The sequence below is a fragment of the Osmerus mordax genome, chromosome 1 (assembly GCF_038355195.1).
Source record: "Osmerus mordax isolate fOsmMor3 chromosome 1, fOsmMor3.pri, whole genome shotgun sequence".
NCBI classification, from domain to species: Eukaryota; Metazoa; Chordata; class Actinopteri; order Osmeriformes; family Osmeridae; genus Osmerus; species Osmerus mordax.
In genome coordinates, this window is record NC_090050.1 from 8084156 (window position 1) to 8371454 (window position 287299).

At 43.1% G+C, this 287299-nt stretch overlaps 15 protein-coding genes and 2 non-coding genes across 33 annotated transcripts; 8 read left to right on the plus strand and 9 right to left on the minus strand.

The window, feature by feature from the left end:
• Positions 1–5984: 5984 nt before the first annotated feature.
• glrx (glutaredoxin (thioltransferase)) lies at positions 5985–11025 on the plus strand. The gene is made up of 3 exons (XM_067246357.1): positions 5985–6308; positions 7060–7189; positions 10448–11025. Exons 1-2 carry the CDS (start codon positions 6102–6104, stop codon positions 7171–7173), a joined length of 321 nt encoding a protein of 106 aa, XP_067102458.1. The 5' UTR covers positions 5985–6101; the 3' UTR covers positions 7174–7189; positions 10448–11025.
• On the minus strand, positions 10472–28480 carry rhobtb3 (Rho related BTB domain containing 3). Its single transcript, XM_067245901.1, is given in 12 exon segments — positions 10472–10590; positions 11609–11705; positions 11937–12103; positions 13836–14009; positions 14805–14913; positions 17612–17721; positions 21487–21645; positions 22149–22352; positions 23262–23370; positions 23715–23872; positions 26469–26661; positions 28313–28480. Coding segments are annotated over 12 exon segments (1767 nt in total).
• A 4601-nt stretch (positions 28481–33081) lies between these two features.
• Positions 33082–35570, minus strand: rfesd (Rieske (Fe-S) domain containing). The gene is made up of 4 exons (XM_067242346.1): positions 35479–35570; positions 34592–34751; positions 34207–34241; positions 33082–33732 (listed from the first exon to the last, which is right to left on the minus strand). The coding sequence occupies exons 2-4, from the start codon at positions 34737–34739 to the stop codon at positions 33400–33402; spliced, it is 516 nt and encodes a 171-aa protein (XP_067098447.1). The 5' UTR covers positions 34740–34751; positions 35479–35570; the 3' UTR covers positions 33082–33399.
• A 367-nt stretch (positions 35571–35937) lies between these two features.
• nudt2 (nudix (nucleoside diphosphate linked moiety X)-type motif 2) lies at positions 35938–38095 on the plus strand. Its single transcript, XM_067246234.1, has 3 exons — positions 35938–35978; positions 36481–36610; positions 36884–38095. Exons 2-3 carry the CDS (start codon positions 36484–36486, stop codon positions 37201–37203), a joined length of 447 nt encoding a protein of 148 aa, XP_067102335.1. The 5' UTR covers positions 35938–35978; positions 36481–36483; the 3' UTR covers positions 37204–38095.
• On the minus strand, positions 38065–45435 carry ube2r2 (ubiquitin-conjugating enzyme E2R 2). Of its 2 annotated transcripts, XM_067246112.1 has the most exons (7): positions 45144–45435; positions 44854–45056; positions 44246–44442; positions 43037–43123; positions 42813–42910; positions 42054–42188; positions 38065–41589 (listed from the first exon to the last, which is right to left on the minus strand). In XM_067246112.1, the coding sequence occupies exons 3-7, from the start codon at positions 44420–44422 to the stop codon at positions 41313–41315; spliced, it is 774 nt and encodes a 257-aa protein (XP_067102213.1). In that variant the 5' UTR covers positions 44423–44442; positions 44854–45056; positions 45144–45435; the 3' UTR covers positions 38065–41312. The 2 variants fall into 2 exon arrangements, with proteins under 2 accessions (XP_067102213.1, XP_067102126.1); XM_067246025.1 differs by having other exon boundaries at positions 44854–45435.
• A 1853-nt stretch (positions 45436–47288) lies between these two features.
• Positions 47289–53742, plus strand: ubap1 (ubiquitin associated protein 1). Its single transcript, XM_067241232.1, has 7 exons — positions 47289–47422; positions 48635–48683; positions 48931–49055; positions 49337–50143; positions 50937–51101; positions 52566–52667; positions 52982–53742. Exons 2-7 carry the CDS (start codon positions 48644–48646, stop codon positions 53120–53122), a joined length of 1380 nt encoding a protein of 459 aa, XP_067097333.1. The 5' UTR covers positions 47289–47422; positions 48635–48643; the 3' UTR covers positions 53123–53742.
• Positions 53743–56910: 3168 nt separating this feature from the next.
• dcaf12 (DDB1 and CUL4 associated factor 12) lies at positions 56911–65341 on the plus strand. 2 transcript variants are annotated; one of them, XM_067244830.1, is made up of 10 exons: positions 56911–57281; positions 58880–59170; positions 59773–60036; positions 60292–60352; positions 60797–60990; positions 61466–61531; positions 61713–61875; positions 62436–62447; positions 62642–62820; positions 63170–65341. In XM_067244830.1, exons 1-10 carry the CDS (start codon positions 57222–57224, stop codon positions 63326–63328), a joined length of 1449 nt encoding a protein of 482 aa, XP_067100931.1. In that variant the 5' UTR covers positions 56911–57221; the 3' UTR covers positions 63329–65341. The 2 variants fall into 2 exon arrangements, with proteins under 2 accessions (XP_067100931.1, XP_067100940.1); XM_067244839.1 differs by lacking the exon at positions 62436–62447.
• A 269-nt stretch (positions 65342–65610) lies between these two features.
• ubap2a (ubiquitin associated protein 2a) lies at positions 65611–83177 on the plus strand. Of its 5 annotated transcripts, none has more exons than XM_067234419.1 (27): positions 65611–65638; positions 69139–69276; positions 69746–69823; positions 70552–70662; positions 72334–72496; positions 72688–72834; positions 72974–73037; positions 73205–73323; positions 73463–73515; positions 73695–73765; positions 74411–74591; positions 74908–75160; positions 75679–75989; positions 76275–76480; positions 76776–77028; positions 77276–77315; positions 77583–77790; positions 77906–77960; positions 78055–78289; positions 78891–78982; positions 79159–79209; positions 79423–79513; positions 79971–80375; positions 81271–81375; positions 81718–81785; positions 82167–82361; positions 82469–83177. In XM_067234419.1, the coding sequence occupies exons 2-27, from the start codon at positions 69181–69183 to the stop codon at positions 82562–82564; spliced, it is 3747 nt and encodes a 1248-aa protein (XP_067090520.1). In that variant the 5' UTR covers positions 65611–65638; positions 69139–69180; the 3' UTR covers positions 82565–83177. The 5 variants fall into 5 exon arrangements, with proteins under 5 accessions (XP_067090520.1, XP_067090530.1, XP_067090539.1 ...); XM_067234429.1 differs by having other exon boundaries at positions 73205–73305; positions 73463–73521; XM_067234438.1 differs by having other exon boundaries at positions 73205–73305.
• A 25-nt stretch (positions 83178–83202) lies between these two features.
• On the minus strand, positions 83203–88836 carry nop56 (NOP56 ribonucleoprotein homolog). Of its 2 annotated transcripts, none has more exons than XM_067234474.1 (12): positions 88777–88836; positions 87916–88005; positions 87695–87809; positions 87270–87434; positions 86727–86925; positions 86367–86554; positions 85925–86076; positions 85511–85611; positions 85005–85153; positions 84628–84749; positions 84284–84412; positions 83203–84035 (listed from the first exon to the last, which is right to left on the minus strand). In XM_067234474.1, exons 1-12 carry the CDS (start codon positions 88777–88779, stop codon positions 83808–83810), a joined length of 1641 nt encoding a protein of 546 aa, XP_067090575.1. In that variant the 5' UTR covers positions 88780–88836; the 3' UTR covers positions 83203–83807. The 2 variants fall into 2 exon arrangements, with proteins under 2 accessions (XP_067090575.1, XP_067090567.1); XM_067234466.1 differs by having other exon boundaries at positions 83203–84038.
• On the minus strand, positions 84511–84578 carry LOC136953996 (small nucleolar RNA SNORD57). The gene has a single exon (XR_010878049.1). It is a non-coding gene; the product is annotated as a small nucleolar RNA SNORD57 (small nucleolar RNA).
• On the minus strand, positions 86176–86296 carry LOC136954011 (small nucleolar RNA SNORA26). The gene has a single exon (XR_010878053.1). It is a non-coding gene; the product is annotated as a small nucleolar RNA SNORA26 (small nucleolar RNA).
• A 1561-nt stretch (positions 88837–90397) lies between the features above and the next one.
• mlnl (motilin-like) lies at positions 90398–91828 on the plus strand. Its single transcript, XM_067234486.1, has 5 exons — positions 90398–90455; positions 90735–90867; positions 91087–91182; positions 91351–91453; positions 91725–91828. Exons 2-5 carry the CDS (start codon positions 90748–90750, stop codon positions 91730–91732), a joined length of 327 nt encoding a protein of 108 aa, XP_067090587.1. The 5' UTR covers positions 90398–90455; positions 90735–90747; the 3' UTR covers positions 91733–91828.
• A 350-nt stretch (positions 91829–92178) lies between these two features.
• On the minus strand, positions 92179–107581 carry zgc:64106 (uncharacterized protein LOC393348 homolog). The gene is made up of 6 exons (XM_067234498.1): positions 107097–107581; positions 105883–106122; positions 104752–104841; positions 100286–100474; positions 94113–94222; positions 92179–92870 (listed from the first exon to the last, which is right to left on the minus strand). The coding sequence occupies exons 1-6, from the start codon at positions 107257–107259 to the stop codon at positions 92691–92693; spliced, it is 972 nt and encodes a 323-aa protein (XP_067090599.1). The 5' UTR covers positions 107260–107581; the 3' UTR covers positions 92179–92690.
• Positions 107582–116720: 9139 nt separating this feature from the next.
• On the plus strand, positions 116721–120301 carry aqp7 (aquaporin 7). Its single transcript, XM_067234510.1, has 6 exons — positions 116721–116941; positions 118421–118547; positions 118766–118903; positions 119093–119211; positions 119597–119814; positions 120043–120301. The coding sequence occupies exons 1-6, from the start codon at positions 116804–116806 to the stop codon at positions 120227–120229; spliced, it is 927 nt and encodes a 308-aa protein (XP_067090611.1). The 5' UTR covers positions 116721–116803; the 3' UTR covers positions 120230–120301.
• Positions 120302–120308: 7 nt separating this feature from the next.
• Positions 120309–124563, minus strand: tpgs2 (tubulin polyglutamylase complex subunit 2). Of its 2 annotated transcripts, none has more exons than XM_067234521.1 (7): positions 124363–124563; positions 124107–124186; positions 123645–123732; positions 122798–122935; positions 122587–122700; positions 122143–122306; positions 120309–121325 (listed from the first exon to the last, which is right to left on the minus strand). In XM_067234521.1, the coding sequence occupies exons 1-7, from the start codon at positions 124436–124438 to the stop codon at positions 121095–121097; spliced, it is 891 nt and encodes a 296-aa protein (XP_067090622.1). In that variant the 5' UTR covers positions 124439–124563; the 3' UTR covers positions 120309–121094. The 2 variants fall into 2 exon arrangements, with proteins under 2 accessions (XP_067090622.1, XP_067090631.1); XM_067234530.1 differs by having other exon boundaries at positions 120309–121273; positions 124363–124517.
• Positions 124564–124754: 191 nt separating this feature from the next.
• On the plus strand, positions 124755–141794 carry kiaa1328 (KIAA1328 ortholog). Its single transcript, XM_067242907.1, has 10 exons — positions 124755–124809; positions 125410–125445; positions 125555–125825; positions 126096–126194; positions 128019–128134; positions 132440–132564; positions 133888–134495; positions 134748–134843; positions 135004–135147; positions 141325–141794. The coding sequence occupies exons 1-10, from the start codon at positions 124755–124757 to the stop codon at positions 141554–141556; spliced, it is 1782 nt and encodes a 593-aa protein (XP_067099008.1). The 3' UTR covers positions 141557–141794.
• Positions 141795–147597: 5803 nt separating this feature from the next.
• celf4 (CUGBP, Elav-like family member 4) lies at positions 147598–210152 on the minus strand. 9 transcript variants are annotated; one of them, XM_067242806.1, is made up of 13 exons: positions 209882–210152; positions 189708–189790; positions 159408–159456; positions 156120–156248; positions 155263–155342; positions 154571–154711; positions 153575–153713; positions 153102–153254; positions 152540–152650; positions 151596–151658; positions 151197–151274; positions 149704–149847; positions 147598–147725 (listed from the first exon to the last, which is right to left on the minus strand). In XM_067242806.1, exons 1-13 carry the CDS (start codon positions 210150–210152, stop codon positions 147598–147600), a joined length of 1569 nt encoding a protein of 522 aa, XP_067098907.1. The 9 variants fall into 9 exon arrangements, with proteins under 9 accessions (XP_067098907.1, XP_067098943.1, XP_067098899.1 ...); XM_067242842.1 differs by lacking the exon at positions 152540–152650 and having other exon boundaries at positions 153575–153717; positions 154569–154711; positions 209882–210026; XM_067242798.1 differs by lacking the exons at positions 151197–151274; positions 152540–152650 and having other exon boundaries at positions 153575–153716; positions 209882–210026.
• Positions 210153–287299: the final 77147 nt, after the last annotated feature.

Consider the following 287299-nt stretch of genomic DNA (forward strand, 5'->3'; position numbering starts at 1 on the left):
GCACCAATCATTTGTGTGCACATGGCTTGTTAATGGGTTGGAATGGCCTTGGGTGGGATAGTGGGTGGGGGGTGGGGTTACGAGGAGTATTGTCCCCAGTTTGTGGGTGTTACCCTGAGCACCATCAGTGTTTGATGCCCACGGTGCATAAGGGTGCCTTAAGGTGTTAGTTTACTCTCTGTTATGTCAAGTCAGTGAGAACTTTAGGGTGCCTGGGCCAACATGGAGGAACTATAACCGCCTGGTAAAGGCCATGCACAATTCGCGCAGTGTGCGTTTGGAAGTGCATGCATGTGTGATTGAGAGTGAGCATGCATGAATGAGAGAAGAAGAAGAGAAGCCGTGTGTCTGGTTCAATGTGGGGGTGGGTAGGGAAGTTGAAAGTTGTGTTTGAAAAAAAAAGAAGAAAAAAAAGGAGTGCACAGAGGAAAAACACACGTGTGTGGGGAGGGGGGGAGGGAGTGAGAAAATTTCAAAAAACAAAAAAAGCTGCTATCGTCTTTGTTTGAATAGCCAGAGCACTCGGGATCAACCTGGCGAGTTACATGTTCTTAATTGGGTCGAGATCTGTAAACCTCTTGAAGGACAGACTCCTCTCCAGCTTATTTAATGAAAAACAGGCTGTGTTCAGGCTGTGTTCTTGTGTGAAATACAAATTACACTTCCACCAAAGGACAAATTGGTATTACAATGACAAATGTGTAATTTTCTTCTTGATTCCAACTTAGAAGTCAAAAGTAACGGAACTGTAGCAGAATTTACAATGGCATTTCTTTTCTTTTTTTCTTTTTCTTCCCCCAACTGAATGCTGTTTCAGTTTGATGGATGGATGGGTTCTATGAAAATGAAAATCAACATTAGACTTTATTTCATGATATCACATTAAGAGCTCCTAAAAGCTTAAGGGAAATATTGTTTACAAGCCTGTGTTAGAATGTTTGCCAAAAAAAAATAATTACTGTTCTGCTATTCCAGTGGTGAGAAGGCCCTACTTGTTTCATCTTTATTTTGAGACATAAAAGATACTGGAAAGACTGGATACAAAAAAATAAAATAATTTAATAACAGTATTTCCAACCGAGGGTGGGAGGTGGGGGCACTTGTGTACTATTCCCCTAAATATATGAAATTGATGAGAACTGTTGTCTCTGTTGCTGTGACACAATGTAAATGTCTGCATCAGACTTCTTAGCTCCCTGGTTTCGCACCAGTTTGGTAGAGTTTTGACGCTCACAAGCAAACGTCAAATATTGATATTGTCAGATTGGGACGTTTTCATAACGTACGTGATCATTGTATCGTTTCTAAGGGCCAGTCTCTGCAGCGGACTGGCTCATTGGATTGGTCATTGTCACACCTACTGTGCAATTTATTAGTTTCTTTTATTTTTAGGTGCAATTTTGCAATGTCACTACTTTTGTTAAATGTCCCACCATGACAGGGGTATACAAAGTAGTTATGTGGGATTTTTTTTTCTCTCCTTCAAAGCAACCTAAATGATTTCAAAACATGCAATCTGCAGTTGTATCTGGAAGAACTTGATATTAATAAAAACCTAAATTTCTTCCACGGTATCGTTGACGCCAATGAGCCATAAAGAACTACATCAGTTTCCATCCTCTGGCTAGAGTGATTTGCTCACATTTATTTAACCTTTTCCAGTTCACCACAAGCAATTTCCCAGAATTTGAGAAACAAGCCACAAGCAGCCCGGAATATGCTGGGCTGCGCTCACAACGTCTTGTCCATCCCTTGCTGTTCTGTCCCCACATTTCTTAGATTTTCTTCCCGAAGAGGGCTCTCGTGCTTCTGACAATGCTATACTTAGAGACCTTCTCTCCCCTGACAACCCTTGGGAAAGCATGAAGCATTTTCTAATTGTTCACATATGGCAGCACAGGGAATGACTGTCCCCCTTTGCAGCGTCAGCCAACGGATGGGGTAAGATTTGTTTGAAGTGGGGGCTTGATGGCATGGAAGGGCATTGAGCACGTCATCAGAACAGTAATTTAAATAATAGAATTGTTGAGGGAACAACAGAGTTTTATGTATGTGTTATTTGAAGGGGAAGGAATAAGGTATTGAAGTCTTAATGACATGCAACTAGATATCACTGCAATGTGTTAGTGAGAGGGATGACTTGGTGTATGGATTGTGAAAACCTGCCCACCTGAAAATGCATTAATCAGTACATTAAAAGTCAACTTGGTTCAACATGAGTCCTTTTCATTATTGCATTCTTCTTTTACTAACCTTTTTTTTAAGTACCCAATACTTAATTATTTACATTTATTCATTTAGCAGACGCTTTTATGCAAAGCGACTTCCAAGAGAGAGCTTTACAAAATGCATAGGTCACTGATCATAACAACAAGATAGCCACAAAAACATTGCGAGTAGCCAAAACATGAAGCACACATTGTGAACAACCAAAGTAAGTGCCCAAGGGAAGAACCATAAGAACATGTAGTTAAACAAGTTACAATTAAACAACATGAACCGCTATAAGTGCAAGTGTACCTGTGGAAAAAACAAGCAACAATAATAAAAACAATACATCACAGCGAGTATAAAAAATTTAAATCAGTTACCACTAACCACAAGAGCAACAAGTCTCTAAGCAAGAGTCATTGTGATCCTTGAGGAAACTAACATCGGGTCAAGCGAACCATTCCTAAGTACCGTTGTACTCCCGGAACAAGTGCGTCTTGAGCCTTTTCTTGAAGGTGGAGAGACAGTCAGTGTCTGATGGAGGTGGGGAGTTGATTCCACCACTGGGGGGCCAGACAGGAGGAGAGCTTGTGTTGGGACCGGGCGGTCTTGAGCGGTGGGACCACCAGGCGGTTGTCTGAAGAAGACCGTAGGTGACGGGTGGGGGTGTAAGGCTGCAGGAGAGACTTGATGTAGACGGGTGCAGTCCCGTTCACTGCTCGGAAGGTCAGTACCAGGGTCTTGAATCTGATACGGGCCATGATAGGTAGCCAGTGGAGAGAGATGAGGAGCGGGGTAACATGGGAGCGTCTGGGTAGATTGTAGACCAGGCGGGCCGCTGCGTTCTGAATCCTCTGAAGAGGGCGGGTTGCACATGCTGGGAGACCAGCGAGCAGCGAGTTGCAATAGTCCAACTTGGAGAGGACAAGTGCTTGGACTAGCAGCTGGGTGGAGTGCTCAGACAGGTATCTCGTGATCTTCCGGATGTTGTAGAGGGTGAATCTACACGACCGGGAGACTGCAGCAATGTGGGCCGTGAGGGAGAGCTCGTCGTCCATGGTATCCCTAAGGTTCCTGGCAGAAGATGAATGGGTCACCGTCGCAGATCCCAGGGTGATTGAGAGATCGTGGGAGATGGAGGGTTTAGCCGGGATGATGAGAAGTTCTGTTTTGGCGAGGTTCAGCTGGAGGTGGTGCTCGGTCATCCAGGCGTAGATGTCTGTGAGGCAGGCCTCAATCCTAGCTGAGATCCCCGGATCGGTCGGGGGGAACGACAGGTACAGCTGCGTGTCGTCAGCGTAGCAGTGGTAGGAGAAGCCATGGGAGGTGATGATTGGTCCAAGTGAGGTGGTGTACAGAGAGAAGAGGAGGGGTCCAAGGACGGAGCCCTGTGGGACACCAGTGGAGAGCTGGCGAGGGCCTGACAGTTTGCCTCCCCAGGAGACCTGGTAGGATCTTCCCGACAGGTAGGATGAGATCCACTGGAGTGCAGTGCCAGTGATGCCCATCTCAGAAAGTCTGGAGAGCAGGATCTGGTGGTTAACCGTATCAAACGCTGCAGAAAGTTGTTACCTCCTTACATGTGAAAATGCTCCTTACATGTGAAAATGCTAATTTCAGTGGCAGGCGATGTCAGATATGGATGGGTGTCTTTTATAACATTAAAATGGCGCATTATGGAGACAGGATACTCGGCTTTTGCACACAGTACACTGCTTACACCCCCTTGAATACACTTTACTATTGTTTAGTCTCACGGAATTGCTTCCATGTACTCCGGTCAAGTTAAAGGAGTACTGTTGAACTATGGACCTGGCCAGACTGTACCTTGTGAACCGTTATCTCTTAAATGTTACCTCAAAGGCAGTAAAACTTCAATACTGAGTTAAAATGTGATGCACAAGTCTTGTACAGGCGCACATATAGATTATATTTCACTTTTTTGTGGGAAGAACTGAAGCAAAATTAATATTTCATAGTTCTCTGCATATTTCACTTCTAGGAACATGTACTACCCATTAACTACATTTGAGTTTGTATTTACTTTGTCTTTATTACCTCATGTTTATAGAGTTAGGAATGTCAAAAGGTGTACTTCATCTCCTTTTGTGTCAACTATGCACAGATACAAATATAATCCAAAGAGACACACTTTATGTTGTCCTGGTAGATAGTTAAAGCCCAGTTTATTATTAAAACTCAACAAATCGACCAAACCATTAAATACTCTTACTGTCAGTCACTGAAATGGTGACATTGTCTTGTTCACAATATCAACAAAGAGAAAAAGGGATTTTGAAACAATACCATCCTACAACATGTAAGTGCATACAGTATGTAATGTATAAATATATTGATATATTGTGATCACACAAGACTGGGAGCGACTAAAATAAAAGTAGTTTTGTCTTCAATCATTTTAATTTGTTTTACTTTCTGCTTCCCCAGTAATGTGGCTTCAGAAAGTATTAGGACCCTTTAACTTTAAGCACATTTTATTGTGTTAAAAGTTTTAATTGTAAATTAAATAAATTGCCATTTTTGCCCATTAGTCTATGCTCAATCACGCATAATGACAAAGTGAAAAATGTATGTGGCCACTTGAGCACATTTATTTAAAACGGAAATCTGTACTTCAGTACTTTGTAGAAGCTGTCCTTGGTTTGAACTGCCATCTTCAGGTCTCTCCACAGGTGCTCTATGGGGTTTCAGTCTGGGTTTTGGCTGGGCCATTCAAGAAGAATTGGCCCTATGCTTTGGGTCGTCATGCTGAAAGATGAACCAACGTCCCAGTCTGAGGTTGTGTGCACTGTGGAGCAGGTTTTCTTCCAGGACCTCTGTATTTGGATGCATTTGTCCTTCCCTCAATCTGACCAGTCTTCCTGTCCCTGCTGCTGAGAAGCACCCCCATAGCATAATGCTACCACCACTGGGCTTCACCGGATGGCAACCGCCCCCTTGGTGCCCCCAAGTTAGAAGAAAACACAGCTAAAGTGCCCTCTTGGATGCCCCCTATGTTTATAAAATATGATAAAGTGCCATCTATGGTGGCCCAGTATGCAAGAAAACATAATAAAGTGCCCACTAGGCTGCCCTTCCAATGAAACATTGTGATGCAGTGCCCCTATGTGTGAGTATATTAGGTAAATAATCCTCCAAGGTGCAGCTATAAGTGCAATAAAATGTGATGAGGTGCCCTGGTGCCCCACCACATGCAGCTGGTGCCCTTTAAAAATGCCCCTACCCCTCAGAAAGCCTTAGTCCACTTGTGCCTTTGTAAACCATGTCCAATATATTTAGTTTGCCATAGGTAGACTCCAATCAATTTCTAGACACATCTCAATGATAAGTAAAACTAACAGGATGCACCTTACCACAATTTGCACACAACAAATGCATTGAATACTTATGTAAATGAGATTTTGTTTTATATAAATTAGCAAGAAATTCTAAAAACATGTTTTTGCTTAGTCATTATGGGTAATTGAGTGTAGATTCATGGGCAAACATTGCTATTTTTAATGGCAGCACAATGAAATGTGCTGAAAGAAAAGGGTATGAATACTTTCGGAAGTCACTTATGTGTGTGTGTAAAATCAATTATTGTAATGACACATTCATATTTGGGAGAGCCACCTTTCACTGCAACAAAATATTACATTTGTCTATGTACTTGTGTTGGAGTGATTTTTGCGTGACCTTGTCTTTCATAGTAGCCGAATGTAAAAAAAAAAAAAAAAAATACTACTTTGAAGTTTAACCACGCCTCTTCCCGGAACGATGACATGACAATACGGAAGTGCTCTTCTAATTCATTTCATAACTACAACATCGTTTATTTATCGTTCTAGACAACCTCCAAGCACTGTATATCCAACGGACATAGCAAAATGGCACAAGAATTTGTGGAAACCAAAATTAAGGGAGATAAAGTTGTTTTGTTTATAAAGCCAACGTGCTCGTATTGTGTGATGGCCAAAGATGTTCTTTCAAAGTACAAATTCAAACCTGGACATCTGGAGTACATTGATATCAGTGGACGGAGCGACATGAGTAGTTTACAGGACTACTTTCTGGAAATAACAGGGGCCAGGACCGTGAGTGCAGCTTTCTATCCACGATCACTTTAGTAAGGCGTTATGTGAGAACAAAAGTTTTCTACTCATGACGTAAAACCTCAGAGTACTCTTTGAGATTTTATGTCCCGAGTTAGTAATTTCCACTCATTGCGGACATGCACAACATAAATATATCACACACCACAATTGGCCTAGCCTACTCAATGCAACGCACAGTCTCAATATCATCAAACTGACAGTAGATCGCCATGCATGACCATAATATATAACCTACTGTCGTTGCAGGGGCCTACACCGTGTGCACCCCTGATTTAAATTATGGTTCCATTTGAAGAATGTTGGATTTTAAATGTTTTTCAACAAAGAATTACTCTCGAGTCTGATCATGCTAGTCTTAAGAGGCCATACCTAATACATTAGGCGAAATTACAAACAAGGATCAAGGAAGTAAGAACTGAGCAAAAACATTGACACTGAACTCTTACCATGGCAGTGCTTGCCTCATATGTTGTCCCTCCTTTCAGTGGCAACGTTCTTCTTTACATGTGTACATTCATTGTGTAACATTTGACTAAACATTGAGAAAATCTTTGGGATACAAAAGCTGTTGTATGTCTCGTCCCTAAATCCCAATTTCACATTACTATACTACAGTATACAGGCCCACTGATTCACATTACTATACTACAGTATACAGGGCCACTGATTCACATTACTATACTACAGTATACAGGGCCGCTGATGGCCTGTGTTTCTGGTACGTTCCAAGGTCCCACGGGTTTTCATCGGCAAGGAGTGTGTGGGAGGAGGTTCTGACGTGGCAGAGATGGACAAGAGTGGTAAACTGAAGGAAATGATGCAGTCCATCGGAGCGCTGCAGTGACGCACACTGGGTTCAGGTATGGCACACACACGTAGCAGGAGGTAGATGAGTCAATTGAGGCTGACTACTGTATGTGAGAGCTATGTATGATTAACTGACTATAGAACTGTTGAGAAGTTGGGGGAAAAAGGGAGGAAAAGGTGAGTTGCAGGACTGTAAAGGAGCCCCAGTTGACAAAGAAAGGGGATAACATGTAACAATTCAATATTATGTACAATAGAATATGGTGGTCAGTGCCATAATGCATAATTGAGACTCAACAGTACATCCTTTATGTATGGATGCACTCCTCTTGAGAAGATGCAAGGGCTGAGATCAAATACATTTAAGCGTCTGTCTAAAATCTTTTATTCAGAGTGAGTCAGAGGTTACAACTATCACTGTATTATCCTCTCCTCATGCTGGGTACATATGCAGTAATGGGTACACACTTTATTTTAAAGTCCTATTACCAATGGTGCTCCAGTACCTGGCTTTTAAAAGGTAGACTTGGTAAGATGACATCCTCAGCATTGTAGTCAGTACGATGTCAACACTGAAACAATAAGGTTGCTTCCTGTATGTAGACATCATAGTACACACAGGAAGTACAATTCCAATCAAGCACGTTTTTCATTGTCAGGTCTTTCCCGTGAGCTTTATAAGGGACTGAATTTGGCTGGTCCTGGCTGACTTTACTTATGTTCTCGCTAATACTTGCTTGCATAGTCACTCATCTGACATGGTTGTTTTTGCATAAATACATTTAAAACACATAAACACCTGTACCACATTAAGGATGGTTTGCAGCTTTACGATGGCCAAAAATTCAACCGAGTATACAATTAGTTATTCATTTATTATCTTTTCAGTCTTTAATTTCTATGAAGATACCAGACGAATAGTTGGACTGTAAAATAGAGAGGTAACCACATTGTCTCTACTCCAAACGATACAAAATAAGATAAAAACAAGAAACCTTAATGTACTGTACACAATACAAAAATAGTTGCAGCACCGTCAAATAATAATTTCATGGCAACCCCAAAAAATTACGATTTTCAAGTTGTTTCCAACCAGAGGCATTGTTTGGCAAGGGTTTCAATAAACAGGTTAAACAAAATATTTACTATGGATGAGTCTAATGTTGTGTTTTAATAAATATGCGCACCCCGGTCAGCAAAATCACTAAATTTTCAGTATGAAGCAGTCCCTAATAAACCTCCTGTCCCTTATTGACAGAAAACATATCAATACATGTATATGAGGCTGAAGGTTAAATCAGGAACTGTACAATTCTGTGTCCAGCATGGGTAATACACAGACTGCCCCAGTAGATTTGTGAGGTTATGTTTGTTGAGACCAAATGCTCTCTCAAATGGTTTTTCAGCCTTTACAACTTAACGCACCACAGCACTTGCGTTTGTCAGAATACTGTTCTAGTTAAACACAAAAGTCTGCTCCTATGGCGGACAACCTTCATATTGATGCACTGTCATTAGATTCTGAGACTGAAAATCTCTACCCTTAATTGGGGTAGTTATTTAACATTGACATCCGCCATTTTGTGTCTGCCTTATGAATTATGATCGTGCTACTAGATCTCTTCAGGGCTCTCTGGCCTCCAGTAAAATAAAATATGCTGCTTCTTTAACAGTCCTTTGAGCAAGGACTTGGAGTCACTTTGTTCCATCCTCAGGGAGTAAGAGTCCATCACACATCCCATTTGTCGCTCCATGTCAACATTGCGGTCCTTTCAGCTTGGGGCTCTGTGACCTTTGCATCCAACTCCCTCGTCTCTTACCACGACGCTCACACAGTGTGGCCAAAAGTATGTGGACACCCTTTCAAAATAAGAAACTGAAGGCTTTTAAGTGTTTTAACCAAGCTGTCTCTGGGAGTAAAATCAACACAATAACTGTTCATTAGGATTGTCATAAAATGGATTTTCATTGCTTAAAACCCTTGTGCTGCCTTTGGGTCATTGTGACCCACCGTCCTGGTACAAAATGACCCGAAGGCAGCACAAGGGTTATTAAGATCACCAAAGAGCAATACCAAGCATTGGCTAGATTAATGTAGAACTTGCCATTGGACCGTAAGTTATCCAACTCTGCCATCTGGTAGTCTGACGCACTGTACTGGGTTCGACGGATTCCAGCAACACTGCATGCTGTTTTTTCATTGTTCGATTTTGGCTCCTTAGCTTCACTGAAGTGCTAGTGCTGCAATGACATTCTAGACAATTCTGTGCTTTAAACTGTGTGGCAACAGTTTGGTGAAGGCCCTCTCCTGTTTTCTGTTTTCCACCATGCACAAATCAAGGATTATACAGAAGTGTTTGGTAGAGTTTGGGGTGTGGAATCTTGACTTACCTGCACAGAGCCTCGGCCTTAGGTTGAATATATTTCAAATATTATATAGAGAAGGTCTGGTCGATTGATTACCCATGAGTCTTTGTGTTTTGTGGAATTTAATGACTCATGGACAGTAGCATGGGGACAGCTTTGACTAACTGGATTGCAACATTAGCCAAATCTTGACTTCTAGGTGGATGTACGTCTACACTGTTGGTTGTTGCTATGTAAAATGTTATTTAATTAAATACATTTTATAATGAATTGTGTGATAAATTGTTTTTATGATAGTATTTATTAAAGTTTTTTGGAGGCTAGGTTAGCTTTTCTGTTTCTATAAGTGACAAGTTCCATGCATTCTATGCCGTTTACCGCTGGTCCCATTAAATCCGAACTTCCGTATTGTGATGACATTGTAATCTCAGTCTTCATATATTCAACCTAGCCATGACCTCAACTCCATCAAACATCTTTTGGATGACTTCTGATGCCATCCTAGCCCTAATCTACTAACATCGGTGTCCGACCTCACTCGTGCTTTTGCGGCTGACCAAAAACGAATCCCTCATCGATGTTCCACCATCTATTGGAAAGCCTTGTCAGAAGAGTGGAGGCAAATAGCAGCAAAATGTGGATTACCTTCCCAATGATACCCATGATTTTGGAATGAGATGTTTGACAAGCAGGTGCCTATATACTGATTGAACACGTGTCCACACACTGTTGGCCATGGAGTGCATCTTTACTATCCTCAACACGTCCTCGCCTAAAGTTTTTGGGCCAAAATCCAATGTTTAAGTCTCGATAACAATGTCTTTCTCCCCCCCCTTTCCTCCCTGTTACTCCGCCTTCCACCTTTCTCCCCCTTCCACCATTCCCAATTTGTCTCATCCCAATGTCTCTGTCACCCCACTCCCTCCCTACTGCTGTGTTTTCAGGAAGTGACAGCAGGGTGAGCGGGGTCACATGACTAGACAGCGGGACTTGCGAAGTTTGCGTCGCCGTTGCTGGTACTCGCTCAGCTCCTGTAGGTAACCCCTGGACGGCCACCGAAGTCTCTCCACCTGCTCTCGCTCCTCCTCTTTTGGGACGCAAAAGAAAGAAAGAGGGATTTTCTTTGTTTTGCTTGCTTGCTGTCAGAATGATATTGTAATTCTCGATAGTTATCAATATCATTATCCATTTAAACAATACGATGCCGTAGCCATGCATCTCTATATGCAAAACATGCGTACACAAACAAACATACATAGACAAAGCATGCTATATCCCCTTGTTTGTTTCTGCCAAATCAAAAGCCATCACCTTGCCTACACGCTTAACTGATACAATTGTGTTTACACTTTGAACCTGTGGACCAATGCCAATAAGCCTCTGCCATGCCCAGTTTTGAGAGAACTCAAACTATTCACTTCACTTGTGCCCTTACAGACCCGTCCATTTGACCCTAAATATGCACTTGTGTATGAGAACTACATCATGAAAATAAACATGCTTAACATGCTTACTAAAACCAGACCGTTGTGTCAAACATGTTTTTATATGCCTATGTCATGACTGCTTCTTCGTTATTTCTGCATTAACTAACAAATGTGCTTCTAAAATATGTTGTTGATGAGCTAGCCTTTTAACGCAAAGCATCTAAAACACTGGTATGAACATGATATAATAGATGATATCTACTCTAATACATCAACCTAATATTCAAAACAATTTTACGCACAAACAACTTGCATTTGGCAACAACTGGATGCCTTTTGCAATGCTGAAGTGGCATATCAGAGTGTGCCTCCTGAAATTTGTAATATACATTTACATGTAGTCATTTAGCAGACGCTAAACGCACGGCCGGGAATCGAACCAGCAACCTTTGGATTACTGGCGCAATTCCCTAACCTCTCAGCCACCTGACTCCCCTAATATCAACCTCTTAGCCACAGATACTGTGATTGATGACAATATAGCTCATCAAGAAGGTTCCTGTAAGTACTGAACGTCGCCTCGGACAAAAGTGTCTACTAAACGAATGCATTTATTATTATTGTTATAATTGGCCAATGTGACAGCTGTTCAGACCATAAAAGCAACTGACGTCTCACCCAAGAGTTCCAGGAAATCTGGCTTGTGGCTGAAGATTAGGTAGTTATTGGCGATGAAGTGGAGAAGCCAAACGTATAGCTGCTCTGCATTGTGACACTAGAGGACGGTGGAAACAAAGAGAGAGGGTAAGAAACAGCCAAAATTAAATCCTAACTCCGCTGTTGCACACAAACGCTGCTTCAATTAAGTCTCGTACTCAGCATGAAGTTGTCTTCATCATCCACATTTTACCATTCTTTTCACTTTGTGACTTGAAATACAGGCGGGTACCTTCTGCTTGCAAAAAGTACAAGCATCGACATCTTTCGCACACACACACACACTGACCTTTGCCCTGCGGAGCAGGCGGATCACGCTGATGCCAGTGGATGCTAACTCTCGGCTGGGCATACTCTGTAGGTAAGCGCAGACGCACACCTCGCAGAGGTGTTGCAGCCGCTTCACCTGGTACATCTCCGCACAGACCAGCACGGCCATGGCCTGGAGCACACTGGCTGGACACACAATACAGTCACGTTATGGAAAAGTAACTTTGCCTCGATAACGCAAGACACACATTCTACCCTCTTGGTGGCAAAAAATTGCATCAGAAAGAAGCATCACTCTGTGTTTCTTGCCACCTGCTATATAGTATGACATTTATGCTCGCTGCTGTCAAACATATGGCTAGTGGATATTAATCATATTCATGTCAGGCACACAAAGCTGTCGAATCCCACCGCCCGACAGTTTTCAAACAAATCCCCCTCACCATCAGTCACAATTTGTGAGTGCTACAGCGTCCACTCCAATTACCTGTGATCCTCCCCCTATCGCTGCCAATTGCCTGCTAGCTGTCAGTCAAAATCACTGCCTGTGAACAGCACAGCAGCCCCCCTCTCCCCCCCCCCCCCCCCCCCCCCCCGGGCAGGGATGCAAAATGTTTCTCCTATCTACCATCCTCTGTTGATCCGTGATCATTTACTCTCGACTGAGTGCTATGGATCTAAATGTAAATTAGCATCTAAATATCTCCAGGTTAAAATGAAATAGATTAAAAGGGTGTCTTGTGCTTGTATGAATATAAATGCACGTCTTGGGAAATTAGGAATACGGAATGGATGATAAAGTAAATTTTCAGCTTTTAACTGACAAATGAAAGTTCATTGATAAGGTCCCTCAAAGCACGGGTAACTAATGTTATTGTTCCAAGTGCTTTCTCAGGGATCACTGTTCTCAACTCACCTGCACCACACTTTTATAATGAGTTTTTTGGTTGTCTAACCTTCTTAAAATGGTGGAGGGCACGGTTGTTTTGAAACCACCTCTATAAAATAAATTGTTGCTCTGTGAGCATTCATCCCTCCCAACACCTATTTGGTAATGACTACTATACAAAATGGGAACTGCTTCAGTACTTGGAAACTGCCATATCTGCTTAGTAAATCCAAAACAAAAGAGACATTAAATCTCAACATTCATTCACATGTTCTTTGGGGAAAAAATATACATATTTTCCACTGACAGTGTGAAAGTCGTAGAAGCAGTTACTATAGTCCTCTGAGATTTGAGTGTGGCATCTGCAGATTAAGTTCTGCGTCACAGATTTTTCTCATCAATCTAATTTGATTCAATTTAATTTCTCCTGAAATCTCTGCTTAAGTTGACATTGGTGGGTGGGTGTTTCGCTCTCATGCAAATGGCTTGAGAGCTTGAGTCTCTTCATGTCCTCAAGTACTAATTTAGAATCGCTGGAGTAACTACTTATATTCAAACTCTAGGATGTTACAACACAAAGACTTGTACAAAATGCATTTTAAAACATTGAGGGTGACAAATACTTCAAAGGTATACTGGAAACACTACATTCGAACAGCCAAATTAGACTGGCCAGATATGACTCAGGCCTTCCGTCAGTCACGCTAACCCAACAACAGACAACACAGGATGTTTTTCTTCAGAGCTAGTTGATCTTCCATTTTTCCTTCTAGCCCTGCTGCTGGTTATTAACATGTATTTATTAAATACAGTGTTGTTATTGGCTTTAGCTGTCTCATTGCTACATGTATGGTCCTGTTGAGGTGCAACAACAAACAAATGCAAATCTTACCACACTTCCTCCCTATGTTGTCATATCTTTTGCTCGAACTCATGTATTTGACAGTTAACAGCATTCTACCACGTCAACTCATTTCTGCCTGTCACAGTACATCAACTAAGTGTGTCTGATATTGTCAGTTCACCCACCCGGACAGCAGGTGTCAGTGTAGAGGTACTCCAGGAAGGACAGGAAGGTGTCGGAGGAGACCCCATGGATGGGGACCACTCGGCTCCGCGCCTCGGCGTATTTCCCGCTGAACATGGCCGCCATGACATCACAGCGAGCCACTAGCACCGCCCTGTGGGCCGGTAAGACGCTCCCTATGACAACACACACATGGACATTGGGATTTAGATACTCTTCGACTAGAGTGGGATGATGGGTGACACTCTGTTGTGACACAACAAGATGGGTTAAGAATCTGTAGAGGCCCATTCAAATCGTGTGAGTCTTACAATGAACATATATCATAAAAGACGTCCACCAATAGTGATACGGGAAAAGCCCTGTTGGTATTTTAAGGCTACAAACATAGCTCTCTCTCGTGAGTTATGTCCTTGTCATTAAAGGCCTTTTCAATTAACCCTGCAACTCTGGGCTGCTATAGACCTGTCTTGAGGAATGACTTGATGACTGTCGTTAACATCTGGCATCGTAACGTAATGAGGTTTTGCCACTTATGAGACTGTGTTCAATTAAACAAATGTCAGGCCAGGGTCGGCAAACTGTAACGAAAAAGAATGTCAAAATGTTTTGCTGAATTAAGGATGTATCTTTGCTAGAACCATAGATGTAGTAAGAGGCTGGGAATTTTATCTGACAAAGTTTTTAAAAGACTCAATAATGTATGTACATTTTGCACAATGTATATACAGATTGAACACATCCTTTGTGCATTTGAGTTTTTTGTTCTGGTCAGTCCACATGGCTTAAATAACGGTCCCTTTTATCTTTAACAAATCTCCCTTAAATAGAAAAAACCCCACCATACACTGTCCTGGTGTAGTAATAATGAAATGGCTTGCATCCTTAGGGCCCTGGAAGGAGCAAGGCTTCATTTAATCAGGCTTAATAAACGGTGACCTTCTTGTGCGGTATGAAAGACACAAGCTTGCCTTGCACCATGAAGATGACGTCAGAGTACAGAGGCGAGTTGAAGAGGTTGACCAGCGACTGGGGGCCGAGCTGAGCTGCACGTGCATTGGGGGTGTCCCGGGGGCCGTGCTAAAAAACATACATATACACACACATAACACAAGCCAGCATACGTACACACAGATGAGAGAGAGAAAGAGAGAGGGAGAGAGTGTGAGAGGGAGAGGGGGGGGGGGGGGGAAGACGTCCGAGGATTCCAGCACAGTTGGGGTATTTACTAGCATGATTGCCGAACTGTTCTTTTATCTCACCTCCCCGGTGGCATACAAATAGCCTGTCTGCCGGTCGTGATTAGTGAGCTTGCCAGCTTCACACACTGTGGTGCCAAGACGGCCATGGTGGAGCTGGCTGGTGCTAAAACAGACTGGTATCCAGGCTACAATCCAAAGTCTGCCTCTATCTCAATTTCGCTTCATATTATTGCATTATTTATTGCATCCAATACATAGAAAGATCATGGGATTCTAGTGCGAGACAGAGAGAGATCCAGAGAGATAGTGTGTTTGTGTGTGTCACCATAGCACATAGCATAGTATGACCTTTCTGTGTCAATTGGAGCACAAAGAACTCCCTTATTGGTTTAGTGTCATCAAAATGCCAGCAATTATCAGAAGTCCCATTTTGTCCTTGTAGAGTATAAATATAAACATCTCCTGGACCATGGGCAGTATGTGTCGAACTGCTGGGATTTACATTTAATAATCAAATTGAAGGCCTACTTTGGGAAGGAAAATCAATCCACCCCAAAAGCCATCTGAAAATATGTAGCTGTGAAGCTGCCCAAACCTAACAACAGCCGAGTGTAAAAGTAATTCTCAAGAGTAGCTGTGACTGAAGCAACTGCAAACAAAAGATTTGGATGATGTCATCAATCATGACTGGAATGGCCAATCAGTCGTTAGGAATCAAGCCAGGCTCAAAAGGTTATTCATTAGGTAATTCATTAGTTGTGGCTTAGTTCTTATACATGTTCTGTGTAGTTCTGCATAAGTTATTCCCATAAAAATGGATGATTGCTCACGATTTTCAAGAAGGGACGTTGATAAAAACATTTGAAAATCGTATATATATTATTATTTTTAGATAAACAACAGTTATTCACAATGTTCTCCTGTGTCCTAAAATGTAAGTATAATTCCATGATAATATCAATAGTGTTGCTTTTTCCAAGATTATCAATGCATTATGGTACTGTGTTTAACACTATTCCCTGGACATTCCTTGGAGAAGGCAATATTATACTAGCCTGGCTCTGCCCTCCTACGTACGTACCTCCGCTCAATTTTAATTTTGCTTCTGTACCACGTCTGGGAATTCGGAATATAAGTCGATTTTCTCAAATCAACTTTTTGTAGGTCCAATCAGCGAACAGAGGGAGTGGCTGAGAACGATGACATTGATGTTGTGCTCTAGTTTGAGTTGTAGTTCAGTAATGGCGGCGGAGAAAGATGCGAGCGAAGCTGCCGAATATCCAGAAGTTAAAGCCGGAGCAAGAACAATCCTTGCTGAGTTTTGTTGGTGGCCATGATGTTGTTGCCCTCCTCCCCATGGGGTTTGGGAAAAGTTTGATTATCCAGCTACGGCAGCTAGCTCTGTTACAGTAGTGGTGAAGGAGTTGGCTAAGGCAAACGCTAGCGATTGGTTATGGCAGATCAGAGTGGCTCTGGGCAGATCCAATAGTTTTAAACTTCAACAGAGTACCCGCCTTCAAGGAAATTAACGCTTGTTAATGGAGCGATCCCAGACCCTCTATACAAATGAAATGTACGAGGGTCTGGTTAGGACCAGGCTAATATTATACAGCCGTGACCAAACGTTTTGGGATCGACATACATATTGTGTTTGCAAAGCTTGCTGGGCCTTGACATAAAATGACTGCTAACATAATTTCAGTACATTTACATTTAGTCATTTAGCAGACGCAAAAATCCTTAAATACTGAACCAGCAAACTTGGCAAAACACAACATTTGTCATTGCCAAAACTTATGGCCATGACTGTACACTGGATCAGGATCCTGCCTGGAACTAGACGACAGCCAGTGCAGTGGACTCAAATGACCTGCACAGTTCCCAGAACTTAACCCAATAGAGCATCTTTGGAATGAGATGGAAGGGGCCGTTTATAGCATGTCCAAACTGCAGCGACTTAATCCTTAATCCCTCGCATTGACCAGCATCTCTTTGAAATGTTTTTAAACACCTTGTAGAATCCATGCCCAGAGAACTCAGGCTGTTCTGGAGACAAAGGGGGTTCAGACCAAGTACCAGATTGGTGGACCTAACAGTTTGACTGCTGAGGTATGTGTGCATCTCATGTTTGAGAGCTGTTACTCTGTGTCAGTTTCTCTTTATACAGCCTTTTATTTTGGAGGACCTGGTTGAGTCAAATCGAGTTTAGCATGATGCATTAGGTATACCACTAATTGAGTCTGACCAAAGGATTTGTGTAACCAAGCTGGTGTGGTGACGTGAACCAACTTGGACCTGCACCGGTGAATGGCTGAATTCGAGAAACCCTGAGCTTTACCCTTCCAACATCTTTTGGAAGGGTAAAACCCTTCCTTCCGTACTTCCTTCTTTTGTTTGTTCTTCCGTGACGGATCACGGTTCTAACTCGATCCCAGTGATGGTATCCAAGACGCTTTTCTACGCTTGCTGATACCAGTCCTGTCTTGTCAGATCAGCGCTCCCTCTCACACCCATCCTGTCTTGTCAGATCAGCGCTCCCTCTCACAGGGAAGGAGGGAGGAGAGAGTGCTGCTCACCTTGTCTCTGCCCAGGAACGATCGTATCCGGTCCATGAGCTGAGCCACAGCCAGGGAGTTCTTCAGCTTCTCGGCCACGGCCTCCTGGAGGTGCTCCCACTCCCATGCACCTGGGTCACAGCAGAAACAGACACACACGCACACTGGTATAACTTAGTATGTGTTAGTTTAGTGGAAGGTCACATAGTCAGTTGAATAAACAGCAGTGCAGCCTCATAATATCTGTCTAGAGGCCCGGTTTAACAAAAATCGGCCACAGTGGATATCAAAAGTCTGCACGAATGTTACCTTTTTTACCTTACTTTCTGAATTAAAAATTAAATTTAGACAATTTTCTGACCCCTCTACATTTAGTCATTTAGCAGACGCTCTTATCCAGAGCGACTTATAGTAAGTACAGGGACATTCCCCCAAGGCAAGTAGGGTGAAGTGCCTTGCCCAAGGACACAACGTCAGTTGGCATGACCGGGAATCGAACTGGCAACCTTCGGATTACTAGCCCGATTCCCTCACCGCTCAGCCACCTGACTCTACATACAATATCAAACATTTAATACTCAGTTGACTAAATGACTGTCAGTCCTAACCTATACACTTTTGACATTCATGTGAATGGGGTTTCTCATTACAGATATGTACAATTCAGTTGCAAATACTACATAAATACTGTTAATATATATAGAAAATATAGAAATGTACAGTACAGACACTAGATTTATATTACAATCTGCTTATAGCACACTGACACTAAACGCAACACAGGTTTAAACATAAGGGTCAAACACTGGTCTAATAACTCAGAATTTCTCAGCTGTAAGTGGAATAGGTGAGAAGTGTTAAGAAGTGAAAATTCACAATAGCTGCGACAATTTTCGCGGACCGACCTACAGAGTGAACTGTGGAGCTGCTAGTTGCAGCTAAAAACGATTTGTCTACTGGGCCTATAATACCTCTCACAAGGCTATATGACAAATGGTTTAAAAGTTATGAAAGGGGGTGTGGTTATAGTATGGGGGCGTGGCTAACACATCAATGGAAAATAAACTGCTCCAATGATACCTCCCACAAATCCCAAAGTGTAGGGGGCGGGGCTAGCCTACACCAATGAAAAACTACTTCAATGAAAAAACTACTGGATATAATGACGATTCCTGTAAGGCTCTAGGAAAAATGGTTCATAAGTTATGAAACGTTACGTGGCAAACTGGTGTGTGTTTTGTGTATCTGTCCATCTGTGTGTGTGTGAATGTCTCTACAAAGTATTGGTATTGTTACGTGAATCCATTTATAAGTGATTTTAGCCTTTTTATTATTGGCCGCTCCCACTGCCACACACCCTTTTTGCCAACTGCCATGAACTTATGCAAGTCTGGGAAACCATTTGGAAGTAATGCGCCTTTTTGCGATATGCCACATCCATTGTCACGCCTCCTTTTAGCCAATTGTCTTAAACCCAAACACATAATCTCCTAGGTGAAAACTATGGCTGCAAAATGGTGGAAACATTTCGGTAGACGAACAGAGTACGTTATAGAAGGGCTGCTCGCAGCTAAAAATAACGTTTCAACCAATAATACAGTCTGGCAGCTTCAGTAGATGGAGGTATTGCTTCTGAGACGGCAGTAGCAGGTTGGAGTTTTCACCAGAATTGAAAGAACATAAAACCATCACCCAGTTAATAACTGAGCTATTTTAGCTGATTGATGGATGAATTCATACTCAAAGCAGAGGTAATATCCGACCAACACCTCATGCTGGCTGGAATGGAAGATTTACTCTGGGGTGTGACATCAAAACACCAGGCCCTGTCTTGCTGGTATTACAAAAACAGAATTACATGCATTTCTGAGGAAGGTGCTACAATTCTGCCAGGGCTATAGTAACACCATATCGTTTGATATAAACAGATTGGGTCACGTCCTACCATTTAAAACTAGAACACTGAATGAAAGTGCATGGTTAATTGGTCTAGTAGATAGTGCTACATGTGTGAAATGCAATTAACCTAAATAGTTAACTGTAAGTGTAGATGGATTTTGTGGTGATTTTCCGACCCTACAAAATGACATTATCTTTTGGTCACCTGAAATGTGTCTTCCGATGCTTCAGAACGCGCACGTGAACACGTCAAGCATCATACATGTTTTGCTCACACACACAGGCCTGTGGCTAACTCAATCATGCACCAGTATGGTATACAAAGAGACACGGTCGCTAAGCATCAGCATCAGGGGATTATTCATCGCTACTATACACGCACACACACAGACCCATACTAAGATTTGTTATTACATGTGTGGCAGTGTGATAAACACACATACAGTAATTACAAACATTTGCAAAATACACTAACATTGTATGTATTGCATGTATGTCATGTATTCCAGAATATAATCTCTCCAGGTAGGCTGGGTCAACCATTTAAGGAGGCACATTCATATTCTGCATGGCACATATGCGTGCGTATCATGTATTCTACGCCACGCCGAGCCAGCAGACATATGCATTGCTCTTTCTCTCTCTTTGCCTCCTCTACCCCTCTCCCTTCTCTCACCCTCCCGCCCCAACCCTTTTCTTACACTTTATCTCACACACAAGAAAAATATACCTTTTTGCTCGTCTCTCTCTTCAAGCCCATCCCCCCTCTCAACCTCTCTGTCTCCCTCTCTCTCAGTTACTCTCACAAACACACGTACACAAGCGCTTGCTCAGATCCTCCTTCTTCCTAAAACCTAAGATCAGAGACCATGCTCTCCCTCCTCACTGTTTCCCCCTCCTTTCCACTCAGCCACTTAAGACACACAAACGCACAGACACACACAAACACACAAAAGTGTCTAAGTACTCCAGCATCTGCACAGTCGATGCTTTCTTCCCTGCCCCTCTAATCCCATGGTGACTGTACGTGCGCGCGCGCACACACACAAACCATGCTCAGGCACTTACTCCTCCCCTCCCCGTTCTCTATCACTCTTTCTCGTTCCCTCTCTATCAGCACACACACATGCACGCACACATGCACGCACACACGGCCCGTGGGGTAATCAGGTCTCTGGCTCCAGGGTCTCGTAAAAAGAGGGAGGGTGCAGTCAGTCTTGCTCACATGCATGTCGAAGAGACAGCTATGAATCAGAGCCGGCCACAGCCTGCCATGGGGGAGCCGTGCATTAAACCTCCCCGTAATGAAGAGGCTACGTACAATTCCAGCGCAACAAAACGACTGCAGGACCATATATTTACATTGGATTCAGAACTAGACAATGGTCGAATCACTAAATCGCAAACAGATTCAAAACAGTACAGTTTGGAAGAAATTAAGAAGTACTGTACTTTGTGTATTTTAGATTCAAAGCAGCACATTCCATTTAAGGTCAAAAGACTAAACTTAAAGCACCACCTACTTTGCAGAAAATCTGTGATGTAATAGGGTTTAATAGGTTACTGCTTAACCTGTGTGATAAAATTACATAATGCTCCAAAAAGAATGTTCATGCAGCATTAACTCTTAACGACATTTGCCAAATAGACGAACGTTTAAAAAGTGTGTCTGTCTTAGCCTACTTGTACTATGACAGCGTAAGTATTGACTTCCAACCTCAGATGTCTATAGTGTTGTCCCTGAATCCAATTTAAAAAAAATATTATAATATATCAATATACAATACTTTTTTCTTTCTGTAGAAATGAGATTGTTGTTGATAACTATGAAATACAGCTTAGTTAAAGGACGGGCCTTTGAAGGTGTTGTTACTAATGGCAACCTGTGTTTCTTTGTCGACAAGTATTTTTCAGCTAGCCAGTTCTGTGAAGAGAACAAAAGCTTGATATAATTTCAAACGTTTGAAAGCCGGCCAAGCACTTTAGAGCCAGTTTACCTCTATATAGAAACATGAGGGTCTCCCAGAGGCACATGCAGAGTAGCGGGTCCTTCACCACCAGCCGAGATAGGCGTCCGGCCAGGTGCCCGTCTGGCCGTGGCATGTCGTCGATGCCGTCCCAGGTGGAGAGCAGTGAGTGGGGTGCGCCGTCTCGTTCTCGACAGACACACCGGGACGTCGGACGCTCTCTGTGGTACAAATTCAGTTCAAATTCACTTTAGCCATATCAAAACATCTCCTTTGGTAGCTATTTAATTACATTCAATAAACCTTAGTAGTGTTATTTACTGAATGGAGTCATTTAGCAGTCTCATAGTCGTGCTGTAGCTTCATAAAATGTAAAACAAAAGGGTACCTTTGGCAACAACAGAAGAATCGTATAAGTCCTTAATGTTCCATATAAAACCCTTCGCAAGTACCATTTAGGGTTCCAAACCGTACCTTAAGGAGCAGGAAATTATGCTCTCTGGACGCAATAGCTCTAGGTAGAACTATGTCAAGAGCGTTTGTCCATTGTTCCAGGGGTTTCTATATAGAACGCATCAGTTGTTTGCATTGTAATGTACTGAATGAAAACATTAACAGTATGAGACAGGCATCATTGTAATGTGGCCTGCTATTTGTAGCCTACCCTACAGTTGCGGCGTCCACTAGCTTACTGCCTCACCTGGCTTTGGGACCCAGCAGCAGCTGTCTGAAGTAGGGGCTGACGGCACAGAGCACAGCAGCATGCGCCCACCCCAGCTCCTTCCCAGAATCCCCGGCATAGAAGGCCACGTCTGCAAACTGGACCCCCCGCTCCAGGAGCCACTGCATGTCCTGAGAGAAGCTGGACTCCTCCACTCTGATGGGTGGAAGACGTGCTGAGAGAAGGATGCGTTGGAGGGGAGGGAGGGACAGTTGTGTCAAAAATCCGGTAGGGCATGCGGGAGAAAGGGATGAGGTTGAGAAAGGCAAAAAAAACGAAGGATAAGCAGACGGTACAAATAAACTGTGGGTTAACAGAGTGTGAGACAAAAGGTTTGTGAGTGTGTGTACTGTAGGTAATCATTGTACTATTATAATCCTATTTATGCTTTATCCACAGTGCACCTCTGGGCACCTCATGACTTTTTAATGGCCTCTCTGATTTGGCAGGACAGACAATTCTGTCCAGGAATCAATGCACTTCATATTTAAGGTGAAGTGCCCTGTGAGGAGAGTTAAGTAGAGTTGGACAGGAACCAACAAAAAGGCAGCCCATGCATGCAGCCACTTTGGCAGTGCTTTTAGCCATCAATCACTGTCCATATCGGGCACAGTGACTAAGAAGCAAGATGGCTAAATTTAGAACAGAATTTGCTATTTCTGAATATTAGAGACATTAAATAAAGTCTGTTAACTGTTTCTCATCATTTTTTACACTTTACTTGTCAAGCAACATTTAATCCTGCAAGGTTTGTTTAAAAGGGCCTGACACTATTTATTTTTAATAGCAAGCTTTAAGAATAACCCACCAAAGACTGTTGGTAAAATACAAATGTTAACAAGACTGTTTAGAAATGTTTCAAAACGTTTTAAGATGACATTTTGCAAAGGGCAAATATTTATTTTCCTTTTGATAGCTAATAAATTTCAATTCCAACGCCACCTTTTCATAGTTCCTAAGAAGCTCACAAGCTAAAAATATAAACATATGCATGCTAAAATAACTATACCTTGGGGAACACCAAGATCACCAAATACTGAAAAATACCTGAAAATGTTGGTTTTGACTAGCTACAGCACCTCACCTGGTTGTTCCAAATGAGGAGGACGGGGCTCGTTCAGCTTGTTTCCCCGCCTCTTCTCCGGCCTCTCTTTGGCCTTCTGCTTCAAACACTGGATCATGAAATACTCCAGCTGAGAACAACCAGAGTAGGACGTTATTCCCTTCATTTTGTGTCCCTTTCTTTCTCCTCCAGTGCCCTGAAAAGTCTGGATCTTACAAAACTTGCCACCAAGCACCTATGGAGTTCCACTTACAATCACTAGTCCCTTCTTGTACAACATCATTTATTTATACAGACGACATCTAGTAAAAAGGTACAGAATATACAAAGGTCCTTAGTCACATGAGCCAGCACTAAATGAAAATATAGGGAGCCGGCCCAAAGTGTGATCCATGAGCAGGCTCCTCAGCAGCTATTAGGAAGTCTGATATATGGATATAGTCCGTGATCCGCACCTGAATGTCAGACACTCACCACGCTGCCAAAGTAACGGCCCACAAAGACATGGTTGAGGGAAGGGAGCTCGAGGTAGGTAGCCCCCAGGTCCCTGGAGAGCTGCAGGCCCTCGCTGTGGGGGACACAGCTGCTCCAGTCTGACGCACACAGGGGGCACGTGCAGGGGGGACCCTCATCTAGACACCAGAAGGGAACATTGCTGTCAGAGACCTTATTAAACCCCTCACCCACATACACACCCTGGCATGGCAGCCTTACGCAACCATAGGTTGGGGATCCCCATTTATTGGGAGCTCAACTCCTATAGGACTATGCTAACCTGCCGAGCTAAAGCTTTTAGTGCCTAACAAAACCAAATCTTCAGATATCTCATCTACCTGTGAGCAGTCAAACCAATCCTCTACGTTACACTTACAGCACATAAGGAGTGTATACTCTTAATGGCACCTGTGTGGGTTTTACTGTTGGTTTTGGTCACTATAAATTGTTGTCAAACTCACTTGTTCTATTTTATTCTCTTAACCAAAACTTATCTGTAGTCTTTGAAACCAGTGGCCTGTACTATGAAGCAAGTTCAACATGCCCAGGATTTTTTCGTTAGCTGGCTTCACTAAGCCTAACAACTGCAATCCCACATAAGCAATGTCAACTGCTTAACTCAACCCAGGTTTTCCCAATCAGGCTTCAAGTGCATTCATATAAAATGGGTGGTGTTTGCAACATGGACAAGTCTACAAGAGCCGCAGATTTTACACAGGATGAGCAAACAAAAGGCCGAAGAATTAAAATATACAATCACAGTTGCTGTTGCCAAAGCAGGAAGGAAAGCTGTTTTATAATATTGTTAATGTGTGAGTGTATTTAAGTTAATACACTTATCAATATCACTGTCCCATCATTAAGGCATGAGTAGATATAATTACAATTGTGTATTCCATTAAATCAATGTGGTCCTTAGGGGTATACTTATGGTAAGACTGTTTAGCCTTATTATGTTAGCTGCACAACGATGTTAACTGTTGACTTACTTGCAAATCTTATAAGGTAAAGTACAAGGCTTTGGTGTTTTTATCGGTCTCTGTTTTAGGATGAGATTGGTTGGCTATGTAAGCTAGAGTTAGGGTTAGGGTATCCACAAAGATACTAGTCAGGGAAAGTGTTTTGTCAGACTCTAAAAACTCTTGCCCTTTCACTATTCGCGCACCAAGGTTCACAAGGTTCCCGCACACAGGATCTTCTAGGAATGATTAAGCAATTTTCAAAGAGAATTGATTGGCTCAGGAGGCGGTGCTTTCATACGTGTTGAACTGTTACTTGAAGTAACCTGCTCTGCAGCAGGTTCGGTGTGCAGCATAAGTTACCACGGCAACCTACCCTGGTAAAAAGTGAACCACTGTCGTTACACTGAAAACCCAGGGTTAAACCTGAAGTTACCTTGCTAACCCCAAATCCTGCTTTGTAGTATAGGCCCTTGGGCTCATAAATATGTTATCCTGTAAGTAAACAAGGTTACAGAGACAGACATTTAAGGGATAAGATTGGCACCTATGGGTGAGCCGAAGAGACAGAAAGAGATAATTAATTGGACGGCTTGCTTATCGCCCAGACTACTGCTAAATCTCTCTATTAATAACAGTTATGGGTATGAAGGAATGCCAGACAGTAAAACAAACCCCCGTTTGGTTTTTCTTTGTGTGCTGTGTGAATTCTCTACAACAATTCTGCCATGGGTCATTTGACAAAGGCAACAGGAAACAAAAGAACATGCAGCTGTCATTCTGCACATTCACAAGAGGATTGCATCACAACAGACAATACAGCAGCAACAAAACAAAACATCTCAAACAAAGTAGCAGGTCCACCACTGGGGCAACAAGTCTAGTCTCTTCTCACTGTCACCACCAGCAACTTTTCAAAACATATGTTCATCTTGCACTGTGGCTCTGTCAAGGTCTTGAAGCACCTGCCAAAACAACCTTTAAAAATGTGAGGCATGTTGTTTACATGATTTTTTTAAAGGTCACTTACAGTGACTGGCTTCCCGGTCAATTTCTGACTTGAGAATATCTGAAAATTCTCAACCTGGATGGTACCAAAAGTCTAACTCCCTCTGGATTATTCTAGATCATTCCGGATGTGTGTTTGTGTGCTTTTTTATGTTTGTGTGGTTAAGAGAAAGAGTTGGAGTTCTGATTCGTGTGCCTCAAAGCATGTGTGTTTGTGTGGCACTTGCGCATGTGTTTGCCGCAGCACTTAACACGGGTATGCATTTCATGCCCCTTCAATCAGTCGCAATAGGGGGCTAATGGTCCTTCTTTTCTTTTTTTTGCTGTATTACTTTTTTGTTTTTTGTTGTGTAGTGAAGATCCTGTACAGCTATGAAGACTAGACTCACGAAACATTGGTTTTAATCATGAGATCTGCAGCTTCCTATTTGACCCACTTTTACTGTACTGACATAAGGTTGACACCTTCCCATCAATCTAAATCCTGTCATCTGAAGAAGCAAATACAGTTCAGATTAAAATGGGGATTTCATATTAAATCAGTGGATATTAACATTGTCAGAAGGACAATCGTTCACTGACAAACTCAATCCCCTACATCAGTCTCTGTGTTAGAACAGTGTGTTAAGTTTTGTAATAACCCTGAGCTAGCTCAACAAGTATGACAGCCTCCTACTTCTAGCAATTTGAACTGCCTACACTTCCATTTCTACAGCAAAGTTCTTTAATCATAAAATATGCAAAACAATGTCCAACTGGCACTTACCATTTAAACGTGCTCCCACGGCAACCAAAATGACTGGTACTCCCCAGTGACGCAGGAGTGGGCGAAGTCGGGGGGCGTAGCCATTGCGTACCTGCTGGAAGGCTAGCTTGTCATTGACCGAGTACTTGATGACCAGGATGTCTGCCTGTTCTAGAACACTCCGTACGCTTGCCCAGTCACTGTCCAAAAGATCCTGCGAAGACAAAAACAAAAATACTTCATGCCAAATATGACATGAATACAATATCATCTGTTTCTCAACAAACAAGCCACAGTTGAAAAATATATTTTGTCGCTAGTGGGGTGTGAGTTATCACACCTCTAGTTTTCAAAGAACCTAAACCTAAAAAAACTGGAAGAAAAATGTAAAAAAATATTTGCAGGCTTTTGCTTTGTAGAATTAGTTGTAAACGTCTGTTCCTAACTGCCATACAAAAATGGTTATTCCAAATTCCTTTGTAAATCAATTAGGTAATTGTTCTAAGAATGCTACTACATAGCTGAGAACAGCCTCAGAATTAAAAATGGTGAGGCACGAGTCTCTAGTGAGTCTGGCGGTCAAAACTAAGGAGTAAACAGTGGCTCTATGAGTCACTGTTTTATGATGACTGTCTCGGATAAAAATATCCACTTTTCTTGTTTCACTGCCTTGGCCCTTGCTGATCTTTGGCTGTCTCGACAAAACAAATCTGGGCAACAACAAAAAAAAGAAACTGAGATTTGCCACCATTGAAGATCAGAGAAAAGACTCATCATTGAGGAGATATGCACCATGGCAACACCTTTTCACAAAAGAGAGGAGTCTGGGTGAAAGCAAAAGTTGTCTTTACTTGGCTGTTCCAACTCTAAGCCTTCTTATCAGACAGATGTGTACATAGATTATATATGCAGGCAGGTGTGTGTATATATTCTGCACATACAAAAAGCCCCATATTCCAAACAATTCACCTTTTTCAACCTTACAGCCCAAATTCAAAATGTATTATCAATCTACATACGATATCCCATAGTGAGACAGTCAATATTGTCTTGTTTTTCCAAACATTTTGAAAATGAAAGACAAAACTATCTGCATAAGTATAATCACCCCTGGGTGTGTACTTAATCATGTTTAGTATTTGGCTGATCATCTCTTACATGCCTCTGACCTACCAATATCTCCTAACTAATTTTATCTTATTAGCTTTCACTCTTCCAAGTTGAGATTACACACCCGTGTCTCAATGAGGATTCAGCTGTTGACCTGCTCCTAATTTCTCTGGGACAGCATGGAATACTTTGTTGACTAAATGACAGCAGGTTATCAACAGTCTGAGGTGGCAATCTATCACATCTCTGCTGCTGATGTATGGAACACTATTGAGCATAGTATACTTTTCCTGACTCATTGGGCTCTATAGAAAAACCAAGCCATACCTACCACTCAGTAGGGGTATGTACTGGTATATATAGTTTTATAGGCACTAGAGTGCCCCTGGGTGTGTACTTAATCTAAGTATATTTTTAATTTGCATGCAAAATGCTTTTAAGCTTTGCTTTATCGGTGTAATAACCCCCTTCCCTCTACCCATAGAATGAATCTCTCCTTTCCTACTGTCTATTCACCAAACCCTCCAGAGACAGACTTGACAACCCATGTGCTTTTCTTCCTCCCTCTCCACCCTCTCTCTCTCTCTCTCTCTCTCTCTCTCATAGACAAGCACACACGAAGTTTCTGTTTTTTTTGCTCTTTCTCGCTCACTCAACCTCACTCTCTCTCATAGAAGCTCACTATCACACAGGTAGGTATACAACAGTCTATTTTTATCTCTTTCTCACAAACACAGACACACAACTTTTCTTACCCAGCTTGGGCAATCCCGCACCACCACGGTAACATCTCCGAACACGCGTGATGTGTATTCCATAAAGGCCGGGTTGGACAGGCTTCTTTCCAGGTCCCGTGGTCCGGCCACCGCGCCATGGCCCAAGTAGCTCCAAAGCAGACCCCCCTGGAGTTGTCCCTGGCCCATGGCCTCTTCCCCCGGCCCCACTCCCCCAGGGCACTCGCTGCCCAGAGCTACGATATGAATGGACCTGCAGCGCGCACCCGAGACAACAAAATCAATGGGAGGAGAGGAAAGCAGAGAAATGACTAAATGCAGAGATAAAGCGCTTGGGGAAGTGGGGTTAATGTTTCTCTCAGCTGCAGTGTAGGTTGCAGTAAAAGAGGGAATTAAGTCCTTCTTTCCCTTATTGTTCATGTCTGTCACGCAGACAATGCATCACGATTGTGTCATTGAGCGAATGACACTGACAGTTAATAGCCGATAAAATAACAATACTACATGTTTTCAGATAACAAGGCTATTCTTATTGTCTCAGTTAACAATTGCTAATAGAAATTGTTGATGAAATGTTGATGATTATGTTAGTATTTTTGCCTATTCTTTTGTTGCAAAGCATGCATGCCAACAAAAACACAAAAGCAAACGGGAACCCCCATATTTCCCATAATTTTATGGGGTGAAGATAGCAACTTACATGGTCAACTTGGTCTTCCAATGGCCAATGCTTTTTGAGCACGTTCTTCCACGGTGCGTTTTCACATGAGTCTGCGGTGAGAGGCTTTTCCGCAATGAGTCGCGGATACTGGTCCGTTAATCCCACATAGCCTATCTGTGGCTCTCTTCCCGCGAACACGGTTGGAGAGTTTTGCGATCTCGTGTGTTTACTTCATCGTTGTTCATTCATAAAGCGAACCCCATACCGCTTTGGTTAATGTCCAACCTCCAGCACTCATAGGTGGTCAGACAAGCTGGAAAGAACGCCAACACCGTCAGGATCCAGACGACATGGGCAGCCAATGCGCTAAAAAGAAACAAGTTGACACCCGATAGAAAACACAAGTCGACGCTATAAAAAAACCCTCGATATTCCAATTCCACCTCTTTATCCAACTAACACTGTCGCCAGGGTATAAAGCAAAGTACTGGAAGCAGAGGTAGAAAGTAAAGCAAATGAACACAGAGTGTGGAGAACGAGCAACAGACCGTTCTAGGGAGAGAAAGGGAGAGGTTGAGAGACAGAGAGGGAGAGAGGGAGAGAGAGAGGACGCGCCTGACTCAGCAGCAAGACAGGCACACATAGGCAACATTCATTACAGCGGTGCACATCCGCACACGACATGCGGACTGCACAATTAGGCTACATTGTTACGGCCATGTGTCCCGGGTCTCACTCATAAGGAAGTAGCTTTCCCCTCATAGGCCTTCACTTTTTTCTCAAGCGTAAAACAAACCCTATTAATCCTCATTATTTATTCTCCATCAGTAAAAGAGGTGCCGCTTTTCAACATGCTTAGACGCATTATACGGTGGCAGGCTGTATACACAAATAGCCTAACCGCAACATAAGCTAAATTTGGAAAGATTATCTTCAAGCAATGGTCCAACCACAGTTTGTCCAACCAAATATAATTCAGTTTTTATTGTTCTACTTCTGCAGTTCCATTAAATAATTAAAGGCGGGGAATTGACTAGTTAGCACTGTGGAAACACCTTCCTTGACTGTCAATAGGCATACGATCATTAATTACTTACTAGCCTATGCTCTGTAATGATAATGGGCAAGTGTCCCAGGCTTATGCTGAACAGGCGGTAGAGCGTGCGTTATAATTGGTGTTAGGATTGATGTACTATAATGTGATTCAATAATCAATACAAATGAGTTATGTGCTGTTGCATAGGTCCATGCCATAGGATTATGCTGCTGTGCTGTGAGGCTATTCTTTTTGAATAAATTCAATTTAACTGTGTGCAGTAAAGGTTGCAGAATAAATCGCCTGCGACCCCCCCCCCCCCTCATTGGTTACTGACAAGAGATGAAGAACCTTATTGCAGGGCTCTCAAGTGTCACGCATTCGCCGTGAGACTCACGCATTTCAACAATTTCTCACGCTCTTACTTACTGAGGGAAGATTTCTGCCGAGTTGATATAACTAGTAGTCTCGAGTTATACAGTAAAAAAACAGCCAATCAGAAACATCACCAGCCCCCCGCCCCCTCCGTCGCCCGGAATGTTTGTACCAGAACGTTGATAGGTATGGTAATCTCACGCCAAACTTTTGATCCAATTTATTGTCAAATGCAGGCAGAACATACACCAAAGGTGGACTGTTCTTCTTGTGCTTTACTCATCACATAGGCTAATATATGAGAAATTAGGTTGTCCCTTTCCCAAATTAAGGCACATAAAGGTAGGCCTACTAAATAGATCATACTTGTGTGTCTCTAGGTAAGCCTATCAAACGAGTTGTCCATTGTTAATTAGTTTTCCATTGTCATATTTTATATTTCAATCAACTTAATTTACAAATGTGTCCTGTTAACAGGTCTTATTCACATTAGCTATGGGTCTTGAGTGTGTGTCGATGCAATCTACTTGTTGTGGCAGATGCACTACTACATCTGCAAAGCAGTAAAAAAGAATCGAATCATTCACGCACGGGAACACGTTGAAATGCCCCCACAGAAATTCTCGGCTCACTGACTACCTTTATTCCACAGGCGAAAGAACGTTTCTTTTAACTTCCACATCGAGCGCATAATTTAAGGTCTGGGGATAAATTATTTGGGGGATAGGCAGCACTTTGTCGCTGTACCTCTAGTCAAAAATTAACGGCCGCGTAACCCTTAACATTTTCAATAAAAATGGCTGCAGAACATTTCTGTTGTGTATAAGCCTAAAACGATATGCTATGAGAGAGAGAGAGAGAGAGAGAGAGAGAGAGAGAGAGAGAGAGAGAGAGAGAGAGAGAGAGAGAGAGAGAGAGAGAGAGAGAGAGAGAGAGAGAGAGGATAGAGAGAGAACGTCATAATTGGCCAAACACATGCACACATGTCTTAGCACAAGGGCTACCTTGTCTGTAAAGGACCTTTTTAGAGGTGATCGACGAAGTCAGAGAGGAATGGTCCGATTTAAATGGAGTGATCATCCTCAGCCATTCTCAGGTATTCCGTCTATTTGACGAACTTGGTGGAGCTACATGTGCTACTATGTACATTTGAAATTAAAGTTTGGTCTATATTTAGTCTTTCTACAAGTGATGATTTGTACATCAGTAGCAAACTGAGTGAGAGTTCGTGGGTAAAATTGACATACAGTCAACCTCATTGACACCTCTTTCCTATAAAAATCTTAAAATTAAAAAATGTATCTGTAAAACGGTCGGTTTCTACAATTCAAGATGCATGTTTGTCCAGATCTTTGTCAGGTTATTTTTTATTTAGAAGATATCTAGCTAACTGAAGCTGAGTTGAATCACGACAGTTTGGTTGCTAAACTGTAACGTTACCCACATAAGTCGATGTCGAAAGTTCTCAGAAGTGTAAACAACCAAAATTATCCTTTCAAATGATATCTAGTCAATCTTATGAAAACAGTGTTGTGTAGACACAATAGATTTTTTTGCACGTTTTTATTTCAAGTCTCCAACTTGAACTCGTGTTGCGTCTTTGCTCCGCAGCTTCACTCGTTGTAAACCAACCAACCAATCAGCGCGCAGCTCATCTAAATATTCATGAGCATACCATAAAAGGGAGAAACACGCTCGTTTTATTCTAGAGCTATTTCACAGGGTTGCGTTAGGGCGCATAGAACAGCACCTGGGCCTTTTTCAGCCCAACCAATATTCGGAGACCTTAACCCTCGTGCTGCCTTCGGGTCACATGACCCAAAGGTTCATAACGAACCATCGTTGTGTTTACCCAATTTTACCCAATACAAAAACAAATAAAAATAATTTTCTTTTAACCATTCCAATGTGGGGGGTCTGAGACAGCCCGACAGTTAAAAGAAACTGCTTCACTTTGTTTTTGTATGAGGTAAATTTGTCGCAATACGACAGTGGGTCACAATGACTGATGGGTCAGAATGACCCGAAGATAACACAAGGGTTAAGGAACAGTGTGAAATACCCTATAAAATCAATCAATGACCCCTTTAAACCAAACCCGGGTGGTGCAGGTATGCTGCAGGAGTTGCAACGGTGGACTCCCAACCCCAGCGTCGCTGTGAGAGATGCTATGGCTGAGGAAAGGGAAAGCTTGCGACAACCTTCATCACCCACCAGCTCAGCTGACACCCTATTGAGTGTGCTTACGAAGACCATGGTAAAAAATGTAGTACCTCCTCATGACATCAATGTTGTCACGAAAGACCATTAAACCGTTGACCAATATTATTTACATACGGAGCAGTTTAATTTCTTGTTTTCATGGGAAATATAACATGTCACACAGAAGTTTTCTGAGTTGTGTTGTTGTTTAAAAAGCTTTATTACCACACCATCAGAATAACAAATACATTAATCCTGTCTTGAAATGTGACACTACTGTTGCTGCATATTCCAAAAGAATTAACTAATTACCCTTTAGGCCTCATTTGCCTGACTATGTAAGTCTGGTCTGAATGACAATGGCCGGGTTTCCCAGATTCGTTAAGAAGCTCTTAACGCTAAGAGCTTCTTAGGAGCGTTCTAAGAGCGTTCTAGAGCGTTCTTAGAACGCTCTTAAGAAGCTCTTAGCGTTAAGAGCTTCTTAACGAATCTGGGAAACCCGGCCCATGTCAGTAAGTATAGTTTGAAAAAGCATCCTTATGACATCACACATGAATAGCTAGGAAACCTTGGATTGGTGGTTTGGAGATCTCCTCTTGTGGAAATCCAAATTGGCTATACAATGCAGACGTTTTTGGGATCGTCATTTAGTAACACAAAAGATGCAGCTCAATAGTTCAATACTTGTTTCCTTTCCCTCACATGCACTTATGCCGCCTGAGGCATGAACAGGGCAGAATAGATTCACCCGTCCTGATGACTGAGCACAGAGAAGAGGAGAAACAGCTGCTGAACGATTGATACACACCCTTACCCACACGTCCACAATGGTTATCAGTCAGATTCACTGTCTGCGATGACCAATGAAGCTGTCTTTTTTGCTTTGTTTGCTGCTTCCGCCGCTAAGGCCTTCTCCCTCTCCAGTTTCCCCTTTTCCCCTTGGTAAAAGTCAGAGTCCACATATCCCGGATGTGCAGACAGCTTGACATAGATGTCCCCGTTTGTTTCCATCACCGTGTGCACTCTTTGTTTCACACCTTTGGAGAACCACCTACGGGTTGGCACCTCCGCAGTGTGATCGGTGGCCTCATACAGCCCTTCTCCACGGAGTAGACTGATCTTGTACTTGTGCTTTGGGCATATGATGCACAGATTGCCTCCAATCTCCTGCAAGGAACATGAGATTGAGTTGATATGCTGTCTGCGTTTAAGTCCCCACATGTATCGTACAGTATAGATTTCAGCAACCTGGTAAGGTTATTGTGTAATGTTGTAGTGTGTCTAGTAGGTGTACAACTGTGTTATCCAAAACCCAGTAACGGGTACCAACACAACAGTATTGAACCGTGGCAGTTGGCCTACATGTTTGGTTTGGGATTAAGAGACCTGGAATAGACCTGGGTTATTTAGACAACCTCTGATTTTGGGCCTTTTGAACATTTCCATTGACTGCAAATAATAACTTGGTGAAATTATTTGTAAATAGTATTTAATCCAGGCCTAGTTGCTAACACAACAGAAAGTGTATTGGTGTCCATGCATGCTTTGTTGTCTAATTGCATCAGACAATTAGATAAATATGTTGTATTATTTAATGAAAACATGTATGATTTTACATCAGGCTTATTTAGCATTACTCACCTCTATATCTCCATTTTCCAGAGGTCCCCCATTATCTGTCAGAAGAAATAGGGGATCAGGGTATTGCAGAATAAGCTGTTTAAGACATGGTACAGTAATAATTTGCTGACTTGACGCAGCCATGAAGACGCCACAGTACATGAAGGCAACATCCTGACATAAATTAATCAGTATAGGTGCTCCAAAAGCAATATTTTACAAGACTAGGAGACTAGACTGCACCCCACACTGAATTCTGCAGTAGAAGCTCAGTGGATAATTGAACTTTGGTGAACAAGTGCCTTTTTCAGCTTGCATCCAGCCGCTGAAGATCATATAAATCACACTCAGTGGACTGAAAAAGACTGATTAGAGGAAACTATATTATTGGTAATCTGGTACTCACGGTAGCAGTGGTAGTCCAGGGCATACAATATTCCCTGGTGATAAACCAACAGTATATCTCTACCCTCCAGTGTTCTGAATGATCGTTTTCTCTTTATCAGATCATCCTTCTTCCCCACAAAATGTAGACCTTCCATTGGTTCCTTCATCTCCGTGGACAACTGTTGTGAAAATGTTAGTATTTGTCAACTTTTAACATTTTACTGGGTAAATAATCCAAAAATCTTCAAACAGGGAGATAATATTAACCTCCATTGATGAATTTTGGACTCCAATGTAGGATATAAAAGTTTCACAGATTTTGTGTTTACTATAAGACTTAATACTGTTGCAAAGTCAACATACGCACATGTCCATGACATGACCAATAAAATTTAGCCATGAACTGATTATTTAATTATACCAGACACATGAAAAATAGTCACAGAGTAACAATGTCCTTGGCATTGGTAGTGGCAGCACCAAAAATATCTTGTTGCAACGTGACGGAATTATGACCCTTAAGACCGTTTCATGTATTGCAGAGCGGAATAATGAGCCCATCAGTTGATGCTGCGTAAGCACACTGACTGTGGTGACAGCAGAAGCTATGCCACATGTCTAAAAGCCCCTGGCTAAACAAGGGCAAAGCCATGAAGCCATGAAGTAGCAAGCAACATATTTGGTGTTGTAGAAAAAATCATAGCTGAAGCAGCATAGAAAGCTATTGACTTTTAGGACAAACATTTATGATCTGAAAAAATATCTCATATTTTAATAAATTAGCTTCCTTTTTAATCCTTCTCTCTCTCTTCAATCTATTTTTAGTCATGCCTTAAAACAAATTTCTGTGTTCGTTTTCACAAATGAATAAAATTATGTTGAATATACAGTATGTTGAGTCTTTACCGTGGCAAAAGTTGATCTATCCCGTAGCTGTAGCGATGAGTAAGCCTTGGGCCCTTGGGTAAGGAGGTCTCATTTACATTATCTTTTCCCTCAGACCCAGTTCAGTTTGTCCTATCAACACATCAGTTCCTCTGGAGTGGCTACAGTGCTTATCTCTATTTCACAGTCAGACCAGAATGTTCTATGTAGGAAAGGAGGCTTATTGTGATCAGCATTTTTGTATATCAATTAATTAACCTATTTAGCAGTAGTTTTTGTCTGACAGGGTTATACAAAATGTATTTTGATGATTTTAATGGTTTTTGTATACATGTGCAATCACAGTAAGATTTATATTAACTTATATACTGTATATATTTACAAAATACAGTTTCCAAAAATAAATGTTATGTACAGTGAATAAATAAAGTACACTCACGAGCGGAACCTTTCTTTCACTCCATAAGGCCGTATCGGACTCATATCGAGTCGCATTCGAGTCTGAAACCTATAATTTTGACGTAAGCAACATCTGCATTTGTTCTATCTTGTATTTAAATACAGTGATTTGATTACGTGTATCACGTATATAATGCAAATTTGCATATCAGATATTGTGACCATAAATGGTTGGCATATAATAGGCATTGTACACGGTTTATGGCCAGCCGTGTATCAATGTTGTGCTATGTTAGTCAGCAGCTAGCTAGCAAGCTAACCACCGTGACTGAACAAGAAGATGAATTAACCATTTTAGTGATGCCCGTTTATGACAGTGTTGTATACAATGTATTTCCTTTAGTTTCAATTGAATGTACGCGTAACAATCAGGAACAGACTGTTAGCAAACTCTCAAACACTGCAGATTATTTTTTTATCTAGCTGGTTACTTTTTCCCAGCTACTAGGGCAAGTCAATGAATTGCCGACTCATCAACCCCCATAATGTGGCTTCAAGACTTTTAACGGCGATGGCTAGAGAGGGCATGACACAATTGTGTTATCCCCCATCTGGCTCAAACAGGGTATGGCACTCCGTGCGTGTGGTTTCATCGTGTTCCGTCGCCTGGCCCTGCGTGAGCCTCCCCCTGCCAACATCGAGTTCCTCCTTCTGCAGACTTCCTACGGAGGGCACCACTGGACCCCACCCAAAGGTGCGGAGGCTGTAATAGCTTTAGCCGTGGGTCTATGTTGCTTCGTGTCAGCACCAGATACTAAGACTTAAGACTATATGAAAACCCACTTTCACTTGGTAATGACTGAGCTGAATTATCATTGGGGCAGTTTCACATGGCCAAAGCGTAATAATTCAGTTGCGAGAATTCCTGTTGTACTGAATGATTCCTATGTGTGTATGTGTGCATTTGGCCCCCCTCTCTACACTTGGTTAACTCCACACCCTATCCTCATTCATCTCTGTTCAATAGGCCACGTTGACCCTGGGGAAGATGACTTTACCACTGCTCTGAGGGAAACCAAGGAGGAGGCAGGCTTAGGGGAGGAGCACCTGCGAGTGATCGATGGCTTCCTGCACAACCTGAAGTATGAGGTGCAAGGGAAGCCCAAAGAGGTGCTGTACTGGCTGGCAGAACTGAAAGACCCCAAGACGGTGGTGACATTGTCAGAGGAACACCAGGACTATCGTTGGTCCGGGCTGGACGAGGCTTGTGCTCTGGCTCAGTACAAAGACCTACAGGAGACTCTGCGGGCAGCACAGCGCCACCTAGAGGCCACAGAGTGGAAATAGTAGGATTGTATTCAGTCACGTTAAAAGGGGAAAAATGTAACTGACAGCACTCAGCAACAGTGCTGTGTTTACTTAGTGTCAGGGGATTTCAGAAACAGAAATTGGAGGGTCTCTTCTGTGTTAACATCTTATTCTGCACAGTCTGGTACTTGACATATAAGTCATATGAATGTTCAAATATATTGGAAGATGTGGTCTGCTGTAGGCAAGTGCACTGCACAATATGACACATGGATTGAAATTAAATGCTGACAGCTTGTGACATTATTTACATACATTATGTGTTTTTTTCTGTAATCATTGACAGTCTCCAAAGATGAAAAGTTCCACATGACAATCTTAGCCATGAATAACACTTTAAATGAAATTGTTTATGCAAAAATATAATCAAGGTATGGTGGTCCTTTTTTTGTCCTGCCAAACACCTACAACCCATATGCTGTGTAGCATGGAGTATTGTGCAATAACACTTATGCCAACCCCTATGCTGTGTAGCATGGAGTATTGTGCAATAACACTTATCACCAGAAGGGGTAGACAGAGAAGTGGTTATTGAAATGCTAAAAAGGTACATGACTAGTTCCAACCAGGGTGCTGTACAACCAGTAACCAATTTAATGTTTGGGAAACCAAATGAGAGATATTTAGACAATGGAGCTTGAATAATACTTCCAAATTAAAACAGTCTTTTATCATGCAATTAGATGAGTGGCTAACCCTGGTGTTAAACAGTGGCCCAATTCAAGAGATCCACTTCATGTAGGATGTGTTTATAGGCATACTAACTTAATGTACTTCTGAGTTGAGTTTCTTTTTGTTGTTTGTTTTCATCCAGGCTTGCACCAAAGAAAATGTCTCTTAATGACCAAATCAATAAAAGTTTGCATTAAAATCGAGTGCAGTTTCTAAGTAAAACAAAAAGAAATGGGCGCAAGACTCAACTCAACTTAGAAGCTCAACTTTTGAGTCCCCTGTCAACAAGTTACTGAGCACAACATCAGAGGTCAGTGTTGACAAGACAAATTCACCACTTCTCAACCAGGTTATTTTTACCATATAAATTTTATACGTGATTTTTGCATCCTCACAACACAAAACGGAATATGAAATGAAACAAAACTACAAACTCAACAACGACTGCAGCATTAACATCAATGGTCGTGGACACGGGTACGCAAGTCCTCTTTTAAAGTCCATATGTGTGACCGTTTTCAGCCATAGAGGGGAAAAGCATCAGGTTCACACTTCAAAACCACACATAACACACACACACACACACACACGCTCACACAAAAGGTTAAAGGAATAGGGGTTCTTCGCTGGCCATCTTAACAACACAACAACGTTGTGTTGAAATGTCTGTCAGCTATGAAGAATCTTTCCTTGTTGAACGTCATTTCTGATGAAGATCTACTCGGGAGCGGATCCGACTCCTCGTCCATCATCTGCACGCAGAAACGGGATCTGTCAGGAGGGGCCTCCACACTCCTCAGTGGCTTCCTCTCCTTTATCTCCTCTCATGCTAGTGCACTGAACTGAAAACAAGTGTCAAATCAAGGCCTTAACTCAAACTCACAAATCTTTTGCATCAGTGGTGATAGGTAGCTTGGAGGTTAGCCAGGAGTCGACTGTGTTGCTGGTTAAATCTGCATCAAGAAACATAGATTTCTTACGGAAAGACTATTGGTATTAGACCCTATTCGCTCGCAGTGTTTACTATAGGAATCTAACGATAGTATACAAGGAAGGAAGCCACTTCAGAGGGATGGAACCTAACAATGTCTTCTTCCTGTTGCGGCCCAAAATCTATGACATCATATCCTGAATTGTCCAGTAAATGAGGGAATTCCTTGTCCCATCTTTTCTTGTCAACAACCTAGTCTCAACGAGCGCTCCATTCAGCTGAGCCACAAGATAAGTATCCTACTTTGGATTCTCTTGTTTTCATAAAAAAAAACAACAACAAAAACAAAGTTGACATCCTAGTTACTCCAGCAATCCATTTGCTCCAAGGTTTTTTCCATGGTATGAAAAAACAAATGTAATTTCCTTTGCGTCATATCCATTCCAGGCGATGATCTCCACTAAGTATTTGACAACCTTGGGTTCCACTGTAAAAAAGCACGCAGACACACACATGCACACAAGTGAAAACTGACTAAATTGTAAGGATTGTGGTTGGCTGAGCTTAAAGCGTTGTAATTTACTCCTATCTGTTCAGTAGCCTGTGTATTCTGTACCAGTGTACTGTCTTACAGTGTACTGTAAGACACTTTACACTTGTCCTTGTTACAATGCAATTACATAAGCACTGTGTAATAGGTAATGTAACCTGCACTTATATGCAACTGTGTTGTGGAACAACCTGAAATTTGACACTGCATCTATATTTGTGCCACCAAGCACAACTCGGAGCATCACTCTGCTCTTGCACATGGTCATAGTAAGGCTCTCGTCAACTGGTGTATTTGCACATGTAAAATGACTGTGCAATTACTGCTAATGACTGTTTTGCATTGGGCCCAATGCAAAAGTATTGTACTATATATGTCACTACATAAGTCACTTTGTCACATTTCCTGATACACAGTATTTATTTGTGTAACTCATGTTATTGCAGTATAACAAGAGCACTAACTGTAAAGTGTGACCTCAAAGACAAGCATCCTGTCAGCATACTGACACAAACCCTCACGGCACTACAATAAAAGGTCACAGCTTGCATACTGTAGACAGTCTAACTGGCGATTGGGGTTTGGAGCTGCTGCTAAAAGCTGTTCAAAGTGGACGCTGCAGCTTCTTCTCATGAGTGTTGGGCTGAGGGGAGCACAAACAAGTGTCAATGAATGAATAAATGAATGTCACATTCATCGAAGCGTAGACGTATACCATATACGCTACTTTTGATCAAATTAAAAACATACGGCGAAAGGTCATACATCCTCTAAAGCACAACAATGTAAAGTGAGATAAAATCATGGAGGTGGGGGGGTAACTTGATTAAAATGAATTTCTCATTATTAGCAAAAGGCCTCAGAGAGACTCCGACATAGGGAGACAAAGTATGTTTATAATAACAGTGTATCATATAGCAATATGTATAGCACTAATAAAAGCAAATTATGACCAACCAATAGTAAAGTTTCCCTCTATTGATTGACTGCATACACTGAATCCTTGACCTTTGACATTCACAGTGAGAATTCAACAAAAAGCCCTAAGGAGGCAGAGGGGCTTGCGAAAAGTTTGGAAAGTAGAGGATGGAGGGAACGAGATAGAAGAGAGTGAGAAAGAGAAACAAAAGGACTCAGTGGAGGAATAAAATGGTGTACCATGGGTTTGGTGGTTGGAGACTTATCAGTTCATGCTCTCTGTGTACACTCTACACCCCCCCCCCCCCCCCCCCCAAAGAAAAAAAAAAACTACCTAGAGAAACGAGAATGAAACATCAACATTGAGGAGCAGTTTGTGTTGAGTTCGGTTCAACTTCTCTCTCGCTAAAGAGTCTATGGAGGCCCTGAGGTTTAGAGGCAGAGAGAGGTGGAGCAGGAGCAGGGGAGGGAGGTAGGGTGAGGGAGTCGAAAATACTGGTGCACTCCTCTATGGTTCAATTTTTGGTAGGGATTAGGACCCCCCTCCCCCCCTTCCTGGCTCTGTTGGAGGATCGGGGTTTAAGGGTCAAAAGTGTGTGTAAGGGGGGTAGATGGGTCTCAGGGCAGAGTTTGTGTTGGTAGGTAAGTTGATTGCATCGAAAGCGGACAGACAGGCTGACTGACCGACAGAGAACCAGGCAGACACACAAGGATGCTCACAGTTGGAGTGGGTAGACAGAAAGACAGGCAGACCAACGGATGAGGCGAGATAGCCAATCAAAGAGCCACCAAGGGGTTGACAGAGAGTGGCAGAGAGACAAAGTCGGCCAGTCAGAGGGACAGACACTCACCAACACAGTGAGTCAGCCTTCCACATATATTTAGGCAGACAGACACACACACACCAGCCATGTTAACAAGTCAGAAAGACAGATCTGGAGAGGACAGAGAGGAGGGATGGGGGGGGGGGGGTTAAAGGTGTGGCTCAAGGGGCAATCCAACCAATCGTCATCATCATCAAGACTCCTCGTTGCCGGAGTCATCCTGGTTGTCGTAGCGGCTGGTCCCTCCCTCTCCTCCGCTGGTACCCCCCGCCTCGCCCCCGGACTCCAAGTCGCTTTCCTCCTCCTCCTCCTCCTCTTCCTCCATGTCGTCATCGTACAGGTCATCGTAGAGCAGGTCAGAGCTGCTATCCTGGGAGGGAACTCTTGTCTGGACGCAGTACTCAGCAAGCGTGGTGGGAACCTTGACACCGTCACGCTCGGCCTCCGCCGCCGTGGACAACACCTGCTTCCTGTGTGTGGAGCGAGGAGCGGGGGGATTACATGTACTGTGTCACATGTGAAGGTACTGTAACTGAAGTTCAATTTGCTTGAAATTGTACTGTTTTTACTAATACTGTTTGCATAAGTATTATAATACATGTAGTGCATAACAATAGGCATGGGCATTAGGTCATGTTGTGTGTATCTGTGACTACATTGACATGCTGCCTCATATTGTATTAACAACCTAAATAAAGCTTAGTTGGAATAAAATGCACTCAGATAAACACCTAATGCAGGATGGAGTAAACCGATTGGAGCCATTCTGAATGAAATTTTCATTTTGAATGAAGGACCTGGTGACAATTTTGACAATTTGTTCAACAGAATAATTAATTCAGGTTCTATGTTATTTGAGGGAGTTACATGGGAAATTTACATGAACTGTTTGTCATTCATTCAGCAGGTCAGTGTGTGCATCTGGAGAGGGTACCTGATGATCTCTGCGTACTCCTTGTCCTTGCCCTTGCTGTCTCTCCACTTGCGGAACATGACGGAGGCGTCTACGTTGGCCGGCGAGAAAGTGTTGGGCTCGTTCAGCAGAGAGATTACACTCAGCAGGATGGTCCTGTGCACACACACACCGACACACCAAAGTCAAGGTATACAGTTGTAGCACTCCAATGCAAACTACAGACTGCTAGGCCACTAACATTTTATGTTTACTCATTTGGCAGATGCTTTTACCCAGCTACTTTATTTAGCGACTTGCCAGCGACCTGACCATTGTGAACGCAATCATCAATCCTTTCACAGGTTCAGTTTATCCAGTTTGACAATTCATTTGATCACCTTATCAACCAAGCATACAATAATAATCTCCACAGGAAAGTCACCAGTGTTGACTATACTTCATTTAAAGCCTGGTAAAAGGCCTTCAAAAGGTTTGGTATTTGATTAATTTAGAGATTTAATAGTAATAAGTAAATAGCACAATAGTTACAAGATAATTCAAATGTTAACCCCGTCTATAGAGTAACTACTTGGTAATAACATAATCCTATGTCACTAGTATGACTGACCGAAGTCACAATAATTGTTACATTTACTCTACGACTACATTCGTTCTTTTAACAGCTAATGCTTTGCTTCGTATGGTTCTCACTTAATAAAATATACAGTTAAAAAAGTACAATTAGAAGCTTAGATAGACAAAAACATAATTGGAGCCGGATTTGCTACTGTAAGTTACCTGACATTCTGGGTGGGGTTCCACCTTTCAGAGGGCAACTCTCCGCTTTGGGGGTCGTCAACAGGAGGGTGGAGGATGGAGATGCACACATCACCGTTCTGTACAGCAAAACCATCAGGAAGTTACTAAAATGTTTGACTGCTCAAAATTACCGAATTCAATACAGAGTCAACACTGTTCCACGACTACGCAGCTGACCGGTAGTGAACACTGCAGATTCCTACCTCGTAGATGTTGGGGTGCCACATCTTTGTGAGAAAACGGAAGGTGGGAGGGGAGTAGGGGTAGTCGATGGGAAACTTGATGTGAGCCTAAGAGTAGGACACAGGTTTACACCTATCAAACATGAGGTTCTTCCATTACACAATAGAAAGAAAGAAATATTGGTGGACCACATTACCAACAACCAAACCCTATTTATTATGTGTTTCAGTAGCAGGGATTTCGTTTACCGGAGCTAGAGGATGGTGGCAGAATGAGTACAATTAGTTGGACAGTTTGATAAGTACTATCCATCTTGGGAGCTTCTCTGTCCAAGAACAGTAGGACTAGGACCTATGATGAGGTGCCTTTAAGGTCAACATATTTATTCAGTATCAAAATGAATGCCAATTCAAAATGAATTGGCATTCACAGTGCATGGGAAACTCTTTGAATTGGCACTCAGTGCATGGGAAACTATTTTCTTAAGGGAGGTCACTGGTCTGACTCCACTCTGATAAGACTATGATTGCATCAAAACATGAACTAGCCAGAAAAAAATGGGTTTTGTCTTTGGTATATTCTAGTACCTTAAAGTTTGGCACAGTCTATTTTGACCTGAGACATTGAACAACCTTTCAAAAATTGTAGAAGAACATACAGATCCTTGTACTTATCTGGAAATAGTACAACAATATTTGCTTACTAGACTTTGCTTACTTCACTGACCTATATGATCTATACTTAGAGAACACTCCTTTAATTGATCCTGTAGCCATAAGCCAAAGTCAATGGCCAGGATGTGAGCTCTTTTATAGTGCTAATGATGCTAATGTCAACTAGCCTAGCCTAGCTTCATTGAATAAGTCCCTCATGGGAAACGGAGACGAGTCTCATCATGTTCTCTCTCCCTCTCTCTGCTGAGGTTCCATTTATATCTGTCCGTGAATAAAAATAGCACACAGCGATCATACAGAGAGGCAAAAAGGCTGGTCAAGGAGAGGGGGCAAGAGAATCAGAGAGAAAGGAAAGTGCAAAGTTAAAGAGGATAAGGAAAACGTATAAGTGCAATGGTAAACCAAGACTAGCTTAATATGATATATTTATAGAGAACAGACTTCTACACTGTTGCTTGTTAGGATCACACAGGTATGGTTTGCAAACCAGGCAGCTACACATCAGCAGGTGCACCCCCCCTCACACACACGTTTCCATTGTTAAATTGAACTTACCTTAAAGTAGCCTCCCTCATACAGTGTGTTGGGGGGACCAAAGATTGCCACCTCCCAGTTGTACAGGTCTGACTCCTCCACCAGAGTGATGCGGAAGCCCTCCACTGGCTGTTCCTGCAGAGACTTCATCTCCATCATCAAGGCCTTCTGGGAACTAGGAGTCGCTTGGTGAGCCATGGCTAGTTTACCACTTCTCACTAGTGTCAGGAGAGTAGGGAAGTGAAAAAGAGTATCAAAGAGGGAGGAAGGTGGATAAAGATAGAAGGCCTATACAGCGGTTTAACTGGGAAAGCTAAGATAGGGGTGGTACAAAAATACAAACTAAAAAAATAATATACAAAAATATTACACCCCAAAATATGCTTTTATCTTCAAATATAAATCGTTTGGATCCAGGACGGGTTGTGCTCTTTCAAAGAGCAGTAGGTTACCCCCTGAAACAGTGCCTGCATTTTAGATGTGTGTTAACCTACTTAACAGTACACTGGTGGTAAGAACACAGCAACACCATTAAGAATTCGGAGTAGGACAACCAAAGCCTATCATGTAGCAAAAACTACAGGCCTTGACAGCTGATCCTAGACAGCAAAGTTGATGAAAATCATTACCTTAAGCTGCGCAACAACACGGTCTTAGCACTTATATCAAATTGATTGAGGACGTTTTTTCCTGTTGCAACTGTAGTGGCATGTACACATTTAACTAATTGATATGTCCAGTCAAGCAAAAGTGACTGCCACAAATGATCTTGTTCACTGAAAGATTTTTTTCTGGTCGTCGCGCTGTATTTCTCTTCAGTGGGCTGTTGATACTTGGCATGAAGAAAAATAACAACGTTAGGAGATTCCGTGAATCATTCTATGGGTCAAAACTCTACAGGCGAATTGCTTTCACTGACATTTCTCCGTCTCTCTGAATCGGACTAGAGCCCAGCTGATCCTTGGTTGTTTATGTTTGTTTATCTGCTCTCTTCTGGCAGCCCCAACTTCTCCACACGTCAGCTAAACCCAACCGAGGAACTTCGTTACAAAAGAGAAGCTTTTATTCTCCACACCCTTTGCTAACAGCACCTTGTCAAAAGCGGGATCTGTTCTTTGTCAAGCTAACTTTCGAGAAAAAGATATCCACATAAGCTTAACGCTTACGAACTAGAATGCATTTGATCGATTTTTATTTTCATCCTATCGATGCTTCCGGCTATCGTTGTGCGTGTCTGTTGAACGAAGTTACGTATCTAGACTAACGTTCAACGTGCGCGCTCTCAACATTATCAAAGTGTTCATGCAGTGTATGAACTGCCACTACACTAAATCCACATTTTGTACTGTTATGAAGTTATTATGATTTAGTCTTAGTTAAAATAATTTTTACATCAATCTACATTACATATCCCATAATGACTAATCAAAACATGTTTTTAGTTTTTTGTCAATGTTTCTATAATATAAAACAGACCGTTATACATCACTGTCTAAAATTCTCAAAAAATCTCAGCCATTAGGTTTATTTTGATCTTCCTTAATATGTTCTTGGACTCTTGTGACAAAATAAATGACATGCTACGATAAGTTGCTACGGCACACAACTGACTCTACAGTTTACTGTCGCACAGTTCACAGTGAAGATCATAAAAAAGGGATTAAACATTGAAAATTCCTTCGAGCAATGAAATGAAAGAGGTTAAGAACCAAATCAAAAGTTGGCACTGTCTCTTCGCCCAGTGAAGAAACAGTGCAAGAAGAGCCTTGGTCAGGAAGTTGACCAAGAACAAAATGTCCATGGAGCTTCAGAGATACTATGCAGAGAGGGGAAGACCTGCCAAAGTGACAACTGTCTCTTTATCAGTCACGGCTTTCTGTTAGAGTCGCTAGTCAGAAGCTCCCTACACTGCCAAAGCTTTAATCGCTGCCCGAAACCTCTCTGAAGACTCATAGGCTTATATACAGTATAGAAGCAGGAGCCCTCCAATCCTATATCATGTCATGAGCTTGATACAATTTATTTTACAATTGTGTCTAGTTCCGATGAAACCTTAAGCTACGGACAAGCAATTTCTACATCAGACCATATGTGTAATGGGTTTCATTAACAATAGTTCAGTGATGGAGGATATCACATACAGTGTAACAGACTCTAAAGGCAATGCATCATAATGTGGTTAGCCTGTGGATGATGTTATAACAGTGTTGGGGGGGGGGGGGGGGGGGTCAGTGAAATCTAATGGCAGTAAATGGCTTGATTACATTACTCTACCACACTGAATGAAGCCTAACAGACATTTGTGTGTTTTAGATACTACTGCATCTGTTTAAAAGGGGTCCAAGTTACATTTTGTAATTGTTTGATTCGGTTAAATTTCTTAAGATTTATGAAACTCTACAGCTACATTCTTTGTCTCTTTCATTCTTTTGTATGTTTTATCGATCTAGATTTGAATTGATATAGTATGGTCATATACCGTAAGTCTTGAAAATGTAACATACAACTACAATACAAATTGCTACAGTTGATACAGGTATTTTGATCATATTGACACATGTTGCTACATAAGTATATGGACCATAGTCTGGGTCTTTTGATCTTTTCTTGAAAATAGATATATTGAACATGGTCACACTTTCTCATTCTGCAGCATCCTAGCACTCCATCACCAGTAGATCGACCGTCTCATAAATTATGCTCATACTAACCCATTTTATATACTATACAGTAAAATTAACCAAAGTTTACTGTTTTTTTTATTTCCATTGTTAATGATATGATGTAATGGCTCCCTATTTGAACGTTTTCTATGTATTTTGTCAGAGGTTTAATAAATGATATAAATAATTAAATGTTCTTCCTCTGTCGTCATTAAAGTGAAAAGGTTACGTCAAACAGGAACTTAAGGATTTATCTTATTGTTATTACTGTTTTTGTATTTTTTCGTTATTGTATTTGTAAACTGTATCTGTAACTATGTTTCTGTATTTGTGACCTGATTGTTCATTAACAAAAAAACAAAAACAAAACAGGAACCAAAGGAAGGGAAGCTGACATTTCAAGATGGCGTCGCACGATGAGGCAGGAAAGAGATTTCGGTTTCAATAAAACTTATTTTAGGTACGACTTCAAAGACTGTATCTCGGCGGGCAGGCGTAAATACGTTTTCGGGGAAGCAAGACGGAGCACATACAGGTAAGAGGGTCCGTGATGTACATTTGGGTAGATACCTTAAGGGGCGGTGGCACTACCAGAGTGACACAGAGAGGTAGAGGGGAGTGAACGGTCCACATAACAAAACAGACAGTGCGAGGCCACAGCTGGCTAAACTAGCTAGCGAACCACGGACTAAGAATTTTCTGGAATTGGCAAGACTAGCTAGCTAACAAGCTAGCTTCTTGACAGTCTAGCCAAGTATATTAGTCATAATTCCTGCCGAAAGTGGAACCTATCTTGAGTTAATCGTCCAGGAAAGTCTTTATGCTAGAAATCAAGCTACGCAACCAACGTCGTACGTAGCTTCTGTACATTCTGTTCAACATTCATTTTGGCCGGATAAACGAAACTTTCCAAATAACTAGCTAGCTAAAGGCTACTTTAGTATATATTATATTGTGCAATCGCAGTGAGCAATAATGTTTTTGGGTTGATAAAGTACGTTGTACAGATAATTTTGAATAAAGCTTTAGTACTAGCTAGTAGTTTCGGTTAACAGGCAGGGGCTAGTAGCTAGCGCAGCTAAGAAAGATGTAGTTAGCTTAACTTGACTAATTGAATAAATTGGTATGCCTACGTGACGTTTTGTAGGCTAGCAAGTTAGCTAATATACCTGTTGTTGATGGCAACATAAACCGAAGTAGCTATATAATTATACGTTTCAATGAGTTGGCTAGCTATCTCAAATGTACAAACTGTACCTTACGTAATTCACAGTCCTCACATGATGTTTACGCAAAATGATGCACATTGTTACCGGTATGCTAGCTACGTTTGATGTAATGCGTTGCCTTTGAGGGTATACATCATTTTAAACGTTATTCGTCCTAAATATTTTATTACGGTTCCACACTTGAAATGACTTCAACGGCACAGACTAATACTAAGAGTAGTTTATCTCACATGGTCAGATTTGACACTTGATCTGCTGTATTTGATGGGCCTCCGTTTGAAGGCCTTCATTTAACACACTCACACCCACTAGCCCTTTTAATCTGCGAAGTCAACATTTCATTTAACATCCATCGTATTTGTATCGCCATAGAGTGGTGTCTATAATCTTTCATTTCACTGTAATATAGTTACACAACAGTGGTGGGTTGATGCAGTGGTGTGTAGTGCTTACATTTTTCTCATTTTAAAAGCCGACCAATCTCTGCTAGTTTCTGAACCCTGTGTTTCTGACTTCAGAGTATCTAAATGGCTGCAAGGAAGTCTGGAGCAGACACCTACAACAATGGTGAGTGTGTCTGCCAGTGTCTTTCCTCTTTTTCCTTCATAACAATCACTGTCAGGGGCTTCGTTGTGGAATGTGTCCGTTGTCACCCTGTGGGCAGTACATATCAAATACTGTCAGATAGCAGATTTCACTATTGTTTTGGTCTAGTTTACCCTGCTCAGTGGGGGAGAAATGAAGACAAAACATCTTGAATCTGATGCTTGTGTTTATCGCAGCCCAGTTATTTACCATTACTGTGCGTTCCCAGGACCCATCAGCTACCTTGATGATGTTCCCTTCAAAATCAACGACAAGTTCCGCTGCCCTGCCAAAGTTGGGCTGCCTGTTGGCTTCTGCCTGCCCGACTGTGGCTCTGTACTCGCAGACCTGCAGGTAAGTTTATCTGTCAGACTGCCGCATTGTTGCATTGTTTAAAGTAGGTTTGGTCATTCCCTACAAACTTCTCCCCCAGGGCCATCTGTATCTATTAGCAGTCTACTAGTTTTTGCCGATATTTAACATCATGTGCATGTCAGACCGGTGGGGAATTATTATTTTTAGGGCCACTGTAAGAGTAGCTTAACTAGTACTGTAATTCAACAAAGTTGGGCCAGCAGTTAACTGTCCCAATAAGTGATTTTTTAAAGTGTTTTTTTTATTGTCCCTGTCCACAGTACGATTTTTCCCTGGAGAGGCGAAGTGTCTGTTGGGGGCTGGAGCTCGCAGAGGCCAGAGCGGCGGAAGCTCGGGCGGTAGAAGCGGCGATCGCCAGGGCCGAGTCCGAGAGCAGGGAGGACCCGTCCCCCATGCAGGACGGTGGCGGGAAGAGGCCCCGGCCAGCTGAGGAGCACGACCCTCCGCCCCCGGCCCTGAACCCAGTGCTGGCGGGCTTGCGACACAACGCCATCCTCACGCCCCTGCCTGCTCCCAGCCTGGCCAGGCAGGCCCAGCCCAGCCTCCCCCAGCTGCAGAGACTCAACCTGGCCGACTTTGAGCGTGAGGAGGACCCCTTCGACAAGCTGGAGCTCAAGACGCTCGATGACAAGGAGGAGCTGCGGAGCATCCTGCAGAGCCAGCCCCAGCCGCTGCCCCCCGCGTCCCCACCCGAGGCCATCCAATCTGGGCCGACCTCGCGTGGCAACAGCCCCTCTCCTCCCGCTGCAACCACCAACACCTGCCTTCCAGCCAAAACGGGGTATGTTCACAAACCCAACGGCCTTGTAGCGCTGATGGACATGGACAGAAGCAGAGGGACGCCTGACGCAGACGATCGTCCCTGCAACATCCGATCACTGACCTTCCCCAAGTTGTCGGACCCTGGGGACTTGTGTGATCCGGTCCTGATGAGTTGTAACCTGAACCCCATCTCTATCCCCTCACCGCGCATCCTATCTAACGGCAGCCCCCCGGCCCTCCAAAAGAACGACATCATTGGACGGCAGGAGTTGCACAGTCATACCCAAAACGGGGCACTAAAGCAGGTAAGTTATGAAGTCTCTTATTCTACCCTATTGCAGTTCAATTTCAAGACAAAATTGAAGTATTTATTACATATATGTAAGGTGCAGGTGCCTGATCCACTCAAGCTGAGCATCTCAGAGTACAAGACAAAGAATACAGGGATGAAGGGCAGTTAAAGTGTCACAATATGGGAGGGTGACAATCAACAGCTTCGCAAGCACAGAAAGAAGACGCTGCATTCATGGCGCTAGATAGCTCTTTGTTGTCGTCTTTAGATAGGGCTCCGAGAAATGGCCTTTACTTTCCTCCTGTTTTCCTTGTTCAAAGTTGCATGGCATTATACACTTGGTAACATTGTGACTTCTGATCTACTGTCACAGACATGTCCTAGTCTTACAAAGAACTAATTTATGGCTATGCAGGCATAAACAAGCTTCAGCAAACAGCATAACGACAGTTTATCAATGCTACAAGCGACATCATTCGTAGATAGACATATTTCTCTCCTGGACATTACCAAGGGTCATGCTCTCATGAGCAAATATAGCAGGGTATAGATCAAACAATGTTTCATATATTCAGAACACTCAAAACAGTATAAGTAATAAAGTAATCATTAGTTGTAATCTTTCATTATTGTTAATTGATCAGTGGTTTATGACAGACCTCTTTTTAGTTAGAACAAATACAAAAACACTTTTTTTACATCGGTCTTGGTCCATCAACAGTTCTCCATTTCATCATTAAGCCTGATATGGGTTCACCACTTCATCCAAGTAATCTCTGCCCTCGTGCTTGTTTCCCTCCTACCAGACCCACGCAGTCCCAGGCTCTGGCCCTGCCCCTCTCCCATGCGGAGGGGGCCTGCTCAGCCTGTCCCCCAGTGAGCGACAGTGTGTGGAGACCATCGTGGGCATGGGCTACTCCTACGAAGGTGTCCTCAGAGCCATGCAGAAGCAAGGGCAGAACGTGGAGCAGGTAGGCTCCCCTACAGCGAAGAACGTCTGAAATCGTCTGTGACTTGTGTGCGCGCGCGCGTGTGTTTGACCAGAACTGTGAAGGACTGGGATTTCAACCTTCGACCCCTAGAACAGTTCTAATGACTGAATTGGATTTTGATGCATTCATTTTTGCTCTGTTCTTTTTAGTGTTGCACTGCCACATTATCAGACTTCTATAATAAGTAGGGATAATGTACAGCAAGCCGGTCATTTAGGTAAAATAAACCCTGACATGACCTTGCTGCTTGCCACTTACTACACAGTGTCAGGCTGGGTGTCACCCTGACCCCACCTCTGATATCTGGAGTTGCTGGACGGAGTCTCTGCTTGATGCGTTTCACGCCTCATTGTGGCTCGTCACATGTTGAAGAGTAAAGGGTCAAAATGTGGTCCGATTCGTTCTACAGATAAAAGTTGGGTATGAAAGGGAATTGTGAAGCATTGTTCTTTCGATTCTTGATCTCCTGAGGGCTTCTCCTCACCTCTGGCTTGTCCTCCTCCTTCCTTCCTCACCTCTTACTCTTTCTCTGATTTACAATAATCATGGAAGAGTAGGTAAGAGTTGAGACTTTCATTTTGTGTCAAATGTTTGCCTTGTTATTGATTTCATTCATTTGCAATGTTATTAAATATCTATTTCATTTTCATGTACTTTGACCATTCTTGCTCTGATTTAACCCATAGAGTAAAATACCTGCAATTCCAGCATGTTTGGTTAATATTAATACACTGTTCAGTGTACCCCTCTTCCTTTAAACGTAGGGGAACAGTTTTGGTTGTTTGGTCAACATTAAACCCATTTCAATGGCGACTTAATAAATAAATCAATAATGTACATTGTTGTTATATAACTGCGTCCATTGCAACCTAAACTCAGTGAGAAAAAGGTGAATTGGGTGCTCTTTGGGAATATTGATGTTGACGTTTCTGTCTTTATTAAAGCAACACAACTTCCCTGACTCTATTCTGCGGATGGATATGATTGGACGTGGTCGCCAGAGTCAGATCAGAACTGCTTCCATACTGTAGCTATTCAGAAATAACATACCATAGAATGCCATAATTGACCAATCAAAATGGAGTATTCAACAAAGCTGTGTAATAATGTAGTTTTAATGATGATATTGTCGCACTGTCTGGTAAAATACAGACAGTTCTTTGGCTCTAAACACTGAAACACTTTTCTGTGCACTTCTGATTCGTGATTATTTGCTGTACCCACTATATGCATGTCTATGGGTAACAGTGTCAGGTAAATTAATACATTTTACAAAATAAAACAAAAAAACACCGTAGTAAAAATACACAATGGAATTCAACTGGAAGTAGTTAGCGCTTCATTCCTTTTTTTTTTTTTTTTGCCCAACATTCTAATCAGCAGACTCAAATTACAGTTCATTGCAAAAACTGTCCTCATGGTGTGTGTGTTTTTTTGTCTCAGGTGCTGGACTACCTGTTTGTCCACACTCGCCTCTGCGAGCGAGGTTTCGATGCCACGGCCGTGGAGGAGTGCTTGGAGATGTACCAGTGTTCAGAGGAAAAGGTTGGTTGTGGCAATTCATGCCTCAAATCAGTACAAATACAACACAGCAGAGCCATGTTATTCATTCTTTTCACATGATGCACTAAGCAGTTTATCGCTGGTGTGGGAGACTGACAAAATCCAATTGTTAGGAGATCCTGCTCTTTCCCAAATTCTCGTAACTTATTTACAAGCAGCTACTGTTCTCTATATCCTTGAAGTAAAGCCAGCCCTGGCCTGGTAAAGTCTTTACACCTCATACCACTTTTGTTTTCTTAAAGAAAATGGGTTTTCATCTAATTTTACATCCTCGTTACACTCTCTGTTCCCCGCAGGCCTTAGAGTTCCTGCAGCTGATGTCGCGCTTTGGCGAGATGGGGTTCGAGCGCGATGCCATCAAGGAGGTGCTGCTGGTTCACAACAACGACCAGGACAAGGCCCTGGAGGACCTCATGGGTCGTGCCACCGCCAGCTGAGCCACGCCCTCCTGTCAGGCTCACACAGGCTTCCTCCCAGTTCCGTCCACTACAGACGCCTCGCAACGCCCTGTACAAAAAGTGTGGCTTCTATGTATCTTGCTTGATCTGGCTAAGACGCGCACACACACAAACGATGAACGAATCAGCACTTTTGATAGGACTGTGTGCCTCGAGTGAAGCGTGAGAAATGGGCTCCTGTATTTCGTGGGGGTTTGGTCTGTAGTTCGAAGTTCTGGGAATCCATGCCTGCTTTTTCTTTTTTTTTCTTTTTTTTTTGCTGAAGAATGCGGAGGTGTATGAAAAAGATGCAACGAGAATATGAAGGCCATTTGGTCCAAAACGAAAAGTGGCTAGTGCTGGAAAGGGTGTGGCTAACTCTGTGGGGTGTAAGGGGAGGGGCCTAGTAGACCCAGACTGGGAGGGGCACAAGCCTGTTTCTTTTGACAGAATAGTCGGAACACTGACACTCCCAGCTAAAAAAAGCTGCCATCTTCCGCTGCTAAACGCAGGCCCACAAATTAGCGGCGTTACAAGGGGGGGCCAGGAGACTCTTGAAACTGACTGGTCAGTCAGCCAACGTAACCTGAACCTGCTCACCGTGAAACAGAGAACTGACTTAAGAAGTGCCCACTCTGTTATTGTGGCAGATGTTTTTTTCACGGCCCTCTCCCTCACCTTTTCTCACGTCGTTAATTTTTTGTCTTGTCCATTGAGAGGGATGAACACGCTTTCTTATTTTTTTAATTTCTGGGTCATCTGATATTTTCTTTCTTTGCTTTCTGTTTTAGGAACTGCATTTTCAGAACCATAAAGATTAATAATATTACTGATAACTTCTATTTCTGCCCCGGTCGATTCCCCGCACTGGAAAGGACGCAAATGCCGCTGGAGAGAGAGAGATGGAGAACAAATTTGACTGGAAATATGAAACAAAAACTATCTAAAAGTTTGCATATGATCCATTGACGGTGTCAAATCTGCACAGGCATAAAACACACATCACATACATAGATTATTGATGAAAGTACACTGACACTTGATTTCTGATAGGACCTTTTGGCGGTTTTGAAGTGAATAAGATAAACATTTAAGTTTGGGTTGTTCTGCAACCAAACTTCTGTGCAATAGAGATGTTTGATGATGTATGACTGACTGGTACCTTTAAGACCCTGTAAACATTGGAAGATTGTGAACAATGAGTCTTAAAATGGATACATGGCTGGAGAAATGTAATATGAAAAAGTTTGCTATATATTTTTCTTTTCAGTTTATCACAGTTTAACGCTACACTAACTTAAAAATGTAGTTTTTCCCATAAATAGTTTGTCCATCCTGTTACTCTCTGCTTATTTCATATGGATGTGTGTTTGTGTGTTCCCTAATTGAAATGACAAAAGCATTCTCTAAAAATAGGTCTTATATTTTTAATCAGTAAGAACCTAATGTCACCTGTGTTTAATGGGTGTCATTTTAATTTCCAGTTATGCACTGTATTGCTATTTTGCCCTCCATAGATTCCTTTGGACTACCAACCTGTCCAAATGAATTGATAGGTTTTAAGTGCCATGAGACATCATGTGTGAATAAGTTCTGGTGAAGTATGTTGCCCAGTGTGCCCTACCCAAAGTAAATGACCAGGCTAGCCAAATTACCATTATACGTGAAGGTAAGAAACTAAAAGGATTTTAAAATGTAACTGTCTTGAACTCACTTTCATAAAGTAACAAATTGAGGACTGGATGATAATGCGGTGCCGGGTCAAATGCAAAATTAGGCACCATGATGGAGTATTCTCTAATATCCAACAAAGGATGTTTGTTTCCACTAATCAGAATACCTCGGAATAGAAAATATAACCGAAAATAGTTTGATAATTAGGTTGCTGATATTTTGCCAATACGGATGTCAGAGATATGTTTATGTATGTCACCTATGATCTTGGCATTGAGTGCCACTTATATTCAACAGGACCACACTGAGTGCCCGGTGCTATGAACAGAAATGTCTTAACACGGACATTGTAGCAATAACTACAATGCTCTCTCAGCTTGGACTTCTCAAAACCTTGTTAGAACTGTGTTGATGTCCTCTGGGAAATTGCACCATCACAGCACCATAAAAGAATAAAAGCGCAAGTTTTTAGTTTTAAAATAAGGACAATCAAACGGTCCCTAACCAAATTGTGAACAGGAATTCCCAAATCTTGCTGGGTCAACAGTGGGTATGGTAATGCCCTGCACATTTTTTGCATTCCAATTGTTTTTTTTTACCTAACATTACTGAGTTGTGAGGAAATCCTAAGGCTCAAATGCTTACAACATCCATAGGAGCACCTGGTCAGGTTTCATATTGTCACACTATAGGTTGTTAAGGCGTTTGGATGTTCCATGTCATCTTAGCTATGCGGTTACATTGTAAAGCCTGAGTGGTAAGAAGCAAATGTGTACCTAGTGATTTCACTTAATTATGATTCTGTCAGTAATGAGCATTTCAGTCTGGTACTTTAAAACTTCCTTCCATAGATGGAGCCTTTGGTTAACACGGTATCAAATTACACTGTCAATCCATTACATTACTGTACACACAGTACGCACTTCAAGTTAGGATTCAGCCCACAATCTATGAAGTTGAAATGTCCACTTCATTGTTAGTCAAACCTTAGACTGCCTACTTTCACATACCTTACGTAGATCTTGACAATAATGCCCAGAAGCAAGTTGGCAGAACTCAAACCTCCATGTCTTACAGATCTATTCGGGAGTGGAACAGGAGGTTATGGCTGGTATTCATTAGCCAGTTGTTAGACTTCCTCAGTGTGTTGACTTTTTTTTATCAGGAGAAACTTTGAACTTGTGGTTCGAGTTCTAAATAACATCTGGATTTTGACGGCTCTTAGTAATGTAAGCAAGAGTTGCTGGTGGTCCTGCATAGCTCCTGACATTATGATTTTTCTCGAAAACATTTCAGTTTCCTGCTGAATCGTTTCAGCAATATTAATGTGATTAAATGTACACATCTTTTAATGGTGTGTCTGTTACTATTTATCAGTGTCAGTGATTTATTTATGGTTTTGGGTGGTAACTCATCCATTTGCTGTCAAAGTTGTGTAGCTGAAAGTTTTTTTCTGTCAGCACAAGATGGCTGAAACCAACACAGACACCACAAGAATGGTTGACCCTCTAACCTCTATTGTTAAAACAACTAGAAACCTCCAATAGAATTGTCAGCAGAAAAAATGACCGAATTGGTTTATTATTTTTTACTCTTACCTCACAGAGTGTTGGATGAGTATGCCAGAAAGGCAACCCCTATTAGTGTTTAACCCTTTGTCTCTCTTTCTTTCTCTCACACACAAAGCATTAGTTTTGTCCAAATAGAATGTGGATCAGCTGAAAGTCACTGAAAGTTGGAACACAATTGCTATGATTGCTTATTCATATACTATTACTCCTGTAGCATTATTAGTGTTGAAAAGTTGGTCAGTCTATTGAATGATTTGACTTTCTTATGGATGTTACATGGATTGCCGGTGACCCCCCCTCAAACTCAATAAACAGATATTGCCACATAAGAACCGCTGACCAGTGGTTTTGATACAGTATGGTTAGTTTTGGCCTGCAATATATTTTAACTATGTTGTCTGCGTGAATGACATCAAGAGACTCGAGAAATTACGTCAGGCAATGTGAACGGGCACGCACACACGCGAATGCTCACGTTCGATCTTGTTTTTGTTGATGTTTAATTTGAGTGCGGCTGCGCGCGGCCCAATGTTGTTGCCGTTGCTGACGCGATATGTGAAGAAAAGGATATTGGAGAAAATAAAGATTTGGACAGGGAGGGGAGCCTCCTGTCGTGGCTCCTCAACCGCAGCTACAGATCAAATTGGCAAGCTAACCAAGTGAAATTAAGTGCGTTTTTGTAGTTACGGAGGCTGAAGGGGACTTTATTTAACGTCACCCTATGTGATCGCCCTTCCCTGTCGCCGGACGCTACACAGGGCCAAGCAACAAAAAAGCTAATCGCCATTATATGATCCATTATCTAGCGTCACTATTGCCCTCCATGTGGGTGAGGGAATTGTGTGTGTCAGATTATGGCGAGAAAAACAGTTAGCAGGAAAAGGAAGGCAGGAGAGCCCAAGGATCAACAACAGGTAGGCGGGTGTACATTTCGGCAAACATGTTAGCCTAGCCAAGCAGTAGTTAGCAATGTCAGCTAGCTGGTTAGCTAGTATTTGCTAACACAGGTAGCTACCAGCTAAAGCTAATACGGGCTATTTAAGATTAAGACTTGTCTTTAGATGACGGCACAGCCTGCAATCTAGCTAACGTATTCGGTGCCAGCTGCCGTCAACAAAGGCCTGATTCAGACCATCGAGCTAGCTAGATCACATTATGAATTATGAACGGTACTTAGACCGGTAGAACATTCTGTCTCCTACTCGTTGAGCTAGCCCATGTGTATTGTGAACCTTCTGCCTCAATTAATCTAAGGTGAACATACTACTGTACAGCAGGCTAGCATTCCAGATGTTAGCTATAGGTAACGTTTGACTGGCTGTAGCTAGCTACAGAACAGTACTGGTCAAAATGATAGCCAGAATAACTCACACCTGGCAACGACAGTTACAGTATTCTAGACTTTCAATTTCAAAATAGCTTATAACGAATGTAGCTAGCTTGCACAAACTAACGGCAGTACTATAGTCAGTGGTCAAATGAAAAAATATGTATTTTTCCTATATAACTACTGTATGTATTACAATGTAACCGAAGTTTTTAAACGAGATCATTTGTGTATTTATAACTGTGTTTAAATTGTTAGTCATGTGTTTTCCTCCAGCAGGGTTTCTAGCATGCATTCTCGTCGAAGTCAAGCAAATTATCCCACCATAAATTATTGTTAATTCGTTTGTCGTGGTCATATTTCCAATGAGACAAAAGGTCAAATGGAACCATTAGGCTAAACCTAACCCCGTGAACGGTACTGGAATTTAATACATGTGTATCAATAAAAGACTATAGTCGTGCTTCAAGCATACTTGCGCTAAATCATATTTTCTTATATTTAAAATGATAATACTAAAGCCCAAACATTGATGCAAACAATGGCTATCACGCGAAATCATGTTTGTTCTAGTGCTCTCACTTATACAAATACACCTATACCACCTCAGTGTCTATGGGAAGGTTTGTGTACATGATCCTCCTGATCCCAGTTGTGCTCCTTTAATCTGGGTCACTGAGCTTGGAGAAATGGCTAGAGTCCTCAGGGTGGGGAGGGTGGCACTGCACATTTTACAGTATGCAAGCTGCCAAGGCCGAAGGAAATTAAGGAATATGATTGTACAGATGCATCAATCTGTGTATAAGGAACCTCAGCAGTTAACTATGTGGGGTCAGATGGCTGAGCGGTTAGGGAGTCAGGCTATTAATCAGAAGGTTGTTGGTTCGTGCAAAATGAAGTTGTGTACTTGGGCAAGGCACTTCACCCTACTTGCCTCGGGGAGAATGTCCCTGTACTTACTGTAAGTCGCTCTGGATAAGAGCGTCTGCTAAATGACTAAATGTAAACTAGACAGATTGCCTGTGATGACATGGCTTGTTCCATAATACTACAAGGATTTCTCTCCAATCTGTTTTTACGACGGGCACAGAACTGCTTTTATTTGGTTCTAAAACCCCTCCACATTTGACCTGAACACTTTTTTTTTTTAAGTATGTTGCTAACCAAACCTCTCCTTCCCTTCAGGTGGGCTGGTGCCAGTCAACGTACAAGCGGAGTCGCGTATCATCCTCGTCCCGACACGCGCAGCAGTGGTGGCGCAGCCGGCGTTCAGTCGTGTGCGCCCTGCGGGGGCGGGAGTTCCGGCCTCAGCAACAGCATGAGTGGCGGCTCCAGCGGAGCCTACGCGGCTTCGCTGCCGGGAGGCTTCCCGGCATTCTCAAAGAGAGGGAGTTCTCCCTGGGCCGCCTCAACAAGGTGTTCGCCTCCCAGTGGCTCAACCACCGCCAGGTGGTGTGTGGGACCAAGTGCAATACGGTAAGGGGTCGGTCAAATACTGAAGGTCGACCTGACAGAGTAGTGGAGTTCAAGGGGTTTGTCAGGTTCACAAATAGATGTAGGCTTTGTGTTGTGTTTTGATAACTATTTGCCAGCGATGTAGAGGTGTTGTATTTGTGTTAAATCACCTACCAATTCCCGAGCAGTGGTCTTACATGTTTGCCACAGACTGATAAGCCTTTATTACTTGGCAAATTAGACAGCATTGTAGCAACAATCATGATTCATTGATCAGCCAATAATTGACAGACCGTAAGAAATCAAACAAAAGAAAATGCTTTGGCCTGTTACAGTTCTTTTGGAATGACATTTGAAATTTTTCCCCAGACCCTGATTGCAGCTTGTGCAATGCTTGTATTCTTGTTCCCTCTGCACACAGAAACTGCTCCCCTACTACCTCTGTCTGTTATGACACATGGTTGCTTATCCTCTGAAAGTCTTTCTCAGATCTCTGTAAAAGAGAGGGAAATCAGTCTGGGGCTCAGTTTTTGACAGCATTGTTCACTTGACACAAATAAATACATTCCTTACGTTCAGGCCACAAAGTTTTTAACCTTCCTCTTTCTTGTTTCTCCCTCTAGTTATTTGTGGCAGATGTTTTGACTGGGCAGATCACACGGATCCCCATGCTAAAGGACAGAGAGGGCAGAGCCGGAGGAACTCTGCCCACAGGGACCCCTTTCCTCCCAGGTGTGGGTTCAGGGTCTGGGCTGGACCAGCAGGGCTGTGGGATCCACGCCATTGAGCTCAACCCTTCCAGTACACTTCTAGCTACTGGAGGAGACAACCCTAACAGTCTGGCTGTTTACCGGCTACCAACCCTGGATCCTGTCTGCGTTGGAGATGTACGTTATTTATTCATTTTTGGTTCCTCCCAGGGATCCTAAACGGACACCATTGACTAGTGACGAAGATGCCGTGTTCTCTAATGTTGTCCCTGGAAACATGCCACTGTTCAAGCGTCATATCTTATTTAGAAATGCTTGACATTTGCACAAAGACATCTGCACATTCCATTGCACTGTGATATTTGGTTTAGGTGCAGTTCTAGAAGGTGTCATGCACAACAATCACTGTGTGTGCTCTCTCCCCTTTTTTAGGATGGCCATAATGACTGGATTTTTTCCATTGCATGGATCAGTGACAGCATGGCTGTGTCTGGTGAGTTACGTAAATGAACAGCTCTGGAAGATCTTTCCCCCTGATAAATAAATAAATAATTGGATCGAGATGTTGTGTAACACTTCTCTGGGTAGGCATCAAGCTTTAGACTTATGGAGACCGACTCTTAACAGGACACACACTCCAACCAAAGCTAATCTCTTACCCACAGCCCTAAAGTTCACATTTCAAGTTTTCATGTTGGACGGATGTTTAGATATGTTGTATGCTTATAATGATTCAATGACATTGCATCTCTTGGATTTTTTGGGTGGCTCATTTGTGTATTCTATTAATTTTCGAGTGTTTTGGGAACTTACGGAACATTTTGGATTCCATTTATCATGGGTAGATTTTTTGTTGTTGCCAGAGTGAGATGTCTTATAGCCATGCTAATAGCCATGCTAATAGTTATGCTAATAGCCATGCTAATCCCCTCTCCAGGGTCTCGGGATGGTTCCATGGGCCTGTGGGAGGTGTCTGAGGAGGTGCTGAGCCAGGCAGAGAGAAAGCAGAGCGAGGAGGGGGTCCCCTGCTACTCCCACATCTCTCACCGTGCCCTGGAGGACATCCCCAAGGAGTACACCAACCCTTACAATTGCAAAGTGCGAGCCCTGGCGTTCAACAACAACCACAAGGTGCGACAAGATTCTACTTTTATTTGTTGTATTAGACTAACTTGAAGATAGTCATTTATTAAATAATACAGTCTGTAAAGGTATCTTAATCTAACTGTGACGGCAGGAATATGTGTGTGTGTCTTGTCTATCTGGCTCAATTATCTCAAGAACCGGGCACTGAATGAAGTTGAAATTCATCAAGTGTATTGCTCAAGTCCCAAGGATACACGAATCATTGGGAAAATATAAATATATAAACGCGTTTGCTGCCATGTTGTACTGTGATGGGTCTCATGAGAAAGAAATATACACACTTTTGTTGCCAACAGGCATGGGGTAGAGAGAAATACACAGCTATCAGAGGAAAGGATGGCAAGAATGGGCGCTGCCGACAGGCACTATACTATTTCTGATAAAATCGGTGTTACCATTGTGATTTAAAGAATGAGCAAATTATTTACGATGCATCTCTTGTGATTTGTTTCCTCATCAGGAACTTGGCGCTGTCTCTTTGGATGGCTATTTTCACCTCTGGAAGGCTGAGCAAAACTTGTGCAAGGTTTGTAGTAGTCCGTCTTTCTAAACAGAATTTCGGTGCGTGTTTGGTTTCGTGTAGAAGCCGAATAAAGTTTGAAGACATTTCAGGTGATTTAGACTGGTTGGCTGTTTCACTGTCCTCTTTGTTTGTGTGTATTTTCTGGGACAATAATTGAAAAAAAATCCCTGTCTTTTTACCTCAGCTATTGTCCACTAAGCTGCCTCACTGCAAGGAGAACGTGTGCCTGGCATACGGGCAGGACTGGTCCGTGTACGCTGTGGGCTCTCAGGCTCATGTGTCCTTCCTGGACCCTCGGCAGCCCACCCACAGCATCAAGTCTGTCAGCTCCCGGGAGCGAGGAAGCGGTTAGTATGAGACCATTACCCTGTTCTTACAAGGAGCCAAGTTTATAGATTTAAATATCCACAAAAAGACAACTTGAAGAAGTACTGGAGAACGGCCATGTGTGGTCAGGCCAGTGGATTTAGTGAAAACATTATGCCACAACTGTAGGGCCTTAAAGGAATTTATGCTTGACACAATCTGTTGTCATTTATGCTGAATACTCGTCGCCAAAGTAATTAATATATTTCCGAGGCATTGTTTGACATCATATTAGCATATTGGCTATAGTAAGCAAATGTATACCACCCTAGTGTGTTAAAATGTCTAAAAGCTAAACTACAAAATATTGAGATACTTTATTTACTAAAAACATTATATAACATTTTACATTGCATGTACACACTCAATTAGGACTTGATTTGATCTATACAGCAACAAAATTGCTTTCAAAGGAACTGTTGAACTTTGATAACTTTGGGTACTTGGGTTATTTTCATAGAATTGTATCAGTATCTCACTATTTGACACACAGACTTGAAAAGGTGCATTTGGTAACTTTCACAACTTTTTTCTTCCTCAGGGAATCTGCTAGGTAAATGGAGCTCACACAACAAACACAATTGGCTAATGGTTGCACTCACCAAGACACCCTGCTGCTTTTAAAACAAACAAGAGCAAGGGACAGGAAGCGAACGTTACAAAATGCACCTTTTCAAACTCCATTCAGTGTATACAAATTCTAAAGACAAAAGAAAATCGCTAACCGTTGTGATTTTGCGCCCTCAGGGATCCGCTCTGTGAGTTTCTATGAGCACATAGTGACGGTGGGCACAGGTCAAGGTTCCCTTCTCTTCTATGACATCCGAGCCCAGCGGTTTCTGGATGACCCCCTGAGTCCAGCCGGCGGGTACCGGCAGCGCCCAGGAGAGGGCATCCTAAAACTCACCACAGGGAAGGGCTGGCTGGTGAGTGCCATTTTCTCTATATAATATTGCCTCATGTCAATTTGAGGTTTCTGAATTATCTTTATAATATGAATTGTATTTTTCACTGGCTGTGGTGACTACCAAATGTCACATGTACATTTGGATTGTTTGAGTTATGAAGGGAAAGGATTTTGGGAGGGGGCAAAAACCTGTTAAAGATAACAAATAAATACTGGCAAGGTTCTGGCATTGGATAACAATAAATATGAGGTCTTATCAAAAGACCTCATGAAAAATGTCACTGTCTTCTTTTGTCCCGATTTCTCTCCATCACTTGCTTGTCTTTTTTTCTGCTATCCTCTAATTCTCTCTTTTTCCCTCCCATCAGAATCATGACGAGACGTGGAGGAGCTACTTCTCTGACATCAACTCCTTCCCCAACGCCGTGTACACGCACTGCTACGACGACTCCGGCACCAAGCTTTTCGTGGCTGGTGGCCCTCTGTGCTCAGGCCTCCACGGCAACTACGCAGGACTCTGGAGTTAGCCTTCTGACCCCTCCCCCCCCCTGTCTTCACTTTGGTGTCTCTGATTTCTCCTTCACTCATTCCTCCACCCCCTTGTCCCTCAAGCTTAAGTGGGATGGCCTTCCTTCCTCTTAAGTAGCCCTTCATCCATTTTTGGTCCTCCTCCTTTGTTGTTTAGTGTGTCCTTCACTTGGGTCATCACTTTATCTCCCTTCCTTACTCTTGGACTCAGGAGCATGATCTTGTCGTCGTCGTCGTCCCCCCCCCCCCCATTCTTATTGAATCTTCTGTTCAATATTACTTTCCCACTCACCACTTTTTTAATTTCCACAGTAACTAGCGATGTTTAACAAGTTGCAAGGTCTGCCACTGAAACAGGAAACGGAAGTGTCCAATTTCTAATTGTGAACCAGTGCAAACACTGCAATGGGCCAGACTGGATGTCATGTTTTTGCGTTCGTTTTTTGGTGGTGTACTTTGTCATTGTTGCAAAGTGTTTTTCTTTGGTCGTGACTTGCGTCTACTTTTTGGAATGTTTTCCGTATGGTGACTGCCCTCATTATTTTTCTCTCTTTCCGAAATGGACGGCAATGAAAAAGAGAGGAAGGTTGGGGGGGATTTAAAGCAGATGAGATTTGAAGGAATAAGTTTGACTAGTGGAGTTTGATTTTTATAAGAAACTGAAAGAGGACATGTTTATTGGCTGGACTGGGCCACCCATTCCCGCATTGGCCCGTAAGGAAATATTGATAAAGAACAACCCAATCATACACAACGCAAGAAGGTGGAGAAGGAATCAAATGTTGGCTGCGTAACGTTTTTTCTCTGATGATGTAAAGGTGTGATGACTGTAGATGCTAAATGCATATGTTTTCTGCTTTGAATAATCCTGGAGAATGCCGATTTTATTTTGATTCCAACTGTGTGATTTGACAAATGTAAACTTGTTGGTATTATTACAATTAGCTTTATTGTTATTATTTATTTACCCCGCTCTCGCTGTCACCCTGTATGGCATACATCGAGGGCCATCCAAGTTCTTTGATGGTTGCAATGACTGCTTGCTCTTTATGTGCCCCAAATACTTAGTCAGGTGTCCATGACACGTAACATAATTTGTATTATTATATTTTTTTGCTTAATCCTGTAAGGAAATTAGGGACCCCTTATGGAAAGTCTTAGGTCATATCTAGGCTTAGAACTACTCACAAGGTTGCCCAAAAGTGAGCAGTGATCGCCAGTATGGGCCACAGTGTTTTCTAATTTAGTTTCAAAAATGTAGAGAAGAGAAGGACTTCATTGATTCCTGCTGGTAAATTGCACTGTTACTCTACTCTCACTTTGAAAAGGTAAACTCTAACTTCATAAAGTTATCAATCAGTAGCCTGAAAAACCAAGGATGGGGAGGGGGAGGAAACTACTGGTTATTGACTACTGGAATTGAAATAGCAGAGTCACTGCTTTTGTTTTATCACTTGGTTGGACTCATTTATTTAGTTTTTTTTTGTATCAAGGGAGAAGTGAATCTGCTCTCCCCTTCTACAAAACGTAGCCTAATGTGCAGAGGCAGGGTAGACTTGAGTTACTTTGTTGCCTTCCTCAAGTCTTTCTGTGAAAGACTGATACAGGCTGACCATGATTTTGCTTTTTTCTACATGGAACTTTTCTTAAGAGTCTTCATGATAATGTTCATTCAATATAAAAGTAATAGAAAAAGAGAGAAACCCCAATTACAACCATAAGTTGAAGAAATTACCATCACTTTGAAAGTGTATTTCACATAATGTGTGTATGTATAAAATGCATAATGGAAAAATGCATACATTTTATGTATATCTTTGGGGAAGTGTGTGGACTGATCTTTGGTAGTGCCCTCTTTTTTTTATACACACTTCATGAATGTTTTTACAAATGATCAAACCTGAGATATTGTACAATATTGACAACATCTTAAAAAACAACCTATTCAATCTTTAAAAAGAAAAGATAATGACAAAAATAATAAAAAGTATATGGATGTAATATTTCTCTTACATACGTTGTTGTGGTGTTTATTCCTCCTGCATACACTGTTCATGTCTTAAGTACAACCTGATAGACATAGCACACTGCCACCAGTGTATTTTCCTAGTTTCAGAAATAAATTATTATACGATCCTCTGAACCCTGGTAGTGGAACAATATTTATAACATTTGAACCCACCCGAGAGGACGACGGAACGCGCGACTGCGCCGTAGTCTCCCGGAGAATGTGGAGGAGAGAACCCACGGCTGCGGCGTACCCCTCACGTGACTTCGTCTGCTGCTGGCTGAGTGAAGCGTGTTAGCAGGTAATAAAAAAAACACAAACAAATCTATTTCCAGTGCTCAAACTAACGTTCTGTTTTGAAATGCATTCAATTCATCTCCTTAACGCCGTTCTGCTATAAAAAGTTGGACCAAGGACAGATTTGCTAGTTTACACGAGCTTCTGCTGTGTTTCGCAATTTTCTGGTGAATTGTTCCCTGGCATGCAATGTCGGGATTGGGTTGAGCGTTGAGGCCATTTTCGTTAGAATTGATCAAGCTTTGTGGTAGCTGAGCTTAATGCTACCAGCGTTTTGATGTTTTTTCGACGACAAACTCGTGTCGCTGTCATTTGGAAATCGACATTGTTCTCAGACTTGCTCGGTTATGGTTTTAAAGTAATGCTATTCAGTGTTACTAAGCATATATTTGAGCTGGTGGCAAGCATTGTGTGAGTTTGCTCACTGCTAAGCTAGCTAGCTAAGTTCTAGCTTACCCAGCTAGGACAAAGGGTCTAGCTGTGGTCCCAATGCTAGGTGGCCACTGGGACCCCACACCATTTGTAACATTAATGCTTGCCCCAAGAATTCACACTAAAATGAACTGACAACTCGAAAGAATGAACGCACTTTTATATTAGGTGTTAACCTACACGTTGCTGTGATTCAGTAGCATAACGGTTAGCTATGAGATGACTATCCATTAACATGGGAAAAGCATTGTGTACAACAACCTATTGTATGTACCTCTGTCAGTGTCGATGGCCACTTAATGCATTCGAGTCGGGTAAAGACCTACAATGTTACGGGTTGTGAAAGATATTGTATACGATTTTATCATCCCGAATGGATAACTGGCATTGGTGAAACCACTGTTCTTGACAAGTCAGTGTGACCGTGCAATGTGATTTGGTGCTTGAGCTGCGCCAACTTGATTTGTTATTGTTATGGACCCTCTGAGCAGTACATCCACGGAAGCATAATACCCTTCCAGTTGTACCCATATGAAATTACGTTGAAAGTGATTTCATATGACAAAATATTTAGCAATCCTAATGTCCTAGTCATCATTTTATACCCATTTTGGAATCAGTGGGAAACGTTTTGTATCGTTATTAGAGCATATTATGGCCAACGCCGAGAATCATGTCTAGCGTAGGCCTACACATCTTTATTGTCCGACCTCCGACTGGTGGTAATAATGGGCTCAGTACAATGCAATTGTATATTGTAATTGTATTATTTTGCTGACATAAAACATTTATAAATGCATTAGGCAACCAGAATGCAGAAACACCCCTTTACAGTGTACGGTTCACACAATAACTTCACGCAAAATGGACCCATTGTAAGAATAAAGATGCTTGTGTGTGAATGAGAGGGGGAAAAAAAACCAGATGCTGACCCTGTCAACCTCACAGCGTGTGAAGAGATCTTGATTGGTTTCACACCTGTCTCTATGTTCAGAGATAATTCGATTCAAGTTGGCTCAAACAGCCATAACCCCTATTTACAAACATAACCAACTGACTTTTGTCTCCAAGAGAAGCAGTCGGTTTCCTAGACTCATCAAGGGGCAAGGGATCACTTTAAATGCTCATGACGGCAGTAAACAAAGTAGTGCTTCCCCAAAACGGTCTCGAAGAGTGACTTTGCCCAACTGTGGTGCTCCCTTGTTTGAGACATTCTCATGAATATTTAGGTCAGGCTAAATTCGCAGTGTATCTCAGGGGTATGGTGTTAATATGAAGGTGTGTGCATGGGCAGTAGGTTAGGTATTCATGTTGCAATAGGAGGTTTAAATCCAGCCTATTGATTTTTTTTATTCTTTAATTTATGAGATGTTAAATACCACATACAGCTACACATATTAACACTTCCCTTGTGTTTTTTTTTTATGCAATGGAAGTGGCAGAGTCGTTTTTGAGTAGCTTGCTTTGCGGAGCCTGCCAACTGCTTTGGAGCGTGGAAGAAACCACAATTTCTGTAATGTCATAGCAGATTAGCTAGGTTAACCACCAGATCATTTTAGTCAACCACATTTCTGTTTTGACAGATGGTGCTCCTCCTATCATGCATCCTCCCTGCAATTAGTCACCTTTTTCTTATAGAAAAGTTGTACTTGGGTGGGGTAGGTAAGGCAATTTGTCTTTGAGGAATGAAACAATCGCACCTGATTTGGTTTTGGGTCTGTCTGTAACATCTGGGATGTGGTAAGCGGATGTGTGTTGGTGGAAAGCGAGCTTTAAGCCCGGGTACTATTTCACGCGCTGCATGCTTGGATGGGGTGTAAGAGGAGTCCAAGCTGATCCACCCTCCTTGACCTAAATGTACGGCAATGCGGTTACATCACCGTGCGAGCGTTAGGGATGTGGGTGTGTATGAGGAGTGTGGGTGTGCAGGGGCCCCCGTAAGGGTGGTATGCAGTGTTGTGCAATCCAGTCTGGCTCTGTATAGTGGGGAGATCTAAAATGGGCTACTCATGGAAAACTCTTCAGCTCTCTGAAAACTGTTGAGAAAATATCTCTAATGAAATATGACACAATCTTAGTTTTTATTTTATTCAGAATGTAAATAAAAAAAATTAATTGAGAAATGAAAATAAAGAGCGTTGTCAAATTAAATTACATCCTAAATGTTATATTTGCTAGCTTGAATTAACTACAGTTTCCCACCATGCAAGTTTGACCCGGTCTTGTGAAAACTAATTATTTCCCAGTCATCATCTGAAGTCAGATCTGGACAGTCCTGGCCATGTCAGGACAGCGTTTGGGTTTTATCCATTCCTGAGTGCTTCTTCGGTTCGGTTCGGAAGACCTGTGGTATTCAACTTCAACAAAGATTTACCTTTCTGACACTGTTCAACGTTGTGCTCCAAAATGTCTGATTTCATGATGCTGTGCACATGGTCAACGCACCAAAAGGCATAGCCACCTTGCCTCCATGTCTGACTGTTGGAAAGTGAAGGCTTTCTTTGAAGGTTTCATTTCGTTTTCTGTTAAGATCGAGAGAACAGGTTGAACTAGGTCTCAATTTCCCAGAACGATTTAGGCTTGTTAGGTGTATTATGTCTCTTTGAGCTTTCTCTCATCTCTTATCAGGGTATCCTCTTCCAGACTACTCTTGGAAAGAGCTGATGACAAATAGTTGCAATTCTATCATACCCGGTCTTAAATTCAGATTGAATCTGTTTGACTGTTGATCCTGGTACTTTCTCCACAACTTCAACAATATTAGCAAACTTCCATGAAGTCCTGTTGTCCATTCAAACTGGTTTAATAAAGGATTGATTCTCTGAACCGTACCAAAGTAAAGTAGAATCTTCTGCTTTAAACATTAACAAGTTTGAGGTGCCAATAATATGATCAGGTCCTTAATTAGGGAATATGGAAAAGCTCATTTTGTTCTAAATTAATACTTCTGGGGATATGGAAAAAGTACAAGGATAAGTGTTTTCTGATCACAACTGTGTATGTATCTGTATCTGACCATATCCTCTTATGTTTTTTTCTTCTTCTCTGCCCCCCCCCCCCCCCCCCCTCCAGATTTTTCTATTTTGTACATACATAGTTTTGTATATACTGTATATGATGACCTCGCTGGGCGGCGACAAGGCCCGAGGCCCTCGGGACAAAGCGCTGCCTGCTTCCACACACATCACCCAACCACAGAAACAGCTCCAGGTGAGTGCCGCCTGTACACATACACACACAGGCTGAAGCAAGGATGCAAACACACCGGCACATGCAGTCAGTTGCATGAAGCTGCGTGTGTACATAACACAATAAACTTCTTCCTCCTTCCTTCTGTCACTTGTCCTCTTGTTCTTTTGTACAATGCCATTGTCTCCTCCAACCACCCCTTCCTGTCTTTCACCCCCCTTTTTTGGTCTCTACTTTCTACTCCTCCATCCCATGTTCTCTTGTGTTTATTCCCCCCCCCCCCCCCCCCATTTTAACCCTGTATATTTCTCTCACACCTCTTCTCTCATTCCCATTGCATATTGTACACCTCTACCTGACCCCCCCTGCTTTCACATGTCCCGTCCCCCCCCTCCACCATACTTGTCACATTTTCTCATCCCTCCTTATTGACCTCTTTGCTGCGCTCTCCTTCCTCCCCTCTCCTCCTGTGCCCCTACCTCCCTGCCAGGCAACCGCTGAGCAGATCCGGCTCGCCCAGATGATCTACGACAAGAATGATGCTGACTTTGAGGGCAAAGTTAACCAGGTGAGTCCCCAGGGCTCGTTCCCGACTGGGGCCCCTTTGTGTCAGCGGCCGGCAGGCTACCATGGGTGTGCTCTCCAGTATTCTTCCACTACACGCTCACACAACCATGAAAGAGGGATCGTCAACTGATTTGTGCAGTCTCCAGTTACGCTACATGCTCCTGTTTTGTGTGTAGCTACCTGTGTGTGCTACACTCGCAGATATCTCTGATACATCTGCGTAGGTCCTTTCTTTCTTTGGATTTCACAGTATGTCCTTGCATAAACACAAAGGGCTGAAAAGAAGAAAAACCATTCTACTGCTCGTTGCCTTTGCAGTCTAATAGATAACTCTCTGGGCATCTTTTTCATGCCACTTCAGGTATGTTTTGCGTATATTTCGCAGAGTTTGTCGCCTAGTATTCGGTGCAGGTTATGGTTGTCAGGAGGAGCAGCATACCAGAGCAGTGTCTCCTCTTCCCACACGGCCTCTTCATCAGTGCTTTCTCTCACAACCTCGTTTTCATTCCAAAACCACAATTCAAACACAGCTCATCAGTCAGTAAATCAAGCAGTTCATTTATACCCGCAATAACTGAGTATAATTCATATATACGATCTCACTGACGTCCTGGTAACTTGCGCAATGGAACATACCAAAACTTTTTTAGGGTTAGACTGTAACCTGAAACAGTTACAGTGGTTATCTGCGGTTCCAAAATCTGTGTTGTGTGTGTGTGTGTCCGGCAGTTGATGGAGGTGACGGGGAAGAACCAGGACGAGTGCATGGTGGCACTCCACGACTGCAACGAGGATGTCAACAGAGCCATTAACTTCCTCCTGGAGAGCACTTCTGACACGGTAGGCACTGCAAGCCAACTCCTCCTCCTCCTCTTCATTTAGTCCCCTTTGACCTCGTAGGACACAGTCTCGCTTCCTGGCCAATAAGGCTTCTGTATGGACCAATTCTGTCACTTCTGTTTTTTTCTTTCTTCAACAGATAAGGGTGTAACTTTGGCTCATATGGTGGGGGAGAGGGTAGAGCTCCACAAGTTTTAAAAACGGATAAAAAAATAGGCGGTAGAAACATTCAAAAATGTGAGGCCTGCCCCTAGTGCAATCTGCATCAATGTTAAGATTGTTTATTCTGTCTCTTCAATAACTTCAATTTAGCTAAAAATCAGGTATCTAACACCTTAATAAATGACCTTCAGTTCTGATTTCGTATTCGTCAATAATGATGATTCTTTGTGTTGTGGGGTCTGGAAATGGCCAGCGTCCGTTTCATGCAACTTTTGTCTTTCCTGGGTTGTGTTGCAAGATGCAGTCAGCTGATTTGGCTCCAGGCACCTAAGCTAGGATACATAAAAACTCAGATTGGAAATCATAAGCATTGCGCAACGCATCTCAGTGACCCTTGCCCCAGTACCCCATGGAAAAACCGCCTTTCCCAACTTACTCCGCAAACATTCAGCCCTGTAACTGCCGGGCAGTTGCATAAATACACACTATTGTGTTCTATTTTTTCCTTCTCTATTGATCAAGAAAGAGTAATGTGGAACAGTCGACCAAATGGAGGCTGAACACTTGCCTCTTATCTTTCCAGTGCTGGGAGGATTCAGGGTTAAAGTGAATCCAAGCATTTCTGAGCAAGGCTGGGCAGCACAGATGGTGAGAGAGTCACTGTGCCAGTCAGCCGACCAACCAGCCAGTCGACTAGTCTTCCTTGCTCATGTTGTTATGATCAATGGTGGTGGTTTCCAGGAAATCCTGAAATGTGAAACCTACTTCTGAACTGTGGAGAGGCTGTGTAGTTGTGTTTCGGTGTCAAGCGCTGTTCTGTCACACACACTCACAGCCACACACACAGCCCGCATGGTTGGGATACTTGGGCTGTCAGCGTGCGGAGTAAAGTTAGACTCCGAATGTATACATGCTGCAAGCTGATCCAGCAGCCATGTGCTGACCTCAGGGGCGATAGTAGTAATGGAGAAGAGAGTTGGAGAGTTGGATGTGTAGGGACAAATGCAACATGCAAAATATTGTGAAGATTTCCATTGTGTGTCATACTTGGTTATGGTTTAATGGTTGTTTGAATAATGACCTGAAATAACACACTTCAATACAGGCCGGTTGATTAGCTGTGGATTAGTAGCCTGCCTGCTGTAATTTATGCATGCACTGTTTATAGGTTGCATTGGATAAAAGCATCATTCTTTTTGAATGATATGTAAATTAGTTGGTCCTTTCACAAGTGCTTGATTGAGGGATATGTGTGGGTAATAATAAATGTTTAAACTGTAGCTTACTGATTCATTTCCCTGTTTGTTTCTTTGATCACTATTGACCCTTAGTCCTTCCCATCTGTTTTGCCTCTCTTTCTCTTTCACCTCCTTTTGCCCTGGCCGCCCTCCCATCCTACTCTCACTCTTTCTACCTCTCTCTCTCTGGGCCTCCTATCGCTCTTTCTCTCATTACCTGTCCCTCCATCTCTCCCTCTGTTGCTCTCTTTACTGCCCCCTGGTTCCTCAGACCTCCTGGGAGACAGTGGGGAAGAAGAAGCCCCTGGTGAAGGACGGCCCGTCGGAGGGCAAGGAGAACAAGGAGAACCGGGAGAAGAGGGCAGAGAGAGAGGGCAGCCGGGGGCGAGGGGGCGCCAACCGGAGGGGCAAAGGGGCCAGTCGCAACCGACAAGGTGAAAGAAAGGAACAATGAGGGGGAAAAGACAGTTATGTCCTTCTGTTGAATCACAAATCCTGGAGTGGCCATTTTGTTTTGGGCCGTCAACATTAGTCATTGTGAAAGGTGTTAGCCGTCGTGTCTCCACTGTTCGCAGCGCTGACGGAGAACTTGAAGTCTTCTCTTCCTCTCTTCCCGTTTGTGCAGGGCGGCCGGAGGAGAACGGCGTGGAGGTGGCCCCAGTAGAGAGGGTGGAGAGCTCGGCTGAGCGAGGCCGCAGGGGAAGAGGGCGAGGTGAGTGCATAGGCTGCCCCTTCGGCAGCTCAGGCCCCGTACACGCTCTCTTTGGCCAAGGTCAGTACCATCAATCCTCAGCCGACATCCCTTAACGTGCTCCCCAACAAAGGTTTTGTCAACTTGCGCTTTGCTTGCGTCTTGCTGACTGTGTGTGTGTGTGTGTGTGTGTGTGTGTGTGTGTGTGTGTGTGTTATAGGATCGGGAGGCCGAGGTAGAGGCAGGGGGCCACCAGTGAGCAGGTTCTCTGCCCAGGGAATGGGGTAGGCTTCACACACACACACAACTTCTCACACACCAACACATAATTATCCTCTCCTGGCTCTTCCTTGTTTTTGTCGTTGGTCGTCGTTCCTTAACGTCAAACCAGCCCTCCCCCACACCTAATAATACTCTGCTCCCCCCCTGTGCTCCCCCCCCGCACACACAGGACCTTCAACCCAGCGGACTACACCTCAGACAGAAGCGCGGGGACCACACAGGGAGAAGCGTGGGAGACAGGGGCCAACAACAACAGCACAGATGGGACAGGTGTGGGCGCCACACGGGGTACACGCTCTAGTCCAAACACTGGTTCTGGTCCCTCTCTCATAGAAGTGGACGACCTTTTAACCCATCAGCATTTTTCCAGGAAACGTACGTCGAGTTCACATCTCCGCCTGACTTTGTCGTCTGCTCACCCCCACAGTTGCCTGGAGAAGCACTATGGACGACTGGGCAGCCGAGGACTGGAGCGAGGACGTAAGTGTGAGTATCGAATTGTTGAGTTGCAAAGTGGCGAGACGCGCTGGTACCCGAGATGGCGTTAAACGCGCACCGCACTGTCCTACTTAAAACAAAGTGAGAACATGGCATTAAAACCTACACCACCTGCCGGTGTGTGTTCATGACCAACCGCCCCACCTCCCTCTCTCCCTCAGCTCTCTGAGACCAAAGTGTTCACCTCCTCCTGTGCGCCTGCTGCTGAGAACCACATCACAACTGGGCAAAGGTAACCTCCACCTCCCCCCATAAGCAGTGTAAACGGCCTGTTTTCGTGTTTCCACAGTAGGAAGGGCTTTTAATCGTGATTTCAAATGCGTGGAAAGGTCACCAGGTGAATCAAGTCCCTTTTTCGGTTCTTACTGTTACGATTAGCACTCGCTCAGTGTGTTAAATTCAAGTAGGTCTGCATAAGGATGAATGTGTTTTTCTTACTGTAAATGTCATTAAACTAACCTGTAAGAACTGTGTTGATATAATTACTTGAATAAAGCCCAATTTATTAATGTTAGGCCCCATTAATACATTTGCTGATGTGTATTTGAAGATTCCCAAGTGATGCATCTCTAAATCAGGTCCCCATACACATGACGTTTATCTTTAAAGATGCTGCATATAACAGTTGGGAAAGTAGACACAGCAGGTTGCTGCAAATTGATCCCCTCAGCCAAGCAAATTCATCAATCACTCGGCTATTGTTGTACTTGCGATGCATGTCAAGCTATCCTTTTCACAATTTTTGTAAAAGAATTTCCCCATTTTACATCAGTCTAAATAAAATCCCCATTTTCTTTATCGAGTTGGTTTATCGTATGAAAGCCAGTCGTCCTTCATGAACGTTGTGAATGGACTGTGTCTCTCTCTCTCTTGCCAGTGTGGACCTGGCTACCCTGCTGCAGAAGCCTGTGGGGGTACGAGGAGAGGAGGGGGGTATCAAAGCCCCCTCGGCCCAGAACTTGGTCTTCACCAACTCCCACCACCACCACCCCCCGGCCCAAACCCGCAACGGGACGGGCATGAGTACAGGCACCACCAGCTACGCACACGCTGCCCTGGTGAGCCCACCCTCAAACCACGCTGGGGCCTGCTAGTTAGGAGGTTGGGGTGCAATCCCCCCCCCATCCCCCCCAGTGTTCAGACCCCGTCAGTGGGGGCCCCCTATTGCTTGGCCCCCCAGCTGGCATCAAGGAGTGGGGACCAGTATACCAACCTCAGAGTGTATTTGTGCTTCAAGCCAGCCTCACTTCAGGCCCTTCTGACTCAGCAAGACTTATTTACAGGGATAACAGTTCATGTTTTCTTTCTAGAGCCTATATCATTTCTACGTATTTCTAACATCTTAATGCTACGTCTCCCCCCCTCCCCTCTCAGTCCTCGGTGCTGGGCGCAGGGTTCGGGGACCTGGGCCAGTCCAAGAGGAGTCAGTCCAGTCCTGGGGCCCAAATCCTGGAGCAGCTCAAGGGGCCGGGCCTGGGGCCCCTGCCCTCCTCTCAGGCCCCTCCACCCAGCACACAGCTGGGCAGCCCCCTGGGGAGGCTGCCTGGGCTGGGGGCTCACGGGGCCCCACCCTCCACGTCCAGCTGGGATATTAAAAGCTCGGAGCCCAGCGCCTCCCAGTTTAGCCGTGAGTTGTGTGTGTGTGTGTGTGTGGGGGGGGGGGTCATTCTTGGGTTTCATTTTTGGGGGTTTTAGGAGCGTTAGCTAACGTTAGCAGTGGCTAACTTTGTGAGTTGTGTTGCTATAAGTGATAATGACACTGACCACATGATATCTGCATTGAGTCTGTCCAAACCTTCCGGTACTCAATCTAGCACACATCTAGAAAGGGCATGAGCATGGCGTCATCAATTCAACAGACATACACAGAGATACTCACACTTTGTTCAATATAAGTATTATGACCGATTATCATGAGATTATCATAGTCTCTTCATGTCTGAGACTTTGATAGAAAGGTGAAAGCAGACTACCAATTATCATTTCAAGGACATGGCACTGGTTCACGTTTGCACATTTTACCTACAAAAACCCAGTTTTAAAAGCGTGCGTTTGCTTGTGAGTGAGGGTGAACAGTCCGAGTGAATTTGTGGCTGTGTGCAAGTTTTTGTCCACCCTGGCTAATCTCTCCCCCCGTCCCTCCAGGGGAGTTTGCCCTGCAGCCCGAACCCTCCCTGGTGCTGAGCCAGCTGGGCCAGAGACACTCCGGCCCCCCCCTGCCCCTGGCCTGCCAGCCGCAGCCCCCCACCTCCTCCGCCCCCTCCCAGCAGACTGCGGCCAGTGCCGAGGTCTCCGCCGCCGCCACCTCGCCCGCCCAGGAAGGACCCTTGCTCACGGCCAGCGGCGGCTCCAAGACTGCCCCCAGCGTAGGGCCGGACCCTCAGGGCAGCAACACGCCGCAGCAGCAGCGGGCACAGCTAAAGGTTCAGAAACGAAGGATACCTCCCTCTTCTAAGGTAACGTTCTGAAGGGGGGAGAGGGGGGGGGGGGGTGGTACCAAACCTTTTTAAGAAGCTTGAGTAGGAGCCTGGGGGGAAATCGGTGCACAGTGCGGCAGAAGCCATTAAATTTGGAATTGGAACAGGAGATCTAGCGGAAGTCAATGAGACATGAGGATTTCCAAATACCGTGCTGAAAAATGATCACAGTGACTATGATTATATGGTCAGTCTTGCGTACTAAAGGACAGACATGGAAATAGTATGACGACAATAACAAGAGCTCTCCCACGGTTCTCCCAGATCCCCTCCTCCGCGGTGGAGATGCCCGGCTCGGCTGACGTCCCCGGCCTCAACCTGCAGTTCGGGGCCCTGGACTTTGGCTCGGAGTCGGCGCTGCCGGACTTTGGCTCGGCGGACAACTGCGGTGGCGTGGGGTCCAGGGAGTCCCCCCCTGCCCCGGCACAAGCCCCCCAGAACCAGAGCAGCCTCTATTCCAAACCCCACAGGTGGGTCACCAGCTGGGCAGAACGCTAGCTAACATAAGAGTTGTTTTATCCATGGTTAGATACAGGGTAATGAGCTTGTCATTGGTAATACGTACTTGAACAGTTAAAGAAAACAGAAATATTGGGCATACAGGCAATGTATAATGCTTGCATTCTGTTGAGTCCACCTACAACCGGGAACAACTTTATATTTTAGCAGTTATGAGCAGAATGGATGTTTAAATGTTGCCAGTTATGGATCCTTGCATGTGAACGAGAATACGGGGGCCTTAGTTTTTGTGCTTCTTCTTCACAGTGAGTCTTTAGTCGGCCCACTCTCTTCCTCGGAACCCATCTACCCCTCCCCGTCGGTTGCAATGCCCAGCCTCGCCCCCTCCTTGCTGGGCACGGCCAGCTCCGTGGCCCCCCACTCCTCCTCCTCCTCGGTCCCCTCCTCGGTCCCCTCCTCCTCGCCCTTTGTCTCAGCGGGGAGCGACTATGACTGCGGCGTGGCTCCTCACTCACGTCTGGCCTTCTCTCAGAGCAAAGAGAACCCAGGACCGGTCATGGTGAGTCCAGAACTTCTCAGAAGGGTTTCCGGAATGTTCTGATGATGTTCCGATGCTGCTAACTGGCTGGCCGAGCTCTGTGGTGTTGCACTGTGTTCAGTCATTCTAACTACGTGTGACATGGTTTTAAGATGGCCGATTGTACATGCTTTGATTCAATAAAACGCTGTAATGATGAAGTTAGTATTTTGGGGATATTAAGAAGGGGTAGCATTTCATGCTCTTTTTTTATTTTTTGTTTCAACAGAATGGTCTGAATGGTGTAAGGAGCGCAGCTGCTCTCGACAGTAAGTGTGCTATAAAATGTTTTATTATTCTGCATTTGTCAGTGTATAAGCCAACATTATTAGCTTGCACCTCAGTCAGCTTTGAACAGATGTGTTCTGAAATGCACATGCGATTACAACGTTTCCCTCGCCAAGTTGCTTATCTACCTTGTACACAAGTTCATCAAAGGTGGACTTGATACATTTGACAGGAGCCTTTAGGTTAGACAGGCTGTTACCTCAGGCTTGACTGCTCCTAATCTACCGTTCCTAAAATAACCCTTTTAGAACACGGCTCCGCGACTTTCACCGTGCGTTCTGTCGCTCTCTCCCTGCCAGCCCCGTCAGTGGCGTCCACACCAAAGTCCGAGTCTCCGGCGTCTCTGAGCCTCAGCACCAGCAGTGCCCCCCCCGCCCACATGCCCCCCTCCCACAGCGCTGCGCTCTCCAGCCTGGCGACCGACATGACCTCGGCCAGCCTAGCACAACTCAACAGGTAGAACGACCCCCTGATGGGTGGATCTCTGACGCATGTTAAGGAGGTGAATGTGATTGTTTTCGAAAGTCTTTTTTTTTTTTCTTACTCCTGCCTCTGTCTCCCTCCACTGTAGCCATGTCAGTAGTAGTCATTCCTCAGTCTCAGCTCTCGGATCCAGCTCCCTCACGGTGAGTACTTCCGAACTCACACACACACACACGCACACACATCCGTAACTGACAATTTACCCCAGACTAACCGTCTCCACTCCTCCCCATGCAGTACACCAGTGTGGACAGCAACGTGAGCTCTCTGGCGCCCCTATCAGGCTCCTCCTTCTCGTCAGCTCCGCCTCCCTCGGCCCACCTGGTCAACAGTAGCATCAGCCAGCTGGGTCACATGAGCAGCATGATGAGCGGGGCCGGGGGGGTTCATGCCGCCCTGGGCCTGGGCCCGAACGGAACCAGCTCCAACCTCAACACCCCCAGGACCGCCCCGCTGCTCTCCTCCTCCACTGGTACACACACACACACAGAATATGCACACATACACTCCCACCCACGCACCTATACACACAGAATCCTTTAATAGTCTTATTACAGAACTTAATAGTCCTTTTACATGACATTGCAAAAATGGACAGCATTGACAAGTATTAATGGAAGTCCAAGGAGGAAATATGGGTAAAAAAAGATTGGTCGAGCACATCAACCTAAGACGAGTTAAATGGCCTGAGAGAAAAACTGTTCTTTTTTTTCCTCTCTGAACATCTGTAATAATCAACACTATAAAAGGTATTTGGTAGCAAATCCTTGGATCAAAATAACCATTAAGAAATTCCTGTGGATATGTTTACTCCATCATGGATACAGAAGATGAGTCGCTCTGGATAAGAGTGCTAAATGACTAAATGTAAATGTAAGATTACCCATTTCCTTTGAATCTGTGCTGTGGTAACCCACTCTACACCTGTGTTAGTAAGACATCTTGTTTGTACATCTTTCCAAGGTCCTTTTTAGCCAGTCCATGGTGTGTGACACTAAACATACAAATGTAGATTGTGGCTGCGTACAATCAATTAAGATTCTGTCTTCGTTTCCCCCTCCCCTCCTCCCCAGGGAAAGCTCCCCCTAACTTGTCCCAGGGGGTTCCCCCGCTGCTGCCCAACCAGTACATCATGGGTCCAGGAGGGCTGCTGCCAGCCTACCCAGTAAGTCTCCCTCCCTCCCTTGTATCACACATTAGTTATTAAGAGTCTTTGTGTGAGCGCACACGTGATGTCCATAAGGTTGGACTAGAGGGATGAAAAGTCTGACTGCCCCTGATCGGACTCGTCTGTCTGCGACTACGTGTGTGTGTGACACTCATTGTCCTGTCCCCTCACAGCAGATCTACGGATATGAGGACCTCCACATGTTACAGTCCAGACTGCCAATGGTGAGTAGGACTGTCTGTCTGCAGCGCAGAGAGGTTTACCGCACGCAGACTGTCACAAGTCCGCACCCCGGCCTCTCGACCCCTCCGAGTCTATTCAGGGTACAGTTTAAGTAGCCAGAGGAAGTCTTCACGTCAGTCATTCGAGTGGAGAGACATTCAGGAGCCAGAGAGCTAGCCCTCGTCTCTGACCGCCCCTTCCCCTCTTCTCCTCAGCCCTCTTTGCAGGATTACTATGGAATCACATTCCCTGGCCCCACAGCTCTCTCTGGTAGAGATGGAAGCCTTGCCAATAACCCTTACTCGGGTAAGTTACTTAACCCCCCTTCCCTGAAACCCCTCCTAGGACATGTCTCTGGCCCATCTTTGCTTTAAATTGCCTTTCTCATAGGGTGAAAGGTGATATTGGGTTTTTGAATTCCTTGTAATCTTGTTAGGCTCAATGACTGTTGCGTTGTTTGTGAAGGAAGATGACAAAGTTACGTTTAGGTGATTACATGAAGTTATTACAGTAGAAGGAAGTATCAATTTAAACAGATTTAGCTTAAATGGTAGTTGGTAGGTGTGGTAGACAGTGTCATTAATTGTCACTTCTTTGTTTATTATAAATTATAACTTTCTATCCCTGTTTTATGAGGAATTAATATTTCGTGTTTCTACTATTTTATATTTAAACAATTAAACAAATACACACCCTTGTGGATAACCTTTGTATTTGTCTTTTACTATAGTATTTTTTCCCCTCTTATCCCAACGCGATTCAGGTGAAGTCACCAAGTTTGGCCGCGGTGACTCCACCTCCCCAGCCCCCCCCACCAGCCTGTCCGCCCCCCAGCCCCCCCAGGGCCAGAACCAGGGCCAGAGCCAGCCCCAGCCCCCCCAGCCCCAGGGCCAGCCCCAGGGCCAGCACCACAGCAGCCAGCAGGCCTTCCTGCCTCCGGGCTACAGCTACACGGGCCTGCCCTACTACGCCGGCATGCCCAGCGCCGTGCCCAGCGCAGCCTTCCAGTACGCCCCCACCATGTTCGTGCCCCCGGGCAGCCAGGGCCCGTCGTCTGCCAAGCAGCATGGCATGGGCCTTGGCCTGGGGAACCCGTCGGCCAGCCCCTTCCAGCAGCAACAGCAGCAACAGCAGGCCAGCAGCTACGGCCAGCACACCTTCAGCTCAGGTGACAAACACACACTGACACGTTGAATTGGTAAAACTCACTCCTCGGTATAAAAACCACCCACCTGCGCCATTAAAGAGCTAGCTTTCCGGTGGTGTTGCTGGTTAAAGAGGGGGTTTATTAAAGGTGGTGGTCACGTAAGTCAGAGGACCCCAGTTTGAACCCCAGTATGGGCAAGATTGGAAGGAAGTAACTGATGAGTGATGGTACACCTGTTACACACACACACACGGAACTGAGTTCTATGGGTTAAACTCACTCCTTAGTATAAATACCCCCACTCCAACCTGGCCAACTGTTTTGTAAGAGGTGGTCAGTTGCTTGCCAGAATCAGAAGAGTCCAGATTGAATCCTGGTCGGGGCAAGAGACTGAACAAAGGAACAGATACTGACACAAAGACTGACGAGCCACAAAGACACGCACACACAACACAGTGGAGTCCTACTCTGCGTCTGGCTTCCCTTTACAACGAGCTTGGGCTCACACTGCAGCCCTAGAGATGGGAGGCAGTTCACTCTGAGCTACTGCTATCACCTCTGTCATTGTTGTTGAAGTATGTTTCGGGCCACAATTGAATGCACATAGAAATGAATACATAACAATAAAGCATTCAATTGAATGGAAAACAATAAGAAATAAACTATATTTTGACCAAAAAGGTGTAGACTGAAGCTTGAGCTTGTTATACCTACCTTTTTACGTAACATATTCTATCAGGCAACCCTTATAACAACTACACTTAATTTTCAACAGGCTAAAACCCTATAACAACTAAATTATAAAGACCTTACTTTGTCTTCGGTTAATGTGTGGCATTCCAACATTCTATGCGAGTCGAGGGATGAGATGGGAAATCCGACTTGTGGAGTTGAACGCTCTCTGCTGTCGTCTCAGGGTACGAGGACCTGACCCAGGGGCCAGCAGGAGGGGACTACAGCAAAGGCTACAGCAACTCCTCCCAGACACAGGCCAAATCTACTGCTACAGGCCCTGGAAAAGGTCAACACATACTTCCTGTTACATTATTACATCAGATTCTCATTGGTCGTTTGGAGGACAGATAAATGCTGACGCACCACGGAAAAAAATAATATATGAAATGAAAAAGACTGCTGTTACATTGTTGGCTGTCATGAGATATTTGAAATATGGATACAATGATAGATGTTGTGTTGTTGTAATTTGCCAGTATTAGTGAATTTCTTTGTAGAGCTATGTACCAGTGGTGAAATCTATCTGATACATTGTATGATGCTTCCTGTCAAATGAGCAAACATTTGGGGGTAGGGAAGGGCGAGGGGTTTGGTAAATTGACTTTGTGCTAATCTCCCCTTCCTGTAGGTGTCTCTGTGACATCAAGCAACTCTGGAGTGCCAGACATCAGTGGAACTGTTTACAACAAGACCCAGGTGAGGTCTCTTGCTTGCTATGGTCAGGATTCTGTGATTTCATGTACCAACAATGGTCTTTTGATGGGTTTTAGTATGCAAAAACCTAATGTGCCGTGCAGAGAAACCTGTGGCTGTGTCAAGCCTACATGGATCTTTTTAAGCATTTTCTTTTACACAACATTCCCCTCAGAGGCAAATGTTATCCGACCTCTTCTCCCTGTGTCCAGGGCCTCTTAGTTATAAGTTTCCACAGTCACACCTATACTGACCCCACACATCTCATTTGCTCAATTATTTCATAAAGCATCATTGTTTTATTGATTTAGATACATATGATAAAAAATATATATGTACATATACCAACCTGTTACTTAATTCTCCATATGTGTTGCTCCCCAGTCCTTTGATAAGCAGGGTTTCCATGCGGGGACCCCCCCACCCTTCAACCTGCCGTCAGCACTGGGGGGCCCGGGGCCCCTGAACCCTGGAGGAGCCCCTGGAGGCTACGCTCCGGCCCCCTTCCTCCACATCCTCCCCGCCCACCAGCAACAACACTCCCAGCTGCTGCACCACCACCTGGCCCAGGACGGACAGGTACACACACTCTCACAAAGTCCAACATACTGCATGGCCTGCAATCCTCAATCAATTATTTGGCATCCCTTTAGAAGAGTTTTACTGGTGAAATTACTTCTTTTTAGGGCGGACCAAGTCAACGTGGCCAGTCCAGCAGCATGCAGCAGAAGAGCCAGGTCAACAAGTCCAGCTATGGCAGCTCCCCATACTGGGCCAACTGAGACTCTGCTGACACATCCGACTGATCAGACCGTAGAGGGACAAACCATTTTACAGCACCAAGCTATAAACACACTACTACCAACCCCCCCCCCCCCTCCCACTTACTCAATATCTCCCCTTTCAAATTTATGGCTGTTGTATGTAAAATATATTTATGTATGTATTTATACAGTATATATATGTATTGGTAGGACATGAAATGTGGTTTTCTGCATTTGTACATTTTTTATTTTGAAGGATGTTTTGTTTTATTTCCAAAAAAGCGATAATTGTGGAATGAAAATGAATAATCATGGAAGTAATTATGAAGTTGATGGTAAATATACTTGAACATGAACAAGCATCATGTGACGTGGTCGATTTACTTTTATGTATGCATAGATTAAGCCTTTTTAAAAACACATTTTTTGTAACTTGGTCTCCCCCATCTGTGAACTTTTTCTATTGAGGGTGACTTGAGTTGATAGCTTGACATTTTCTTTCTGCCCCATTTTCTTCCATTTGTGACTCCCTTTCTAGTTGGCTGACGTGACCAGCCATGCCTTGGATTTGATGTCAGTTTTAAATTGGGTTAATCCTCGTTGTCCAATGAAATAAAACTTCTGAACAGTTCATGCATTCAAAATTATTGCCCATGTGAAATTGAACCAGTCCCCCTATTTATTAAGCATATGGAGTTGACATTGAAAGCAGTACTTACAGGTGATACATATCTAAAACACAGAATGATTGTGCTCTTTAGTAAACGGTCAACCCGTCACACTAATATTTGAAGGCTCAGTACTCAACTTTTCCCAATTGTGTGACCATGACCTCCATAGTTGGGTTATAAATTGAATACCCAACCCCCATTCCAATTTGCGTTGAGCAGTTGCTGTCAATTAGAACACAAAGGTTATTTATTTGGTTTATTGATGTTGAGAATCTGCTGTAACAGTAATGAGAACAAACGGTACCGACCCATAATGAAAACAGTCTTCAACAGTTGGTCTATCAGGGGAATCAATTCATTGACATTGCATTAGAAAGAACTGGATAATATTTACATAGAGCTCAGGGGTTTCAATGAAGGACAAGGCACATACTATATATAGTATAAAACCAGTCAACAAAAGCACTACCAAAACATTCGCATCCCAACTCCTTCAGTTGAGTTTCAGATCCAAAGCATCACATGAAAAAAAAAAAAAAAGAGTATAAACTGTACACAACTAAAAAAAAAATCTGGCTTTTTCCAACGGTCTATTCAGTCGATTTCTTCTTTTTCTTTTTCTTCTCGGTCACTGGGGTGGTCGCCTCAGGTTCCATCGCCTCAGGCTCCGGTTCCATCGCCTCAGACTTGCGCTTCTTCTTCTTCTTAGCCGGGGTGTTAGAGTCTTCCACCACAGCGGTCTCCTCCGCTTTAACCTCAGCAGCTTCCTGCTTGATTTTCTTTTTCTTCACAGAAACTTCCTCTCCATTGGCACCATTCTTCTTAAGAGCAGAAAGGATTATCAGACTACAACATTCCACAAGCTTTTCCCTCCCTATGGAAAACTATAGCAAGTGCAGTCTTGATGTACGACTCACTTCAGTGAACAAGCTCACTGTGTGGAACTGGCCAATGGTTCGGAGTCGGCTTATTATGGCATGTCGTACACTGAGATGGGACCATGTGGAAAGGTCGAATCCCAAATCAAAACATGCGTGGGTTGAAGTTATGAAGCTTAGTGACATACCTCTGCTTCGCCATTGGACTTGATTACTGGGGCGTCTCCATTGTCCTCCAGAAGTTTCTTCTCACGCTTAATGCGTTTCTTCTCTTTCTTTTCCGCTTTCTTCTTTATCTCAGCCACAACTTCTCCTGCCTAGAGAAGGGACACAATTTAGGATTATGGCCATGAGGTAGGCAAGAAAAACACTGAAGTCCTAAGGCTAGCAAGAGTTGTTAAGGCAAAACCATGCTGAGTCAGGCTCATTAAATCAGTTTAGCCCCCATGTGTTGAGTCGGGGATAAAGTGGTCATCATTCACAGCAGGTTAGAAGCACAAGGCAACACGGGCCGTTTGTGAACTTGGCTCACCTCTTTCACAGCCTCCTTCATCACATCCAGGTTCTTGCGAGGCGCTTCGCCCGTCTCGTAGAAAGACAGACGCTCTTCAACCTGGTCACGCAGCTTCTCGCCGTACACAGTGGTTTGGACCTCTACAGGAGACGACAACACCAAGTTACTACCTCATCCAGTACGGGAGCAATACCAGCTCTCCACTGGGGACCTGTGGCTTTGCTCAGAGTTAAGTCTTATCAACACCAACCCCAAAAGGGCTGAATACTGTTGACGAAAAATATACAAGCATCATAGCAAGTCTAGGTCAAATGAGCAGGGGGCCTGAGAATGGATCCCTGAGGAGCAAAAGTGGCTAAAGAGAGTTTGTGACCCCCCCCCCCCCACGCACTCACCGGAGAAACAGTCGACACGTGACGCAATGGTGCACTTGTTAGCCAGGTAGCGGGAGATGCGCCCCTTGTTCTTGGCGGCTGCACGGCCGATGAATGTCGAGTGGAAGATGAGGCCGTACTTGGGGGTGTTCCCACGCGTCTTCAGAGCCCTGCGTGAGCGCGATTAGGATAGAGAGCGTGTTAAGATGCAACGGGACTACTTTTACAAATTGCTCGTGGACTAGTTGAAAGAAGCTTGACAAGCTTTGACTCATCTTAAACACCATATAACCCAACCCTTGAATACAATCTACCCTGGTTATGGGAATCTACCTCAGTGCCTTGGGTGGCTGCTCAGACTATAGGGGGGGGGCAGGCTTGAGTTTTAGAGGGATCACTCTGGAACAAGGGGGGGTGTCAACATGTGAATGCCCTCACCCCTCCACCAGTCACCCTAATTGGCTCCACCCCAGCCCTGCCATCACTGCAGCCACCAATTCCCCAGCAGGGAGGGGGCGCCCCAGTACCTGAAGAGGGCCTTCTCTGCCCCCAGGATCTGTACGGTGGAGGCCGGGTACTTGGCCAGATTGGTCAGACTGCCGGCATGGGAGATCAGACGGGCTCCCACCTGGAGGGATGGGGGTAGGCAAACCACAGGATATTGGTTTGATATAGATTTCAAGTGCATCACATTGCATTTGTAGCTTTGACTTAACATCCATTTTTCAACCCAGATTCCAACCATGCCTGATTGTTACCCAGCCTCAGGTCATGGAAACCTGTTTACTACTGGAGTTAAGAGGACCATCAGTACACATGGAGTCTCAACACAAATGTTCAGGGGATTGACAGATTTGGTAGAACATCATTGGTCCTGTTCTTTAGGCCTAAGATTATTCAAGCTCCCCCGTAGGGGTCTGATACTGCGAACAGTTACGTACCACGTCCCCTATGAGGGTGGCTAGGTTGGGGGCCACCTGGCTCATCTTGGAGCGCAGGTATTCCTGGAGCTCCAGGCGGTACGCGGCCAGGGAGACCACGCGGTTTGAGAAGCTCTCGATGTTGATCAAGTCGATGGGGGAGATATCCATACCTGAGAACATACGGGCAGTGTGTTGACTCATTTCAGGAAAGGTAGCAAACAGCACATCGGTTCAAATGCTAAGCAAACAGTGCACCGGTGATAAATGGCTGATGTTTCTCCCGACAGGATCCGCAGCGAGGAATAATAACCTTCGCTACAGGTTTATGAGAGAGTTGCTTTGCCCCCCTGTGTTGGTCATCAGAGACACTGGCAAGTCTATGATGGGCAAAAAAGGGGCTAAGAGAAGTGCAGAGCTACCATCCAAGTGGTCTTCTGGATTTTTAGGTGCAGCATCTTACCCATGGAGCTGCGTGAGGCCTCCAGGACGGACTGGGCCTTGGCGCTATCCATCACCACCTCCTCCATGGCAGGTAGACTCTCCTCGCTCAGCTCCTTCCTGTTGCCGATCAGCCGGGCCATGCGGCAGTACGTGGAGTTGTCGGTAACAATCTTGATCAGCTCTGGGAAGTGGTAGCCGTACCACTCACTGCAAAGTAGGGGGGCAAAGGCTTATCAGAAAAGACAGCAAAAATCTGTGTTAAGCAACTGTATAGCCAATTAGCCACAAGTGAGCAGACACCCTTGCTAGACATGTCAGTGGTATAACAGCACCACAACTTTCATATGAGTAGATTACTTTAAATAGACCCTGTTCGTACCGCACACGCATGGAGAAGGTGTTGATGTCCTTGTCCAGCTGGTCCAGCAGGGCGATGGACTGGATAATCATGTTGTCTGCCCGGTTCACGTTGAACTTCACCTTGGCCCTGGAGTAGCTGTGGCCCAGACCCAGCTGGGCCTTTGAGGCAGCCAGAGCTGTGAGGCCCTTCACCAGGGAGTGAAAGTGGAGACGCACACCTGGGGAGGGGGTTGTTTTAGAAGTAGAAGGGAGGCACCATGGAGGCCATTTTATCAGGCGGTTCGGCCTGGCTGTTCAGCTTTTCAGTATAAACCATCAGGGTCCATTGACATGAACATCAGGATGATAAGTGTCATCAAAACAAACCAGGCCTTAAGGTTGGGATCCTCCAAACCCAATCCAGGTTGCAATTTATATCTGCCATTTAGTCCACTAGTTCAACAAAACATGAGTTGTGCCCTCTGGAAACTTAGTGTCCAAGTGTTTGTATCCCCTCCCCCCCCAACCTAATATAAAATGTTTGATTTGTTTCCCCTCCAGCAGTTACTTGGTGTGTTCTCACCTCTGAGGAGCTCAGCTACCACTCCTCCAGTCTGGATAGACAGCCCCAGCTCCTCCTGGAGCGCTGCACCTATCTTGCTGTCAGACACCCCCAGCATGGCCTTTTTCTTCCCCGCCATGGAGAGGTTGGTCTCCAGAAACAGCTTGAGATCTGCATGGACCACACCTTAAAAAAGGACACGACAACGGCTGTGTAAAAAGTATGGCCGCTTACATGCATTATCCACAATTAAAATGAAAGGCATAAATAAGCATTGAAGTTAGTCATAACTTGTCCTGCAAAAAACGCCTTCTGCTTGATATATTAACCCAGGTCAGATGTTCAGGTTTGATGGTATGTCATCAACATGGTCATTCAGGGGATTGACAGATTATAATACATCATTACATCATTGATGGGTTTATACAAATCTAGAGCCAACTCACCTTCTGAGATTGCGTTTATATTTTCGAGGGCTGCCTGGGCGGATTTGAAAGGAAAGAATGCCGCCAGGCTCACCATACCATTGAATTTCCCGATGCAAAGCACGCTGTCTTCAACCTGGAGGTACACATGGGGAATCCATTAGCGCAAGTGGGATGTGAAATGACCAAAAACAAGTATTTAGCATCAAAATGCGGAAATTAAAGCATTATTGATGACTCACCTGTGGCAAAAGCATTCCGATCTCTTCCACCTCTTTGACCGCAAAGAGCGCATACCCCGCCGCATGCTCGAACAGCACGTGCAACTGCACCTGCGGAAGAAAACATTTTAAATTGTCTGCGACGTACGCAATCATTTTACTGAAATGGTTGTAAACCCCCTTGCGATAGATGGAAACCAGCCAGACCCAGCAATTAGTCCGGGTCATCCTAAATTACGTGACTTGAGTATCGAATTTACTGATTGTTTTCAAGACTTGAAAATGAACCTAAATTATTAACCAATGTATTTCCTTTGGAAATGCGAACCATCTGCAACAAAACGACGTAAGTACGATATCCCTCTTGCAAACATTCCGGCCACATGGTATAACCACGTGTTGACGATAGGCCTTCCGAGTGCTAAGCTAGCTAACTAGCCTGTATTTCCGATGCACATGAGTTGAGTCAAGTTATCAATATAACCTTCAAGACGTTATATTAATGATAAGCTTACATAGTTTGATATGATAACCAATATAACGTTTACATTTTCGAGCTTAAGTTTGACTGGGACAAGGCCTAATCCTGTTGCAAACCAAACAACCAACAGCATTGTGTTATTTCACGCAAGCTCTTACATTTTCTTAAATTACTGTTCTCAAAGTTTTAACAAGATTTATCTGTAAATGTTGTGCCAACTACCTAATGTGAGCTGACTGATGCCAACTTTAATGATGGCTAACCTGCCAACCTGAACCTCACCAAAACGTAGTAAAAATAATTAGGCTGACTTAAAACACACATTCAAAAGAACAATAATAACTACGGTATAAAACCTGTAACTCCTTAGAAAATGCACCTAAACTTCATAAATATCTTACCATGATTGCGAAATCTTTGCTGCGACACGCTTTGCGTGTCCTTTCTTTCCCTCACTACTGTGAAAAGACTGCTTTAGCTTTTTTCAACGTGCTTCCACATGACCAAATATCGTGATACCTGCCTGGGCATCGCGAGAGTCACTTTTCTTCTTTCCCTTTACGACTGGTTAGACGCTGAACCTCATATCGCTGCCCTCTGCAGGTGGAGGTCTGTTTCAGGAGAGAAGCGCTTTTAAAGCTTTGTTTGGAAGTTAGAGAACTTTTGTCAGTAGGCCTACAGTGGCCTGTGGCTCTGGTCACGACCAGAGTGCATGTCGTGCACTTCCAGGACAGGAAGAGCAAAACAGTAGCCTATGGAGTTACTAAAAAGGAGCGGAATACCAATAAATACAAACCAAACTAGAAAACTTACAACTTGAGCAAAGCAAAGACAAACACTAGTATTACGGTAAGATATTATTGGACAATCTAATGAGTTTTTGAAAAGACGAAAAAAAAGAAGAAATTAGGTTATAATGACCTCCACATCCCAACTCCACTGACGCACAAAAGCACACTAGCTATGTTTGTCCACTTTATTTTTTAAACCATGAAACTCCTCATTATAATTGCATTGGATATGGATATTCCATTGTTTTAAAGTGGCTTCAACCTACACCACAATTACTACACAAATGCCAGTATATGTGCTCAAAAACAGAAAACATACACACATTTTCTCCAAATAAAATGTGAGTTTCACAATTGCTATGAGTCCATTTGAATACTCTTCTTAAGGTCTCTAAATTGAGCCAATGCTGGGGTAAGTTCTAGGAAATGAAATAAGTATTATAACAGGAAATAGTAGAAGTAAAATTATCTTGAGCAGCCTGTTACTAAGCGATAGGTTTATGTTGTTCCATGTGACGGAGGAGTGTTACTAAGCCAGGTCATAAATGTCACAGTGAGCAGGACATGACTTAAGAGGAGAATTTATTACCACCTTATTTTGAGAGGGAACCCAAAAGGGAGGATCTCAGGGACACACAGGCACTCACGCAGACACATACACACACACACACACCGTACTTAGTGAGTCCAGGATAGAGACTTTTGGACTCATGAAGACTGTACCTGTTTAATAATACAAAATCTGCCGAACGTTGAATTTGTGCAGATCCTATCACCTTAGAGAATGTTATGTTTGTAATATGATGTTGTTGCTCTGTACATAGTAACACACTGTTTGTTGGTCTTAACCACATTACTGTGTTAGAAGTGTACACTTCTAGTACCATAATATCTGTTGCACTTATATCCATGTCACTTTGTATAACATCATCTGCTAAATTAATACATAATATAAAGCAAACGTACCAACAATCACAGACACACACAAAAAACAAATAAAAGGTGTCATCTATACAAAAAAACACTCCACAACAGGAAATCTGTTACATCTATTCAATATTCCTAAACACCTCAACCCCCCAATAAAAAGATAGATTTAGCCAAAATGCCTTTGTTTCCATGGAGGTGAAGGAGACAGCGGGATGGAGGCTGTCGAGAAGCAGATGTCAGTGGTCAGTAAATTGACGGAGGGTCCATATAAACAGTAGGGTTGCACACAGGCTGACAGACACAGTATCACTGGTAGACTGACTCAAAGAAAACTGACCAAGAGCTTTCCACAACAGCACGTGAGTTGGACTTTCTCTCTTTCCCTCTCTGTCTTTTCCTCTTCTTTCCTTCTGTATCAAGTTTCCCTTTGCAGTCTCATGTATCAGGTTCATCAGGACCTATGTATAGCTAAAAGTATCTGAAACTTGAAAACACATGTGACCTTTTGCTTTAAGGTGGCTGCAGTAATCTCACTCACCCTGTGTGTGTGTGTGCTTGTGTACGTCTGTAATTGTGTTGTGTTCTTTCCTCCACATCTATGCTTGTGTATTTGTTTGTGTGTGTTTCTCTTGGCACAGGACAAAGCAGAAAATGGGCATGAGCAGAATGGTGATAGGCTGTCTGGTGCTGGCGTTCTTCTTGGTCATGATGGCCCAACGGGCTGAAGGACACATCACCTTCTTCAGCCCCCAGGAGATGAGGGCATTAAAGGTACATTGACAAAGTCAATTGAAGAAGCCATTATATTTACAATACATTTTGAATAGCCCTTTCTAAAAGCAATGTCACAGAGGGCTTCACATACGCCCATGGAACTGCAATCTGAATACTGATAAGAACATAATACTTCTTAATAATCTAATCATCCCTTATATGTATTAGAAAATAAGGTTCATTTGAGCATTTGTGTGTGTGTGTTTGTTGTCACAGGAAAGAGAAGGGAGGAAGCTCATGGAGCCTCGGTCAGAGGATGGACAGATTGAGACCAACCAACACCTTCCCAAAGAGGATGGAGCTGGAAACCCTGTGAGTGCATGCACGCACACATGCACTCACGCACACATGCATGCACATGCTATGCGAAAGGAACATTGGAAATGTGAGAATTTGAAACAATCCTGTACAAGCAGTCATGCTATACTCCCCTCATCAAAGGCTCTACCTGTGTGTTTGACTGTATGTCTGCATGAGCAGGAGAAGACTGTGGAGATTTCTATGCAGCTCTCAGCCAAGCAGTTAGACCAGGTAGCTCCTGTGCTGGAGGTCCTACAAGAACTAATGGAGGAACCAGATAACGGTAGTTTCCAAACCAGTGCTCCAATACTCCCTTGTGTAATACTTGCTTTGATAAGTGCCTCAAGGTCAGTTGTGCAATTTAGGAGTAGTTCCTTTCCTTTCTACCCAATTGTTGAGAAAATCATCATCTTAGGCCAGAATCAACAGAAATGACAACGTTGTGCATTTAGGAGCAGGCGGAAATGTTTTTATTTTGAATTTGTATTTCAAAGCAAAGCATTATAAGGCATCTTCCTTGCATCTAAGCTTATAATGTATTTTTCTTCCTGCAGCCAAATAGGAAGGGAGAGAGAGAGAATTCTACGGCTAAAACAACTGAAAGATATTTTGGTATGGTCTCAATGATAAATAAAGCAATGTCATCTGTTATAATTTGAAACAATGGTTCCTTGTAATACTTTGGAAGCAAGTAGGGTAATTATCTTGAAGCTGGGAGTCCTATTAGCATCCTGTTGAAGTAATGGCACAGACTCCCAGGCAGACACACACTTCCTCCCATTAAACAATCATGCACACAAACATAGGAAATCCAGATAAGAGTGAATTGAATCCAACCATTCACAGAACTTCGAGTAAGTGAGTGTTCTTCAGTGTTGTAGTTTCAAGAGATACTGCACTGACTCCATGACCAACACATTAAAAGAAGGCAGAGAATTTTCAGTGAATATAATACACGCATCAGTATTATACAAATTGGACCAATAGATGATTGGATGGATTGGATGATGCAGATATCTTTAATTAAAATAATATTTGGTATATTTCACCATCAATTGTCACTAAGCAATAGGAACATGTATCATGAGGATATGTTTAACGATATACAACACATTACACATTTGCCACAGGTATATAACATTTATGTAAATATGCATAAAACTTAATGCATAAAAAAATAAAAATATGGCTCAACCAGAATCTCAGGGAGACATGTTCCAACTGATATTGACTGCAATTTCAAAACAGAATCTTAATTATAGTTAAGCTACCGTCTGTAGTTATTAAGAAGTTCTATCCCTATGCCCAGATGATCAAATTCAAATAGCAAGTATTCTAAATGAAACGAAACAAAGAAAAACAAAAGTTTTGGTATATTGACACAATAAAGTAATTTGCTCTTCAAATACTTAAAAAAATTGTATTATACACATACATGGGCTTCCCAAGTAAAATGTCAATCTTAAACTATTAGAAAATTGAATGCTAACTTTGGTAGCTAGATTTAATGGTCGTTTCGATCAGAGTTTGGATGTCAATCTCTCGCAGTACTCGAAGGCCTTTGCAGCAAGGGCTGAGTCTCTGGCTAAGGGAGCAGGGAGTACCAGAGAGCAATCACTGTCAAAGTATTTTCCGGTGATGCCCTCCGTTTCCTCAGCGACGGCACAGTAGATGGTACTGACTGCACCCTCCTCAGAGGACTGTGTAGGGGAAAAAATAAGACATGGTGATGATGGTTATAGGTGGATATGGGTTGATAGGCAGAGTACACACATTCATGCAAGAAGATCTAACCTCCGCCTGACATTTGTGTACATGGAAGTAAAACACACTAACAACAGGAGACTTGTGGCACAGGGCTATGTATGCCTTGGTGTTATGGCCACATGTTAATATATTTCTGTCTCTGTCTGTATGGTTGTGTGCCGTGTGTTGTCTTCCTTCTGTTTCTCCCATCACCCTCATGGCTACATTCAGGTGTCAGTCTGTGATTAGCTATCAACTCCATTGCTTGTGCGCTGGTACAAGCAATGGAGTTGATAGCAACTGCTACAAGCAATGGAGCAGCGCAACTGCTTCCAGCCACTGTTCATCCGTCTTCATTTAAACCTCACCTGTTCTCTGTTCTGCAGTCTCTCGTGTTTGTGCTAGTTTCTAGACTATTCTGTTTTGAGATTTTGTCTGTGTTAATTGTATCATCCTCTTGTCTATTGTTTATGCCAATACATGGTATTGTACTTTTCGTTTGTTTTTGTTCATTCGAACAGGAGCTTTGGAATAGGTAAGCTGCCCATATGTATATATATCCATCACGTAGCAAACTTATTTATAATAACTATGTAAGGAACAAGTGCCACCTCATGTGTTTAGTATAGGGACATATTTTGGTTAGGTAATTTGGACACTCTTTTATTGATTACTTTTCTTTGGCACCATTCGTTGTTCCATTGTTTCACAATATCACTTTTTAGTTATATTCAAACAAATGTGCATGCCCACATGCACAACAGATTCTGTGTTCCATTCCTTTTTTTGCTAAGATAACATCTTGGAAATGGTTTCCAGAGGTAACAGGCAGTTGCAAATCTACTCCAGATTCCTTTGTCAAGGTTCAAGTTCATCCTTATACAGCATGGAAATATAGACTTTCTTATGTGGTATGGGACTAACATGTGGTATCGTTTAGATTTGTGCAGCTGGTATACTGAGGGGATTGGGTTAACTCATTGTGTTCTGCGGCTTTTGTGTGCCACTGATGATATATATGGATTACTGTGTCAGTTACACTGTATAGTAATGGACAGTCAATCACATACACCTAGTGTTTCATTACATTTCATAATTAATGTAATTATTGGTTATTAAAACAACAGTTTTAACAGATGATAAACATTTATAACATGTTTATAACCAAGATCACTTGTAGAATTTCTGGTGCTTACCTTGAAAAAAAAGATTCCAATGAGGTTGAAGAGTATTCGGACCAGGACGTTATAATGTCTCATCACCTCTGTCATAATCACACCAGGGTGAAGGGAGTTGGCTGCCACCCCTAGCAGACAGAGAAAAAGAGAGGCTGAGCGGTAAGGGAATCGGGCTAGTAATCTGAAGGTCGCCGATTCGATTCCCGGCCGTGCAAAAATGACGTTGTGTCCTTGGGCAAGGCACTTCACCCTACTTGCCTCGGGGGGAATGTCCCTGTACTTACTGTAAGTCGCTCTGGATAAGAGCGTCTGCTAAATGAAAATGTAAATAAAGTGAAATGATTGGCCAAAGGCAGAGACACGTGTCTTATAAAAGGTTAAAGGTACAGTAGTATGTTATAGGATGTGTATGCTAATGAGGCCCTCTGACAGTTGTCTAGTAACACAGCTCCGTGCCAGTGGCATGTCAAATTTTGAAGTGGCCCGCTACTTTACAGCCAATGATGTACCACCACGGTGAGATGGGCCTTCCTCCGTGGCTTATTTTGTGAATCATTCAAAATCGAGCTGGAGGAAAACATAAAAGTTCTGGGACTGCTGTATCCTTAATATAAAATGTATTTTATAATGTTATCTATTGTAGCTTTAAAGAGTCTTAGATATTCGATATCTTGAGGGTGTGACAACCCTGCCTCGTTTGGCTATGTAGGGTTGGCTGCTTGTCTGTCTTTGTGTTGCAGATGCAGATGCACAGTAGGTGTGGTCAGGTCGTCGTTTATTGGGAACACCTGGGCCTGGTGTTCCCAGTACTATAAGAGCACACCCTACATGCTCATGGCGGAGAGGGTGGAAACTCTTCTAACAATGCGCCACGCTCCTCAACTTCATCTTTGTCAACAGTTTTGGTAGTTTCAAAGAAATGCTATCTAATGCTAATGCTAACTATGCTTCATCTTCTTGTGTCACCTTCTGTTCATTGTCATGGTTTTTGAGCCGACCATGACAAATTGGGGCTCATCTGGGATTGTTTTCTTTGGGTGTTTTGTATGTATTTAATTGGTTATCTAGTTTGTGTTGGAACCAGTCTGGGTGCTGTTGATTGTGGGAGTTTCCCAGTCAATTTAAGTGGATGGACCAACCAGTGACGAGGTTGGAAGGTCTGCCTCGTTCGCTGGGTATAAGCGTAACTGAAGACCTGTTTGACCGAAGGACGGTGAGTGTTGACATGCTGGTGTGTAATTGTTTTGGAGCTAAAACAGTTTTCCCCTTGTAGGCGTAGCAGCGTTGCTCCTTTGAGATTTGCGGGTTTGCTGTTTTAGTAGTGTTGAGGTGAATGCAGTTAGAGCTTTGTCTAGGGAGCATGGCTGTGGGGTGGTTGCCAGTGGCTGGTGGATTCTCCATACTACCGGTCTATAGTACATAAGTACCCACCGCAAGTAACAACATGAAGACCAGGGATGAGTTGGTCTAATTCTGGTTGGCCAGATAGAGGGCTCTCCTGTTTTGTCATTTCTACATCCAGCCTCCATCCAGTTGTTGACTGCGTTCTATTGGTCCGGGGTTTGTAAAATGACTCAGATTGAGATTGTGAATTGTCTTTGGAAGCATGTGCAAAGGAGCAGATTGTGGACAACTACAAGGTTGTCATCGGTGACAAAACGGCTAAAGAACACAATTATGTATATTTGAAAGGTTAACTTGTTTAAGATGGATGTGTTGCCTTGCACAGCGGGGGGTATTGTTGAGGATAATGCTGGTTTGTCTTCGCCATTAAGTTAAAGCAGTGATTTATCCTTTGAACAGCCGAGGGTTACTGTTGCTGCATATGGAGCATGAAAAGTTAGAGCATCAGGTTTTCTAATTGAGAGGAATGATAGTGTGTACTGACTGGGCATGCACAGGAGGCATATTCAGCTTAGTCTTTAAAGGGTTTGGATAATTTGAGTAACGCATCAGTGAAAGCAGCTGTTCTTAAGGTTTCTGAGATGGATTCCAAGGCTTATCGCCAGCAGTTAAAAGAAATGGTAGGACCGTCTATCCTCCACTTCCTGAGTTCACTTGATTTGCTGAATACCTTTAATTGGTGCAGTTTCTGATGTTGAAACTTTTGATGATTTGTGTGATCTTGTTTGTTTTGGAACAGTTCAAAAATACAATTCCTAACTGGACTCTGAACTGATCAATTTACCAATGTAAAATCTGTAGCCTTAGCTGCTTCAGTGGTGAGTGTAGTTTCGGTCCTAGCTTGTTTTTAAGTGCATGAGAGGGTGCCTTGTGGTGATGCTTATTTGCCATATTGATATTGATCATAATGAGTTTATAATGTTATAATATTTATAATGTTTCCCTGACAGGACGCAGTCAGAAGGTGACAGTTACAATCCTGAGAGACACAGGCGCATCGGGTTCCTTTATCCTGGCATCAGTTCTGATTTGTCAGGTGAGACTGATACTGGTGATTCAGCTCTTGTTCTGGGTATGGGTTTGTCTGTCTTGTCTGCTCCGATGCACAGGCTGAATCTCTTTTCAGATATGCTTCAGGCGGAGGTGTGCATTGCAGTGTGCCTGTCTTTACCGGTGGAAAGAGTCCATGTGTTTAACAGTGAACGTGACTTCCAGGATGTGTGTCCAGCATGCGTTGTGCCATGTGCTGGGGCTCGTGCTGGTGGTGAACCAGATAAGTGAGTGTGATGGAAGAACCATGTGTGTACTTGTTTGACTTTCCATTGTCTGTTTCATGTGCATAGCTGGTAGCGAAACAGCAGTCAGATCCCTCCATTAAGTGGCTGTTGGAGAACAGGGTCCTTGTTGCAGAGCTGAATAACAAGGCGCATGGCTATTTCCTTGACAGTGGTGTGCTGGTGAGGAAATGGTTGCCTTGTAGTGAGGTTGGTGTGAGAAATGAAAATGTTCAAATTGCGGTACCAAACTACTTTCGCAACTTTGGTTTTGCGGCTGTCTCATGAGCAGCCATGTCATCTGGAGGTCAGGAAGACAATGACCCTATTTCACGGTACTTCTGTTGGCCTCGGCTAAAAAGGACCTGTCAGGATACACCAGAACTTGCCACACATGTTGAACAACTGGCAAGCCAAACCAGGTTAAGCCTGCCCCATTGCACCCAACTGTGTTGGACCTCTACCTCCATCTAGGTCAGGAACAAAGTATCATTTAACTGTTGTGTGTCAGGCCACCAAACACCAAGCTGCATATCCCCTGCGGTCAATAACAACCTGGTGGTTAAAGCACTCTCACTATTTATTTCCATCTTTAGGCATTCCCAGGGTTGTTCAAAGTGATCAAGGTTCTAACTTTCACTGCCGTGCACATCTGCACAACATGTGGCAGGGAATGGGAGGAAGGATTGCTGTGGTTAATGTGGGCAGCCGGGGAGCTAACCCAGGAGAGCACCAGATTTAGCCCCAATTACTTGGTATTTACACATTCTGTAAGTGGTCCTCTGGCAGGGTTGAGGGACAATTTATTATCCCATCTGGCCTTTCGGCTTGTGAAACACACTAGCATTGTTCCAACATTTGATGAACATGGTGGTTGGTGATTTGGAAGGTTGTGCTGTCTATTTGGATGATGTGGTGGTCTACAGTGACAGTTGTTACAAACATGTTGGCCGTTTATTGCTTGAACATTTGGCTGCTGCATGACTGATGACAAAGTGCGGCCAAGGTGCTGGCTGTGCAGTCGTTTCCTTTGCCCATAACAAAAAAGTAGCTGATGCTGTTCTTGGGGATGGTAGGATACTTCAGTTTATGAAGACATTTTTCCTTTGTTGTTGCTCCCCTTCTAGGAAAATTAACAAGTATCAGCTTAACTACTCAGTGATCGAAAAGGAGACTTTGGCTAAAGTATGGTTTCAGGTGTGCCGGTTATCTTTCCTGACCACAACTCTCTAACATGCCCAGATCAAAGATTAATTAGGTTGTCTCTGATGTCAGTGTTGTTGTTTGGACGTGCCACATTAAGGGATCAGGGGGGTATTCGTCGTAGCTCGCTAAGCGGTTTAGCGAGCTAATTTTCAGGCTAAGATAAAAAAACGCCCCTCTTTTTGGTTCGTGGAAGCAACTTTCGATAAATCACCATAGTAATATATCAATTAGCACTAACCTGCTCCAGAGCAGGCTAATGTAAGTGTAGCTGGATAAGCTTGCCACACCCCCAGAAAATAACATGGCAGCTCCCTTTTTGAGAGACCCAGTTGACCAAGGAGCTATAATTTAGTTCGATTAGCTTTCCATACCAATAGAGTTCTTCGAGATTGACAAGATCCTTTATTTCACACGGATGAGTTCTTGTTTGAGCGATATCGATTCAGCCGACATGGACTCATTTATTTGCAAGACCTTCTCGGGCCGTACATTGCAAATATCACACGCCGCAACAAGTTTTATGCTTTATTATGAGCTTATGCTGCTGTATGTGAATATGTAACGCTATGTTTTACGAAATGTCTTTTCTTATCTGTTGTGCCTGTGCTTTTTATATGTTTCACTGTGGGAGAGTGGGAAACGTCATATCGAATCCTTTTTATGTCTTGACATGTGAAGAATTGACAATAAAGCTACTTGAAACTTTAACTGTGCTTCAGACTGCATAGCCTTGAGGTTTTTTGCGTCAGGTAGGCTATAGGCTACATTTTTATACAGTATAGGCGATGCAGAAAACATTGGCAAAGCCGCAGCATGCGTTGCTGTAAGAAAAGTGTACTTGGCGCTTAACCAGCTGATGAATCAATTCATCATATTCCCTGGCCATGTCCCAGTCAATGACATCAAAGAGGAATTTACACATATGCCTATCTGCATATACACATATATAGTACATGATATAAGCGCAGTAGCCTACATGTATCCTCATAATTGTCTATGAATTCGTATCAATTAGATACTCTTTCGCCTTGTTTTTATTTAGCCTACTTATTCTGAAAGTTGAGATCATTATTTTCGCTAGCAAGATCTCATTCGATTATTAATTTCCATTAAGCCTATACCAGCAGGCACAATTAAAGAAATGTGATCTGATTGGGGTAATGAGGCACTTAAGATGAGCCTATACATTTCCCAAACACCGGTGGCAGTGTTTGACTTAGCCATGATTATATGCTTATTGTCTAGAGACTCATTATAATAGTTTGCTCGGATGGCGAGAATAGCCGATCACCGCTCTCTCTTTCGTCTTTTCCGCCATCATACCGTTAGAAAATCACGGTTTTGGTGATCGACCTTTCCTGCCTTTTGAAGTAGGACGTGCACGTGCAATTTCCATGATAAGTTTAGCCTGATTGAAATTAACCACATGATTTGGATGCGGATCAGCCGTTGACGAACCGATATTTGCTGTTCTCACTCATCTCGCTAATGTTAACGGACTAAAGGGACAATTGATTAACTTAGCTTCAACCCTTATGACGAACGGGCCCCAGATAATTTGGTTGCGGTTGTGCTGTTATGCATGTCCGTTAATGTGACCTGTGGTGTTTCTCTCCTCTTCCTTATGCAGGATCCTGGTGCTGGGGGAGAGTGTTGCCTAAATTATTTTGTTTTGTTTCCTACTTGCACCTGGTTTTTAGGGGGGGGGGGGAGAGAGAGAGCGACACACTTTTTCCATGGTGGAGAGAGGGGAGCTCTTCTCCCTATGCTTGACGCTCCCCAACTTCATCTTTGTTTGACATTTTTGGTTATTTTAATAAATGTATGCAAATTCTTGCCTTTACCTCCTATTATTTAACATGGTTTTTGAGCCAACCATGACAATGGGACTGCCAAAAACAACATTTTACCCTTATATTTTACACTAGCATGACAGCTAATGCTAGCCAGAGCTGACACGGAAGTGCATGGGGTGTCACACAGAAACATCTAGTGCTAATATCTCATTCTACACAGTAAGTTCATAAATGAGTACAATTGTGTAATTATGTGGTTTCCAGTTACTGACACAGCATCTAACAAAGAGGAAACATGAGTCACATGGGAGAACTACATTTCCAGATAGTTATGGCATGGTTCCAAGACCCGGATACACAGTTGGGTACTCAGATACTCAAATCAACTACCTGGATTTGTTGTGGAGTTTAAAAGGTGAGTTCTAACCTTTAATTAGACTGTTTGGCAAGATAAACAATTGCCTTTTTCACTGTGGGAAGTATGTATTGTTAAAAATTGAACCAGGCCTACCACTGCCTTGCAGCCTACGTGCAAGCTCATTGGTCCACAGAACATTGTGCAGTTTGGTGTGGTTGTACACGCTGTCCATAAAGTAGGTGAGGTTGTCGCCGTGAAAGTGGGAGAAGTCCACCTTGCCTCTCCAGTGGTTCACTGATGCCACGTTGACAATGCGCGCTGGGGCCGAGCGCTTCATAATGTCTGTGTGAGAGAGGGAGAATATGATGTACTGTAGATGTCTTGTAGCAGTAAAACCTCATAACATTTTTATCATGTAAGTGGACACTTTATTTAACCCTTGTGCTGCCTTCGGGTCACATGACCCAAAGGTTCATAACGAACCATCGTTGTGTTTACCCAATACAAAAACAAATAAAAATAATTTTCTTTTAACCTTCGCAATGTGGGGGGTCTGAGACAGCCCACCGGTTTAAAGAAAATGCTTCACTTTGATTTTGTATGCGGTAAAGTTGTCGCAATACAACGGTGGGTCACAATGACTGATGGGTCAGAATGACCCGAAGATAACACAAGGGTTAAGACATAAATAAACGAAAGTACCTATTTTATAGCCTAGTTAAACGTCTGAAACAAAATAGAAAATGCGCACACACAGAGAAAATACGTGATTTTTCAACCATAAAACTACTCACACAAATCCCCCTTTCCAACCTCACAGTTTGAAATGAGAATGAATGAAATACATCAACTTTCTCACACATCTTACATAGGTTCCCAAATGCTCAAATAAAAACATGTATCAAATGTGTCACTTGAATCAACGATTAACTGGATCAATTCCCCTGACTTGTTTTCCTTTCACATTCAACATGGAAATTAACCTGGTGAAACCAGTTAGTGGCAGGTCGATCAATTTGTACTTAGAAACCGGTTAAGAAACACTGTAAAAGATAGTGGTAAGGCATTGTTTCCCATCACTGGCGTGCCTGTACTGATAGTATTTTTCTGAGCTTGGTTGTGAGCTTCAGGAATCAAATGACATCATGTTACCATCCTGAAAAACGTTGGCTAGAGACACCCTACATACAACGGTTACGAAAGTATTAATTCTCCTTCACTTTTAGGACATTTTATCGTGTTGCAGATTTAATTGTTTGGAAAGCACACTTTATTGTAAATCTGACATATGCAACCAGTTAACAGATCAAATATTCACACACCCCAGTGATCACCCAGATGAAGGTTAGTTTTAGAGTTACCAACAGTTTAATGTTTACAGTTTTTCTCAATTGCTAAAACACTAAAACCCATTGGCTGAACAAAGTTCTCAGTTGCCTGAACTCATGTAGCTAATTGTGCCTGTGTGTTGTCAATACCTTAAACCATTTCACATTGTAAAACACAATTTGCAGATCTCACTTAGAATTTTCTGCAAAACTCTAAACACATTCTCATTTTTAAAACACATTCTGCACTCTAATGCACATGTCATCCATACTGGTAAACACAAATGGCAACAATCAAATACAAATAGAGAAAACATGTAATTGACAAAACACAACCACTCAAAATTGATATCACTTGTTTCAAATGATGTGACACAACCAATATAAGCCAGTTCAGAGAGCAAACAGGTTGTTGAAGGTGGGAAAATATTGCTTGTGATGTCGACAAAGTGCTCTGGCCTAACCCAGCCCAAAGACAAGAAGAAGCACATTGATCACATGTTTGTCCCTTTTACGTAGTATTGTATACTGTAGTACAGTGCATTGTAGGCTGTATACTGTACAATGAACAAATTGTATGGCCCTGAACACTGTGCTTTCCATTTGTTACAGTAACAGTACTGACTGCTCAATAGATCTTGACTGGTTGCAGGTTCATATCAACAAAGAACAAGAGTGAGTTGTGAGTAGTGAGATGCAGGGTACAGTACTGTATAGGGGTACAAGAACAAACAAATTGCAAAGAGCAAAGCAGAGTAGTAATTTCTGATCAATTTTGAGCTACTATGATAAAACATGTTTTTGTTCATCAAAAGACAATAACTATATGTTTTGAACAATCTGTTTTAAATTTTTTGGTGTATTGTTTACTGACTGCTTGATAGTGTATATCATTTTGATCACTTTCAAGAAATGTGTTTTAGCAATTGTGAAAAACTGTAACTAACGGTTTGCTAATGATAATTGTTTCCTAATTTAGTTCCTTGGTGTTTGATAATGAAAGGCCTACTTTGCATCAGTGACAAACAAGTAATTCATAAGAAGATAATTGATGGTACCGTTATTCATAGCAACTCGTTTCTATGTAATTAGTAATTTGACTGTTAATTATTATTATTATATTTATGATTGTGTCAGTCATTCATGCAATGGTATGCAAAATCATGATCCTATTAAACAGCTATTTCAATTAGGGTACAATCATTTAGCAATTAATTATTTACAGTTTTTCAGAATTGCTAAAAGACATTTCTTGAAACAGTCACCCAGTTTCTCAAAACTGTAAACACAAAACCTTATCTTCAAGCACAATTTACAAAACCTCTGAATCCTCTTGCAAAATGAAACTTTCGCCTCAACAGATTTACCTGTGCTCAAAATCAAACACTGCATAAACAAAGTGATCAAAATGATATACACTATCAAGCATTTTTACGTAATCAAATTTCATATTTATCCGTCATTGTCTTTTGATGAACAAAAACATGTTTTATCATAGTAGCTCAAAATTGATCAGAAATTACTACTCTGCTTTGCTCTTTGAAATTTGTTTGTTCTTTCTCCTCCTTGTACCCCTATACAGTACTGTACCCTGCATCTCACTACTCACAACTCACTCTTGTTCTTTGTTGATATGAACCTGCAACCAGTCAAGATCTATTGAGCAGTCAGTACTGTTACTGTAACAAATGGAAAGTACAATGTTCAGGGCCATACAATTTGTTCATTGTACAGTATACCGCCTACAATGCACTGTACTACAGTATACAATACTACGTAAAAGGGACAAAAATCAAAGTAAACATGTGATCAATGTGCTTCTTCTTGTCTTTGGGCTGGGTTAGGCCAGAGCACTTTGTCGACATCACAAGCAATATTTTCCCACCTTCAACAACCTGTTTGCTCTCTGAACTGGCTTATATTGGTTGTGTCACATCATTTGAAACAAGTGATATCAATTTTGAGTGGTTGTGTTTAGTCAATTACATGTTTTCTCTATTTGTATTTGATTGTTGCCATTTGTGTTTACCAGTATGGATGACCATGTGCATTAGAGTGCAGAATGTGTTTAAAAAATGAGAATGTGTTTAGAGTTTTGCTGAAAATTCTAAGTGAGATCTGCAAATTGTGTTTTACCATGTGAAATGGTTTAAGGTATTGACAACAGACAGGCACAATTAGCTACATGAGTTCAGGCAACTGAGAACTTTGTTCAGCCAATGGGTTTTAATGTTTTAGCAATTGAGAACAACTGTATAAATGTTAGCACTTAAAAACATCAACATCAATATGTTTAGATTTTGACTGTCTGGGAAGGTGTTATAGTGATTTGTTTGGGGGGGGGGGGGGGGGGGGGGGGAACGATTAGCTTGGGAACCGGGCACTGTGAAAAGTTATCATTTTACAGGTGTCCATCTCAGGACCCAAGAGATGACAGCTTCACGTTCGGAAATATGTGCTTCATTTTGGTACACTGTACTACACCGTAACAAATGTTTGTGGGGTTAAGACTATTTAACGGAGAAGCAATACAATACATTTTGAACAACATAATATAAATCGTTGATAATGTAAGAAACAGCAGACCATTTTAGGCTACATAATCATGTGCATAAATGTACCAGAGCATCAGCAATTTGGTCAAAATAATAACAAAATATGATTTTATGATGTGCCTTGATAGTGTGGAGACTGAACAAGTACTTTTGAGAATTCAATTGTGATATGAGAAATGTAGGTGTGACAAGTATGTAACAGACGTGGCCACGCTCTGTCACCAAGGTCTACGGACCGATGTTCGCCACTGGCTGGGCTCGAACACGCCACCTCTGACTTGCCAAGCGCGACCACTACCAGCTACGCCAACAAAAATCTAGCTCTTCGTTGGCGCAGGTGGCCTGCTACATACTTAAGGAGTGAGTTTCACCGATTCACATCCGTTACATAGGCACTAAAGCCACTCAGGAAAAAACTGTTTTCCAGGGCTGCATCACAGGCGATGTGCCCTGTCTATGATTACAGACATCTGTGTGTGTGTGTGTACATCACCGACTGCATGACTGGCACTGTGCACTAGTTTTTATGTCACCATGTAGACCTGTCACACAGTATTTTTTAAATACTAAATACAAAACATTAAAGAATTCTGATACAAAATATTCAGATATTTCCATCACTGTATACTAATTTGTACTTGAAAAATATATATTTTAAATACATGTATCATAAATAAACAAAATAACTGGAGTATAATGGCAAAGCTATGTACAGAGGAGGACCTTGGGGTCTCACCTAGAAGAAGATTGGTGAGGAGGAAGGGGCCCACATGGTTGGTGGCAAAAGACGCTTCAAGGCCATCTTTCGTGATTGCTTTGGGCAAGCCTGCATGTTTAGACACAATGACAAGAGCAAGACATGATAATAAAACAGTTTTGTTCACTGTGAACCGCAAAATAAGTTACTAAACCCTAAACGGCTCTCCAATCCGTGTAGAAATTTGCGAAAATAATAAAGAAACATGTTGAGTGCCCTCCTCCTGTTTACTTATCGGTAAATGCTGTTCTCCCACCCTGACTGGGGACCTGTGATGGTGCAAATAAGAGAAATTGTGGGAGACTTAAGGTACTAAAGGGTCTGATCCCCCCCCCCCCCCACACACACATAAACATGTTTCTGTAATCATGAAAACGTCAAGCTCATTTTAGGTGATGCTTTCTGGTTGATAAAAGGCTTACTTAAGTCAAAAATGAACAGTGTTATCTTTAGATCTCATGAGTATATACCAGGCAATGAGATAGTAATACATAAAATAAATAAGATCAGCAGCAGATGATCTAGACATTCATGGTGGGAAACTTGAGATCTTGTATCAGTATAGGCTTAGTATTAGCTCATTGTTATTATTTCCACTTAACAGCCTTGTCAGAACCTGAGATAAGTAGCTGTAATCTCTGATAGAATCTGGTCGACTCTGAGTCAGAAAGACCTTGCAGAGAACAAGTTGTTTATGTACTTTATGGGAAACCAACAGACAAACAGTCACACACTATTAGCACAGTTCCAGATTGTTTGAAGGGTGAACATGTGTTCTAGCCTAGTGTGCATGTGTGTGTGCTGAGATGGCCCCGGGACATACTCTGGCTTCTTCTGTGCATCCCAGCACACTCCCTACAAAGGGCACACTTTAAAACCACGGGATCAGAACCAGCCTGGGCTAGAGTGTTTCCTCCATCTTCCTTTTAATGCTCCTTTTTTTTTTATTACATCAAGGTAAAGTACACAGCTGTCCACTTCAAGCTGAGAGGAGAATTGAGAGGAACCCCTTATCTTCCTTAAATGTGTTTTTCGTATTTCCTAATTATGAAAAGAAAGTCAAAAAGAGTCATCTGTCAGTGTTCTCTAGTTGGCCTCCCTGACGCTCACCTGAGACCCCTGCATTGTTGACCAGAATGTGGAGGTCTTTCTCCTCCTGGAGGACTCCCTCCGCAAACATCCTCACTGAGTCCAGACATGACGTGTCCACCAGGCGCAAGTGAACATTGCCGTTTCCGCTGAGCTTCCGGATGTCATCCCGTGCGACTGTTCCACGTGCCTCGTTCCGGCATGCCAAGATGACCCTTGCCCCACGCCGTGCAAAGTCCAAGGCGATGAACTTCCCTATACCTGATAAGGGTAGGAGGGAGCCAAAGAGGGGGTGTATGTGCATGCATGTTTGTAAGTGTGTGAGCAAATTATATAGAGAGAGGGATAGCAAGAGAAAGAGTGAGAGTGTATTTAGAATGTATAACAGTGTAACAAGGTAATAGTGAGAGAGGCGTAATGAGGTAGATAAGGCAGAGTGGGAGAAACAGAGAGGTGGGATTTTGTAATAAAGGAGATCAATAGAACAAGAACTTTAAGTAGTGGCTCTCACATGTGAGTCTGTGTGAGCATTTAGACATCTTGAGTAAAGGTTGCAAAGAGTCAAAGTCCATTTTCATGCCAGAGAGGTTTTGCCACTAAAGCCACACAGAAGCTTTGAATAAACATATAAAACAAGAATGGAATACAAATATACGAGAAGTGTTGAAAATTCAGCGACAGTAACTTTATGTGAAAAAAAAGTCCGAGCACTAAGCACTTCCCGTTAGCCTGGTTCTTAGAACATGCACCCACAGCTGGAGCAGATCAAATGTAATGACATCACATGAAACAAACCCCCTTTTCCATTAGCAATAAGGAGAGAATAACTGAAGGATTGTTTATGTTCGCTGAAAAGGGAACCAAAATATGCGGCAAACATTAATTTCTCCATCTCCCTATTTGTTGCCCTGTACTTCAATCATTATGCTTAAACTTTGTACTTTACTTGACTATGAGGATGGGAAATTCTTTCAATACTGTTCTGTGGTTAGAGGGCATATCATTTAGTGGCATATTTGTTTGTGTATATGTAGACCTGTAATACTTGTCTCACATTTATTGCAGTTTTTTCAACCAGTATGCGAAAGACTAATATTCTTCATATTGCTGTTGATTGATTACATTTCATTTTGTAATCATTAGCCAAAATTTACTAAGGATACGACAACAAGTGTGAATACATTTTGACCACTATAGTCATTATGAACATAATATGTGGGATCGTAGTCCTATACCTGTGTTAGCGCCAGTGACAATAGCCGTCTTCCCTTTCAGTTGCACTGGACAGGCACGCGGGTCCCACGATCCTCTCCTCTGTGACCGCACTATAAGCCCCAAAATCACCGTCGATACAGCCCATAGTGGGTTCGAAAAAATATCGTTCCAAATCGGAGACATAGAAAAATCCACAAAACCCTAATATTTTGGCCCTAGGATGCTTAACTAGATCAATCCTTTTAGAACTGTCTAAATTGACCGAAATGTATGACGCTCTATTCCGAGTCTCTCACCAAATACTGCTGCGTAAATCGCAAGCGTAATTTATTTCCGACATGGGAAGTGGAAAAAATTCGTAAAATTCAAAGTCTATTTTCTACGTTTGTTACATTTACATAACAACACTACAATAAAGTTTGAGGTTATCACCGTTACACTTAATGTGGAAATTATTTCTCTGTGCCATGAATCATTTGGGAGTGCATTGCGGTCAATTGTTCATGATGTGAAACATGACTCCCTAATAGCTGAGGCACAGACACATTTCTATTTCGTCAAACAATACACATTTAAAAAAGTTAAAGCACTTGTTCCGGGAGTACAACGGTACTTAGGAAAGATTTGTTGGATCAGATGTTAGTTTATTTCCTCCAGGAACACAATGACACTTATTGAGGGACTTGTTGGTTAGTTGTAACTGATTGAACTACTTGTGCTCACTTTGAAATATATTATTGTTGCTTGCTTTCCTCCACTCTCTTTCGAGAGCACTTTCGATGTTCATGTCGTTAAATTGTAATGTATTTAACTAGCCTACCTGCTCTTCTGGTTATTCCCATTGGCACTTATTTGCTTTTCACAATGCACGCTTCATGTTTGGCTACCCGCAATGTTTTTGGGGTTATTTACATTTACATTTAGTCATTTAGCAGACGCTCTTATCCAGAGCGACTTACAGTAAGTACAGGGACATTTCCCGGAGGCAAGTAGGGTGAAGTGTCTTGCCCAAGGACACAACATCAGTTGGCATGACGATTCCCTCACCGCTCAGCCACCTGACTCCCTAAACATATACAGTTAGGTCCATAAGTATTTGGACATTGACACCATTTTCATCATTTTGGCTCTGTATACCACCACAAGGGATTTGAAATGAAACAATCAAGATGTGCTTTAAGTGCAGACTTTCAGCTTTAATTTCAGGGTATTTACATCCAAATCAGGTGAACGATGTAGGAATTACAACACATTTTATATGTGGCCCCCCCCCCTTTTTAAGGGACCAAAAATAATTGGACAAACTAACATAATCATAAATCTAATTGTCACTTTTAATACTTGGTTGCAAATCCTTTGCAGTCAATGACAGCCTGAAGTCTGGAACCCATAGACATCACCAGACGCTGGGTTTCGTCCCTGGTGATGCTCTGCCAGGCCTCTACTGCAACTGTCTTCAGTTCCTGCTTGTTCTTGGGGCATTTTCCCTTCAGTTTTGTCTTTAGCAAGTGAAATGCATGCTCAATTGGATTTAGGTCAGGTGATTGACTTGGCCATTGCAGAACATTCCACTTCTTTGCCTTAAAAAACTCTTTGGTTGCTTTCGCAGTATGCTTCGGGTCATTGTCCATCTGCACTGTGAAGCGCCGTCCTATGAGTTCTGAAGCATTTGGCTGAATCTGAGCAGATAATATTGCCCGAAACACTTCAGAATTCATCCTACTGCTTTTGTCAGCAGTCACATCATCGATAAATACAAGGGAACCAGTTCCATTGGCAGCCATACATGCCCACGCCATAACACTACCTCCACCATGCTTCACTGATGAGGTGGTATGCTTTGGATCATGAGCAGTTCCTTCCCTTCTCCATACTCTTCTCTTCCCATCATTCTGGTACAAGTTGATCTTGGTCTCATCTGTCCATAGGATGTTGTTCCAGAACTGTACAGGCTCTTTTAGATGTTTTTGGCAAAGATGTAATCTGGTCTTCCTGTTTTTGAGACTCACCAATGGTTTACATCTTGTGGTGAACCCTCTGTATTTACTCTGGTGAAGTCTTCTCTTAATTGTTGACTTTGACACAGATACGCCTACTTCCTGGAGAGTGTTCTTGATCTGGCCAACTGTTGTGAAGGGGTTTTTCTTCACCAGGGAAAGAATTCTTCTGTCATCCACCACAGTTGTTTTCTGTGGTCTTCCGGGTCTTTTGGTGTTGCTGAGCTCACCAGTGCATTCTTTCTTTTTAAGAATGTAAAACCTTCACCATTTCAAGAAAGGGGTGGGTTTAATCTGACCTCCCCTCCCCCACTTCCCGTCCACAGAATCAATGGACGCCAGCAGAAAAACAGATTTTAGGAGTAGGGTTACACCAAAAGTTTACAATGCAAAACTGTGTCAAGCAACTTCAGATCCATATTTTGAACTTCTAGTAAACACCTTTTATTTACAATGAGAGATATGCCACCTAGTTCAAAAGTATGTTTTTACATTTAGTCATTTAGCAGATGCTCTTATCCAGAGCGACTTACAGTAAGTACAGGGACATTCCCCCGAGGCAAGTTGGGTGAAGTGCCTTGCCCAAGGACACAACGTCAGTTGGCATGACCGGGAATCGAACTGGCAACCTTCGGATTACTAGCCCGATTCCCTCACCGCTCAGCCATCTGACTCCCGTCTCATGTCTTAAAGAAACTATATCAGAGAGAGAGAGAGAGGCAGCAATCTTCAGCACGGTTTATGTAAGGCTTTTAAAAACTCTGCAGGGGTGAAAACCAGACCTCCACCCCTCGGCTTGAGGCGGTGGATGTTGGTGGTGTTGCATTTCCGATTAGGTAGGCCTACTCGATAGTCCGGTCAATTTTATTCTGTTAACTCCAGTCAACATACCCAAAACTATCTCCCCCAATAATTGGGTGTGCTCAATCATTGTTCTCTGTCATATATATTTAGGATTCCTCCGTCAGGAGGAATAATTATTATCCAATAATTATTATTATTGTCATTTATCTCATGAACACATTGGTAAAACGTTTTGAAATTTGGCATATTGATACAACATGCCACAAATACCGCCCAAACACAGACTGGCCCACATCAGACCATAGGGGGTGCAACAGGCCACGCCCAAATGTCCACTTTTCAAAGTGATGGCATTTCCACCCCATTGCTCCAATTCTTCTGAAACTTGGTGTGCATGCCTCATTTTTCATGAGGAACAAAAAAGCCTCAAGGACCCATAAGGTCCACCATGATGGATTTTCCTGTACAGTGATCATTTTGGAAAACCTTCAAAATTACTCTTCTCTTAACCAAAGATCTAATTGACTTGGAATTTTGTACAGATATGTATCATTGATGTATTTAAAAACCTTAGTTAAGACAGTTGAATCAAATACAAAATGGCTGAAAGGGGTGTATTTATGTAAATGTCCACATTGCCTCAATATGTTTGTGTCACTAAATCAAATGTCATTTTGAATGATGGTTTTTCAAACCTAATAGCCTTTAAGGTGACACCCCCCTGAAGTACCCTGCAAAGTTTCACCTTGATATGTGAAAATATGACTGAATTACAGCTGTTTGAGCTTGGACCAAATCTGACAATGCTTTCCTTATTTTATTATCCAGTTTTACCTGCCCCACTGGACAAGTTTAAAATCAAACAAAATAAAATGCCATGTTACTGTACTTGCTTGCAAATACTGAGGATAGCCTACCGAAGTTGAGTTAGCCAATGTTGTTAGCGATGCTAGCTAACGTTAGTTTGCTAGCTGTATATAACATTTCACTGGGTCTTGTAGCTGTTTGATTGACTGAAATTATTATAAAAATGTTATGTTCTACTAGCCATTTGCCTACTTTTGCAAAACACAGTATTTCCAAGCCCTGATAGTGTAACTGAGAAGACGCAGTAATTCCTCTTTCAAGTAATAAGCCCCCATTCAATTGTTGAACATTAAATTAGCTGCACGGTCTGTAGAGATATTTGGACAAAGCTGCAATACAGTACATAACAGAAAGTGTTTCATTCTGCAGAAATTGTGTAAATGTTTAATGTAACAAATAATTTTTGTTACATTAAACATCAATTGTAGCCAACTCACCACCAGGTGGTGATCAGTTGACAGCTTCGCCCCTCTCCTCACCCGAGTGTCCAAGACATTCGGCCTCAGATCCGACAACACGACTACAAAGTCTATCATCGAACTGAGACCTTGGGTGTCCGGGTGCCAAGTGCACATATGGACACCCTTATGCTTGAACATGGTGTTCGTTATGGACAAGCCGTGTCTAGCACAGGAAGTCCAACAACAAAACACCACTCGGGTTCAGATCGGGGGGGGGGCGTTCCTCCCAATCACGCCCCTCCAGGTCTCACTGTCATTGCCCACATGAGCATTGAAGTCCCCCAGGAGGACGACGGCATCTCCGGGAGGAGCGCTTTCCAGCACCACCCCCAGAGACTCCAAAAAGGGTGGGTACTCTGCGCTGCCAGTGAGGACCCGTCCCCCCACCCGAAGGTGGAAGGAGGCTACCCTCTCGTCCACCGGGGTGAACCCCAATGTACAGGCGCCGAACAGAGGGGAAACAAGTATTCTCACCCCAGCTCGACGCCTCTCACCGAGGGCAACTCCAGAGTGGAAGAGAGTCCAGCCCCTCTCAAGAGGAGACTGGTTCCGGAGCCGATACTGTGCAATGAGGCGAGGCCGACTATATCTAGCCAGAACCTCTCTACCTCGCGCACCAGCTCAGGCTCCTTTCCAGCCAGCGAGGTGACGTTCCATGTCCCTAGAGCTAGCCACTGCACCCGACCCCCATGACCCCTCCTGCAGATGGTGAGCCCACTGGAAGGGGGTCCCACGTTGTCTCTTCGGGCTGTGCCCGGCCGGGCCCCATGGGAAAAGGCCCGGCCACCAGGCGCTCGCCATCGAGCCCCACCCCCGGGCCTGGCTCTAGGGGGGGGGGGCCCCGGTGATCCGCTTCCGAGGCAGGGGCAACTGGGAACCATTGTTCTTTTTCTTCATGGTAGGATTTTGAGCCACGCTTTGTCTGGTCCTTCACCTGGAACCTGTTTGCTTTGGGTGACCCTACCAGGGGCATAAAGCCCCCGACAACCTAGCTTCCAGGATCATTAGGACACGCAAACCCCTCCACCGCGGTAAGGTGGTGACTCCGGGAGGGGTGAGTTGGCTACGATGGTGGGAGAAGATGCCGGTCAGGCCTGGCAGGCCCAAACGTAATGTGAGGGTCTGCTAGGAACGGCTGGCAGAATCCCATGTCAGAAGGAGTTTCAACTCCCACCTCCGGGAGAGCTTCGATCATGTCTCAGGGGGGGCCGGGGACATGGAGTCTGAATGGGCCATGTTCCGGGCCTCCATTGTTGAGGCGGCTGACCGGAGCAGCGGCCGCAAGGCGGTCGGTGCATGTCGCGGTGGCAACCCTCGGACCCGGTGGTGGACGCCGGAGGTGAGGGATGCCGTCAAGCTGAAGAAGGAGGCCTATCGGACTTTATCGGCTGGTAGGACTCCAGAGGCAGCTGATGTGTACCGGCAGGCCAAGCAGAAGGCGGCTTTGGCGATCGCGGAGGCAAAAACCCGGGCGTGGGAGGAGTTCGGCGAGGCCATGGAGAATGACTTCCGAACGGCTTCGAAAAGGTTCTGGACCAACATCCGGTGACGCCAGAGGGCGAAGCAGTGCACTGTCAATGCTGTATATGGTGTGGATGGTGCGCTGCTGACCTCGATGAGGGACGTCCTGGATCGGTGGAAGGAATACTTTGAAGACCTCCTTAATTCCACCAACACGCTTTCCGACGTGGAGGCAGAGTCTGGGGACATCGGGGGGGGGCCCTTCTATCTCTGGGGCTGAGGTCGCCGAGGTGGTTAAAAAGCTCTGCGGTGGCAGGGCCCCTGGGGTGGATGAGGTCTGCCCGGAGTTCCTTAAGGCTCTGGATGTTGTAGGGCTGTCTTGGTTGACACAACTTTGCAACATCGCGTGGACATCGGGGACAGTGTCTCTGGACTGGCAGACCGGTGGGTGGTTCCCCTCTTTAAAAAGGGGGACCGGAGGGTGTGCTCCAACTTTAGGGGGATCACACTCCTCAGCCTCCCTGGGAAAGTCTATTCAGGGGTCCTGGAGAGGAGGGTCCGTCGGATTGTCGAACCTCGGATTCAGGAGGAGCAATGTGTTTTTCGTCCTGGCCGTGGAACTGTGGACCAGTTCTACACCCTCGGCAGGGTCCACGAGGGTGCATGGGAGTTCGCCCAACCAGTCTACACATGTTTTGTGGATTTGGAAAAGGCATTCGACCGTGTCCCTCGGGGGCTCATGTGGGGGGTGCTCCGGGAGTACGGGGTACCGGATTCCCTGATCGGGGCTGTTCGGTCCCTGTACGACAGGTGCCAGACTTTGGTCCGCATTGCCAGTAGTAAGTCGAACTTGTTCCCGGTGAGGGTTGGACTCCGCCAGGGCTGCCCTTTGTCACCGATTCTGTTCATAACTTATATGGACAGAATTTCTAGGCGCAGCCAGGGCGTTGAGGGGGTCCGGTTTGGTGACCTCAGGATCGGGTCGCTGCTTTGCAGATGATGTGGTCCTGTTGGCTTCATCGGGCCGTGACCTTCAGCTCTCACTGGAGCGGTTCGCAACCGAATGCGAAGCGGCTGGGATGGGAATCAGCACCTCCAAATCTGAGGCCATGGTTATTGACCGGAAAAGGGTGGAGTGCAATCTCCGGGTCTGGGAGGAGATCTTGTCCCAAGCGAGCGGAGGAGTTCAAGTATCTCGGGGTCTTGTTCACGAGTGAGGGAAGGATGTAGCGCGAGATCAACAGACGGATCGGTGCGGTGTCCGCAGTGATGCGGGCTCTGCATCGGTCCGTCGTGGTGAAGAAGGAGCTGAGTCGAAAGGCGAAGCTCTCTATTTCCCAGTCGATGTACGTTCCTACCCTCACCTATGGTCACGAACTGTGGGTAGTGACCGAAAGAACAAGATCGCGAATACAAGCGGCCGAAATGAGTTTTCTCCACAGGGTGTCCGGGCTCTCCCTTAGAGATAGGGTGAGAAGCTCGGTCATCCGGGAGGGGCTCAGAGTACAACTGCTGCTCCTCCGCGTCGAGAGGGGCCAGTTGAGGTGGCTCGGGCATCTGATAAGGATGCCTCCTGGACGCCTCCCTGGTGAGGTGTTCTGGGCACGTCCCACTGGGAAGAGGCCCCGGGGAAGACCCAGGACACGCTGGAGGGACTATGTCTCTCGGCTGGCCTGGGAGCCCCTCGGGGTCCCCCAGGAAGAGCTGGTGGAAGTGGCCGGGGAGAGGGAAGTCTGGGCCTCCCTGCTTAGGTTGCTGCCCCCATGACCCGACCCCTGGAAAAGCGGCAGATGATGGATGGATGGATGATTTCATTCAATAATTTAATTTGAATAGTTTTCACACCTATCATAGTCAAAGTCATAGTTAAAACATTTATTTTTTAAAGAGCCGTTTGGGAGCCAAAAGAGCCAGCTCTTTTCAGTGAGCTGTGTCAAACGAGCCGACTCACGAAAAAGAGCCGGAATGCCCATCACTAGTTCTAATGACGACACAGCTATTTCATGATTGGCCAGACTCACACACGACAACTTTGAGGTAAATAAACACTCGACGACGACTTACAAAAAAACGTTGCGCCACCTACTCTTCTGGCGGTGAATTGTTTTCAGCACCCACAGCCTACGGAGAAACCATAAACGCAGTCTATCCGTCCGTATCCGTCCGTATCCGTAAGCCCGCCCATCCGTAAACGGAGTCGGAGAAGCATATTGCGGCCTTAAGTTTAATTATAAATAAAGTAAAGTAAGCAAACAGCGCTTGATTGGCCATGATTGACGTCAATGCAGCAAACCACGAAAAGCTGGAATGTCCGACTTCACAGAGCCGTTTTTAACAACTCCCCGACTGCAAGCGGCTACTCTCGCCAGTCGTTTCATGCAGCCGCAGTCCAGAACGCACCTGTAGTTTTCACGTGACGTCACGAGATTGTGGATTTGTTCCATTAACCCTTATGTTTACCATCTCTGGGGAGGGCAAACAATGCCAGCCGTCCAAATATACACGTATTTGCAGCTAACACTTCCTCAAGCTCAAGTAAAGTTAAACACAAGAATATACAGGTATATTAATTATGGTACTTTTTCTATAAAACACATCTTTATGTAATCGGACGGTTTGACATAGTTTGTTGTGTATCAAGGTGACCAACTGCAGTGGTCATAGTGAGTTAAAGTTAGCTAGTTAGCTAAATATTTGGGTTGTTGTGTTAGACACAACTAAACTCAAAATGCATTTGGAATTAAATGATTTGGAAATCCCATATCCGATATTCAACTGAATGTAAAACAAAGACAATGTGTGAGGCTTGTGTTAAGACTGGTTCTTCATACTAATATAGTATATGTATATACTATATATACATATACATATACTATATGGATCGCAAATGGCAAACACTTGCAGTTTGTGCCCATATATTTTCTTTAGCTAAGAGGTGATCCAAAGAAACATGGGAAGGTAAATTTGCCGGCTTTTGCTGCGTCTCAACGGTGTGAGCCGCTATCGCCAGCAGCTTTCTGTCCTCCAGGTCACCGCGGATGTCATGTGACTGAAAACTATGAATATACTTAAATGACTTCAGGATATACTGAAATGACTTCCGGAAATAGTGAAAATGTTCTCGCACACTTACATTCTCAAAGCTTCCTACTCATCCTTATAAAACTTTTGAGTGTTTCATATATGAGTGTGTGAATGGCTTTTCACATATGTTGATGTGAGTTTTCAGTAGTATGAATGCGTGCGAGAACCTTTCACATGTGAAAGTGAATGCGTTTCATGTGTCGCTGTCAGCATTTCACCGATGTGGATATGTATGTATAACTTTTAACATTTGAATAATGAATGCGTTTCTTATGTGTCGATGCGAGCATTTCACATATGTGGATGTGAGTTTTCAGTAGTATGAATGTGTGTGAACGTTTCATATGTGGATGTGTATGTTTGTGTAAGGACAGTCTGAATTATTTCCTAAATGGCCCCTCATACTATGGAGCTATACCCCACTTTTCTCAGGATATCATTTTTTTGTCTAGTAATTTGAATGTTGCATTCGAAAGAGGAGGCAAAGAAAATACACACTGCTGGGTGTTCGTTTTTTTTTAAGTCGCTTTTTTGCTCTAAAAAGCCTTTTAAAATGTCAATGACGTCATACAATCAGCATTCATTAGCAGAGTGCTAGCGTGTTATGGGCAACAACGACTCACCCTGTAAGAAATCGAAAGGACATAAGTACTCGTTCATTCAACTTTAGACCTATAATCCATGTTGAACTTGCAAAAGCTATAATCAAATCTGAGATTTCTCAACGACAATCAGGCAAAAGAAACAAATTTAGCCGTCTAGCTCCATAGACTCCCATTCATTTTGCACTCGCCCGCGATCACCCCCAGTGGAACTTTTGTGGAACTGCAACCAAATTCGGTACAATGGGGAGTGAACAGGCTCTCTGTAGACGGGCTCTGGTTTCGCGCTCTAGCTTGCCTCACTGCGCCACTGAGCACTTTCCATATAAATGAAAGGGGATGCCATCTTTAAAGAGCAGGCTCGCTGTGTCTACTTTATAAGTCTATGGTGAAAACCTACAAACGCTTCTAGACGTGAAGGAGATTTGGAAAAGGAGGATAGAAATAAGGAATGAAAGACTTGCAGAGGGCACCAGAAGACGAAGGATCTGAAAAGCATGGGAGTCACAGAGCACCATGCAGGTTATGGGTGAATAATATATTTGTTCGAGTGGGACTTGCAGAGACTCTCAGCACTTATGTCATGATGGTAAGACAATTCACCCCCCAGAAAGCATCTTAACACCAATTATTCTACAATAATTCAGAAGCAAGCATTTATTCACATTTAATCTGCATTAATGTGCATACTATTTAAAAGTACACTGTTACATATTAAGTAACATATCAATTTGTAATGTGGTATTTAGTAGCCTACATGTCAATGTGTGTGTCTCACAGGCAGACGCCCATCAGAATCAGAAGAATCATATAAGACATTCTATCAACACATATTATTACTATATTGAGATATTAATCTCAATATAGTAATTTGGGGAATAATGGAACTTCAAATTATTTGTATTTTTTTCTTGCAACCGGACGATGCCTCTGTTCATACATTGACTATGACAACACAAATCGGTCTCTATGCTGTCCCTGTCCCTATTGCAGGCTCGTTCTATGAAACAATGTGGCAATGGTTATTAATGTCACAGTATTAACATTTTCATAAGCATACAGTACGTAGTCACATGGAAGGGTCACAAAGAATATTAGTGGACTCCTAACGACAAAGTGGGCACTAGCAACCTTAGTTGATCTGTCAGATTATCTGTGAGTGTCAGATCCATGTCGCATGTTGACAGGGCTGCCAACATTTAAAAAAACCTTGGAGTGAGATTTGGTGGGTCCAACCAAAATGTTGCTGCGCACCCCCCCCCCCCCCCCCCCCCCAAGACGAGCTTTCACGGGTATTCGCGCGTCTATGTTGCTTCACTCGGTGTGCCTCGTCCATTACTGTTTACAACATTTGCAGGACTACTTGGTTGGCGTTGCCTTCTCAGCGTGAGAAATACAAGGTGTGGCGTGAGAGCGTGTGAAATGGTTGAAATGCGTGAGATGCGTTGGCAGCCCTGTGTTGACCACCTGTTGATAGTGCTATTTAAAGTTTGAAAGAAATCCAAGACACTCACAAATCTACAAGACAATGCCCTGTTACTGCTAATTATAATTTTGCTTTGAAAACAGCTAAGATTAATATTGTTCTGAGTTTTCACTTTCTTTTGTGGCTTATTTAGCACCAGTGTAAAATTGTGGCACATAGTTTGAGAATGGGAATTAGGTCATTTAATGCCCTATTAACCTACATAATCAAAAATAAAATCTCCTCTTTCTCATTCTACATTACATATGACTGTCAGAGTTTAATTTACATTTCATCTCAACTAAACTGTCATGAATTAAAACTGAAGCTTCAGTTGTTTTAAGTAGGTTTAAAACAGCCTCTGTTGAAAGTCACAGTGGATAACACCTGATGACACTGACACATGAAAAAACTGTAAAGCAACTGAAGCTTCAGTTTTAATTCATGACAGTTTAGTTGAGATGAAATGTAAATTAAACTCTGACTGACAGTCACAGTCTGGCTTTAACTGAAGGACAGTACATTGCTCAAGCTAGAATGTTTGTATTTTAATTGTAGGCTGCTCATGAAGTCAGTTTAATAACTTTGTGAACCTCATTCTAGGTATTTGGCTTGGGCTCTGTGGCGCAGGTAGTGACAGGACAAGGAGCGTTCGGGGAATACCTCAGTATCAACTTGGGGTTTGGCCTGGGCGTGGCTATGGGAGTGCACATTGGCGGTAGGATCTCTGGTAGGAACTTCCACATACTTCGACATGGGCCAAGGTTACACAGAAACAATGTGGGAGAATTACTTTAGCTGATAAAAGTGAAACTACTATAATTTCAATTAGAGGGTATTATTTGTTAACACTTTTGTGATAGTAAGTTATAACAATTGAGGTCTTATAACATGTGACTTGAAACTAGTCCTTTATGTGTGTTTGACATGTTCTTCTATGTCTTTTAGGGGCCCATATGAATGCAGCTGTATCATTTACCATGTGTATATTTGGCCGACTCAGTTGGAAGATGCTGCCCCTGTACATCCTCACTCAGTTCATTGGTTCATTCTTAGCAGCTGGAACTGTTTATACTCTTTACTATGGTAAGAATAGCAAGAAGTAATTGCTTACAATGACCCTGAAAGTGAGTCAAGTGGTAGATTTTGCCTATGTCTCGCTACTACTTACACTTGATGTAACATTGTCTTAGAAACATTTCACACGTTCAACATGTTCTATTACTGTTGCTTTCTTTGTGCTTACTCCATCTAATTGTTAACTTTTCTCCCCAGATGCCATTTATCACTATTGTGGAGGGAATTTTACTGTCACTGGACCCAAAGCCACAGCTGGGATCTTTTCCACCTACCCAGCACATTATCTCTCATTACACACTGGATTCCTTGACCAAGTGAGTGAAAGGACATTCTGCTGGAATTCTTTTTTAACAAGACTCTGAACCAATGACTTTGAAGTCAAAGCTTTCTCTGGGCAAAACACTAGTAAAATACTTCTGATTTCAAAATAACTAGTTTAAAAATAACTAGTGTAAGAACTGAGAATATAAATTCTGCACATTAATCCCCCACACATTTCCAGAATATACAGAATAGTAACTTTTTTTAAATTCATATTTTGAAAAAGCAAGCATCTGAAAATAAACAAAAAAACACAAATACATATCTCATTGTAACAACAATTCAACAGACAAGAGTACAGAACCAAGAATGCTACCCTAGGGCACCTCATATGAATTGAACGGAAGTATTTTCTGTTTGTGGATGTGTGTTTACCAGGTGTTGGGCACTGCCATGTTGTTGCTGTGTCTGATGGCTCTATCAGACCAGAAGAACCAGCCGGCTTCTTCTGGTGGAGAACCTATAGCAGTGGGGCTACTGGTGCTCCTTGTAGGGATCTCCCTGGGCAGTAATAGTGGCTATGCCATCAACCCCACTAGGGACCTCGGGCCCAGAATCTTCACTGCGATTGCAGGTTGGGGGCAAGAAGTATTCAGGTTTGTACCTGAGTTGGATGCAAATGTTGGGAGCATTATACAATGCGCAGGTGTTCCGTAGTTGAAACAATTATGGTGTTCAAAATATACAGTATACTTTTTTTTTGTGTCTAATTCCAGAAGTTTTTCCAATATCCTTTTATATGCCTTCATTATTTGAATATTACTCTTTATCATGCTCCTTTGATGCAGAATAAAAAGAAAACTCTTTATTTTTCCTTTGTACAGGGCGGGTAAGGGTTGGTGGTGGGTACCTGTTGTAGCCCCACTAGTGGGTGGAGTAATAGGTGCGGCCATCTACAAAGTGTTTGTGGAACTGCATCACCCTCCCAGCCATAACCAGAGGGAGCTAGTGGAACAGGAAGAGGCTGCCCCTCTGAAGCAGAAGAGCATTTGCACCGAAGTGTGCGTGTGAGATTTAGTTTAGTGTGTGAAGAAACAGAAGAATACAGAAGAAACACTCCAAATATAATGAAGGAACACAGACAACAGGAGAGAAGAAGGAGATTTAATGTCATTGACATAAGTCCAGGCAATTCTCCTGTTTAAGCATTTTTTTTGTATTTGATCTAATGTTGCAGAAAGGCCTAAAACAATATGTAGTGAACCAACGTTTCCCTTAAAGTACAGAAAAGACTGTTACTCCAACTACAATATATGTATTACAGACAAAATGAATAAATCAAGAAGAGCAGAGAATTTGGATTGTGTTGATGGGACTCGACCAATGATAATGCGATTCCCCAAGGCTACCTTAGAAATCTGTGGGAGCTCCTAGAAAAAACCATGTGCCAACGCTTGGCAAAGATCACAAGGCAAAAATCATTATAGAACAGGACAATGCATTAGTGTCTTACTGCTTAAAGTTAATTGGATTAACATAGTCATATAGACACATTCAATATGAAAGAGTCAGAAAGAGAGGCGATCCTCTGATCCTCAAAGTTTCCGATACAGCACAGTAGCAGCATTACCAAAGAAAACAAATAATCTGAACCCAATCACCAGCATTGCCACAGATAAACACATATGCACACACAAACACGTACAATGGGTTAATAAATGATAAATATGCAGGAAAAGAGAATGCAAGCCCATCCTTTAGAGGACAACAATGAAATATTTAACTGGAGTCTCTATTTTTCTTCTTTAAGGACTGGAAGCAGCAATGTCTTCTCTTATCACTGCTTTTGAAAAAAGCCACTCAGTGGCCACTTGCAAACATAAAAAGTCAGCATTAGCAATTTGTTCAGCCAAAGAAGGTACCATATTTTAATTGTTCATCGCTTAGTTCCACTGTGCCTCCCGGAACTCCCCTGCCCCTTGGTTGTAGTCCCAGTACCTCCTCCTACCCCTGCCTGAGTAGACTGCTTCTTTTTGGGGGCCGGGAGCTTGGTTTTGCCCTTGAAGGCCCTGATGGGGTCCAGCTTGTTGATGTGCGGTTCCCCAGCCGGGTCGGCTATATTGGGGTCACAGTGGAACGTGAGGGGCTGATAGAGAGCTGCCCACTGCTGTGAGTGAGAGAGACAGTGGTAGCATTGAACATTTGATTAGGATTTGGAAAGTGGATAGTTTACATTAAGCCCATCACTATGAGATCATTGTATTTGATGAGATAACTGGATATGATTATTTAGGATCTTGATATGACACAACTTTCTATGCACATAATGTCATTTTGTGTCCAATTATTTGCTATCATTTGACTCAATAACAATATTAAGAACCTACAGTGAGACGATATATAATGTTGCCTCATAGCAGACCTTTTTGGGTTATTGAAGTAAATGCAATTTTATTTTGAAATTAGGTAAGCTAGTTGTTTAACAAACCTTAAAGATTCCTACACAGATGTCCCTACAACATGTTTGCTTCAATGTATTATTTACAATCCCCAATACTTACTTTCTTCTTAATAAAGGGTGTGTCATGTTTTTATCTTAACGTATTTACTGTTCTGTGGTTAAAGGGAATACTACTTTTACATTGCGAATTATTTTGGGGGATTGCTTTTAGAACAAGTGGATATGGTCTGTAGTATTTGGTATTTCAATATATTTTTACATTGTCACTTAATGTGCTTTGGCAACAAGTGGTGGCATCAAGTGGTGAATCAAATGCAGTGAGATACATGGCATACAAGAAAGATTTTGTTAATTTGTACTCAACATAAGTAGGGTGCAGGTATAGAGGTATATATATATATATATATATATATATATATATATATATCAAGGTAAGTTAAAAGGTAGCTTCACTGAATGCAGACAGAGGGCCAAGGCAATTCCTAGGAAAGTAGCCAGATGGCTAAGGACCTCACTCTCATACCTTGGCCTGGGGGCTGAGTCCATAGGGGGTGAATGAGTACTGCCACTCGGGCAAGCCCAGGTGGGTGATCATAAGGCGGTAGTAGGCAGTAAAGGTGGGTGTCATGTAGTGCCAATACAAAGAGCGGTCCAGGAACCACACATCACATTGTTGGGCGACCACACCTGGAATCAATGTTAGGGTGGAGTCAAAAAACAGATATGAGTTTCTGTGATGCAGCCTACTGTTTCAAATTACTATGAAGTACTGTCAATTCAGGATTCCAAAAAACTATCATTCTAAATTACAATGATACAGTATATACATGTTGGAAAGGCTGCATTTATATTATACTATTTATGATTATTCAATTAACTGAACTGCATTGTTAACGATATTGGGCTGTTGCATCTTTGAATATAATTTTCAGATGTGAAGATTTCAGACCAGAAGATGACTATGTACCTTTTGCACAGTCTTTGTACACCAGACAGACTTTTCCATTTCCATTGCAGGGGTCAAGCTCAAAAATACGGCTTCTTGAATCAAAGCAAGGCTTCGCTAGACCGACATCTGGCTCTATGAATGAAAAAGCAAGGCCAAAGAGAGAAAGAGAGGGACTTTAAATCCTAGCTGTAAGAATCATCATAAATACAAACACAAACCCTTTTCTCACCTTCGGTTTCATCCTCCCCATAGTGCAAGTCGGCCAATGTGGGTGCACTAGGGAGGGAGAACAAAGACGATGACTGAGACAGTGGTTTTAGTTTGGTTATGCTGTTGACCACCATACATCCCACAGGCACCGGCTCATCTGAAAGAAGGACAAAAACATCAGAAAGGATAATGTCTATGTGCAGTGGCGATTTTAGACTATTTTTAGGGGTGCTCAAGCACAACTTAATTTCATCTCAGCACCCCTAAAAATAATTATACATTTGAAAAAAAAAAAAATATTATGAATTATTATTATTATCCTAAATACGTTTTAGTGCTCTAACGTAAGAGTCTGCAAACATGTCTGTTAGTGACAGATGACAAACAATTACAGGTTCAAAGGGCTTTAAACAGGTTTAATATCCAGTGTCGCCATGCACCTTTAACGTTGGTAGTCTGCCAGTAAAACCAAAGGAGAAGAAGTAGGTAGTTAATTTCATGGCGCAGATTTCAGTTTTTTCATTCATTCAATATTTTGCATAATAATAAATAAATCTATTAATTGTTATTCAGTGAAATTAGTGATGTATTAGCAAGGGGGTTTAACACTTTTGCAAGGCACTGTATCCATGTCACATTCTCATTGGGGGCTGAGCCCCCCTAAAGGTCTGATCCTAGAATCGCCCCTGTCTATGTGGCAGGTAACTTTGTGCTGTGGTAGCTTTGCCTCTTACGTCCTTCAGAGATGTTAAAATGCATGGCTATCATGTATTCACTTTGAAGAATGTAAAATTCTACCCGCATGAAAAGGACCATGATTCCATAAATGTTCTGAATTGGATAGAGTCCCTGCTGCAGAAACCTACTGTCCAGTTTGACACTCCATGTAAGAGTTAGGCCGTCTGTTGTCAGATAGAAGTCTCTGAAGTCCTCAGGAAGAGCACAATTGTTGTTCTGAAGGAAACATGTCTTCGTAAATTATTCAGTACTTTGCATAATTTTGTCTTAGTATGCTCTACTACAAAACACACACAGTACACTTTGTAAGAGTTGTACGCACATACTGAATTGTCACAATTCAATCTCCCATTAGGCTTAGAAGTATAACATTAACTATTAGCTATAATCGTCAAAAACACGAATCTATTTACTGTAAAAGGCCTAGCTATAGATGATTTGTGAGAATCCAACACTACACATGGTTGGAATAAAGCCAAGCTACATGTTTCTGGAACATATGTCAACTCCACACCTCACATATGCTGAATTACGTTTATCGGGAATATACATAATTCTGAAATATGACATTTCTCATTGAATTAGTGTACCTGTTCCCATGACAACAGACTCCGCTTCTCCGCAGGCTCTCTCTCCACAAAACGGATGTCCATCACTCCAGGCATACTCTCTATCACAGTTAATTAATTTTTTGTTAACAATATAAAAATGTGTTGTATGGACTATTGATAGCTGAGTAGCCTTATAGGTAGCTAGCAGAACAAGCTTGTAAATGATCAAAACAAGAATGCCAAAGCAATAATAGACAACTACTGTAGGCTCTACCACTAAGAAGAGGATGCTTACCAAGCATTCGAGTAATACCCAGTGTCAGTCTTTCAGCAACAACTTTCAATGTTAATCCTTCTCTCGCTTCTTCCATTTCACTGAGGGAAAATTGGGTCAGAGATAAATATTATTGATGATATCAGTGACCAGTGTTAACTGTTGTAAGGTTTCTGATGACACTGGACAGCTAGCCCGAGTAGCACTTCGCTCGCCACCAAAACATAGCTAACATACACCAACCAAGGGAAATGTAGTTTTTTGGTGGGACCTCGTGCTGGACTTATGATGGACACTTTGTTCCGCCAATAAGGTAGCGAAACATCCTCGTGAAAGCCAATTGGGAAATACAATATGGGTGGGAGTATAATTCCTTTCAGCGTTTGGCTCTTGGGAGTGGCGGTTGATTCAATATGGCGGCAGTGACTACGGAAAGAAACAATTCAGGAATTTTCTGGATTAACGACAGTATCCCTTATTATCCACTCTTGCCTGAGATCAAATTTAGCATACGTACAATACGTTTTTTCTGCAATTCAATGCAGTGGTTGTCAAATAATAAATAACATTATTTCGCTGCAGAACCCAGGTTAGCAGGACTAGCTAATGCTAGCTTTGTTGTGCTTGCTATAGCTAACTACTGTATTGTACTTCCAAGTGATGTGTTGCTATGTGTTAGCTAGTGCTAGCTAACAAATTGATTTGCTGGCTAGAGCCACTTCGCAAAACCACGACACAAATATAGTCAGAAGACGCAAGTGAACATACTAAACAGCCAGTTTAGTATCTTAGTATACTATCAGTAACTTAGTATCCATCTTAGTATATTATAACTTGTTAGCTAAACTTAGTTTACTGTAGTATGCTGCTCCAGTATGCTGGAGTATATTTGCTTGGAGGCCAGCATTGTCTATTTTAGCTAAACTAGTGAACGTTGTTCTGCAGTAAGCTAGCTAATTAGATGTAAGCAGATGAATGTGGAACAGGCTGACGAAACAGCCTCACCAGTAACCCAAGCGTAAATATTTAAAACAACCCACTGCTTTTCTTTAACATTTGCTTGCACAGCATCAGATGAAGATCAACCCGTGATATTTGTTCCTGGTGAGAACATAAAATGACTTGAGTGTATGTCCTCACAATTTTTTATATTCTCTCAATATTGTTATGCTATTATTTCTAATCTTCAATCTCCTCTTCCTAACCCTTTCAGGAGTGAGCAGAGAGACAAGCCTTCGAACAGCATTCAAGTCAGGTTCTCAGTCGGGCAGCAATATCTGTAAAAGAAACCCAACAATGAGAGCCAAGTGTGGCATTGAAAGCAGAAATGAGTCTTCTATGGGCAAGGCTAGTAAAAAACAAGCCCAGTCTCCTAGCCTGTCCTCGCGAGAGACTACCAAAGGGAAAGATGTGTTTCAGTCCACATCTTCCTCGGTCTTACGATCCCCGACCCCAGTCACCCATAACCTCCTCACTTCCCCTCAGGTGAGTAGATAATGGCCTCTGTCCAAAAGAGAACTAACTAGTTTAGCATTATCTAAACTTCTTCAAGTTCATACGCACCATATCTAGTGCAGTATCCAGTGCCTGCACAACAAAGTAAAGGAGAAGCGAAGAGTCTGGCCCATACCTACATGATATTTCTGCCGAAATGCCAACATACAAAAAAACATAACTATTGCCATTGTTATTAACTGCTGCTGGGTCTCACTCGAAATTTGAGGATAAACAACAATTTGTCTTTCCACCCATTTGGTCTCTGAGGTAAGCCAAGCTAAGAGCAAGACCTCACTGAAGGACCTGTGTCCCGAGGATAAACAACGCATAGCCAACCTCATCCAGGAGCTGGCCAGGTAAGAAAGAGTATTGTACTCATTAGTGAAAATGACATGAGTTAATACATGTAACATATACAGGATATGAAATTAGATGCTGCTGATATTATTGGTTTATTTCTGAGTTTGTGTTTCTGTGTCTGCAACAGTTGTAGTTATTCAAGCCTCTAATATTGTTTTCTTCTTAATGCTTGAGTGTAGGGCTTTAGTGTATTTCAAGTCAACACACACTTTCATTTTTTTTTTTTTTACCTCACTTCCTGAATTGCTTTTCCCATATAAGTCTACATGTAGTATGTACAATGTTCAATGACAGTGTCATGGTTTACCCACCAGTTACTTCTGTAAATACTACTGTTGTTTATTGAAACTGTATTTTTTGCGAAGTATTTGAACTCTGTTCTTCAAATTGAGCGCAGCCTGTTTCCTATGATCAGTTTCGACATGTCCCTAGATCTGGGAGAAGCAAAATAAACCGAGTGGATATGATTTAGAAAGGCTCCCGCCTGTCGAGAGAAGGTCCCACAGAGCAAACACTCTAAGGAATGCACTGTAGACCACTGAGACTTGTTGAGGTATAAATATGGAGAAGGTTATAAAATAAATGGCTAAATCATTGCAGTTCCCAAGAGCACACTGAGCTCTGTCATTGTGAACAAAAAGGCGTTTGGAACCACCAAGACTCTTATGCTAAATGCTAACTATTGTGTTTATTACTGACTGTGTTCAATGCAATTCCGATGTACGATTTGTGTTTGACTCCGTAAATGTGCACACAGCCAATCACAGAGAGAGGAGAGAGGTCTGTGATAATACGCTGTAGTAAGCACACAACATTAGAAGTGGTCAGGCCAAACTAAGTAACTAAAAAGAAAGGCCATAGGAGAACATTCAGACTGAGAACATACTTGAATGCAGAAACTACATTCCAGCAATCAGGCTTTTATAGTTGAGACACATGACATGAAAGACACATAGGGATAGATATACCTCAGTGGTGGTAGTATTAGTAGTAGTGGTAGTAGTATTTGACTGCAGTCAAAAAGTCAGTGGTTCAAATCCCCCTCCCCCATAATGAATGTTGCTTTGGATAAAAGAGTCTGCTAAATAAATACATATGAGCGTGAGTGGAAACAGATTTTCTGGTCTGATGAGAGGAAAATGTAACTCGTGAGTCTGTTTTCACTGTGCTCATCATCTGGCTTGTGGCAGCATTAGACTATGGTGAAGTCTCTCTGTGCCAGGCCTGGCAGGCTGGTCAAGATTGAGGGAATGCTGAACAGAGGCAAACACAGACGCACTACCTCAGACTGGGGCTGAAATGTCAACTTTTAGCATGACAACCCAGTGTACCTAGTTAAGAAAACGATGGCTTTCAGATTAGTTTCCGAAAGCAACTTGATGAGCCCAGCCAAAGCCAAAGAGTGTCCCCATAGGACGTCTGTGGAGAGATGAATTATGATAAAGCTCGAGAAAATATTAATTGGACAAACTGCAAAGGAGATGCAATAAACACATTTGCTGCATTACTGAATCCACATAGCTATCTAAATTAGATCCGTACGTTTTCATAATAACGAATAAGCTACAATATATAAAAAAGGTTTTTAATTAATCTTCGTTTGTAGTTTAGGGAGAAAATAATGCATTGACTATTAACTCTGGAACACAACAAACTTTGGGAAAGGGAAGTCGATGAACCACAGGCACAGTAAACAATAGAGTTCAACCAAGTTCTCTTAAAGAACTAAACAGTGTGCAGTTTGGTGGCGGTTTGAGCTAAAACATTGCTTCGAACCCAAAGTAGTAAACCCTGGTGAACTTCGCTCTTTGTTTTCCCAGAGTGAGTGAGGAGAAAGAAGAGTCTGTCCAGAAGCTGAGAGACGAACAGGGGTTGTTTGAACGCAAGATTCAGCATCTGGAGCAACAGAACACACTAATCATTCAAGAGAGAGAAAGTATCCTTCACACTGTCTTTAACCAAGGTATCTCTATACTTGCTTTTATCAATTGTAATGGTTTTCCCATACAGTATACGGCTCTGGAAAAAATTGAGACCACTGCACCTTTTTCTTTCCTTTAAAAAAAAGTTTTGAACGATGGCCTCTTACATTTTACCCTTCTGTTCCTCACTCATCATTGTCCTTCTGAACTTTTAAAAAAAGGAATGAAAAAGGTGCAGTGGTCTCTTAATTTTTTCCAGAGACGTATATTTTGAGACAAGCTCCTGACGTTGAGGAAGTGGGTTTGCAATTCTTCTGTCTGATCTGCAGGGGGCAGTATTGACCAATTTATAATAGCTGGTTACGATTGGCTTGGTAGGAGGGACCAGCAGAGCTCAATCTCTGTTTAGGTCCCATCTTAACATTGATTCTTTTTGGGGTGTATTTCGGATTCATACTTAACATGAAATGTTACTGTGTGCAATATGTTAGGTGGGTAAACCTTAAGTTACAATGATTGGTTATTAATCTTTCCATTTGAAGCTGATGTAAAGACGTTTTAGTCAAGCATTCTTGTACTAAAATCTGGCTTCATGTCTCTTTTGTGTATGCTATCCAGTGAATGTCCTCTCACAGGTGCATCTCCAGTTTATATGAAGTGAGCTCATCCATACCTGATTTATTTTCTAAACTGACCTGGCTCTTTCTGTTCAAGTCCAGCTATAACAGCGAATTCCCCCTACTCACACCCTCCGTATCAGTTCCATTAAGGTCAAACCAAAACATGGCCAGCCACCGACTGAGGGCATAAAAAAAAGGAAGTGAAATATGAAGAGTAAATGCCGGCTGCTAAATTGCGATATTGGCACCGGCATCGAGAGAAAAGGAGGAAAGCACAACTCAATTAAAGGCGCTTTGGCTTGGAGACCTGGCATTTACACAAAACTTCTAAACTCTATTAAAAAGACATTTGAGAGGACAACACCCCCCATCCCATCGTTCAATTAAAACACCCCAAAGGGAGATAACGTAGTCGTAAAGCACACCCACGCAGAGTTATAAAGACTCTTTGGGGGCACGGAAGGTTCTGGATGGTTCTTCTAAAGGTTAAGGAGAGTCCAAAGGCAAATGTATCAGAGGAGACTTGTAATGTCTAATTCCATTACAGGCCAGCTTATCTTATCTATCTTCAGATCAGGCACAATGTAGGTTGGAGGGGAGCTTCCGATGACATTTCAGCGTGTCGAGCACAATTTCAGTGCATGGTTATCAAAATGGAGGATCATTTTTGTTTTATTTATTTATTTTTTATCAGGAAGGGGTTTTGGTATTGTGGGACACAGTTGCTCTCAGAAGTAGCAAAGCTTCCGTGGCTAACACACTGCTTCACACCCCATTTCTATATCAAGCCCGTCAAAAGTCACAGCAGGTGCCGGAAGGAATGCCATTGCCCGGGTGAAAATGTTGTTTTGATGATCCCTGGTGTATTGATGGGAAGACACTGGTCTAATTTTACTTTCATAATTCAGCTGTCGAAGCTGTTGTCTACAGGCTATGGTATAAATACAATGGCCTCTGTGGTTGTGTTGTTAAAAACACGTTGTTTTTTTGATAGTTGCCAAGGCTTGTTCCCCTTAAAGTGTATATACATACCCATGTCAGTAAACATTAGCTTTGTTCTGTTATGTGCTGCCACATAAAAAAACAAAACAAAGTTAACCTTTTGCAATAGTGTTCAATTCTATGCTTGGCTGCACACATATGTATTCTTCTCCAAAAACAGCAGAGTATGGTTAAGGCAGTAATGCAAAACGTCCTCTTCCATCACATCCGAATCCTCACCCTTTCCTACACATGCAGACACACATACCCTAACCTTGCTCCTTACACACTCACACACATTCACCCAGTGCTAACATTTCTCCAGCACTCCCACACATGCCCCAGTCTATTTGGCATAAAGATGCAAAGTCTGGGCTCTAAAATATTCCCCCTCCTGTGAAAATTAGTTCCACCTTGCGGTGGATTTTATTATTTCATCGGAGTGCGGGTGTGGTGAGAGTGAATCTTTTTGAAAGTCCTCCAATGCTAACCCCACCTTGATTTTGTGTATTTTTAGAGCTGATGGGAGGTAGAGAGCCAAGCTTTGCTAGGCAAGGCCTGCACTCTCTGAATTAGCCAGCTATGATAATTTTGGGGGTTTGGGAGACACTCGCATCCCCCTGCCGCTCTAGCAGCGAATCTTATCAGTCACGCTCCATCAAGCCCAGATAACCTCGCAATCAACAGGAAGGGCTGTGTCAGCCGGTTATCACACCAACATAAACACAAACATGCATGTTCACGCCATCTCTCGTGCTGACAATGTTCGCTGAAGGTACTTTAATTAAGTAATATTTAAATAATATATTTTTGGGTTGTTGTTGCTGTGCGAAATGGTGACTTCAATGTTATACATTGTGCCTCGCAGTAAGATTTGGCACTTCTCTGTTATCACTCCGTGAATTTTATCAGTGCAATTCTCTAAATTCAGGAAGGGGTAATTACTAGTGTTCCCTAAGTACATATACACTTACATTTATACGTCTTATCTCCTGTGTACACTCATTTAGTCTATAGTCGGCATTCGTCTAGCTTGGAGCGCCCGACACCTAGAACAAAAAGCATCCCCAGTGCCTCCCAAGTAAACTCTGTGGCGTCCTTGTGATAACCTTGGGTCCCCATATAACAGCCACAGCCACCACGTAATAAACACAACTTCCCAAGTCTATTTAGATGGAGGATTCAGTAAATGTGTTTTCCACTCTGTACTTCTGTTTATGAAACGGTCAGCGGCGCGTTCACCGTCTGCTCCACTACAATTCTAAGTGCCCCCCCCCCACACACACACACTCTCCGCCCCCCCACTCAGTTTCATTTCCGCGGCTTGATTGAACCAGGCCAACGCCAAAATGTTTTCTTGTGTGGCTTTGCCCACCGATGGTTGCTTCCAAGATGAGCTCCACTTTGAGCGTTCATTTGCTGGAACTTTTTAAAGGTGGTGTCTTGAGAAACTCATCAGCCTGTGGTACGGCCGACTCATAAAAGGATACGGCCCTCGAGCATGCCGGTTTACGGCGTTCTGTAAAGGTTTCAGAGTGTGTGTGTGCGTGCCTGTCGTGAGGTGTTTGCTATTCTGTGGGTAAAACTTTGTTTCTCTGGTTCGTGGGGGGTGCTTGATGTTGTATGTCACAGAATGGAAACTTGAGTTGTTAGGGTAGATAGATGTCGATGTGCATATTTTATGTGTACATTTCCAATTGTGTGTGGGGGTGGCTTTCCCATTTCAGTCTGTGTGCGGGAGTGTGTTTTCCCTGCCGCCACCATCATTAGCGGGCTCCTGAGGTGTAGCTGGGGTTCTGCTCCAGATGAGTTCTGTTCTGTCCGTTGCAGCGCGCCTGCCAGTGCTGTCTGCCGTTCAGCCTGGCATCACGCCTGGCATGGCAGTGCCCAGCTCGGCTCAGCCCAACCCAGATGGAGAAGTCTAGATCGCCCCCCCCCCCAACCCCCTCCCACACCCAAGTTTTATCTTGTTGGCCTCTCTCCATGCTCACATTTTCTCAACTTTGTGATTCCTGTCCTTGTGCAACTTAGATTTCGGAGATTGGTGCTCGGGGAGTGAAGAAGGTATTTGAAGCTACGTCTGAATCACCTGCGTAGATCATTAAAGGGGCCAGTCTGTTTTATATCGCCTGCTCATCCTTTCAAATTACGAAGCACTCGTTCTGCAAGAAAAGAAGTTTGACAAAATAACTTTCTCTTTGCTGCACTTAAGCAGGGGAAGTGCAGCCTTGAGTGGCACTCCAAAGAGAAACGGAGGCCATCTGGGATATTCTGAAGGGCTCCACCCACTTTGAGACCCACTTTGAGCCGGTACCAGACGATAATGACAATCCTGGCACAGCCACCCTGTGACAAGGGCTTGATTTACAGAGGCCTGATACCCACCTATACATTTGTTTTCATCTGGTCTGTATCATTGCTTTCTGTCAAGGAATGTAAGAAAAAGGATGTTTTTCCTCCATCAAGGAAGATGACAGATGACCTATAAGGAACTACGTCTGTTCTGGGGTGCCAGTGAGATGCAATTCACGACAACTGACACTCCCCTTTATACTTTTGTCGCTTCACGTCAGTTAGGTACCAAACAACTTGAGGATCGGCAGAAAAAATGTTGTGGATCAAAAGCAGTGTGTGTCGTCACAGAAACGGCGCCTGTGTGTCTTATCCTCTTTATCAGCCCTTCTGATGCCCCATTGACCCTTAACCCCCCGGTGTCAGGCTTGCAGCAGCAGTACAGAGAGTGCCAGGAGCTGCTGGGCCTATATCAGCAGTACCTCTCCCAGCAGCAGGACAAGCTCAACCAGTCCATCGCTCAGCTCAGCCACTCTCGCTCTCATAGCAAGGTGAGGGGCTCTGTGTGTGTGTGTGTGTGTTTGGGGAGGGGGGGGGTGGCTGTGTATATGTTTCTGCTTGTGGGGGAAAGAGTTGGAATAGAGAGAGAAAAATACTGTGTAAGTGAGAGAGGGGGAAAAAGCAAGAATAAAACATATATTTTTAACCCTTGTGTTATCTTCGGGTCATTCTGACCCCTCAGTCATTGTGACCCACCGTCGTATTGCGACAACTTTACCGCATACAAAAACAAAGTGAAGCATTTTCTTTTAACCGTCGGGCTGTCTCAGACCCCCCCACATTGCAAAGGTTAAAATAAAATTATTTGTATTTGTTTTTGTATTGGGTAAACACGATGATGGTTCGTAATGAACCTTTGGGTCATGTGACCCGAAGGCAGCACAAGGGTTAAGAAAAAGCAAGGCCGAGACGCGTCGGTCGTGTGTGTTCGAGTCGTCGGGAGATGTGTGTGTGTATTCTGGAGACGGGAGAGCGTATTACAGAGCGAGTAAGCATGTGTGTCATCCTCCCCAGTGAGCCATCTCCAAACAACAGCCCTGTTCACCATCAATCACAATACACTCCTGCTGAGACACACGCGTGCACACACACATCCCCATGTCTGTAATGTGTCGCAGTCACATTTCACCACTAAGGGATTTACAGAAAGACTGACAAAGCATAACAGATTTCACACAAGCAGCCACAACCGGTTGCATTTCTTCAAGGTAAACCGTTTCCCGATGCAAGGAGGACCATCTTCGCCTCCCACGCACGCATACACCCAGGTGGAAGGATAGATCACTTCGTCATCCTCAGTGTCCTACAGTGGCTCTGAGTAATGAGTGTTTGCGTGCTCTGTGACCTCCCATGAATTAGTTAGTCTCCCTCCTCTTTGTCTCGTCTGAGGTGGGCCCTTCCCTTCCCGGCTACCTTAAATGTTTATCTCCCTCTTTTCGCTGACCTTGGTCGCACCCACCCACCCAACCACCCCCCCCCTCCCTCCCTTCCTTGTTCTCTGCACTATTTTGAGAAGCTCTCTATCTTACAGTCTGGGTGTCCCTATCTGTTCTCATTTGCGAGAGTGAGACGAATAGTCCCTCCCGACACTTACCCTGGCGTTTTTTTTTTTCCTCCTTGGATCTTTGCTAATGCTTTTCAGCCAACGCCACCTCTGCCCTAATAGGTTCCCCCGACATAGAGACGGTAAGGCCTGTTCGAGTGGCTCACTGCTTCTGCCAGTGTATCCAAGTGTTCCCCTTCTCAAAGGTTTGACTTGGTGGATTAGGCCGCCGAGTTTTGAGTGCCTCTGCGTTCCGTGTGTGTCTGCCCAGGTGCCTGCCGGCGAGGGGAGCTGTGGCCGACCCACTGTTAGGAGCGCTAGCCGCTCAGTCTTAGACGGCTCTTACCTCGGCGGCATGCCCAGCTACGAAGCCCGGCAGCCGAGCCAAACAGGAAGTGGTGCAGGAAGGGGAGGAGCCAGTTCCTACCACTCCTCAGCCCCGCTGTCTACCCTTAGCCCCTCTACGACACCTCCAGACTCATCCTCCTCCAGCGAGCACACCCCCGCCGAACGGCCAATCACGAGGCGAGGAGGAAGCACGTGGCGAAACCCCCGTCCCGCCTCCCCTCGCCGACACACAACCGTCGGCTGCAACACGGAACCCGGACCGGCCAACGGCGCGGCTCCCCTCGACGCCGTCTCCGCCCGGGAAAGCCCCTTTTCCCGCCGCGATCCCCCGATAGATGCGGCTGCGAAGGGAACGCTCACGGCGGCCCACCTGGGCGGGGAGGACTGGGAGGAGAAGCGGCACCTGCTCCTGCTGCAGAAGATGCAGCTGGAGGTGGAGAGAGAGAAGCTGCAGGCCCGGCTGGCGCAGCAGGAGGACAGGCTGCTCCGGCAGAACCAGCAGCTACGGCAGTCACGTCTGGATTACAGCAGGTGACGTAGAACGGGGACAGGCCAGCAGACAAGCACGGCGTTTTGAAAATCCTTTTCAGCGCGCGCTTGAGTCCGATGTTTGTGTTTTCCTAACTATGTTGTCTATTCCACTGACTCCGATAATCCCAATGTAGCATTAATGGCCGACCCTTTTCAACACGTCTTGGGGCTATGTGGGAATGTAGGAATTCCAACTCTGTATCTATGCTAGTTTTTTGACTTGGTGTTTCTGCCCTCTGTCTGAATGTAAAGGTTTCAGCAGGCTACTGCAACTGAGCTTGGCCATACCATCACCAGAAATGCTCTCCTGGAACCCAATCCTCCACAAAACGGCCATGTAGCAGCTAGGTAATTGAAATAGGCACACACATTAAAATTTAGCCTTTCCCTCTATCTCTCTCTTGCACACGCACACGCACATACTCTGAATGACTAACAACTAACTTACTATCCTCAGCTAACTCACCATCAATCCACCCATCCATCTGTGTGTGTGTGTTTTTCTCAGTGAGGAGAGAAGCCCAGGTGATGCTGAGGACATGGTCGAAGCAGAGTATCTTGCATGTGAGGTGATGTCCCACCAGAGCAGCCTAAAAGCCCCCACGGGGCCAACATCACCCACCATGGTGCATCCCAGGACCCCCCACGCAAGGTAAGCCACAAAACACCACAAAACAAGGAATTGCTTCTGCCCTGTTTATTTTTATAAATCAATGCAACCCACAAAACTCTTTGTAACTTACATTTGTTATCGAGTCGAACATAAAAAAAAGATGTTATCAGCACAGTGTGCTACATAAGCATGAACTGGATAAGCATTCCAATCTTTTATTGGATTAAAACTTTTCTCATCGAGCACATAGTGATGAAAGGACCACCAAGGCCACTTTATCACAAGCTTCCTCATTATCTACCTCCAAATATCTATCTCCAAATGCACAAACAATATTTTCATGAACAGACCACTTGGATGAACCTAACTTTATCAAAAGATGATCAACAGTACTTAGTCCGGTGCGGGGAGACAGAGGACATTATGAATTGAGAGGGGGGGCGATGAGGGAGTAAGAAAAAAGAGTAAGCGTGATGGTGCTCGGCTGTGCTGTCCGATAGGCTAAATGAAGCTCTCTCCTCTGGCCAGGCTGGCTAGCTAGCGCAGCGGCGGTGGGGGCCTGTCAGGAGCCAAGCTGCGTTCTATTAGTCTGCCTAGCAGGGACCCGCCAGCAGGTGTAATTGAACAGACTTCTGTTCAGGGGCCGGGGCTACAGAGGAGGAGGACTCACGCAGGGAGTCTCTCTCTCTCTTTCTTCCCATTTCTCTTTCCCATCATTCTTTTTTCTTTTTCCTCACTCTCTTACTGCCTCAGTAATGAGAGAGCGAGATGGAGAGAGAAAGGGAGTCTGAGAAAGATTGGGAACGGAAGCTAGAGAAGGAGGATGAGCAGGAGGGGGTGGAGGGAAGGGCAGGGTGGGAGAAGAAATGAATCATGACCGCTAGTGTGAGACACTCCAAGAAAAAGGGAAGGAAATTCATTAGTTTTTTTTCTTTCCCCTTTATGTGGAAAGGTAATTAATGTGACAGCGTGTTGCCTTCCCTCGTTTGAACGTGCATGTGTCTTGCTTATTAGTATTAAACATACTACATTGTAAGTCATTGTAAAAAGGACTACGACCTACACATGAAATCACTTCACTATTTAACTAACAAATAATAATAAAATCAATTTATTTATTTTTGTTTAATGACATAAGTTAAGTAAGGAGGTAAAATCTTCCCTGTGCTTTCTGTGTTTTAAAATTAGATTTTCCCACAAAGTCCCACAAATCTGTTTGCATTTTGTTAAACTGTTCACCACTTCCACTTCCTCAGTAATCCTTGAACAGTGCAGAGCATGGTCCAGTATTCACCGCCAAAAGTGAGTTCTGTAAGCCCAAACAGATGGCTATTAAAACCACGAGGGGACTGGAGTTTACACACCGTTAGAGCAATTCATTTTGTACCTCCAAAGCACATTTGTGGTCTGGCTTCACAAAGCGGTTTAGTACCAACAGTGTACCAGGGTGGGGCCCAAGTGGTGTGTCAGAAGGCTTTGCATATTTTGAGGATTTAATAGGAGATTGAAGTCAGTGTCTTGTCAGGTTGATGTTGATATGAAGTTAATCCATCAATTATGGATTTAAAAATCTATTCCCCCCCCCCCCCCCCCCCGCCCGCCCTCACACATTTTTGGACAAAGCCAAAACTGACCTTGGTTAATTACAACCACCAATCAAAATAAATCCTCAAGGAAAGTAAAAAAAAAAATACGAATCATTATTGTAATTGGGTAGAGTATGAAGTACTATACACACACCTTGTCATAGCAGACAGTCAGCATACAGACAGACCTATACCACTCTCACTGGTGCCCTCATCCCCGCCAGGCCAAACCCCCAGAGATGCTGTGCTGCTTAGGGTAACGAGGAAAACAAGGAAGCAAAGGAGATAGCTAGCATATACAGATTTCATTGCTGTACACCATGTTGCAATCGCCTGCATAATTCTGACACTGATCTTTTAGTTTTTTGGCGGTGATGGGGGAATCAATGAGGCATGTCGTTTTGATGTTTTTTTGGGGGGGGAGATCTGTTTGAAGGAGCCTGGAAAGGCATCCATAAATATCAAGTTGTGTGGACATAGGTAGATCGGTGGGTGATTTGGGGGTCCTGTGAACTAATTAATCTAAAGACAACATTTTCTCATATGAGAGCAGATATGGGGGAAGCATCTTGAAATGTTGAGGTTTTAGAAATGTTATGCCCATACTTAGTCGTTTCCCAAGATTTTGTTTTGATTGATGGACCAGAAGTGTGACTTGAAAACTTGAACAAATCATATATAAATGTAAAAGTGTACATGTTTAACTCATTGCATTAATAGTAGTCAGTCTTGGGCCTAAAAAAGTTGTGGTTTTGACAGACATTGCCTGGCAACAAAACTTGTTACCTCCCTCAAACCTTTTCTTTTTAGTCATCGATCCCCCTCTCTCCTGAATAAGTCTTGGAGTGCTAATTGCTAAATAGCCAGTAGGGTTAAACAAAATGAAATCCTCCAATCCCTTGTATGATCCTAGGTTAGTTAGTAATGAGAGAGTCCCCCCCCCCCTCATTCTCATTCACACACACACACACATGCACGCACACACACACACACTAACAAATCCTCTCCCCCACCGCCCAGCCTTGCCTCGCTTGCCTGCTATTGATTGGGCGGGAAATTGACATGCGGGATGTACGCATCTGCTATTATAGGATTTTTATATTACTGTTTGGACTGCAAATGAAAGGGGGCGACGGGGCGAGACGGCTATCTTTAATGAAAGAAAGGGAGTGAAATAACCAGGCAAAGTTACGAGGGCCTCCTAAGAATGGGGGGACTTTTTTTGTAGCTACTGTTTTTTGGCGAAATTACTTTCTACTTACTTCCCCGTCTCACATTAGGGACAGTTGTTTATGGATGGACCCGAGTGCAATGCAATCCTAAACAATGGAGAAAATCGATACTCTCGATAGGTGATTCTTATTGTTTCCTTTCTCATGGTTTATTGTAAAAATTACTTATTCCAACGACATTTGCAGAATGAATACGTTAACTTGTTTCATCATCATTCGTACGTACATGTATGTTTGTATTCATAATGGATGAGGAGTTGTCACTCTCTGGGAAGAAGTTGAGAGACTGGAAAAAAGACACTGGATACTGACATTTATTTAAACTAACGACCTAGTGGTCGAAGAAGCTTCTCAATTTCCCTCAGGAAATGGCCTCCTTTGTGTTTTGTGTTGTATTTGAACAGGGCAGGTCACCTCAGGTATTGTGATATTGTTATCAGAAAGAACTGAGTTAAGCATATCACTAGGAAGCCTTAATATGCATTTTAAGTAAACTATTACCATCCCTGAATTTAAAAAACATACCTTTTACAAGAGATGATTCAGTCTATATTAGTACAGTTTTTACAGAACATTAAGTTAGTCTATGTTGTCTGTTGAATTGCTGTCTCACATTTCAGCTTGTAGACTCACCCTTTCATGAACCCACACAGGCTTTCCATATATAAGGTCAGTTACACAGACATGCCTGTGATGAAAATGGCCAATATGTGGATGGTGGATACCATTTTGTTATAAAATACTTTCGCTACCAAACACCATGTTGTTCAGGTATAATGGCTACTTGGACCCTGCCATTCAGTATACACTGGACAAACAGCTCTTGGGGAATGGGTGAAATAAAAACCGGAATGGGTTAGAACTACTTTTAGTCTTTGCAGCTGTGGTTTTAAGGAAAGCAGCCTGTTGCTCTCGGTGCCTTGTCAACTTTCAAGCTGCCATACCCCATCTTGACATTTTAGCAGAACACTCCAAGGGTTCTTTGCCAACATATTTTTTTCTGCATGGAAAGATTACAATCTTTCTACTAATCCACAAAAGCAGGTTTTTCTTGGAATTAATATTGGGCATAAGGCGTGTTTATGAAAATGTATCATACACAGATATTACCCTAGTATCAACACTATGAATTTATCTTCTAATCTAATGAGTAAGGAAGAGGACTTAATGTTTAATTTACACGCTGCACACACCAATGCGTCCGTCTGGCATGTGCATGAATCCTTCTAGCTACTTTTCACACTAGCATCTACACGAAGCAGGTAGGTTCTTTGTGTGCCCCCGATATAATAATATTGCGGAGAGACTTATTTGAGACTTAACTTTGTGAGAGGCAGAGTAAAGCAATGAAGTTCTATGCTATACCATATAGCCCTGCTGAAATCCATTAGCATTCTCTAGCTCTTTTTCTCTCCCTCTTCCTAACCCTCCCCTTTCCCTCATCCCCCTTCTGCTCAAACTGTACCCCCTCCCCGCCCCCGGTCTTATTATAGATTGTGACCGCCGGTAAGTGATGCATTATTCATTACCACAATGTCATCCGTTGATGGATGGCTGTTTGAGAGGCCTGTCCGTTAAATAAATCAACAAATAAAAATGCAAATCCTCACATTTTGCGAGAGGGAGCCCAGCCAGAGTCCCTCCCATGCCCCTCCTCCCTCCCTCCCTCCTCCCCTCCCTCTTCACCGAGCTGCCCCTCACACACATGCAACCACTCTCCCTCTCCTCTCCTCTAACTGCTATTGACAGGCAGAAGGAGACCAAATGAAGAAGACGGATATACTTGCCTTGGCTTCAATCTTTCTTTCCAGCGGGTATTATCCCCTGTTTTCTCTGTCACACTATCTTCCCCCTACACTCAAACACATGTGCCCACGTTGATTTATTTAGGTAATGCAAAAGTAATACGGTGACCATGAAAATGCTCTGGATAGGTTTAAATAGATTTTGTTTGGCTTATTCCTTATGTTGATGACATGCCATTGGTTTGTATTTATATATATTTTTTCTTCCTCAATTTGAATTTTTGAATTTAAATGACTTCATTTGGTTATTTTGTTTTAGAGAAACTTGCCACAACAGTGGCAGCCTTAACATCTAGGAAAGAGAAAAATGTTACATGGAAAGAAACGTGTCAGCGCATCGTGTACTTTTCAGTTTTGGGATTGTGAACATGAAAAAGCTAGCCATCTGAAGGCCAGGTTGCTAATTGGATAAGTATTATACAAAGGTACAGTGGTGGTGAGGGTTGAACACATGTAAAATTTTGTGGAGATATTGCATCATTGAACTAACTAGGACTTCTTGCCAGTTAGTAGGTTTGTGTACATAAATGTTAAACTCTGAAGTATATACTTTGAGATGACAAAATCCCTTACGTGTATATATTATGTATGTAGTATGTACATACAGGATACAAAACAATATACAATATGTAGCCTTGTATATGCAACCATGTGTTGTTATTTTCATAAGGAATAATATAGAAGGTATCATTTATATTTCTTGTATTTGATAAACATCAACATGTCCTCGCCACCCACATACATGTTAGCTATCACATGCCAACGTTTGGCCCTTACCCTCAGTGGAATCCACACCCGCACGATGCAAATTGACGGCACTCAAAACGAGTGGAGAATTACGTTAGGAACATCAGAGAGAGTGTACGTTAAAGAATTCATGTTTTGTATCTGGAATGCTCCTCGTCCAACTGTGTACACACTGAATAATTTATCAAGCCAGCCAGACTGAAGGATTGAATCTCTATTAGCTTAATCTTCCCCGCTTTGGTTTATTTATTTCGCCGCACACTCCTCTTCCCTCATTTCTATTCTGGGAGAGAAGACGCGCAGCGCTTTTCTTTCTTTCCTGTTGCACCTGTAACAAGCCAGGTTTTTTTTCCTGCCGGGCCCGCCCCAGCGGTTTTGACTTGTTTAAAACCCCTGTAGTGTTAATTCAACCATAACAAGCAGAGAGCGTTTTTGTTAGGTGTACTCGCTAGAGGTGTCTGTGAACATGTAATGTTAAAGCTGGACATTTGCAGTCCAGACGTTACAACACGGCTGCTCTTGTGTACTTTGGCCTTGAATTCTATGTGGAAATACGTTTCCACAAAAAGCCTTCTAACATAGGCTTCTTGTGCTGTAGTACTTTAGAAAAATACGTTTGAATAGACTTTGCTAATTGAATGACTTAAGTACTTACATTTAAGTACTTAAATGTTCCCTTAAAATGAGCAAAACTACGGAACTGTCCAAAGATTGAAGATGATCTAAGGCGGTTAAGATTAGTGAAACGGTTGCACTTAAACAGTGGTAGGAGTTATATCATGTTGACTAATAATGATACATTCTGGCTGCACTCATTAATTCTCTTCCCCATGTCTGTGCCCTCAGGTTGGACTCGTCCCTGATCGAGCTCTTGGAGGTCTTTAGTCCCATCTCGGTGCCTGAGCTGGGCAGGCCCCCAGTCCAACGAAGCAAGCCCCTACTTCACCAGCCCCCTCAAAGTGCCCCCAGGCCTGCCCGCCGAGCCTTGCTCTCCCCTTCCCAGGGGTGCTACCCCCGGACACCCCAGCATGACTTGGAGGAGAGCCAGATTCTGGAGGAGATCTTCTTCATTTGCTAACAATGAAATTGGAGGTAAAGCGGTAGGGGGAGAGGATTCTGGGACAGTCTGAAGGAGGCATTACCTCCTCACCCCAAACCTAAAATCCTTTCAGGAATATTTGATGGGTAATCATATACTTGATATTCACCTTCTGCTCTTAAATTGATGTTGGTTTTTAGTTCTAAACCCAAAACTCCAAAATCATGATATCGATTGTAGCTTTTGTAATGCAATTTGTTTTTATATTATATGTTAATAAACGGTTATTTATTTAAGATACTTTGCATGATTTCTAAACCTTTTGGATTATTCATTAATGGTTCCAACATAGTGACACGCCCCATGAGCTGCATGCTAAAGGTCAATCTGAGCACCTTACCACGCCAATTCTTCATACATTACTGAACTGACATAACCACTAACAGCAAATAGAAGATCAAAAAGGGGAAAAGTCTCAAATGTACTCAGTTTTTTTTAACCAGTAAGTGTGAGATACGACACAGGTTTATTCTAGACTGTGCTTTATTATTGGGCTAAGCTGAAACGCATCATTCATTAAAATTACAAAAAGAGTCCAGGGGACCAGAGAATGGTGCAGTCTGGGAGATCAGGGTGGGGGCCTAAAGCGCACTAACCAATGAGAAGCCTACCTCATCAGAAACATGGCAAAGCTCTATAATGCAACATTCAATTCCCCACCCCACCCACTCATGTGCTGAAATCTTTAACATTTTCCAGAATACTTTTGAAACCATTAAAGGAAGTAAAATGCAATTCTCTTAAGACTATCAGCAGGTAGGTGTAAACCCTTGATAACAGCATTGAAGAAATGGTTGAACAAACTAAATATTTGATGACTTAGTGCAGCTTTTCATGTGAGTTAGGCTCTTGATCGAACAGAACAGTTGAACAATATCAGAGCCTTAATGGACATGAAACAAAAAGGTTAAAAGCATTCCCCAGCATAACAGAACTCTGAAAACATCAGAATAAGGGTGTGTTTGTTGTTTTATGCACTTCCAATCAGCTATCTAGCCATTATCACATAGACTCAAATGCTTACATTAACAGTAACTTGTACCATATAGGAGACTTCCTCCTCAGTTAGATCTTTCTTCCCAATTAAGAATGGCACTCTAGTTTAATCCCATATTGTGAAGTGTTTTCAGGAGCTCTGACACTCAATAACAGCGCAGTGTGCAATATTATGAGCAATAGTAGAATTGCAAATGTCCAAATTGTTAACTCAAAACATTTAAAGATGTTATAAATTAAAGTTGCAAGAGCTGTTAGTTATTTTACAATAGATTATCTTAATCATGACATTGTATGAATTATCAATCATAACCTTTAGGCACCAGTCATTTGTAGCAAACAACAAACTCGGGAATTTCCTTAAACATAATTTCATCATTTTAAATGTAGAATCTAACAGTACTGTTACTGTACAAGCGTAACAGTAAATTTGGAGAAAAACAAACGGGTGGGTAGATGGGGATATTTATAAAAAGTTCAGTAAATAGCAGCATAATGCTTAAATGAAACAGTAACACTAAAGATCTGATTTAGATAATCTCGCTGATGACTGATGAAAAGATGTCTGACGTTATTTAACTGAACCACCTCGTTAATATGAGCATATATTTCAATTATTTGTAAAATAAGTGGCAGAGCATGATCCTGTTGACATTAGCACTGATAAATGATCATGTACCACAATGTTGGCGTACAGATGTATATAAAAACTATTTGGTCACATACCAACTCATAGAAAAATAATGCCATGAAAGCATGCATATAATAAACAGAAGTAATAAATAAATAAATAAATTCATAAAACCCCAAAAAATATTTGTATAAAAAGTTAAATGCATGTCTAAGCTCTAGGTAAATGAGTTCAAAGCTCTCCCTGACTGTATTCTGGTCAAATGCCTTTGTCAGGTCCTACAGTTGTACCGTATCCCTATGGACTCCATTTTTACCTGGTTTCAATGATTATTATATGTTTTCATTCATCTTTTCTGAAGTATTTAAAGTATCATTTTTATCCAGTCATTGTAGATAGAAGTAAAAGTCCTATAAAATATGCAAACCTATGTACAGAGGAAAACGGAGCAACAAAAAACATTTACAGTATATTCATCGGTTTATGTATATATTTATATATATTTATATTCAAACTTAGTTTCTTGTTGTTTTTGAACCACTACTGTTTTTTTTTTTTTTTTTTTTTTTTCTTCAGTTTTTTTCTCTCATTTGTTATGTACTGTAAACAGTTGCCGCTGAAAGTTGGAGCATATGAAAGAAAAGTGCTTGGCCGTCCGATTCAGTCTTCTCACATTCTCCTTCCACTATGGTCTAATTTTTTTACACATTGAATAGTAAAGCAAAAATGCTTAGTGTAGCCAAAGACTAGCTAGAAAACCCACCATTTTGCTAATGCCTTCCAATCCTCCAATGTATTTGAGGGTCTGTCAAACAGGGCTGATGAAATAGAAGGTAAAAAATGAAATTAGAGGGTAAAAGATTAATTCAATATCACATCTAAATCTCGTATGTACACCTCGCCATGAAATGACTGGATATAGGATATAAGTCCTCATAGCCTGTAATGGAACTACTAATCTATTTGTTACACTTGTCCATTCCTCTCAATGCAGCTGCCTTGGAATATGGATCCAGTACTTTTTTATTTGGGATTGTGTATAACTTAGGTAGGGTTGTAAAACGGGAGAAGGCCTCTGAAAGGAGATAATGAGACAACCCTTTGTGACACTTTTAGAAGATCTAAATAGCACCCCAGTCCAGTATAATGTATTTCTCTGGTTGTCAAGATGGTTAATGGCATGTCATTCTTGACATTGGGTTGCCGTGAGTGTTTGTTTCATGGTTGTACCAGGGTTACTGTATTGTAGGGTTGTCCAAGTGTTCATAACGTCATTAGGCTTGGTTGCATTGAAAGAGCCAGGGTGCAGTGCAATGACAAAGTCAACTTGCTAGAAAACGTTAGACACAGGCACCTGCAAAATGGCAAAGGGAACAGTTAGTGTATTTACTAGGAACACTTGGCACATCTCCTTATTCACTTTTATGTAACCTTATCAACATTCAGAGCTATACCTACCTTATACTTTTTGACATGTGGTATTGCTATGAATTGTGATACATAGCCTAACAAACATTGAGGGCAAGTTTGGCAACCATTAATGCAGAGGTGTCCTATATGGCAACAGGTCATCATATTGCCTAAATGTATCATAACATAAGAGGCCTTTGACCTTTTCAGATTCCGAATATTCTCGTGTCTACTTTTGGCTGTACAAATATATTCATGAGGCCATATAACACTTAAAAAGGGTTAATACTTCAAGCTATGTTTACCAGTATAGCTCGGTATGATAACCACTATAAAATAACTTGATGGTCCCTCATTGTGTTCAGTGGACAAACCGTTAATTGTAATTCATTTTTTATAAAACAGGAAATCACACATACAACTATAGTAAGTTCTCAAGATGTAATATGTAATTATTACCCTTACCAGCCAATGCCAAGAAAAATTCTAACCCTGAACTTGACCCTTTCTGGGCACTGAATGGAGCCTGAACTGCATTCTTGCTAGCTAGTGATGCCCTATTTCCCACTTCTATATAGGGTTCTTGTACTACACATAAAATTAAGACTCACTTTCTGAGCTCTAATGCTAATTTCCAGTGACAAACAAGTTAAATGGATGCCTGGTAAGACTATTATGGCATTATTTAACTGTTAATAGTTTTGACGAGTGTGTGTACGCGTACTTGAACGTTATATGCAAATGGTGAAGAATACGGTTGTCATGGGGCATGGATGAATTGACATCATAGTAGCGCGTTGGCTGCTTGCAGTAGTGTTTTGAGAGCACAGTGCTTGATGGCAGATTCTGCAGGTGACAAGGCACACCTTCCTGTGGTGATAGCCTGTAAGCTACGTGCACTTGACTTGAATGCAAAAACCCCCCAGTTCATATCATGATATATTTATCCATTTTGGTTCAAGTTTCAAAGGAAACACTGTTTACGTATCTGTAGTGTGAAGCTCAAAAGATATGTTTGGAATAGAGTCGAAGATATTTGTCCTTTTCCTCTAAATTTGTGTAGCCTTAATCTCTTAAAGCCTGCTACTGAGAAGTGGCTTTTTGCATTTTCAAATAGTATTTACACCTACATATGTGTAAGATTTACACATATATTTAGCAATATAATGTGTGTCAGCATATAGTTTATCAGAGATAGGAATGCCTGCAGTTTTGGGAGCTGCCAGATTTGCGTTTCTTCCCAAGCAGAGCAGTGTTTCAAACTAGCTAAAATCTACAAAAAGATTACAGCTCAACATAGTCAAAGGCCGTTCTATATACAGACACACATATATAAAATATGCGTATATAAATACATATATTAGATTGTGATTAATATCTATTTATCCATATATACTGTATATATGTATATATATTAATACATTTGCTCGAATGCTTGTTATACATATACATATATATGTACTGCAAATATAAACAAGTTTATATATTTCAAACTTTTTTATGTTCTTTTAACTATGAGGTTAGGATGTCAAGTTAGAAAAGGTAAGGCTGTGATATGGAACAACCCTCCCCATGCACTCTCCATCACTACCAAGAGAAAATGAGAAGAGAAAAAAATAAACCTTTTGAATAGTTAATTGTAAACTAGCGAAGTGAGTGACCCCATTGGTCATCTGAAATAGTTCTGCCTGTATTCAAAAAGCATATCAGCAATATATATGTATATATATATACATATATTGTATATATATTTTAAATGTACACATCTTTTAAATGCAACTCTTTAGCCACTTAACACTGACTGAAAGAGAAGCAGTGGTCCGAGTATATTAGAGCTACAAGTCCCCAGCAATAAAAATGTTTGGTCTTTTGGTCCCTAAAACAACTAAGGAATGACAGGTAAAACTCCCTGGAGACCGTTGCTATGGCTGTCCTTGGCAACGGTATCCCCTGGAAACGGACAGGCACTCCAAGCTAAAGATGGCCATCCCCATTCAATGCGAGTTTGTGTCCTGAAATATCACATCGCCGACAAAGTCCTATCTCTCTCCTCCGAGAAGGTCTGTCCCTTCTTGTTTCATGTCCTGTAAAATTGGTCTTTAAAAAGTTAGTTCCTCCATACACAAACGTCCTTACTTAAATACATCCTATGGCAATCCTCCATACTGTTTTTTTAAAAAGTTCTTTCAAGTCTCCTGATGTCCAGGGTTCCTTTGTCTCTTTTCGATTGGGGTTGGTCATGTGTATGTTTTTCTTTCTTTTTTTTTTTCCCTTTTTTTTCTTTTTTCTAGTTGATCATTAGTAATAACTCCCTTGTGGTCCAATAAGGTAGATGTCACTCAAGCAGGGTTTTTTAGGGGCCATAGATAAAGGTGGAGGGGGGAGAAAGAGAGCCTTAGTCCTGGGGGGCGAGGCAGAAGGGGTTGGGCTACCAAGCTTGTGTGAGTCCTCACCTCGGTACGTCCAACAGTTATCCTTTTACTCATCTCGTCTCTTTTTATGTTTTTCCCAGTTTTTGATGCATTTGAATCCCCTCCCAATGATCCTGTTGTCCATTGCTCTTTCAGGTCAGTGTTCTTTTTCATTTAATCAAGTTACGATCCCGCTCTACAAACCTTTAAAAATAAGATATTGTGTGATTACTGACATGTAAGAAATGTTATCCTTTATAAAATAAAATACAAATAGTCAGAATTATATAAACTGGAAAAAGCAGCAAGAGAGAGTTACAATATTATACAAACAATTCTCCTACAGTACAATATGATTTCATGAAATGTAAAAAAAATCATTTATCAGACATTTTAATACAAGTGTTGTACAAATAGTGCATGTAGAAAGTACATATAGCTCGTACACAGCAGAGGTTCAAGATATAACTTTTCAAGTTAACCCCCCCCCCGCGCGCGTCTTACCCGTCTTTTCCCTGTGCGTAGCGGCTGCCTTAGCCCCCAGGGCAGGGGCAGCTGGGTGGGGCAGGAGACTAGTAGGGGCGGTTGGCATCCTTCGGCCTTTTGAGCTGCACCTTGAGCCTCTTCATGCCGATCTGAAAGCCATTCATGGACTGTATGGCAGCCTGAGCACTGCCCGGGTTATCGAAACTAACAAACCCTGGGGGGGATGTGCCGAGAGACGGAACAAGATGGACAGGGAGAGAGAGAAAGAAGGAGGAATGTTGGTTAATTTTGATGGAAATTTTAATTTTGTGTTAGATCAAAGAAAAAACACAAGGAGTCATTGTTGGAAGATGAAAGAGGGGTGAAGGGATAGAAGGAATAGGGTTTTGAGATAAAGATTGCGTGTTAACACAAGTTACTTCAATAATTTATTCAACAGCATAATTCTTACATCTTGCGACATAAAAGACATCAGGTTCACATCAATTTCAAAATCATTAAAAACATTGTTACATTAAACTATCATCATCTTCGCTCATTACCTGTGATAAGCATTCAGATACGGTTTGAAAAACAATTCTCCACATTTTCAGTAAATTTCTTTCCAAATCAGTTTTTTACTTAATATAACTCAATAAGGCATTTCAGTATGTGATATTATCTGCGCTGTACACATACTCATATTTCAAAATGTACTGTATATTGTATAATATAAATCGTCATAAACCATTAAGAATGCTTACAAGAGGTGCACTAATCATTTCATATTATCAACTGGACATAAACATATAATCTGTATATACAGATACATTAAACACCATTTTACAAAACATAAAATTATTTAGGATAATAAACATTACATGAACCAACCTAATAACATGCATTAGATAAATAATACATTGTATACTCTGGGATAGTATCATAAAGATTAATTTATAAAAACAGAGTACAACATCAGAGAAACTTATACAGTTGGTTAGTATTGTGGCGCCTGAATTATATTGAAAACGTTGTTGAAATTATTAGGAATTAGGTAATCTTGTGTTGCGTCATGTTCTAATGTTGTACATCTAAGATTAAAACATCTCCTCGCAATTCCTCGAGAAATCTGCTGATTGGCTATCAAGAGTAACCTAGACTGGTGGTGCACACTATTATGTAGTTACCACTAGATTGATAAAAAGTATGACTGAACAGTCATGCACTTACTGTTTATTTTGGCTCTTTATATGTAATATAAAACCAACCTAGTACATATATATCATACATAAATACATTTGTGTGTCCAAACAACCTTGTTTTATCTCTTCGTATGAACTTGTTATCGAATCCTTGCTACCTGTGTTTCTTGAAGTATGTACTATAAGTCACCATAAGGGCTTATAACTAGTCAGCAATAATTTAAAGCACCAATGATTGCCAATTAATTATATTGTGGAGATGCACAGTAAGAGACTTAATGCTGATAGTCTGTCATCTAATAAAATAACACCATCAGTGCATGCAGTCTACAGGACAATGATTCACCCCCCCCTCTCACATAAAGGCAACATAAGTATTGTCCTTATGTAAGTGTAGCATTAAAGAAGCACTCCTTGACCCCTGTTTGTGTTCGTATCTCTCTTGAACCACCGGAAACGCATCAGCCAATATGTGCTGTGGTACCAGCTAAAAAGAGGATTTACAGAGATTAAAGGGTCAGTGTAATCCCTGCAAAACAAGTTTGTCAGACTTGTTTCCACTATCTCGACAGTAGCCTAATGTCGAAATGAGTCAATGTCCCAGCAATATTGTTAAGGTCCAACTTTATAATTTAACACCACATATAATCAGGTTAATCTAGTATTTTTTCCCTGGTGAGGCATACAGCTGGATCTAAACAATGGGCCATTAGATTTCTGACTAAATCAAATAAAATGTGTCAACAATTTTAGATTCTGCAGTGCATTGTCTTTTTATGGAGTACTGCTTTAATTTGTTCCCCCTCATTTGTAAGTGATGACACATTCATTCCCCATTCCCCTCTAAATAGTGTCCCCAATGTTGAAGCAACTACGGCAAATCTCCCATCTCTCTTTCCAATGGTTTCAAAAAACGAACTTGGCTGCAGTGAAGAAGGTCATTAGTGAAAGAAGAAGAAGAAGAGGAATAATAATAATAAGAATTGTTTGGTTTTATTTGATTTTACCCACCAAAGCATTTACTTTGGTTTGTCGCCCGATCCACAAACACTTTGGAGGAGATGACATTACCGAAAGGCAGGAACATCTGCATCAGCTCGCCATCCCCAAACTCCTGAGGGAGGTGATAGATGAACAGGTTACAGCCCTCCGGCCCTGCGCACACACAGACGAACAGAGGGAAGAAGAGGGAAAAGAAGAAAAAAGGAGTGTGTGTGTGTGGGGGGGGGGGGGGGGGGGGGGGTAGAGAATTAATAGGAAATAGGGGGATGTTTAGTTGCCAAAGTACATTTCATGAATTTTGTTTACATTTATACAACACAATCCATTCAACAACAAAAAAAAAATGTTAAAACTATTTTACTGTACTACGTTTTATATGGAAAGATGTCTGTACATTTAAATAATTGTATGACGCTCTAAAGTGTGTGTCTTTACAAAATTGAAAAGCTCCTTGCGTGTTTTTAAAGCTGAGCTGAAGTTTTTTTCAGCTCATAAAACATGGGAACCAGCACCGGTTATATGTTTTCATTGTATTGTATTGTTGCTTACTTACAATTTATAACTTAAAATGGACTCTTGTAGTCCATTGAAGGATATCATGGCAATGTCATAAGTCCATTGGTACAGCACATATTATGAACATTTTACCTGGAGGTAAATCTCTCTTTTTTTATTTGACCATGACCATAGTACAGTTAGAAGACCAATCAAACTTAATAAAGTTAACAAAAAGGAACAAGGTAGAAAAAGGTATCTGTATACATTAGGACAAATCCAAAATTGAAATCATAGTATGTTAATATCTCAGTATTTTATTAAGCTTTCTCTACATCTACACAGGGATTGAAATCCTTTTTTTTTTTTTTTCTTCGTGTACATCTTCCAAACATATCCACAGGGGGGAGCTGGTGTCACAAGCACAAAGTGCAATGGGTCAACGAGGTGCACATGAGGTTATTCTTTTGTTACTCCAAAACTGTCTACGAATTCCTCGCCAGAATTCCTGGAAACACTGTCGATAACCCACTTCCATTGGAAATCCACTTGCGATGCCAAGCGTTCTAAAGCACATACTACAGGCCTTAGTAATGTAACATCGCTTTTATAACAATCTATAAAAATGTCAGCTTATATATTCCTAATGTATTCCAACGACGGAAGTGGATAAAGGCTCAAACGTGCATAGTAAAAGTACTGATGATAAATCTAAAATGTAAGAAGACTACATAAAAGCATCTGTAACTAAGTTGTATTCATATTAAATGAGAGGTGCTTTTAGTATGCTGTTCTATATCTGATTCTTTCCCACATGACTCAACTGCTTTAGAAGTATCGCCATAGGCTGTTAAGTAGGGTCATGAAGGCTTCATTGAGTCTCGAATACTTTAGTAGAAGAACTATGGAGGCATGCAAAACATTTAATAACTGTGTAAATCAAGGCATGCATGGTTTACAATGATGTATGTGTGTGTGTGTGTGTGTGTGTTATATACCTGCCTCACCTTCTCTCTGTTGCTGTGGTATGATGGGTGGGGGTTGGGGAAAGGCCTGGCTGATTTGCCCGTATGCAGCTGGGTAGGCTGCTGAGACACAGACACACACACACACTAGCAGATCAACTAACACTCGGCAACGCGTGCACGCGCACACACTCTCGGTTGTGTGCGAACACGCACACAATAGATCATTTAACACAGAGAATAATCTACACATACACACGTTGATCAGATAAGACACAAAGGACTTGAGTGTTCAAACATGATACACACACACACACACAATGAAATCTGGTAAGAGTATTTAAACACAAGCATTGGAAGACGCACACACAGAGAGCACACGCACACACAGCGCACACACACACAGCGCACACACACACACTCCCACTGAGAGCGACAAACCTGCATACTGCTGGACCCCAGTGTAAGCCTGCTGTAAAGGATCGGCTGCAGTAGGACTCTGAGCTGCTCAGACAGAGAGAGGCGGAGGGAGGGAGGGAGGGAGAGGTGGAGGGAGGTAGGGAGAGAGAAGGAGAGAGAGAGAGAAGGAGCAGAGAAAGGGGTGAAGCAAGAGGCGGCCAAGGGTAAGAAAGACAGCGTGGAAGTAAGGAAAGGAGAGAATGTGGGGGGAAAAAAGGAAGAGAGGATAATACTGACTGGTTAGAGACATGATTGGGGAAAATAGCATTCTGCATTTTTATGGGGGGACGTAGAAACCACCTGTCCGTACGTTTTTAATCCCCGTCTATTTAACTTGGTGTGAATGACATCCAGCCTATCTGGTTTGGGACTAAAGCACCAGCAACTGATCTTCCTCAAACACCAAGCGGTTTCTTTGGACACCAATGTTTTGCATAATATTCTAAGAACTCCCAATGAATCTGTGAACTTCTGGAACATTACGTAGAAGAATGAGAACAAATGTTGTCTTACAAGCCTGGTTAGGGCTAAACTATTAATGGCAGTTCACCAATTAAACCTTCATGACCAACTGCTAGTCACCAAATCACAGCGATGGGGTGTCATGAGTCACCACAATTTTACAGTACAATTCTAAAACCCAAATACAAATTCTCAAAACCAAGAACATGTGTATCATGCATATTTAAACACTTCCACCATGATAAACACTCACTACTGTTCCACAGCCATACAAAACTATACACACAACGTCAATACAAAAGTAATTGAACTCGCAAAAGCTCACCCGCACACCAATACCCACACCCCTACCACCAACAGCAAAACTGCAATACCACGCAAGGCCACTGCACATGTGAACAGGAGGACTAAAAGAAGAGCTTGATTCGGTTCATGAAAGAGAAAGTTGGGGTGGAGCAGGTTACCTTCAGAGAGAGAGGACAGGAAGCACCCTCCCTGAACCCCAAAACAACTCCGGGGAGCCACGCCCAAGCCGTTCTTCTCAGAGTCCTCCCGAAACACCACCTCCTGCAACACTGGAGAGAGAGATGTCGAGGGGGAATAAGTGTTTCCTTCTCTTTAGAAAACACCCCCAAGATGCCAACCACAAGACATACAGTGCATGATAAGCACGCACCCTCTTAAATTAGTCATAGAAACATACGTTTGACAACCGTAACTTAGCAACACCACTTATATCCCTAATTCCACAACATGGACGTGGCAGTCTTGATTATTTCATTCGGCATTCACTGTTAAAGTGCGATCGTTTCGGTTTTATTACGCATGCTCTAATGCTTTGCTGAGACGTTATAGTATTTTTTACAGTATATGCTACATCATGCTTGTATCACGTCTGGTATTTGTGCCAATGGATGGAGATCCTTGTGTCATACCAAATGTTGAAAAACTAAAAATGAGAAACAAGTGTGTTTCCCCTCCCAGCCTGAATCGCAGTGCTGGCGTCGGTGAGGGTCAGGGACGGACCTGGGTAGGGGTGGATCCCGTTGGTGAAGACTGCCTCCGTGGGGGGCTGGCCATTGGCCTGAGGGGGGGGCATGCCAGTGAAACCGTTTACGCTGATGGGTGAGGGGATGCTGGTTACTGTAGGGGCGCTGATGCCAGGTGGGGTACTGCCACCTGAGAGAGACAAAGGGAGTATCGTTTAATAATGTCTGCCATCAACGTGGAACTGTCAAGATGTATTTAGCTAGTTGAAATGTAAAATTATTCGCACAACAGACCCAGAGGATTTGACAGGTGGACTTGCCTCGGAATGGACACAAATATCCAGAGACTTAAGTTTAAATCAACAAAACTATAAACTAGGTTTCAGATGGGTAAAAAGACAAATGGCACAGAATCTGAGCGTGAAGCTGTACAGCAGTTGCTTGTCCAACAGATAGAAAGGATTGGACCTCTAACCCTCGACAACCCAACGTTCAGCCCCTCTCTCCTACCTGAAGTGGGGGTCATAGGCGCCCCAGGGATGCCGTTGATGGTGGCCATGTGCTGCATCTGGGCGGCGGCAAAGGCCGCCATGGGACTGAGATACCCACCCTGACCTACTGATGCCATCAATGCTGCTTGTTGCTGGACCTGCTGAGGTACATACGGGGAAAGATTTAAGAGTTAAAAGATTCCGTTTAGAGTTGGAACCCTTAAGGACAAATAAATAGGTTGTATTACAGACAGAAACTGCCCTAATCGGTAACTGTTTGGATTGTTAGACCCATAGTTAAACGCCACTGCTGAGCCTTATGAATGGTCTGTTGGAGCATTTATACATTATAAAATATTTTTTTAACAGCTGCTAATTTGTCTGTTGAAGCGTTTTATCATTTTAACAATGTGAACAATGTTTATATTGTGAATGTCAATATAGTGTGTGTATATATATATATATATAACCACTAGTTGAACAACAAAGCCTACTTAAAAGATGGCAAAGTGCTTGAAATCAACACATGTAACAACACTCACATGACACTCTATGCATATAATGAATCACTTATTCATTATTCCTCCCAGAATCACTTCTTTTGTACTGATAAACCTTTATTTTAGCTTTAGCACTCACAGGATGTTGACTCTTTAGGTAGCTATAAAGACTACTTAGGATAGGCTGTGTTGAAGAAAGTATTGTTCCTGCTTCAAATTCAAACCGAAGAGTCCCTGCTTTTGAATGCTGCTTTGGAATTCATATACTGTAACTTCAGTATTGTTGAGATGGGACTATTGTTGCACTAAAATGCAGACCGTTCCTTGGCACTAACCACTGTAACAGTGTTAAAACTATGCAATGTTTGTCCTTGCAGCCTGGCAAGGACTATACTATATACACTATTTGTCTGTGCCTTTGTACAAAAGCACATAGCTAAATTCATGAATTTAAATCTAGATGATACAGGTGGATGATGGTTAGACCCGAGGGTGGATTCAGTGAGGTCTCTTGCCTGTGCGTAAGCCCCATAGGCGCCGAATTGCAGGGCCATGGGGTTAAAGATCCCCATCTGACCAGCCATTTGCTGCATGCGCCGGATGGTACGCTCTTTGTCCGTGTCGGCAAACTTCACCACCAGACTAGAGGAGGCACCCTACAAGACACACACAGTACATAAGCCAGTGGCCGATACACATTATAAGCAAGCACATTCAGCAAGACACACACATGCTTTCTAACTACATCTCCGCTCTAAACAGCTTACATCCATTGTCTACGTAAACATGAGAAATTCTTAGTTTTGAATCCAATTAGAAAATAATGACTTCAAAGGCAGACTTTTCTTTCAACACCATCTATGAAGCACCTCTGCATCTGTCACCAGGGGTCTATGAGTCCTCCATGGAGTTCTCCACTTAAAGAGAGATCAACATAGAGACATCCACCGACACACTCATACACCCTTCTCTACTTGAGGTAATTTAACACCATATCACATTTGCATACAATTTCCTCTGTGGCCTGGGGGGATCAAGTTATCAAGCGACTAAGAGTGGGAGATGAAAATATGCACAGACACGCAGACTTCGTGACCGTCAATTAGCACATTGCCGGAGCAACAAGTTGTATCCTGCGATGCGATGGCACGGTAATGAACAGACAAACACATAGGCTATAACACACTGAAACACTCACTCCACTCACAGGCATTGTCTGGCTGCCGTGTAGTGCACTGATGGCTGCCTGAGCTTCAGCATGGGAAGAGTATTTTACGAACGCGCAGCCTGGCAGAAAGGAGGCCAGTGGTGGAGCGGCGAGGTTGGAGAAAAAGGAGAAGGGTGAGGGGTGGGGGGGGGTGGGGGGTGGGAGAGAAGGACAAGAAAGAAAAAATGTTAATATTTCTTCTACCACTTTGTTCCCAATGTCAGATGGTTTGGTAAAAGAGTTTGCGTAGTTAAGACGGATGGTTCCCCAGTCAGTCCCTAAGTCGATCTCTGTTATGTCACTCCAAACCCTGTCCCTTTGGGAGCGCTGAAACGAGGCTGGCGGCAGTTGTGGCTTACTTATTGATGAACTTCACTGATAAATTTGAATGATCAAGCTCGCAGCAGCCATTGAACAGACCCATTTAGCTGAGTAAGCTCGCTGATGAGGCCTCGCTAATGAAGCCTACTGATGAATTGGAATGATCAAGCTTTACTGTAATCATCTGGCTTAGTTACGATGAGGCTTATTGATTGGTTGTAAGCCGACTGGATGGAGTTAATGAGGTTCTTGCATGAAGCACTCTGACAAGTTCAAGTTGTTTACATCTGGTGCTTGTCGCTAATGCTAACACTAACAGGAGAAGGCAGGCTACTGTTGGAGACCCAAAGTTTCCAGCCCAAACTTTGTGACTGTAAGCTGAAGCTGAAATCCTCAAATGAGTGTGTAATAATGTAATTATGTTTCCTGTATTAAATCCATCAGCGAAGCTTCTTTTCTCATTATAAACTTTTTGTAGACACTTTCCATTTGAAACGAAAATTATTATTATTTGTGGCGGAACCAAAAAGACTCACCTTTGCTGTTTCCATCAGGACCTCTGAGGATGGTGCACTCCTCAATTCCACCAAATGACTCAAAGAGACGACGCACATCATCTTCGGACTGCTGCTTGTTGAGCATTCCAACAAAGAGTTTTCTGTCTTCTAAAACAAATAGGAACTGGTCAAATTGTTGCATTGTCTACGTGATGATTGGCAGATCCTTTAGAGATTTGCATCCATTTGACTACTTTTCCTCAAGTGAATTTAGGTTGGACCAACATTTCTACCATACCTCACTCGGATAGATCTGAAAGAAAGTTATAGGTATAAGCTATGATATACATATGTTGCTTATACTTCTCCACTACTTTGTGATGAATGAGAACGTGTAAAACAAGTGTTTACAAGTGGGTGATTATAAAATACAAGTACATATACAAGTTTACTGGATTAGTGAAAAAGGCATTGAGCAACTGTGGAAAATAATGTATCTGTAGGAATATTAATGAGTGTGGTCTGTGTGTGTATGTGTGTGGTTTGGGGTCTGCTCTCTCAATGCCTCGGCCTGACAGGGTGTCCTTGCAGAGTCAACAAGACTAATCTCCGCTCTGGCCTTGCACAGGGGGATTGTTTACAAGTGTGGGCCGGAGATCAGGGATGGTGGGCCCACACACACACACTTGGATATTCACGTACGCTATCGCACACAGACGCACACAACACATCATTGACGGCCAAAGCCTTGTGCAGTTCCCTTGGGAGGGCACCAATAAATATGACATCTCTCTTAGGGAAACGACTCTTAACACAACACACTAACATGATGCCAGAGATTAAATCAATAGGAACCAATAAGAACCCGGGTCCCGAGGGAGCGTGTGTGTAAAACGATGCACCCTGCACAGATCAAACGCACAACCTTAAACGGGGTCAGAACTTATTCGTGGCGGCGTGTCAATTGGCGAAGTTTCTTTATTCAAGATTGTTATGAAGGCTTACGACAGGCTTCAAACTTCAAAACGTAGTCTTGCGACCTTGTTCTATTTAACCACAGGAGGGGGGGGGGGGGTATTGCTCAGTGGGGATTTTTTCTCTCAGCTATTCTGCCTCAGTTGGTCTCCTGCTCTCTTGACAGGGGTGGAAGGGGTATCGAGCTATGTTTCTCAGTCCATTTAGTCGACAACTTCCAGACCCCTTCAAACCTCTACTCTTTCTCTTCCTGCCTCGGCCTTCTCTGACACTCTCACAAAGAACGAGACAGAGCACTGTGCGTTTTAGGTGTAGCCATTTTCTCTCTAAAGAAGGCACCCAATTGCAAAGCCCGACAGATGGAGACTGACACTGACAAAAAGAGAGGGCCTGGAAGACAGAAAGGTAGAGGGGAGAGAGAAATGGAACAGGCAAGGATAAGGGGATACTGTGGAAGATGGCTTAGACGACAAAAAGAGGGCGGTGGAGAAGAGAAACAAAAGAGAAGGGGAAAGAATGACACTGACAAAGATAAGGAAGAGAGGTTGAATGAGAGTGGGAAGGAGTAATGAGGAGCAGGGGAGGGGGAAAGAGAGAGAGAAGTGAAAAGGGGGAGATGTTGGAATCTTGCTCTAGCCCTCCCCCACTAAGTATTTGTATCCTTTTCCATCCAGCTCCATCAATCACACTCAAAGAAGACCAAAATAAACAGAGGAAGAAGTCATGCAATCCCTTTCTCTCTTCCCATCTTTCTCCACCTTTCTACCTCACAGACACACTCTCCCTCTTCTCTCTTCGTTCCACCTCTCTTTCTCTCCCTGAGACACACGCACCTCACCTTCTCACTCGATATGTTTCTTCCCCTCACTAACACCCCCCCCCCCGCGCGTGCTCCCTGCACGCTCTACTTCTTTCTTTTCCCCCCGCCCTTGTCTCTCCCTTTCTCCGTTTCTCTTTCTCTCCCTCCTTTCCTGATATCTGTGTGCATATATTGACAATCTGCCTGAGATGGTTTCAAGGGCAGACCCTAACTAAGCACATCTTCAGCTGTGTCAATTCATTGCGGTGTCCATTTGATTGACAGCATCAGTAGTTTTGACTATAAATCCTATCCTTTACAATGAGTCTGGACATCTGAGTTGCAGAACCGTTCTTTGGTGTCTAGTAATTAGTACGTTCACTGTGATGGTGGATCTGTTTTGGAATTGTAAACATTTGATTGAGACATGGATTTGGCATTGGTTTGCATGGGTTTTTGTAACATACAAGGTACTTAGACATGGGGAAACTCGATTCACTTATCTTTTTCAGTTAATTGGTTGATGATGTACCTTTAATTCTTATCAGATTTTTATGTTAGAGTGAGGCAGGTGTGGGAATCAGGCAGTATTCTCCAGATTCTCTCAGCTATTCTATTCAGTGCTCCAAATGGAATATCGCACACAAGGGACAAGTTGTTTACATGCATTATATCCAGGAACATTACAACACCTGTCAAACTGAATATAGAGAATGTGCTGTATTATGTAACAATACAACCAGTACCATAGAAACCAGGGGTACTAAGAATTTTATTGCAAAATGTTAACAAAATTATAACCTTATGCCTCTCTTCCTCCCTCCCTCAGGAAACATTTTATGTCATGATAAAGTCATGAAGTCTCAAATATTTAGGCATCATATACCATCGATGAAATACCATAAAAACATACAACCCCCTGGACGAAACTGAACCATGTTATGCATGGTTACTGGTAAATCCAGAGTCATAAAGGAGAGGATTCCTAATTAATTGTTCATGTAAGATTGCATGGTAGCTTAGTATCTAAAATGCAGGATCTGACTTAGAATGAATATCTGTCAAAAACAGTAGGGTTTTGCTGTTGTTCTCGATTCGTTGACACTCTCTTCCTGATGCTTTGAAAAATAGATTTGAAAGCCCAATACAAAACATTTGAAATGAAAAGCCTGTTTTTTTATGTTTTTAATTAAGTGAAAATCCCTGAAAACTAGCGTCAAATGTTGATCATTTACTTAATCCAAATTGAAGTACAGCTCAATTTAAACAAGAGCCACCTAAGATGTGCCTCCTTATTTCCACTCTGCGAATGCAAACACAATCAAACGGCACACAAACATTTCGACAAAACAAGGCTGGACTCCTGTCTCCTGTGATGGGACAAGAGAACAACAACAAAAACCAACTAACGTTTACATAACGTGTCTCTAGCATTTGGGTTTTGCCGTGAGTTTGCTGGAAGGGTGGGGCTGGTGAGGGTGCTGAAGGGGACACATAATGTTTACGCTAATCTGGTGTAGGCAGCCATGTTTAAAAAAGACAGAGCACTGTACCTCCTCGGCTCTCGCTGTCCGCCGGCTTCACCTGGATGGGTCTGTTCATCTGCAGAGAGACAGGGAGACAGAAATAGAGAGAGGGAGAGAGAGAAAGGGGAGAGTTAAAGGGTAGATAGAGTGGAGGGAAAGAGAAGAAAAACCCATTAGGGAAAACGCTCCGGTTGTCCATTACATCCACAGAATGGTCAAAACTTTACAATTGACAGTGAAAGGGAGTTTTGAAAATGCCAGAAGAGTAATGCCAAAATGTGTCAGGAACAAGGCAAACATCGGACCTTGACATGAAAGAAACGGATGTAAAGGGACGGAAGGCATAATGGAGGGAAAGAGAAAGGAGGAGTGAGAATAGGGGAGGGGTGACAGAAAGGTAACTCTGGGTCAATAGTTATGAGTGTTCTCTGATTAGTTTGTCAGGAGGAGATGTATGTGTGTGAGAGAAAGAGCAAGAGAAACAAAGATTGTTTTGATTTGGTCAAATCAAACAGTTCCTACGGCAATAGATGGATGAGTTTCCTGCACTTCACTACTGACAATGTTGCCCATTCTCCTTGGGGAAACTGCTACTTCTATTGATTCTACAAATTCTCACAACCACATTTTCAGATCTATATCCAGGTTTTAGTGGAATTAATATCTAGGCTATTAATAAAAAGGTGTTTTAGTATACACTTTCATCCAAAGAGATGGACAGGGAGAAGGATATTTGACTGATATGCAGTCAAATGCACCACCACTACTACTGAGCTATATCTGCCCCACTAGAATTGTTACTACAGAACAGTTGTGTTCTGACCTGCCTGAACTGTGACCAGTCTGACCAGCCTGAACAGTGACCTGTCTGACATTCTGGGTGTTTTGGAATCATTGTCTTGCTGAAACTGGACTCATTAGGACTCATACCCTTCACTGGAAACAACTCTTTGCGCTCCAAAATGCCTTAGTAAGCTCCTGATTTCATTATGCATTGCACATATTTACAATGTGTTTGCAAACTTGCATTGCAAGGCACCCAGCACAGTGATCTCAAAACATCACTGAACCTCCTGCATGTTTGACTACAGGGAAGGTGGAAAGGTTCCTAGTTCTGGAACGCCTGGTCTTATAGTCTCTAATGTCCCTTTTCCACCTGCTCAACTCGATTGGACAAGGCTCGCCTTTGGTACCAGGCAGAGCCATTGAAAAAGATGGCTCTGGTACCAGGTACTCTACTTTGCTTTCCACTGCAGAGAGTTGCCTACCCCCACAATGTAGCTGCTCGTCATAACGATGCGGCATTACTCTGCCGTGACGTTGTCTTAAACGTGACACACAGCAACTCTAGGTTGGATCCTTGGAACCAAACAGACTAACATCTGCACCTCCTCAATTGACAATTTAAAACTATTATATGGTTACCGTATGCACCTTCCTGCCATAGTAAATTCCTTGTTTGTGCAAACTTACTTGGCGAATAAAGCTTATCTGATTCTGATTCAGCGTGATTTCAAGGGTTGCCATTAACCAAGTAGTCCAGTGAATAAAAAGAAAATACAGCTGGTATTAGACAGTGGCTGACGTTATAGGCCACTACTGTAGCTTGGTTATTTACAAATGGTGGGTGTATGCAGGATCTCTCGTGTTGTGATTCTCTCTGACCAATCAGTAATCTGGTGACCAAAAATACCAAATAAATTCAGGCAGGCTTCCAGGTTTGCCTGATGGAAAACCAAGAATGGCGAGTAAGAGTCAGGTCGAGTCAGTACCATGCAGTGGAAAAGCGCCATCACATCTGTTCAGCAGTTGATTGAGCTGCTTCCTTCTACATTCAGACAATCCTTTGCTGCAATCTTTGGGCACGTTTTCTCTTGGGGCCATGTTGGCTGCGGTGCCGTGGGACTTACATTTCCTATTAACATCATGCATGGTGGAAATGGGAACATGTAGCTCTCTGGGGACTCACTTGTAGCCTTGGACTTGTCCATGCTTGGCTACAATCTTGTCTGACACCCTCAGACAGTTCTCGTTTAGTTTCTTTTCTTCATGCTCACGGTGGTACACAAAGGAGAGTCCTTTCCTCAATTCAGACTGGTAGTGAGTGATATTGACATTGCAGCCACCTGCAGCTTGTCACACTTAAGTTCCAGAGTTAAAGAGTAAGCCTATCACCTGTATGAAATATTATTTCAAACTAATTTACTTTAAAGGGAACACCCAAAAGATTGTCTTGTCGAGTTTAGGTTTTCATTGTGTATGAGACTTTCAGTGTTTTTGTTTAATTCCACCACAAAACCAAACAATTAATTAGCAATTAATAGCAATAAATTTTTCTAAAAGAAACTATTCTTTTATAAGTGTAGGCGTGCCAATATTTTGGCCCCGACTGGATGTATATATTTTATATTATACGTATATATAAAGTGCTGCTCCAATCTACCGATGGCGCCCTTCCTGGTACCCTCCACCCCCCTCACCCCCACCCACCCCACACCAAGGCAGCAGGACGTTTTTCTTTAATCTTTTTTCTCTCTTTTTTTTTCTCCACGCCGTCCGTTGTGAGAGAGAGAGGGAGCAGGAGGCCGGCCCTCCCTTCATTTCTTGCCTGTCAATCCTGGCAGCCTTCCCAGTTGACTCTGAGCTCAATAATACATGCACGCCCGCAAAACGCTCGCCGCCAATCAATTTTTAATAATGCCAATCGCCACGCTGCCAGCAGGAATTGAGGGGTGGGAAGGGAAGGAGGGAGAGGGAACAGGGAAGGGGGATGTTGAGAGAGGGAAGCGTGGTGAAAACAGGAGGGATGGAGTGAGGGAGGAGGAGGGCAGGGGATTCTCGGGGACCCATTTTGGTCATTATGATGAACCTGCTGCACTGAACAAGAGGAGTATGTGTATGTTTAGCAGAATGTGTACGTAACCTTTAATTGTGTGTTTGTGTGTGTGTGTGTGTGTGTGTGAGAGAGATGCTTATCTCTATCTATTTTGATACAGTCACGTTACAAAATGTATATGTTTGTGTGTATATATACATATGTGTATTTGTATAGTGAGTGTATAGTAAGTTAAATTGATCTAGATTGTTAAAGTTGAGAAGTTAATGTTCGTATTCTGTCAGGTGGAGTGTGACACAGTGAGTTATGAAGCACACACAAATTGACAAAATTCTATGGAACCAATATGAACACCCCTTGAGTGCACTTGTATACTAATAAATGTACTACACAAAAGTGGACCAACAAGCATTCTCCTTTGAGATTGATACCGGCAGACTACAAGAAGTTTATTAGTCTGTATTTCACCAGAAAAGTGCTTCGAATGGCTACTACCTAATTCTTGGGGTTCTAAATTCACGCAAATATCCACTTTATCTGTTAATTCTGCAGTGAAATAAGGCTAACAGTGTAAATGTTGAACCAACCTAAATTTCACAAATTAATGTTAGGCGAGACATCCATGCCTACTAAATCTGACCATGCGCTGAAACACATTTAAGAGGCAGTGCCCCCCCCCCCCCTACCACTTCCTCCCTCTCTTTTAACACCAGTAAAGCCTTGCTAATGTTTTAAATGTGTTTTGATGCATTATTTATTTCACACTGGCTGCTGATATCGAGGGAGAGAGAAAGAGGAGGAAGACAGGGAGGGAGGTGTGGAGAACGAGGGAGGGGAAAAAAGCGTTGGATGGGTGGAACGAGAGGACCGGGGATACCGAGGCAGACACATGCAAGGAGGAGGGGTCCAGAGCGGGAGATTGACAGGCGGAGGGGGAGGGAGGAGGGGAGCTGTGACAGAGGATGGAGTGACAGATAGGGAGCCGTGCAGAGAGAGGGAATCGAAAGAGAAACAGAAAAAGGATTGAGTGGAATGAGTAGCAGAAATGAAGGAAGAAGAGAGAAGGGGAAATGGAGCTGGAGAGGAGGGGTGAAGGGTGGGGGTGTGGAGTCATAAAAAGAGATGAAGGAAGGAGACCATGGGAGGGTGGGGGTGGTTTATGAAGACACAGACTAGGGATCGGTTCAAGGTCACAGTCTCCCAGCGAACCCCTTGGATCCCAAAGGACTTATGAAGCTGAATATATTTGAATGGTTTTATGCTGACCAAAGTGACTTATTCTGGACCAGTCTGGTATGAGTGTGGGTAATGCATTCTTTCTTGATGTGTGTGGGTGTGGGGGGGGGGGTTGTTTTCTCTAAAAGAAGTTTGGTTAAGATGATTTCACACCTACACATGCACATCCAACACTTGGAATTATTTCTGCTTCGTGCACAGACATTCATTCTAACACCTAGACAGCGACATGCACAAGTGTCCCCACACACCCGCGTGCGCACACACACACATCCACCCACTGTAACGGGTGAGAAACAGACACCTTACTGCAACTCAAAGCTCGACAACACATAATATGTATACAACACACACAGACACAGAGCTAGTCCCCACACAAACATAGCATTCACACATGCATCATGCCCATTTTCCTGTGACGTTAATACTTAGTACTAGGAAACCGTTTTTTCATCCTTCATCAACTGGTCCAAGGTCAGTTTTATCGTCCCGTTCATTATGTTGAACACTAGCTCTGGGAAGTGGATAACTCATCCCAGACCAGTGTTTAGTGTGAGAGTAGCCATCACTGTATTGCTCCCCTGGGCTCTTCAAAGGGCCTGACAGCTGTGGCAGCTAGATGGCAGCATTGAGCAACACACGCCCTCGTTCGCTACAGTGAGTTCTCCACCTCTTCCCCTATTATACACTTCCCTGGTAGAGAAAACACCATCTCCACCTCAATTTCACACAAAGGAGCACCATTAAATACACACAGACACACACACAATTTCATGTATGCTGCACACACATCGCCGAATTATGCACACAAGCCTAAACCGACACAGGCTACCACCATACACACCCAAATGCGCGAGCCCAAAAACACATCCTTCGCACATCTGCCCCTAACAATCGGAGAAAAATGTCTAGCTGCAGCTGAAAGCTCAACAGCTCTCTTCATTCACACATGTCGTACACGCTCGGCAGTGCCAATCACACAGCCATTGTTCACATACGCACAAACAGTCCCTGGTCCACAATCGAAGGTCCACGCCACATCCCCTTTACGTACAGTAACGTGTGCATGCTTTACATAGCCAAAAGCCCTCACACAATCATCTCCAAACACACAATCTCCCCACACATGTACACAAGCTGCTAAACCAAACGCACACATACACACATTCCAAACTCCTTGCCGGGAGCATGCTATCTCTTTATCCTTGCAAAGCCTACCACCCACAAACACTCACTCGCGCACGCACGCACGCTCACACACACACACCCCCACACACAGGCTTAGTCCTATTGTTGCTTGGAAGGCTGAGAGTCCATCTCAGCAGCCGTCTGTTAGGATGGCCTTGGTAGAACCACATCATCTGCAGTCCAGAGGCAGCTACTGCTCGCTGTGAGACACACACACACACACATGCATACGCACAACCTCAAACACACACATGCACAAACATACCCTCAAACACACACACACACACACACACATATATTCACGAAGACTCCCCTCCCCTAAACGCATGCACACACACGCTCACACACACGGCTGATTATGTAACCAAATGACAGCACTCTGCCTCACTCAGGGCTTCATAGAAAGGCTGGGAAGAGAACATGGACTGCATACAGGCAGTTTGCACACATAATTGTAGCAAACAAGTGAGTCATTGTAGTACAGTAGTAAGGTTGGGTGCTTTCCACCATAAAATACAGGATATTAAGTCTGAATCGAACAAAACAATTATTGAGACTTCATTAATATCAAGGTTGAGTGCAGCTTCTTGTTGTCAGCAAGGTAACCGTTGTACACAGTTTTAGTAACTGTATGATTTCTATGAGTCCTTTGTCATATCTCCTGCAGGTTTCCATCTCTGCCACCTTGTATTTGAGAGTTGGATCATTCATACCGACTCGTGGCCCCAGTACACACAGGCTTGAGGGAAAGCAAACCACGAGAAAAGAAGAAAGAATACATATTTAGAATGTGTTTCAACCACATCCGGGGAGAAGGTAGTATTTCTCGTTTTCATCAGGGCAGTGAGGTGGACAAAAAAAAAAGTGAATCACTTTTAGAGTGAGTAGAACCCCGGAGGCGAGGTCATTTCATTATCAAAATGAGAAAGCACTCCTTGGAACTCTCTGAGGAGGGGGTGAAGGAGCTATGTCTCTGCCTCATAACGTAGCACAGTTCTTAGCATTCAAATCTTAGTTACTCCCCACCCAAACCCTATAGTGGTTTACCTGGTCATTTGAATATAACAGGGAAGACATCATACACAACGTCAGTGTCGGTTCTCAAAGGCTGAGTGAAGCTTAGAAAATGATGGGACTGGTAGCAAACAGCTAGATAGCAAAATGGATGTTTCGCACACTAGCCTACAGGCCCGAACAAAATGTAGCATAGCTATAGGCGCTGCTTTTTTCTCTTGACAGGAACAGCATTACAATGGCAGGACTGAGAAGTTGAGGCTGTAGTCTCGTTAATGCTTGATGGATGCATACAGTAGGCTACGTCTAAAAACCCATTGCTGAAGGGAAACAACGTGCATATGTACTGCTAATTATCTACCAACTATTGTTCTATGTCGGTTTCACAGCCAATGGCAATTCTACACCTCTGTGGTTCTTATAAGACTTGATTTTATAATCTGCTAAAATATTTACACCCTTTAGAAAGTAGGCTATGGTTCTCTTTCAGGCCATCCATGTTCCCTCAGAGTCACTTTCTGCCATGTCCATGTGACAGGACTGTGAAGTGAAGCATTAGCGACTCCCCCTCCAAGCAACCTTCTCCGACAAACAAGGACAGAGATTTTCTTTCACAACTGGTCCAGGAAAGAAGACAAGTATTCTCCAAGAATGTAATGGCTTGGCCTACTTGTTTGAGCACGGATTGTATTGCGAATCAGTCACGGGGGAGCGAGCAAAACAAATACTAAATAAAAAAAAAAGATAAATTATGAATCGGCACAGTCTGTGCCTTTTCTCTCCGCTTGCTTTTGGATAGAGGGGTTACTCAGACCGTGATACTCTTCTGAGAGATACACGATGCGAATGAACATGTTTTTCAGGGTAAAGGTCCTAATGCATGCATGTATGATAACACACGCCATCATATGGTTGTACTGTCTGATTGGAAGCACATTTCTTACAGACAAACACAGAAAACACACCGTTTTCACTGCATCTCCCATCATAACTTGTTAGGTAGAGTTCCCCTGGTGCTGGGTGAGATCAGTGTGTGTATTCACACCGAGATGAAAAAGAAAACACGAGTGTGTATCTCGGAAGGAGACGGGTCTCTCTTCTAACCCTCGTTTCCTTTCATCAACATGGCTTACACACATTCTGCACAACCCAGTACACTCACACGTACAGTACACACACACACACACACACACACACACACACACACACACACACACACACACACACACACACACACACACACACACACACACACACACACACACACACACACACACACACACACACACACACAGAAGCCTTTCCCTTTTTAAATTCCTTATCCCCATCCACAATATGCCTAGTTTTCACAGCTCACAATAACTTTTATACTTTTTGGCAGCCCTGAAATAGTCTATAATCTTAGGGTTTGAAGACTTTTCAAATCACCTCCCTACTTTCTCTCCATCAGCAACACCTTTCTTTCCCTTCCATTGTTTCAACTGGTTCACACCATCCCTCTCTCCTCCTGTCGCTGAGTCTGTTGTGGTATTGTGTGGGGGTTTCCAGACTATTATCCTAAAGCTAGACAAATTGTGTGCAGAGGTAACTTCAGACTCTATCCTTTTTCAAACACAGGAGGGGCTGTCAACAGCTTAAACAAAGGAATTCTAAGAGATGAGATACAAAAAATGGTTACCTTTGCTAAAACAGTAACAGTGCTGATGATTACACCGTGACCATGCCCTGCACATTTATTTCCACCTCTGTCACCCTTGTTCATGACCTTGTGTACACAGTACACACATATGCTGACACATATTCTTCTTGAGTATTACACACTTACTTTGAATGCACATATTGCTTTAGTGCATTCTTTGCTTTACACATATAAGGAATGCCCTCAATGACCTCAGCATCCTTACCGATATGCATCTTGATAATAATAAAAAACGTGGGGGGGAAAATGTGCCAGGAGAAAGGCTGCTGGTTGAAAGACACAGCTCTTTCCTCTCCACTTGTTACATCATTTGATGTATGCAAGCAATCAACGGCGGATGCAGTGTTTCCATGGGGATTATGGCGAATGCTATTTAAGAGACAGGGTTTATGTCACAAGAGCGGAGGTGTGGAGAAATGGAGTGAGAGAGTGATAGAGGGGGAGAGAAAAGAGGGTGTGACAATAAAGGAGTGTGAGAAAATGAGTGTTGGAGGAAGATAAGTGTAGATGAAGGAGAACGGGAAGAGGTGTTTCAGAAATGTGTGTGAGAGAGTGTGTGTGCATGTCGGTACATGCACGAGTGTTTGTATTTGAGCGTCTATTTGAGCTGACTGTAAGTCTGCGTGTGCCTCAATGAGGAAAAGGTGAAAAAAATCACCATTCTGTCTTTCTCTCTCTTTCTCATTCTCCCGCCGCCCCCACCTCTCCCTTTAAACCCACAGCAACACACTGGCTTTGCGGTGTCGATTACGCAGGACGAGGGAGGGAATCATAAATTCTGCTTTCTCCTCCCAGAAGTGGGCATAAATCAAACGCGCGCACCAGTGTGCCATCACTGGATTTTCTTTTACTTATCTAATGAATAAAAAATGAAAACAAGTTCAAAAGCTGTCAAATTTGGAACTGGGCAAAATTGTTGTCCCCTCCTTCCCTCCCTCTATTTCTGTCCTTTCTCTAGCCGTCACCAAGGTAGAAAGAGTGAGTGGGCTTCCCGTAATTGCTCTGGGAGTATTCATGAGCGTTTCAGTGTGTGTGTGTGTGTGTGTGTGTCTGTCTGTGTGTGTGTGTGGGTTTGTGCACATGGGGTGTTTTTATGTGAAGCAAATCCCAAAGAAGCACACAGACACACACACCGGTGTGTGTGCACATGGCACGGGGCGCACACACGCACACACCTCAACTCACACTTGTAGACAGCACCGTGCACACACACAAACACCCAGATTAGCATCCCCTAATAACCACACATGCACATACACACTGCTCTCTTTCTGTATCTCTCTCTCTCTCTCTAATGTTGGAATAAGAGAGGGGAGGGCGTCGTAATCGGCTGTCAGTCACCATAACCTGTCCCTGTGTAGTTCCCCTTTCTACCACCAGGGACAGCAAAACGAGGACTGAGAGGAGATTTCTAGAAAGGAGACAGGGAGAGGCAGATAAGTGAAAGAGAGAGGTGGGTAGAGAGAAAAGAGGAAATGGATAAACAACGGTAAGAGCGAGAGAACTGGTACAGAGGAGCATGCATGTCAATAAAGGAAAACAGATGCCTGTAGGAGGTATTATGGGATGCCCAACCTTCATACCCTCTGCCAACCCTTCACCCTGGAAGACTGGAGAGGGGGGGGGTTGCATATAAAGAACAATATAGAAGACTGACAGCTCGTTCTCCCTCACTCACACACAGACACATTGACAGCTGTCCCTTTCTCTCCCTTACCCTCCCTCTCTCTCTCTCTCTCTCTCTCTCTCTCTCTCTCTCTCTCCCTTACACACACACTGACAGCTCTCCCTCTCTCTTACCCCTCCTCTCCCTCTCTCTCCCTCACACATGCACACACACTGACAGCTCTATCTCCCTCTCTCCTTGTTCTCCTTCGCACACGTACACACCCGGATAACTCTCCTCTCTTTTGCACAAACGGATCCTCAAACACACGGCCTCTCTTCCGGCCCTTCTCCCTCTCTCCTCTCTTTCTCTCTCTACCTATGTGTCTCCCCCCTCTCTCTCGCTCCCCGTACCCGTCTCTCTTCTCGAGCAGTTCTGGGGACAGAATGCTGAAGTGTCACTTTCAGAGAGGGAGGCCAGATCTAAGGCTTAAGACCGTAGGGACAATTTACTGCTGTAACTACAGTAAGTAATCACTACAGCAATCCACTGCCTACTCTCAGCCTGGGCCGAACACACACACACACACACACACACACACACATGCATAAATATGCATGTCTACGTACACATGCATAGTGTACGTGCACACACACACACACACACACTCTAGGATGACTAGAGTACTTTTTTAGAGGCATAAAGGCCTCCCTCCTCTGCCTGCACTCTTCTCCCTCTCCGATCACATAATCACCCATCCCACCCTCCCCAGCTGATTAAATATAGAACAAGGAGGGGAAGAGGGGAGGGGAAGAGAGGGATGTGTGTTCCTGCCAAATATGCCTGAAAGGTTGGATAGAGGAATATAGCGGAGATGTTTGCAGGAAAACAATTCGGTTGCCTCCAACTAGTTAAGGGTGGGAGGTGAGGCATCTCTCACTCCCACACAAACATGCACACGCATACACAACAACACCGAACACAATGTTCTGCTTGGCTGTTAGTCAGACTGCAACAGGAATGGCTTTGCTTAGGAAGCAGTTCAAGACGTTATGTCCTTTTAGGCTCATACATGCACACGTACACTGACTAAGATGGACATGCACATTAATGAACCCAGACACACACAGACACACACACAGACACACACGCTGACTGAAAGAAAGGAATGATCCTGCCCCCTTGGATATAAAAAAGAGTGTCAAGGACATACTAGTGCATCCGCCAATCACAGGCCCCTCTACGATCTCTCATATTCTCCTTTACGCGCGTTTGCACATTCCACTCTTTTTTATTCCAGTCCAACAATGCAGCTATTCACCTCAGCAACAAGGGGCACCCATTAATGAGACAGCGCCACCGACTTCACAGTCCCACAGACGAATACTTAGAATCATTTCAAAACTTCAGTCATTCCTGGCACAACTCCCTGGAAGCACAAGACGGCGAGAGAAAGAAAGAGAGAGAAAGGAGGTGGCGGAGGGGGAGAAAGAGGAGGGTCAAAGGTATAGCTGCAGTGTAGTCTGGGTTTAGGAATGAAACTACCGGCTGGTATCTCGCTCTTTTGAACGATGGTCATCTCCCCTTCTTGCCCCCTTGCTTTCCCCCCTGAAGGATGCTGCTAATCTTAGCATTAGCTGGCACCCACCCACCCCTCCTGCATCCCGCCCTTCTCTTTCCAGAGACAGATGGGAGGGATCATTTTCATTACCTATCGAGGAAACACAAAGCTTAAATTGCGCTTGTAAAGATCCCTTCAAAGCTAGCTAATTTACAGACCAGTAAAAAGGACGAGGGAACTTTGGGGGAACTTTAAGAGGTCACAAATAGATGCGTTAGTGGACACGGCCTAAATGGATGAAATAGTGTGCCAGAGGTGAGGGTGTAAGGTTGCTTTCCCTCCTTGCTTGTCAGTTTGGATACAATAACCCTGGACTACTGACCTTTACTGAGTTTTTTTTTTTGCTGTTGTGAGGACACACCAACCGCACACGAATGCTCACCAAACAATCGTACCATGGTCCAAGAGAATTCTGACGAAATTTCACATTCGAAAATAACAAGACCCAATTTCAGAAGTGATTTCAAACCCTGCAATACGGGCTGAATATGCAGTACATATTACAGTATTAATAATCTGAGTGATTAAACTAGCAACATTGTAGCTAGCTAGCATGTGACGTAAAGGCCAACAGTCTGTGAAATGTAGCAAGGCTTGTCTTCTGCTACGATGGGTCAGTCTGTTGATAGGCTGTCTCCTTTGCTAGGTCAACATTACAGAGTTGGCAACTCGCAGCCATGACAGGCATTTGCAGCAATCCAATCAAATGCACTTTGATATGAACACCACAGCAGGATGAATGCTAGTTTGACCAAATAACTTTCCATATTTTCGATATCGAATCTGGCTCAACAAAAACAATGCCAAGTGCTTGCTTTTCTCCCCCAATAAATTCTGTTCAACGAACGAAACACTTTTGAAAAGCCGTATGACCATGTGAAACCCATTTGGATAAAATGGATGTCGCAACAAAATTCTACTAGATTTGGACTCTGACTTCACAAAAACGGTCCAACGAGAATACAAATAAGTCTACCAACTCCAAAACACGAGACTCGATGAACTTGAGACTTGATCTCAGGATTTTTCTATTTCAAGGATATTTCTCAACTTTCTTCACAGTTGACAGTAATTTCTTTTTTAAAAGGTCATTTTGTCTGTCTATATTGTCGGAGATAGTCAGTATCCAACAATTTGACATCAACTATTAGACATCCACTATCTACAGGAACACAACGCTAAACTACATGGTTTCCTGTTTCCTACAGTGAGCCTAAAGTTAAATCAGTTACATAACGTTATTTTCATGACCTGTCATGACAGGTATTATGTCATTCTTATGACAGCGCTAGGCAGTGTGTCAGCCTCTTTAAGTTGAGCACATCCATCTTGGTTGCTGACTGTAATATTACCCTGGCTTTGGGCCAACAGAATCTGTTCCCTGGGGTTTCTATGTAACCCAGCACACATATATGGGGCTCTACCTTCTACCCCAGAACTGCCTTTTAACCTAATATTAACCTGATGCTGTAAATTAAAAAACGATGCTTATTTAACCCTTGTGTTATCTTCGGGTCATTCTGACCCATCAGTCATTGTGACCCACCGTCGTATTGCGACAAATTTACCTCATACAAAAACAAAGTGAAGCATTTTCTTTTAACTGTTGGGCTGTCTCAGACCCCCCACATTGGAATGGTTAAAAGAAAATTATTTTTATTTGTTTTTGTATTGGGTAAAATTGGGTAAACACAACGATGGTTCGTTATGAACCTTTGGGTCATGTGACCCGAAGGCAGTACGAGGGTTAATGGAGTATCCATCTTCATCCTATCCGTCTTGCAGTGATGAAGCCTTGCCACAAAACAATTCCTGACAAAAAAACTAAAGTTATCTTGGCCACGCTGTCTGTATAATTTACCTCCGTTCTCCAAATTCACCACAGCCGTCGTAAGACCCGGCAAGCAAGCTCTTCAAAAGTCACTTTACACCCCGCTTGGCACTACAATCACGACTGGAGACAGATTCTAGTCTACATTTTCTCTCTGTCTCTCTCCCTCTCCTTTTTCTGGTTCCCGGGGCTCTTGGTGGCCCGTGGGACTGGCCTGTCAAACTATGAGAAATTCCTGCTGGGCCCTCTCTGTTGGGTTTTTCCACTGTGCTCCCCTGGGGGTCCGGTGCACCACTTACCCGATGAAACAAAAATCAATGGCTTAATGATCCAAAACGGGTAATAGAATGAAAAAACGAAGCCCCTCTAAAACAACTAAATGTCTTTTGGCAAGGGCCGCTCTTGTCCTGTGCCTTTACCGAGTATGTGTGTGGGCGATGGGGGTTGGAAGGGGTCCGTGTGTGTGTACATGTGTGTCTGCGTGCGTGTGTGAGCTCACCCTAGCTTAGTGGCGCAAAACATATTGATTTATCGATTGCCCGTTTCACCCCCTCGCCTTCTTTCTCTCTCTCTCTCTGTCTGTGGCCCCGTGCTGAGGCTCATGGGAGTTGAGACTGCAGCGGGGACCGCAGGGGGGGTCGAACGGAGAGTGGAGGAGGGAGGGAGGGGTCGCCCATCTCAAGAGTTGATCCACAAGCCTTTCAACCAAGGTCCCTACATCATCCAGATTTATGAACTTGGGTCATGACCAAATCAAAACCTTGACCTATCAGCAAGGGGGGCGATTTATAAGCGCCTTATAGCAGCTTGCACCTTCTTGGCAGGGGGATAGTTTTCTTATCCTCAGACCACTCCTCACGCACCCCTTCAGGAGTGCTGGGACAGGGGGCTTGGCTGTAATTTGTGATTAGAGGACAGGCTGTGGTTTATGATACACTAACTGAGAAGAGCTCGCCTTGGAGATCAGAAGACGGTCATTGTAGCTGCCTGTACAAAGCTGTGACCTGAGAAGGTCCATTGCAGAGGAGGGTGTGAGAGAGAGGGTGAGGGTCACGCTTTTGTCCTTTGTAAAAGGCTTTGTTTTTGTTTTTTTAGTTAGCGAAATAAAACTTAACATTACAAGTGGGCACATTTCCTGTCCTTCATCCGCACCTCAGAATGACACCTCTTGACAAAACCCCTTGAATGTCTCCTTTAGACTCACAACATCTCAACGCAAAACTAAAACATGACCACCATTGATCCCCCCCCCCCCCCCCCCCCCCCCTCAAACCCACCGATTTCTTATGATTCATACAAGCGCATTCCAATGTTAGCTCACTGTCCCATCCTCAACCCAGTGCCTCCAGAAATTATGAAGACTATGAAATACAAGCCACCCCCCCCCCCCATTCCAGAGTACTTCATCTCACCATCCCAGGGAGACACAACACATGTAACATTTGCTGCTATTTTGTCCCATTTGCAGCGTGCACCCAAGCGTGCGACAAATAAACAAAAGCGAATCGCCCACGACAGACAGAAATAATCAGGGCGAGCTAAAAGGGAGAGAGAAATCTGCCAGAACAGAACCCACCTCCGCCTCCTCCGCCAACCCCTCACCCGGCCGCTATGTTGTGCACGAGGGAGTCAAAGAGCAATACTTTGTCACGTACTTTCACAAAGGTTGGTAATGGTACCATGACCCTTTTCTCACAAAAAGCTTAGGTCAGGAGCACACTAGACCACACATTAAACAGCATGTTACAACCTTTTAATCAACCCCTTTAATTAATTAACCCTAACCCTAACCAACCCTAACCCTCCCATGACGCCGTCGTACATCATTACATCTGGTGTTAAAACAGTTGTCCCTAATGTGCTGTGATGTTACCCGGATTTTTCCTTCTTTCTGGTGGGCCCTTGTGCCACGCCAAATAATTTCCTCCAATCTCTCCTTCCACCACCGCTCCTCTGGGGGGGTTAAGGAGTCTGCCTGATTGGGGCTTGGCACGGCGTCTCGCCAACTGGCGCCAATACGCTTGCAAATTGGAAGACCTCTGATTGTGTTGATACCGGCCAAATCTCTCAAATTAAAATCACAATGCCTTAAACTCTGGGACACTGGTGACGCCCCACTCAAGGGAGACTGTCCTTGGCTCGAAAGGTAGGAATAAAAAAACAAACCATCTCTTGTTTGAACAGAACAATTCCTATTTATCTATCAATTGTCTGTTCCTACTTTCAATTTGACATAGGTTCTTGCAGAGTAAAAACAAAGGAGTTACCATTTTATAGGTACAAGAGGTAAGATCTTTCAGTAAAATACAAAATGTTTCGTCCCTTATAAACATGCTGTGCAAGCTAATGAGGCCCTTTGAGATTTGTTTAGCAACACAGACAGCTCAATGCCAGTAGAATGTCAATTGTGAATTTTGGAGAAGCCCGCTACTTTCCAGCCAGTTATGTTCCAGAAATCCTGTTGTAGCCAATCGCCTTTGACGAGGCTTGCCTTCCTCCGTGGCGTATTTTGTGAAACCACATCACACTTGAGCTGTAGTCAAGCACGTCATTTAAGACGTGCTTGACTACAGCTCAAGTTTACAGCTCAAGACTACAGCTGTTTCTCTATTTGAATTTATGTTATAATGTGACTTATTGAAGCTTTAAGTAATGAGTCTGCAAGGGTGCGACTTTTGGCCTGATACCTGGTGGTCTGAGTTGTTGTCCCTGTTAGATATCACAGGCCCTTTTCTGTGTGTCAGGCCTGGCAAAAAAAACGGTCAACAGTTCAATGTCTGGGCTCTGGTAATCACTTTTAACAAGAGGTAGTTTTACCTGTTCATAAAGATTACAGTAAAGTTCAACTGAATCAAGTAAAGACGAATTCTGCAAAACCTGCTCACGCTCCTACCCACTCTGAACTGTAGAATTGAAGAAAAACATTGAGTTTGTAAACCTCAAACAGGAATTCAGAATGATCTGAACCTCACAAAATTGTTGTTTCTTTGACGGGTTGAAGAATATCAGAATATTGTGTACATTTAACATCTGAAAATGTTTTTCAAGATCTGCAAAAAGGTGGGGAGACATCAAAGACTAGGCTCAGGGAGAGAGGGAACAACAAGACCAGGAGTGAAAGACAGAATGGCAAGGAGTATATAGAGACAGATAGAGAGAAAGGGGTGGGTGTTCACATAGAGGTAAGAACAACAGGAGAAAATGAACGCATGCTAATAAAGGAGAGCAGGAGACAAGGGGGGTGGGGGGGAAATAAGGCGCTGTTTTCTTTTTCTCCTTTTTGATTCGATAAAAGAGAACCACCTTCATTTCAAGACAATAGCGCAGATCTCTTTCATGTGAGAAACTTTGCACAGTCACAGGAATAAGACATAACATCATGAAAAAAGCAGGCTCCTACCACCCGCAGATTTCTTTACGATTATATATAAATGGAACATGCAATGATTTCGATCCTTGAAATAATGTCATTAGAATAAGCTATGATACGGTGTCAAGAGGAGTGCCCAATGGTATATTTCTTACATGTTCTACATATGATTTTCTCATGTAGTACAGTCAACATTTGCTTGAGTTTTCTATTTACCTGTGCCACAGACACAAGCACACACGCATACTTTGTTAAGGGCACCCTAAAATACCCCTGCACCCTCCCCCCCACCCCCGCCACACACACACACATCCACACACACTCTCTGTCTCTAACTCTAATAGGCCCTGGCCATGCTCCTGCTTGTCTCCCTCTCCTCCCTCCCCTTCTCTCCCCTCGCACTAATGAGGAGGGTAATTATGGCTAGGCCTGGCCATGGGGGAGGAGTCCTGCCTAGTCTAGCTTGGCCTGGTGCACCCTCCATAGATAGCCCAGGACTTCCCGTTCTCTCGCTCTCTCTGTCTCCTATCTCTCGCTCTTTCTCTCCCTCTTTTTTCTCGATCTCTCTCAGCCAGACACAGACACACAGGCCCTACGCTTAATTAACCATGCCTCTGAGGGACAGAGAGAGAGAACAACACACTGAGATATGCATCAAGAGAGAGAGAGAGCGGAAGAGGGAAAGAGAGAGACAGAAAGAGTTGAGGGTGAGGGGGATGGGGATGGGAATGAGAGAGATTGTGAAAAGCAAAGTGATACGAACAATAGAGAACGCATTTTCGAGAAAGAGGAAGAAAAAGAAAGAGAAGCTTTGGAGGAAGATTTGGCGAGGGAGGGAAGGGAAGATAGTGGGAGGTTTGCATAAGAAAACTGAGCAATGGTGGGGGGGGGGGGGGGGGGGGGTGTAAGGCAAGGTGAGCAAAGGATAATTTGAACAAAAAAGTCTAAGAGAGGAAGAGACAAAAGACAATTAAAAAGTGTCTTCAAAAGAGAGAAAGAGAGAGTGGGGGGGATGGGACTACTATAGTACTGCATATGAAAATAATAGCAAAGTCGCACCCATGAAACTGTGGAGTCTGAGTGGGCAATAGGCATCAATATCTACCCCCTTTAAACATTAGTAGGTAGGTAAGTAGTAGGTGACAAACTGTACAGTAGCACCTGCTTAAAACTTTGTACAGTAACTTCATAGTAATACCTGTAGCACCAACATTTTAGTTAAAACAATATGGTATATTTAGAAGAGTATGTCACAGACACTATAAGCAGATCTTTCCCTAAAGGATGTAGAAACAGTATTATTTGCAAAACACACATGGAGAAGCTGCACATAGTACCCATGCTACATTGTTATTGTCAAACACTACTTATTAAACAAAAATAGCATCGCGTTTACCTACTCCCTACTCCCTGTGAGGCATATGCTGCAGTACACTAATAAACTTAGAGAGGTCTGACAATCCCCCAGATACAAAAGTCAACTGGAACATTACTGGGGTTGTGGCATTACACGGTAGTACCATCTAAGTCCCATGTATGTTTGTACGCGGCTTACATAGTCACCATATGAAGCAAATGTTATTAAAAACATGCAGGTGTTGTCAGTTCGTGTCAGCTAGCATAAACACTAACGATGCACGCACTGCTTTTATATGAAACACCGTTTTAGTCAAAATTAATTAAATAAATAGGTAAATAAATATATAAATAAATATGGCTATGAAATAAACCCTGAAATAAAGAAAGATGGAAATAAATATATAAATATAGCATCGTATAATTATATAGCTGAATCAATTTACCTAAATACATAAATGTACTTATTTCTAAATTTCGTTTTTGTAAAGACAACATTTATTTATTTCATAGGACATTTATTTCCTATTGCCATATTTATTTATTTATTTATTTACACTTTTATTGCCTAATGCCACATATATTTCCGAACACCACATTTATTTCTGTGCTGTATTTATTTCCAATCCTACATGCAAGCAAGAGGGGCGTGGTTATCTTCAGACCAAAGCAGCTGCATAAGATTGTATGATGCTATATTTATATATTTATTGCCATCTTTTTTTTATTTCAGCGTTTATTTCATAGCCATATTTATTTATGTATTTACCTATTTATTTATTTAATTTGGGCTAAAAAGGCGTTCCATACTTTTTGTGCTCTGAGTGAACTTTATACACACGAGGATTCAAGGTGTAAGCTAACATTTTCTGCTAATTACAGTTAGCCACCAACATATTATAGTCCAACAAAGGAATGGGCTAACACGCAACAGCCTGCTAATTTGCCAGATTCAATGTTTTGAATAATAAAGCTTGCTCAACTAACAAGTGTTAATCTGTGAGCACATTATGGGCAACACAGTGGTTGGTTTCAGTCTGGTAGATCTAATTACATGCAATAAGTTAGGATCTCGAGGATCCGTTTTTCAACGCCAAAATCGCTAGTGTGAGCAGAGATCCCATTTAATGAAAAATACGCGAATCTCAGTTCCGAACCCAACTTGTGATGGCTGGTGCCATATAATAGGTCACTTATTGGTGTAGCCAAGTCAAAAAAAATTCTATGCGTAAATACAAAATACTGTCCAACTATTCTGAAAATATAATTGATTTTATAAGCAAGGTGCTTGAGTATAAAGCAAACAGGATTAAGTAAATAATATTGTAGTTTGGGACTCAATAATTAAATGTGTTTTACCACAATTCTGGCGAGACTAAAAAATCTTTGGAAAAGCAAGTAAAAAAAAAAAAGTGGCTCAAAGAGTCATTGGGAAAAACTAAATGTGTTAAAAGGAATCTACAATTTTTGCAAAAAACATTGTTAATAGCATTGAACTCTGAGACTGCAGTTTTGTCTCAAAGAAAATGTCTATAGTAATGACTTTTAAACATTTTTTAACACACAAAAATGCAAGGTCAACATTGCTGTGGTACATAGAGAGATGACTAAAACAGAGATGAGACTCAATGTCATGTCGACATACACACTGCAGAGATAGTGTCCAGGGGGAGGCATTAAACTGTCGCACCCAGTTTATCCTTGGTGGCTGTACATACAGCCAGCGACTTCGCCTCAAAGAGATTTGTTTATCAGCTTTCCCCCCCCCCACCCCCCACCTCGCTCCCAGAGCAAAGTTACATAAGCCCAGCATCTAAAAACCCAACCACGGCTGAAGAGATGAATTTTGTCAGACGGGGGAATAAATATGACGTCTTGGTTAAAGATGTAGAATCATGCTAAAAACAAACAACAAAAAAGAAGATATACAACCTCCAAGCAAACTATTTTGACCCACAAAAAGTGTGAGCACATCATTGATTCAACCTACTCTTTGAAAGATGAAAACAACTTTGCAAAGTTTAATTAAGGAATGGGAACATCTTCATAGAGAGTCAACTGCAATTTTCAACATCTGGGCTCCTTTGAAACCCCCGACAGCTTGCCTGCTGCTACCGACGTTGGCAGATATTCTCAATGGTCTGTCACATTAGTGGGAGACAGGCTGCACGAATGAATGAAAAGCATAGTTCCAGGACCCCAGCGTGTGAGAGAGAGAGAGACGGATATAAAGAAAGAGAAAAAAATAAGAGGAGGGATAGAGAGAAAGAGAGAGAGAGAAAGAGAGAGAGAGAAAGAGAGAGCGGGGAGCACTGAGTGCACAGAGCAGAGTGGCACAGAATAGCAGAGCCTGTTTAATTCATCACAACTGGCTTCAGAGAGAGTTGTAGTTTTAAACTTTAATGAAAAGAGCCCTAAAGTCATCATGTAACAAGATGAAGAGAAGAAAAATAACATAGATAACTCCCAGAGAGAGAAGGAAAGAGAGAGAGAGATACATTAGGGGTAAGATGCTCTGGCCAAGTATGTCTTTATTGTGTCCTCTGCACTCACTTTCTAACCACACACACACATAGGAGTTAAGTTAGGGACAGAACAAGCATGGATGAGAGGGGGGGGCAGAGACAACACTGGGCATGCATAGATCAGAACACGCAGGGGTCCCACCGCTCAGGGAAATATACACACTAATACTCACACAGTGTTTCTAAACGAGTGATTATTATACAAATACCTCACCTAAACACCACGATGATCTGTGTGGTCTCTGTGTTAATCCCTAAGCTTTGGCCTAATGGTCTATAACTCCTGTGTTAGATGACAAACAGACATGACAAACCAAAATCTTTTTTGGTCATAAAATAAACATAGGGCCAAAGTGGTCAAATCAAAAAAACATATAACATAAAACTAGATAGAAAACATGATTATTTTTCCAGTAAGGTTTGCAATTATTGCAGTAATCATAAGCATTGCGAAAATAATGTTATCCTTGCATTATTATGGAAAATGTTGGTTCCTCCTCCATCACTTTATGCCCCTGCCCCCCACAACTCATACAGCTAATATGTTTGATCTACAGTTCCTTATCTGGTCCTTCAGCCCAGTTCCTACCTTTCCCTTCCAGGGTGAAATAACAATGTGGAACAAGGGAGAGCAGCCCCACTTTTTTCAGATGTCAGCTGCAGTTAGACAAATGGCTTCATCTTACTCAGATATCCTTGTGTAAAAAAATAAAAGATATACTTAAGAACCTCTGCAATTTTTAATGCATCATTGGTATACTTTGAAGCTGCCTGCGTAGTGTGTAGTTGTGGTAAGCCGCCATCTGCTTCTGGTACTACCGCCTTTTTAAAATGTCTAGTGCAAGCAAACATGATCTTTATGCATCTAATCTCTTATTGCCCAGAAAGATGTGTTATCTTGTGTATTAGTGAATAACTGCTTGAACAACATTTTTGCCCAAAACAAAATGGTTCATAGGGATTCATGTGCTAAGGGCTAGCAAACAGTACAGAGTAAAATGTTCAGCTCTCCACCCGCTACCCATTTGCAAGGCAATGCTAACCCATGCAATTTTTAAACCCTGCATCACAAATAAACACGGCTTTAAAATGACAACGCGCTTACAAACTGTCCTGGATCCTTTGCCCTTTAGAATGAAAGAAAAAAAAAGTTAGCTCATGTCTTAGCCATCTTTCCAAAAATGCTAATATTCTATTTTTCAGTCAGTGGGGAATTCATTTGTCTGTTTAATTCCGCAGGTGCCCTTAACGCACCGATCAACAACAGGCGGCTCGCCGCGAACAGGCCACACCATCTGTCTACGGAGCACCAGTCGCCACTGAGTCATTGCTCTTTGCCACCGCGTGCTAAGATTCCATTAGGAAACCCCGGGTCCATGCATCCTCGGCCATCATTTATTTGGCAAAGGCAATTAGGAAGCCCCCCCAAAAGACACCATGTGAGGTGGGACCCGAGTCTCCTATCTTAATCACTTGTAGTAATTAGTTTCTCTGAGCTGTATCATTAGGTATCAGCTCCGGCGCAGCCAGATCGTGTTGGCGAAGACAAGAGTAGGGAGTGAGAAAAAAGGGCTAAATCATCACAATAACAGGAGAATCTGGCCGATGCGGGTACCTGTCCAGAAACGTTACAAGGTTGTCCCGCGAGAGGCGAAATCCATCAAAGTGATTTTTCCTCCCTCTGCCCATCCTCCTCCACCCCCCCCCCCCCGCCCCATCTTCTTTGCAACGTAATCATTTTCTTCTCATAGGGTGTGACATTCATAAAGGATGCTGTTGCAGGTACCATGTCTTGGCAAAGTTTTGGGGCACGTGGGGGATGTTGGGGGCCTCAGAAGTGTGCTCACAGTGTGTGCGGGGGGATTGTGGGGGGGGGGGGGATGGGGGGGGAGTGGCAGAGTCCTGTTCCTTGTTCTACTCCCTCATCTTCATTTTTTACCTGCTTGCTTACTTTCCGAGCATCCCTCAATTGCCCGGGTATTCTGCTTCATTTCTCTATGCTTTCATGGATGAAAGTCTTGTTTGAAATACTACTTAGTCTCTGCCATGCATACTCTCACGACCTCCCTGTTGCTTTAATCTATTCCCATCTTTGATTTACCTCAACTGAATAGGCAGCAAGAAACATTAGTACCAAGTACCATTAGCATGATACCTTTTGAAGAAATATGTTAATGTTGAGGGCAAAGATCAAAATTACCACCCCCTGCAACATGATGACAAGCGTGTATCTGATCCTTTGAAAGTGAGACTGACAGGCTAACAAGGCCTGTCAGTCAATCCCGCTCAATGCTACATGCTAATGTCTGAGAAAAGCGAACTCAGTTAATCTTTGGAATCTTTAAAAATGTAAATCAGCTGTTTCGTTTGTTCACTCGCCAGGCCTGTGTTTGGAATCATTAGAGGTAAGTTAAGCAATAGCTAAACGTTCTTGTGATGTTTGAGTCTCTACATGTTATCCTTTGCTTGCTAATGTGCTAACATCTTTGACCAACCATGTTTTTTTTTTTTACTGCCTTCTGCTACTAATGGTTGGCTGTTTCCCCTCCCCTTGACTGAATTCTGTCTCAACAACGATGACTATACCGGTACCCTGGCCCAGTGCTTGTCATGGCATTTGACCAAGTACAAACAAAGAGAAGAAGAGGAGGAATGGGAGAGATGAAAAAAGCGAATGCCGTCTGACAAGTTTGTGGCGCATTTGGTTCAGACAGCGTGATTCCCCGTGGATCTGAGAGTGTGGTGGATAGAGAACTCTGTCAGAGCAATTGTTCCTCCGTGTGGAAAGGTGACAAAAAGAGAAGTGCGAGAGAGTCTGCCGACAGGGGTAGGGGTGGGGGTGGGGGACTGGCAGGAGAATGGGAGAGACAGGATAAAAGAGAAAGGTATAGATTATAGGCGGCTAGGGGGCTAGATGAGATGAATATGGAGGGAATAAATGAGGTTCCAGCACTTTCTGAAAGACCAGAAACACAGTAGCAATGCATTCTTACATGAACACAAGGGGAAGAATGGCTGCACCAGGCAACATTACTAGAAAGATCTGTCTTTTCATTACTCTCTCATGAATACACAGACAAATGCGTGCACACACAGAAACACACACACAACTGTCAAGTCTGTTATATAGAGTAGTTGCTCCCAGCAATGAAACAGTGAAGGCACATTGAGCAAAGTCTGTAGACTCACACACACCAGTATTAATTTCATCAACAAGAACAATGATGAATACATGTCACCCTATTTTCCATAACAATAAATTATAGAAAAACATTAACTAAAATAAGCAATGAATCCCTTCTAATTTTAGTAGACGAACAGAAGTTGAACTAAGACTAATGGACATGATGATCATGTTGGCCTTGTGCAAAGTCCTTAACGCTACTCTTTCACAGGTTGTTACATGAATCTCTGTTTAGAAAAGACCAACCTTCTTCTCTTTATTCTACCAATGTGGCTAGCTCATGGACATGAACTTAATGCCACATACATGACAATGCCTGACATACAACTTGTTTTCTTTGTATTAAAACACTGTACTTCAAGGATGTTTGTTGACTAGTATTAGCTAAAACAAGTAAAGCAAAGATAAAAGCATTTTTGTCAAGTCAAGACTGAGACAACAATCTGAAATCGCTGCCAAAATTAACACTGACACAAACTCACTCACTCACACTTTCTTACACAACCAAAGACACACAAACTTAATCCGCTCTTTTGTAGACACACACACACACGCGCAAACACACACAACCCCTGCCAGAGTGTAGGGAGGGACAGAACGTTCTGAGTTACTGCACAGCGGAGACACTCTCCACAGCAGCATAGAGAGTCCATAAACTATGATGGATCGGCTATCATCATTTACCTCCTTGGTGACTTTTCAACAGTGTCACACCCCGCGAAGCACATGCAATACAGTAGGTGAGCTGCATCAAACAGATTGAGCAGAAAGCAGAGGAATCGAGAACAGCATTGCGGTTAAAATAATACTATAAAGAGTGGGAAGGGATTGAACGAGAGAAAAAGAGAGAGAAAGGGCGAGGGAACATCATTTGACATATGCCTGACTAAACTGTAACGCACCCATGTGCACACACACACACACAAGCCTTAATCAAATCAAAATGGGACCATGTCTGGCCCCTTCACTTTCCTGCATCTCTCGATGGCACCAACACACACACACACCGACACAAGCACTGGATGTATGTAGAGCATGCAAAATCTACTGTCTCCTCCACTCTCCTCTCTGCCAATTCTGAGACAATGTGAGAGAAAAAGGAGAGGGAGGGACAGCCAGAAAGAGGTAGACATGCTCAGAGAGAAAGGGAGAGAGAGAGGAGGCCCAATGCAGAAGGATGACACAGCGATAGTTTGTGTGACAAAAAGAGAGAAGAGAAGAGAGTGAAATTAACTATGGGTCTAGGCAATAGGAAAAAAGATAGGCGTTCACTTGAGAACAGGCAAAAAAATTCAGAGAGAGTGCGGAACCAAAGAGAAATGGCCAGCAGTACAAATTCAGATAAAAAAACATTTGATTGTCCTTTTTCACCCTCGGGAGTGGAAAGTAAACCACCTATTACCGTGTATTTTCCCCATGGGAGACGTGGAATTGGGGCACACACCAGGGTGAAATGGAAAACTGAGTTAGGGTCAGGATTCCTTCATTTCCCTTGGTAGATACTACCCCTCAATATAGTGTGTGTTTGAAATGTCTTATCAATTGTGATAGTAAACTTATTGTATCACACCAGTTTAGCAGTCTGTATGATATTTACAAGTCTGGATTTACCATTTGCTGATAATGTTGGACTGAAAGCTGCTGTTGACAAGCTACCCTCTTACTAATGCTTTGCAAGTGTAAGCGATAAAAAACGCCCACCCACTCACCCCGAGCTAGCTTTTAGGAGGGTGCTGGAGTTCACGTTGCGGTGTGGGAGAGCTCAGGAGGAAGCAATTCTGATGGGCGCTGTGACAACCCCTGTGACAGTGTTGCCGTGACCCGGATCACACATCTGAGCACAGCTCAACCAGCTGGGGTCGCTGTGGTGTGTAGGACTGAGTTTAGGGGGGTGAGTGTAACTGAGTTGAATTGGTTACAGTCACTCCTCAGTATAAATCCCTCCCCACCCACCCACGCCATCAAATAGCTAGCTTTTCAGTGGCTTAGCTGGTTTACACCTGGTGTTTGCAGAGGGTGTAGTTGCGGTAGTAGTGCCCGAGTTTGCATCCCGGTGTGGGAGGAAGCTAAACTACACTCTAGGATCTATTGTACTGTGTTGAAAAGGAATCGCCACCTACTTCATTGCATTGTCCTTTTCTTGCTAGCCTATTTACTTCAGTATTCTGACAGGCAGGATTGGAACTAGCTGTTGGTAGAGCACAACTTGCAGAGCCAAGGCACTGGCCATCACATCGCCAGAACAGTGGAGCTGAAACAGATAGCGGCACTTGCCATTCCAATCATGAAAAAATGAATGTGAAGAATGCAATGATATCACACTTAATATTTGACATTTCTTTCCACCTGCCCTCATAGCCCTAAAGTACACCATTTTGATCTTGCATTTACAGAGGTTTGTCAGGTTTGGAAAAAAAAAGGTTTCAGAATAAAATCCAAGAAGCTGCTTCTAACGACTGTGTCAGTCAGTAGAAGCAGTCATCGGTGTTAGGTTCATCCCTTTTCATACAGTGTAGCTTGAATAATACAAACACCAATAAAGAATATCCGTGCATGACTGGGAAACGGTGGAAAAACAACATCACTGCTGCCTGCACCGGGACCTAAAAAAAGATACACCGTTTCTCCTGCCTGCACACCCTGAGCGAGAGAGAGAGAGACAGTGAGAGAGAGAGAGAGAGAGAGAGAGAGAGAGAGAGAGAGAGAGAGAGAGAGAGAGAGAGAGAGAGAGAGAGAGTGAGTGAGAGCATGCAGTCCGCATCCCTGGACAGCGCCTATTGATCGCCCACCCGGCACACATCACCACAACTTTCACAAACTGCTATTGAGAAGTGACCTGTAATGCAATTACTGCCCAATCCGGGACCTCGGCCGCCATCAATTATTAAAAGCTGCCCGGGCCGTGGCCCGCCATTCCGCCTGCGCTGGCCGCGTTGTCATTATCACGTCCGCCTGACGGACGCTGCCCAGCTGTTGCCAGACCATGAATACGATTCTTCCTCTGACCTCCCCCTCCTTCCCCACCCCTTATAAAATGTATTACATGATATGGCAAACTAAGGAAATTGGAATGACCGTGTTACATATTCTGCTAGCATCTGCCCTATGTTGAAGGTGAGGAGATACAGGAATATGAGGCCGGCTTTTCCAAACTGTGTGTTGTTTGCTTCTTGGTGTGTCTTTCTAGCGTAGGATAGGCCTGTAGTCCAGTAAGTAATACAGTCCAATGCCGATACATGTCTGGACTGGATGGACCACCCATTGGGTTCATTTGTGTCCTCTGACAGCAGTGGAATATCTATGAGGTCTTTGTCTGACCTCAACACAACAGCTAGTGACAGAAACCATACCGACTTCATGTACAACGCAATGTGCTCTCTCTACCTACCCTTAACCGAGTCTATGCCCTATAGACTCCCACTCACAAGACCCAAACCCCACCTCATCTGAAGAGCCAGGCAGTTATTGACCAATGAGACGACTTATTGAGAAAAGCTGTCATGAAAGTGGGTCGCGGTTCCCAATCAATGCCATGGATTTCTGGACCGAGGCGTTATCTCTTTCCGGAGGCAAAAAATAAATAAATGAAAAGAGATGGACACAAATCAGTGAGGATGATGACCTTTACCTTCTAATTTATCTTCCTCTCTGCCCTCCCACCTTCACTTATATCTCTTTCTCTTTTTTCCATAATCTACTTTCTGCTTTCCTAGTGTTTGTTTGTCCCTGGGCTGAACCGGGTTGACAGAGATGGCTGTGTTTGTATATGTGTGTGTCGGTGTGTGTGTGTGTGTGTCGGTGTGTGCACGTAAGCCGGTGTGTGAATGCACTCTGATATGATGCATCGATTCACAAGGCTCTATATTTTCTCATCTGGCCCGCGGTTTGTGCTATTACATTGTGAGTCGATCTGCTGTACTTCTGAATGTGTGTGTGTGTGTGAGAGAGAGTTGTATGCTGTTTATGCAATGTGGTGAGGCTGGAGTGTATAATATAACTGTTCCTTTACAGTTTATGTGAGATATGAGAAAAGGTTTGTTAGTCAGTTTGGTGAAAGTGGGAAGAAATGCATTGGTTGGAGAAATGTTATATGTTTTTTTTTTGTGTGTGTTCCTGTTTCCGTGTGTGTGTTGGGTGTATTTCTATGTCCGTCTGTGTGCCTGATATCTATTTATGAATAAGCTGGTACGGCTTTATTTTCATGTCTGGGTTCAAATGCTGTCATACATTTCCCTCCCTGCGGTTGACTGTATGCGAGTACTCACGGCTTGGTGTGTATTGCCAGTATATGGGTGTTGTGTGTGTGTGTGTTGATGACACTGAGCGAGACCTTGTGTGTGTACACATACACAGAGTACAGGCAACACCCCCCCTTCCCCAGCCAACTACTCCCCCCTCCTCCTGCTAGGAAGGCCCTCTGCTAGAATCAATAGAACCTTTTTGATGCATCATGCTGGTTGTGAGAGTCTGAAACTGGAGAAGGGATCATAAAATATGGCGTCCAGTGGCCAGTGCCCGGGAAAATGCCCCCCCCCCCTGCCCTAATCTACCCCAAGATGAATCCCATAAATAGACACACCAGATGAATAAAATAAAGCACAACTCTAATGTCTATATCTGCCATTGTCTTGACCTCTGGTTAAGTTCGTTTTCTACTAAGTGGGAGCTTTGTAAAGAACCCTGGCCCTTCTGTGAAGGTTGACTCAAGACTCAAGGGTGAGCTCTAGCTACACTTGAAATGACAAAAAAGCAACAACTCCTTATCACGCCCACAGCCACCAATTACCCATTCATTCTCCAGAACACTTTAGACGTATATACTACGTATATAAGCTTTTAACTATATTTTGGCATTCACATTAACACATCATTTCTCACCGGCATCCTTAATTTGCACTTTTTTGTATGCCAACACCTCCGTGGCTTTTAGCTCAGTAAAAAAAACAACAACAAAAAACACCCTCATTCAACAAGGCCACCCCCCCCCCACCCACCAAGTGTGCAGTCACCTGAGCACCAATTGAAGGAGCCCCGAATGCTCTAAAACTTTTGAGCGAGAGAGAAAGAGAGACAGAGAAAAGGGGGAGGGGGGGGGGGGGGGGCGGGGGCTGAAGATGCCATTCCTAGTAGAGTGGAAAGAACCTTTGTGTGTTTCTTGTGAGGGTTGGGTTGGTTAGGGGCTGGGGGGGATAGGGGGGATAGGGGGCAGGGGCGGTGTTGGACGAAGCCAGGATAGATGAAGGAGAGGGATGGGAACAGAGGAGGGGCGCACCTTACGCTGCAAATAACGCGTCCCCCTGCATTTCTCGTCTTTGGTGCCAAGTCCCCCTTACCCTCCCTAATGAACTCATTTGTTCGCCTTTTCCCCCGTTTCACCTCTAATAGCGTTCAGAACCCCTCCCCTCTCCCCCCCCCCCTGACACACACACCCCCCCCTAACACTCACACCCCATACTGTATCTTTCCTGCCTCAGGCTTTGTTGAGCATCTAGGTCCGTCTTGTCGAATTATGGAACTGTTCCTCTCTTTTCTCTACTTAACGCTCAAAGTTTGTTAAGTAAAATCCCCTGGACGTTAATCAAACAGGATTCCACTATACCGCCATCAAGGCAGCTAATTAGCATTGCTAGTTAAACTATGGCGAAGGGTAGTGACTTCCTGTGAATTCATTAGTTACGGGTGCCTTGCTGCTACAATGGTAATGGCTCAAGGGCCGCTTGCATCGGCACACAAAATAAAATAAATGTACACGTATGGACGGCAGCCTTTACATTTATAAAACTGCGTTCTTGCGTAGTTTTTTGAAGAGCAAGTCTCACGACTACAGTAGCACATTCCCTGTGAACGTGAATTTGCAGCACTCTCGTTTTGGTTTCTAATCTCTTTATCTGGCTGGCCACGTCATTCTACTAAGTCGGAAGTATAAAAAGGATGGAGGGGGGCGTAGGGGGGGGGCAGGGGGGGGGCAGGGGGGGTAAGGAAGGAGGCAAGACCACCATTCCACACTCCTCCGCTCTCCCCCGCTGCACGTCTGTGATGTCATAATCACTCACATCAAAGGCTTTCTGCTCAACACGGCGACTGTCAGCCTCCCTGGAGGCGTCATTAAAACGAACAGACCGAACAGAGCAAGCCCTGACAGAGACACATCAAAACTCCAGCAAATAAACACACACACACACAGCTAAAACAATGTTTAAAGGTCTTGTGACCTCGTCATGTTGAATGAGGAAAAAGGATGGATGTGCTATTCGGAATGAGTGAAACTGTGTGTGTGGATATGCCGCATACATGCATGTAGTAGTAGTAGTAGTAGTAGTATGACATATATCAGCGACGTGCAGGTAGGCTGTCAGCCATAGCATGTGCTAGAGCATCAGTACAAGGATGCATGCATGCACCCGCCCACACACATGCACTCAGCTTCACACAGGCACACAGGCGCAAACACACACACACACACAGACAGAGATAGAAGAACTATAAATAGGCCAGCTTTGATGTGATGTTGTGCGGTTTCTCCCTGTGGGTTTGTGTGACTGTCAGAGGGAGAATGAAAAGGGGGGGGGGAGGGAGTGGGAGTAAAGGGAGTGGGGGGTGGGGAGGAGCAAAAAGTGGAAGTAAAAGGGGAAGGTGGGGGGCGGTGTGTGTACATGTGCGGGGGTTGTACACAATTCATGTCAAGTAAGTGAAAAATGATGACGTACGTGGCCTGCTTGTGGGTAAAAGAAAATATTTATGCACCCCTGTGTATTTGTATCCCTGTGTGTATGTGTGTGTGTGTGTGCATGGGTGTGTGTGCAGTTTGTCATGTATGCACACAGTATGAGAAGGGTGATCTGTAAGAGTGTGAGCACTCACCCCTGGAAGTGTCTTCTGCTCGTGAAGGGCGTTCTGAGCTTTCAGGGCCGACTCTCTGGCACAATAGGTGAGGAAGGCACAGCCTAGCGAAGAGAGGGAGACAACAGGAGGGAGGAAGAGGGAGAGACAGAGATAATGACGTTAGAAATCTGGGTGCAGATAGGGGAGACAGCAGTGGGAGGAGTAAACCCACTCAAAACCATCAGGGGGAAGAGCCAAAAACAACACACACACACACACACACACACACAGAGTTGTCCCGGGGGTAAGATGTGTGCACGCGCAAACACACAAACACACAGCCAGCCTGCAGCCATAACTCTGAAACGCTGCCTACATGGCCACTCTGGGAGTGTGCCTGTGTGTGTGTGTGTGAGAGAGAGAGGGAGAGAAAGAGAGAGAGAGGGAGAGAGAGAGAATGAGAGAGAGACAGAGACAGAGAATGAGAGAGAGAGAGAGAGAGAGAGAGAGAGAGAGAGAGAGAGAGAGAGAGAGAGAGAGAGAGAATGAGAGAGAGACTGAAAAGGAGAGCAAATGTGTGCTTGTGAATCTTAAAAAAACAGTAAAACATCAACCTTTTGCTTCGCCCTCACACAACCCATGTGCAAAGCTTCCTCACCCCCCCGTTCACACCGTCATTGCCGGTGCCCATGTATACCCAACGAGAAACCAGGTGACACTGATTTGTGAACGTGCGGGGGCCTCCGCACCCAAAACACGTCAAATCTGATGGAGCTTCCTCCCTGACAGTCTCGTAACACACATATCCACTCGTCCATCGCCATCCTCAGTTTGCTGTGACAAGTCAGACATTTTCCCTGACAGCCGTCTTCCTGGCCTCCCTCCCTGTCTCTCGATCGCTTTTTCTTTCTCTCTCTCTCGCTCTCTCACTCTCTCTCTCTCTTGCTCTCCAATCCATGGCTACCCATAACCCACGTTTTCCCAGACGTGAGTGAGTGAAGACAACGTACATGTTTCAGTTCGATTGATCCACTTAAACTGTTCATATGCGAATATAATCGAAATCACTTGTGCATGTCCATAGTGCTGAACACCAATTGTAGCACCACACAGCGCACTACCACTAAGTGAGTAAAACAAACGTATACAGTCTACACTGTAAAAGTGACTGCGTAGCTGATGGGAAGTTGGCACAATGTAGATCTGGATAAATAAAATACTGTATGAAATGAAATCCCGATGACTTGCCATTTGTTAGTGCAGTTGTGCTGCAGTATTTGGGTAGTTTGCCAAGCTGAAGCTTAGCATCTCATCAATAAATGCAATAAACAACTATAAATGGGTCTGGGGCCTACCTCAAATATAACCAGAGATCTTAAGAGCATTTGAAAGATTTAAATATTGAGTTAGCATTAAAGCGCTGTGGAGACTGTTGTGAATATTCATTCAGGATTAGTCCATGTGTTACTGTGGCACTTGGGCCTTGGGATCCATTTAAAGTGATGTACATGTCAACAAAATGTTCTAAGCCTGCTTAGAAGAAAAAGACAAAAACAAGCGGAACACAAAGAAATACTTATATTTATTGAAAACAAATGGACTTAACTGTTTTGGGAATGAGACCATAAAACATTGTAAGGTAAGATAGGGTTCACAGACATCAATATAGTTTCTTACACAGACGTTGGGACTAACATTGGGCTCTTTTTCTCCGCAACCTGTTTCCTAGTGTTCCAGTCTCAGAAAATAACCACGGTCTTATAAATAAGTCAAGCTCATTCTATATTAAACTCCCAAGTTGTTTCCCCAAACAGACTAAACCTAACCAAATACAGTTTCCTGACCAAATGCATGGCATAAAAAACTACTAAAACAAGTTTGATAATACCGTTTAAAAGATCCCTTGAGAAGGTAACAAACAGAACTGGACCTAAACCCTTCAGCAGTCCACAGAATAACCGACTACACTCTAGAGGCTGTTTGCCTAACTGGGCATGGCGGTTTGACTTGAGCAACATGTATGTACATTAGGTACACCTATCCTGCCTCGCAGGCTTTGCCTTTCTCCTCTGTGCCTCTGTGTCTTTAACCCAGGGCCGGCCTGATAGTGGGACACTGGGGAGCTCCTGTTGGTGTTTTTAATTAACGCTCCTCTCATTAGCCGGAGTGAGGGCTCGACGTTGACAGCTTGGCTACCTCCTGCGAGGGGCTTGTCGTGTTCTGGAACATGCCAGCATCTCCCACGGGACATGTGTGCAGGGCAGAGAGAGACACACACACACGAACGCACTCGCACACACGCAGGCACCGCTTCATGCGCAAAAACGTTGACAGGGACGTGCACTTGTTGTGTATGTAAAAGTGCGCACACGCTAACACACACACACAAAATCATCTGATTCATCGCTACTTCCATTGCTCTGCTCTCGCAGAATCGGGCTGTCGCCAGCATCTGACTAAAACACATATTGGTTCAGGAACAGTCGATAAGCTGTTGTTTCTGCTGTCAATGTTGCCAATTTACTTTCCAATTGCTTCAATTTTAAATCAACAGCGGCACAGGGAGGTTGGAGAAAGCAAGTGATCGAGAGAGAGCGACAGAGAGAAAGAAAGTGAGAGAGAGAGAGAGAGAGAAGAGATAAGGGCAAGAGCAAAGGAGCAAAAGAAAGCGGGGGTGGAGGAGGACGAGGTAGCACAGAGGAGAAGGAGGCCGGGCGAGGAAGGGAGTGCGATAGAGGGAGGAGTAGCAGCAGGAGGAGGAGGAGGAGAGAGAGGAAACACAGATAAGATCACCTAGCTTCTGTGAACACCATCCCCCTGTGTCCTACACTCGTCTCTTATCACAATGACTGCAGACACCCTAAAGGGACACACACCCACCGAGAAGAGAGGCAGAGATAGAGAAAGATGGAAAGAGAGGGAGGGAGGGAGAAAAGGAGAGCGAGGGGCAGAGAGAGGGTGAGAGAAAGTAACAAGGGACGAGAAGAGACGAGAAGAGACAGCGAGGACTGAGGGAGGGGTGAGTAGAGAAGACCCACTTCACTTTCTGATGCTGATGATCATTGTGCCTCATTGAAGATAGCTGTAAGAGACGACACTGAATGGAGACAATGTGCTAGTGCTCTCAACAGAAATGAAACCACCTAATAGACCACTAAGAACTTCTTGAAAGGAAAAGAAATCAATTTCCAATCACCTTTTTTCCAACTTTGAGGTAGTATGAGAATCCTTAAGAACCCAACCTGTGTCTGTGTGTGCCCTCATGGCCCAACATGTATGGCATAAGAGGCCAACAATAACATGCTATGAACGACAAAGGGGCAGAAGTAACAAAAATTGCTTCCAGTAAACGTTAAGTGTAAATCCATTTTTCAGTTCTCATCCCCTTTTCCCCCTCGATTTTTGAATTCACATTCATTTTCGTCACCTCCATTTTTAGCAATACATTTTGGTTACTTAGCTGGTCAAAAGGACAAAAGCGATGGCAACTTGTCAAAGCAAAGGCATCAATCCAACATCGTTTCGTCATGAAGTCCACTTTATGTGTAATAATTAAAACCATAACAGATGCCAAACACAGCTGCAAGGATTGATTCCACATAATGGAACAATCATTATAACTAATAATCATGATCATAAACCATTATGTGTTAGCATGACGGGAAGAGTGCTAAAAACATCAGACACTTTTTGGCTCCTAAAACCATCAACTCAGTGTTTGAGTTCTACAGGTTCACAACCTGAATCACAATAATTACTAAAGTCATCCTATGTCAAGTCAATTCTCCTAGTCACAACTGCATTTGTTATATCACTGTCCAATTTGCTAGAACCATTCAAGGCTAGCAGAACAAGTTTGCATAAGGGGCTCATACAATGAAACATTGTGAGAGAAAACCTCATAGGTCCTAATTATTGTTTCTTCCATCTTATTCAAAGATCATAAAAACTGGAAATAAAAAGCATTAAGGGAAGAAAAGCTCCCAGTGATCCCTTTTTGAATATTTCAGAACATTCTATGGAGAGCCCCTCCAAAAGTTAAATGGAGTTAAAACTTTGTATCTATTCACAGGGGGAAACCTATAAGCTACACTTTTGAGTACTTAGAACTCTTCCTTGGGAAACTTTACCTTTACCAAACTTTGTATAAGGCTGTCCAAAATCAGTTAGTCCATAGAGATCGATGTTTCTCACCTCTCTTCTTTGTTAGCATTTATCTGTACCTGAAAGGTATGACCAAGGACAGCCTTCGTTCGATACACAGACGATGTTTTTCATTTTAAAGATTGACCTCAAAACATGGAAAACCTGACTGGATTTTTGGATTGTTCAGGCTTAAAAGCATCCCTTTTAACCCGATAAAAGGAAAATTTCAGGTATGTTTGTGAAAAGAAATGTGTTAAAGCCTTGACATTTTTATTATACTTGTGGAGCATGAAGAAAGAGATGATAAACTATTCTACTTAACAGTATTTGAGTGACAGTGCTGCTGCTTTTATTTAATATATTTATATTCTCCACTAATAATTGCTAAATATTTTATTGTTTGGATACTGAATATTTCTAAGGAAGAACTCTTAGGGAAATGGAAAATAGTAAAGTAAAAATAATTCTAAAAGATTATTGTCAAACCATGGAGGTATTGTGACTTTAATCGGTTGAAAGGATGTGACACCTAAAATGACCCTCCACATATCATCTCCGATGGCAACAGCTGTGACGCTATGACTCTTTGATGGCAAATATTGCGTAAAACAGAAAACGAGGAACCAAAGCCACACGAAGAAGCAAAAACACCCTCGTCTGAATCATCACTGAAAAGAAACAGACGTTCTGGAAAGCCTACGGTTGCAAATTTCTAGCTAACATTACTCCAAATTATTCGATTAAATCAGGAACATTGGTCTGGTTGTCAAATAATGGCTAAATCATGCTTTTATATGACTTGTGGTGCACCACCATAGGGTCCCATTTACTTTTCAGTCCACAGTGACTTAAACTGAACACGATTTGTCGCTATGATCCCAGCCGTCTTGTCTTTTCAAAAAAAGAACTCAGACAGTAAGGATAAAGGATAAACAGCCTTCACCCAAGGAAAGGAAGGAAGGAAGGTTGGGAGTGAGGGAAGGAGGTTATTTTAGGGGACACTTTCAAGGTCTCCAGAATTTCTCCTACCTTCTCCCCTGTATCATCTTAAAATGGTTAATTGGAAGCAGTAAACCCCTGATTAAATAAAAAAGCACTTTGAAGCCTGCAATATGAGCTCAGAGAACAGTACAGTAGGCACGATGAAAGAAAAAAAAACTTCAATTACTGTTCCGAGACTACGGCAGAACGTTTTTTTCCTCCCTGTGTAACAGGCCTTAAAAATTCAGGAGCTGTTTCAGGGACTAATGAATGCTCGTCTTGAGTGTGATTTTATTCCAGCCGTGTAAGAAGGAACTGAGGGCCGATATTATAAAAGAGATGGTGGATGCATATATAATAAAGCATATTACAGGCACCCAGACCCCCTATAGGCTACTGTACGGCTCCCTGAGTCCTCGCTCGAGGTGAAATAGAAGAACCTTGAAAAGAAAGCACAGAGGGAGATGGAGGGAAGGGGGAGAACAAGAGAGATGGAGAGGGGAAAACATGAGAGACGGATAGAGGGGGAACAAAAACAAAGAAATGGAAGATTATGTCTGTTCACGTAAGAAAAGCACACACCTGAGCCCAATTTCAAGGTAAAGGGGCAGCCGACCGGCCCCTTCGTCTTGTGCTAAAAACAGTGCAGTGTTCAAGGAGTGTGAAAGAAAGCGGGCAAAACTCAGCGAAGTAATGTGTGCCTTTGTTGTGCCTGTGTGGGGGGTGGGGTCTCCATAATCATGTGGTAAAATACAAAGATAAAACAAGGCTACCCAAGCCAGTAAGCTCACAGAAAAACTCACTCTCCAAGCATATCGGTGCAGACGACTTGTGCTTTTCAGACAGCAGATGAAAGAAAACAATAGGCAAGACACAAAGGCCAGCCCACCTTAGTCTTGTATGTTGAGAGGAGGAAAAGAGTGGAGAGGGAGAAGGAGAGGAAGGACCTTGAAACGGCATTACACTGTGTCGGTACAGTAAGTCCCTCCAGATAACAAGTCCCCATCTCTCCCTTGAGCTTCCCAGAGTGCCCAACTCTTATGCTGTGCTAATCGATAGGCGGAGGAGGAAAAAGGGCCGGCTCTAATGTGTTGCATGTGAAGGATTTACTGGAGAGCAGAGCCACTGAATCAATGGAGTAGAAAATGCATCATTAGGACAGTGTCGACGCGCCCCCCCCCCCCCCCCCCCCACACACACACACATACCCCAGGGTGTTAGGGACAGTACACACACACACACACACACACACACAGTGGCTCATGTGCGATGTTGCAATTACACTGAAGCATAAACCTGGCCTCTTAAACACACACTCGTTACAGTTCACACGTGCTGCAGATGTACTGTTAGCAGAAACAATACGCAACATATTTCTTTCTAAATAGACCATTCACATTGGGAAATGTGTTAGGTCAGAAGTCAGAAGTCTTGAAATGTTGCTGTGTCAGACTTTTCCCCCCTCAAAGACTTTTGTTGGGTCAAAAATGGTGGCCAGTATGTTGACGTCACATCACCTCCTGAGGGGCATAAAAAAGATGACTTCAAACGTACTATATTACTTCAGACAAGTTGTCCCTGTTGGAGACAGAAAAAATACTTTACCTTTTTTTGTTTTAGTAAAATGGTTCTAGCTCCACATGAACCAAACAGGATTCTTAAAAAGTTCTTAAAAACGTTTCACAAATAAGCATAAGAAAACTCCCCCCCCCCCAGTTTTAGAGACTTTGTCTCTATTCAACCCTGTACATGGCACAGTATGGAAACTTAAAAGGTTCTGTCTTAATTGAAAAAGGGTTCGGTATGCTGCAGAAAACAATCTCCCTCGCTCAAGAGAGTTCTGTATTACTTTCAAAAACTTCTCACAGGGTTGGACTGTCCATTGTACTGAACAAAAGAAAAGAACATTTTGAGAATCCAGCTGACCCTCTTGAGAGCTGTGCAGTGGATCACAACATGGGTACTGTCTTTCCCTCCTACTCCCGCTCCTAGGGGTAAACACAACCCCCCCCACCCTTCCTCCATTAATATTCTTCTCTGCGTCTCTCCTCCCCTCCTTTGTCCTCCCCTCGTCCTCCCTCTCGTCCTCCTATTATCCTGCCTTGGCGGACGGTTGAGACGACGCGCCCTGTCCTATCCCGTCGTCCTGGGCCCACAGCACACGAGCCCGGGCCGAAGGCGGGAGGGGGAGACGGGACGTCGGGTGGACATTGAAGGGTGAAGGGGGAGGGGAGGTTTGACATGAATCATCACGCTTCCTGTTCGCGTTGTCCTGGAGGCAGGAAGAGGGGAGGGGGGGGGCGGGCGATTTCCGAGAGAGTTTAATTGGCTTTATTAGCCAAGATGTTGGGCCCCGTGAGGTGTTCCCGCAGGTGGCTCCTGCTACCATCCCCTCACCCTCTCCCAGACCACAACCCTCCCACCCCCCCACACACACATCTAATTCCTCCGAAGGAGAAACCCTGCGTAATTGTTTTCCCTCCATCTTCCGTGTCATTGTCAGATGGGTCCTGCGGGATTATTAGCCACCCCAGGTCCCTCAATAATTCATCCTAAGCTATTTATACACAGATGGAGAGTCCTCTAAAGTCTCCCCTGGTGAGCTTATCTGCCGCTCAGACAGACAGAGAGAGACAGAGAAAGAAAGGCAGAGCGAGAGAGAAAGAAAGAAGTGGAAAAAACAAAGAGCAAGATTGAGAGAAACCGAGCTCGCAGATGGGAAAAGAGGGACAGACAGGGGAAGAGCCAATGAGAAACGAGGGACGGACAAAGAGAGATGGAGAGGGATGGAGAGAGTGGCGATAACAAAAAGAGGCAAAAAGCTGTGTGTGTGTGTGTATGTGAGTGAGTGCGTGTGTGTGAGTGTGTGTTTGAGTGTGAGTGTGTGTTTGAGTGTGAGTGTGTGTGTGCTCTACCGAGATAGAGCCAGACAGAAAGTGAGAGAGAGAGGCATGCTCTTTTTGGTGGAGGCACGATGACCCTGTTTCTGGTGGGCTTTCAGTTTCAAGGTGAAGCCGCCTCTCTCCCCTGTTTTGCCAAAGTGAACAAAAGCACCATCCCGGGAATTGCCTTCCCCCCACGCAACACTCATTAATGGCTTTTAATCTCCCCTTTTTTTTCCTCCATTTAACACAATTAAGATGTTTGCAAGACTAACAAGGGCCGCCTATTGCCATAGGAAGGGCACGTGAAAGGCAGGCAGGAATTTCCATACACAAAGTAAACACTGGTTATCCGCTTCCGCAAGTGTCAATGCGCAAGATCAACAAAACAGCAGCCAGCCATGTCTTAAAACAAGTAGTAATGCGCTAACATAATATTAGGGCATTAGCATATTAGCATTAGTGCATTAAACGGCCTCTAATCTTGAAAGGGGGAAGCGGTATGGGCCACAGTAAAGGCGGATCGGCTTATTTTTTAATTGCTTTTGCAGGTACCTGGGTTTTCCTCCTTGGCAGTGGATGGGACTTTTTTGTTGTTGTCGAACTAATGAACCCTTCGGCAAATGCCTACGATTTTCAAAGTCTTTTTATCAGCTTTTCGAGATACAAATAATTATTCATATTTAGCCTGCTCGGCTGGAAGGTTTTATCCGGCTTGCTTAAAAAGACGAGCTCCCTCTTGGACAAATTGGGACATTGAAATGCTGATTGGAATCGCAGTTTTTTACATTTCATATTGGAGGCACATTAGTCAGGGATGGAATGGATTGTTTAGGAAAGGGATTGGCCCGACTACTGAAATACTGACCAGATGTCAGGTGCTTGCAATTACATGCAATCTAGACCTTTTGCTCTCCATATTTCAGGAAGCTACACAATGCAAAAAAGATATACATTTGTTTATTAATTATGTGTTTTGCTGACAAGTTATTTATTTATTTACTGGGCTCAGGTACTCTAATTGCATAACCCTGAGTGCTGATCTGGGATAATGTCCTCCATAATAACTTTGCATAACAACTGCCTTCATCAGCACTCCTAGTCTTGAGACAGGAGAAAACATGGACTTTGGTCTTAGGCCTTAAATTGGTGGTGACCACAATCCAAAATTAGACTGCGTTGCCAGCAGCGACCCCGTGGTATTTATAAACTGTGTCCTCAAACTATTGTGTTCAGTCTGGCCTATCACACTAGACACAGTGCTAGTCTGCAGTGCCTTTGAGTAGAGCTTAGCTTATCAACAAGCTAACATGAACACATAGGAATACACGTACACTCAACATTTCTCAGTCTTTCTATCTCCCTCTACCCCTCCAACTAAAAACCCCATGAAATTACACCAGACCATGTGAAACCCAGTGTGTATGTGGGGTGGGGGGAATTGGATTTGGGTAGGATTCTCATCTTCTGTTCTGTGATTAAAAAGCTAAACTAATAGTCCTTGGCTTGTAGGGAACCTGCGCGTTGAGCTAAGGAGAGACCTCAGAAGCCATTAAATTGCAAATCTGTAATAATTTGCTGTAGGGTTTCTGTCCAAATCATTCCCTGGCTGATTTGTGCATAGAGTTACGCTCAGAATGGCCAAGCAGAAACCCAGCTGAGCCCACTGGCTATCGGGCCAAGTAGTCTACTGTAACAGACACTTGCCCACACACACACATACGCACACACATATACACTCCCACACAGATGTACAAATGTATACAACAAAGAGCTTCAGACCACAGGGTAGCATGGCAATATGATTATTCGACGCAACATTTTTATTGATATTGATGCGGAGGCAATTCCGTGCCGTTCTATCCTCAAAGGAAAACACTCCATCTTTATGCATCACTTTCCATCGATCCCATGAAAGACGACATCAGAAAAAAGGGTTTTGTCATCCCACACAGAAGTGGGAAACAATCCATGAGGGAGTTCGCGTGAAGTGCGACCAAATGAAATCAACCCAAATCGGCTACAAATGTAGGCGCAAAACAACATTAGAACATAGTAAAAAGGGGTGCTTGCGTCGGTGTCAAAGAAGGGAGCCATTTGCTTATGAACCCCTAGGGTCCTCCCAAAGCAGCAGGGTCCTAATTCTGCTCCCGTTCCAGGAAGGTCATTTTCTCTTGCTCAGCTATGATGGCCACAGACTAGTGCTTAAATCTCACAAAACACAACCTATAAATTACAGCAAAGGACAGAGGGGTCAGAGTCTCGCATGGAACTAGGCCAAGAGCTATCAATCTGCAGAGAGGGGGACATCTGTCTCCGAGACTCCCTCGCTGTCTCTCTCCGCCTCCTCCCATCTCTCTTTCTCTGCCTCTTTTCATGCAACTCTCCCGCACTTCCTCTCAGTTGTCATCTTTTTCCCCGTCTCTCTCTTTTTCTTTCCCTCGCAGGCCTCGTTCTTTGCTTGCCTTTTACGTATTCTCTTACATCATCTCTGTTTTGACCTCTCTAATTCTCTCCCCTCACTCTGGTTCTCTCTCTCTCTCCGTCTCCTGCCACCCCTCCCTCCCCCCACCATGTCTCTTTCTCAATCTCATATTCTCTCTCTCTCACTCTTGGCATTTCTCCATCCATGGTCTGTGCAACAGGGACTTAAGACTGGGCAGGACATACAGTATATTGTGCGGCCATAATCATTACCTATGGGATCAAAGATAATGGCCATCAGCAAATAGTTTTTTTGAAGCTCGTAGGAAAGGTCATCTTCATTTGACTCATTTGCAGTGAATGAATGAAATCGAATTGCGTCTGACCAGAAACTAAACATATCTCAAAAATAAAAGGAGAGGGAATATGTTAGTTATGTTGTGATGTTTTAAAACATGCATCATGGCACACAAATGGCATACAAGCACAATATTTACAATAACTCGTAGTTTGGTGTGAAACTACTAGTTATTCTTTTATCAAAGAGGTCCCTTGTTGGCTAATGTGAATTCGATAGATGAGAATGTCACACATGCAGACCTGTTATCGTAAAGGGTAGACATACATACTGGCTGAGATATATAAAGACTACGCTTAACTTCAGCTAAACGGTAATTTACTTTGTGTTTGTTCAGTGTCCCATTTTAGAATTGTGCCCATTTTAACTAATCTATCACACTACCCCCGAACCCTCAGAAACCATAACTTATTCATCCTCCTCCATTTTTGAAATCAAACTTGGCTTTGAATAATTGAAGGGGGAGGGGTCTTTAAGAATCCTCTCCATCTTTCTTTTCTAAGTCAATGTGGTGCATTTTTTATTAGGGGTGGGCATAAAATGAAAATGAAGAGAAAGTAATTTAATCAAAGAAACTTGTGGTTGTTCGTTGTGGTTGTACAAGTGAACTGGCGAAAAGCCGAATGCACGTCTGACCTGAGGGGCACACATGCTCTTCGGTCTTGATATGAGACAAACAGCTGAAACTAAATTACGATGTCTTCTTCCCAAACATGTCATTCATTCATTTATTCATTAATTCATGAATACATATATACAGAAACACCCACATACATACATAAACACACATAAATGCACACAAATAAGCATACATATGTAAATACATGCCTTCACATGCAAGTTCTTTCTTTCTATCTCACTCTCACACACACACACACACACACGCACACACACACACACACACACACACACACACACACACACACACACACACACACACACACACACACACACACACACACACACACACACACACACACACACCAATAGATGGACTCTACCTCTCCCTTAAATCAGAGAGGCTGTGTAAATCACATACAGTACCACAGCCTTTCCAAGCCCAAGAAATAAAGCGCATTAATAACAGGCCTGTATGCCTGAACACACACTGACAAATGTACACACACATACAGCAAATTTATATTCATGCACATACAGATGAAAAAAAGCACACTTCAAAGTGCACGCATCCACACAAAACACACACAGGGCAACACACACCATATCCATGTCTTATATGAGACCGATATATCGTATTATCCTAGAAATGGGTCTCAGTCGTGCCCCCCCCCCTCACCCCTGCTATGATAAGTGTGGCACAGAAGTGTGCAAACGGGATACACGGACACTGTAATAAACATTCTGACACCAGGTACCGACTGGGTACACACTCAGGGGAAAACAACAGAACCATGTGACTTGTGAAAAAACGCAGATGATTGTTAACTCAAACTGTACAATTATATATCTTAAATACGGCTGCGAGGCACAATGACCAACCTGCAATTACTCCCATATTGCACAAATGCATAGTACAGTAATAAATTGCTGGGGAAAAAAGAGCTCCACTGTGCACAAACAATAGATAAGTTAATCACTATTATTACAGTGCAAAGCGTTACATCGTGGCATTTATCTTTTGGAATGCTTTCGCCCATTGTTTTATTGCTGTCTACAAACTGAAGTTCTTTTCCAGGGTGGTTTGAAGTGTCTCCTGTGACATGGATGAACAAGGGGATACTGTAAACCAACCTGTAAAAGTGAAAGGTCTCCAAAGAGAGAATCTGTAGAGTAGAGTCTGGGAAGTAGTAATAGTAATAGTAGTAGTAGTAGTAGTAGTAGTGTGTCAGTCTTTGTAAAGTATAGTAACAATACTGTATACTTTATCTCATCTTTGATCACTATGATGTCTGTGCAGGTTACTTGCTGTGACAGACATTTGTTTGAAAAATAAATAAACATGAATGGTGACCTGTGTACACAGGTCAATAATAACTAACTGATAATAACAGTAAATGCAACTACGACGAATGCTTTAGTTTCGGAATGTAGTTAACATTTAGTTTGAATGTGGTTTAGTAACTACATGTATGTTGATATAATACTTTGTTTATGTTATTTTAGACACCTTTTGGATGGAAGATAACGCACTGTCATAGTTTCACTAACATATCAAACTATCAGGAAAACATGATAAAAACGTATACATTCAGTGTTTCTACAGCTACTTATTCCTTTTAGAATGAGCCAAAAATAAAAATTGTTTGTGTGATCATCAAAACATTTTCTAAAACATTGAACTAAGAAATAATCTTAGCTTAATTGTAGAATTCTCTCTACTTTGTTTAAAAATAACAAATTGACAATGGCCTCCATCGTGCCTTGGAAAGTCCTTGTGCACCAATAAAACAATCCCAGCTGAACATTAAAAGCAAAACAAAGCATCAGAGCTGTTATATTGAGCATGTTTGCTCGTACTCAACCAGACTAAATGGATTTGTGAGTCAATTTTTGCGAGGAAACAACAAATAAGGCAAGGATTCCATCATGCATTAAAATGCTGTCTCCTAAATATTGTTTCCTACACTCTATATAACATCAGGCAACCCGGCATTATAAACATTGTGGAAAACTATGAATTCTTCAAAACATACATTTTCACTCTGTTGATATTAAGGGAAGAAGTAATACAGAAAATAATTACCATTAAAAAAAAAAACATGTATATTCATTCGATACAATGTAATTGGACAGTTTCAACCATTTCAAAACTATTGCATTCCACCACTCCGGAGTAAAGGCCTGTCTGGAAGCAACAGGGAACCCAGGGAAGGCCGACAAACCAGCTCTTTAAACATTTAACACAGACCACAATAACACTTGGATGATGCAACAGCCTTGAAAACATAACATATTTACCTCTCCAAGGAGACCTTGTCAAGATTGTGCTAAACTCTCAGGCACTGGAAGCACACTGATGCACAAGCAACTTAACATGGCAACAGCCTAAACAAAGAGGTAACATTTTATTTAAACGCTCTTCCAAATAAAAAACAGGCTGTGGTGAAACTTTTGATAGTGGCTGGGTTAAACCTAGCATTCTGCGTTTGACTTTGGAGTTTAAATATAAAACAACACCACTACCAGTCCATTAAGTGTATGCATTAATATTTCAGGGCAGATTTTAGCCTTTGGACCTTCTATGTAAAATCTTTTGCAATCCCTGTAAAGGCATTTCAAACAAAGTGAGGATGGCAGCTTATCTCTGAAGCACTGTGGTAAAACAGACACTTGTGTTGACTACATTTGCTTGTACAATTTCTTGACATTAACTTGGTCCGTTTTCCTATTTGCTATTTAATCATTTTGATTGAACATGCTATTGGCGGTTAGAGCCGGTTTGTTCCAGCTGTTTCCGGCCTGCGTATTCTTCTGTGCCTCTGCAAAGTTAAATCAAAAACAGCTAAGAAAATCCTCACAGTTGTCAGTCTCAAAACCATGTTTCCCTTTTGTCACAGCTGGCTGTTAGCACATTGCATCCAGGCACAGCGACGCAGCCTCCAAGATGTAATCTTTTTTTCTCTGCCAAAATTGCTGAGGTCAGCAGCTCCTGTGACCTAAGGGATGATGGCCACAAATCTTCCCAGACTCCCCCCCCCCCCCCCCCCCCCCCACCATCACCCCGCACACCACTCGCCCAGGTCAGCATAGCAGTCCACTTTGAGCCATGACCTCCCTGTGTGTGGCCATCCCCAACGTCCTAATAACCCAATACATGCTGAGTAGGCCACATTTTACATATCATTTCTACAGTGAACATTATTTCTCTGGCGCTTTCAACTTGGGGTGTCAACTGAACAGTTTCCCAAAAGATTTGAATAGTATTGTGTTGTCACATGATTTCTTATACTTGTAATGGAGTTGTTTTACCATACCAAAAATGACTTTTTCAAAACACTTCAATTTGGACAAGAATGAAGAGTGTGTGAAAGAGTAACTCTCAAACCTGCCTGCGCAGTGCATATAATATGTACATACCATGTGCGCAGCGATGCCAAGTGAACTCGCTCGCACCTCAAAGTCAATCTTGGGAGGTGAGATGAGATTGCATCCACAGCCCGAGCTCACACCATTCCTCCAAGTGCAGTAAAGGTCACTGCTTTTAATGAGTGCCATGAGGAGGTCAGGAGATCGCAAGCTCTCCACCTCCATGACAGCTCTCATGACTCCCAACCTGCCGTTAGCATGCTAATCCCTGCAGGGGCCCCTGTGCTACCACCCTTTCCTCCCTCCCTCTTCCCCGATGCTCCCCCCTCCCCCGTCCCTTACATGGTCATCGCTCACCGCCAATAACAAGCTCCTCGGGACTGATGGCCCTCCCCTCCAACCACCCCCCCCCACCACACCGCCCTCGCCCCCCCCAACAGTCCCGTCCAATAATAGCTGGGGACAATGGAGGCTTTCCCGCCTTGACAACTGTCCACCCGACAAATTAAGCTTGGCGCATTCGCATACATGGCCAACCGCCCCCCTCCACCATCCCCAGTCTCTCCTCCCTCAGTTGCCCACCCCCCCCCTTCCTCTTTTTTTAGCACTTTGTTGCTTGGCAGTTCCTGACTCCTAATGGGGGTGGGTGGGTGTGCGTGGAGAGGGACTCTGGTTAGACACGATCCTATCGCTGACACATGTTGGCTTTCGTCTCCCCCCCCCTCCCCCCCTCCTCCGCCCAATTTATTGTGGAACGTCGCTATAGAAACAGAGCCTGGCGTGGGGTCGGGGCGTGCATTCTGAGTCTCGCTGAGTGGAGGATTTTGGGCCGTGGCGGAGACAGGAAGGAGGGAGTGGTACAAGGCAAACACACACACTCACACACTCATCCCAAAGAAACGAGGAGGGGGAAAAGAAAAAAAAGACGAGCGCGAGGATGATGCAACGGGAGTGAAATTGTGTGGCCAAAACGTGTGCTGCATTAAAACGGTAAAATACGCACTGGTTCCTCCCTCACTCGCACCTTGTTGAAAGGCAAAATTGGTTTCACTTCCAAGGTCGGAACTTCCTTTGGGGCAACCTGTGACACAATATCCGGTAATAATCCGTCATGACTTTAGCTTTACAATAATGTGATGTCTGTAGATGTTTGGATGGCTCCTGACAGTCAAAGGGAAATCAGGCCGCATAGATGATGAACAGATTAGCAACCCGTTATGTTATTAGCATGTCAAGGAACGTTCCAGATGAGTGTGCAGAATCCAGCCCCCATTGGAAACGAGCTGGTCCCACTGTGAACCAACAGTGTTGTAGGTTTTCTGAAGCCTGCTACAAGGTGTCCATAGTTCACCTTCAAACTAATTCATACCATACGTCAAGCTAGAGCTACCAACCGCCTGGGACAAAGACAGAGACATGGGGATGTGGAATCCGACTTGTCCCCCCTGACTTATTGTGGTAGACCTTCAAGAGGGCGGCTGGGGGCGGCGGAGAGGGGGGGGGGGGGGTCGCCTCCGAGAGCCTCCAGTTTCTCAGGCAAGAGCACTGAACACCGGTGACATTTTATCTGCACCGCCTGCCAAGTCCCGTATCTCGGAGTTGGCACAACATTCTAAGATGAGGGGAGCCTCTGTGTCTGCTGTTGACTTTGGAACCCTCCGTCTCTCTATTCAGGACTGCAGCTAGTGCCTCGCACCTTTTGGGGCGGATTCGAAAGGCGAAGGAAGGTGTCGAGATTGTTCGTGCGCGGCCTCAGTGTGGGCAGACCGTCGGTTTGTTGGGGGGGGGGGGGGGTTAACATTTTGGTGAACCTCATCTATCATTTTGTTGCACGGTCCACGTGAGCTGATTTTCCGGGGAGTTGCTATTTCACGTGGGCAACTTCGAAAGGACACAAATTGTCAACGTTTCCGCCGAGAAACCAATTAAGTCGGGGGCTAGACACAAAATCGTCCTCCGACCGTGGATGGTCACCGGGCGCCGGGCGCCGCCGTATCTCCTTCACCTCCCATGCTGCATTGCAAAAAGGAGAGGGAGAGAGCGAGAAAGACAGGGAGAGAGAGAGGAAAACAGAAAGAGACCCGTCTTTGTGTGCCCCCGTGTCCCTCCCAGCATCCTCGGCTGCCGGGTGATCGTTATAAATGGCCTCTATTAGTGCGCCTCGGTCGCAGAGGGGAGAGAAATAAAATCATTGGGAGGAATGTAGGCCTGCGCCTGTCGCCCTTCTGCCGCCGCACCCCCCCCCCCCCCTCCGTCCCGGTCCGTCCTGACCCCCTCCCCCCCTCCCCCCCTCCCCCCTGCCTCCTCCCATTCCGAGGGGACGGAATCCTAAAGAGTAGACTAGCTGTGATACATGGAGTCATTATGAGCCTGGTTATGGCTTTGGTATTGAGAGCAAAAAAATATATATAAAAAAAATACAGAAAACAGGTGACAACGGCAATAATGGGCGTCTCTGGGTTGATAGTCATTGTAAAAAAGCTTGGCGCGCTATCTCTCTCACTCTCTCCCTCTCTCACTCTCTCTTTCTCTCTCTGTAGACTAAGGTTGCATTGGCGACCATCCCCCCCCCCCCAATTTTATTCTGAAATCACCTCCAACCTCTTATATACATATATATTGTTAGGGATGCTTGGCTACGAATGATTCCACATTTCTAATGTTAGAACATAACCCAACCCCCCCCCCCCCCCTACCCCTATCCCTCCCCTCCCCATGTCTGAGTCTCCCAATGAAACTAATAACATGAGCTAAAGATCCGACACTCGAATCTCCTGACTCGCACAGCTTCGGGGGCCACGTATTCTCAAGCCACATGCAGAGTGAAGTCTACAGAACCGTGTTATCGACTAAGACTGAAAACCTCGGCTTCCACTCAAGGCTTTCTTTGTGAGACTTTCTGCTTCCTGTCTCAAGGCCATGTCGGTGCCGAGCTTTTTCTAGCTGACAAAGGCAACGGGAGTGGAAACCTGGGACAGGAGGCCTGCCTTTAGTGATGTGAATGGATGAGGGTGCTCCTCTCGCAACGTGAGTGGACGAAGATGAGGGAAGAAGGTTGGGGGATGAGGAGAGGGAACGGAGAGCGAGGGAAGGGGATAAGGGGACGAGAAGGAGAGGCAGAGGGGGAGGTGCGTAGACTCAAGAACAGAACATCCCGTTTCAAGTTGAGCATGTGTCAGAGGAGCATTAGAATCACACATCGGCAATCCATTCAAGTTCTTGTCCTTCAGACAGTCAGACATCCGTTGGCTTCCTAAACCTTCTCCAAACCATCTCTGATCACCTGACCCTTGACAAGGGGATGTGACCCGGCAACGAACTGATTCTGAAATGACGCCCAACATCCCGTTTACTACAAGGTCCTTGGAGCGGAGCAAGGGGATGTGGGGGAAGGGGGGTTGGGCGGGGGGGTGGCCTTACATCCAGGGAGCGAGGCAAGGGGAGCAAGCCGCCTCCAGCCAGTTAAAAATATGAGACTGGGGGGGGGGGGGGGTGCTAATGAAAGCGGGGGTGAGGGGAGGGCTCTCTGTTGCTCGGAGGAGCGAGGCCATATATCGCAGCGAGGAGACAGTTTCTAGAATCTGTACGACCGCCGCGGCAGCCTGCCCCCATAGTTCTCGGGCCCCAAAACCACTTGATTAACCGTGCGTCAGGGACTTGCTACTACAGCGGGGCTATTAATAAAAGATAACCACACCCCCAACACACACCACCCTCCTATCATGTCCTCGCCCCTCCCTCCCTCCTTCCCTCCCTCCCTCCCATAACCCACCCACCCACCCGCCCACACACACAAACACATATACATCCCAGGCATTCATTTGCATTATCTCTCACCCCATATTTCCCTTGGTGCGGCGAAAGCCTGACGTGGAAGATGGTGGGAGGACTGGGGACGACGACGACACACGCACTGCACACAGTTTGTACGTGACGCGACACAACCACCCCCCTCCACCACCCCCCCTCCCCAACCCCCATTACACCCCCCCACACACACACCCCCCCGGTCAATGCCCCTTGACCACCCCCCAGGTGGGGCAGATCAATCAGTGACCCCTTGTTAGGTAATGATGCCACGAGGAAATATGGGCCCCCCCGAGGGAGCCTGCAAGCACGCTTCGCGGCATTGATCACTCCTGTTACACCAAAAGGTATATGACTGGTCATTAAAGCAACAAAGAAAGTTGATTGCTCATTGCCTTTACGCCCAAGGTATATGGCCGATCGTTATCATTACACTGGGGGCACGCTGTATGAGTGCACCGCACAGTACATTTAACATTTAGATCATTACCGTCTCACAAAAAGAAATATAGGCACTGATGGCTTCGTTGTACACTTTACCATCATGTCCAAAGTACTGCATAGAAATAAGTTACATTTGTATAACCCCCCAACACATGCACAGGTCATGCACGCCCCTCACTATCTGATATCGATTATTTCTCTCTGCATCCAAAGGATTCGGTTGTACAAATAGTTCGAATAAATGTATTTTATCTCACTGTACTATTGTAGTGTCTTTTTCTTAGATCATTCTTAGTATTCCGGCCAACTGAGAAAAGTAGAATGGCGCACCACAGAGTAAAAAAAAGAAGAAAACTGTTCAGGAAATAAATATGTGGTAATCTCACCGGAGAAAGTAATAGATCTATCCTCTCAGAGAGCAACGTGGAGGGAGAAAGGGAACTCACGTGTGCGCGCATGCACACGCACACACATAGGGTACTCACACACCACGCACCCCCCCCCCTTCCCACACACACACACACACACACACACACACACACACACACACACACACACATACACAGACACCCATCCCACGAAAGACACACACAGAGACACACACACATACACATTTTTCCTTCTGAACGCAGCCAACTTCATTGCGCGCAACGGAAAGCATGTGGCTGCGAGCAATCAGCCATAGGCTCTTCGAAAACGGTTTGAGAAAACGTGAACTTCCAAGCGCAAATATTCAGCACCTGAGAATGAATGCACGCTTACAACTGTGCATGTGTGACTCATTATTCCAACAGGCACTTCAGAAGTTACAACATAGCCCCTTATGTCGTTACATAAAGTGATTTGCTGTCGTGACTCGTGACAAAGCTTTTTGCGTGGACGCTTAACCCATAAATCTAGCAAATTTTAGGGCAGCCTACTGAGAATACGAGACACGAGACCAATTCAGCCATGAAGACTTCCCATTTTTAGTATCAACAACCTGTCGAAGGGTGCAATGGAAAATGGCATCATGCATATAGAACGTATTTCTACAAGCGGGCTGTCCATCAAATCCAGTTGAGGCTACGTTTTTGTTAGCTTTAGCTGAAATCACGCAGAATAAAATACATTCGTGACAGCGGTGGAGGGTCGGTGGAGAAAGTATAAGGACACCACTCTCCCTGTGTAAAGGCACAACCCACCTTTATGCATGCCCGTAAAGCGATCCTTGAGGACTGTGAGCTCGTAGATCTTCCCGAACTCTTCGAAGAGCGGCCGGAGGTCCTTTTCATCCAGATTGCGCGGTATTTGACCGATGAACAATTTGATTGCATCGTGGTCCTTCATAGGGATGGTAGCCGAGCAGCCTGCCGGACTGTGGCTGTGGCTTAATCCGTTCACAAGACCGTTAGTAGTGGCAACACCGACGACGTGTCCCGTGCCGTCCACCTGCCCATTCGTTAAAGTTGCCATCTTCGGACCGCCAATGAGTTGTGGTGACAGTGACAGCAGCAGCGCGATTTGTGGGTGGTTTCGTAAAAGCTTCCTAAGTATTGGTCAAATTGTGGTCCAAAAAAAAAGCCTTGCAAGTGCTGGTCCCGCTCTAGTCCCACCTAAGCAAATATTTACATTCATATGAATACATATGTATCATTCGGCTAAAACGCATATCAAAAGCGCGATCGTCTTGCTGGTCCCGGTGGAGGCTTGATTCCTTGTATTTATTTCCTACTTAATAATTAATTCATTGATTTAATAAGAGAGAGAGCAAGAGGGAGAGAGAGCAGGGGAGAGAGAGGGAGAGACCAATAGCTTTCCCTTTCTATTTACACCTCCGTTCCCTCGTCCCTGGTTCTGGATACCCTTTTATTTTTTGCATGAAGAAGTCGCTAGCCTATGGGTGTCCTCTCGGTTTAAATGTACGGGACTAGCTCAAGAGCTACCAAGACTGCAGGGAGGTAGGGGAAGGGAGAAAGCACTAGAAATTCTCTGTTTATGTTACACAGCTTGTCTCTCCCCCTTCCTGGATTAGGAACCACAATGGTACATTCCACCGAGGGAGAGGGTCTATAAATAAAGAAATATAGTAAATATGCACGGGGTCTTTGTGCACTATAAGTGCAAATCACATCACGCCCACAACAGAAGATAATCATGATTAATTTGATCATCATCATTATCGATAGTCAATCATCTGAATATCGTGTGGTGCTTTTTCACGATTTTTTTCGAGAGTAAAAAAAATCTCATGGACGAGTAGCTTGCCAAAAATATATAAGGAACAGCCTAACATAATAGACTAACAGGTTCATTTAAGCTCCAAATTATTTACGTTACATAGCCCCTTATAAGTCCCTGCACGTCTATCCGAGTTGGTCGTTTCATTTTCACGGAGTTTCAAAGCCAGGAGCTTGAGATACCTAACAGAGGACAGTAGACAGCGCCAGTGCTGAAATGCTCCAGTCCCGAAAAGGCATGCCTTTCAGTAAAAAAAAAATGGGACTTAAGGATGCATCTTGAAGGCACATTACTCTTAGACGATCAGAAATAAATACCGTTTTGCACCGACGGCAAGGAAAATAAGTCGTGCTAAATACGTCCTGTTTCGATTGTGATATAGATTTTATTGCGGGAAGTACAGTATGTGAGCTCCGCCGAGCGGCGTACATGGGCATGTCGGAGTAGAGTTTTGGAGTGCTGGAGGGTGGGGGGGGTGGGGGTGGGGGGTGGGTGGGGGGGTGGTGGCATGAATTAAAATCTAGCTGTGGCTCTTTTGACTCAAACGTCTATGAACGTTTTTTGATCAGATGGCCGCTGCAGACACACACAGACGGCACTTCAACCCCACACACCCAGGCATACAGTTACGTATTGGTAGACACGTTGGCTAATTATATAAGCATGTAGCCTCTAGACAAGAAGATTCCAAGATAAGGTAGCTCAGAAGGTCAATAACGATGAACAAGTTCATATGTTTAACCATTCGTATTTGTTATTTGGCTGTCATGGGACGTGCACACCCATCCCCGTCTAAACAGTAGTCAACCATTAAAGAACAAAAGGCAACACTTGTGTCTCCCTCACCTCCCTGCTCTCTCGCCAGCTCTAATGGCGCGTTAATGTCATCCCGCACTCACGGCATGACCGGGCCCCGCCGAGCTATAGTTCGTTTTCTTTGGCATGACATCGTGCTCTGTTCTCCAAGCGTCCCCTCGGGGCGACACTCCATTCACGTCAGCGGGCCATGCCTAGCGCTCACGCCTGACTTGCCTCCAGCAATATTTTTTAATACAAGGGCAAAATGGGAGGGCACAAATCATTGTAATTATGTGCAGTGGGTAGGCTATCGCGATGATTACGTAAGGTATGGTGCCATTACGGTTTCCTGACAATTTACCCTCCACGCACCTACCTCCGCGCTCGCCTCCCCGACTCGTTTTTAGTGCACTGCATGTCGCCCGCGAGTGAGACGGTTACGGTAAGTGAACCCATTGGACGGATCACAAAAAGATGCGATTAAGGATCATTTCACCGTAGAAAAGGTGAATGAAACAGGTGGACCACTACCCCCCCCCCCCCCCCCCCCCCAGCACCTCACCGTCCCCACGATGATACTCCTTCAGGATATACATATATATACAGCAATGTACTGTGTAGGCTATGTATACAAAATGTGACACCAATGCCTGTGTAAGTACACGAAAACCATTTATCCGAGATGGAGAACGATCTCAGAATATTTGAGCCCAGTAGTCTCACTTGCCTGACTGTATATTTTGCCTTTCCAAGAAAGGGCGTGGTGTACTTCAAACGCAAAAAAGGTTGGCAGGCAATAACATCTAATCAACCTACTGTAACCTACCTCACGGTGGCCAAGAGAGAAGCCGAGAAACGATATAAGCGCTGCTGAGATGATTAAGTTGACCTTTTTAGGTACGTTTTCGTGAAGGCCTGGATGAGAGTCACTGACGCGTGCACGACGTCAACCTGCAATTACCACATCAGAACACATTTAAGGCACGCGGAGACATAGGCCTACTTTCTCATTTTCTTTCATAATCCACGCCTCGGTGGTGCTGTCCTCTGTGCTGAAGAGCAAAATGCCAAGCGCCTGTTTCGCTGTCCTTGGTACCAAAGCAACAGCTAGTATAAACCCTTCTGCACATTCGCTGTCCATGGTACTGAAACAACACAGGCGGCAGAAGTAGCCTTCATGAACCTCATGGTCATGTAAGCCTGCGCATGAAATACAAACGGTTAAACCCACAATACGGAATGCAGACTCAATTGAATGTGTGTGTACAAGATGTAACATAAACAATTTATTGACAGAGCTTTTACCCTTTTTCAAAATATCTATCTCAGTTCATCCGAAATTACTTATTCCATCTTCCCCTTCTCACACTTGTAACTCTGCATTCATTTGGCGGAAGATTGACTTTTTTGCCCTTGCTAGATTGCTTGCTTGCTCGCGGCACCTCGCAATTTCGGTCCCAGCACAGTAACGGTTGAGGAAGGCAAATAAACGGAAAAGGTAAATGAAATCCTTGCTGGGCAACTTACACAAATAAATTGATAATCTGTATGGGCGCGCCATAAAGAGCGCTGGCGTTTCCGATATTACCTATTCTGCATAGTAATGCCTTTTCTCACCTCTCCTTCATCTGGGACGAAGTTCTAAATCTCCCGGAGCCTTGAGTCACCGAGGCAGTATATCACCTCTCTGTAATTTAGGGGGAAGAGCACAGACGAGAAGAGGAAAGGGCAGGGGCATGACTAAACGCCGGCAAAGTTTTGGAGGGACGAGGACAGTGCTGGAACATCTTCTTTCTAACTTTTGTTGTCCGTATAGGACAAACAGTGCTTGTTCCCCTGAACATGTGAGGAACTGTTTGCATGGTGTGTGTTTTAGGTTTGACGGTGTTACGTGCAGAAACCTATTGGCCCTTTATCTCTGATCTGTCTGGTTTGGTAGAGGCCCTACCTTGAAGTTTCATTGACTTATTTGAACTATGGGGTTATAGTAACCCAGTATGTAGTAAGAAAAATCCCTTTAGCAAAGATACATATGCCTATACACAAATAAACAAATGAAGAAATTGGTCTTTCTAGGTTAAGTTCTTGGTTTCCTAAGGGGGGTCTGTCACTTGTGAGCCGAATGGAAAAACAAGCAGAATTTTACCACAACAGAGCAGTGTTGACACTTGCATTTTTACCCTCAGAGCAAAATAAACACGTTAATTTTTTGGGGGGGATTTCTTCATGAAAGAAAATGGCTTTACTAGCCTATAGGACCTGATAATATTGTAGTCTTGCACACATGGTACAGTGTAGTGTTGTGTAACCCTCCTATACATTCTATTGAGGAAAAAGTACCAGTAAATAAAAATCGTACAATTTAGCTGTATATTTCCCTAAATAAATACAAATCAGACTTGATAACATATCAAATGTTCATGCAAAACAATGCCAAAGCATGTTGCAAGACATGCAATCATCAAATGAAAGCATATTAAAAAACATTTCAATTTCAATGTCGTTTGCATGTTGCTCTCCACCAGAAAGAATAGGCTCCTGGGAAAATGCTGTCCTGTGTGCCTCCTGCCATTCACAAACCATGGTTCAATTTCATACATTCATTCATCAAATAAATTTGGCCTCCTACTTTTCTGGCATTCCTTATATCCTTCTTGTGTTTAGCTCCAGCGCCACACATTTGTGTTTTGACATTTGACATGGGTGGGTGTCAGTTTTCACATAGGATCCCTGAGTGAAGGAGATCAGAAAACCTGATGTCTTTATTGACGTACTGTGACAGGCAAGCTTCGGTGAAGACACTGGTTTTGTGAGCTGAAGCAAACACACATAAATGCAGAGGAATTCCTAGTCGTACGCACACACAGAATCACCCAGATATGCATGTTGGGGCACATACACACACACGCATGCACACACACCCACACACCTGTACACAACTGCCGGCAGACTGTATACACATTCAGATGCATACACATAATCAACCAACCAGACATGCATGAAGACGCACACCGCCAAACACACACACATGCGTGAAGACGCACATCGCCAAACACACACACATGCATGAGCACGCACACACACACCTACACCTCATCTTCTACAGGGGATGTAAAACTGAGAAAAAGAGAGGGTTGTGGACCCAGACTAACTACCTTTTCCAAGCGATTAACAACAGAGAAATTAATGGGATTTTATATCTCTTTAGTCCTTGAGAGTGGGCAAAGCCAAAGAGGCTTACTCCTGTCGTGATGATGTTTTGACACACACATTCTGCCGCTTACAAAGGAGTTTCAGGCCACGGTGGCCTCTAGTCGCCAGTCAAGGCAGACATCTTGTTTAAGCCAGGGTGGATGAGAGGAGGGAAGGGTGTGTGTGTATGTGTGTGTGTGTGTGGGGGAGGATCTCGCCTTGTGCCATTCCAAATCCCATTTTCTCCCAGCAGATCTATTCCATGGGGGGGTCATTGGGAAGGTGACCTCCGACCCCGGTTTCTGTAGCAGAAAGCCGGTGACACTCCGAGGGCTTGACCCCTTCCTGTCAGGGTGACGTGTCCCACCCCAGCCCCACCCGCATGCATGCACACGCACACGCACGCACACCTGTCACTGGTTGTGGCCGCCACCGTGTCTTGTCTGGAAAGCCTGTGGTGTCTGACCCCTGTGGTGTAATTAATTGCTCTCAGGGGGGTGATGATGTGTGCAGTGTGTGTGTGTGTGTTTGGGAGTTAGGGTGAAGAGGAAGTGGGATTTGAAAGGAGTGTGACAACACCTGGTTCGTCTTGTATCCCAAGGCTGAGGATGACCGGGCTGTCGGTGTCTACAGGGGAGTTGTGTGTGTGTTGTTAGGGAGGAGGGGGAGGTGTGAGGGGGATTACTCTGTTTTTGTGTTTGTGTGTTTGTGTGTTTATGTGTTTGTGTTTGTGTGTGCATGTACAGATCTGGGTAATGGGTGCCTTTAGACTCATTCTTTTCTTGTACATGCAGCGTGTTCATAAACATACATATATACAAATATACTGTATATATGTATATATATATATATACACAGATGTATATACTGTATATCTGTATATATATATATATAGGGAGTCAGGTGGCTGAGCGGTTAGGGAATCGGGCTAGTAATCTGAAGGTTGCCAGTTCGATTCCCCACCGTGCAAAATGATGTTGTGTCTTTGGGCAAGGCACTTCACCCTACTTGCCTTGGGGGGAATGTCCCTGTACTTACTGTAAGTCGTTCTGGATAAGAGCGTCTGCTAAATGAGTAAATGTATATCGATAAGATAATCACAGCATCCACATAGCTACAGATAGCAGATATGACCAAATACAACTCATTGACAGACGCACGTTGTGATGTTTTAACAAGAACGTTCCCAACCATATTAAAACAGCCACAAACAAGACAGCTTTATGTACAAGTACCGTTATAGGCCCTGGAGAGAAGACCAGAGGCACAGGCTTCTTAATCTCCCACCACCAACATCATTATTAAATGCCATCCATCATTGTATGCAGCAACTAATATTTACAGTGTTTGTCATCGTCGGGATTGCTCTCAGCACTCCCAAAAGTCTCTGTATGGTGCCTGGATTGTTCATTTAATCTGGGCTTCTCTCTAAGTGTCCAGGGAGAATAATTGAGGTGAACGTGTTGCCCATTGTGCATTCCCTGAGGACGAGGTGGACAAAAGGTGCATGGAGAGTGCCGCATTTAGAACGCAAAGGAGACAGGCAGCATGGAAGATTATAATTTTTTTGGCGTGAGAAGGAGATCTCATAGACTGCTTTACCTACTTTCACAAGGAGGGACGCTTCTAAATTGATAGAGGGACGAGCAAAAGGGTGAAACTCGAATGGAATTTGAAGCCCGGTTGGCAGGTTTGTCTGCACGTGTTAGGGACCCAGGGACTTTGCGATCAGAGAGCGCTGTGTTGTTGGACTTTGCACCAAATGTGTTTAGCTTGTTTCATTGAAAAGAGAGCGGGTGGGGAAGGGTCACACTCCTCTTTAAGAAATGTCCGGTGGATTAAGACATGCAAGCATTATGTTGACAAGGTCATGGATGGACAGGTAGATAAACAGGAAAGTAGATACATCAGAGTGTTGACTGTCCTGTCAGGTGAGTTTGAATGTGCATCAAAACGTGTCAGAAATTCTTCTGTAGTGTCTGACATGATTGCTGGTGCTCCGGGTGTAAATGTGAATACAAGTCTCAGAGTGCACATTAACACGCATAAGGATACACACATGGATACACATAGATAGAGACACATTCGAAAAGGCTCGAGCAATACACAAGATACCCACACTTGCACAATTGCACGTGTGCAGATAGACACATGCTCTGACACACATACACGCACACACGCACGCACGCACACACACACACACACACACACACACACACACACACACACCCAGACACACCTTGCATCCGCATGGTTGATCTTTAAGTTCATTAGCATTAGAATGGGCCATGATTAGATAGCTGGCACTAAATGCCAGCTGGCTGGGAGACAACTCTGCTTCTTCACATTGCCTGCCTGTCTGTACATCACACACACACTCTCTCTCTCTCACAAAAACACACACACACACACACACATACACACACACACACACACTGTTCTGCCCCTATATTGAAATTCAGCAGGACCTGGTATAAAAGACACAAGCCCGACACTGTGTCCACTAATACAAAGTGATTGCTAATGTAGAATGTGTACGTTTTGTTGTTAGCATGTTGTAACTGGTGATTAAATGTAGAAAAAAGGAAACCCGTCATTTGTCCTAGGTTTGCGATGATTGAATAACTCCATAAAAATATAGAAAAGATCAAATGGATTAGTCGATTATTTACTTTGTTATATTCAATCGTGCTTTGAAGTCTTCCAATAGCACATTTCCTCAAATTGAATGGTTAACACCGACGTGAGCGACAACAATTTCACACTCTCAGCAGGCAAAAGACAGAAAAGCAGAACCTTAACCTCGACTAAAGTCACCAGAGAAGTCGAAAACCTGACGCAGAGAAAAAGCGACGAAGAAAAGGACTAGTCTGAACAAGGCCACGACGCCACAGAGAGACACAAACACCCCTTCCTCCTTCCACTGCTTTCCTGATGACAGCTTTTGCAAAAGTATAGGAAAGGTCATTAATAATGAATACTAAATCAGCATTCGAAAAAGGTTACAATTCCCAAGCGCGGCTTCCGTTCCTTGTACCTCTCTCCCTTTACCATTTGTGATACCCTTTACAGTTTCCTTCCACTGTCACCTCTTTTGTCAGGGAAAAGTACGAGCTATGACTTTGTACACAAGTTGTGGGGAAAGCGCGGGGGTGGGAGAATCAAGTTACGAGGAGCGCTGCATTCAAATAGGGATACTGAAGGAAGTCTCGACGAGTGGCGTCGAGACGTTCTCTATCACAGGCTTGCCACCATGGATGTTGACTGTTGATATGAGTTGTGGGGGTGTCTGGCGAGCTGTAATTGTTCCAGGAGATCCACCGTATATATATATTCGATTTTTTCACCCAGGTGGATTTGAAGGGATGTTTTTCATGACGGCAGAAAAGTACACCACACATGTACACGAGTAGAGTACTCCGATACATCACGTAAGTTGTGATTGTGTTGCAGATCATGGTGTCCATGAAGTCAACGTTTTCAGTTTGGGTGCCAACGTCGTCACTTGCCTGATGTTTAGGTCGACATTGTTGTCTGGCATCTCCACTCAGTCCGCAGAAAGTCTAGTCTGTGAAACGTCAAAGTTACATTGAAACAGCAGTTATTTACCTCTGCCAATTCATGATACCATATGTATTTACTCTCAGAGAGAGTCATTTCCAATAACCAATCATACTAACGATATTTCCTTGAGGTTTATTTCCAATAAACAATGAAAGCAAAACGATGTTTGATTCAGTCAGCTCCAATTTGAATCAACACAGCCTCACGTGTTGATATTCAAGTCACAGCATGGATGTCAAATCCCTTTGCCACCTTTTTCTGCAGTCTGTCTTTATCACATCCTTCTAACCTACTCAGTGTCCCACCCCGAATCAAAAATAAAATGTACATCCTGTAAAATATGTATTTTCAGTGAAGTGTCCCATTACCTTGTCAAACCTTTCCTTTTCCATTGGTTATGGTTGGATGTCTGATAGGTTGGAGGAGGTGAGGGTGTTCGGGGAGTCCTGCTTGTCATTTCCATTGGCTGTCTCTATTGAAGACACGGGGACAGGAAGAATGAAGTGGAGCTCTAATGACCTGTTGAGACCTCATTATATAGAAGCGTCTGACAGACTGCAATTCATTAGGAAATACTTAGCTGTATGGAGATGCTTCCACGGTAATTCATAACACACACACACAAAGGTGCTTGCACACACTGTCATCCCCAAAACACACACACACCGCACACGGGATTGCATTTGCATATGCATGCGGGACGAGTGATTGTGTGTGACACGTGTGTGTCATGTGAGGGATCTGTCTGTTTGTGTGTTCGTCTGATGCTGTGTGTGCGTGTCTCTGTGTGTGTCTGTGTGTGTTTCTGTTTGTGTTTCTGTATCTCTATGTGTGTCTTGCTGTGTGGGTCTGTCTGTGTGTGTGTGTGTGTGTGCGTAAGCCTGAGACACAGTTGTGGGGGTCGGACAATCGGATGACCCTCCCCACACACACACTTTATTTAGAACCTCCGTCTGTCACTGAGGGTAAAGGTAGACACAACATTTCCCAGTGCTGATCGATTTAACTCTCTCATGTTTTCAGCCTAAGACACAAAAGGACTTCACCTGCCTTCAATGGAGGTCACGACACACAGCCTAAAGCAATCAAATAGCATGTTGGGAACACACTTCATCCATCACATTGTGTGTTCTGAGGGATTTTTTCAAAGGCTTTGCAGCACAACATATCTGTCTGTCCCAAAATTGCTGTCTGCCAAATAGGTGACACCTTGGGAGTCTATGGAGGAAATAGATGACTGGGTAATTGAATGCAAGTGCATCGTAGGGGGCATTAAATCAGTCATATAACTGGGCGGTATTGTTTTACTTAGTGTTTGAAGTAATAGGACTTCTTTAATACACCTTCCTTAGTGCTGATGGGCCAACACGAGCGCGTGCCCGCACACACGCACACCTACACACACACAAACGCGTGCGTACACAGGCAGTGAGAACTCAGTGCACCATCCAAAAACCTCATCACAGCAGTGACTTCACGTGCCTTGACAAAGGGACATATTTCATTCTGGCATTGTGGCAGAAGTTCCAAAACAGACAACAGACAAATAAGCCCCCCCCCCCCCCCCAAAAGGAATAAATAAACAAACAAACCCGAAATAAGCAGCAAAGCCCCCCACCCCCAACCCCTCAACGAAAAATAATTCCTCCGCCAACAGACACGTCTCAGACTGGGAAGAGGATTAATGTTATCCCTCTAATAAAATAATAAAATGGGAATGAACATAATATCTCGGCTCCCAGCCTGCGAAATGGCCTTCTCTATGAATGGCCTCCTAGGGTATGAAAACAGACGGCGAGCGACTTTTTTTTTTCTCGCCAGCTAATCCGCACCTCCCTTTAGAACCCAATTCGAATCAAAAACCCGAAACGTCAATAGTCATTTTTCCTCCAAGACGGTCTTGGAGAAGAAGGGAGGGAGGGATGGAGGGAGGGATGGAGGGAGGGATATCATCTGATGTGTTCTAGCTAGACAAACGTCTGAAACAATGATCGTGCCCCGCCCAGAGCAATATCAAAGGTGGATTTTAATGATGTGTTGAAGGGGGTGGCGGGATGTTTGGAGATATTGATTGTTTAGATGACATAATGCAATCTACTGATTACCATGGCCATACACTGAAAGTGTACGCGAAGAAAACCAGTTGTTCGCAGGTACGAAATGCCTTTTGTTGTCCATGTGGCTATACTGTATATGGTTGGACACAGTGGCATGGGAATACCTTGAGTTGCCCTTGTTCTATGGATTTACAAAAATACATTTTTACATTTAACCCAGGTCTAAAGCGACTGCAAAATTCTTTTGACACATTCAAAGCCACTATGTGTTCAAGTCGTTAGTTGTACCGAATGTAAAATCCTCCGTCCTCCCTCATAGATTCACACTCACACACACACACACACACACACACAGTAACACACTGCAAATACAGGCTTGGAGTAGAGACACACACTCACAACCTCACACACACACACACAATAATACACTCCCTGTGTCTAAACCCTACTTGCTTTGTATGCGGAGCGAGGCACCTCCGTGGAGTTGCCTAAGGGGCTCTCTGCGAGCGAGCTCATTAGCATGTGTGTGGAGAGGGGCAGACTGACAGACAGACAGACGGGCTGACAGAGTGGCCGTGGCTGCTGTGCCGCCGCCTGTGCAGCACCCAGGCAGGCGGACTGAGGCAGGGTCCGGGCCTGGGCAGAAGATAAGATTCCTGGGTGGGTTGGCCGCGGGCACCGGCCAGCGGGGCTCCAGCCCCAGGCAAGGGTAAGGGGGGGAGGGGGGTGGGCGGAGAGGGAGGAGGAGGGGCCGGTGTTATCAGGGTGGTTGCAGGGGCTTAGGCAGAAGGGCAGATTGGGGAATTCCACACTCTCTCCCCCCACATGCACAAACACACACACAAACACACACATTCTTCGGCTCCTTGTGTGGAAGTGGACGGGGAGGGAGGGGAGGAAAGAGAGAAGAGAGAAAGGAAGACAGGGAGCGAGCGAGGGAGAGACAGTGAAAGAGGAGGAGAATGAGAGCCCTGCTTTGATGCAAAGCCTGGGGGAGGGAAGTCCCTATGTGGACTCAGTGTGTGTGTGCATGTGTGTAGTACATACAGTATGTGTTTATTTACAGAAGCAAAAATGTGGGGTAAGGGGGCAAAGAAATGCCCCAAAAACGCTGCACACTGCAGGGTGTTGTGTGTGTGATCAAGACTGGTGAATTCAGAAATGGAGTTGTGCAAAGCAGAGAGAGTGCAAACCCATTCTTTAGTGTTTGGGAGTGTAAGACTGACAGCTTGGACTGAACGGTGTATGCATGAAAATATATGCCTATGTGTAGGTTTGTATGGGAAGCCACCCCCCATAGAAATTCAATACATACATACAGCCTCAATGCAGTGTGTGCATGTGTGTGTGTGTGTGTGTGTGTGCACTTGAGAGAATGCTTTCTTTTTTTGAGCCTGAATAAATGCTTCGCAGCATGGAGGCCAGCATGTGGATGTATGTGGTTGTGTTCTCAGCAGGTTATGATCCAATTTCAATAGACCAATGTCAGAAATGGTGTTCCATTTCGAAGACAATATGGCTCATATGCTGCAGGAGCGCGTTTGCCAAGATGCATGTTCTTTGGACATCACACTGTACATTGTGTAGACAGCACGATACATTGTATGTTTCTCATTCAGAGGAGGCTTTGAACCAAGTCTTTGTAGAACTATTGTTGCCAACCCTCACCCAAATACATAGAAAAGGCTATGAATTGTATTATACCACATGCAATGCACTGAATGTAAACCATACAAAACACACACACATTCTTTCACGAAATTCATGGAGGTTTTCAAACTGCCTTACATTCCTATTCTTCCTTTCTGTTTGGCCTCTTCCACCTTCTTCTTCAGGTTTACACAAACTTTGGAGTGAGAAGCAGCTGAGATACTGTAATTAGCATCCTGCATTCTGATTCCTCCTTCCAGTATATTCTTGGAATTTCTTCGGCAATTCCCATGGCTCCTTATCTCCGTAGGCACTGTGGATGAACAGGGTGGGGGTAAGGGAGGGGTGGGGGAATTCAACTTGTTTATTTACTTATGTCATTTCTTTGACAGGAACAATGCACACTGGCCCTAATCAGTATTCATAAGCTTTCAGATTCATTAAAGTGTAGAAATTCCTGAAATATATAAATATGTTCTGCTGCGCGATTCTCTTTCATAAACCCAATACAAACGTGTGAAAAAACATGCTTTATCTGGGGAACAGATTGTAACAGTAGTCACAAATAGTCAATACCTTCCCTCTAATTGGATTGGGATAGGTGGACTGTACATGCCCGGTGACAACTGAAGTAGTTTAACACTCAATGCACATCAATACGCAATCCATCGAATGCCCATTCCTTTTCAAAAGACAGGGCCGGATTAAGAGTGACAAATGCCAAATGGGAGCCATTTCCCTCCCTCATTCGTCTCCTGCTTCCATGTCCCAATCTTCCAGTGATAAAGAAGAGGCCTCCACCACAGACACATAGCCAATTACAAATTAGCCAGTTTGTCGGCGAAAAAAAATCGTAATCAGACTTCAAGAGGTGGAGGCCCTTGAAGATTAATTGGAAATGGGCCCCCGGTAAATGTCAATGGCAATCGAGGGTCCGTACACTCTGATTGACTCTACACACAGGACCCTCTATCCAGGATAAGCTTTCTCCAACCGTGACATTGCTGGCATTGCTCCCTCACCCTCTCCGGCTCCTATGAAAGGAGGAGGAGGGGGGGGACGAAGGACAAAGGAGAAGAGGAAAAATGTTGTGTGAGGGAGAAGCCAATGGAATTGGAGGAAAGAAATAGAAAAGGGACATTTGACATTTTCAACCTCCCGGTGTGTTAGACTGTCGGGGGCTTTGGTTATAATTTGAAAGGGTGCGACGGCAAAACATAAACACCAAAAGAAGCAATTTTCCGCAGATGAGGCTATGTGCGGGTGAAATTCAGTGTGAAGGCCATCTTCTCCTTGTCCTCCTTTGTATGAAGTCTTGGCCAAGGGACAACTTTGTTTCTTTCCTCATCTTCATCTGTCATTGGGGACTCTATTAATGAAACAGTGACTAGTACCTAACAATTGTGTAATTTTACTGAACCTAACGACCAAGCCTTACATCAGAAATAACAAGGCATAATTTGCAAACGATCCATTCTACCGATACAAGAACTGATATACTGTTAGAACGATGCACTTCTGATACTCGATTATCTGCTACACTTACTATGTGTACTATTTGTACGTAGCTTTATGTAAAAGCATCTATTAAATGAATAAAGTATGTTTGTAATACTAAAATGACAAAACTGGACTTTTAACTTGATTTACAGTACTGGTCAATGCAGGACAATAATGTTGTATTTTTTCAACTGATGCTTTTGTCCAAAGTGACACACCGATGAGGATTCGAACACGCAACCTCTTGATCTGCAGTCAATTGCTCTAACCACTGAGCTAACTCCATCACCAAGGTCAACCCTTTCTACCTGCAGAAATGTAGTTTCAGGTTCTCTGACTAATTGGGATGGCTGAAACACCTGAAGGAGCTATTGTTAGTGCAGGTTGTTTGTCTGGGGGGGGGGGGGGGGGCACAGTGGTGCTGGTTGGCCATGCCTTCAAAGCAGCCTTCTCAGGACAGCTTGCAATTCTCCCTCCGCCACCAAGCCGTTTTTCTCCGCTGTAGTGACACGGACTGTCAATACATCGTCAGTGTGCCAATGTTGGACTGCAGACTTTTTCCAGGCCCTGTCACAAACCCCTCATCGCCCTTTCCTAACAACCCCAGCCAATTCCCTATCCGTGTCACAAAATACATTTCTGATTTTGGAACTGGGAAAGCTACTTGGTCGATTGGTAACTTCCATCTGAAGGAAGAGCAAACTTGATTGGGCATATTGTAAAGAGAATCCTGTAATGAGGACTGGATGAAAGAGGAAGTGACAGAGAGGCTGGGGGGTTTGTTATGTCAATTATGCATCAATACCATTGGCTGATTAACCCTAACTAACAATGGTTTCTCCAAAGCAACGACTCAGCTAGTTGCTAATTAGCAGGGGGGCAAACGGCTAATTATAAATGAGCCATTGTGTGGGTCAGGGGCAGTGTAGAAAAACAACAACCAAGGAATAGCAAATGACATTGAAAACAGATGAGACATATTTATGTATTTAGTGGATGCAATTACAGAATACAGAACATTTTGATGTATTTGACCCGTAGTATACGCTTTAAAGCTGAGGTCTCCTTCCTGTACATCCAATCTCAAATTAAGAGTCTGTATTCTGCCTTGGTGTGCCTCTGACACCTATTTTAATATAAACTATTCTAATTTGACAAACAAGAATGTAAATGAACAACATGAATTAGGATTACTGTGGAACCAAAATTTCTACTTGGTTGATTTCAAGCCTTTGACGGATGGATTACGCGTTATTGTGCTGTTTACCTTCTTCCATTTCTGTTGCCACCCTTTATGTTGTGCTAGCGGTGACCTAACCACAGAACCAAAATGCCTAACCCTAACATTACATTTGACATGAACCAAGATGCCTAACCCTATGCTCATCACATTAGAGGAATGCCTATAAAGATTTTGAAATTTGGGACTTGCGGGTCGTACTTTAGCAACAGGAAAGGCTATATTTACTATACTGTTATCAGAGGAAAAACTAAGGCTTACACATACTATAACCTAGTTAAATAGTTAAGTAAACTCACTGGCAACTTAGTTTTTGTTTTTCAGTGGCGGAATTGGCTATAGAGGTGTTTGCGAGACTCAAGGTCAAAACCCAGCGGAAGATAAATCAGGGAGGAAGCAAGAGACACCTGTGACAGGGACACAGTGTTACTGTGACCCGGATCCACACAATAGGGGGAGCTTAACCAGCTGAGGTCGCTGCATTAAGTCGGAGTGAGTTTGGGGGAGGATATATAAGAAATAATACTGCATTCACCCAGTGTAATGATGATTTCTAATAGGGAACCAAGGAAGATAGTCAATGAAGAACTTAAATGCCTACTTAAAGGATTGATGGCAAATGTTTTATCAATACAGGCCAAAATTCTATTCAATCAAGCCTTGTGCCTGGTGGTCAAATTAATAACATGTGAAGGCAACCTGAGGGACTTAAACAAGTACAAAAAGGAGACTGCATACCATAGAATACACTATAACCGCCTATAATAATATAAAGTGTTGTGGTGACACCATTAAGAGCAATATAGAAGTTGATGCCTTGTGCTGTATTTATAGAATTTAGTAACATTGAAAAGAGGACCTACAGATGCCAAGTCATACTAAAACTTCATGCCAACACACAGGCAGCGCTTCAGTTCATCAAGGCGTTGCCTTTCAATGCACTGTCAATGAAAAGACAATCAACATTAAGTTTAACTTCCATGTAACTACATAGCAATACCCATGGTAAAAACATTGTAGGTGCATATGAATAGCTATGTAATTAACTGGCACAAGGTGTTATAGGTTTCCCCCAAAAGTTTATGAAAGCTCCATCAACTTCTTCAAAATTCACAGCCATTCACATCATCCTGTTCCACCATCTAGGGAAACGTTTAGGGTCCTATCTTGCACCCAGCGCAATTGACTTTGTCAACGACGCAAGTATCATTCCTAGTTTGCTCTCGACGCAAAGCAGACTTTTCCCTCCACAGACGCACGTCGGTAAATTAGGGAATGACCTTGCGCTCCCGGGGGCGATTCAGCTAAAAAAGGAGGCGTGTTCCAGCGCAAACGTATTTTGCAGTTAAGAAAAACAATTCCGCCACAGACCAGGAAAAACGTAGTCTAAAGTCAATGGCGCGTTATTCAGATGCTATTTTAAGGGCGCATGCTTGGCCCGTGCGCACTGCTGGCAAGGCCAGGGTCTTCTTCCTGCGAAGCTACCTTACATTGTTTTGATTTATTGTATGACTGTGTTACATGTCTTTCATGTCAATGATTAAAAAGATTTTCATGAGAAATGTATATGTATGTGAAATTGATTCGTAACAATTGTGGCAATTTCCTGCCACGCCTGTTTAACTAAAGCTAATTGGGGTGGGTTTCTTCTCCCATCCCAATCAGAATCTGAATTTGGTTTATTCGCCATGTATGTTACACAAACACGGATGGTGCAAACAATAAACATATACTGGTCTTAAATTAAGTAAAAAAGTACAATGGTTAGACAAATTCTAAGAACTAAACAATTAAAAAATATAAAAATAAAAATAAATATAAAAATAAGACAAAGAATTTGAATGAGCAGCATGAGTGGGCAAGTTAGTGCAATGAGAAGACTGCTCTACCTTTCCCATACAATGTCACTTCTCTATCTTTTACGGACCTGACGAGAACGTCGGTCTCCTCGGCTGTGAACCGCTCCAGGTGTGCGCCTGGCAAATCCGCTGTTATAATAGCAATCCGCCATGGAACAAGCGTGCCTGCTCTTTAAGGGAATATGACGCTCTTATTTGATTTATTGCACGTTACACCCAAACCACACCCATTAGTAATGTAGGTACTTCAGACCAACCCATTTTGGATTTGCGCCAGGCGCGAAGTCATTTATCCCGCCGGTATAATAGCAACAGCGCCGGAGTCCCGCCAAAAAAGTTTCTTGCGCTTTGCGTTTTGATACTTGCGTTTCAGATCGTTAAAATAGGGCCCCTTGGTGCAAACAGACGTAGCTAGCTAGCTGCATGTAGCTTCAAACTTTGTCGACGTCCTCACAAAGTGTTGAGCTCAAGGCCAACAGAGCATCACAACTTCTGAGGGCAGACATCCCAACCTGAAGAGACTCATTCCGGGAGGTGGTCCCCCCCCTACCCCCCCACCCCCGGGACGCAATCCGGAAGCATGATGTTCCCCCTCAACCTGCACGTAAGGGAGCCGCTATTGAAATGCGGGAGACTCCCGGACCTTCCGGGAGACTTGGGATGTCTGTGAGGGGGCAAATGAAGGAGGAAACAATACTATATGTTGCATAATATTACGTTTTTCCATTGATAATGGGCTGGGATCCCACATTTCCAACTGATAAAATGGTGGGCAGATCAAGTTTTATGATGATCTCCGTGCCAAGAGTTGAATGTGCCAAGAAAGGTACAGAGTCATCCCCTCTTGTTATAGATACTGTAGGACCATATCCCTGTTTTAATACTTTTGACAGGACATTAAACTAAAGCAGTTGGATGCTACAGTACACAACAGCCAATCTCATCCTCCTGATTTCCAAGGGATGACTTCCAAAAACAGATGGTAAACAAATATTTTGAAATCGTGTTCCCTGTGATATTCTCGATGGGGTCTCGGTGTTCTGAGTTCCAAGGCAGTGCCAGCGACAACTGCATTTCAGGACAGCTGCCAGATATATTACAAGAAGGAAGTGGAGCAGAACAGCTTTCTGGCGAGGCACCATGGACATTATGCAAATACCATAAGAGAACATATTAGCTAGTCTATCGGTTTCCCTCCGAGATGCCTACACAAAATTGTCTCAGAAGTCGCAATGAGCTCCCACTGAGCTGAGATAGGAGAATTTAAATCAGGGGTGCCAGAGCTGTCTTTTGACAGGCCTTGTGCGCTCTAAGAGCTCTCTATTGCTCTTCCAGCTTCTCGAATGAGCTGGTCTTGATTCTAGAAGCATTCAAACATGACAACATATCAGATTTCCATACGTTCTGAGCATTCAATTCACCTACACAGAATGCATTCCCATACTTCAGCTGGCCTGAATAACAAACCCCAGTGCCCACTTGGATGCAGTTGACATTGCAACCAGACACCTGAAACCTGACTCGTCTACTCCTCAACTGACATCAGCCAGGGTATACCACATGAAAGAACAAAATGGCATTCCCAGATAATTGCCTTGATGTTTGTTTTTGGAGAGGCCAAGCGACGTTTGCCATTACAGGGCTAATGATGTACGATTGTCATCGCACACATGGCAGACCTAATTGCGCCTTCCTGATCCCGACTAACGACTTTTACGAGGGAATTATTGACACAATGATCTGGGCCGACGCACTACAGGTAGACGAATAAATAAGTAAGCATGTGCCCCCCTCCCACTCTCCCCCCTTCCACCTTTTCCCTCGTCGATGAGGTCGTCAATCTTGCGGAGTGCCTCTGGAGCGCAGTAGTCAGTTAACATTTTAGAAAATGGCCGCCCCATTAATAATAAAGCCTTATTAACATAAGTGAATTCCTCCTCGATGTGGGGGATTTGCTGCAGCAGTTATTAAAGTCCAATTTAGCCCCATTAATAATGCATACACCTTTGACTTTCTAATATCAAGATTATGTGGAATTACTGTGGGTATCCATTATTTATTAACAACATTCAATCGGAGACTTGATGAGCCCTAATTGGTGACGGTGATGTGTGGGGAGGGTGCCATCAAGTTGTCCCTGATGAGTCTTGTCAATCAACTTGCATCCTTGTGACCTCACCACACACACACACACAAACATCAGGTGCCACCTGTGCTGCTGTGTACTGCAGGGGCTTGGAATGGCGTCGCCACCTCTGCCACCCTGTGCCACCCTGTGCCAAGCCACTGAGGGCTTGCTCTTGTCTATCATGCATATTTGAAATTGTGCCACACAGAGTTCATATGCCAGAAAACTTGGCACCCACCCTTTTGCCCCTGGTGACGCGGTCCTAAATTAAAAAGACAACGACTTTAAAAGTTAATGGCCTGCAGACTGGTCCAAAAGACATAAGAATGGTTGAATAACTGTCCTGCCTCTGTCTCCCAGGGGACTCTTGTCAGTCAGTCACTCAAACAGACACGCACACAAACTCTCTTTTCCAGCTAGGATAGTTTGTTCCAAAAACCCAATTGTGTGAAAACCTTCAATTCTGACGAAAGTCAAACTCAATGTGACGTCACAATAATTTCCGCTCTGTACTATGGATAACTACAGTATATAGCTCCAACTAAATGATTCACCAAGCAGATGAACAAACATGTCCATTCTGTTTACTGCTTTATACTATAGTATTACTAGTAGAGCACAGCAAACCAATCGTCTCCAATGAAACGGTAGAACAGTTCTTAGCTTACCTGCTACAAAGGAATCAACAAAGACCGGAAAGGAAAAAGGGTAAGGGGGGAAACCGAATGTTGTTTCAAAATGAACTCTGCTCTCCGGAGCTCCAAGGGGGATCAAATAAATGAAGTTAAAAAAAAGAAAAGGAAAGGGAGAGACAGAGGGAGAGAAAGGAAACACACAGACAGAGTATCTTGGCATTTGGAGACCTACTTAAGTAACCTGGAATGGGACAGGAGCGGGGCTTATCCTGCTTATTAGCAGGGCTCTATTCAAGTCAGTGCACCCCCTGAGCCCAAGGGGGGAGAGGATTAACTTCCCTGTCCGTCATTCTCCTGACACACACACACACACCTGAAAACTCACGTGCACACACACAAACACACACATCGTCATTTATACACAAACACAGACAGGCTTTCACTATTGAATTCCGATCCTTCTTAAATCATAACTCCAAATGATGGCAACGGTGTTCATGGTCATATTAACTGATTTATCAATTTTCAAGGAAATTTGAATGGAAGGTGCCCTCAAAGGAAATAAAAGTTTGACAAAGACCTCTCTTGATCATCGTGGATCCTAAGGGCCCATTTCGCAAACCTAACACTGCTATACACAACATATTGTATCTCACATTACGCGAATGCTCTCATAAAAGAATCATTGAATGTCTTGTTATGGAGCCAAAATGCATCCAGTAAATATCCCTGTCTGTCCCTATCCATCACTTTAAATGTTAGCTAAGCATCAATAGGATGCCGTCCATTATAATTGGCAATTCTCTCCCAGCTCTGACAATGCTTGAGAGTAATTTCCTTGCATTCAAATCTCAGAGTCGCACAAAGCCGGCATGTCAACTTTCCACTTCATTACAGGTCGGGCAATAGACTCATTTCTCGCCGGCGCGGTGCTCCGATAATTGTTTTCTACCTCTCAACCTGCAGCCAATTTACATGGTTTCTCTTGCCAGGTATATGAGGGAGAGAAAGAGACAGAACGGGAGAAGAAAGATGAAAATACCCTCCCTTTTCACTTTCACTCACCGTCTATTAACAACGTGAGACATGGAAACCAGGAAATATGTGGCGTCTACTTTTATATAATTTGCTTTGTGACATATGATACGTCGGGCCGAGCTTGGAATTAGACAGTAAAAAAGTGTGGATGCAGAGAGAAAAAACTCCTTACTGAAGGAAAGGATGACAGGAAAGCGAGTGAAAATTACGCGGAAAAATGGATGGTAGTGTGGAAAGACATTTTAGTGTAGTTTAAGTGTTTTTTTCTTAATAATTTAGGCATACTTTAGCTACATATCTGTTTTTATATAGGTCCTAGAAAACAAGCCCACTATAGGCTACCCGAACACATGAACCTAGGACCTGGTGCATTGCCGCCCCAGACAGCAATAATTCCCTTTCACTTTCGCCATAAATGGTAAATACATTTGCTATTGTCACAAACTGTCAACACTGCCCATCCTTGGGGCCTGAGCCATAGTCTTGCAACTTTTCAACTTTATACAGTGCCTGGTTGGCGAGATAATCGTGACAAGACACACAGAGATTCACAGATCAATGTTAGACTAGTGCCCTGCTGGTGATGCCCTTGCCTGTGATGCAGCTGGTGATTAAGAAGTAGGTGAGTTGATTCGGTGTCAACGTACTTGGAGTTTGAGGCAGGATTAGCAGCTCAGGCAGTTTTCACATGATGGGTCATGTTTTGCAACGCTAAACGTATTTGGTTGTGACCCAGATGAAATTAAAATCCCCCCTCAGTTATGTCATCCTGGCACTGGGCTTGATCCTGTTGCATGATGCTAATACTGTATGTGTGGATGCTTGGACACTTAAAAACATTTGGAACAACCAATACTGTAGGTCTTAGACATGAGTCTGACCAATCAATCATATGAACAGTTTTGATACAGTCTCATATTCTTTCTTTCTAATGTTTTTTAGTTGCTTGAATTGGACCCATCAAAGTATTTACCAAACGCTTATTTACGTATCATGTGCTGTTAGCATTCTGTCACATTATTCTCAGTCAGAATTATGTGCATATGTTAAGTCTCAGGCTAAATGCTTATACAGCATAGTGCTATCTTTATTTTTTTTGTTCGCTCCCTCTCTTTGCCATCTCTCTTCACTGGCTCCCCAATCCCTTTTCCCTCTGAAGTCAGAGTGCGCTGATAATCGTGTCCCTCTCCTTTCGTAAATCTCTTTCATCCGCTTTGCATCCCACACTCCTCCTCTCGGTCTCAAAACCTCATCTTCCCGCGCCAACTGGCACGCCTGGCGAGGACATGTCTCAGTTATGTCACCCCGTACCCACAGACAGCATGATAATGCTTTTTTTTACCACAACGGCCGTTGTCTTACCGTTTAAAACATATGTTCAGCATATGCTCAGGCAAGCTTCCTGCATGATTACACAGTGATTATACATCAAAAGAGCTGACAAGTAACCTCATGAGTAACCCTTACCTACCATTGCATCAGCAGGCCTAGTCTAGATTGTAGATTAACAGTTTTTTTTACATTCCGTTGCACATTTCGGTTGTGTCTTCCAGGATCCTCCTTTATACCACTGGGCTCTGTAGTTTTTTTGAAACAGCATGGCTAAATGCTCTCACTCTGAGAATGGTCACACATGGTTTTCTTCTTCTCTCCAGGATAAACACAGATGGGTGCAAAGTTGAGGGACATTCCAACCAGGTTTACCTATCCAACCGAATGTATTTGGTCAGAAAAGCTGCAGTGACGCTAAAGTTAGAAGTTAGAAGCATATAACCTTCGTATTACTGTAAAGTGTCAGAAACCCTTTTTACCCTCTGCTGTCTAAAGCTGCTCTTCCCACTGTCTGGTCTGCATTGAGAACAGCGGTTTTTCCAGACAGACTAGAACGAATGAGAAAGACCTTCACAAGACCATGCTTTTTAATTGCTTCTTTGTAGGGGTCCTCGTCCTAACAGCGCCACACATCCTTTCTTCTTGGGGAAAAAAGCTAAATCTTGGAAACAGTGGTGAAAGGATTTCTGCCTTCGCATGGTCTCCCCTGTGGAGTTTGTCAAACAAAAGAAGATCCTTTAATTTGGGCGCACCAGGGGCATTCGACTGTACTTTCACCGCAAATGCTAGTTAAAGAACTCTGCTTGCTTGCGTAGGCCTGTTTTGGTTTATATGCTTCGATAATAAGAAAACAAACTTGATTAATGTGCTTTTTATCTTACAATAAATACGTCTCTTGGTGTGCATCTCACACATAGGTCAATCTACCATATGGTGTGTATCTGGCCTATACAAGTACTGTCCTTAAGGGCAGAATCACAACAGTTTTTTGGTTCTTGCATGTGGTTAATTGACCATTTAATGGCATTGATTAGTCAGACTAGCCTGGTTCCTCAGGCCAAATCGACTCCCATCAGTTCTTCAACTGAACACTCAGCTATAACAGAGTTTCAAAAACAGGTGCTTGAGCAACTACAGCCCCAAATGCATCAGTTTAGCCTTTTTGTCATTTCTAAGATTACTTCGGGATTGGCGGTGCAACTGAGAAAAGCATTTCACTGTGCAAGCATATATGTATATAGGGGCTGCTTGTTTAATTGATTTCTCAAAATACTTTTGTGTATAAAAAAGGAGCAAGCATGAATGGCAGTAGATAGGTGGGAGGAGGGTGGAGGGGAAAAAAAAGAGCGCATTCCCTCCCAATGTCAGGGCACCGGAACCTTTTACCCACTACTAAGCACTACAAGGTTCTTCTGGGATGGTGGTTGCAGACACCTGGCATTAAAATTCATAATGCAAAGAAGTAAATGTCAAAATGTAATTCATTTCACCTCCTATCTGGAAATGCTGCTGTGCTGGGAGGCAATATGAAGCCATGGGCACCAAAGAAGTGGCTGCCTGTACTGTCACAAGCTGTGCATGACGTATATGACGCTTCCTTCTTTATATATTCCTTGGTGTGCTTCGGGATAGGCCATAAATCTGTTTGAGACCTACTGACATAATGCTTCCTGGTTCTGCAGCTGCATGCCCCAGTGTGTGAAATAGAGAAACTGAGTGCAATTATGACAATTCCATCTGTATAGAAACTGGGAGAGGCAAACGTTGATAGAAAGAATGGGAAGTGTTTTGTTGAGAAGGATTGAAAAGCAAGGGATTTTCTCTTATGAGTAGGCTATAGGAAGAAAGAACATGTGCGCACACATGAACACACACATGACACAAACGTAAGGCCTGTTCACGTACAGACAGGCATCATATATTTTCTCGAGGGCTATTTCAGCCAGACTGAATGTAACACTCAGGGTTATTAAAAGGAAGTCCCAATTCTGCTGAGTGAGGTCCCATAACTTCAGTTTAAACACACAGCCTCAAAAGGTTTGCCAATGTGGCTATTCTGCTTTCAAACAAACCATCAAGTGTATGTGTGTGTGTGTGTGCGCACGTACTAATCTGACTTTGGACTGTGCATAGTATGTGTTTGTGATTGCGTGGGCGTATTATTTGCATAAGTATTTGTTGGCGCTGGTGCATAGGACGAAGCTTCAGAGGGGAAGGAGCTGGGCTCTTTTTGTATTCTTCCTCGCTAAAGAGGATTGATCTCCCTCTCTGGCAAAGTCTTTTTCCACCTTCAAGTGAAATCTTTCTTTTTATGAGCGGAGAACCAGAGATTGGGGCGGGGGCGGGGGGGGATGATGCGATTGTGCAGCCCAGCAGGGTGGGCTGCTCCGTGGGGAGCCAAGGGCTCTTTTAAGGCCTTGGCACAGAGGATGCAGAACCCCCCTCTCCTCCTCCTCCTCCTCCCCAACCCTTTATCTGACTCTTAAGGCTGCACCTGTGTGCACCCTCACCCCGGAGCCCGTCTCCGGCTGGCTCTGAAAGCTGGGGGGATCCAGGGGAAGCCCACCTTTGGGGGCGAGGCTTCGCCATTAGGGGCTTAAAGGTTTAACACGATGTAGGAAGAGGGTATTTCTGGGGGTAGCTATTTGAAATGATAAGTGCGCCCCTGTGTGAGCACCCCCGCGGCTTGTTTTTTTTTAACAATGTCAAGAGCGGATATGTTTTTTTGTGAGAACTCTGAATCTGATGCTCACCTTATTAAAGTACACATAGAGCCCATTAAGTAGCCAATGTACCTCCATAATATGCATATACAGCATGATTATTCAGACTTTATAACAAGTGTGTACTGTAACACCAGTGGTGTAGTGGTGACCTTTAGACTGATGGCTAAATTGTTTAAATTAGAATTATACTGGAGGTTAAAACGTTCTCATATTGTGTGGCCATAGAAACAAGTGGGTATACTGTACATATGTATACAGAGGTACATGTACTGTACCTCTGTATATCAAATAATAGACTACTGTGAAAAAAGGTTATTGAAAAGAAGTTCAAATAATTCAAATGAACCTTGATTAAACCATGTTGGAATACTGTAAATGGCCTGATCTATCCATAAAGATGTCTTCAGCAACATTTCTCCCCTCACTGATTTAAGAACTTTATCAAAAATATTGCCTGAGAACCTCATTGTATGGTACCTTTCAGTTCCAGTTGGGAAAATATATTGTCTAAATTGTAATGAAAATGCATGAGGGGCTGAGATAGAATTTCAACAGTGGTGTGGCAACTTGGCAAGAGTCATATTAAATGGACAATTTGTGGTGCAACCAAGACAAACAGAGACAAATGACGTCTGCCTGTTGATTTTAGCGATGGGATGCTTGGAAATCAGCTCAACTGGTATTGCTCATTCCATCATCTGGAGCTATGAGAATGGATGTCAGGCATTATGCTTGATCAGCTATGACCACTATATCCGCCTGCGGGAAATGTTGACGAACACTTAAATCACACGCCTCAACTGAGTCCACATCTACGTGTATCAGCGTCCCGAAATGAACATCCCACCCCTCTCCCTCCCCCCCCCCCCTCATTTCCCAGATCCTCCCAATGGCATTTTCTCTTCATCTCTGGAGAATATGATTTGTCATGGTGACTGAGAGGAGAAAGAAAAAAAAATGTTTACTTCAGGCAGGGGTGGGGGTAAGAGTGTCTCTAACGCCTCTTAATGTATTCTTTTAAAAGAATCGACGCAGTGGCATGGAAAAAGATTAATTTATCACGCCATCAAGCACAGGAACAGCTGCACAGAGAGGAATGGGTGTAAATTGCGAGACGCTGACAATGCCTGTGTTGCAGATGGATTTCTCTGTCTGCATTTTATATTGAGACGTGGGACGTGCAAGGCAGGCAGGAAGGGAGGGAGGGAGGAAGGGGGGGGGGAAAGCAATTCCGTCATCTCTCGTCAAAACTTTCTGACGGGGGTAATTTTGATCCATTAGCTCTCAGCCGGCTCGTCTTGGCCAATTTTCCATCTTTCACTTTCCCCCTCTGTGAGATCTGCCTGAGGGAGGAATCTCATTGTGTGTAATAGCATCTGTTTTCAATGTAAAGTGTGTATAGTTACATGTCTGTCAGATGCGCTTCCCCACCCTCCCCTCCATCCTCTCAGCTGAATGTTGTGTGCGTCGGTGCCAAATGATGTTGAAAATTAGGATCAAACATACTGTACTCTGATGTGCCTGTACTTCCAAATAATTCAAAAGGTCCAAAGTTCACCCGCGATTTATGAATAATGAGAAAGATTATGTTAAAAGGCCGCTGAGTCAGATGTCAGATGGGCTGCATACCAGGAAAATGGCTCCCACCTCCTTAATATATGGAGTGTTTAGGATTCGACTCCACCAAACCGTCGTTGCAAAAAGGCGGAAAGCTTATTCCTCTAAAGTTGCTGCGTTATTTATGCCCTCAAGTTTAGTTTTTCAGACCGTCCCCTTCCCCAAACACACATTCCTCAGCCTCTCAGAGACAACCTGTCAGTGCTTCACCTTTACCCCAAACACAAGAAAATGAAGCTTCCTGTATCTCTGGGTGTGAAAAGTTCTTTCCAGAAGAGGATTACTGTGTATCAGTACAGATCCACCCGACCCCTACCCCCACCACCTACCCACAATGCACCAGCATGACCACCCAACTGGAGCACCACAACACTTCCATGCATGGTTGCCCAGCCCCCAAGACCTTTTGGCACAGATTAGAAAAAGCCAATGATGCCTTATCACCGAGGAGGGTCAATAAGATATTGAAGCTACAGTGGTCAGTTCGATTAAGCTTGTGAGGGTGCCAGGTGGAGATTATGGCATAGTTCAAATTCCGTTTTTGGCCACTAGAAAAGGGTGGGAGTTGGGGTGTCTGTTGAATTATGGATTGTGCGGAGGGCCTGTGGGAATGCAAAAGCCAGATAGGGAGGTAATCCCAGAATGCCGAGAGGTTTGGGGGTAGGGAGGGAGACAAGACCTGATGGGATGAGGATCAAAAAACGTTACAGAAGGAGGAAGGAAGTGGCTTTTGGTTTGGGGTGTGCGAATTGGTCCCCATATTCCTTAGCTGTTAACAAGTTGTTTTTCCGGAAGACAAGTACATGAGCCGAGTTTCGGATCACCACTTCTCAATTTCTTCTGAAACGCAAGAACATTTATTCATTCACGGCACCAATTTATTGTCAATAATCTCATAATGAGAAAGGAAATGGCAGAGCAGGAAGAGTCAGCATTGAAATTGGATGGGATATTTCATTGAGGTAACTGAGAGGATGGAGGTAAAACTTGGGCAAAGCCAGAGAAAGAAAACGTTTTGTCAGTTTGCAATCTTTCAAACATAATTCAATTTCCCCAGTGTAAGGAGATATAGCTTTTAATTAAATTTGTTGTAGTTTTTTTTTTGTTTTTTTTTTTCACAAGGTGCAATAGGTAAGAGACCTCAATTATAATGGACTAATTAAAAACACAAATAAATAAATATATCTATTGGGTTAAAAAATAAGGAAGCTTGAGGAGCGTATGAAGTTCCTACTATCACATCATTTCCATTAAAGGAGGGTGGAATAGCTCAAATCGAAACTGACGGTGAAGTCTTTAAGGAGGTGGCGTGTGATTTCCAAATTATCATATTTTCAGAGTCAATAATAAAAAGCTTATGATAGCGCCAGCTATGCTGACAGGCTTTAATAAGATAGGGTCGGTGGAGCGCAGCGGACAGAGGGGAACACAGAACTGTGTGTTTGTGTGTGTGTGTAGATGTTCATGAAAGCGTCTGAGCCCACACAAGAGTGCACATCCAAAGGCTTTCATTCTGCCTTGGTAATGTTAGGTTAGGCTTGTGAAGGTATGAGAACAAAACGAAACATTCGGAATCTGACAGCTTCAATCCCCATTTTACGTAATGCCATTAAGAGGTGAGCATGCAAATCCAATAGAAGTCATGGGAGTGTAGGGGAGACAGGAGGGACATGTCTTGAGACCATTGAAATGTCCCCACCAATAATTAGCAGCATGGCAGGGGTAATGTTATCATCTGAGGTGATACATTATTCATTTTTTGCAACAATGTATGGCATTGGCCATGGCAAAAGTTGTCTTTGACGTTTGTTTGCCATTTTGTTATGTTCATTTACTAATGGGAATAGGTATAGGAATAGGTCGATGTGTCTAACTGAGATGCAAAAATGCACTCTTCAACCTAGGTTTGTTGTATTTGACCAACACCAAATTGACTAAAACTAGTTTAAAGTAGTTTAAGCACTGTTCCCAAAATGTTGTAGATCTGGACACACCTCACCAGATCTTGCCTGCTGCAATTATCAGCTAGATTAATTAAGAACAGGACCATACATCAAGTGCCTGGGAACCCAACCCCTCACATGGCATGACATTACATCATATCATTATGACCTCATTGATATCATATTAGGATGGGGGAGAAAAAATGAAATGAACAGCCCCAAAGTGCACGAGCGAGTAAATCTTGACTCACTATTAGTGATCTTTCTGATTAAGGGGGAGTGGGTCAAAATGTGGATATCTTTTCCTGTGAGGATGAGCCTCCCCGTCTACACGCGCTGTCATTAATGGAAAAGGTGGGGGAGGGGGGCGGTGGGCGGTGAGGGGGAACACAGCTCAGAACTGGGATAATTGTCTCTGGGGGGAGGTCAAGTGAGAACCAGGTGTCCAGGGCCAGAGGAGCTGCTGGCGAGTGCAGAGAGGTGAAGAGAGGTGGTGGTGGTGGTGGTGGTGGTGTGGGGGGGCGTCTGTGCTCTGAATCCCTAATGAGAAAACCCATCCAACCCCCCAGGCCTAGAGGGGGGAAGCAGAGGGGGTCTGGATTGCGGCACGCGCATCGCTACAAGTTCAAGGAGTGGCGTTCAAACACGGTCCGGATTCTCGATCGCTCCATGTCTTTCTTCTCCAGATCGTTTGTCGCAGATGTGTTTGTTGGGCTGCGGGATGTGTTTATTTATATGCCATTCTGGTGGAATGAACTAAATATGAAGACCAGTGTGTCTGTTTATTGCGGCTGCATAGGATAAGCACAAACAGTTACACTCTGAACATTAGATGAAGGAATTGTATTCTTCATTTATTTATATATTTTTTGAATAATATTTAGGTGAGTTACTGGTTAGATGTATTTTTCAGCCCAATTTCTTAAACTGCATACATTTTGAGTTAACACATTGTGGCACAGTTGAAATAAATACAGTTTAGGCCTTAAGCATTCCGGTATGGAAAAATCCATCCAATCATCACAAGACTGACAAAGACATCTAATAACTTCCACAAAGGGTCGTCCATTTAATGATGACATAAATATTGACATTGTCACACGTGATGATTTATGGGTGTGGGTGGGGGTGGGGCACATGGGGGACTCCATTACATCTTTAAGTGAAAGAGACTCATTAGAATCTCCCTGCCACTGTGTGACAGCTCACACCAGCTATTTATGAAAAGCAGGCAATGGCCTGTCCTTTCCAATAACCTTTCCCCAGAGAACAAGGAAGAGAGACAGACAAAGGCGGTAAAAAAGGGCTACAGAGCGAGAGAGGATTGGATGAGAAAATATACTATGTGCTATGGAAAGTGAAAAAGAAAAGTGAGTTGGAAAACAGATAGTGTCTGAGAGAGAGGGAGAGAAAGAAACAGATAGCGCCTCAAATCTCCCAACACATAACGGCTGGCCGGCCGAGACAAGTTCTTCTTTTCTTTTCTTCTATTCTTTTGTTTAGTGATGGGATGGTGGTGTGGGGAGGGGAGTGGGGGGGGGAGGTAGGTTGGCGGCGGTGGCATTATCGCACACATAGCCTGTCAGGGAGGTCCAACGATGACCCCCCCCTCGCCCCCCCCCCCACCCCATCTCCCTCTCATTAGATATGCAAGCACATTAACACGGACGGCTGTCTTGGTAAAGGTCACGGTTGGAGGATGCTGGGACGGCGGAGGAGGGGGGAAGTGGCGTGAGGCAAACCTTCAGGCTCACCTCTTTGAACTTCAATCATTTTTGCCTGGGCTTAATAGGTCCCTGGAGAGGATCAGAAGCACACAAAAAAGCAAGTGGGGAAAAAGCCTTAATGGGACATCACGGCACCTTGACATTTTAATTAAGACTTCCTTCGATTAGCATGCTAGCAAGTTAGGCTACACTAGAAAGCCTATGTAAAAGAAACTGACATCACACCACTTTTAACCTCCTTTGTTGTTGACTTTAGACATGGAACAAGCTTAGAAGAGAGAACATCGCAAAATTGTGGGTAGATAAACTTATAGGTTTTCATTAGTTGCAATAACTGACCCTCATAAGCCACCAGGTCACCTCTAGCTGGCCAATGCTAATGCTAACTACTTGAGCTAAACTACATCTTTGGAGTAATGTCTTTTTTGTACCAGGTCTTTGTGTTAACAAGTAGTTAATACAAAGCCAGTGTGATTAATTAACATATAATCATGTCGCCTTAATATTTATTTTGCTTTCTTTCACTTCCTTTCTCTCAAGCTTTTTTCTCTCTCTCTCTCTCTCTCTCTCTCTCTCTCTCTCTCTCTCTCTCTCTCTCTCTCTCTCTCTCTCTCTCTTTCTCTCTCTCACTCACCCGAACACACACATAAAACTGGTAGTCTACTTTTTCCTATTGCTTTCGACTGTTCTCAAAACTATAAGCAGGCAGTGCGGTGAACTCAATGGACTTCGCTCCAGTTCCTATTTTGACAAATCCCATCTTGAGCTATGAAGAAGGAAGCAGTTATCGATCCAGTGGCCACCTAATTTATCACACTGCCTGAAATTCCTCACAAAATATTTGACCAAGGGGGTTATTCAATACCATTTTCTTCCCTGGCCCACAGAATGAAACTGGTCTTCTTCTCCAGCGGAAAGAAGTGAGTGATGACAGGTGTCAGGAGAGGACGAGATTTGTGACAGAAACTCCTTCTTTGTTGCCTTTACTCTGCAAGCTTCATTTGAAACATGAATAGTCTCCAGGCTCACAAACCAATGATTTACAGAACCGCGCTGATGTATGGATGTATGGATATGCCTTGTCACACTTTATTGAGGTAAACCACGGGACTGAAACCTGGTTTTTAAATGACAAAGCCATAAGCTAGTGATTACAGTTAGTAAGTTAGTTAGTTAGAGATAATATTGTACGACCAGCAGTTAGGTTATATTTTCTCTGCAATATTGACAGTGCTACATTACATAGAGTAATACTCTGAGATACTACTGTATATATCCGTGGATGTTTCATTGCGAGTAATTGTGAATTATTTTACGGATTTGGCTTCATTGTAAATGTAAAAAAAAAAAAAAATCAGTTTGCACATTCTTACCTATATTCAGATGTACAGTACATAAGTACAATATTCACATCACACTGATCAAAAAGTGTCTCAAATAAAAAACATTAGGGTCATGTGCTGCTCACACACTATCTTTGTGAGGATTCATTTATTGATAACATGGCTGGATTCCTGAATTGTAAAAAACATTTATTTTAGTCTCTTGGGGAGGGGCGGGGTAATGAAAATCCTACAGTATGCTGTGTGTACAATGTGCAGGGACTGGTACTATGCATCCAATTGCAATTACTGTACAACATAGTGCCAGTAGTACTCAGTGTTTTCAGAGGTGGGTATAACTCACAAAGAGTATCATAATGAGTGCAGGGTGCAGAGCAAAGATAGGCATTTATCAAGGCCTAACCTTGCAGCGGTAACATATAAAAATAGCAGGAGAGATCGATACTCTGCACCACTCCTCCAGCAAATGTACGGTACCCCAGCATGGTGGAAGCTCTATAACTCAGGACGCCAGAGTTGGGGTGGTTCCTCTCCGTCGTCTGACACCCAGAGCACATTAGAGATGTGGAGAGAGAACGGGGGGGGACGGGGGGACAAGAGAGAAAGGAGGCAAGTTGTGTGTCTCCACCTTCCACCACGGCAGGAGTTATCTCCCGTGTCCTGGGGCCCACTCTGTTAGCGGACGGCGCTATAACTCGCGGGGCAGAGGCGATTTGCGACCCATCCGGTTCGAGGGTTCATCATTAAGCTGATAGCTTAGCGTTCATCGTGTAACTAAGTAGACTCCCACCAGTGTACATCATTCCCACCTAAACAGAGGAGCCAGAGGTGGAACAGAGTGGCTCAAGACTCCAACAACTCTTCACCTAGGTCATTGCAGCAGAAAGAGTATGTTCTCTGTCAACATTTCCAACATTTCCAGCTAAGATCCAAGTGAAATGGACCATAAAGACAGCTATTGAAAAATATTAGACAAATATTTTTGGGATTTGTACAGTTTTTTTTGAAGCAATGACGTTTTATTTAAACAAAAGGATTCAGTCCATTCAATTGACTACCCAGACTGGCTATTTTCATACTTACGTATGAAACCATCCTTGAATACTACGGTACTCTATTTTGCTGTCCCCTTCTTTCTCTTTAGACTTATTGCTTTAACAAATTGGTGATTTTTTTCTTATATTGCCCACTATAAAGTCCATATTTCCAATATAAAGTATTTTATTTATTTTATTTATATAAAAGTGACAGGGTACAATGATTTTCGCTCTGTCTGTGGTCTTGTCTCAATAAATCCAAAGCAATGAACTGTCAAATGGCAAACTTCAACACTCTAAACATTTTTTTATTTAAATGTGTTCGCCACATCTGATAGAAATGATGGGAGTTTGACGCTACTGGAAAATTGACTCTGGAAAAACAATCTTGCCTTGAATTCCACTCTGAGTCAATAGATTGTTTCATTGTTTCTTCAAAGCCAGTGGTGTGCTTACCCCTTTTGAAAACAGCTATATTTGCTTTTTTCCCCTCCATCAAGCACTGTTGCTTCCTCTCCTTGCTCTAATATAAGCAGATTGTTTCAGCGAGAGACATTGTCTGAAAGATAATTTCTTTGATGGTACATAAAACAACACTGATAATATGTATTTTCTACATATTGTGTACAAGGTATCAATTTTGATTGAACACTGGGGCATTCGCTAATTGCTTGGAGCAAGTGTGTTTTTGTGAGTATTCTATGACTGTGAAAGAGGCCATCAACATGTCTTTTGGACTTGTATTATTATACTGAGCCCATTAGTCTAACATTTAGGGGATTTGGGCAGCCATCCGATACTGCAACTAATTGCATTGTTTCTATCCCTGAGTAAGAAACAAAAAACCACACTAATAACCCACCCACACATCACTCTATGAAAGTCAATCATGGTGTTGAGAAATGGAGAGCTGCTAATGTTAAAGAGGAAAACACAGATATACTCTACGTGTACTGTAGATGGACAAAGTTCTGTTCCTTGTGTCTGAATGAACAAGTTTAAATAATATGCAGGGTACATGTTTGATTTGAGTTAGTGTTGTGCAAGCAAACTGTTTGTAGACAAACAAAGTTTCATTAAAGTTATTGCAAGCAGAATAATACGGAACTTTAATCTGACTCAATGGTGCATAACGCCTACTCTACCTCAGGAACTTGTAAACACTTGTTATCGAAGGCATTATTGTCATGATTTCAATCAAATGTCACAAGTGTTTAGAGGAACTATTTAATTAGTTTGTACAACTACAACAACAAACACCTATTACATGGCTAGCACTGCAGAATATCTTTCAGGTAACTCTCAAGGCATGTTTCCTAATGAGATTTTCCCTTCCGCTGGGATGTTCAATAACCTACAGTTCAAGTGATGCCAGAGAACATTGTGATGCTTATCTGTCACATTTTCCTCCCGCAAAAATAATCCTGCCATTCAAAGAGAAGGGATTAAAAAAAGAATGTGTTTCTGTTCTTGCAAGCCAACACAGGTTTCAAGAGGATGCCCCCTCATGGTTTTATGAGTGCAATATGGCTCCATTTGAGTTCACTTAACTCTAAGCACCTTTCTGAAACTTTCTTAAACTGTTGCTTTTTTCCTAGATGAACAGACTGTATATTTAACAAATGTACAAGTGTGTAACTCAAGCAGTCTCACACGCCTATGCTTTCACAAAGGTCTTGAAATCACAACCAGGTAATATTGGTCATTTTGACTTGTGCTTACAGTTTATAATACATTTACGCAGTGGTGAAAATCTGCTATCAATTTTTTTTGGGGACACACACACAATTATATGACATTTTCTCAAGAGCAATTCCTGAGGGGGACACCAACATTACTGCTGTAACACATAGCCTACATTGTAATATGTTAAATTATTATTATTAAAATGTCCTAATGTTGACAGTGATTTATTGGGGGGGGGACAAATCATATTTTTCCCAGGATGGAGGGGGGTCGTGGCTCCGGGATGTCCGCCTATACATTTACACTACATGACCGACCATGTGGACACCTGCACCCTAAACAGACACCACCTCGATGAACATCTCATTCTAAATGTGTGGCCATGAACAGGGAGTCAGCCCCCACTTCGCTGCCTCCACTCTTCTTCTTCTACTAGATTTTGGAACGTCAATGTGTTAGGTCTTCCCTACACAATGTACAATTTGTTTACATTCAGTCACAAGAGCATTAGGCTGGGTTCTGATTAGGCCTGGGCTTGCAGTTAGCATTCGAATTAATAGTAAATGTGTTTGATTGCATTACGCATGGTGATTTTAGGCCATCAAAACCACATTTGGACAAACAGTGTGCTTGCATGGCTCCCAGAGGCAATGTGCAACTCGGTAGTGAGTGTCACAACCAAAGACAGACAATGTTTATGCCCTCAGTGCTTAGGCACTGCATTTGTAGGAGTGTCCACAGGTTTTTGGCCACATTGCGTTTATGAACAGCTAAGATATGGTGACCATATTTACCTGGATGTGATATGAAGATTACTGAATGTAATCGGATCCTTTATTTAAGCATTGTAGTGTGTGGTATGGCACAACTATCTTATGTCTGCTGTTAAGGTACACAGTTATATTTAGCTCAAATCCTGTATTGTGTAATATTTGTATTCTAATTATTTGGACTTAAGTAAGTAGGATTTCATTTAAAATCTTGTTCATATGGCATGACATTCACCAGACATGGATTCACAAAATAAAACCCGCCTCCCTCTTGCTGTGAAACACAATGGACTGTAAATCAGAATGAGGGAACTTTACCCCATAAACCCACACGGGACTACATCCACATAGATATTACAGTGTCCAGTATTCTCCTCCTGATAAACATCTGTCACGATAACCAAAACCTATTCAAAGCCATCAAATATGTGTATGATTCAATATTCTCTTACATAACCCACAAGAGGCCTGGAGAGTCCGGAGAGTGTGCCTCCTTGGGAGGTGAGAGATGCGAGTCAGGCAGTGGGTACGTGAGTCAGAGTCCAGAGAGGATGCCTTGTTTCCACTCATGTGAAACAACTGTTTTATCAGGGCCTTCCTCCGTGTCTTTCTTTCCATCTCTGATGTGGCCCTGGGGGTCCCAGACAGTGGCCTCTAGCTGTGGACAACATGATGGACAGATGTGCCGCGGCATGCTTACGCCCTGTGTGGACATGATCATTCCTGACAGGTTGTTTGTTCAGATTCCACCTGGCTGCTCTCAAGATTCAAGCCCCATGAACTCAGCACAGCGTTGACAGAGAAACCTTGGGACGAGGCCTAGACTAAAAAACAATACGACTTCATTCATGTGTCCTGAATTGGGCTCGAGTATGTTTCTAAGATGGAGGCTCCACTTCATAAGATGCACAGTGGTTTGATGGCTACAAAACAGCAGAAATACTGTTTGAATGAATGAAGTCAGTAACACAATATCTTATGCTAACAGACTTATTATTAATAGACATAATTGTTTATGTCTGTTTATGTTTATGTTGCCAGTTGGAGGACGAACCTTGTCCCTCATTGACAATCAAGATAACTGAAATGTGGACCTAAAATAAAATAAATATATGCAACATAATCACCTTGGTGAGTCGTATACATATAATGAACATGCAGGTTGGAGAATAGATCAATACAAACACAGTTTAGGCAACAAATTACCAGTGGTGAAACATGTATTTGCCTAACTGTCGATTATCCATTGGTGAAACATTGATTTGTGGAAGATCGGAATAACCTTTTAGAATAGTGTTAATTGAACACTACCCTGATAGAACATCTGATACGAGAGCTTTTCAGAGGGCATCTCAACATAGTTCACTACAGAGCCTAATGAGGATAAATGCTCTTGTCCACATGTCAAAGTTCCCTGGCAGCTGAAACGGCAACACTGTTAAGCAGGATGGGGAGGGTTTGCCTGCTTGTATTTCAATGTTGTTGTGGTTGCATTTTCCTCACAGTAGTGAAAAGACTGTTCGTGTCAGCGATGGTCGTACGGTGGAATGAGGATTCATTTAATAACTTACAGCTATAGTGAGAGTCGGTGTGTGTATGTGTTTGTGTTGACTGGCAATTCCATGTCGCGCGGTACATGTAACAAGCAACATTGGTTTGTGTTGAACATTGTGACTGGCGAGTGTGTGCATGTGTAGCGACTGGTGCTAATGTGTGTGGGAGTGCAGAAAATGACAGAAGCTGTTTTGCTAGGCAATGCCACAGGGCGTCTCAATGCTTACTGCTGGCACAGGGAGGTAAGGGTGAGTCGACAGGGACATCAGAACACATCAGCCTATCTCGAACGGACAGGTCACTAAACATGCGGTCTCCCGCCGACCAACACAACAGCAAACCCTCAGACCTCAGCCCATCTCCCCCGACAACACACTGGAGGGATCCTATCGGAGAGGTGCCTTATGGGTAATCTTAGAAGACGCCCACATGTTACCCATCTTCGCGCCTTCAGGTCTAAGGATGAACAGAGGCTTAACTCAATAAATGGATTTGTGAATATGTTTTACGATGCCAGAGAAGCTTGCGGCCTAGGTTATGCAGGGAAAACACTTGAATGATAATGCTTGAGAATCAATCTCATTTCATGTGTATTGCGCCATTTGTGTTTTTTTGGAATAAAGGGCAAATTCTGCAATTGTTTCTTTACATAAAAGAATTGGTGCGCTGTATCTTGGACTTCATGGCATATAATACTTAAATATGTTTACATGGCTAGAAGTCTGTTGGAGCTATAATGCTGGACTTGATGACTGACATTCCTCAAAAGCAATTCCTGGTCTCATTCACATTCTTTAGATTTCCATGCTATAAAGAAAGTGAGAAATAAAAGAAAGGAAAACCAGCTTACCTTTTTTAGTGTCGACTTAAACTTTAAGGAAAGGTTTTAGCCTTAAAATAATTTGCTATTAATTAACCTTAACCAAACCACCTGTAATGTCACAATTCCTCTACCCCCTACTAGTAGTTAACTGGCCAGAAATGCCTGGCCACTATGAAACAAAGTTGTGCAAGCTACCATTTCTTATCTGCTACTTGTAAAATGTTCTTTAGCATTCCAGGTTTTAAGCTGGCAAACTATCAGAACAAACTCAATAGAACTTTAGAGCTGTGTTTCCTGCAGTGTATTGGGAAAACTCCTTGTATAAGAAGCTGCTAAATTATGGCCTTTGCTACCCTACACACAGTCTTTTACCTTTACAGACCGTGTGCAATCCACCGGGGGTGAGTGCCTGCTCTGCAAAAAGACCCCCTCGGTTTCAGTTCCGTCTCCGCTCATGCGGATTCACAAAGCATATCATTATACACAATAGGGTTTTTATCACAGGCTGTCATGAAATAACGCTGCATTTGCATTCAAATTTAATTTGCCTACTGAAACTCACACATCCAAGAAATCTCCTCTCTCTACGCCTGCCGCCTTCTTGCACACACACACCCACACACACACATGCATTTTCGCCCCAACCTGCCCTCAAAATGCAAACACACACACATGCCAACCCACCACCATTTATTTTATCTCTCTCTATAGCTATCTCACTTTCTGTCTCTTTTTTGCTCTCTCTCTCTCTCTTTCACTCACTCACTCACTCACTCACTCACACACACACACACGTTTGTTTTGCTATCCTAGTGAGGACAGACAATTCACTCTCCAAATCTCCAAATAACGTTGTCTCTAATCCCTGACCGTAACCTTAACCCTTCATGTAATTCTAACCCTAACAGTAATTATAATCTTAACCCCCCTAGAAATAGCACTTGATGTTGCGGGGGCCAAGAAAATGTCCCCCCAAGACCCTTTTTTTATTTTCTTATGGAGAGTTCTGGTCGTCATTACCTGGTTCCCCAGTTAAACAAGACTACACAGACGATGTGTCATAGATAGCATAGATGTTGCAGGATCTCTACATTTCAAGAACTGAAATCTGTGAAGTTATAGGTATTTAACATAAATTAGTTTGTAGTTCATTAACCTACTACTATGTTATAAGTCTTATGAATGGAAATAAATTAATCTGGATCAGCACCGCATTCGTTTACTGCAATGTGTTGTCATTCTTGATCTAAGTTTTGACATTGTTGTGACGGCTATGTATGTTGGAATGACATCCATTTGATTTAATATTATTATAGGCTTTCAGGACTATTTAAGAACATGTTTAGGATGATTTCATTTGGGAGATTATTATACTATAAATACATTCATGAATTTGAGGGTTAGGGCTATAAGAAAATGAACAATGTTCAGAGTGTAACTCGTAAATAAAAGCATAGAAGTGCTTTTGGTCAATTTCAAACCTGAAATAAAGAGTCTGTTTAATTACATATTACTCTGGGTACACTCAAGTACACGTGTTACTGAGGCATATCTTTTGTGCCTGTCTACCAACGACACAAGACATGAACCACACTTCTGTGTTGACAGCTGAAAGAGGACAACAAAAGAGAGTATGTTGGGAATTAATAGTATGTCTGAATGACCAGTCTGAACCGGCTAACTATAGTGCATAGAACAGAGATTACGGCCGTTTCACTCTCTCCCTTTCTCTTTCGTTCCCTTTATCTCTCTTTTTTTTCTCCCTTTCACGTTCTTTTTCACCTGGAGTAATCCCTACTCCATTTCACTGACAAAATATCCTCTGTAGCAGCTGTCAGAGTGTTTACCCAGTGGCTTGAGTCTTTATCTAAAGCCTGACATCTAATATAGAAAACTGCCCTGCAGGTTCAATGATTTTTCCCTTCCAAAACCTCCACATACAGACAGAGCAGGGACAGGGTTGGAGGGAGACAAACAGAGAGAGTGTCTTAGAGTGATAGGACATGTGTGACAGTACGTGTGTGGGGTGGCAGGACAGTGTGTCTCTCTGAGTCATAAAGAGATAGAAGGAGAGATAAAGCAAGAGACATAGAAAAACAGTGACTCACACAATCTTCCCTCACAAGGAGACCGCTTTTGGCCGGGTAAAATGCAACCTCTAGAGACTCAGCAAGTCGTCGAAAGCACTTCCCTGTCTGCATAAAACCTTCAGAGAACTGTCTGACTGTCATAACATACAGTACAATGACAAGTTCAAATGTTGCTAATGTCAACTGTACTGACATTCATCCCATGGCAGCTCCAAAGAACCCAGGCAGATTCAGATGTCAGCTGAAATGACAATGGTTTTATTAGTTGCACATTTCTAATTTATGATTTTCAAAATATATTAATCACCTCTCAAGCGGTACATTGAATGGTACTGTTTATCTCCTGAGAATGTCGAGTGTACACTTTAAATGTCATAGAAAGGAAACGAAGGGTATTGGGGTTAATATCGATGAACTTACCTAACAAAGTATGGTAACACTGCCTAACAATGGTTTCAACTTAATCAGTTCATTTAAATGTAATTACTATGCAAGATTGAACTTGGAGCATACATTCATAAGGAATGCTAAACATGTACACTCATTTTGTAGGGGTGCTCGTGTCAAACTAATTAACGCGCACAGATCGAAGAGAATGGAGAAAGCGAAAGCTTTCTAATCATATAATTACTATATATAAAAGAATAATTGCCATTGTCATGTCCTATCCTGGTCACTTTTATGACAAGATACAGTATAATAACAGCATTCACAGTGAACCATTTGAACTACTAATTTAATTTTACTAAAGTGAAGATACAAACAGATACGTACAGATAAAACAATCATCACTGATCATCAGATCAGTGATTTGACTGATTTTGTGTTTCTTCTGAATTCTACTGTAGACAAAACATTTCATTAAGGTACAACAAAAAAGATTGCGGGCTAATTGCTATTGTGGTTAAATTAACTAGGGTTAAATGTAAAGCATAACTTAATGTACAATATCACAGTGAATTTATAAAATCCCCCTCACACTGAATGTTTCCTAATTGTAAAAGAAAAGGAGCTAAGGGGTTGCCCTAGGTAACTGATGTAAACTAGCACATGCTGGATCAGCACCATTAAAATGTGACTTCTGAATGGACGGGCCCTCATAATTGGTTACCGTTGTAATACATATTCTCATTTAGAGTTATCAGTCTTGCAGTGGAATATGATCATGATTATGTCCCTGTAGAAGGGGGACATCAACCTACATTAATTTTATTACATACACTAGAATTCAACTTCTTGTCAACATCAGAAACGTGTGTTACACTAACCTTTACCGAAAAATGACACTTAGTCAAATCTCAGCATTAATGAAATCCTGGACAGTTTATTGTGCATTTTGTAAAGAAGCGTGTGGCGATATACATGTTTTACAACTTACATGGAAGAGGTTTCTATTACACAGAAACAGCCTCATCAAATTTTACAGTCCTCGTGTTGCTTACATGCAGACTGCAGAACTAAAATGTTGCCCCCCCCCTCACTCAACAGCACAAACTCACTCTATCTCTCTCTAACGCACACATTCACTCGCTCTCTCTCTCTCTGTCTCTTTCACACACACGCACATAACACTATAGGGGACTCATATCCAATTAGCTTGATTATTAATTAAACCAAGCGTTCATCGGAGAGCAGGCGCGGGCGGAAACGCCACACGGGGCGAATACTGAGATGGCTCTGGACTCACAGAGGCAGAAGGGTGATTATACTGGACGACCATAATAGCCATCCAGGGATCTTCGCAGACACACGCACACACACGCACACAGGCATGGACGCACACACACACACGCACACACAGAGGCCCTAGACACACACAGAGGCATGGACGCAAACACACCGCAAACACACCTCACGCGCACACTCATTCACTCAAACACACTCGTTTGGCTCCACCTGTCTGGAAATTCCAAATAAGGAGGCATGTAAAGTGGAGGATGCAAAGAGAAGTCAGTAAAACAGTGTGCATAGACAACACACACACTACATACAGTCTGCTTGGACAGTAAAGCCAATAAAGTGTTGACAAGTCAGTCGCCTGTGGCATGGAATTCGTTTCAAAGATTGGGGACACACATCTACTTGTAATCCTACGGTAGAGATGGATGAAAGTATCCTATGATATCAATGTGTGAATTCCTTTAATTGCAACAGCCACCAGGACGGTAGGGGAAACATTTCTGATTGAACTGCACCTTTCTTGCTGAAGGGCAGCTGGGATGTTTCAGTACATATTTGCTGACAGAGATATCCTTAGAATCGGGGGTAAGGGCACGATGGCTTTAGCACAAATATCCGTAGCTCCACCGTTGTGTGATGCGAGGAAATTATACCATTAAGTTGGGGATAATGGCTGTATAATTTGACATCCAGCCTAGCTGTAACACGGTCCAATTTTGCCTTCTACCTTTGCTACCTTTGTAGCTGGAATTTGTGAAGAGGGTTAGGGGGTGGGGGCCGGGTGGGCGGGGGTAGGGTGGGGTGGGCGTTGGCAGGGTGGGGTCGGTGATCGGGGTGAGGTGGGGTAGGTGGTGGGTATAGGGGTGGGGTAGGGGGGTATGTGGGTGGGGAAGGGGGGTATGTGGGTTGGGAAGGGGGGTAGGGGGGTATGTGGTGGGGTAGGGGGGTATGTGGGTACGGAAAGGGGGTAGGGGGTATGTGGTGGGGTAGGGGGGTATGTGGGTACGGAAAGGGGGTAGGGGGTATGTGGTGGGGTAGGGGGGTATGTGGGTACGGAAGGGGGGTAGGGGGGTATGTGGTGGGGTAGGGGGGTATGTGGGTACGGAAAGGGGGTAGGGGGTATGTGGTGGGGTAGGGGGGTATGTGGGTACGGAAGGGGGGTAGGGGGGTATGGGGTGGGGTAGGGGGGTATGTGGGTGGGGTAGGGGGGTATGTGGGTGGGGTAGAGGGGTAGGGTGGTGGGGGGGGCAGCAGAGGTCCTTGGAGGCGAGGCTCCTCCTGCTGCTCCTCCATCAGTAGCTTTGAATGAACGCACACCGCCGACCCGCTGACCTGCAGATTTACATCCCTTCTCAAAGACATGGGTTATAATGAAACACGTTGCAACGGCGTTGCCGTGTAGCTCTCCTGGCTAATGATAATGCAATACTCAGGGTGAGCTCCAACAGGGGCTTTTAATGAAAACAAAGGACGGGACGGAAAAAAAGCAAGAAATATATAATTGTAAAAATAAATGGAAAATCAAACATGGATATCTATTTAGAAAGTAAAAAAAGGTAATGGAAATCCATAATCATTTCCACCCATAAAGATCTTTTTTTATATTAATATTCTTATGGTTATAACCAGTGTGGTGTTCTGATAACCCTCCAATCTGTGAATTGTGTGAAACATGATAAGGATTAGACACAATGCTACAAGAAAGGGATGACACAGGAAGGGCATCGCCTGAAGGCATGACATAGTTGGAGGAATACGCATCGTGAAATCAAAGTAAAAATAAAGGCAACAACGTCGTACCTCAAGTGCAGCATCGTAAAAAGTGTCACAGGTCCAGTCTGTTAACGAGATGCTGCTTCAGCAGGGTCTCAAATACAGCATGCGGCAAAGGTCAACAGGTCAAAGGTTACACATGGTAAGATGTGGTTAATAGGTAGAATAGGGCAAGACGACATGGAGCGGGGATGACAGTAAAGACAAGACACGACACGACAGTCAGAAGTCATGTCCCAAGAGAGAAAATGACACAGCAAGAACACAGAATTGTCAATGGTAAGAAAATAACGGTTCATCGCAGAAAGGAGACGGAAAGAAGCATGCGACAGCATGGGAAAGAAACGACAGGAGACAAGATGGCAACCTGACATGGAAAGGAGATGACACGAGACAGACAGGAGGAGGCACAACATGGAACGGAGGTGACGAGAGACAGAAAGAAGACGATACGAGACGGAAAAGAGATAACATAACCCCCCCCCCCCCCCCCCCCCCCCCAAAAAAAAAGGGGACCTGACATAGAATGGAGATGACGTGACATGTAAAGACGATCACACACTGTCGATGAGTTTCCCATTTGCATGAGCTGTCAACTCCCTGAGAGATTTCTGAAAGGAAAAGGCAATGCAGAGGGAAGGATGTGGAGAGAAGCAGCACATTTAAGACCCTGTGGTGTGTGGAAATGGCACAGGAGTGCTTTGTGGAGTGGGGAGTAAATAAGACTGGATAACAGCTTCTGTCTGCGTGTCGACTCCACTTTACCCCCGCCGTGACAGAGGCCTGGACGGGACCCTCGGCCCAAGGTTGAGGGGGTCCCGGCTGATTGGTGAAGACGTTTCCACTACAAGCGCCGCCACCTGCTTCATTTATAGCCCCCACCCCACTGAACACACACACACTCCTACAGACATGTGTTATTGTCACACACACAAGCCTGCATGCACACACACACACATGCACACACACACACACACACACACACACAGCCGTTGTCCCCAGGGGACAGGTGGCACAAACCAGAGTGGGAGATTCACCTCCTCGCTGTTGGAGCACGAGCTACTTCTCTACCGCTGCCTTCCCAGCTGATTCTCACAGTGGCCCTTGTCTTCCAAGGACACAGAGACGATGACAATGTCTGACAAGATCAACATGGAGGGACAAGGGGTTGAGTTAGTGAGATGCAGACGCACCTGCGCTCCCTCGACAGGCTCCAAAACCCAGCTGGTCTTTGTTCTTCTTCCTCTATTGTTATCTCTCTGCTCCGAAGAGACGGATGAGTAGTGAGACATGCGACTTCCATTTTGAGTTGTTGTCGGGATGGACATGTCTCCCCTCAGCAATAGATATCACCAATGCACCAGGTAAAATGCTCCCACCCTGTAAGTGGATTATTGGGTGTTTTTTCAAGTGGATTTGTGTGTTTTCCCAAACGTTTGCATATTTAATTTGTTTTGAGGAGAAAAAGTTGGCTTCCTGGATTCTTTCCTTCCTTGCTTGCAAGATAACTTGCAATGTTTTTGTTTTTGTTACCATAGCATAAGCGACTCGTTTCATGTATTTATTGATTGATTGATAGATTCTAAGACCTCCATTTTAAATGGCTTTAATCAACAGTTGAGTCTCACTTGGGGGACTTTATAGTTAATTGAATGACAAGAAATGTAACGTCAAAATAAGGGTGTCGGAATTAAGTTGGTTGGGAAAACAACAGATCGACCAACATTTCGAGAAGCTTGTTTTGGTCATGTGTAAACATAATACAATGTTGTCATCCAAGACCAATGTTGAATCAAACCAGGCTCAGGCCCCCACCTGAAAGTTCCTCATGATGAAAGCGTACTACCAAACTATTTATGTTCAAAAGTACAGTCAGTCCAGATGACAAAAACCCAGAGATGACAAACAGGTCTTTGAAGACTTTCCCTCTACACCTCTTTCAACAGTTCTAGGGCTAATGTTTTTCATCAACATGAAGGAACATATAACAGTTTACTTTCAAGTAGGCTGTTGCTTTTATCTGTACAAAGAATGAAGAACTTCATTTATTGAGAGAGAAAGAGGATGACAGGACAACAATTTTATTTATTTATTTTGTGCAAATTGTGGGAGTGTTTGTGGGACAATATTATATGAAAAGCATGTCTGCTGCGTTTATCTCACACTGGATTTAATTGCAGTAGAACAATGACAAAAAGGAAACAATTTTCAATGGGAGTGGATACAATAAAGAAGGTGACAGAATGTGCTGTTTCCCTGCCATGAGGCATGATTGAACCCTAACAGAGACTGGCTGGAATTAATCACAGGCCTATCTAGCTCATGGCCTCTGAGTCCTAACTTCACCCCTTGAACAACCTACAGCATTTAAGCCCTGTGTGTGTGTGCGCGCATGCACATTTTCCAAACATACTCATGGATGAAGGCAGGAGTGTTTGTATGTTCATTCTCATTCCACACCGTTCAAGTGTGTGCAAGCTCATGAATCGGATTGTGTTTATGAGTATTGTCTATTAATGCTTTCCTTTGGAAAAAAGAAAAGCTTTGTGGGTGGCACCTGCTTGTGCCTGCAGATTTACTCTTGTTTATTAGTTGACAATGGGTGCCTGCTACTGGTTGTGTTTGTGGTTGTGTGAGAGTGGGTTTTAAAGCTTTCGGCTCTGTGTCTCTGCATCTGTTTCCCCATTCTGTGTGTGTGTGTGTTTGTTTGCTTGTGCAGGCACGAGCGGCACACACCCCAAGCCTGTTTGTGTGTCACCTCTTCCATTTCTATGGAAATCAAACGCAGTGGTTGTCACAAGTTTACACATTCCCCCTGTTTTGACTCCATTCAATCAAGTGTGTGCATAATTACCCCAGCGCAGTATGGTAATCTATTGGGACCCAAATATTGCGGTTTGACAAATCCTTCATTTGTATTCCAATGCCACACAAAGCATCAATCGTGCTTTAGCACTCAGTCTGCACCCCCCGAACCCATCTCCTCCCCCTCCTCCTCTCCTCCTTACACCCCAATTCCCCAGAAAATGGAGCTGTGTGGAAACGCAGACGTTTGATTAGAAATGGGAGACTTTCTGGGATCTCGGTTTATCATGAATACCCCGCCCCCACCCCCTCCAGATGGTACTTTTGAGGTAGTCCTATCGATGAAATGTCCGCCATTGGGGCCTGCGATAGCTGCAGGGTGGAGTCACACAATTTGGGGTAAGTGCAGGGGGGAAAATAAATATTGGCATGTTTTCCCTTCACCCCCACCCCCCCGCCACCTTACCTCCTACCTACTCCCTGTCCACAGATAATAAATGTGGGCTGGTAAAATGGTCCTCAATGTATTGTGTTATGACTCAATTTTCATTTTTTATGTTACAAAGTTTACTCAATTTAATAAACATCATTTTATTGATCAATATGTACTCATAATTTGTCCGCAAAGTGGGCTTGTTATGGCATGTTTTCTAGTCACAATTTGGGAGCGTGATGGGAGTTGAGTTTGATTAGCATCTATGGTTTCTTTAGCTACTGTCATTTTCCCATTCAATATTCAATTGAATGGGAAAATGTGTCCAAACTTTTGACTGGTACTGTATGTTAGCTAGCTGGTACAGTTGCAATGCCAATGTTGGGTGTGGAGTTAACCAGCTTTTGTTCACACTTACCTTAAGATTATCTCCATTAGCTGATTTAGGGGGCAGGCCCCATCTTCTTTAAAGTGTTGTATGATAGTAGTGTATGATACATCATTTGAAAGCCTACAATCTGCACTTTCACAATCTGTAACAACTAAAAAATTACCACGACCTACATGTCAACCAAAATACCAGCAACTGTATGGATGCGGTTATGATTTTGGGCTTGAGTTATTAGGACTGAATTGGCCTTTCATGTCCAAACTTTGTGAGATATGCAGATATAATACATCTTGCCCTCCAACCTCAAAAGTTTGATTCACAATTCATGGTTTACATTGTTTGTGAACACTAAGGTCACTTTAGCCTTTTTTTGAAGAGTGACTTTTTGTACGGACCTGTGGCATTCCTTGTACTGTATTGTACTGTACTTGTACCAGTATATCTTCATCTGTAATTTTGCCTTTTGGTATAGGGTATTAAAAGGTTGGGGTTGGAGATTCCAGTGGTGCTAAAGCTGATTTCCTCTAAACCCTCTCGAAACGTCTTCACAAACACTCCCCCTCCCAAAGAGCACACCCAAAACGCTAATACACAAATTCTCACAATCCCACACGTCCTGAGGGTAACCATTTGAACCGGTGACATTTCGAGCCTTATTACCTACCCAACTGCACCACACCGTGCAACAAACAAGAGACAACCCAATTTCTTTCTTTCTTTCATTTTCACTCTCACGCCAACATTCGCACAGGCATCCAAAGGTTGGAGAGCATGGTGAGACAGCAACAATTATACATTTTTTTTACATAGGTAACAGACTCATATTTCCAAATTAAAGAGCTGGCTTGTAAGAAAAGTGGAAGGCTTACAGAGTGAGCCAACCCCCCTCCCCGGGCTGCAGTGCACTGTGGGATTTGCGTTTGCAGTGTAAACGAAAGCCATACATCAACCAGCACATCGGGCTCCCTCGGAGAGTGAAACCTGGGCCAATCATTTTGAGGTTAAACAATGTAATTTGGGGATCTTGTGAGTGCAATTTGTTTTTGTCTGCCACAAACCTTTTTCCGCTTCTTTCATGACAAACGTAGTACTAGGGAAGAGGGTAAATGAGTCTTACTGTGAGGAGGCGTCACACAGTAGTTATCACATGACATAATGTAGCAGGGAGTTTAGAACAGTATAGAACAGCACAGAAAAGACTGTAACCTTTCCTGAATGTTGAGAATCCCTTTTAGAACCCGCAACCACAAGGCAAGAGGTGCCTTGCCTTGTGTTGGACATTCTAGGTTTGGATTGGAATATAGGATTTTTTTTGTAGTTATTTTTTAGCAGTCTAATGTACAGTGGTTTCTGGATGTTTTTGTACCCCTTCAATTTTAGCAAATTTTGTGTTGTTACCTTTCTTGTAGGTTTATTTGCAAATGAATATAATTGCACATTTTGCCCATTAACCTAAATTACCCATTCTGACAAAGTTGTCAATTGTGTCTTTTGAAATTGTTCTAAAAATGAAATATATTTTTAGTATGCAGACTCTGCTGTGGCGCTCCAAATTGTTGTCAGGTGCATCCTGTTTGTTTACTCATTTTTGAGATGTGTGAAGAACTTGATTGGAGCCGAACAATGGCAAATTAAATTGATTGGACATTGTTTACAAAGACACACACCTGTATACAGAAGGTCCTACAATTCACATTGCACATCAGGTCGAAAATCATGACATGATGTATAAGGAACTCTGTAAACCTCTGTGATAAAATTGTGGCGAGGCATAAATTAGGGTAAGGAGGTAAAAACATTTTAAAGGTTTTTAGTGTTATCAGTAGCACAGTGGTCTCAATAATTATGAAATGGAAGATATTTGGAAACACCAGGGCTCTTCTTTGATACATCCATCCAGCCAAACTGAGTAACCAGGCAAGAAGTGTCTTGGTAATGGAGGATAAACCAAGAACCCAGCGGTCACTCTGAGAACTTTGGAAGTCCTCTGTAGGGATGGGGGAACCTTCTGGAAAGACTACCATCTCAACAGCACTCCATCAATCAGGCGTTCGTGGTAGTGTGACTAGATGGGAGCCACTCTTGAGTAAAAGGCACATGACAACATGGTTGGACTTTTCAATTGAAAGGACTCTGAGGATGAAGATTATTTGGTCTCATGGGACAAAAATGTAACTTGCCCAGATCCAGGTATAAAGCTTGTAGAGACATACCCAAGAAGACAGGCAGCTATAATTACTGCCAAAGGAGCCAAAATTAAAGTTATGACAACTCACACACAGGACTAGAATGTGATATATTTCACAACAATCTCATCATCATTCACACTACTGTTAGTAGATTATCTAACTGCGTATCCCATATACCCTTAGGGGGGGATTATGAAGTGTATGCTGGGACAGTTTGTACGTAATATTTTGTGTTGTTGAAAAAATAATTTTGTCCACGTTTCCCAGACGCTCAACTTTGTCAAAGTAAGGGTTTGAATATGTACGTAAAGGAAAGATTTAAGTTTTAGATGTTGTTTTTTTTCACTTGGTCATTATGGTTAATTGAGTGTAGATGAATGGACACAAATGTTTTGTCAAATTAACAAAGTCAAAGTGTTTTTTTAATCACATGCAGTGAATAGCATAGGGTCATCAGGACAGTGAAATTATTATAACATGGCAAGCAACAACTATACAGTAGCATTAGAAAAATCTAAATACACACTCAGCTAGGTGCCCAACATATACAGGAACATCCCCCCAAAAAGGGGCAGAGTTGATAGTGAATGAGGAAAATCATTAACTGCATCTTGAAGAATACTTAAGAAGAAGCGGCAACACTTTACACTGTAGATTAAAGGCAGGGTAGTTCATGTTGTTGAGAAACACGTTTTGTCATATTTGCTGAAATAAACGTCACATATAGCAGCCAAAAAATCTAAAGGTTTGAAAGTAAAATGAAATTAATACAATATCTGTGGGCTTCGCAGGACTGTAATAAGCACGACTAATCATTAAGGTCAAACCGGCACTAATAGTTGGCCGGCATTTGGACCAAATGCAATGATTGGATGGGCTACTTGTCTGTCTACCTACACACCTCCCGGCAGTAGTCAGGCAGCGCGTTCATGTGTTTTGGAGGAGCGGCTTTGAAGGGAGGGGTGGGATAATTAAAAAACGCTAGGTTTGGAAAACTTAACTACCCTGCCTTTAACTATCATGTTACTACCGGACATTATAAAACATTTTAGTTATATAGAAACTGCCATATAGTTACACTTCATTATGGATTAGCGGTTATTTGGGTTATGGGGAGGATTGGATTTGCAGGGGTGCGTGGATGCTGACATTTATCTTATTTTGGTGCAACCTTCAACTACCACTTCACAGCATCCCCTTACCCTAAAGCCACTCCCCCATACTGTGCCTTACACTTGTGTAATAACCAGACTGCTTACACTTAATATTGTGTATTTAAATAGCAATTCCTATGTATCTACAAAGGTTTAACTATAGGTATTACTTTGTCAGTACATGATAGTTACTGTAACCTTTATGTAAAGTGTTGCTGGAGAAACTGAGCTGAGGTTGGCCATGGCCCATTCGAACAGGAGTTAATACAAATCCCATTGGGTTGTGACCTATAATGACCACAGGAATCAAAGGACAGATAAATGACCCAAAGTGGACTATTAGCCTTGTCTTTTTCTAGCAATTTTTGGAGTGCGTGTGTATGTGTGTGGAGATGGGGGTGGAGGTGTTGGGGGGGGGTATGTCTCTTAATGTGTCTGCAGTGGCCTGGAAAGAGTAGGAAATCTCCAGCCATTTATGGGATTAGGAGCTACAAATGCCTTCTGGTTGGAGAGAAAAAAAGACACAGGCTAGCCATTGGAGTGATACAAGTGAATTAAGAGATTAAGATGGTTTAGAAAGACTGATTACAAAGCCACAGGGGTTTATGAATAGAAAGACAAACCTTGAGATGGGATAATTCGCTTGTACTTTTCCTCTCATTCACCAGCTATTATTGTGCTTTGCTCTCCATCCTTTGAATCGATTCGGGTAGGACACCAAGATCAAGACACTGCAGAGGAAGGAGTAAAGAGAGGGATGGATAGAGTAGGTCAAGGTTGGTGTACAAATCTATTTGTGGTTGTATTTTGTTTTTAAATAGTTTAACAGTTTGGTGTGCCTTGTCTTTGGGTAAAAAAAAAACCTCCCTTCTTTCGAATTACTTCTGTGGTTCCATAATGAAACCTTATTGAAAATAGTAACTGTAAACTTCATGTCAGGGCAATAGCACCAGGAATTTTACTGGAACAAATCGATCCAAAAGTGCTTGCCTGCCGAGCACTGGCAACTCAGTCCCGACAAAGTGTTGAGGTGAAGAAGAACAAACGGAATGAATAAGAATATAAAAAGGGGGGGACAGATAGGGATGGGAGATAGAAAGTGCTGGCCACTGCAAAGTCTCCAAACAAAGAGGATATGTTAGGCGTGTTCCTCAAGCCCTTTTTCCCTTACAAGAAGAGCCAGTAAGCACTTTTCTCTGAGCTGAAAAGCTCGCTCTCGCACTCACGTCCCATCAGCAGTTTTTTCGGTGCTGCGCACGAGAAGCACACCCAGGTGAGAGAAGTAGTAAGTTAGGGATTTCTCCTCCTATCAGTCCCCTTTCACTGTCTCACACTCAGCTATTCCTGGCATTCCACTCCCCTCCTCTCACTCCATTCCTCTCTTGGCTCTGTCATTCTCTGTCACTCCCCCCAACCCTCCCCCCTTCGTCTTTCTCTTTCTTTCCTTTTCCCTCTCCACAACTCTCTCTCATTCTATCCACTCGTATGGGCTCGCTCAAGATAGTCTTCAGTCTCTATCACTCCCTCTCTATGTCTCCCTCATTCCATCTTTTCCTCCCATTTCTCCTTCCTGGAGTGCGTGTAGATGCTCAGACATAGAGAGTAATTCCACCCCCCCACCCCCCTCAATCCATTCTCGTCTTCTATCTTGCTATCAGCCCTAAGGAGAGTTGGAAGTAGAGCTAGAAGCATGAAGATATGTGGAATTCCCTAAATGCTTTGGTAATATGGGTCATGTTATCATGTCTCTACAGCAAAAAAGCATCCCTTCTCCCACTAGTTTCCTTCTCTATACAACACTACTCAATGTATTTAGAGAAACGTCACAATGGTTTCTATGTACTGCACTATACGACATTATTGGAATGTATACAATTGTAGAGAAACCACGCTTTAGGAAACCATGCATATTCATATCAGTAAAAAGATTTAACCATTGCTTTCATACCACATAATTGGTAATCATATTCTTGAAATCATGTTAGCTGCTGAAGGACAAACAAAGTAGAAGCAAATGACATTGACACTCACTCACCAACACACACATCACAAACACACACAGTTGTCCCTGGGTGGCTGAATAGCAGGGTTATTCATGCGACTGGAATACCCCCCACTGTGAACACCACTTTCCTTGGAAAGTGAAGCTAGGGCACAAATCACATTTTCTGCACAATTAAAGCAGGGCCTCGGCTAAGTGTATCAGAGCCTTGCTCTCCGCTGGAGCCCTGGGAGCCAGCAGGCCCAGCCCCTCTCCCCTATAATGACAATGTGATGAAGATGACTCATCTGTAATTAGTTTCTGAAAGTTCTCATTCAGCCATCACCACCACAGAGAGAGAGAGAAAGAGAGAGAGAGAAAAGGCCACTTTATTTCACAGCCGGACACATGCCCATGACTGGTTCTCTCAGAGAAAAAGTGAAGCATTTGCATTGACAAAAAGTAATGACATTGCACATAGTTTTGGGCGATGAAATTATATTTTGAAATCATTTTATATACAAAAAATTTGAAACTCAGCAAGTGTCTTTAGTACATGGCATGAAATTGAATTGAAAATAACACAAATCTACTCTCTAAACAGTTGCTTTATATAATAAACATCCATATAACAACCTTGGTACACATTTGTATAGCAGTAGACACTGTAGACCACAAAGAACTTGTCACCTAATTGAACTCAGAAACCAACTTACTGGCAGTGTACGAATTATAAAATTACAATCGGGGGTCAACTCAGTGCCCCCCGGGAAGAAGTTCACCCCTGCCACCGCCCCAACCAAGTAAACGGCACGACAATGGCACACACAAACGCACTACTAAAACTACAAACACTATTGTTTGTAGTCATTTCTTTCTGATTTTTTTTTTTGATCTTTACAAAATTACCAGAGGAACATATCTGACTGTTCATCACAAAATAAGGATGTTGGAAATCTCTCCAGAGATTTCTCTCTTCTGACAAGTAATGAGACAGACAAATGAAGCTATCTTGCTTGATATAGAGCTAGCGATAGCTATCTTTTAAGTTGGTGGTTAACCATGTTTCTATCATTAACATTCTTGTGAATATTCTACAGCTAATTGCCATTACAAATACATTCGTCACTCGCGCGCGGTGTTTCTTGACTTTTATTTATTGGGCACTGGTCACTCGCGCTGTTTATTGAGTGAATTTTGACTATGGCAGTCAGCGTAATAGTGTGTGATATTCCCTGCCATAAAGTCAACATTTCTGTGTATCGCCAACCTGTTATGGAATGAATATGGTAACTATATATTGGGATATTTACGATTACAGGTAAGAACGATATATAAATGTATCGACCCCCCCAACCTGTGGTTTTTACCTCTTTTGGGGGGGTCCGAGCCTTAATCGGGGGGGGGGGGGGGGGGGGGGGAGGGTCAGACCCCCCAAACCCCCCCGTAATTCGCACACTGCTTACTGGTGATATTTTACAGTCTCTCCTTAAAGCAAACAAAATCTACGAAAGATTGTAAAAAAAAGACTGTATAACAAGTTTAAAGTTAAAGTCCAAATTATTTTAACTAACAATGTAGTAGTAATCATTCACCGTCATGCATGCAGCCCAGGAAAGGACCTGAAAGTATTATTTCACACTTATTTATTAGGTATCGTAGTTATTATTTAGTTATATTATTAACTGATTGGTGGGTGTAGTGAAAAGGTGGCACAACTAAAATTAATTTGTGGGACACCACAAATGGACCATGTGGACTTATGTTCATGTATCGCCTTGCTGCTCAGTCACCCCTATTAAGATGAGTCCTTGCTCTGAATAATAATGAGTGTGATGACAGAAATATGGGGCATACGAGGATAAATAATTAGAAATGTATGATTCCATTTTATTTCACACCATCTTTGATCCTATGAACTGAACTCAGCCTCCTGGGTGTACCTACTTGTGTTTGTGCTGGTTGTTTTACATTTGATCAAATTGTGGCAAGTTGGGTTTGCCTTGAAACTTTCCTGGTTGCTCATACCATTACACTTTGCTTGAGTTTGCTGCCCTGCTGTTATTCTATTTTCTAATTGGCCATGCACATGATGTATGCACATGTGTAAGGCACGTAGTCCATCCTTGTAACCTCAAAATATCCATGTACCTCCTCCGTGTTTGACTGTTCACTGCTCAGGGACAGTTCACTGTTATTTGAAGGCTTCATTCGTTTTTTGTAAAGATAGAACTGGTAGAAAAATGCTTTCATATTTACCCATCTGTCCACAAGGCATTCTCCCAGAATCATATTGGCTTGTTCGGGGTGTTCTGGCAAACTCCTGTCTGGGATTGTAATGTCTCTCACATTGGGCTTCTCATGGGTGAAGATTATGCCTTTCATTGAGCTGGCGACAGAGCTGGTGACGGATGAAGGTTTGGGTTAGAACAATGGCAACAACGATGTAAGCTAACAGGCGGGCCCAAAACAACCAGAAAAGGTGGTGCGCTCAGCATCCAGACCTTGTCATGGACAAGCCTGCATCGACCACACAGGGGTTTACTCCCTTATGGCAGCTCCCTGAGACACTCTGACAATCAATCTGGAGCGACCACGTGATCCCGTTACATCAGCAATGACGAACATTCCTGTGGAATGCTTCTGACACCTTGTAGAATCAGTGCCTGTAAAATTCAGGCTGTTCTGGAGTCAAAACTCTGCTAGATGCGTTTACCTAATGAACTGTCTACTGAGTGTATTATTTCCAGTGCTGAGTAGATTTGAATAGTGTTTCTACGGTCAGTTATTTACAAGGTAAATTGATGTGCAAAAAGGTTTTGAGACTGGCATTAATAAAGCAGACATGTTAGTGATCAGATTTTGAAAGGAAGTGCTGACCAAACCCTCTGTACTACAAAAGCAAAGCAATCCACACGACTCGTTATGGGTTGTTCTATTTAGACACTGCACTGGTCACATGCTGTACTGATTTGCACAGCATGTGCTAACTGATGCAACTTTCACATAACCTCATTCGATCCATATACTTACAACCAGCCTTCAACTACTCTTGAATGCACCCCCTGTTGTGTTATGTATTCTAGCTGCATATACCACTATATACCTTACCATACTGCAAGGTCTTTAAAATGGATGGTCTTGAATATGATACTGCTGTGCTTCTGCTCTGTTTCGATGAGATTTTATTGTCTCGTTTATTTTTGCAACTATATATTCAAACGCATGATATTTCCATTTAGTTTACATTCCATTAGACATGATCTAAATTGAGGGAGGAAAAAATGATTTTTTCTTCACAATATTCAAATAGGGTCCAATTCCCACTGCTAAGTGTCTCCTCCTCAGTTAATTACTGCCACTCAATGGCAGCACCTCAATAAGTGCTGACGTAGTCTTGATTATGTCCTTGAAGTCACATTTAGTGCATGGCTCTTGACACTCCAAACAGTTACACTCAACGTTGGTAAGCCAAAACGACAATGGATGAGAAAACTTTCCTTTAATTGTTCTTAGAAACTACTGTAAAGATGGCGAATGGTGAATTAAAACTAATATCTAAATAACAAAAAATAATATCATTGGAGTCCCATTCCTGTATTGTTTCAACTCCTAATTCTCTGATTGTGCACCACATCAGTGAATGTTTGACCTTAACCTTCATGAAAAAAAGTAATTGGATGACACACATCCAGACCTTCTGGTGATGAGAAAGAGAGAGAGAGAGAATAGAAAGCCGGAGAGAGGGGAAAGATGGATGAAGGGTGGGAGAGCGATATGCCCACATGCCTTGGTCCAACTCATTGCCTGATATGACATCTGTGATGGGGCGAGATTAAAACATGGATCACATCTACCACTTCCTGCGACCAGGCATGTCCCCCGGAAAAATATGTGACCCAACAGAGAGAGATTCTCATGAGCTGTCATTTGGAATCAAACTCATTTGCTTCAGCCACACAAACACACTGGTAATATGTAGTAAGCCCCAAAAATGGGATGACACTGAAAACCAGATATGGAATTATTTTACCCCGTTTCTGATTGAGCTTTTCTTCCCGTCTGGTTTGAGTTCTGAGGAAATCTTTGAAGAATCATGCTCATCTGTATTTGGCAAGAATCAAATACTTACTTTCCGTTTTGGATGCTTATAGTTTAGACTTTGACCAAGTGTGTTTCCGGGAAATCAGTCCAATCATTGTAGGTAACCATGACCCTATCTCCAGAATGTTGTTATTGTAGCTTGAGTATGTAGTTTTATTCATGTTCTTAATAAGGTTAGTGAGTAAAGCAGAGGGAGACTCATTAGGAACACGCTACCATGAGACAAGGTCTTTTCTTGAGGCTTCTTTTGCCATATTAACTGTGACCTCATTGACCTTCACACACAAAGCTGTGTGCATTTTAAACTCCCCACACATTTTGCATTCCCATGTGTGCATGTATATATACACACACATGAGCTTTGCACATGCTTTTGTCCCCAGTACACATAAACGTGCACACAGTACGCACATACGCACACCTGGAGACAATGTAAAATGCACAAGATACAGCCTTCACCTTGGCCCTAATTACAACTAAGGGGGAATTGTAGCAGGGCCTGGGTGAGCACAGGGAGTCCTCTTTATTAGACTACCCACAAGGCTGTTGGGCCTGCCACTCACCATGTTGCCAATTTGACCAACCCCCTCCATCATGATTCCCCTAGCTTCATCAGCAAACTAATCATGGTTGTCTCTGTGTGTTCTCTCTCTCTCTCTCTCTCTCTCTCTCTCTCTCTCTCTCTCTCTCTCTCTCTCTCCTAGTCTTTCACTCTTACTCACAAAGAGACTTACACACATCATGCATCACACAGTTTGTTTATTGGTATCTCTCTTTCTCCATCTTTTGCTCTGTCTTGCGAATTTGATGAGGACTATGGCAATTTGCTGTACGTTCTGCTACCTCCTGCACAGTGGAATATCTCTATAGATATTTCACATTTAATTTGTGGCCGATTTAGGGCACAATTCGCTGAGGTACATCACGGTATAGTAAGTTATGTTGCGGTAGAATGTGTCAGTCCATGATAAAGATTTTCTCTTTCGCATTTTACATTTACATTACATTTAGTCATTTAGCAGACGCTCTTATCCAGAGCGACTTACAGTAAGTACAGGGACATTCTCCCCGAGGCAAGTAGGGTGAAGTGCCTTTCCCAAGGACACAACGTCATTTCGCACGTCCGGGAATCGAACCAGCAACCTTCTGATTACTAGCCCAATTCCCTAACCACTCAGCCACCTGACTCTTCACAGCAAGAACACACCAAGAGCCTGTGGCATCTGTGAGTAGGTTTTATAGTAGCCAGTTTGAGTATATGGACATGGAATATTCCTGATACTTTTACTTGCCACAATTTTTCTATTATTGTGCAAATCTAGTTTGCTAATAAAGCAAAACAATGAGATTACTATTTTATTTTACTCCTCCCTGACAACTTATAACCTTTAACAACAACCTATACTGTAAAGGAATCAAATGCCATTGAGGATAGGCTGAAGCCCCAATCAAAACTGTGTTTGAAAGATGAATGTTATTTTCATATTATTATTATTATATGATTATTCAGTGCATTATGGGTCTGGTGATATGCTGCTGCAGGGATCACATGTCCATGGTTCAATCCTGGGGAGGGTATGGGAAGAATCTGATCCAATGAATAACCTCAGGAAAGCTTTGCCAGCTGGAATGAATGGTGGCAGATGCATTATATAAATGCGAGATCCACAAACATTTTTACTGTAAATAAATGTGTCCCTTTTAACACATGCTCTAACATGATTTGTCCACCAAGCATTTGTTTTTATCGATTTGAATTTCCGCCAGTGAGTGTCAAGATGAGACACTATTGTCAATATATAAAGCTCAGTGATAGAGCACTTGGTGGCAGATCAAGAAGTTGCTGGTTATAAATATGCACTGCATATTTATTTTGAAGCGTCAGCTAAATGAAGATGCTATTATGAAAATCTTTTTTTTTTCATACTCTTTGAACACAAATGAACAAATGAAAGACATATACTATCATTCAGAATGTAGTGGGGGAGGGGAGCAATGGTAGAACTTACCATTGCTATATGGATAGGTTTGCTCACATGGCAAAAACACTAAAGCTGGGTTGTACCAACATGGATTAACTCTTAAACTGGATTAAATTAATTTAACTGTAACACCAAACTTAATACCTAGTTTCAATTTAGTTTACAATTCATCCTGGTTGAATCTAACTCTTTGGCAATCTCTGTTTAATTTCCATTTAAACCTATATTAAATTAAAATATAATCTAAACCTAGATTAGTGACTGTCTTTAAACCTCCCCTGGAGGAGGTTTATGTCTTCCTCAGTTTTATTGACAACATGGCTGCATATTTTCGCTGGATGGGGTTAGCGGAAAGAGTTCCTCACAGAAAAATGAGAAACAGGTTAAAGCCAATTACATTATGACAACAGCAGGTTTTTACCACGGTATCACAAAATAGTCTGTCATGTACCAGCTATCAGGCAGGGGAATGAGAGGAACTTCACCATGCAACCACTTCTCCAGCTCTTAGAATCTTTGCAGTTTTCTGCTACAGGATGTTTTCAGATCGTTGCTGGGGGATCTTTTCGGAGTTCATAAGTCCACAGTCTGCAGAATTGTCAGCTGAGTGTTGAAGGCAATTGCAAGTTTAAAGGGTACGTATGTTTTGAACCAAGGAGAGCCAGCTGGATTTTATGAGAGCAGGGTTTCTAAGAGTAATTGGGGCTATTGACTGCACCCACATTCCCATTCCCAACCCAAGGGAAAATGGGGAACTGTTTTGTAATCAAAAGGGCTCCTGCTCGATTAATGTTCAAGTTGTGTGTGATGACCAGGCCCAGATTACACACGACAGCCGAATCTTTAACAACAGTCAACGTTGTGCACTGCTGACAGGGAAGGATATCAGTGGACACCTAGTGTGTGACAGTGGCTATGCATGTCATCCATACCTGATGACTTCTCTTTTGAACCATCAGACTCAGCAAAGATTGTTCTTGCTCCGGCTTTACTGTAACTTCTAGATATTCGGCAGCGTTGCCACAACGGACCCAATGGCTTCACTCGCATCTTTCTCCGTCGCCATTACTGAACTACAACTCAAACTAGTGCACCACCTCAATGTCATCGTTCTCAGCCACTCCCTCTGTTCGCTGGTTGGACCGGTAAAAATTGGCCTGAGAAAAACGTTGAATATACCGCTTATCCAGACGGACTACTGAAGGAAAATGAATTGAGTGGAAGTACGTAGGAGGGCGGTACATTTCATGCCTTCAAAAACTAGATTTGACATATTAACCAATATATTTTTTATTTTACCACAGTTTTGAGCGCATTAATGGACCTTGTATACTTATTACAACAATAACTTTTTAGTTTTACTGCAGATTTTTTGTTTTACTGGGGAACTCAAAACACCTATAAATAAGCAATGTATTAACCCTTGTGTAACCTTCGGGTCATTGTGACCCTTCAGTCATTGTGACCCACTACCGTCGTGTTGGGACAACTTTACCTTATACAAGAATAAAGTGAAGCATTTTCTTTTAACCGTCGCGCTCTTAGACCCCCCACAGCGCAATGGTTAAAAGAAAATGCTTCACTTTATTTTTTATCTTATTTTTTTGGTATCACAGGGTGGCCTGTCCAAGTACACATGGAAGAAAAAGTAGAAGGGCGTCAATGATGATTGTAATGACTTGGCATCCTAATATAATAAATAATAGTTACCTCCTCGATCCTTTGCAGCCGGACCATGATCCACTCCTTAATATCTTTGCCGTCCAATCACAGATTTTATTTATGTAAACTGCCAGATATTAATGAGAAAATAAGCTAAAACCACATAAAATTTGTTAAGTGGTTACTGCGAGTAAATAATAAATGTATCGTCATGGAAAACCAGTTTTTTAGTTACGAAGCATTTGTTTGTAGGACTAACGCGAGTTATTTCAGGAAAGAATTACGTGACCCAGATTTGCCGTTCGTGACAGGCAGCTATGATAGTAGCACTGTTTAGCCTCGATTTTGCAGATTTCTGTGAAACTTGCAAAAGAACATGAACTAGCTAGATTATGTACACTTTAAGATAAATGTATTGTTTGGCCAATTTGGTCGATTGTGGAAGAAATTCCTTTTTTAGTTATGGAGAGGAGTATCCAGCCATAGCGTTAGCTACTTTTGGGGGGAGGGGAATTCAGTTTTTTCAAATATTTCCACTAATCACATCAAAAGATTATATTTCTAATCAGTGTTCTGTTCTACATTGCTCAGCTGTTATGTACATTTCATATACTAAAGTTTTCCTCTATCTTGTAATTAAAGTGGGTAAAATGAAGTTGTCTGATGAAGTATGGCGGACGGAGAAGATTTTTGTAAAAAAAAAAAAAAATGGCTGTCTGAAATCTCCTTGATAAAAGATGTTTGCCTTAAGTAATCATATGTTTATTTATATCATAAAAATATATATATATATATATTCTCTTCAATATGGTATAAACAGTTAAGGTGTTATTCATGTTCACAACAAATTTTATTGTTAATTTTATTATTAATTGTTAATTTCACCAATAAATGTAGGGTATTGTTTAAATATCCATCATAGTGGTCTTTGTTGGTTAGCCAAATATTTGACCAAATAGTTCACCAAATAGTTCATTTTGTCCAGGATCTGATCCTTAAAGCCTCTACGGTGATTGTTTTTAAATCTAAAAAATACTTTGCTGTGATTCATATTTTGTTTAACAGTAGACTTCCAATTTCAGTATAGGATTGAAAAAACTTTGCACAGATGCAAGTTTAGTAATGTTTAGTCAAGGTCAAACATTTTATGGCACATAAATATAAGAAAAACTAATGTTTTGCTTTAGGGCATCTTTAATATAATTGATGCAGCCTTGCTTTATTCTTATGTTGAGATTGGCATTTAAATTGGAATTTAAATTGATGCATAAAAAGCACAAATTGGTAAAAACAAACAAACACCAGAATGCAGGAAATTAAGTATTTAACACTCAAAATCTCCCCCAGAACCCTGCTTAATAATGTTCCCCCTACATGGTGGCCACTGTCACCACTTTGACCACATTAGAGGTGGCAACCATACCCCCCAGCCACTACAGAACCATTCAAACTCATCCCCCCACAACCCCAACCAAGTATTAGTTGGTTGGCAACTGATACCTGGCTAGCTAGTTAGCCTACCGGAGCCATCAACCTAGGTTGTTTCTTGCTAGCAAACCATTAGCTGATTCAACAAAACAATTACCCACATTATAATCAAGATTAATGACTGAAATATAATATTATCACAGAAAGTCTTCTATAACCCATGACAAGCTAGTTTTCTGCCTTGCTGCGTCTACATTTAGTAAGAGAATGCATAGTCTCATGCCCAATAAAACACCATTCTTTTTCCATTCTCAGTTTTGAACATATACAAGGTTAATTCATTATTGTGGAATGGGAATGGTCCGAGCCAACCAAAAACCACATAAACGCAATCAAGCTCTATACCTATCCTATCAGTGCGTCACTAAGAACATGAATGCAGCTTTACTCCCTCTTGAGAAAAACATGTTAAATTGGGTTGCAGTGCCTTGTGGTACGGAATATTGTGTTATGTTGTATCACTGTAAACCTCAACAGATTAAATGTGAAGCATCTTACATTTTTCATAGTCACATCATTTATATATTTGTTTTCTGACTCTAAAATCACATGGGGTGTTTGACCACAATGTAAAATCACACAGCAGTCACAACAAGTGTGAGACAGAGTCCACGTGAAAAGGGATTCCGTTATCACGATGGACACCGTCATAATGTTGTGACACGGATGCTACCTCTGGCTAGAGAGGAAGTGAAGAGAAGCAAAATGAATGTGAATCGAGCAACTGGAACTGAGCAAGATGGCCTCCCTCGGAGAGAAAAGTGAGCGGGGAGCCTAGAGGCAGGGATGATAATCTCAACACACTGAACCGGGATCGCCATAGTGGCCCTCCCTCTGACGCCGACTCTGTCACCACCTCGGCGTGTCCACCACCTCTCCCCAAAGACATCAGCGGAGATGGCAGAGCCGGTGGCCTGATGCGTAGCAGTGCCATAGGCCCTAAGAGGAGATATATTGCTTATGAGATCAGATGTCTGTAGGGATAAAGAAGAGAAAGAAGTGATGGAAAACGAACGGGAGAGAGAGATGGGGAAGGAGAGGGGTGGGAGGAGTTGGGGGTTCTACAGCATTTCACATTGGAAGGAAATTGCTTTGCAGCCACCAGGCCTTCAGAGGTAAACACAGTGAGTTAGCGCGTGCCAGCAGAGAGCCAGTATAATTGTCCTGACGTGAACATTGTTTTTCCGGTCAGAGGGAGAGCGAGAGAGACGAGGAAGGAAGGAGGAGGAGATAGAATGGGGGGTGGAGTGTGTGTATGGGGGGGGGGGGGGGGGGGGTAAGGCTGGAGGGTGGGGTGGGCTGGTGCATGAGATCCGGAAATTGGCATGGCGTTTACACACTGCCATGGTAAAAGCGTCAATACGGCTAGAAAGTAGTTTATGAAGCCCCCGACCCCCCAAGTCTAAACTCAACAAGGCCACAATGGAGGCACGAGGGGTGTGGTGGGGGAGGGGAGGGTAAGAAGGGGAGAGAAAAGAGAGAAAATTGGATGGGAAAGCATCCTTGGGAGAAAGGGGGTTGAATAAGAAAGCGGAGCGAGGGAGATACTGATTTGAAATCAGATATACTACAGAATAGATTTTGAACCTGGGAGCAGGCAATGAGAAGCGACCATACACAGAGGAAGCATTTTCCATCTTCTCACAACAAAACCTACAGTATATGGTATTGCACATAACATTATACAATCTTGTAATGATTACCACCATAATTCACATGCTTAACCATTCAGGCTGAATTTATGGTGCTATCATTTATGGTTACATAAAATGACATTGTGTAAAAATGGGCGGTATTGGCCCTGTTTTGCAATGCAAAAGGCATAATTTGCTGGCGGCAAGTACAATGTTTCTATTTGGCACATTGGTGGATAGGGAGGTAAAAAATATTGCAGATAATATTACATTTATGCAGAAATTCATGAAATTTCAGATCTTGATAAATGGTTGTGTACCGAAATCATATTTTCATCTTCTAGACCACAGAATAACATTGAATATAATCTTTATTTTCCCACTATATGACATATGACACATGACAGTACAGGACAGTATTACCCTGCACAATAATAATATACTACGATGCTACTGTACGACAGTAGATACTCAAGTACAGTAGCCTACTGTATTTGATATTTCCCTCAGTATAGTCACAGATGACTACTATATGAAGTCATCTTTTGAGCTTAACCCACTCCCAATTTATATATAAAATATGTCAATGTTTTTGTTCGATTTTAGAGTGGCCCTCCCCTTTAGGTTGAGCACAAAACCCAAGTTGTGATGACCAACTGAAATCCAAATGTATCTGGGGCAATGGGCCTTTCCACTAAGAAGTGACTAAGAAGCTAATTTATTTTACATGAAATAAGACCGTTTTGGGAGCTCATCAGTGCAGCCCTGCAGAGCGTACAGTACACTCGGTCACGTCCTGTGTTTCTGTTCCCTTACTGTTGCTGTTTCAGGCGTGCACGTTTGCACACTCACAAGCATGCAAACATGCTGTACACACACAGTTAAACACTTTCACAGAGGGAGGGAGAGGTGTGTGTGTGTGTGGGGTGGGGGGGTAATCCCGGTACCTGCTGAGCAGAGCAGGCATCAGATGCACCGAGAGGAGTGGATTACCCCGACTAGAAGAGATAGCGGGGAGAGAAGGGGGTATGGAGAGAAACCCAGGTCGAGATAAGAGGAGGAGTTGTCCATGAAGGGATAAGACAGAAGAGATGAGAGGAGGTGGGGTAGGGGGCATAGACTAAGAGTAAGCATAGACTTGGGATGTAGAGGCAGAGGCTGGAGGAGAAAGAGGAAAGGGAGAGGAGATTGGGGGAGATGGGAATAGTGCAGGATCGGCAGGATTTTCATATGGATTTATCCTCCGAGTTGGTTTGGGGTTAGATGCCTTGCTCAAGGGCACACAGAGAGTAAAGGGCACCACTTAATACTGCAGGAATAGTCCCAATAATTTGTTCATTATAAACTTACCTTGATACACTGTACCAGAATTAAATTAGCATCCTGCTTTTTGTTATTTTAACTAAAACTCCAAAACAGTATTGTTTCATTAATTTTCTAAAGTTGAGAGTTTCAAAACTTTAAGTTAATTCAGTGTATTAAGAAAGAAAAGGTCCCTGTTCTTGAAACCTGTTACCCAAGACACACACAGACACCATTGTTGTCAACTGTTATGTTTTTTAAGATTCAAAGTTGTAATATTATTTTAGATACAGTATAGTATGGTATATAATGTTATACAAATTACTGCAAGTATATGTATAAACTGGTGCAGAAAAACACATGACTGTAGCCTACAGTATTAATCCCCAGGCTAGTGCAGCCTTGAGCTATGAAAGGTTGAACTACTTAGTCTGGGAATATTCTGGTCATTGATATTAATGCATGACCGCCAGCCAAAAAGGCAATGATTAACATTGATGGTACTGTATTAATATAAGGTTGATAGCAGCCTTAATATGAAATCTACCTTAGACTATTCATCTTGTGCGTCGAATAAGACAGTAATACCATTGTATCTTACGCCATGCAACACAGGCAGAGTCAATAATTGATTCTGACCATGCAATAAGCATAGTCCCATTGACTTTTGTGTAATTTGCACCAGCAACATACCAACTAGCTAAATTAGCTAAAAAGAACTGTACTTTGCCCAGTACCCAAGATGGGGACAACATTTGAACTGTCAGCATGCATAGTTCTTGTATCCAGTATCTTTCCTTGTATCCATGTACTCTTGATTTCAAGGTAAATCAAGATCAGCTTGGTATCATGGAGTCAGAGTTAACCTAATAGAACAACTATGCAAACAAGTCATCCATTTTGCCTTTTTGCCCTTTTGGTAAAAGTTCCAAAGTTTCAAGCATAATGTACAGCATAATCTAATATATTATCATATAATGACAGTGACATTGAAAGCTGAGCAACACTAGCCTGAATAATAAGTGTCACAGTTTAAATTAGTTCATCACAGCCACAATGGAGCATGCCCTCAGTGCTGGAGGCCGCAAGACTTTTAAAACGATTCCCGTTTTTGTCCTCTCCTCCCCCTCTGTTCTTAATCATCCTGGCAGAAATAATTAACTCCTTTTAATTGTCATTAGATCTCCTTCCAGAGGCGCATCAGTCAGCTGGGGGAGTCCAAAGTCATATACTATTACCACCACGGCTACTACTTAAGATTCTGGGTCTTTGAGTCTTTAAATCTGTGCTTTGTATTGGAGACGGATGTGACCTAACCGCTAATTAGTCTAGCTACCTGTTACCCAGTGGGTTCTGATTTGCTCTAGTTACTGTACCTTGAATCCTGGAAATACCCCTTGCCTATTCAATTTAGAAGCTCTGTTGCACTTCGAGTACATTTTGTTCATAGCCCCACAATGGACATTAGCTATCGTCATGTAACTTGAATCCGTGAATAGACAGGAGACAGTAGCTGGGTAATGTTGTGGAGCGTGTTAGAGGTGATCTCAGTGTTTAGTCCTGCTACATGGTTTAAATATGGTCAAATCCTAAATGGTTTAAACCCTGCTTTGACCGCATTAAGTGTATCTCTCCAACCTTTTTTTCCCTGGAAAGAAATGTCTGTTAGATCAAACTTCTTTCTGTCTGTGCTTGGGTTGCCTACTATATTAAGGACCACTGTCTGTGGTGCAAACCTTAAAAAGTCAATTGTTGGTGTTGGTGCAGGGAATGGGAAACAAGTGCCGAGCTGGAACAGTTAAGGGTTAACACTGCACCCTCTCCTTGTGGCAGCAGCAGCCTATCCAACGTCATTGATCTTTTCACACTAATTAAAGCATTGCTGGGACTATTTAACGAAGCTAACGAGCACAGGCGGCTCTGGCTGCCTATTGCTAGGAGACGGACGGTATAAAGCTAGGAGAGAGAGAGACAGAGACAGAGAATTAGAGGATTGTTTGTTTTAGAATCCCTTCTTCAGCAATGGAAGGAATGAATATGTGTGTGTGTGACAGACAGACAGACAGACAGACAGACAGACAGAGAGCTGAGGGAGAGACATTGAGAAAGAGGAAACAAGAAAGCGAGAGATGAGCTGTACAAACAAGAATGCTTCTCCACTTGCTGGGAAAATAGTTCCCAATCCTTTGACCTGTGAAATCAAGGAGCAGTGTGATTCCAAGAAGCCTGAATGTCTGTACGCACTGTATACGTAGATACTTAGGGTCTAATGACTGTCCACATGATTAGGTTTCCCATTAACTGAGACGCATCGATTATAGAGCCTCCACCAGTAGTCAATACAAATACTGTCTCCATACTGAATTGGGTATTCCAGCATAGATGAAGTCTTCCATCTTACAATTTCTTCACCTTTTCTCACCACATTCACTGGTGACCTATGTCTCATTATGTTGTTATGGCCTCTCAGTCTTGCAGAGGGTTAATTAGGGTTAGTTAGGGTTTGTTTGGGTGAGTTAGGGTTAGTTAGGGTTAGTTAGGGTGAGTTAGTGTGAGTCAGGGTGAGTTAGGGTGAGGAGCCTTATGGACTTAAGACCACTCTGAGGGCCAGACCTCAGAAAGAGCACTTCCTCAATCCATCACCTCAGAAAGACCAATTCCTCCATCTATTTCCCCTTTGTTTCTCAACAGATTCCTGCCAACAGGATGGGTGTAAGCAATAACCTTTTTTGTTTGTTTGTTGCTTTACTTCCCTTGTCCTATCAGATCAATGAAGGGGGAGTGGGATCTGGCAGGGTGGAGGAAGCTATTTACCGGAATTGAGATGCGGCCTAGTTCATCTGCCAGTGCACACCTAGAGGCATGCGCTGGCCGGGGTAAAGAAAACCCCCAACGCTGTAAGGATCAATAATGCATGGGTGAGGATGTGAGGGACGGTGCTCAAGGCACTCGCTTATCTCCGATGCCAGTTACCTCTTTCATCCCAGGAAGCCATTTCTGCATGTGTGTGGTGGTCAGGATGAAAATCACATTTACACATTTACAATCACCCCCCCCCCCCCTTCCCCTCTGCCACACACAGACACGCACACACACAGACCTCAAAAACCTTGATACTGCATTTTTCATTAGTGTGATTTATTTGCTTCTCATTCACACACATACGCAAACAACCACAATGAATGCTTTTGTATGTATCACAAGCTCTTCACGTTTCGTATCTGTTGTCATAGTTACGGAATCAAATTGCGGTGAGGTTTTGCATTACTTAGAGCTGGTCATTGTGTGCTTGAATTGGATATTGAGTCGGAGAAGGCTGCCTTGCTTTACAGCTGTCATTGACTCAAGAGCAAGCAGTTTTTTGAATTTTATTAACAGTATGCTGTTATGGGTGATTGTACTAAACACTAAAATATGTCAGGTAGCAAAATTCCACTACTAGTTAATTAAGCTTTTTATGCTTTTGATGTCATGTTGGGAATTATTTCACCATGCATCCATTTTGGATTTTGACTTCTGTTACAAAAGGTAAAGAGTAACAGTGTCAGACATTTATCACATCAGGGTTATGGAAACAATGACTGGATACGTAACAAGACTGGTCTTACAGTGCTTGAACACAAAAAGGGTGAATGAGGGAAGTGATGAGGGAAACATGAAAAATGTTGGACACCGCTTGTGACAGTGCGAGGAATCACAATTCTTTAAGCTTGAAGCGAGCTTCACAAGATGAGGGTGATGCCAGGGAGTTTGTTCTGACCCCTAAGCCATTCACATTAGGTTGGGGTTGGGGTCTCTACCACACGTTCTGAAGTAGTTTAGGGAGGGTCCTAGGACAGAAAAATTATCTCTTGGTATTTGTAGCACCCATTCACCTAAAGGATGCCCCAAGACCTCTGACATAAAATTGTGCCAAAGGCAAGCAAAACTAAACGTTTTGTCTGCAGTGCCAAAGCTGGCCAATGGAACAGTGGTAGTGATTGGGTTTACGTGTATTGGTACTGTAATGCATCCAATGAGAGATAACGAAAACAGGTTCCACTTGACAATTATAACCAGCACTCAGCTATGTTCTTGTGCCCTTAGGCAAGGTATTTAACCCTTCGGAGGACTTGCCCTGTGGTTGACCCATTCTGCTTGATTCAGTAGGGTCAACTGAGTTTACAAATGCAGTAGACACATTTCCAGTGTACAATTTAAATAAATATGTTATTTTGTTGTTATGCTGTCCAGTAATTAAAGGCTAACATCAGCGGGGATGCAGAGATGGACGGCACAACATATGAATTATACAGAGGTTGATTAATAAAATCGTTTTGAATTACTCATTACTGTGAACCATTATGCATAAACATAAAATACAACTTGTTACACCTCTGTGAACTTTGTCCATTTGGCAAAGATTTATGAGCGCACTTAAGGGTCTGAAAAAAACACCCATGAAAAGCATCCCTGAACAATATCATCATCCCTTGCTCAAACATAATATTTGACTCCAGAAACAAGTTTATTCATTAATTTTTTTGTAACTTAAGCAAGGTGATATGAATGACCACAAAAACCTGTCAGTGTAATAGTTTCAGGGCCACTGAAGTGTAAGTTCTTTCTAGTAATGTTCCTTGAGGGCTACCTCTCTCACAACTCTCCAAACTGGTAAATCACATTGCCCAATCCGAGGCCAAACGTGTCTCGCAAACCTCCTTCAGGGGTACAAGCAGTGGCTTGTGAATAGGACATGGGGCTTTATGGTTCACGTTATGTGTGTGTGTTTGAGTGTGTATGTGTGTGTGTTGAGCCATTGGGACAGGGTGTGGAGCCAGCATGTCATATCTAGTTTGCCTTAGTCAATGAATAACCTTGTGCACTGCCATACACACACACTCAAACATAGCCGCACACACTTGCAAACACATGCATTCATTTTACCCCCCTGGCAACGAATCCAAACCAAGGTCAGTATGAGTTCAGCATGTACAAACTCTTAACAGACACATACAAACACACACATACACGCACAGTATCTCAACTACTATTCAAAGTTGATGTGAAGGCAACCAGCTCCTGCAATCAAATTTCTTAGATCTCACTGAGCCATGGAGAATGGAGCCGTTTTTTCTCTGCTAACTAGATTTCATATTCAAAGAAAAAGCTAGTTCTAGAGTTTTTCGCTATGATTGTGACCAACATGTAAACAAAACTCTTATTAAATATTCATGTGGCTGAAACAAGAAAGGAACATAAGTGGAATATTTAACATTTAATGAGTGTGGTGTGTGTGTGTATATATATGTATCATGAAGTAATCCTATAATCAATTCTCACAGAATCAGAATGCACAAGCACCAGCCTACTAGTGTTATATGCTGAATGATGTTCCTATTGAGGGCAAAGACAAGTAAAATCGATATTTCCAACCGTTTGTCTAGTCTTGCTTAATACTGTAATGCTTATGGGGATCCACTGAGTTTGTAGGAGTTCCAGTTATGCATTATTTCTACTTATCATCAATTGACTGGATGCCTTAAATATTTATAAGCTGAAATGTACAGTACCCAAGGATATAAACTTCCAATGTCAGTCCATAGTTGAATTGATGTCCACACCCCACACCTTATTAAGCTTTATTTATTTGCTTAAAGGGAGGTTTTATTGACAATAAATCCTACAGTTAGTTGTGACTGTTGAATGTAAACAAAATTGGGCAGCAATCATTTTAAGGATGTCTTGAAAAGTTGGGTTGTGGCTTTTTAACAATAAGAGTGTTGAAGAGTGAGGTGCCAGAAAAGGTGACAAATGTTAAATGTGTTTTGTGACACAGGGGCAACCAATCAATGTAGGGTCTATCCCACATGGAAACATGTCCTCCTTTTACTCTTTCTCTACTGCGCTACATTATCCATTTTTATATGAGTACAGAGAAACAAAATGCAGGAGCTAGTTAATGCCAGCTTAGCCATCCCTCTAATTTCTTGCTAACAGACGACGGTGCTAACTATTAGAGAGAGGGGCTAGATTGTATCTAGTTAGCAAGCAAACTGCCATCTTTGATAACGCCCACATAAAGAATGAAAATCGAAGCACATGGGGCATTGCTGACCATTGAAAGGACGTGCCGGGACACCGCCTTTCTGAATCGCAGAACTCGCTGAGTCGCATTAGAGAAAATAAGCAACATTTTTTGCTTGCATGCTTTAAACTTGTGACAATTCAATTGCTTATAGTCTCTGATATGGTGTTGTATCTACTGCTAAAGCACTCTATATATTTGATTCACCATGACTCAAAGCAACATAGCTGGACATTCTCACTTCGCAAAAGCTTCAAATCCAGGAGAACCCAGAAAATGACACAACAGAAGATAAAAAAGGAGCCGGATTGAAACAGAATAAGAGATACCGACTCAGAGAAACTAAAAAGGCAAAGAAATTGAGAGAAAGAAGAGATGGAGGGAAAAAAAAGATAAATAAAAAAATAGAGACAGAGAGAAAAAGAAAGTGAAAGAGGGAGTGTCTGAAAGTGTATTGATCACTGTGAATTCCAGAGCCAAGCTGTTCCCGGTGTGGTGTCGGCCTGGGCCCAAATCACTCACACAACACCTTTGAAATTCACAATGGCTTGTGAATCAGACGTCCACTTCCGTGGCTGTCTGGGCCTGATAACAGACTTGCCGCGGCTCTCCAGTTAACAATCTCTGCTAATAGACTTCTCCCCTGTCAATCATGCATCAAAATCCAAAAATAGCTAATGAGCATTAGGGCACACACACACGTAAGCCCGCACAAGTTTTAAATACACTTACACACATGCACTTTACATGGACGAGCATGTGCAAACACACACGAGTATTGCACCATCTCCCCTTAGAGCCCCCAGTCTATCAGTTATGACTTATCTGTCATTGGATACCCTTAAGCCTCCCCTCCTTTCTACTACTGACTACTATATGTGTGCGCGCGCACACACACACACACAAACACACACAAACAAACACACACCGACACACACACACCTCCTGTCACAGAGGCTCATCTTCATCATGCTGCTGAAATAGACCATGTCTTACATCCAGAATCTGAAGCAGCACCACATTTAATGGGGGTGCGTAGGGAACGAAAGGATTTGCGTTCTGTACCCTTGAGCACTCCAAAACAGAGACAGGATAAAGGGATTTGAAAACAAACGTCTTTGACGCAAAGCGGCATCGTTCAAACCTGCACTACCACCACCTGCTTTAAAAAAAGAAACTCCCAAGTTTAAAAACACAGTTATAGAGAAAAGATGAGAGATTGTCCCAAGTGAGCACCCTAAACAGTAACTGCACAACAACGGCAAACTTGCAAACTCCAAACAAACCCCAAGCTATGTCTACGATCTTTTCCCCCATTCCATGTAGCCCGGCACAAGTTTTCATTTTTTTTGTCTGTTAGCTTCAAAGCTTGTAGTGGTTTTGCTTTACAAATGCAATAACACATACATTATCAGTGTACATAATAAAATGGGGACAGAGGCCAGGGAGGAAGGGATTTCATGTTGCACTACCATGAATATTTTAACACACTGTCACGCAACAAGTTTATCAAGTCTTTAGTTGCTTATTTGTGTGGATTTTGTCTGACCCTAACGGTGCGTTCACACTGCAGCGGAGCGGGCGGCGCGGTGCGTCGGCTTCCAATTCATTTTCAATTAAACCAGGCGTTGACGCTCACGTAGGGCATTGTGGGAAGGCGAGCGGAGCGGAGCGTTTCAAGTGAGATTTTCTCAACTTTATGTAAATGAGGAGCGTGAAAACGCTAGCGTTGGCCAATCGGATTGGTTTCTTGTTTCTTGTAACGTAGCAACTGTTGGTCATGGTAAACATTTCTAGGTTTTACAATTTCAAGATGGAGGAGAAACTTACCGTATATGTCTGCACACCCGGTTCTGTTCAGAACGAAGTTACGTAATGTGACAAGCCTGAATTTAAAGATTACATTAAACTAATAATGCATGGTGCAGGGTTGCCGACGTTGTCAGTGTCCCTAGTTTGTTTTTATACTTTTAAATTCAGTCTTGTCACATTACGTGACTGTTCTGTGCCACTGCTAGCTTGCTAGCCCAGCCTACAAACGACGTTGAGTGACCGGTGGCGTAACATGTATTCTATTGTAATCTTGCACTAGTAAAAATTCTGTACTTTTACACAAATGTTGTGTAAAAGTGGTATTTTGATCGATATTGTGAGTACATGAACCCAAGTCTGCACGCTTGGTCATGACTACAACAGTGACCTTAGAGAACTACAACGCTGTATTAACTTTTCTAACACGCCCCCGAGCGTGGTGTACTGTGGGAAGGCAAGCGGTGCAGAGCGTTAAAAAAAAACGCTGTAGTGGACACGTACCGTAACTGCATCAGAGTGAAATAGCACAGTGGCTTTTATTTTTTGTGAGTGCTTCAGTCTTGTTAAGTCCCACACTAACCTGCGAGGTGGGCTATGCAATCCCAATTATCAAAGGGGTAAAATCAAATTACACGGCAGGGTTGAAACAATATCGTGCATCACTGCTCAAGTAAGTCATACTGTATCTATCCTAGTTTCAGATTTCCTTTTAGTTTGATTGAAATGGATTTACTTATCTGTCATTGAGGCAAAGAATCACTGCATATTGTTTTTCTCTATACCTAGAAAATGTGTGCAAACACTGTTTTTTTCCAACAAACAGGATTACAAGAAGTAAAACGTGTTATTTATCGGAAATTATATATCCCAAAGCTGATCCTTCTTCGATAAACACAAACGCACATACGCTCCCTGTATCCCAACCCAAATTTGATTAAATCAAAGTAGGTGAAGTTTAATCTAGCATCTGTGGTTGTGGCTGGCTTGCTGTGCTGTACGCTCTGGGTAACCAAGCTAAAACAAACGGTGTCATTAATAAATGTGCAAATAAATTTAAAACTCATGATACATGGGTAGAGGCAGTTATCCCCTTCAATTCATTATGTGAGAGATACTATACGGTGTGTTTTGTATATCTGGCACATATAAAGGAATAAGAAAGAGGGGAAAATTGATGAAGAAGAGTTGGAAAACTCTCCAATCTAATTTCCGTTAATTAAATGTATGCCTCCCTCTGTGGGAATCAGTGCATGGAATCATGGGTGGTAGTGTGTGTGTTGGTAGGTGTGTACGTGTACACAATTGTGCTACAGTGGGTAGCGAAGGGGGTTACATTATCCCACGTGGTGCCCCAGTGTAGACACACACATACACTTGCACGCACACACATTTGCATTTCTGGCACACACGTACAATTCCGAAAACAGACGGGACACTTAACCCTAAACAGCACCTGCTCAGCACCTACTGTGCCTTATTCCACCTCATGCAACGCTGTGGGGCTCTGACGCCCCAGTTGTGCGTCAAGCGTAACCCAAAATGGATAGTCCTGGAGGGATACTCTTGGGGGTTCCTGGCACCCTGTGGCATCCCCATCTCCCTTCGCCATAATGCGCCCTCTATCACAAAAGTGTCTGCTGACGTTGACTGCTGTCTTCACAGAACCTGGCCACTGGTACACTAATGATCTAGTGATCCTAAAATAACCAAATCAGCGAAAGAATATTTTGAAATGTGTGCACAAATTGGGATTTCTTGCAGCCTACTTAGGAAACTCTTTGACTAACTTTTTTGACTAAGGTCAAGGTTGTGCATATAAATATCAAACCTGACAGTATTGCTCTGATATCTAAAAATAACAATTAGGAAAGCTAGACTTGGAGTGGAGATGGAGACTGAATATAAATGTGAACAAAACAGAGGCTGTGCACTTTAGAAACCTATGTGGGAGGTGTCTTGTGTCCTGGTGGCTCACCTGGTAGAACACAGACCACATAGGCCTTTCCGCAGCACCTGGGATCCATTCCCAGATAATTGACTGCCATCTCCTCTCTCTCTCCTTTGCCTTTCCTGTCTTTCTACATACTCTCTCTTTCAAAATAAAGCAGTAATGCAACAACGACCAACATCACATCTGTGTTGAACTGTTACAGTGTTGTTAGGATATAAAAAGGCTATAGACTGAACAGTCACACAACTACAAAATTCATGCAAAGAGAGCTGTCAGCACGATTTGTGTACAAAGTGTCTGTAGTTGAAGTACTCAAACAGTTTGAGTCCCTGGTGTTGTCCATTGCAACATAGACGACAGCAGCATGAAAGTTATTTATATAATGTTGTTTTCAATAAGGTGTTTGATTTTGAAAGTTGATCATTTCTAATGGGGTCATAAATGGTGTATGACCAAATAACATGCCTGAAAATCAACTGTAAGCAAATGTTTCATTTGGTTTCTCAAAAGACAAATGTACAAACATATATCAATTAAATATGCACAGCGTACACATGTTTTATAATTCAAAACAGTGTATTAAAATCCTGTTTGCATCCTGTTTGCACCATAAGCTTTGCCAGAAAGTCAATAGCTTAAGTGCTTTAAGATAATAAAGAAGGCCAGACGTCATTAACTACACACCTACTGCATATTCATGAGTTGTTGTTTTTTACAGAATTGTATATACTATCCATCCAGACAACACTGAAGTTCCTTGCAACATTTAATTGTGAAGTTGCACTCATTTCAATAAATGGTCACAGATCCTTAGTTGACAAAATGTCAGTAAGTGGTCATGAAGGGTTTAAGGTAGCAAACTAGCATCAAACCCAAAACATAATTCCCTCGCTATTGATATTCACAGTAGGTACGGATCAGGATGTAGGTATGCATTAGTGCCTAACTTTACTGTACAACCAAATCAGCTTGGAGAAACAACTGCTGTAGTGAACCAGACATACCACAAAGTTCATCAGCAGATGTAATGATTTGATCATGATCGTTTATGTTCTTTATTGTTCTGTAGATGTAACGGATGGTGAATATCTATGCTAGTTATTTCATTATTCAGCATTTTTTTTTCTTCTCCATAATGTGAAGAAATTAGCAAAGATTTTAAAGGGGTTCACATTTCTTAATAAGTAGGTCTACTGTGTGGACGGGCAGATATTGTATGTATGTTTGTTGTTATGCTGCATGTAATATTTTCGTACAAATTCATTTCTCCACTGCCAGTGTGTTGAGGAGTGACACAATAATAAAAGCTATCTATGTACTGTCAAATGATTAATTTGCATGAGAACAGACTGCAAGGTGCTCAAGAGGGAATAAGAAGGTGTTTATCATGAGTGTTTGTATGTGTATGTGTCTGTGTGCGCGTGTGTGTGCGCACATGTGCTTCCATGACTTCTGCTAACATTCACCATCCCTTCAGATCCCTTGCCAGTGGGGTTGGGTCTTTACCCAGACAGATCTTCTCAATCTCGTTCTTGAGTTTGTGATAGAACAGGAACTTCAAACCCCCTTCAGTAACCGATGACCCGGCTGAAAATTGTTTGAACGCTTCTTGCGGGATTGTCCGGAACAAACTATAAGGACGTTGAAACAATTCCCAGAGGCAAGGACAACAGCCGCATCCGGCCCAGCCAATATCAGTTTTTACTCCTTGAAAAGGAGATGGGTAAAGCCGATGTCATGGATGAGCCTGAATATATCTATAACATAGATGAGACAGGCTTTGTAAAAGATCCGGCAGCAGGCAAAGACCAGTGAAGAAGAGGCAGAAAGAACCGGAACCAAAACACAGACGGGAGTGAAAAGTGTCAACATGTGGCTAAACACCTCTATGGATCCTGGTGTGAGGGTGGACGATGGATGAATAGAGAGGGTCGTATTCGAGGACTACTTCTCATGCTTTTTCATCAAGGATTCTGAGAGGTGGTCTAACTCAGCATTCCCATTAATATCCGATGGACACACTTCACAGATCTCCCTCAGTCTTGCCTTGAAGGCGAAACAGAACAATACGGTATTGCTGAGACTGCCCTCTCACCTAACCCACATTTTTCAGCCTCTCGACATAACTGTTTTTGGTTGTGAAGAGGCAGTGGAAAACACGGCTGCAGTGGCACTCCTGCAGTGACCAGGGACAAGATCCAAAAAGAAGATTTCACATCCAAACTGAAGGCAATGTTGGTGACAGATATAAAGGATGAGAATCTGAAGAGTGTGTTTAAAAGTACGGCATTCATCCTTACTGTCCGGACAGGGGTGAACACAGAGGACTTTACATCGTTCACTATGGAAGATGACCAAGCCGACCATAGCCTCTGGCAGAAACTAAAACAAGCAACAACTAGAGAGGGTACAATTTCTGGGGAAATTGTAGGGTGTGCTTGCTTGCGTCGGTTGCACAGGGGTCCTTTTTTGTAATGACATTTTTATAACTGATATTTCTGTATTTTATATAAAAATGCATATTTATTATTTATAAAGATTACATACATTTAAAAGCATTTTTTTTGCTGCTAATTTACAACTGAAAATACGAGTGAAGTGTAGAATGAAATAAATGTCTTCTCATTTCCCCTGCAAGAGGCAGCCTCATCGTTGAATCAAAACAAATAAATTTGGAAAAATTGACCTAATCTCTATGACTTAAACGTCATTTTAAGTTTTTCCTTTCTCGTGATATTTTAAGGCATTTAGCCTACTCATATTGCATTCATTTATGAATAAAGAACCCCCTTTGAAGATTATTCTACGACGTTACCGGCAGTAGAAGATGGAATCGCGATTCAAACAGTACCATCTGCTAACTGAAAATATGCCCCCAAAAACGTAAATATGCTTGACATTTATTTAGTGGAAAATCGCTTTCATAAAAAGCTCACTGGTAGCGATCATTGTCAGTAACAACGCCAAGTGCGATATAGCCCTGTGTGGAGAAACTGCCCCGGTAAATTGTACTACTACGGTACAGTACTAGACTACTGCTGTGTTTGTCTTGGTAGCGATTGCGTTGGTTGAATTGGATTTAACTTTCCGTTGTACGGTTTAGGCTGAAATTAATTATTTTCATGACCAGATTGACAAAGTTTAGGCAGTGGCAATGAAGTTAAGGTCAGTAGTTAGATAGACTTTTGATTTAAGTAAGGGGAGTGCCGAACATGTTCTGTTGCCGTTTGACTTCCTAAACAGCTGTGTAGCTAGATGTTTTTGTAGTGTCTCGCATAGGCTACAGCGTTGCAGTGAGCAACACTGGTTTGAAACCACAGGTAATGATAATTTCACCCACAAATCGTTTACTTGTAATGTAATGTCATAATAAATCCTACAACGAAAATGTATTTGTGAGGAATGTTTATTTTAACGATTGAAAACAGATGCATCATAGACCACTGTAGTATGTGTTGCCCGGGCAACAGAGGCTAATGTCATGATGCTAATACTTCAGTGACATAGTAGACTACTGGTTCCGAAAGTAGAACCAGTATCCTTAAAAAAATCAGCTTATATTGTACATTACACGTCACAATTGTGTGTCATATCACAAAGTAAAATTAGTAAATAGTTGGCCTCACCCTGGCCTCTTTGCTTGTGGCGTTTCTGCAGCTGCCTTG

What these genes read in the sequence shown, in the direction of transcription:
- ube2r2 (XM_067246112.1), bottom strand. Translation starts at nt 44,422, where the DNA reads ATGGCTCACCAAGCGACTCCTAGTTCCCAGAAGGCCTTGATGATGGAG. An exon ending in ATGAGGGAGGCTACTTTAAG is followed by an intron (nt 43,124 to 44,245) that starts GTAAGTTCAATT and finishes TCCTACTCTTAG; the next exon opens with GCTCACATCAAGTTTCCCAT. An exon ending in GAGTACGCAGAGATCATCAG is followed by an intron (nt 41,590 to 42,053) that starts GTACCCTCTCCA and finishes CTCCACACACAG; the next exon opens with GAAGCAGGTGTTGTCCACGG.
- nudt2 (XM_067246234.1), top strand. Translation starts at nt 36,484, where the DNA reads ATGGCACTCCGTGCGTGTGGTTTCATCGTGTTCCGTCGCCTGGCCCTG. An exon ending in CCACTGGACCCCACCCAAAG is followed by an intron (nt 36,611 to 36,883) that starts GTGCGGAGGCTG and finishes TCTGTTCAATAG; the next exon opens with GCCACGTTGACCCTGGGGAA.
- celf4 (XM_067242806.1), bottom strand. Translation starts at nt 210,152, where the DNA reads ATGGCAACTTTAACGAATGGGCAGGTGGACGGCACGGGACACGTCGTC. An exon ending in CTTTACGGGCATGCATAAAG is followed by an intron (nt 189,791 to 209,881) that starts GTGGGTTGTGCC and finishes TCTCTTCGCTAG; the next exon opens with GCTGTGCCTTCCTCACCTAT. An exon ending in CCTGTCCTCTCTCTCTGAAG is followed by an intron (nt 151,659 to 152,539) that starts GTAACCTGCTCC and finishes CTGTCTGAGCAG; the next exon opens with CTCAGAGTCCTACTGCAGCC.
- kiaa1328 (XM_067242907.1), top strand. Translation starts at nt 124,755, where the DNA reads ATGGCGGCAGTGACTACGGAAAGAAACAATTCAGGAATTTTCTGGATT. An exon ending in AATCATTCAAGAGAGAGAAA is followed by an intron (nt 128,135 to 132,439) that starts GTATCCTTCACA and finishes CCCCGGTGTCAG; the next exon opens with GCTTGCAGCAGCAGTACAGA. An exon ending in TCACGTCTGGATTACAGCAG is followed by an intron (nt 134,496 to 134,747) that starts GTGACGTAGAAC and finishes CTGAATGTAAAG; the next exon opens with GTTTCAGCAGGCTACTGCAA.
- mlnl (XM_067234486.1), top strand. Translation starts at nt 90,748, where the DNA reads ATGGGCATGAGCAGAATGGTGATAGGCTGTCTGGTGCTGGCGTTCTTC. An exon ending in AGGAGATGAGGGCATTAAAG is followed by an intron (nt 90,868 to 91,086) that starts GTACATTGACAA and finishes TTGTTGTCACAG; the next exon opens with GAAAGAGAAGGGAGGAAGCT. An exon ending in AGGATGGAGCTGGAAACCCT is followed by an intron (nt 91,183 to 91,350) that starts GTGAGTGCATGC and finishes CTGCATGAGCAG; the next exon opens with GAGAAGACTGTGGAGATTTC.
- aqp7 (XM_067234510.1), top strand. Translation starts at nt 116,804, where the DNA reads ATGAAAGACTTGCAGAGGGCACCAGAAGACGAAGGATCTGAAAAGCAT. An exon ending in CATTGGCGGTAGGATCTCTG is followed by an intron (nt 118,548 to 118,765) that starts GTAGGAACTTCC and finishes TATGTCTTTTAG; the next exon opens with GGGCCCATATGAATGCAGCT. An exon ending in TGTTTATACTCTTTACTATG is followed by an intron (nt 118,904 to 119,092) that starts GTAAGAATAGCA and finishes TTTTCTCCCCAG; the next exon opens with ATGCCATTTATCACTATTGT.
- ubap1 (XM_067241232.1), top strand. Translation starts at nt 48,644, where the DNA reads ATGGCTGCAAGGAAGTCTGGAGCAGACACCTACAACAATG. An exon ending in AGCAGACACCTACAACAATG is followed by an intron (nt 48,684 to 48,930) that starts GTGAGTGTGTCT and finishes GTGCGTTCCCAG; the next exon opens with GACCCATCAGCTACCTTGAT. An exon ending in ACCAGTGTTCAGAGGAAAAG is followed by an intron (nt 52,668 to 52,981) that starts GTTGGTTGTGGC and finishes TGTTCCCCGCAG; the next exon opens with GCCTTAGAGTTCCTGCAGCT.
- glrx (XM_067246357.1), top strand. Translation starts at nt 6,102, where the DNA reads ATGGCACAAGAATTTGTGGAAACCAAAATTAAGGGAGATAAAGTTGTT. An exon ending in AAATAACAGGGGCCAGGACC is followed by an intron (nt 6,309 to 7,059) that starts GTGAGTGCAGCT and finishes GTACGTTCCAAG; the next exon opens with GTCCCACGGGTTTTCATCGG.
- tpgs2 (XM_067234521.1), bottom strand. Translation starts at nt 124,438, where the DNA reads ATGGAAGAAGCGAGAGAAGGATTAACATTGAAAGTTGTTGCTGAAAGA. An exon ending in GGGTATTACTCGAATGCTTG is followed by an intron (nt 124,187 to 124,362) that starts GTAAGCATCCTC and finishes TAACTGTGATAG; the next exon opens with AGAGTATGCCTGGAGTGATG. An exon ending in ATGGAGTGTCAAACTGGACA is followed by an intron (nt 122,936 to 123,644) that starts GTAGGTTTCTGC and finishes TCCTTCTTTCAG; the next exon opens with ATGAGCCGGTGCCTGTGGGA.
- rfesd (XM_067242346.1), bottom strand. Translation starts at nt 34,739, where the DNA reads ATGAAGGAACCAATGGAAGGTCTACATTTTGTGGGGAAGAAGGATGAT. An exon ending in CCTGGACTACCACTGCTACC is followed by an intron (nt 34,242 to 34,591) that starts GTGAGTACCAGA and finishes TTCTTCTGACAG; the next exon opens with ATAATGGGGGACCTCTGGAA. An exon ending in TGGAAAATGGAGATATAGAG is followed by an intron (nt 33,733 to 34,206) that starts GTGAGTAATGCT and finishes TGTTCCTTGCAG; the next exon opens with GAGATTGGAGGCAATCTGTG.
- ubap2a (XM_067234419.1), top strand. Translation starts at nt 69,181, where the DNA reads ATGATGACCTCGCTGGGCGGCGACAAGGCCCGAGGCCCTCGGGACAAA. An exon ending in AACCACAGAAACAGCTCCAG is followed by an intron (nt 69,277 to 69,745) that starts GTGAGTGCCGCC and finishes CCTCCCTGCCAG; the next exon opens with GCAACCGCTGAGCAGATCCG. An exon ending in GCTGCTCTCCTCCTCCACTG is followed by an intron (nt 78,290 to 78,890) that starts GTACACACACAC and finishes CCTCCTCCCCAG; the next exon opens with GGAAAGCTCCCCCTAACTTG.
- nop56 (XM_067234466.1), bottom strand. An exon ending in GGCCTCACGCAGCTCCATGG is followed by an intron (nt 86,077 to 86,366) that starts GTAAGATGCTGC and finishes GTATGTTCTCAG; the next exon opens with GTATGGATATCTCCCCCATC. An exon ending in GCAGAGAAGGCCCTCTTCAG is followed by an intron (nt 85,154 to 85,510) that starts GTACTGGGGCGC and finishes GCGCTCACGCAG; the next exon opens with GGCTCTGAAGACGCGTGGGA.
- dcaf12 (XM_067244830.1), top strand. Translation starts at nt 57,222, where the DNA reads ATGGCGAGAAAAACAGTTAGCAGGAAAAGGAAGGCAGGAGAGCCCAAG. An exon ending in ATCCTGTCTGCGTTGGAGAT is followed by an intron (nt 60,037 to 60,291) that starts GTACGTTATTTA and finishes CCCCTTTTTTAG; the next exon opens with GATGGCCATAATGACTGGAT. An exon ending in CCACAGGGAAGGGCTGGCTG is followed by an intron (nt 62,821 to 63,169) that starts GTGAGTGCCATT and finishes CCCTCCCATCAG; the next exon opens with AATCATGACGAGACGTGGAG.
- zgc:64106 (XM_067234498.1), bottom strand. Translation starts at nt 107,259, where the DNA reads ATGTCTCCGATTTGGAACGATATTTTTTCGAACCCACTATGGGCTGTA. An exon ending in CAACAATGCAGGGGTCTCAG is followed by an intron (nt 104,842 to 105,882) that starts GTGAGCGTCAGG and finishes CTAAACATGCAG; the next exon opens with GCTTGCCCAAAGCAATCACG. An exon ending in TTGGAATCTTTTTTTTCAAG is followed by an intron (nt 92,871 to 94,112) that starts GTAAGCACCAGA and finishes TCCCCTACACAG; the next exon opens with TCCTCTGAGGAGGGTGCAGT.